Below are 217977 nucleotides of genomic sequence, written 5' to 3'. Positions count from 1 at the left end.
TGTTTGGTTTTTTTTTTGTTTTTTTTTTTTTTTTTACTGAATATGCAGGGAAGCTTGCGCTTTTGCTTTTGTTTTTTATCTTCAGGAGGAGAAAGATGTTTCAGAGAAATGCAGTCTTAGCAGGAATGGCACGTGCTCTGTGCTAAGTAGGCACAGAGCACTGTATAGCCTGGAAGATGGAAAGGGAGTAATACAGCAGAGTCCTGGGCACGTGTTGGAGTGTGAGGAGGCTGGTGCAGGGAGAAGAGGAGCTATAAAGAGGTTTTACATTCATTTGCAGGTTAGTAGAGAAGGCTATGTCTGACACAGGACAAAACTAAAAGATGAATAAGGGATGGAGATGTTGTGACATGGTGAAACCAGAAGAAAGGCAAGTGACTGCTGTTCTGGAGGTTTGAGGAAGGAGTAAAAGTTTGGGGGGGGACAGGGTATATTTTGGGGCTACTTTTTCCACTACAGTTCTAAATGTGACTGTTCGGCAGTATTGTTGCACCTGTGGGGTGTGTGATGTGCTGTCCCAGCAGTGATCCCAGCTGTAGCTTCTACTATGTGAGAGTGCTTGGACTGGGGGAGGGAGGGCAATTACCAAAAAAAAAACCCACACCTCTTCTTCTACCACCAATTGTGGTTGGAAGTAGTAAATCTAGCAAATCCCATCTCATGGAATGTGGTCCAGGATCTCAAATTCTACCCCCACACACCCCCCAGCGCTGAACTCTGGCAGCGTCCCCCTGGTGCTTTGGGGCCATCCCCTGCTCCTGCCGCCGCCTGAGCCCTTGTCCATGGCGTGCTGCAGGGCCTGGGGCAGGGCCCCCCGGTCACCCCCAGCCCTGCCCCTGCCCCCTGCGGCCGGGCCCGGCCCCGTCCCCGTGCCCGCTCCTCCCGGGCCCGGGGCGTGTCGGTGCGGGTGTCGGTGTGGCGGCTCCTCCTCCCCTCCTCCCCTCGCTCCCTGCCCGCGGAAGATGGCGGCCGGGCGGCGCGGCGGCGGCTCCCCCAGCGGCCGGAGGGACGCCCAGCGGCCGGCAGCCGGCGGGCCGCGGCCGGCCTGAGGCACAGCTCTCCGCGGCGCCGGGGGGACGGCGGCCCCCAGCGAGCCCGGAGCCCGGCCCCCAGCCCGCCCGGCGCGGCTCCTGCGGCAGGTGAGGAGGGCGAGGAGGAGGAGGAGGGCGGCGGCGGCCCGGCCTCGGGGGGCGGCGGGGGCCGGCAGCCACCTGTGCGGGCCCGGCGGGGGGAGCGGGGCGAGGGGCGAGGGGCCGGGCCGCCAGGGCTCGCTCCCCGCGGGCTCCCGGCCGCTGGGCTCCAGCCCCGGGCCCGAGGCACGCTGACGGCGGCGGTGGAGCGCCGGGCAGGAGCCGGGGTTAGCGCCGTGCTGGCTGCACGCCTCGCTGCGAGAGCACCCCGAGAGCCACAGGTATTCACGGGCACGGAGCGGCCCCGTGTGCCCCTTCCGCGGCTCGGGGCCGTGCCTCCTCGCCGGCAGGAGCAGAGCCCCAGGACCGGAGCGCGGGGACAGCCGAGGCGCCCCATCTGCAGCGGGCGGGGTGGCGGAGCTGCGCCGGGCCGGGCTCACGGAGCCGGCTCCTGGCAGCTGCCCCCGCAGCAGCTCCCCAGCCCGTGCCCCTCGCCGCTCGGGCCGGCTGTGCCGTGCTGAGGGCCCGGCCGCTTCCAAGAGCAGCCGAACTGCGCTAGGCCCGCGCTGAGCCAGTGGAAAAACTCCCTGCTAGAGGCTGGCAGCCGGCAGCAAATATTCTAAAACTTTTCCACTGTCAGCAGCTGTGAACATGGATGTATCTCGTAGCGTTATTGTTTGCTACGCTCACTGTTCTAAGATTTTTCCTTGTCACCCCAGATTGCTCTTTCTTCTCACTTCTCCCCTTTAGGTTTTTCTTTTTCCCTAAATCCATGGTGTTGCCCTCTTTGCTGCTACTTCTCCAACTTGTTTTCCTATTGCGTCTCTCCTTCCTCTATTTTGATATTTTTTCAGCCTATATAAAGGTTTTTTGTCCCTCTGTATGATTTTGACCTATGAATCACTGGAAATCTCAGAGCGCAGCGTAAATGAGCTGCAGAGCAGGGGCACGGAGCAGAACTAGTGGCACATCTGGCCTCGCCAGAGCTGTGCTCGGGTCACACAACCCAGAGCTGCTGCTGGGCTCCCGAACCTGGTGTCAGAGCCAGTGCTGCCCCCTGGGGAGGGAGTTCTGGGGCACCGGGCAGCACAACGGGGGTACGGTACAGAACAAGCTGAGAATTGCTGTTTTAAGGTTTAGAGTAATACCTGTGAGTGTCTGTCAGTCCAGGAGCACGTACACACGTATGCCATGTGTTTTCGGCAGTATCCAGTAGTTGCAGCGATGGTGCTGCATGGTTTTCGTGTAAGGCACGTCTTAGTGTCCCGGTGCCTAACCTTACATCGATGAGCTGGTAAAAATAAAAAGACTGGGCCTGGTTTTATATTAGCATTTCTATGGCTCCTTAAAAAATAAAATGGGGGGAGAGGGGATATCCAAATGCAGATGAGGCCCTGATGTGGCCTGAACCACAGCGTATCTCCTCTTACTGTGCCCTGTGTGAGGGGTTTAAATGCCTATCTCTGATCTCTCTGTGGTGTATCTGGAATATGCAGTGGTTCTCAGAGCAGAGCTGCATAGATAAGATAATCTGTTTCATTTTAATTGGCAGAGTTGTTTACACATGATCTCTCACTCGTTTTCCTCTTTTAAAGGAATGCGTATCTGTCCCTGATTACAGCTCAGGTCAAAATCCCTCAGCACTCTCAGCAAATCTCCTCTAATTGGTCTCATTTACCTCTCATAAGGTTGCGCTTAAATTCTCTCTCTTCTCAAATCCTTCTCCCCAGCCCCTAACAAAATTTATTATGGGGTGTTTTACAGATGAGGGAAGAGCCTCTGGCTGTCAGCAGCCTTTGCAGCACATCACATTTGCAGCCCAAGTGCCGCCGCAGCGCGGTTTGGGGTGCCAGGCGGCGATGCGGCAGCAGCACACACGCAGTCTGTGCCGGGGCTGCTGGGCGCGAGCGCCGCTTCCGCCGCCGCTCCTGGAAATAATTGGGGTGAATGCTCCCGCTTGTTGGCTCCGCTCCTCTAGCCTTTACGTAGGCGCTGCCGAAGCAAGGGTCTCGGAGTTCAATTTTTCCCTTTCTAGCTGTCTTTCCAGTCTCGGTGATTGAGTGTAAATACCGCCGAGCTGCTGCTGCTGTCTGCAAGAACGGGCTTTGAACAGCTCAGAACTGGCAGAAGCCTGGCGCTGGGAGCTTATTTTTAGAAGGCCCGGAGCAACATCAGCTGCCTTTGTAAAACGTGCTGTGATTTTCCCGAGCACGGTCGCTTTGGTTAATTGAACGTAACATGAAGAGGTAAAGCTCTGCCTTTCATTATGCCTGTGCCGAGGCACTTCACCCCTGGCCTGCGCCAGCCTGGTCTGCAGGCGCAGCACATGCCTGGTCTCAGCGCTGATTCCAGCTCTGGAAATCTCCGAGGCCGTGTTTTCCGTGAGCTGTGCCCGCTGCCCTTGTGCTGCTGGTTTTCCCACTCCGCCAACATCAGAGGGGAACGTGAGCGCTGCTGGAGCCGCCCCAGCCCGGCTCCCAGGCTGTGCTGCAGCAGCTCAGGTACTTGTGCGTGGCTGCTCCTGCTCTCCAGCAGCAACCTCCAGCAGAGCTGTGCACAGCTGCCTCTTAAATCCCTCTGAAGGACTGCCTGGAGTGCGTACACCAGAGCCCTAGCTGTTCTGTCTGCATAGCAGTATTTGAAGGTCTCGGGCCCCTGGCAGTTGCTGTTTGGGGACGTTTTTTCAATACAGACCAATATCCAGAAATGTTGTGCTATAGATGGCTAGACTGAATCCATATGTGCCCTATTAAAAATGCAGTAGAAACCTGTAGATGTGCGTGATGAATTAATTTCTACATCAGGAAGATATCTGTCCTCCATCACGTTATTGCCAGCTGTAATATTTTTAGTAAGCTAACTGATGGCCCAGCGAAGGCGAGGTGGCTGATAAGATTGTGAAACGCAGCCCAGGCCTTCTCAAAATATTTGTGGCTTTTACTGGGTAAGGTCCCAAGATCCGTTTTCACAGAAGCGGGAATTGGTGTTTGCTTGTTTTTTAAAGCGGCACAAGCTCCCCAGACGAGAAGAGGGATGGTCACGGCCTGTCTCTATATATAGACTGAGCCTGCTTTGGATTTCGTTCAGTAAAATGGACAGCATGAAATAAATAACAGCTTCACGCAGCACTTGCACGTGCACTGACAACACCGAAGGGATGTTCAGAAATACCTGTCCCTTAACTGCGTTTGTAGCTGCGTGTTACCAGCGCTGTCCTTCCTGCTGGCGTTGCAAACACAAAATATCGCCAGTGTTTGCGCCTGCTCTCAGGCTGAAACATTAATACTTAACTTAGCCTAAAACACTGCACGCTGCCTTTCCGGACATGGAAAGGAGAAACATGTTTTGTCCTCTCCTTGGTGCATGGGGCGTGGGCAGATCCTACTGCCGGTCCCAAGCTGCGTGCGTCACCCCGCAGTTACCATCTCCAGTGCCTGGGGCAGTGCTTTGTGTGCGGGGTGGAAGAGAGGGAGCAGGACCAGAATACAGCCGTACTGCGCCAGGCTGATCTGTTTTCTTCCTGGGCTGCAGTGCAGTGTTCTCATTATTCTGAATTTGCTTTTTCTTCCCTTTTTTTTCCCCTTTGGAAGTGTCTACGTGTGTGGAAAAGGCTGTACGGGGCATTCCCTGCAAAGCAAGAGCCAGCAGAGGCTGTTTCTCCTTCCCTACCTCCCTGCTCACAGGAGGAGACGAGGGCTTGCGGGCACCTCCTCAGGGAGGGAGGCTTTCCCCAGGAGGGGAGAGAGTAGGACACGACACCGCGTGTGATAAACGACATGCCAAGGGGTCACGGCCCTCCCCGGGCCTGGGGACCGCTGCTGCTTTTATTTATTGATGTGCAGTTGTCCTCTGTATCCAGCAACCCTCTTGGGAGCCGGGTTGGCATAGATAATGCAAGAAGGAAGGAGGGGAGAGGGACAGCGAGATGACAATTTTATCCCTCCTTCCTTCATCTATTTTTTCTGCAGTTCTAGTCTGCCATCTGGTCTTCCTCCTCTGTTTCCCTGGTCTCACACATCCTTCATTTCTGCACCAGAAACTTCCAAGAAGATGGCTTTCCTCCGAGCGGCTCCTGCTGGGAGGCCTGCATGTCAGCACCGCTCGGTTACCTGGTGGAGCAGCTTGGTTTTCTTTGGTTGTGTTTAGCCTTACGGTTGTGGATGATTCCATTAGCCTAATATTTTATTGGTCTTTCAGCTCGTCTCTAATTAATGCTAATTTGCTTGGCAGTACTTCTGTAGTAAAATCAGAGTTTGCATGTGGAGTTTTGAGCTCCTCATCAGATATTAACTCTTAAATTATCAATCACTTTGGTATAAATTCTTTAAAGGAAATAGTAGGATGACAGGCCCTAGCTATGATAATCTCCGAGTAATAGAGATCAATTTGGAAAACAAAAAAGTGCAGATTTCCTTCAGGAAGCTTAGAAGAACCCCAGAAGATCTTGTAAACTTGTATTTTTGTCTTACTAAACAGCTTTGTGTTAGCTCTTGGCCTAACTTGATACTTTTGAGCACACAGGAAATTTCACATCAGAAAGGGCTTTTAGGACAGCTAATTTAATCATCTCAGGGCTGATGAGGGTTGTAGAGTCATCTGACTGTACATAAAGGTCTACATCTGAGGTGGCCCCATCTGAGCTGGCTGCTTTGTGTTCCTTTTGCGTTAGGGCATAGCTCGTTTCGTCCTAAAGCAGAAGGTCACCTCTGGGGAGATGGATCACAAAAGAAGTCTTCTTTTGTCTTTCCACTGACTATAATTGAGGCCGAGGATGCTTGGTGCAGATGTAGGAAATGTCAGCAGGACAGACGTCTAACAGGAGAGAAGCTGAACACCTCCCAGAGGGATGCTCACTTGCTTCTCATCCTGGGCTCCTTTCAGTGCAGCACTTTTAATGCCTTCACTGACAATTGATTTACGTAAATTTGTCTCTTCTGAACTCAGCTCTCCTACCCGTCTTCTTTACAGCGCTTTTTCTTTAGTTTTCTTCTTTTTTGGGGGGTATTATTTCTGAGGTAGTGGCTCTGTGACACTCACCCTTCATTCTGAAAGCTTTTGCAAATGCCGTGCTGTGCAACTGTTGGTGGCCTTTTTGCTCTTAGCTCTGTGGTTAAGTTGTTCAGCGGTCAGGGTCCCCCTCCAGCTGGTGACCAGGACCGTACTGTGGTCCTGGCCAGCTGTGCCTGTTCCAGGGAAACCACACCAGGTCACGAGCAGGTCTGTGTTCCACACAGGATCCAAATAGTTGAGGTTACGCTTGGCTCTGGGAGCAAGCTGAATGTCAAAATGACCTGTAATGTCCTATGTGGCTTTTTTCGGCAAAGAAGCAGGCTTCTCTCCTGCCTTGCTTTGCACTGTTGGAAGTTTTATTTATCAACAAATGATGAGTTCAGGGTTGGGACGGACCAGAACGGTGGCATGTTATTTCTAGGTCACTGCTCGAGAGGCATAAAATAATTTCACAGCGAGCTGAATACCTCTTTAATATTTGATGGCCCAAGGTGAATGAGGAGCCCAGTAAGACTGGGAACACAGTGCGAGCTGATAAAAGGCAGAAATTGTCAGTGGAGAAAAGGCTGGGGTCTTGGCTGACTCCTTAAAGCGTTGTCCTCTTCCACCTGTCATTGCCCACGTCTGGCTTGTGCTTCTCTTCCGGGGATCATCTGCGCGGCCGTCTGCTCCGAGCCTAGGGACGTCTTGGAAGTGGCATCGTGTCAGCTGAGGAGGTGGGGAACTGGAATCAGCAGCATGCTCCTGCCACTGAACCCCCTGCCCTTCCAGTTACTGCAGGCTGGGAGATAGAAAAAGAGCAGGCAGAAAGTAACGAAGGCACTGCATCGATCCGCACTGAACGAACCGCCTTGTGAGAGGACTGCCGGAGCTCCCTGTCTCTCAGCTTTTGAACCCCCTTTCAGGAGAACCATACAAGAAAAGACAGCATTGAACCTGTCTTTTCAGTAGCATAAATGGGGTCTTGGGCTAGTCCAAAGGCTACAAAGAGGCAGATTCATTTCAGCATCGAAGCCTGGCGTAAACTGCTAGTCTCCATGTCTAGATATTGTCCAGAGCACCTCTGAAACATCAAGCCTTCCCTTCTCCATTTCAGTTACAAAGAACATATTTTAATTTGTTACTTTTAATTTCCTTTTTCATTTTTTTTCTCCTCTTTAAATGTTCTGGATTCAGTCAGCGATACTTCAGCTCAAACTGCATGTGCTTTACTTTTGGCTGAGTCATAATCATCTTCCTCCTAAGCAGAGATCTGTCACTGTCTCCTGATTTAGTTTTGTCTGCAGGCTTCCATCCATATCCTTTTATGTTCCCGTTTCAGATCTGGCCGCTTGTATCAAAGCGTGGTGTGAACAAGTCTACTTCCCTGAGTCAAGGCTACCACGAAAACGTGCTGCGATGTGTTAGCACCTATGGGTTAGCGTCGTGTGACAGCGTGGGAACAGGGGAGGTTTCCATGGCCCGAGTCCATAGAAAGACAGAGATTTCTGCAGGAAAACTTGCTTTGCCTCAGATGAAATAATGGTGTTTGCCTTCCCAGCATTACTTTTAGATACAGATTCCTCACTAACCACATGTGATGGTACAGTGCCTGTGGTAGCGGGCAGAGCTCGGAGGTGTCTGTGGTGTCTGTGGGCAGGTTAAGGATGAGCTAGTGCTCAGGAATTGTCCTGCTTGCAGCTGGCATTGCATTAACGTTTTTCTGAGGTTGTTACAGGTAATTCTTTTGCATGTTGTAGAGCTGTTGTGTAATCACCATACTTGCATGTCCCTTGAAGCTTTTTCCCATTGCTAAATGCAGAGGGTGAAGATGCCCTTTCAGCACACTCCCCTCTTGGTTTACATTCAGGCTGATGCTACTGCTGAGAAAAGCAATCCCATCCTCTGCTGACCCTTCTCAGTATTGGCACAAGCACTCAGAAAGCAGGATCAGGAAACTGATGTGGAATTTAAAATAAACAGAACACAACAAGCCTTCTTTTTTCCTATGTTATTGTTCTGTAACATGTGTGTGTGTGGGGGGAGTTATTTTTCAGTTCATCAGTTGGAAACCCAGTCAGGCTCAGATGTTTTTGTGATGGCACACTGCAGAGTGCCTCGGGTCCTGGCGGGTTGATGAGGTGTCAGGACTGCTGTCTTTGGAGGAGAGGAGAGGTGCAGTCACCTAAATAAACACATGCCAAATTATCACCTTTAGAGTACAATTTCATGTGGTATAATCTGAAGGGAGTCTCACATTACTTCTCTTTGCATCAGGCCAGCAAGTCCAGCAAAATTTTAAAATGTCAAATTTATCAAGGTTAGACATTGGTGATAATTAACAGTGGTGCTAAACTCCAAAAGGGTGTCAGGAACAGGCAACGTAAGCAACGTAACAGACGAGCTGCGCGCCCAGCAGACTGTGAGCCAATAACTACAGCTTCATTGCTTCCTCTTCTTTTCCACTTTTAATTGGGCAGTGAATTTATTTTATCAGTGATTTCCTATGAGGAGGAAGATTGAAGAAATCAAAGCAGTAGGTGTTTCTAGAGGAGACGGAGCCAGAGGAAGAGGGAAGGTGTGACTTCGATCCAGGTACAGACCAGACCCGTGGTCACAGGTTCTGCGCTGGGATTCCTGAATTGTACTCCAGGACCTGTCAGCTTCTCTGATGAGGAATGCTTCATTATCGTTACATACCTGTGCAATTTACCAGACATGTTATGTCAGAAAACTAGTTAGGTTTGTGTAGAGTGGTTCTTGGTCTGGGGTTTTTCTTTTCGTGCCTTCTTAAAAAAGAGATGTTTCTGTGTTTTCCTCAGTATCTTAGCACCCCGCCACTGACAGGCTGACCCATGGTACTGTTCTGAACAGATCTTTGAGAACTGAAATTACTGTGTGTGCTCGGGCCCCTTCCCCTTCCTGCAATTATATCTTCCTGAAATGCATCCTGTACAAGGGTGAAGATCAGCCAGAGACAAGGCTGCAAGACAAAGCAGTGGGAGTTGATGCAGTGTCTGTGCTGGAACTGAGGCTTTTTGTGAAGGGGGTGTCTGCAAACCATTTTGTCATACAGTCTATATTCAATAGTTCTAAAAAGAATGAAGTTTAAACAAAATTAAGACAAACACCTCTTCATAGTAGGTGTAGGGTGTAAACCACAAATGAAAGATTCTTTTTCTCCCCTGTCATCAGGCTTCATCTTCATCTGGAAAAAGCATTTGGTAGGCATGCAGAGCTTGTGCAGTCTTCGTTGGCTGGTGAAGCAGGAACCGCCGTGCTCATACAGCCTCTGTTGTGTCGCTGTTGGGATGACAGAAACTGTTCCTGGGCCTGTGTGAAGTTTCATCCTACGCTGCAGTCAAGACCTTTTCTGATAGCCACCTTCCAGTGTAGCTGTGAAACTGCTGATGGAGCTGGGGAAGGGGCTGCAAGGCCTGTGAGCGCAGAGGTCAGCCCTCTCTCCATGGCCAGAATAAGAAAAAGGAGCTCACAGCCAAGCGAATGGAATGGCCCTGTCTGCGCAGACGTTAGGGCATAATCTAGCACTCATATCTCAAGTTTAGATACCCTAGAATCAATTATCCTTAGGTAATATTTTTAGTGAAATTTTGCCGTCTAACCTGATTGCACCTGACTGGAAGGAACAGAAGGAAGCAGCAAGAAATGCCTCCTTTCATGGGAAGCTGTGGGAATGGACTGGGTACTGCGGTGGGCGACATCCATTCTGTGAGGGCAAGGAGCCTTCCCATTCCTTCCTTTTCCTGGGCTGGATGCACTGAAACTGCAGAAATAGAGATCAGTGGGGAGTATGAGAAAAAAAGTGGGCTTTTAGGTAGTACTGATCTGAATCTAGCTCTGAGCGGGTAATGCCCAGAGCAAAAGGTTCCTTGTTCTGTCACTGCGCCCAGGAGCATCTTAAACAGCGATGAGAAAATGTCACCTAAAAACACTTACGAATGTATGTTAATTGTTTTAATTTTTGGAAATGACAATTCTGGGAACCAGTACATGACAGCCATGAGTGTAGTAATTCCCCCTCTGTTGTGGTTGCTCGAGTATGGTCTCTCTCCTAGGGAACAAGTCATACTGTGCATTTTTTTGGCTTGGCAAACTTCCTGCCCAAGGTCAGCGTTCCCATTACACTGGTAGCACAGCATCATGGTGCTTTAAATGTACTAACTGCAGAGGTTATAAATGACTACTGATTTTTGAATGCTGCAATATTTAAGTATTCAGCTTGGAGCATTTTATTAAAGGGGCCTCATTACCCAGAACAAGCGCCAAGTGCTTTAAAAATTCTGTGCCTGTTTAATGTAGCTCATATTGGGCATAGCTAATCACTACTGAGGCTTAAAACCTTTAGTGCATCTGGGAGCAGGTAGCTGCGAGGCTGGGCAGAGGAATCCCCTTTCTCCTTCCTCTTCAATAAAAGCTCTTTCTCGACACAGAGGTCCAATTGCTGCTGTTCCTTGTACAGTATGCGGGGCATAGCAATATGTGTGCAGCGAACTAATGCAAAGTACTCTCCTGTCTAGTGTTTCATTGTTCGTTCTGCCTGAGGCTTTGCAACCTTGGTCTTTTTTAGTTAAAGTCTTTAAACAATGGATTATCTGTTTTCACAGGCTTTAGAGGATTTGCAATAGCAGTTACCCTTAGGCATTTGGCTCAAGATTACAGCAATAAATAGGTTCACCAGAGCCCCCCCAGCCCTTCCAAGAGCCAGACGCTCATAAGATTTGCCCCTGCCATATTTATCTACTTCTAAGTCCAGTGAAGTGTGTCAACCTCTTACCAATTTGAGATAAACCCTGTTCTTTCTGACCATTTGCACTCGGATGGTTTGTGAGAAAAGGAGAATGTGTGTGGTAAGGCTGAGAGCACCCTTGTTCTGCTCACAGGACCCTCAGCCTTGCTGGTACGTTGGCTTTACTACATTACCAATATGGATTTTCCTGGAGATCAGAGACCTGTTTTGAAAGTCAGCTTTGCTTTTTTTCCCCCAGTGCCCAGCAATCTGAACATTTCATACAGCTTTAAAGTGTTCAAATTGGAATGTAACTTCAGTCAATATTGGTATTTCTGATCTTTGTGTGCCAGCTGCTATTTTCCTGAAAGAAGGTGCTGGGACTGTAAGGCCCCACAGCCGAGATTACAAACCAGTTGCCACCCAGTCGTGATATCTGACGTGGCAATTTCTGCAAGAGCACTTCCTGATTGCTTTGTTTAAACAGGGAATGTAATGTTTTCTTCTGTTACTACGAGATCTAAAGTAGTTTACGGTTATCAGACATTCGGCTGTGTTGCTTTGGAGAAAGATGTCAGCTGTCAGGAGGAGACCCAAAAGTCAGTTCTAATAAAAAGCTACATTTTCTATAGCAGCTTATTTCTGGTTAGAAGAGCTGTTCATTGTATGAGTTTGCATGGGCTGTGCTTTGCACAATGGGACTTGCTTTCTTCTAAAGAGCAGTTTCATCTCGGGAAAGTTCATTGCACAGAGATCTGTGACGTCCGTACATCCGAGGGCCTGTGAAGATTTCCACCCCAACAGATTCTATTGATTTTTCGGCAAATGCTATTTCTTAGCCTTCTGAGCTGTTCTTATCACACTGCATCGTGCTGCTCATCACAATTAAACAGCATGTGCCGTTTGGCTGCTGGCTTTATCAAAAGACCCTCCCATCGCATGTACACAAATTGGAAAAGGGAGATAATTCGATTCTCTTTAGAAGGTTTTTTTTTTTTTTACTTCATTTTTTTTTCTTCCTGTCAGTGAGTAACAATAAGCATTTACCAAATCACACTATGTTTTCAAAGTCTATAATACATGTTACCTTTGTCTTGGAAAACTTTGGGTTTACTTTTCAGCAAGAGATAAAAGCGTTTAAAGTATTTATAAATAGAGTCAGGTCAACTTCAGCACTTTGCCACGTAAATTTTCATCAGAAGATAGTGGAAGAATTGAGTCTTTTTTTGCGGCTAATACTTAAAATGATAGCAGCATTTTCTGCTGCAGCTTTACTCCTTCACAATACACTTCAATTCCCCTTCCAGGGGAAAAGTATTCTCATTTTTATTTTTAGTAGGTGGTTAAGTGATAAGAGAATTGGTAACTTAACTAAGGAGCGTAGCAAGTTTGTGGCTACACTCTAGAGAACCTTTATATAAAGGCTGTTGCTTTTTTCACTAGTTTGGAGAGGTGGGATAGGGAAATGTATCTGACCTATCTTGAGTCGGAGGGGAGTCCTCGTTGTTCTCTATAACTATCTGGAAGGAGGTTGCAGTGAGGAGAGTGTTGGGCTTTTCTCAGGTGATTGATGAGTGACAGGATGCAAGCAATGGCCTCAAGTTGTGCCAGGGTAGGGTTAGATTGGGTATCAGGAAGGATTTCCTCATGGAAACAGTTGTTACGCTTTGGAACAGGCTGCCCGAGGGGACGGTGGAGACCCCATCCGTGGGGGTATTTAAGAGATGTGTGGATGTGGCACTTAGGGATGTGGTGGACTTGTGGTGTTAGGTGGATGGTTGGACTTGATGGTCTTAAAGGCCCTTTCCAACCTAAACGATTCCATGAAAATGAGTGTCTGTTACTGTATTTCTATCAAAATTAATAGAGATGTATATGCATATATGCATATGTAGATTGCACATGCTTTAGGCTTTGCAGAGCTGCTTAGAGACTCTGAAGATCCCACCCGCACCGAGCATGCATGACCCCGGGGCTGGTCCTGGAATCTCCCGGGAACTGCAGGTCCCTGCCCGGTGGGTATGGCCAGCACTGGAGTTGTCACCAGAACTGAGGCTGTCCTGAACAGAGGTGTAGAGGGGACAGGAGGGAGCATCTGTACCAGAGCATCCCAGGGTTGTGCACCAGAACGTGACAGTGTTCAGACTGAACCGTGAAGATCCTTACAGTAGATGGAAACTGAAGCTGAAAGGTGAGGAAACTAGAGAGTATGGGTGTTGGGAAAAAATGCCTGTTTCTAGGAAATGAATGGGATTCAAAGAAACAGTGGACATGCTGAGTTGCTAGTACGGTTTGTGTGCTAATGAAATGGAAAATACTGCATTAAGGGGGTACTACATCTCCCAGCTTGTGTTGCCAGAGAGAAAAAATCAGATGGAGAATTGATGGGTGACCAGCAAGGATGGGCACACATGGTATGAGGAACGTAAGAAGGTTGGATTATAACAGGTTAGATGGGAGAGACAGGCTTTGGAGAAGAAAAGAAAATGATATAGCTAAGATAGAGATAAAAAACCAGAAGATACAAAGGTTTGTAGTACCTTCTTGTGCTTTAGAGTGGAATCCAGGTCTCTGAATCTGAAGACTTTGCTATAAGAAAATACCAAAAACCTTCTGGCAATGTTTTTCCCTTTTTGTATTTCTTCTATACCAAGAACTACCACTTAGAGTCGTTGTAATTTATGGTTGGCTCAAGGATGCCTCTGTGGCAGAGCAGACACTGACAGCACTGCCCGTATCAGCGCGGTGATCATGTAATGGAACTCCTCCTTTAGGATGCTGTTCAACGTAGAGGTTGGAGACAGGAGGAGGGACTCATGCAGAGATGTGTATGTGCATGTGTTGTACACCATCACATTCAGGTACTTCGAGAGTTGTAAAGACAAGCACTGGAAGGATGGAACGTATCAGAATTAATTTTGCCTGTGCAACCTTAATGCATCACCCTTACAAAGAACAATTTTGGACTTACGTGGGTCATGAAGATACAGGGGAAAAAATTCATTTTCCAAAACTTGTTCTTACCATCTATACATGTTTTACTGTACTTACTGTGAGGAAGAAAACATGCTACAGATCAAAGATTTTAATCTACTGGTATTAGTTGAATTTTTGGAACCCAACAATGTGTGTTAAGCTGGCATTGTTTATGTATTAATCCTTCTTGGTGGTGTTTCAAGAGTGGTATGTGCAATTCGCAGCCTTAAAGTACTGTGTCTTGGGAGCTCAACTTGCTGTGTTTGCAAGGATTGTTTTCCCTGTCTTTGGGGAGTGAGTTGCAAAAAAGTCATACCTTGAATTGTTTCCTGTGTTTTGTCATTTGGTCCTCTCTTCTGTGATAGTAACATTAGTGTTTTGGCCTAACTGATGGCAAAGCTTTGCTAGGATACAGGGAGCAAAAAACATAAATCTAAGTGCTTTTAAGGAAAAAGGAAGTGGAGAGATTGAGGGTGGGAGGTCCTGTGAAATAGCTTAATATACAACTTGTGAGTCAGTAATTTCCTCTTTCCTTTTGCAGTTTTCTTGTCCAGATGGGGTATTTTCTTTTCCCTCCTCAAGCCAGCTTTTTTTTTTTTTAAAGGAAAAAAAAAATGCAAAAATAGTGTGCAGTGGCACAGGTGTTTTTCAGGCCATAAAACTGACAGGAAGAGCAAAGAGACAGGAATCCTTTACTGGAGCAGCAGATCACGAAGCTCATGGCATAAATGCTGCTCAGATCCCCCTCCTGCTTACCCCATCTACTGCTTACCTAGACAACCCAAAACACTTCCCACCTTGAGCTGGCCAGTGAAGAAGTGTGCCTCTTTAGAACATACTCTGCCGTAATAGCTGACATGCAAAGTCTTTAGACAAGACAAGTTACTGTGAATGATTGTAAAGAAATCCTTTTAGATTCAAGACTGAAACGACAATTCAGAGAGGTCTGCCTCCCTTTTCATCTCAGTGGCATATTGCCGCAGAATCTTTTCAGTAGTTACATTTTTTCAAGTGTAACTTTTTATTATGAGGAAAAAAAATCCCACATTTTCTGTTACTGTTTTCTACATCAAGGATTTCATGTTATTTTCCCAGGAGGATTGCTCCTTTTCTTTAGATTTATATTGGTAGTGATTTAAATTTGGGGGCTCTTACTGGAGCTGCTGTGTTTTCTGCAGACCTGTTACATTAGCCCTACTTGCACTGAACTAGCTGATGTAGCTCAGCAGCCCTGTGATCTGGTGCTTTTTTCTGAATCAGTCCCGAACAAGGATCTCCTGTGTTTCATTAGGCACTATAATTAAAGCAGACCAATTTTTCCATATTACTTAGTTCAAATCCATGTCTTCACTTAGGAGAGACCAAAGAGATTAACAGTTCACTTGGTCACTTAGTCTTTGCTAAAACAAATGCTTTGCCTCTGCTCTGTTACAAAGCCACCTTTTTGGAAGACCACTGTTGGCAACCTGCATGCAGTATTTAGGATATCCGCTTTTCCTGTAATGATGTGGCAATTCATTTTACGTCATGCTACGAGTTTTGTTTGGTATTTAAATGCTATTCTGATTTATTTAGCTCTAGGAAATGTCTACTCTGGAAGGGAAGAGGCAGCCATTGCATCCAGAAGCTTACTACTTGGAGTAGGCAGCATACAGATGTAACGAGAAGTGGGACACAGCAAATGTTGGCGAGGCTGCCTGGTGACCAGTGGCTTGCTGTGCCTTTCCAGCTCTGTGGGCTGTGCAAAGATGTTTTTGAGCCTCCTGTCTTTTTAAGCAGGGTGGAAGGAAGGCTGGTGAGCTGGCTGTGGGATGTGGCTTCAAATCTTCTGGAGCAGAAGGTCGGGATGAGAGACAGGCACAGATTTTTCTGGTGGATTAAAAAAAAAAAAACCAAAACACACACAACAAAAAACAAACAGGAAGTGAGTCATGTTCCACTGCCTCTGTTAGCAGCACTGAATGGAAAAAGCTGATGGATACATGGTTTCCATATTAAATAACAAACACAATAGGTAGGAAAAGGTGTTGAGGGTTGGAAGCAAAATTTAGGCAGCACTGGGAAAATTGAAGAAGGACTTTTTGAATGTTTTAAAAAGAAACTTATAGGAGATGTTGATTTGTAATTGACCTTTTCATTTTGCACCCAGCATTGGATTCAGCTGTTTTTAAGCTCTAGATAGTTTGACTGTGCCAAAAGTTATTTTTCAGGATCAAACAGAAAAATGGCATTTGCTGGAGGCCTTTTTGTAAAGTGTTCTGCCTTTTATCTCATCTGCATAGCATGCATCAATGGGAGGTGCCTGCTGTGTCTGTTCTCCCCCTTGACTCCTTAATTAGCAAGTAACTATTTTTAGTTATTTGTCAGTACTATTTCAGAGAGGTAAAAACAGGTGGGTTGAGCAGAACACAGATTGCGCTTTGTAGATAGTTAAACTGAATTCTCATCAATAAGAGGAGCGAAATAGGAAAACAGTACCTTATGTGCAGCACAGGTCTTTGTCCTTTCTTAGTACTTGTGGGTGGATCCCACGCTGTTGCCTTTTTTTTTCACAGGGCCTGCTAAAACCTTGGTTTTCCAAGTAGGCATCACTGCATCGTGTCACAGATTTACTGGGAGCCTGTGTGCAGTGGAAGGGGTAGCTGTAGCTGCAGTGTTTGTACCTCTGCTACTTCAGAGGGGGAACAAAGGGTTGGGAAAGTGGGACCATCTTCAGTTACAGCCTGTATTGAAAAGGAGGAACTCAGCAAATACCCATCATAATTAACTTCTTAGCATTAGGTAAACACTGTAAAACTCACCAAAATGCTGAGTGTTTCACTGATGTTTTGATATATGACCAATCTAAGTGTCTTCGGCTCATTCAGATTGAGTGCTTTTGGCCATAGCCCCTGGGTAATGTGCCAGAAGACCTTTTTTTTTTTAATATGTCCTGACAAAATGATGTCATTGATATTTGGTTGTTGCCAGCATCGAATGACTCAAAAACATTGCATGAGCTTCTGCCATTTCAGACACAGTGGTGATCTCATTGTCAGGCCTATCGGAGATATCCTTCAGTTTAATACTTTAACAACTGTTGAATCATCCAGAATTGTTCTAATAAATGGAGAGATTACTTGACGCAAGTGAAGCCCTTACTTCTAATGTCAGGGAAATAATACCAGATCTTCTTAGAGTATGTAGATATCTGTGTTTTCTAGTTGTCAATACAATAAAAAATAAAATGATATAAGAGTACCTCTGAAGATGGATAGCAGAATATTTAATCTATTTCAGGGCCACCTGTAATTGCAAGAGATGAATTACTGCCTATGCAAGGCTTCTTAATTGGCGAGAGGGTCATGCATTTCCTATCAAGGTTTTCAGATGATAGAGGGGAAGTCAGCAAGCACACTGACAGGGGTTTTGGCTTTAGCTTTGTCGGTAGTTCTGGCCAGGTCAGGACATAAAACACTCATGTCTGTGATAGGTATAAGGAAATTACTTGCTTAGCCCACACTAACAATTTGGGGTGGATGAAGAAATATCGGAACCTATAAGAGGGTTTTCAGTGTATTTCTTTCTTTCTGTCAGTCAGCTAAGTAACCTCTTCCAGTATTTTTTAGGCATTTTTGCCTGTTTTTTATATCTACATTTTTTATATATGCTGCTTTCTTAATTCTGTAAAACAACTTCATGAAAGCATTGGCTTCTGCAAGCTTCACATCCTGCATTTAGGAATGAGATTTGATGGCAAGTTCAGATGAGCAGTACCCCAGTAAAGGGCTGATTCCCATGGCTGTTCCAGCTGTTTCCGCCATCAAGGGAGGAGTCTCTCTCTAGTAAACTGCAGTTCCTGAAAAACAGTTTCTAACAACAAGGTGGTGTATTCAGATCATTACGTTGCTGATAAAATATTAGGCAGAAACATATTCTGCAGTGCAGGCAGGCTACTTAAAGTAAATGCAGGCTTCTGGTGGGGTTGAGGAATAATGTGGAATGTTCTAGAACCATCCTCAAGAACTGTGACAGAGCAGACCCAGTTATCTGCACCTTGTTCAGGCAGATGGTGGCACTTTTTTAACCTGCTCTCCAATCATGTTCTTTTTAAACAAAATCCAGTGTTATCTCATTTTGTACTAAAATTTATTTGCCGTTTTGTTTGTCTGAGCCCTTTGTCCTTGTTCAGGAAGTGAAGAGGGGCCAGAGGCCTGTGCCATGGCCTGTGCTCTGCCCTCACTTCATGAGTGTGCATCGTGCGAGGGCAGCTTTGCTGTGCGGTGCTGCTGGTGTGTAGACCCAAATGTAGAGATAATTTCAAAATAATCAGTATCTCTCTATCTCCTCCCAATGATCAGGTGCGTCTAGCTCTGTGCATTTTGTTGTTGAGGTGACAGATACTGGCCTCAGTGACAGGCATGGTCAGCCTGTGGTGTCACAGCTTATAAATAGCTCTACAAAACAAAGGTGTGCTCCAGGTTAGGGCTGAGCTGTGTGCTGGAATTATGCCTGTGGGCCAGGGCTGGTGTGGTAAGGGATGCTGGCCAGGAGCTGAGGGGCACTGGGGGCAATTTGTGATGCCAGGACTAGGACAGAGAGGTTGTCCTAGATCAGCGTCGTGCGTTGGCTTGCTGAGGGGGGAATGGGGGAGAAGAAAATGAAGATAGTGCACTGTAGCCAGTATCTTCTTTTTTTCTCATCAGTAAGTTCAGTCAGTGCATATTAATTAATTAACGAATAAGGTAATTTTTGCTACCTCCTTGGCTTGTATTATCTCAAAGTCTCAGTATATGGCACGTTAGATTTTTGCATATGTGCTGTTGGATGAATACAGTGCAAGCTAAGGGAAGAGAAGCCTTTTCACAAACCTGTCTGAATAGAATATATTCAGAAACCAAAGGCACCTTTGTGTAGCCATTGTGACTTGAGAATGGTGGTTTACTTTGTAATGTACTGGAGAGAAATAATTCTACTGAAGAGTTCCTATTTCTTTATAGAAACATAATATTCTGTCCTCTTTTAGCATATGGCCTTTGTGTACTGTGCTTTATTACCATCTATCTACTCTCATCCCTCCATTTCCCTTCTTATTCTGTCCTTTGTCCTCAAAGCTAAAAATAAAATTTATTTAATACTTATAAAACCAGCGATTCTGTTTCTGGTACTGGAGAAGAAATTTGTGGTTGGAATTGTTTCATCCAAGCCGAAATTTTGCCTGCAATTTCTTGTGTGCTGTAGTTGAAAGGATATTGGCTGTGCGTTAGTGCATATGTGGCTGGAAAGGATATGTGGAAGTGAGAGGCAGAAGCTGATATTTTCTTTCCCTGTGTTTTTTAAGACAGAAACTAAATATAGTGAGTGTTAAACAGATGGCTATGTTGTCTTGTAATAAATATTTGAAGAAAATTAAATTATGTCCTGCCTGTTTGCTGACGACAGTTTCAGCCCCCATAGTAACAGCAGTAATAATAATAGGAGGATTTACAGTGTATTTATTTTTTAATTCTCAAAGTGAGGTACCTAGGAAGGTCATGTAAGGAGATTTTTTTAATGTGGGAAAGATCAAGTGATACGCTTGAGGTCATCCAGCATGTCAGCGAGTCTCTTGAAAGAGAATGCAGGTCCTCTTGACTTCCAGACAATATTTCCATTTTAAACCGTGCTGACTTGCAAAATACTTATTTGAGCATTTCCTTCAGAACTTCATTGTTTGACTTTTTTTTTTTTTTCTTAATTTCCACCTCATTTTTTGTAAATGTTAACTCAGAGGTGATAATAAAAAATAGACGTACGTTCCTGTCCTGTGTACTTGAGCAACAGGCTTGCTATGAAAGCCTATACTGAATGCCCTCCTGGAGTTTTGTTGTGAAGAAGAAAAGGTGGTGGATGCCAGAGAGATGATGAAGACTCAGCTGAAATGAGAGATTTTATTTATACAGCTGAGGTTCATCTTGTGATATTAATAGAGTACAGGCGTTTCTTTTAGATAGATGGGGTGGATTTTGTATTTAGCTGAGGTCAGTGTACTACTCTTTCCAACACGAGCCAGCAAATCCTGTTGCCATTTAGCCGTTCACATACATTACCTTATCTTTACTGGGAGGACTCTTCTATTTTCTTCTGTAAGGCTTTCTGATGTTGCTAGATCAAAAGCTCTATGTGAGAGATAAAGGATGAAAGTGAGGACTGTAATATATCACTCAAAGGCGAGAAAATTTGACAGTGAAATGGATCCACGGCAACAGAGAAGTTAATCTGTCCCCTAGTCTATCCTCTTTTCTCAGGAGTCTGCAGAGGCGGTGGAAAAGCAAGTTGTGGAGTTTGTGTTCCAGTAACCCATTTCACACCAACTTTCAGTGAGGTTTCTCTGTTCAATGACTGGAAGTTGTTGTTTCACATGGCGTAGAGTGGAGTTGGTGCATATCACATGACTGTTTATGCAATGGGAGTAGTTTGCTTGCTTTATTGCATTAGAGTGTGTAATTGGGAATGTAACTGGCTTTTTTTCTTTTTTTTTTTTTCCCCTGTTGGTAGGGAGAGAGCAAGACCTGGGATTCTTCAGTGCCTCTGTAAAAATTTGTCATCTGTCCCAGCTTAAAGATATATTAATAGCATCCTGATCTCTTATATGCATGGTTGGTCCTGTTGCTTGGATACTAACATAAAGTGATTAGAAATCATTAATGTAAAAGGAACAAAAATAGGTCATAAAAGTACCCTGTTAGGTGTGCTTTGCCCACCGTGCACATCAGTACTTGGTTCTTTTGTTTGCTTGTTGCAGGTTGTGCTTTGCGGTAATGCTGCACAAGGCTTTTTACTAAACTGCAAGAATAATGCCCATGATATTTTCTGCCAGCTTTTGGGATTCTTTTGCGGATTCTTCCCAATTCTTTGAAATACATCCATATCCATTTTTCTCACATCATTTATACCCTTCCCAAATACGTTACCTTGTCTGTGTGTCTGATCAAAAGCTGTCTTGTCTTTTTAACTTCTTTCAATATGCAATTGTGGTTTTAGTTTCAATGCACTTTATTACTCTTTGTGGCAAATACATAACCACTTTGTCACATAAAGGAGTGTTAAACATCTCTACAAAAGTCCCTTGTTTTTTAACATCTCCCTGGGGTCTTGTAGTGCATTTGTTAGGGCTCTGAAGAGATGTCACTTTCTAACCTCGTTTCTGGTTCAGCTATTCTCTTTTCCATCATTTCATACAGTGTTTCTGATTTTCTTCATGAAAATATATGCTCACTTACCTCTTTTTCCATGCTTTTTTTCAAGCGTGGAAGAAAATATCTGACAGTTTTAGTGATTTTTTTCCAGTTAATCCTCTGTTTCTTAAAGTTTATTCACATGTAGAGGTGCTGTACTTTATTCCAAATGTGATTCCCCTCTTCCACCCAAACTGTTCTAGTAGCACTCCGTGATACTTTTGATTTAAGGGTCCAGTATCTAAAACAGTTTTTTAGTTTTCCTTACTTAACCAATTGCTAGCAGTTAGACTGCAGTAACTGAGTTCTGAATTTGTTTCAGTTATGGAATAAATCATTTGTTTAAACTGTATCTTTGTAGGCCTCTTGTATGAACTGACAAAGAAGGAAGAAGGAAAGCAGTGATGCAGGTTTCCTAAATTCACGATGGTAAAGAATGAATTCATGGATTTCAGGCACGTGGAAGTATTGCTTGCTCTTGGAGAATTGTTATGTGTTGTTTAGCACCAGTATTACTGCGAACGAGTGTTAAGCGTAGACATCTTACATCAGTGTGATTTGGTGATTAGGGAAAGGAATGTAGAAGGATTGTTTTGTGCTTAATATGCTGTAGCTGGGATTAGGAAATTTGACGTGGGTCCCTCGTTCTGCTTTTCACGTTAGCTTTGGTAATTTATTTCAATGCTGCTTTAGTTCTGTTCTTTTCAACTAGGATAAGACTTCTGTTCTAATGTGTGTCTCTGTTTCTTTAGAAAAGTATGTGGGACAGGGACTGTCTTCTGTTTGGTATACAGAAATCAGATTATATACACAGATACGGATGTGTGCCTGTGTATGTGTTTGGATAGATTTCATAATACATAGCAATCCTAATCTTGTCTGAAGCTTCTTGCTGTGTGCTGTAGTATAAATAGCAATGAGAATATAGCTGAAACAAAAATGATACAATGCTTTCTCAACAATCTGGTCATGAAATACAACTTCTTGTTTTAACTGTAGGTGGTGTTTTTAGGTCTTGGCATAAATACCGTATGATGGCTTTCTGAATTCATAGGTCAGTGCACAAATATATACAAGAAAAATTTATATCCATCATTTCATAACTTTATTTCTTTCATATTATAATTCTTATTGCTATACAACCCAGTCTCCTTTGTGCCTTATTTTGCATCACAAAATGCACTTAGGAGAAATAGAGAAATGGATAGGATGAGAATGTCAGACCCAGGCAGAGCAGTGATATATGTACAATACAGTGTTCTGTTTCCAGTGGTGCCTGATGGTCAGTTGTTTTGGGGGAAGTACTAAAATCTCCATTATGGACAATTATGTCATTAGGTGTGAGAGTTTCAGAAACACTTCAGAGATTTAAGCACATACATCCTGCTGAACAGCAAGGAGACTAAAAAAAAAAACAAGCACAACAAAACGGTGTAAATGCCTGTCTCCTTTGTGTCTGAAACTAAATTTATTTCTGTTTTCATATGTTTTACTAGCTCTTAAAAAAATATTGCTCTGATAATGGTTTACATAGATAGGCATGGCTGCTTCTCCTCTAATTCTGCCCTTCCATTTTAAATAACTTAACTTTTGATTTTACCGTGTGTGTTGTTATCGCTTAAAGTAAACAACTTGTTTAGTCAAGATTTATTATCTGCACAAATACTGAACAGAGAAGGCTAGCTAGCTAAGTTAGCAGGGTTGTGGAAAAGAAGCAGGTGGTGTAGAAGATCATACCTTGTACATGAGTCAACAATGCAAATAATGCATGTGAAGGAGCCCAGCGTTTGAGACACGTAATCTTTCTCTCTAGCGTGAACTGGTAAGATGTCAGCTGGAATGCTGCAGACGGATTTGCACACCATACTTAGGAAAGATCAGGACCAACTGGAAATAGCTCATGAGAAAGCAATTGCAATGAAAAGCTGACCTACAAGAAAAGAAAGAAAGAGACAGGATTGTTCAGGCTGGAGAAGGTAAATTAATTTAAAAACTTTAAAGTGTGCTGCAAAGAGAAGAACGGTTTTTCCTCTGTGTTCACACAGAGTAAAACCAGATGTGAAGGGCTTAAATTGCAGAATTTAGAGTAGACTTTAGGAAAAGCTTTCCAGCAGTGCAAGTAGTTAAGAAGTAGACTGGATTGACTAGGGACCTCCTGAAGTTCTGCCTTGGAAGACTTTAGCAGAGATAAAAGGTGCATGTGTCAGGAATGCTTTAGTTGTCACTGATCTTACCAGAAAGAATTTCCTTCCAAGCCTGTTCTGTGTGATTTTAAGGGTACCAAAATTGTTTCTGTAGTGTTCCTTGGTTTTAAGCATATTCTTTGCCCTGATCATTTTCTTGAGGATTTCTCTCTCTGCTAAATACATTTTCAGCCACGGTGGACTGAAACACATTGAAGGTGGAAGCATGTTAAGAAAGTATATGTTAAAGAATGCTACTATAAATAATGTCAATATATTTTTTAAATGCCTTGTTTACTTTTTTTTTTTTTTTTGCCATACTGACCAAATGACTGATGTGACATAAATTCTTATATGCTTACTAATAAAGCTCATAATCAGAAGACCTCTCTTTTTTTTTTTTTTTTTTCCTTATTTCCTTCTCATGCTCTTCGTTGCTCTGGGTGCGAAGTGCCCAAGGGCTCTCTCTGTGTTAGAATCTTCTGTGCATTTAATCATCCTCACTGAAAGTTGTATTCAGTTGAAATTTTATGTTTGCTTCCTCTTGCAAATATTTAATAACAAACCAAGAAAATCGATGCTAATGTTTGAGAGCTCCCCAAATACCCTTCTTCCACGCTCAAAACTCATCGGTGATTCTCGTTTTGTTTCTTTTTGCCAGCTTCCCGCTTGTGACAGTACTTTGTTCTCCTTGCCTGCACAGTGACTTGAGTAGCCCTTTGTGAAGGACTTCACAAAATCTTTTGAGAAAGTTCCAATAAACAATGTGTTCTTGTATTCCTTTGCTCCACAGGTTTTTTCTTCCTAATCCTTGAAAGAATTCAGCTCCTTAACAGATCTACCTTGTGTTCAATTCATCTTGTCCCTGCATCCATGCTAAAATCTTCAGTGTTCACGTGCTCCAAGTGATTCGTCTTCCCTTTGTTCTTGAAAAGCCCTGGGGTTTTTGCAGGCTTCCCAATTTACAGTCTTTCAGTTTTATGTTCCTGTACCGAGGTGTTGCTGACAAATGGAAATACAACGCCAATATACAGTGGGCATTTTTCATTGGCATGGCTTCATGCACAGTCCCACTTTTTTCCAGCCCCTGCACAGTTGCGTGCATAGTGAGTGCCATTAGAAGCAGGCAGATTCACAATGAATTGAGTCTAAAAATGAAAAGTGGCTCAGTCATCACAGCGTATAGCTTCACAGGGCAGTGGTGGCTGGACAAAAGCAGTGTGCGTCTGGTTAATGTGTGGGAAAGGAAGGGGAAGGAAGATAAACGCCTTGTTTTGACAGTGCTGTTGGTTTAACTGTGTATCATACATAGCTTAAGATATGTCGGATTGTCTGGTTTGGTCTTGTCTTATTAAATTAGATAAGTTAAGCTGAGAGTAGGAAATTCTCAACAGGGAATCGCAGAAATGTAAACACATTACCAGCAGCACTGAAAATCATGGTTAGCCACGTGGAGACCCTGTCTTACTGTAACTTACTGAGAAATGTATGTTTTTTAGAACGTTATTGCAGGCTAATTATTTTTCCTAACTTCTGATGCTGAGTTGGAAGTGAATCAAATGTAGGTGAAGAAAGGACGCAACATCCAAGCACAAGAGATGTTAAAAATAGGGAAGGAGTATAAAAATCAGATATTTTCCATTTGTAGGGAGCTAATGGAGAGAATACAGTCAAAAATGTTAACCTGAAGTCTGTTTCGGGGGAGACTGAAGCTAGAAAAACACTAGTGTGCTTTGGGGTGGGTGGCTGTGCAGCAGATAAGTCAGTTTGCAGGTGCATTGTGACAGCAAGTATCAAATTAATATGATTTTGGGTTATACAAATTAAAGAGGAGTTCCCTTCTTTAACAAGTTTGAGAGTTAATTTGCCAAGACTGCAGGCCCCAAAATCTTGTTTCTAGACAGATGTAAACCAATTGAAGAGAGCTGAGGGAAAAATGACAAATGACTGCAGACTGAGGGACTGATGGGCGAATGTGCTTGCCTTGCCTATGTGATAACTAGAAGTGCTGTTTTGAGGAGTGATAACAGTCTACGAATGTAGGGAGGCACATGTTTGTCTGATAACAGTCTACGAATATTTGAGAGGCACATACTTGAAAGGTGAATACTAATTAATTTAATAAGGTAAGAAGGGATATAACTAGGAACAAGGGAATGAGATTATAAAATATATTAAAGTATGGCCTAGTCTCCTCAAAGGAAAGGGTGGAAGAACATATATTATACAAACTGGTAGAAAATTTCAGAAAATAATCTAACATCAAAGAGTCAGCTTTCAGATGAAAATAGATTGGATAATTTAGTAAGGCTCTTTCACCCATTTAGTTTCTGTTTGCTTTTGAGGTATTAAGGAAAGTTGGCAGCCTTTCTTAACTCTGTATTTTTGCATCCCTAATGCTTCCTGCTGATTCCTATCTGCGTTATTGCATACCAATGCTCGATGGTGCCTTTCTTTAGAAAATAGGTTTAAAAAAGGAGCATTAGTGCAAACAATGTAAAAAGATGAAAGGGGAGGAGAAAGGTGAATAAGATTTGTGAGTGACTTTGAACAGCATTATGTTGCTGCACGCTGCCTAGAAGCTGCGGTTGGAAATGAATAGGAGCTAACTAATATTCAGATATGGAGGTCTGGTTGCACTGTTTTGTTTCTGATTTCATCTCGGTAAATGGTGGGGATGGAGCTCCCAGAGTGTGAGTTACTATTTGTGTTAACATTCAGCCAGCCTGCAAGGGAAGGGATGGTAAGATCAGGAGTAAACCTTTTTAGCAGCAGAGAATTTTTCCTTAATGAACCAAACTGTGTATTAAATTGCAGCCAGAAAGTCAGTTTGACTGCATCTGAGAGAATGGAGAGCTGCCCTAAACTTCTGGTTTGGTTTGTGCCAAATTGGCCATGAAACTGAAAACCTTGTGCGGTGCCAGTCGCTTCTTTTCCGGATGGGCTGTCAGGTGCCTGGTCAGCTCTGGTGTGCTGAAATGGAGGTGATGAGGAGTCACCCCATGAAGCAGCAGCCCACGTCGCTGGCTCGTGAGAGGAAATACGTGGCTGTGCTTGGCATATGCTGGCTGACTCCTGTTGGCTGGGAAGCAGCCCTGGAATTAATGTGAGGAGATTATGTAAAGAATTTGGGAAGTGTACCAGTTTGGGGGGTTTTCCTTTATAAAGCGTAGAAATGGAACCTTAGTTTTCAAACAGAGCTAAGACAAAGCTAATTTATGATGCTCCATTGCATTTCGGTACGTGGTCTCTACATGGATCTGTACAAGGTTTTAAGCTGCTGTCTGAGCTCCAATATATAGAGGGCTTAATCTAAGGGGGTGTTTTATCTCTTCCATTATGAGGAAAAGTCTTCACGTGAAATTTAAAGCCAGGTTCTGAGTGCCGTAATGTGTACCAGTGTGGAAGTTGTAACTCTGACTGGTGAACTGTCAACTCTTAAACAAGCCAGGAGGTTCTTACCGTATTCCTTCCCTTCCTACTTTACATTTTACATAATTTGGGATCACTTTCGGTGACTAAGAAATACAGTCGTTACTTCTACTTGCTGGGTTTTAAGGAGGCACAATAATGTGCACAACCGTCTCATTGAATGATACAAGTTTAGAACAAAATATGATGATTTGTTCAATGCGTGTGCAATGATCTTTATACTCATATAAAGTAATCTTTGATCTTTCTTTTCCATCTATCTCCGATCCAGACTCATTTTGCTCTTTTTTTTTTTTTTTCCCCAGCTGGAGGGTGCAATTGTGAGCCAGGCATTGTTGGCTTTTGCTCTGTATGCTGGCTTCTGAACAAAGGTGCTGCTGAAAGGGTGAGTATTTAACTTACATCCTCTTTGATGTAGATTTATGTTCCTAGGAACTGATAAATTTAAACTCACCAAACCTGTCACCTTGAAGTGTATCTAGGTTTGCAGTGGAGAGAATCTAATCTACCAGCTCATAAAGCTTTGAGCATCAGCCATCAAAGCAGTGTTAAATTCTGGTTTAGTGTAAATTGTGTGGCATTCTGCAGCACCACAGACCAGAGAAGCTGAAAGGCGAGCATCTCTGGCCTCTGAATTCACAGATCAGCATTTACAGCAACAGAAATCTCAAAGACCATGAAAATAAACAGTAATGCAAATATGATTCCTACTGAGTGACCAATATGGAAAAGGATGGCTATGAGGGGTGCTTGACTACCCATTTGATACATAGTTGTATGAATTCTACATCAGATCTGACATCTAACACATCAGTTGTCTTCTGAAACTGACTGAGGTACCCAAGCATTAGTTGAAAGAAAATGAAAAAGAAAACAGGCTTTTATCAACTAGAAAAGGCTACTTGTGAGATGGGGGATAAGTTTAATGCTGTTGCACTGCCAAGACAGAGAAGGAACTGTTAGTAATTCAGCAGGAATTTCTAGAAATATATCCCTTGAGTCAGTGAAGTACTGAGTGTGCCAGACATGTGAAGGTGCAGCGTGGGGGTGAGGATGTCATTTTACAAGTGTTTTCAATTGGCAGTGTATAGATTAAAACAACAGAGGATTAGCACAGAAGGGAGCTTTTGAAAACATCTCGGAGCTTTATGGTTGTGAAATAGTGTTTGTAGATTTTATAGATTAATATCTACACACAAACAAAACTGTGTATATAGAACGGTATTAGTACCTTAAGGAAGGGTAGATGAAAGTAAATATGTGATGCCATAAAGTCTGTATTGGTCTGTTTTTCATATGACTGCATTAACCATAAGAAATGAGGATGTATAATGTTTGAAGTTCATTCTTCAAGAGCATCCATAAAACTTTATGCTGTTAGGTATTATGTGTGTATTGGTCTTCTGCAGACAATTTTCTTCATTCATGCTCTTTATTTAAAAACATGGGTGTTATCTACTTGTACCCATAAAAGCGCCCTGCATTAGAGTCATTAGCTTAATATTTTAGGGTCTGAAGAGAGTCATGGGTAAAACATTCTAGAAACTTGCAACTAGTAGACTAAAGAGGCTTTTTATATACAATAAAGTATATAAAGTAAATATCTTGACTTTATGAAGAAAAATATCTGAGAATGTTCAAGATTAAAAGCAAATATTGTATATTCCATTAGAAAGCTGGACTCTCGGACTTGAAACTTGCATTTCTAGTTCTTGAACATACTGAGGTAGATTGAAATTTGGTCTGTTACTGGTATTATTTCCCGTAGTAAAGCTTTTAATAGAGATGTTTAAAGTCTAAAAGGTATTCTTTTTTTTTTTTTTTCCCTTTTTTCTTTTACTTTGCTCATTTCAAAAAAAAAAAAAAAAAAGCCTAATAAGTTTCAGGGCACACCTTTGAAATCTTGAAAGGCAAGGGAAGATTCTCATCCTGTTTTCGTGCATAGATAAGTATGCCAGGTGGAGCAAAGTGTTGTTCTGTGATTCCTTTATAACAGCTATCAGAGAAGCCCTCCTGACTAAGGAGACTCAGAGTCTCTTAACAGAAGGACACTAAAATAAGTAGTACACTGCATAAAACTCACCGCTAGTTCTGTGTGTCAGAAGGCTGTCCCTGGCTGACATTTGGCACAACGATATCGATTGCAGTTGCCAGTTGTGCTCAGCATGTTTCTGCTGTCAGGAAGCGGTGAAGAGCAATCATGAGGAATATCACATGCAGAAGGATTTGCATACAAGCAAGACATGAACTTAATAGCAGGAGATGGCAGGTAGATGTGAGGAGGTAGATGTGAGGCCTAGAAGAAGTTGTAGATATGAGGTTGTAATTTTATTAACTACTCACAAGGAATAATTCTCTGTACCTGGGGGGTTGTTGAGAATAATCATTTCCAGCAAGGTCTATTTCAGCAATTCCTGTGGTACTTTTGAGGCTAAGTATCTTTGGTGTTTTTATGTTTAGCAGCTAAATCACGCAAGACTCAATGGTATGACTGAGTTGGAGGTTACGTGTTTTTTCCCTAAAGCTTGCTGTTGCATACAAGGCCCTAAAACCAAGCAAAGCTTATATGTTGAAAAGTGTTAGGCCAGTTATTAAGGATACTTCTGTTTTTGTTGTCCTCTAAAAAGGAATGGATTCCTAAGGAGAGTAAAGGAATACACACAAAAACTCAATCAGAAAACAAAAAACAACAAACAAACAAAAAAATATACCCATCTTCTTTGTTTCCAAATGCTCTTTTATAAAGATAGAGTTTTGGTGATCTGAATCAAGGTGCTGTTTTCCTCTTGTCACTTCTTTCATCCTTTTGAATGATGTACTGTATGCATTCTGTGATATTCGTGTACTTGGCTAAGCTGTGGAGATGCAGTAGGTTCACATGGCTAACGAGAGCAGTATACAATGCAAAAGTGGGATCTGTTCATCAAGCAGCCTATTTAGCGAAACCCATTTCAGATCTGGGGTGCATTTTTTAGTGTGAGGACAGGCAGGAAATAAAATGAGAGTTTGAGGCCTTTCAAGAACAGGCATAGTGCAGGCTTTCCTTAATCCTGATGAGGCCAGAGGTATAGAACATTTCTTCATTTGGAAAAAAATGTTGGATTCAGCAGTGTAGTTTTAGGTATTGAAAGGAGCTGATGGTTCATCCCTGATGCTCTGTAGTATCTGTTTCTTTGTGCTCTGATTTGTGATGGAGGAAGGCTTGAACGCTGCCTTTGATGCATGTGGAAAGTGTAGAGGGATCTTTGGACTCCGTACGTTAACGCATTACCTGCTGCTCTTTGTTTTGTGTACCCAGAGAACTGATGGTTTGGAGGTGGCTGTAAGAGCACGTACTGCAGGAAAGCTGTCTCAGCCTCCTTTTCAGATCATCACCCAAACCAGAAGCTCAGGCTTTCTGAACCAGAAGTTCAGAGCTCTGTTTTAGAAATGAGGGGTTTGAACATAAAGTGCTTTTCTGAGGAGCTGTAGGCACACAGGGCTGAATTATCAGTAACTGCCTGCAGCAGGCTCTTTCTGTTGAGGGATTTTTTAAAGTAGACTGTAGCAGCATCGTTGCGATTCCTTTCCGATTTGCTGGCTTTTGTGGACTAGAGTACATGGGGGTGGATATTGCACTGAATTTGGTGAGTCTCCAAAGCTGGTAGGATTGTTCCCAGCTGTCAGTGACTCACAGTAGCCGAGTTGCCTTCTCAGAGTTCAAGTTAATGGAATTTGCTGTTCAGTTCCCCTTGAATTGGCTGGCAGAAATGGAATTTCCCGTGAACTAGGAAAGGCAGGAGAAATTCTTCAAAGTACAAGCTTTGAATTTGTGTAGCATCTGAAAAATTGCTGAGAGGTGCAGTCCTTCCTCATCTGGATGAGAGTAGCTCCTTGCCAACAATCTTGCTTTCAGGCGTTTCATTTTGTTCTGTCTAAATTCCTACACTGTGCTTTTTGCTGAACATACCCAGTTTCCAGAGGTGTGTTAAAAATGTGATAAAGGCGTGTTACATGATTGTTGTCCTATTTCTTCTCCACATGGATGGCAAACTTCATCTGGGTTTAGAGGTTGTATTCTGTCAGCAGGATAACTACTTAGTTTGCTATGTCAAAGAAAAGGGGTACAAATAGCACTGAGGGAATTAATTTGCGGAATTAATGTATTATTTACTGAGCAGTTCAGCTCATTTTTACTAGGCGGGTAATCTGTACCTTTCACGTTAATACGGAGGGATATCTGAAGTATCTGGGGAATACCATGAAGAATGGGGACCTGGGTTCACATGTTGATTTTGCCTGTTCTGGTAGTGTGTGATTGCTCCAGGGAGCCTGCTGGGCTCTGGGAGAGCTGCATTCGGTTGTAGGCAGTGTTCAGTGTGGCCTCTTGAACAGTGAAGAATCAGTAGGATGGTTTGGATTTCGTTTATTTTCTTTAAAGAAAGCTGTTATGTGACTGAAAATCACTCATTTGCCAAAAGAAATAAATCTTCTGAAGCTTATTTGCCTTGCTGGTGCTCTGTTTTAGAGTATCAGAACGTTTGGAGCAAGTTCAGACTATTGCTGGTAATGAGTCAGTATCTGACTAGCCCACATTTGTGGCTTGGTTATACTGCGTGCAGGGCCTTGTTTCCTCCTTTTTGGCTGTGATTTGTACCTGTGAACCTTGGGAATGTGTATGAAAAGTATTTCAGTTTGCAATGCCATGTGAAAAGCATAGAAAATAGAGTGTTTTCTACCCCATGTTTCAGCTTTTCAATTTTCATTAATCTATTAGGGTGAAAGTCCAAGACAGAGTAAGAAGATGACATTTAGTTCGCTAATCAGATAATCAAAGAGGGAAGAGGTAACGGACACAAATTTATTTTCTGGATATGCGAAGGAAGAATATTCTGGGAAGATTAAATGTGTATCTGCTTCAGCCTGTATGTACATTTTTCCATTAGACAGCACTACATCACTGCAAAGACTAGCGATGACCTCTTGCTTCTTTTTGGTTCTATATTTGCTTCCTTCATATGCCCTTCTGTAAGCAAGAGCTGCAAAATTTTTTGTCGTCTTCAACTGAGTCACACCAATACTGGTTTGCCGTGATGATAATTGCTTGTGAAACTGCTCTGTGCTGTGCTATCAGTCTCTTACCCCAGTCTGCCTGGTTTCTTCAGCCTTTAGTGCCCACTGGTCAACTCGTGCAGCCAAGGCAGGGACTTCAGATGTGTTTGGGTACATGTCCAAATATTGCTTTAGATGATTAACTGTGGCAATGCTTCTAGTCACACTAAGAAAGCAACATTTCTGACTGCTTACGTACGTGATGCATCAGGTTTCGGGGACTTTATCGAGGGACTTCATTTTCCCTGCCCTAAGTATTTCTGCTGAGGTGGGAAGCTGATAAGATAACCTTGGCCCCAGCTGACTAGGTCTTCCCTTCATAAATTGGATAAGTTTTAGTATTCATTTTTTTCTAAGATCTTTCCTGTTAAGAGGATCTTTGAAAGTTATATCCAAGTAATGAGATTGAAAGTAACCAATCTCGGGGCTATAGGGGATGACATTTATTGTGACATAATGATCCTTCTGGGGTCCTTTTCTCCATCAATACAAAGTACCCATCTCAGAGTCTGGTAAATCAGCTTTCAGTTTTTGATAAATCTGCCATCACAAGACAATGTTTTCACTTGAAACAGCCGTTCTACCTTGCACTTTGTTTTCTGAATGCTTGTGGAGGGTGGGAGAACTTCAGTGCATTGACTGCTGAAGACCTCTTTTCCCAGGTGCATTGGGAAAGGTGAAATTAAAATGTTAAAGATAGGAAGTCAATATGTAGTAAGCTAAGGTATCTTAAATCATGCTCTGGGCTTCTTATTCAGAGATAATTTCACCTGGATTTGCTGTTCTTTAAGCTTCCTTTCCAAGTGCTCTGTAATAACCCCCAAATGAAAGCTCCCTCTGTGTACATGAAGGAGTTTTGCTAACGATCTCTCCTATTGATCTCAGTGGTATGATTGATCCAGCAGTAGTCATACAGTAAATGCAGAAGCTTGTAGTGTTTATCACTTAGATTTTCTCAACTCGATGTTGTGGCACTGACTTTGATACTGTTCAGAGTCCTAAGAGCAGTTTTTACTAGAGGTCACGCTGTAATTAACATCAAACTGATTAGAGTAGCCTATTATAATTGGTCTGAGAGTTGTACTATAGTCCCTTGAAGTACACAACAGGTCATAATACTGAAAATACTGCGTTGATACCATCCTGTTACCTGCACTTCAAAGTGCAGTTCTCCACTCTCTTTTAAGGCAATGAAGAGGCTGCAAGAGGGACAGAGGTACCCACACAAACAGCAAGTAGCACGGTGACACACAAATACAATTCCAAGTTTAAAAGTTTGAAACTTCCTACAGTATGTGACAAAGGTGAAATGATATATTTTGGAATTAGTGAATGTTTCAGCACAGGTAGTTTAAAACCTCCTTTTTTACATTTCTTCATCCACACAAGAACAAAGTTACTCAGAAGAGCCGAAGAGAAGCAAACCTGAACTGCAGACAGGCGGTGCTTTTTGTTATGCCCTGATTTGTCTGGGGAATTCATGGCCATGCTTGTTCTTAATTCTGAGGTGCAGATAGCAATCAGTGGGACTGGGCATGCATGACTGATGGAAAGGAAAAGAGAAAAAAAAAAAAGGGAAAACAAGAACTAGATGGAAGAGGATAAGAGCTCATACAGTACAATGTGTCCGTCAGTTTCTAAATACTGATTATGTCCATGAATATTTTAATTTAGGATTTCTTGAAACTTTTCAACCAGAAGGGAGTGGCTTACTCTCAAACTGCCCAATATTTGAGCAAGATAAACTCCTGCTCTGACTTATTGTCTTCTGTACTACCATAAAGTCTCCTGATATTTTGAACTAATGCAATCATTAACTACCAGGGAAACAATGCATTGAAATTCTGTTTCTAGAAGATGCTTCTGGGTGGAGGGGGAGCTCCCACAGAAGACTGTGGTTAATTCAGTCTACCTTGTTCTCTGTTCTGTGTTTCCTCTCAGTCCTGTAATTCATAACTTTTGTTCTTCCTGACCATACTGATGGTGCAGAATTCCTTCGGTCATTCTCTCCTTCCCGTTCCCTTCTGGATTCATCCCAGCTGACTGCTGCAGTCTAATAGAGGAAATCTCAGCCAAACTGTGTAATCTCATGTTTTGGAAATTGAAAATCAAAAGCATATGTTTCAAGTGACAAAAGGAGTAATTCCATCTTACAGTACCTGAGCTGCTGCTCAAGTGGCCGGTTCTGTGACAAAAAGAAAGTCATCTGACAAGTTTTTAACAGTCAGGAAAATATTATCCAGTCAAAAAATCATTTTTAGGTTGAGAATGCTGTAGACTATTTCTTTTACTGAGCCACTTGGGAGTATCTGAATGTAAGGGAGCAGCAGTTTGCTGTGTGTGTCCATAGTGCTCACGGCAGGGGGTGTGCAGAAGTTCTTCAGCCAAGCCCTAAAGGCAGCGAGCAATCTTCAGGATCACCCGTCCACCACTGACTAGTTGGCAGCCTGTATCCTCTACCTGAGATGGCACCTGGTGCTTACCATTTGCCATGGAACTATTAAGAAGACGGTACATTTAGTCTTTAGGGTCCATGATGTTTTCTGGTTTATTGTGTTTTTGTGTGTGTGGTTTTTTTGTTTGTTTTTTTTTTTTTTTTTTTTCAGTTTACCCCATGTTAATGTTCCTCATGCTCTGTGGCTCTTAATTTGTGTTTGAGCTGTTTTCTTGCTCTGTTTTCTTAGGCTGGCATAACGAATCCCTCTTGCTTTTGCTTTCAGTGTTTTAACTTCAGTAGCTGAATTTGAGGTAGCTTACTTTCTAAGCCAGTACAGGTGAGGAAAAGCAGCAACGCGAGGGGGGTACATCGCAGTAATGCACAGAGGGGAGAGAAAGAGAGAATAATGGGATGATGAAAGGCAAAACGTTCACTGAAATGAGCTTCTAAAAAAGCACGGAGAGCATGTGTGTGTGTGGTGGGGAGGGAGTTGTCTCAAAAAGCTGTGTTTGTTCCCTGGAGGCTCCCGTGTGCTATAATTGAGTCAACATGTCAAAGTGAAGTATGTGGCGAGCTTTGCGAGTGGGGGAAAACTGCTTCTTCTGCACATACAGGGCTTGGATGAACCCATTCTTACAGCGATAATAAGCACTCTGCTTTTGCATTGCTGAAGCCACAACACAGCAGAATAGCTGTCCAGCCAGGCTCTGTAGCCGATGTTTCTCTAAGAAATGCTTTAAATCTTTGTTTGGTTGGGAAGCTAAGAATAATTGGCTTTAACTTCGCTTCTGTTGTGGATTTGAATGAAGTTGGTGAACAGAGGAGAAGATGACTGAATTGCTGTTGAGATACAGGCAAAGCAAGCTACAAGGGCCTTACTTAATGATTTTTAAATCTCAGAGGAAACAAATCCCATTCCTTGCATGTCTGTTTCTCATGCTGGTGTTATGTTTTGGAGACACACTGGCTTACTTTTGTTTAGTGTCTGCATTTGTGTGTTTAAAATGGATGGAAAAGGGATGATTGCAGTGCTCTGTCCCAGCTGATACTCGCAGCCTTTGGCTGTGTGACTTTATGCTTGGTGCTGCACTGGCACCTCTCTCCTGGCCAAAGCTGACTGCAGCTTCACCCTAGGACTTCATATGAACTTGAAAATCTTTAAAGCCAATGTTTCCTTGCTAACAAGCTAATTTTGTCTTGATTGGTTTTTATGTAAAATCTTTACCTTTGGTGCTTTCATATTTTATAAATGATTCTTCCTGACATATTTGATGTTGTGATTGTTTCCATAGAGACAGCAATGGCAGAAACCTGCACAAGGAAGGTGACAGCACTGTATTTTCAAGATTAACTGTTTTACAGAGGAATGGTTTGAGGGGGTGGGAATATAAAGTAGATTTTTCCAAGCAGTCACAGAATATTTGGGAGTAGTTGAATAACTACTGGAGGTCAGAGAGAGAAAAGGCAGCAGGACAGAAGAACTGGTTTGTTATTTTGGCGTTAGTCTGTGTGGGGAAGCAGTGAACAGAAGGTCAGCCTAGAAATACAAAGTGCTTTCAGCAACACATCCCCTTTATTGCTGCTCCAAATGAAGATGAAATTCTGAAATGCAAAAATCTGCAATGTACAAATTATCTCAGAGAAGAGGCAGAAGTTGACATGCCTGTGAGACAGCGTGTAACACACCTTTTTTAATTTCTCCTTTCCAAATTCACAACCTAAATGTAGGAAGCTTTTAGCATTAGCAATCAGGCACTTACAAAGCCATTAGTGAGAGCTGCAACCTTTTCTTTTTTTTTTTTCCTTTTTCTTTTTCTTTTTTTAACCCTTGGTAAAATCAGCTGTCTGATTTTATTTTTTGGGCAGCAAGGCTTGATCCTTTTCATTATGCATTGTACTACCCATGTTTGCCAGCTAGATACCTTGTGAGAGAATGCAAGCATTTGATGAGAACCCTTGCTGTGGCCGAGAGGCTTGTTTTAAAGCATTCGGTAGGAGAGACCAGCATCCCCTGACATGTCTGTTTGTAGCAGGTCTTGCTGCTTCTGTCTACGGTGTGGTCATTTGAAGCAGTTGTCTGATGTATGCCCACATTTCTTGTATCGGCTCAGGCAAGTGGGAGGGGATAATGAGAGAGATGCTTGTAAACAGAGGCAGCTATTTTCTTTCAGGGATGATCCCTTTTCACAGAAGCGTCTGATAGCATTCAAAGTGCCCTTTCCTTCCCCACCACTATTTAGGTGCCTAAGGGCTGCAGGCAGACTTGGGACTTGGAGCCCACATTGCTCTGCCCGGGAAGAGCAAGTCAGGCAGCACTGCCCATCTCCAGGTGGCAGGCACATCTCTGGCCCTGGGGAAATCAAGCAGGCTGGTAGTAAGACACAGGTGCTACACTCCAATTTAACACATTGTTAAATTCAGAGCTCATATGCCTTCCAGCCAAAATATGGCATCATACTGTAAACTGAATTCGTGTTATATCTTATTACACTGGGGAAGAGAAGCAGGCAGCTGGGAACTTGGGTTGCCTTGAAAGTTACAGAAGTTACTCATTTGTCAGTGCCTGAGGCCTCTTAGGTCACATCTGCACGGTACCTCATCTGGTTTTTGCATTATTTTGATATCTTTGGAGTGGGGGTGAGTCAAAAAAATAATAATGTAATTTATAGTTCTTCTTTGTATTTATATGCAACATTTTGCGCAGCTGGCACGTTAGAAAGTGTTTGATTCTGCTTTTCCCTTCGCCCAATGAAGGGGAAGTTTCTTTGTTTTTTGCCAGCCAGAATTACTGTGTGTAAAACTAGAAAGTAGCTTAGAAATCCTGGATTTAGTTAGTTGTAGCAGAAAGGCTGAAGTAAATTGTGCCATCTGGTCTAAATACTGCCCTTGTATTTGCAGAATGATACAAAATTAAATGAAGTCGGTTTCTCCTTGAGAGAAGTGTATTTATAGATAGTTAAGCTGCTGAGATGCTGAGTTAGGAAAATAAGAAGATTGGTGAGGACCCCTTTCCTTTTGGGGTTGTGTGGCTGAAGTGGGACATGACTGGAAATTCAGCGGTACCGTGTGCTCTTTGGCTGATGACACCGCGTTATGCAACCAGGTCAACTCGCTTCGTGTTCTCTCCGGCCGTGTTCATTCCTACCTTGGAATGACTTTTATTGAGAATAGCTCAGAGATATTTGAGCTATGGTTGTCAATTTAAATCAAGATGCTTTGGATTTCCAGAATGCTGTCCTCAGAATTGTTTGAGCTCTGAACTTGTTGGAAGATTTCTGTGTGCTTTCTCACCATGTTTGTTTTTTTAGTCTGTTTTATTCCTAGAAGCCCTTTTAATGTATGCTTTGAAAGATGCACGTGGAGTTGTTTTGATTGTTTCATTTTCTGCATCTTTATAATTAAATATCTGTCTTTCTTGCTTGTTCTTTCTCCCATCTTCATTTCAGCCACGTAAAATCTGAGTTTTATTTCATGCTGCTCATAAGAGTGAACTCTTTATTTTGCCACGTTGATTAGAAATTGTCTTTAGAGGTGCAGAAGCCAGAGGCATTGCCTTTTATTTTTACCCATGGCATTCAGCGGGGTATCTGCAGACCTGGGTGGAGATTCCTGGACATGAATCTTTTGCCCTGTCAAGTTGATAAATGTGTCATTATTCTGGGGCTGAAGGGTTCTGGTTTATATGAAATAAAAGGGCACCGAGGACCAGAAAAGCATAATAGTTGACATTGACTTGTGGGTGTCAGGCCTGGCTGCCCTGCCAGTCCCTCAGCTCTTCCATCTTTTTGCTGTTTTGTTTTTTTTTGCTCTTGTGTTAATTTATTGCGCAGTATCCCTCTCTGTGAGTACTTGTGGATATGGAGTATCTGACTGACTGAGCTTTTCCTCAAGGTTGTGAGCAGGAACAGCAGAGTGTTTGATCCCCAGTGTTTTCACATGTAAAGTGAATGAGGCTGGGGCATCTGTCCATTGTGTTAAAGCATCTTTCAAGACATCTCCTCTTGGACACTAACTTCTGTCTCAGTTTCTGCTGTGCTAGTAGGGTAGATGGATACTCAACTCCAAATCTATCATATTTGCTAAGTTCTAGTACCCTGAGCTGGTGGAAGGGGATGGGGAGCAGGATGTGGCCCTCATTATCCATGAAGAACTGGTTGGTGACCTACTACGGCACTTAGATGTGCACAAGTCGATGGGGCCGGATGGGATCCACCCAAGGGTACTGAGGGAACTGGCAGAGGAGCTGGCCAAGCCACTGTCCATCATTTATCAACAGTCCTGGCTATCGGGGGAGGTCCCAATCGACTGGCGGCTAGCAAACGTGACGCCCATCTACAAGAAGGGCCGGAGGGCTGACCCAGGAAACTACAGGCCTGTCAGTTTGACCTCAGTGCCAGGAAAGCTCATGGAGCAGATCCTCCTGAGAGTCATCATGCAGCACTTGAAGGGGAAGCAGGCGATCAGGCCCAGTCAGCATGGCTTTATGAAAGGCAGGTCCTGCTTGACGAACCTGATCTCCTTCTATGACAGAGTGACGCGCTGGGTGGATGAGGGAAAGGCTGTGGATGTGGTCTACCTTGACTTCAGCAAGGCTTTTGACACCGTCTCCCACAGCATTCTCCTCAAGAAAGTGGCTGCTCTTGGCTTGGACTGGCACACGCTTCGTTGGGTTAGAAACTGGCTGGATAGCCGGGCCCAAAGAGTCGTGGTGAATGGAGCCAAGTCCAGTTGGAGGCCAGTCACTAGTGGCGTCCCCCAGGGCTCGGTGCTGGGGCCGGTCCTCTTTAATATCTTCATCGATGATCTGGACGAGGGCATCGAGTGCACCCTCAGTAAGTTCGCAGATGACACCAAGTTAGGTGCGTGTGTCGATCTGCTTGAGGGTAGGAAAGCTCTGCAGGAGGATCTGGATAGGCTGCACCGATGGGCTGAGGTCAACTGCATGAAGTTCAACAAGGCCAAGTGCCGGGTCCTGCACCTGGGGCGCAATAACCCCAAGCAGAGCTACAGGCTGGGAGAGGAATGGTTGGAAAGCTGCCAGGCAGAGAAGGACCTGGGAGTGATGGTGGACAGTCGGCTGAATATGAGCCAGCAGTGTGCTCAGGTGGCCAAGAAGGCCAACGGCATCCTGGCTTGTATCAGGAACAGCGTGACCAGCAGGGCTAGGGAGGTGATCGTCCCCCTGTACTCGGCTCTGGTGAGGCCGCACCTCGAGTACTGTGTTCAGTTTTGGGCCCCTCGCTACAAGAAGGACATCGAGGTGCTTGAGCGGGTGCAGAGAAGGGCGACGAAGCTGGTGAGGGGCCTGGAGAACAAGTCCTACGAGGAGCGGCTGAGGGAGCTGGGCTTGTTCAGCCTGGAGAAGAGGAGGCTCAGGGGCGACCTTATCGCTCTCTATAGGTACCTCAAGGGAGGCTGTAGCGAGGTGGGGGTTGATCTGTTCTCCCACGTGCCTGGTGACAGGACGAGGGGGAATGGGTTTAAGTTGAGCCAGGGGAGTTTTAGGCTAGATGTTAGGAAGAACTTCTTCACTGAAAGGGTTGTGAGGCATTGGAACAGGCTGCCCAGGGAAGTGGTGGAGTCACCATCCTTGGAAGTCTTCAAAAGACGTTTAGATGTAGAGCTTAGGGATATGGTTTAGTGGAGGGCTGTTAGCGTTAGGTTGGAGGTTGGACTCGATGACCTTGAGGTCTCTTCCAACCTAGAAAATTCTGTGATTCTGTGATTCTGTAATTAATTTACTTTTTAAATACACACTCATCTTGCTCTTTTAATGTGGTACTTCAGTGAATAGCTGCAGTGAAATGTTCCACCACTAAATCATAGCACTGTTAGGGTGTAGTCACTTCTCTTGTTAATTTTCTTGGTAGCCATGGTTTTTCAAGTGGACACCTGCATGGAAAAGCAATGCATTTGGTTCTGGGTTCCCAGTTGTGGCCACTGAAGCTGTGTTTGTTCCCCGAGCAGGTGCACCGTGGGCTGCCGTGGCGTGGTGTTGCCAGCCAGTCGCAGCAGCGCGGCTCACTGCTGCCTCGCTGCTCTGTGAGATGGCAGCCAGGCGAGATGGCAGCTCTTGTGACTGTGTGCAGACCACCAAACTCGATCACAACCAAAGTCGGCTTCGTTTTCAGCCAGCCTGAAGCTATTGCTGTATTCCAGCTTTTATTCTTGCATGACAGGCACACATGGTGGGCAGTCCTTTGAATGTTGGCCGCACTGTACTGTTTATTCTTCTGCTTAGGAAGCTGGGTGAGACCTTGATTCTGTGTGGGCATGCTTCTCGCTGCACTTCAGTACCTCTCTGTAGGGTGCCTTGTGATGCTAGCTTTAGTCTATGCATTGGAGATTTCATTTCCAAAACATGTTTCTTGCTGGTGAGACACATCTACGTTCCCTTTCTCATGATTGTAGAAAAAAGTGCAGTAGAAAAATATGGTCGGTATGACTCTTTGCTCTTGGAATGCTTTTTGGCACATTTCTGACTATTGGTAACACTGTGGTAGTATCTTTCCCCCTTGCCTGAAATACACTGCTAGAATGGATTTGGGAAAGCTCTCCTTTTCCATTGGTGTGGAGTCTGGATCACAGCAAGACAAGTGGATGATATTAGTAGACGGCAAGTCTTTGAAGTATGTTACAGTCAGCTTCAGGGAGAAAGAAAATCCCTTCCCTGAGCTACAGATAAACAATAATGCTTTCAAACCTTGAAGAGGATCAAGGTGAAACTCAGTGAACAGCAACTGCAGGGGAGATGCTGCTGCTTTGTGACAAGTGGCAAAAATACTGTCTTTCTTTTCGTGCTTCCTTAACAAAGCAAAATAACAAAGTACTCTGAGGTTGTTCTATGAAAGGAACATTAAAAGTTTTTTGTCTCATATATCCTCATCTTAATAGATGTGGGTAGAATAGATTTTAAAAGAAGGATGCAAATGCCTTCTCGGAATTCCCATCTATCTTCAAAAGCGAGTGAAAAGAACTGAATTCATCTGTTTGTGTGGATGCATTTCACACCATTTATTTGCCTATTTATATTTGTAGGGGAGTAACATCTTGCAGCTGCTGTGTCACTCTCAGTTCAGTTGGCTTTGGCTGGGAGAGAGAGAATGGAACAGCCTCATTTCTCTTGTTAAAGTCGTGAGGGAAGAAGGAAACTACATCCATGCTCCTGAAGTACATTTCAAAAGGTAGATATGTCCCCCTCTGCCTGAGGTGAAGGAGCTCTCAGGAAGATGCGTTGGAGAGCAGCAGGAAGTGGCTGCAGAAGTGAAGTGACTAGGGCTGCTCCCTCTGAGGCTGCCGTTTGTTTTTTTACAAGATTCCGAGTCTTGGGAGACAAAGGAGAAAACCACATTTTCTCCCAGGATGAAAGTATTTTCCAGAAGCAAGAATGTATTCACACAGCTTCGACATGGCTGATAGATAAAAGCTGAAGTTCTGTGGACAGGGGCGTGTATTAACATGCCATATGGATTGCAGTGTCATGAATGATAAATAAGGACTTACGAAAGAACCTCCAAGGTGAATGTCCAAAATTGAAATAGGAATAATGAAGAAAAATGATAGCTTAAAAAAAAAAAACACATTTTTAACATACTTGCTGACACCTGATGACTACTGGGAGAATTCAAACCAACTCTGCAAGTCACCTCTAACAAAAAGCTGACTGTATAGATAGGGGTTTAAAAGGTACCACACAACAGCCTGTCCCGGATACAAAACCCAAGTGAGAACAAACTGCAAATTGAGAGGTGGTGGGCTTGGGTGGGGGAGGGAGATTTAAATGTGGCCTTCAGGAAAGAATCTGTGTAAAGAATTGAGAAAGAAATAAGATGGCAGCAGCAGCAGCCAGGATTTGCAGAGCTTTTCAGTCCTTTGTTTGGTTATCTTGCATAAGTGCTTTAGCCAGAGACTCTTTCAGTAGCTGCATGGGGCCGGCTTGGAACACAAACGTGCATGAATCCAAATGTAATTTCCCTGTTGTGCACATTCTGGCTGTGACAGCTCAAGTTATGAATGTAAAATAGCAGAATAAAGTTCAGAAGATGGCCAGGCCTGCAATGTTAATAGGAATTGAATTACCCAGAGCTCCTGTGAGTTCGGCGAAGGTGCTGCCCGAGTTTTAAGTTTAGCTGCTTCCGTGCTTAATTTTGGTGTGCCTTGGAAAAGATGAAATAGTCCGTGTGTCTCTGTGCATCTAGGTAATTCAGCTTAATAAAGTAATGTTCAAAGCAGGCAAGAGGGTTGATGCTAATTCTCCGCTTCAGTTTGTGGCTGGTGATGGCACACGCACTCGGTAAGCATCGGTGGTTTCGATCTGTAGCAATGAAGTACTGTCCGGGGAGCGACAATATCTTCCCTTTCAGGCAGTTCCCTTCGCTGTGGGGTAATTATCCATAATCTGCCGTTTTCCCTAATTCCCTGTGTTCAAGGGGAGCTTCTGTGCAGAAGGGATTTCCTCCTCCGCACCGGCACGCTGCTCACAGAAGGGGCACCTCGCCGTGACTGGGGGTCCGCTTGTCCTGGGGCTGTGCGAGCAAGGAAAGGGCTTTTCCCCCTTCTACGCACAACTTGCACGGCAAAGAGAAGTTGCAAAGTTTATAACTTTCCCTGCTTCTTCGGCATCAGATTTTCCTGGGTCTGTCCTCTCTTTCTCTCTCTCTCTTTCCTTCCATCTCGTGTTACCATGGAGAATGAAATGCCAGTTCCATTCAAGTTGTCGGCTGAATAGGTTTTGAGGTTGATGGATGGTGAGAATCTCTTATCCCTCCTTCTCCAAACACCGCCCCTGCCTGGTTCTTGACATTTCACTTGCCAGGGACTGGCAGTCGGAGAGAGGGAAGTGAAAAGGAGGCTGGCAGTGTCCTGCTGAGATGCTTTTTCAGTTCCTTGGATGAAATCAGCAGCCGTGAGAAGGTCTTAAGGACTTTGGTGCAGAGCCTTGTCCTCAAGCTGGCTGAGGCATGAATGCTCACTTGAGCGCGTGCTCCTGCTTCCCCAAAGCACCCAGGGAAAGAAGATTCATACATGACTCTTGCTTCTGCTTACGGCTGTGTTTTGAGGGGTGAGGTAACCTCTGCAACTAAAAGGGAAAGGTAAGGAATGAGTCAATATAGTGCGTGCTCTGGCATAACCTCTTTCTCTCAGAGATACTTCTTTTAGACTTCGTTTTAGTGCTGCCTCACGCGAGAAGCGGAATTTCTGCAGTCTGACTTGCCTGGGTTTGTGGCTGGGATGCTGAAGTTAGCAGGAGCCTGTGCTTAGTGTGAGTCCAGGAATCCCCATGTGCACTGGTTGCCTACTCACGGGATTATTGGTAGTGTCAAAACAGTCTCCTGAATAAGGTACTTATTAAAGCAAATATTAGAGCATCATGGATTTTAACAGGCCCAGGGTTGAAATGTGGTGTTGGGGTTACTGCTGAAGTGCATGAAATGGGGCTACAAAGCAGAAAAATCAAAATGATAGCACTAAAATATCACCGAAAATATTTATTTTGTTGTGACTTACTACATTTCATACAAGATGACTGTGGCTTTACAAGGCATCGGGAGAATTTTTAGTTAATGGCGGAAGGCTTAAGCTTCTCCTGTTTACTGAAGGGGTTGTTTTGACTGATGACCACCCAATAGTTTGGCAGAAGCAACTACCCGGCATTGTTTGTTGGTGTGTGGATTTCACTTTTGGAAGTAATGGTGTAGAATTTACATTCAGGCATTTTTTCCAACTATAAGGATTCCGTGTACATTAACTTGTTAGGAGAGGGAAAATATTTTTATGACCTTTCAGCTAAAACGTGATGTGTCAGGACCATACCAGCACAGAACACCACCATCAGTGGGTGGCGTTCCAATTTAGGGTCATAAGTACAAATTTGTTATGTGTGCTTTTGAAAAGCTGTGCTATTGCTAATAAGCGATTGCGAGCTCTTTCTTTCGGTGTATCTCTTCAAAGCATTGCAGTGAAAAATATTTCTATACCAAACTATTAATAACCTTCTGTATGTTCCTAAACTTGCTGAACAAATACATCTTCCCCAGTATCATCAGCAGCTTTTGCATGGCTGAGCTTCACAAGAGTTCACTTTCCATTTGATGCTCTCTGGCCTGTTGTTGTTTGACTCTTGTCGCCCTGCTGGAGTTTTCCTGCTGCAAGGTTGCTTTTCCTCTTGTGGAAGCTGCTTCCAAAATGCTAAGAGGTTAGCAGCTTGGCCACTGCTGTGTTAAAAGGGAATTTTCTAATTACTGCAGCAGAAAGGCATGGCTGTGTGTGAATATATACAAAACAAAAAATAAATATTATATATATGAAATATATGTGAATATACCATCCCGTTCTTTAGTTAATTTATTGTAAAGATCCTAATATTGTTTTATCTCAAAGCTCATTAGGCATAGATATAAATATATTCCATGCATAGTGGACTTGTGATTTTTAGTCACATAAAATAATGAGCAGGACTTTGGTTTTCTGGTTTGAAACTGGTTGGCTGCAAAAAAAATATATTTACAAAAATATACTGCTGAAGCAGCTTTTTACCAGAAGTATGTTACCCATGTCAGATGGAGTTGAGAGAAAGTGATACAGAGAGGAAAAAGGGGGGAAGTCCTGTGGGATACTGCATGGTACTGTGGTTTGGGATTAGCTTCCTAATAGGCACTCAGCTTCATGTTACCATTCATAAGGGGTAGGGAAAGGGTGAGCATCTGTTTTATTTAACAGTTTGATTTTGAGGGAGCTGAAACAGAATCAGCACTGAGACTTGGGTTGTGTATTTCAATTTATTCTGTTACCCTGCTGGTTTTTTTTTGATTTACATGCTGCCTTCTCTATGGAAAAAATACACTTCTACCTGGTTTTGAGTTTGCATGAAATGAAATCCCTGATCTTTCTCTCCCGCTCTGTTTGTGACAATTGTTATGTTAATACTTGTAGAGATTGTCAAAAGTTTTTCTGGATATTTTTGACAGGTTTCAACTTCAGAAAAAAAGTCTTCCAGTTTTCAACACAGATATATTTAGATTCCATTTGCCCTCTGAAATGCCTCCTTCTTTCCCCCCCTACCAATATAAACCCTTTCTATTTGTTTGTTTTTGTTTCCCCCCATGAGAATTGCACTGACTTTGTAACAACAACAAATTTTATTCTCAGGATGCTCCTGGTAGCTTCCCTGCTTCATTCATTCCAGCCTTCAGTTAAATTATTCTTTGAAAAGAAATGTTCATGTCCCACTGTTTTTAGATTGAGAGCTGCAAAATAGCAGTTCTGTAACTGTTCCTCTGTAAACCGTCACTCGGGCCTTTTATGGGTTCTGAGATTTTCATGAGTATACCGTGGTTAGTAGTATTAACCACTAAAGGTGACTTTTATATTATACCTGGAAATACCTCCCAACTTCAGAAATTGGTGCTTAGGTGGTGGCTATTGTAATCCAGTGATCCTTCCTGGCATATACAGTTCTCTTACAGTGTTACTTTTCCTATTCTGAAGGCTGATTCCTTCTGACACAGTTTATTATTGTACCACTGTCAAGGTTTTTCTAGAGGCAAAGTGCTGTAAGGTCCCCAGCTATGGAAATCTTGAGGATTTTACACTTTGCCTTAATTTTTGGTTATTGGAGTCTAGTTCTTGTGTTGGCTCTTTTGTTCTTGAGTTCACTCATTCTTAGTTCTGCAACAGCCTGAAACGCTTGAGATCTGTCCTTTATATTGTACAAAATGTAATTGCTAAGAGCATAGTACAAACACCAAATACTATGTGATTTCATGTCCATCTCAACTACTTATTCAATTCCCTGCTTTCCAAATTGCTTGTTTTTCTAAAATGTCTTCCTTAAGCCTTAAAAGTAAGTTGGATTTGAAAATACAGCAAGCAAAAGGTGTTCCAGAATGTCAGTGCTGTTCCCTTCCATTGGACTCTGCGATTCCCCGTCAGTGCATTTGTTGAGGCTTCCACAGGCTCTGTCATGACAGAGCATCACGGATCCTGAGGAGTTTGTCACGTAGTAGGGGAACCCTTGGATATAGGAAGCCCTTTGTGCCCATATGCCTGGGATCTTTGACTCTAGAAATTAATGTTATAAATAAATGATATTTTTATATTAAGTAAAAACGGTAACATGAGGAACAGCAGCAGACAGTGATGCTGTACCCAGCAAAGAGAGGCTGAAGAACATCTTAGTGGTGTTCCTGCTGTGCTTAGAGGAGTGAAATGGCTTTGTATTTCTAATTAAGCCCAAGAAGCATTTTGCTAGCTAACTTCTTGCTTAATATGTTTAAATAACATCTCAATTAATACTACAGCTAGTTTGAACAGAAGTAAAATATATTTGTCAAATGTATTATTCTGGCTTCCTTGTTATCTGTCATTACAGTGTCTTTGACAAAGACTGCTAGATCTCTTAGAGAACTTAATAATTCTGGAGAAAAATATTGAACAAATGAATTGTGGCACTAAGACTAGGAAAATTCGTTGGATAACTTGATTGTTCTTCAGCCTGTTATTATTTCTAATCCCAGTTTTCGTCTTTTATTCACGTTTCACTCCAGTTGTCCCTTAATGGAAATTAGGGTATTCAATTTTTTTTCTGCATTTTGCCAGCATTATTTGGGACTTCTGTCTGTCTCCCCCTTTCTTCCTACTGCTTACCTCTTCCCTAAATGTGCTGTTTTCTCCCTGCAGTCTTTCCCCGCTGTACTTCCCCTGCCATCATCTTTCCCTCCTCCTTTCCCACCTAGACAGTAGCCAGAGCCTGGCACTCTCTTGTCTCACCCCACAGCCTCCTGTCCTGGCTGCTCTGCTCTGTTGTGCAGGCAGCTAGAGGAAGATTGAGCTCTAGACCTCCTCCTGTTTGCTACATGTTTTACTTCACCTTTTCCGCAGTGAATAGTGCCTGGGTTTCTGTTTTAAGCTTTCCCAGCCAGCACAACGTGGGACTGACCTCATTTGCTTCAGTTTCACTCCTGCCTGCCGCTGCTTAGCGCCGAGGCAGTGAGAAAGGAGGCGGCTTTGTGCTGTGCAGCTGGGAGAGCCCTGAGCAGAGCAGGAGACTGAAGCCGTCTGTCCCTAGCCTCAAGAAGACAGCCCTTCATTTGTATGTTCCAGCCTTAAAGTCTGGAAAATGAATTGTAGTTTGTCTTTCACCACAGCTTCCTACCTGTTCTGGTCAAGTGGATTTCTAAGCCCTGTATCGGCTGGGCTATATGCAAAGAATGAGTGCTGTGCTCTCCAGTCACTCATTCTCTTATCTCAAGTGTCATTTACTGGAATCTCTCTACCTTTTGCCTCCTGTAAAATGTAAACTGAATTACAGGTGTATAGTTCAATCAACATATTAAGTGTGTGAGGAATGAGAGGCAGTGGGGATTTTGATGCCATATCCATAGTGAGAATATTAAAATCTGTGATACCGGGTATCTAAGCTATTTTCTAGTGTATTGAGAGCACCGGTTATGTAAGAACAGTTTCCAGCCGAGACAAAACATGTTTCTGTGCTAGGTCAGCACAGCAGGAGATCATTTCTCCTCACCTGGCAGAGCTGCTGCTCCACAAACCGTGTGGCTGCTAGTTAAAAGGCTCAGATGTGCAGTGTGTCTGCTCATCTGGGATGGGGAGACTGGAGTCACTGGTGAACACTCGTGAGAGTTTGACTGGAAAAACATGGCAATTTCAGGTACTCTGTGTTGGTGTGTAGTCTTATCCCAGTCACTCTGTTGCATGCTTTAAACTTAAAATGACCTTGATCAGTGTCTGAGATTGATTCTGTGCCTAAACATCATGCACGTAGTATTGGTGTTTGCATTGTCTGCAGATGCAGAACGCTGGATTCTCAGAGCTGAGAATTTTTGTTTTGTTCTTTTTACATGATGCACAGCAACTGAAATTGCTGTTGTCTTGCCCAAATCTGACTGAACGCAAAATCAAAATGAAAAACCGTAAACCAGCATATAGCATGGGAAGCACGACAAGAAGTGGGATTAATCTCTTTAACATAAATACCGTTCCCTCTACCCTCGGATTTCTGAGTAGGTGTTTGATGGCGGTTTACCATGAAGACTAGGAACAGCAGGCTAGTGAGGGACAGTCAGATCTGAGAGCAGCGTGAGGGATGTCCCTTGTAATCAGATCGAGTTGTACAGCATGTGCCTCTAGGCCAGCTGCGGGCTGTTTAGGATTTGTCCCTGTGAAATCCTGCCCTTTAGTCTTGTTCCGGAGCTGCAGCACTCAATACCAATGTGTTCCCTACACCCCTCGCTGCCCGGTCTGGTTATTGTTTGTTGGCTGTATTTGCTTTTTCCGAGCTGGAACACTGGACTTCTGCAGTGACTGGATTTGTTAGTAGAGCAAAAGGATGGAAGTAGGGGAAGGGATAACTGGAAATGGTATTTTCTTCTGTTTTAAATAAAACTTAGCATATTTTGTAGCAGAGTAACATTATAGAAGAAACTGGAGTTCACAAAGTTAATAAAATGCATGTCCAAGACCAGAATTTCCCCCCAAAACAAGTAGCTTGGGGAGAATATGGTCTAACGGTCTAGGATATTCTCTAGCCAGCCGTTGTATTCCCTGCCTTCTGCTCTCGTTTGTACAATAGAGGTGTTGTTTTGTGAAAGGTGATCTCAGACCGTGCTTCTCCTGGAAAGGTCAGTGTTGCTCTCGTCTCCCACAGTTGTGGCATTTCTGTCTCGCTTCAGTTCCTGCAGCCGGGCAGCTGGAGGGTGCGTGTGTAGGCTCATAAATCTGACTGACTGCTAATCATTTTTTGGTGGATCGCTTATTTGGACCAGTGTGCTGTGAACAGCCAGGGATGTGGATCGACCTTTTTTGCTAGTAGCCACTAACATCAGTTTATGCTGCTTGTGAAACTGTACCCTGACCCTGTTAACACTCCTCTGTAACACACTTTGGGTACCGACTGAGCACTGAGTGATAGCATCTTGCAGATATGTGCAGGACAAGCTGCAGTTTCCTCTCCTATAAGCAGTATCTCGGTGTAGCATCATCACTGTGTACATGTGGGTTGTGACATCCTCTTAGGCTGGGGCTTTCAGACTCATTCGGGCTGAGCATCACCTGCAGGAGTAACGTCGGCTCTGGGCCAAGCTAGCATGGGCACAGGCAGAAGCACGCTGCAGTTCCATCCTCCTCTCTCTCTTCTTCTCTCATTTTTGCTCTCTTTTGCCCCTTACACCACATGACCTGTTCCTTATTATTGCAGAGCTCCTTCCTGGGACCCTAAGCTTGTGTTTCCATCTATGCTTTACAACCCCACAAATCAGGCATCGTGTGAGGTTAATTACAAGCACTAAAGCTGTGCTCCCATACGTCATCCTGCCATGCCTCCGCTCCTGGGCGGCAGCAGCAGCCTGTACACAGAACAGCGAGTCAGTGACCTCAGGCAAAAGGCATTAGTGGCTTGGCAGAGGTGCTTGCCCCAGCGTTCAGATGAGAACCCAGAAGATCCTGTCAGGAGCTGCCATCGTGTACTGACTTAGAAATTGTTTTTGAGATTCTCTGCTTTGGTGGCTGATTTTCAGAGGGAATATGGATCTTTTACCACCTTCACCAAAATGGGCTCTTCCTTGACTTACCGGAGAGAGATTTATCCAGTAAAGAAGGTAGCTTCTAGTCCCATCTTCCTATTTCTGTGTTTTATCCAACAGTTATTTCAGTTTTTTAGAGTACATGGGTTTGTTACTCTGGGTCTTGTTTATAAATAGTACCAGTAGCAGGAGGCCTTATCAACTGTGAGCAGCTGTACTTGCCTCTTCATTTTAAATCTGAGCAACTAAAGTGCAGATGAGCAATAGAACTTCATTTTTTGGCAAGTGAAACTTTAAAATTCTTTGGGATTTGTTGAAAGCTGTTGCCTCTGTGCTGAAAATGAACTAGCATTGCCTTTTTGAGGAAGGCTATGATGACCTGTTTGTTGGAGCTCATATTAAAGGTTCATGGTAGTAAGTATTAAGGTCTGTAATGCTTTGGGTTTGAAATTCTGTGTGTATATATATGTATATGTATATCAGAGAATCATAGAATATCCTGAGTTGGAAGGGACCCTTAAGGATCATCAAGTCCAACTCTTGACACCGCACAGGTCTACCCAAAAGTTCAGACCATGTGCCTAAGTGCACAGTCCAATCTCTTCTTAAATTCAGACAGGCTCGGTGCAGTGACCACTTCCCTGGGGAGCCTGTTCCAGTGTGCAACCACCCTCTCTGTGAAGAACCCCCTCCTGACGTCCAGCCTAAATTTCCCCTGCCTCAGCTTAACCCCGTTCCCGCGGGTCCTGTCACTGGTGTTAATGGAGAAAAGGTCTCCTGCCTCTCGACACCCCCTTACGAGGAAGTTGTAGACTGTGATGAGCTCTCCCCTCAGCCTCCTCTTCTCCAGGCTGAACAGGCCCAGTGACCTCAGCCGTTCCTCGTACATCTTCCCCTCCAGGCCTTTCACCATCTTCGTAGCCCTCCTCTGGACACTTTCCAACAGTTTCATGTCCTTTTTATACTGTGGTGCCCAGAACTGCACACAGTACTCGAGGTGAGGCCGCACCAGCGCAGAGTAGAGCGGGACAATCACCTCCCTTGACCTACTAGCGATGCTGTGCTTGATGCACCCCAGGACACGATTGGCCCTCCTGGCTGCCAGGGCACACTGCTGGCTCATATTCAACTTGCTGTCTACCACGACCCCCAGATCCCTCTGTTCTAGGCTGCTCTCCAGCGTCTCATCGCCCAGTCTGTACATGCAGCCAGGGTTTCCCCGTCCCAGGTGCAGGACCCGGCACTTGCTCTTATTGAACTTCATGCGGTTGGTGATCGCCCAGCTCTCCAACCTGTCCAGATCCCTCTGTAAGGCCTTTACGCCCTCATTTGAGTCCACAACTCCTCCAAGTTTGGTGTCATCAGCAAACTTGCTCAAAATACCCTCTATTCCTACATCCAGATCGTTTATAAAAATATTGAAAAGTACCGGCCCTAAAATGGAGCCTTGAGGGATATATATATATATATATGGACTGTTCTGCTTAGCTAAGTATATTACTACTTGCATATATTGGAGATACTACAGAGTTAAGTCTGATTTTCTTGAGACTCTCATCTGTATACACTTTGCAGAAGTGGCACTTGGGGAATGCCTGAGGATACTGGGAAGTGAAGAGGAATGCACACGGGCAGAACTTGAGAGGAAAGGACTTTAAACAATGTATGGGGGATGTTGCAGGTTGCCCTTGCAAGCATGACAGGTTAACTTTTGACCTCTGAATTACTGCATAGGAACTTAAATTGGCCTTTTCTCCATTTATTTCTTACAGGTAAAGCTTTATTTTCTCTGGGTAGATGATTCAGGTTGCAGGTTATCCATGCACAGACCCCAGGCTTGGACCTGGAAGCGGTGCGTCTGTTCCTGCATGGCTTACACCCCGAGCTAATTGACCTGCTGAACCTTTGCCAGCTTTATTCAGAGCCACCGCTGATGTCTCTGCCTTGTGCTCCCAGAGCACGGGCCACTGGGAAGCAGGATTTGGATGAGTTGGGCATTCAGAGCCAGCCAGGATCCACTGCTTGCAAGACATAGAGACGTGGAGCTGATGAAAGATTAACACGTTACCTGCACTGTGATCCTTGCTGCTTTGAGAGGTCTGTTAGCTGGGTTTTGTTGTGGGGCTGACCCTCTGCCTCACGTAAGAGACCTCTCAGAACCTGCAGCACTGGAGAGCACAGTGCGCAGATTCTGGGCTGCCTCTGAGCTGTAGCCTCTGTGCAGCTGGGTTTGTGTGGCCAGGGCTTGCTCATTATTTGGGTGTTCCAGTCCCTTGTTATCCTGGGTAGCAGAGAGCTGACTTAATTTGTTAATGCTTGGGTGAAGCGAAGTCTGACCAGGCTAAGAACAAAGCGTTTAATTCAGATGTTTTCTGATGGCATGTTCAGTGTTCAGAACATTTAGAGAGGGCAGATAATCCTGGGCCTGGCTCTACTGCAAAATTCATCTACCCTTGGATAATGCCTTTCATCCTCAAAACAAACTTACTCATTTTGCTGTATGTTTTTCTTAGTGAAATCTATCTCTGCAGTATGAACAGCAAAGGCACTTTTTTATTTTTTGTTTCGAGCAACATCCACAAGGCTGCATGGTTTGCATGTGCTAGGAAGTTGGATAACAGAGGAATTTTGTGAAAATAAAGCAGATTTTTTTTTTTTTCTGGTAAGAAGTTTTCTTTTTCTTTTTCTTTTTTTTTTTTTTTTTTAACTTGCAGACTATGATAAGCTTTTGTTGTCAGATTGTGAAAAGATGTGCAAAAGGAGATGTGAGTGAAGAGAGTACCTGCTGTAATGTAACCTTCCGTGGGAAGCAATGCTAATATTTACTTGTGTTTGCTGCTAATGGGTAGAAAAATATTGGTCTGTCCTTGGGCTGTGGTAGTTGACAAAGAAGAAATTAACCCCATTTGATAGCTGTAAAATCTGTTGCCTTCTTACACCAAATTTTGTTTCCTGCACATGGTTTTGAAAAATTTGTTAAGCCGAGTCTTAGGAAGTAAAGTGTTGTGTTGGGCAAGACATCTTCTGGTGGCCTTGGAGAGCACCTCAGTGTTCGCTGGTTGTCTCCTTTCAGTGGGAAGTACGTGGTCTTCCCAGTCCCCATCTTAGCCTTTCTATTTAACAGTTACAGTAGGGTGTGCCAGGCTGAGCACGTGGTAGATGCTCCTTTTTCCTTCGGGAGCTTGGGATATAGCTCTCATTAACCCAGAAGGAAGAGGGAAAACATACAAAAAAAAATCTGGCTGAATAAGAAATAGGCCAGTGTGCTTAATTTACAGTTCTTCTTTAATCTTTATGTTTGCAGCTTTGGGTAACAGTCAGTTATATATAGTCAGTTCAGTTATTCCTATTTTTTTCTGTCCAAAAGAGTCACAAAGGGGCAGGTGCATCCTCCGGCACTCCAGCAAGCATGCAAAAGTGGATTAAATTCAAAGCACTAGAATCAGAACTGCTTTACTGTAATTTCCTGAACTGGAAACTGCAGTAATTCAGGTATTGAAGTGGATCAGATGCCCTGGCCAGAGAATGTTTCCAGTTCAGAAAACATTGTTGTGCCTTACACCATCAGGTACACATATTTATCCAAAATTTCTTCTCTCTCCCCAGGTTGGTGTTTTTGCTCAGTCTGCATCTGGTATAACAGCTTCGCTCAGTCTGCATCTACACAGCTCTTTGTCAGACTGCACACACACTTCTTGAGGTAAGGAAGAATTGCTATAAGGGATAATTTTGGTCTAGGTAGTATAGTAGATGGGGGACAGAATAATTTTCTTTGACTCAGGACATTATACACGTAGAAACAGATTAGAGTTTAATACTTTATGCTTTCTTGAGTGTTATTTATGAAATGCTATAAAGTACAAGTAATCAGCTGAAGATGAGCAGTGACTCTTCAGGTTTTCAGGCCTGTATTATCGTTGAGGTGATTTTTTGTTGTTGATATTTTTCTTGGTACGTGCAGCTCTTTGTGTGTAAGGTTTCTGGGTTGGGGCTGGTCACCACTTAGTGTGGTGTTGCATAACCTGCAACAGGGACTGCAGAGTTCTCTATGATTCAGCTGGTAGGGTTTTAAGCAGCACAGGGTTATCTATGTTAAATTTCGGTTTTATGTTAAACCTGATGTCACTTTTCAGCAGGGCTACACTCTTTACATTCTCTAAGAGAGTTACAGGGATAGTAACATCAGTGCTTGCTATGTAAGGCTCGCTGGCTACTGTTTCAGGAGCCAAGTTTGTGCCTTTATCCAGTGTCTCTTAGTAGCACAGTATGCAGCCCCAGCACCTTCCTGCAGGAGGCTTTAGAGGATGGCACTGAGTACTCGCTTTGCAACATGTGGGCTTTGGTGCTACATTGCTTCCCCTTCATTTGTGAAAGCGTCTGAGCTGCGGAGTGCTCCAGAAAAAGTAAGAGGCACGCTGGTTGCACATGAGGGGAGCTCAGTGGTCAGCCAAACCCTTAGCTTGTTAGGTGGGCATAGCTCACTGAAGAGGGTGAATCATGCATGGCTTTAGTGAACGGATAAGGAACAGATCTGCTTCTGAGAGTATTTTGGAGAGACTTCAGCCTCAACCTTCCCACAGAATTGCCATGTTGAGAGGAAGAGGGTATGATTTCTCTTTACTGTCTTCCTCTTTGTTTCTGTACCACTTCCTTTCTTCTTTTTTTTTTTCTTTTTTTTTTTTTTTAATATTTTTTCTTTAAAAAATTAACATAAAAGTCCATTTAAAATTTTCAAAGTTTTAATAAAACAAAAGAGAGGTGCACAGGGGCCTCATTCATCACCTTTTGTCACCAGACTTGATTTGACATCTGAGACTAGAGAGAAACTTTGGCAAGTGCAATGATTTCCCGTGTGGGGGTAATAAGAGAGAAAAAAGCTGTCAGTTGAAAACAGCAGGAGCTGCATTAGCAAATATAAATTAAACAGATGGCTAAGATACTGCAGCTGTCACATAGAAGCTCCAGGAAGATATTTAGCTTAGAGCTGCAGGAGGCTATTTTAAAAGGAAAGATGAAAACAACAACAAAGCAAAGTTTAGCATGACGAAGAGACAATAGAGGCATTCAGATCATTATGTGAAACTTACCCAGCACTGACTTTTTTCCTTCACCTCTTCAAATCTTAAGACTCTAAAATTAATTCAGGATCAGCTATTATAAGATCACATTACAGATTTTCAGACAGTGGGTTTGTTTACTGGTTTGGAGCTACCCTTCTGTATTCCTGCATGAGATACTGGCTCTCACACATATCCTGGAAAGACAGAAGCAACGTGACATGCATCATACAGTTTTGTTCTGGTTGTTTTACAGCTTTTTCAAGGAAACCTTATGAAATAATTGTTTTTGAATAAAATGTTTGAGGATATGCGGTGTTAGGAGCGCTAATATTTTGGCAACGGATGCACTTGCATTTAAAGTCTTTTGCATGGTCAGTCGTAAGGTGATATTTTTTTCTGACCAGTTTTCAGCCATGAAGTGACTGCTCTTTTCCTTTGTGAAAGAAATTACAAAACTGCATGCAAGTGTGGTGGTTTTTAACAGGTGAAGGTTGTTTGGAATTCCAGTGCTGTTTTTGAGAGGCCAAAAAGCAAGTCGTTTTCAAAATACTGTATGTATAATCTTCCTCAATTAGGACTGATGATTTGTCTTAGACACCTTGTATGTAAGCAGAGACTGACATGCTGCCTTCATAGATATGTGAAGATGTGAATTTGCAAAGTAGGTGCATTTGAAGCCTGTATTTTACATTCAGAGAAATAGTGTATGCATCTGTGGTGGACTTTTTTTTTTTTTTTTTTTTAACCATATGAGAAATTCTGGATTTTTGTTTGTACTGCAATGCTCTGTGCAAAATTAGTGCATCTTCGGTTCTGTGTATTTTTTTTTCCAACTTGTGTTGTTTCTTTACCATACATGTCCCTAGGTGCAGTTAGCTATAGGTGTATACTTCATCTATAGAGATGATTTGGGAGCTATAAAACTGTCTCTCTAACAGCTAAATCTTCTGTTCCTCAGTATTGATCCTTCCTCCCATCATCCCCGTAAAGGCTGAGTATGTAAGTCCTAGCAGGCTCTGGAAGTCAGTGCAGCTCTGTTCTTTTAGAAGTAGGAAGTTCATCATTGAAATGTAAATGCCCTTCAGTAACTAAATCTTTAACCTATCCTGGACTCTTTCCTGATCTTAGTGGTTCAGGACCTAAATCATGAAGGGTATCAAAAGTTAAAAGCAACACCTTGAGCTTATTTGTGAGGTCTTGCTGAGAATGTGCAGCCTCAGCCTTCCCATGCCATTCAGGGCTGCTTCAGCTGTCTCTAAGTAGAAGCGGGCTCCTCAGCTTGTAACTGTGCATTTCTTTTATGGAGCAGCTTCATGCTTCAGTGTAGAACAGCACAGCTGTTAATGCCAAATAACTGTCATTTCAACCCAGGAAATTTCCCTTTTACCCCTACAGAAACTTTGGAGCAGTTATAAAACTTAAGAAAAGTAAGAACAACCACAACAACAACAAATAAACACCAAATGCAAAAGCAAAGCCTGAGAGTGCCTTTTGTAACAAACGCAAATGGAAGACACAAAGTTGGCCTTGAAGTGTACTTGAACTTGAGAATGATAAATGTGGGATATCTTTGTCAGTGCTGGAGGGACGTTTCTCAGTAGGTGACCTTCCGCCGGGGTCAGCCTGAGCCCTACGCCTCCACATAGTTGCTCTTAGCCTTTTTCTGCAATGTTTTAGCTAAAGTTTAGTGCCAAGATATGCTAGCAAGGCAGCAGTTCTGTGTAGTGGGAACCCAGGGCATACAGAAATGGACATTGAACCTTTCAAATTCCCTGTCAGCTCTGTTCCTGGGAAGAAACCAAAGGATCGGTCAGCATGATCAGAAGCCAAAGGAGGATGATAATGAGACAGGGATAAGAAGGCAGTAAGAGAGGGAAGGAGCTAAAACAGAGAAGTGGCTACAATGGGAAGAAGCAAGGGGGCAGGACAGCCTTATTTCTAAAGGTGGTTAAGTTCTTCTGCTGAGTATTCCAAAGGCAAGAATGAACTGTTCTAGCTGGAAGTGTAGTTACTGTCTAATACCTTATTCTGCCCTTGATCTTCATGTAAACCTTCTTCTGGTGGTATCAGGGAAGGATGTCATGGAAGATGGAAGGGTACATGGCTGCTGCTGCTGTAGGTAGAGCAAATGGAGTATGGTCTGGCCTGTGGTGTAGAGCTAGTGGGGACGTCTTTACAGTTTTTGAAAGTGAGCTGTGACGTAATTTTTCATGTCATTTAATATCTAAGTCTCAATTGATCAGGAACAGCCGCTTACGTGCAAAATGTATACAAGTGGGAAAAGGAAACACAATCCAGCTTTTTTTATGCTCTCATGGCAATAAAGGGCTTCTTAACTGAAAGCAGGAAAGCCCAGCCCTTAGTACTACAGCGTTGTTCTACAGCTTAGCAAATCTGCAAAACATTTCATGTACTTTGACTCTCATTTGAACCTTGTCAGTTCTGGTCCAGGCTTAAAATGAAACAAGTCTGTTTTTTAGGTTAGTGCTATTCTGCATGTAGTGTAGACAGGTACATCAGTGAATGAGTAAAGGTTGTGGATAAATGTGTAACAGAAATCAATAATTTTTATTATGCTTATCGTTTCAGAGGTCACATAAATAATTCTTAGGTGTTACAGAACAACACATCGAGTAGATCTGGTATGTGGGCTGTGGATTCCACAGTGCTATTTTGGTAAATATTACCTTACTGATTAATGTATTGGAGCTAGCATTTTTCTAATTTGTCTAAACAGCAGAGAAGATGGAGTTTGATGTTTAGTTTTGCTTTAAAGTAGATTTAGCTTTACCTTTCAGTGGAAAGCAACTGAATACACCTGCTTACATTTCGGAAATGAAAACATCTTTCATATGGAAAACAGATTTTCCATGTTGTTAAGATTCCTACTTCTCTTAACTGTGGCAATTTCTGTCTTTGAATTTTGAGTTCCGTTCCAGGTCCAAGTATGTCAGACCTGCATCAGTTTGTGGGAAAATATGTAGCTAATTTGTGACCAGCCACAGATTTGAGGTATGGCTCTGTGTAGTGTTACACTGTGGTGCATGTAGGTTTTCAAAAACTCTGTGCTTCTGCAGATGGGTATGTAGAGACATCCATCGAAAATAAATGCAGTTATCTATGGAAGAAAAGCCTTCCAGAGATGAGGCAGGTGAGCTTCCTTTCCCTGTGTAAGCAAGCCGTTTTGTGTTAAGAATTGCTACAGACTTCTAGCAAGATGTGAAAACACTGCAAGGCAGAATGTAAATGCACTACTGCTGGTAGCCACGGGCTAGCCAAGTAAACAGCTCAGGATAAAACTAAACACGACTAGAAAGAAAACGGCAACAGTCATTTGGGAACCTGGCATGATGGCACCTCTCCACCTTTGTTACAAGACAAATAACAGTTGGCTATTTGATGTTGCTCTAAACTCGAGTGAGAAAGCTGGAGTTTTGAATAGAAAATAAGAAGAATAATAGCACATTTAAAAATGATTGACACATGAGCTAGTTTCTTGTACCACAATCTGTGTTCTTTGCCGTCATAAGAGTCATTTCTAGGCATTCATTCCAGCATCGTTAATATTCCATTCTTTTCTATTTGGCAGAATATATCTGACCAAGGCTTTATCTTAATGCATTTGCTGCTAAGGGGATCTCTTTACAGAGGGCTCTGTTACTTCTGGCTAATTCACATGAATAAACAAATGCAGAGAATTTGTATTATGAAAGTAGTAAAAGCACTTCCTTTATCTGCAGTCTCCAAAATATGCTGATGAGAGTTACTCTTCAAGGTGTTTCCAGCATAGCTGTGTTTTGTTAAGATCCTGCAGAAATTAAACTTAGTTGCCATAAAATATCCCATCCAGTTAGATACTACCACAAATGTGCTGCTGCCAGTGCAGCATGTGTTTTTAGGGCATTTGTATTAGCTGTTCTGGCAAAATAACCTTTTTGCCTGTGTAAACCACATCTCACTAGGCAGATTTGCTAGTATAGCTATTTTAGCAAAGCCTTTCTACTGTAGAAAAGACCTTATTGATAATACTGTGAGGTTCCCACAGTAGATGAAAGGCACAATACAAAGGGCTTTACAAACATGAATTAAGCTTCACAACACCCTTGTAAAATAAATCATTCTTCTAGCTTGCCAATGTCTAGTTTCTTTTAATATGAGATGTTTTGTGGGGATAAGAAGGAAGGGTAGAAGATTCAGAGTTGGGGGAATTAATGCCCAGTAGCACTGTAGCATTGCTAAGCTGAACAAATTTCTGACCTGCTGGAATCCCCTGCCATCTCCATCTGACATTTAAAGTGTCTTAGCAAAATCAGCGTTTCAGAGTGTCAAATAGCTACTGGTTGTTGGTTTTACCTGCTCTTTGATAGTATGAGGAGTTATAATCTTCACACTCGGCAATTCTTTTTGTCCTGAAAACCTGGAGCTGGCTTTTTTGTATGTGATATTCTCATTAATACTGTGTTTAACTATGGTGTTCTACCCTGCTGGTTGGTATTAAACTATACGAGCCTGTATGAGCCTGTGTAGTAGGGTGTGAACAAGTTATGCAGGTAAGGGATCTCAAAGGGAATAGAGAGAGGAACAAAACAAGATTTATGCACAAGAATGGTTTTAAAGTCAAGTCATTCAAAAGTTAGAGCAGTCTGATGTTGATAGTGTCTATGTGGTCTTGATTCATTTTTGTGTGTTAATCATCATGCAGTCTTTAGTTACATGAACACATTGTATTTATTCCTTTCTCACCTTTTAGGGAATAAGGAACCGAAGAACTGTGCTAGGATGTAGGTTAATTTTCTCTTTTACCATTCACCAGCATTAGTTCTGAATTCAGCATGTAAACTCTTGGGGCAGGCCCATGAATTTCAGCAGCCCTCTTTTAAACACCCTGTCCTAGATTCTGTATTAATATGTCTATCAAGAATTTAAGCAAGCTGTGCAATCCTCTTTCCAGTTTAAGGCCACAGAGTGATAGTAAATGTTTTCAAAATCAAGCTACCTTTCCTCACCAAGTGTAGGGAGGGACTCACTCGAAAAGCTGGCGCAAATCCCCTAAAAGAAGGGAAATGATGGAGACATCTGGGCTGACTCTGTTCCCTGTTCTAACCCTTCCTGCGTGCTGAAGGAAGTTCCAGTAACTGTTCGCTAGTGTGCTTGATCCTCTGAGAGCTGCTTGATCTATTAGTAGTATTTTTGAGCCTTGTTTCCACAGCAACAGCACACTTTCTTTCTTTTTTTTTTCTCTCCCATCTAAAGGTGGCTGTTGCTTTGAGAATTAGACCTGTGGAAAAGCTTGGCCTTCTTGTCCCCTGTCGTGATTTCAGCTGGCACAGATCAAGAGTGGGAGGAGTGGGACTGGGAGAGAGTGACCATTGGTGGCGTGGTGTGATTATGAAGTGACAGTGGAAGGAATGAGTCCCACTTAATTATGGGTTTCAGCCTTAATAAAGTGAACGTGTTGAAAATGTTGGCTCTCTCTAAGCTCTGTGAATGAAAGACGTGGGACTGTGACATTAGCAATGATCGTTTTAGCCCTTTGCACGTGCTCTTGCAGTCATGTAGGACCCATGTCCAGTTCGTGCATGTGTTCATGCACGGTACAAAACCAGATGTACGTTCTGCTGCTCACAGACACTTTGTGTGTTCATGTCACAATAAGAAACCTAATCTAGTCTTCATCCTAGCATTGTAGGGAGGGGAAGTGTTATGTTTAATTGCTCCTCTGAAATAGGAAAGAAACGTTATGCTCTCTTTTTCCCTATGTTAAGGCATGATACTTCCTGTGGGCAGCACAGCACTTCCTTTCAAACTCAAGTACGCATACCAGTCTCTACATTTTCTGCTGCCTGGAAGACTAAGGAGCTTTCAGTTTATAAAATATTTCCATAGATCAGTTACTTGCCCCTTCTTGTTACTGTTTAGAGGTGAGTGAGAACAGAAGCAGCATATGGTTTGATACCAACATCTTGCTGGGGTTGGCTTTTTTCATCCATAGTTAAGAGAGTAGTCTCTTACATTGGTGCTTTATGGAAACCTAAATACAGTTGCTTATTTTTATTTTTATTTTTATTTTTATTTTTATTTTTATTTTTATTTTTTAGTTTGCTTCTTCCGTAGAATGCTTGTCCTTAGAACTGAACCGTCATCCTTTCATGCAGAACATATGATTTGTGGCGCTGAGCTGCTGTCTGTGATGGTTTTTGTCTCCTTTATTTCTCTTCCCTTTCTTAGGGATGTGTATGTTCTCAGGTGTGTTGTAATAAGTGCTATTCTGCTTGTAACAAGCTCACTAACTGAGTAACTTGTGGAATAATTTAAAATTATGTTTCATTTAAAATTATGTTTTGTTTAAATTTCAGGCAAGTCAATTATATAATTAATATTGAATTCTGGGATTTCCCTTCCTTTAAGAGTGAATAACTAAGGCAGTATCTGTCATTGTTAGGCTTTTGCACAGGAGAGGCCTCTCCTTGATGGCATAGTGTGGTGGCTCGCCACCATTAGTATTTTAATTCCTAGTAGTTTTGAGTAAGGATGCCAGAAATACTGTATTTCTCTCAGGCAGATTTATAAGTGGATGCACTGATTAGCAAAATCAACGAGTAATGGATAAAACCACATAATCTGAGATTGTCTTGGAAAGGCACAGTGTTTATAGCCATCTTTACAGTGCTAAGGCCAGAAATTCACTGATTCTTATCTGTATAAAATGTAAAAAGCTGTTCAAGGTTAAGCATCCAAGCCAGAAATGTCAAAGGCAGAAATTAATTAAAATACGGATTGCTTTCTAGTTATAAACACATCTGGATGTACTGTTCTTGTTAAAGATCTCATATTTAGTTCAGAAATGAAGACCATTCCAGTGCTGACCCTTTTTAAAATCAAAAATTAAGTTTAAAGTTTCAAGTCTTGTGTTGCTTGACTTCAAAACTCTTCTGACCGTATGTAGCTCTTTCTGAGTGCACACTGAAGACACCGCACATTTTAGTATAACTGAGAAGTTGTTTATTAAAAGACCAGAGTGTAAAATTCCATGACAGTTTAACATTCAGTAATTTACCATTAAGCTGCTTGACAGAAGTTAAAATTTATGTTAATACTGTCTTGATTAAACAGCAGTCATTATCACTTACGGTGATTTGGCCAAATTAGTTTCCTAGCAGATGTCTCAATAATGGAGACATCCTACTATAGCATGTCCAAATTAAGTAAAGTGTGTTGCATTAATGTTTTGCACTTATATAGCATCTATCATTTCAAAGCACTTCACACAATCGTGTTTGATATTGGAAAAATGCATTAGGTAATATTATGACCAAAGCAAATTTACACATTCAAGGAGCTACGGGACATTTTTATAACTTCAGCAGATGTCTTGTATTACAAGTTTTAATGCTTAATACAATGTAGTCATCTAGTGATTCCTTCCAGGGAACTCAGTTTATGTAGCTTGCAGAAGAAGGTTTGAGTTAACCCTTTAAAGGACAGGTGATGATAGAAGGAGACATGAAACATTTCAAACCTTTGAACTACTTCTAAGTAATCCTTCCCAGCTAGTCTTTGAATCTTTACTGCTCCTCATGCTTTTCCTCTTCCGTTTTCTTTTAAAATTGATCAACACGGAAAATAGTTGTGATTTCCCATCTTTTCCTTAACGTACTCCTTGGTGCCTACTTGCAGCATCACTTAAAACTTCTGCCATGGGTTTTGCCAAAGTAACTGAAAATTCAAGGGCAGAGAATAACTTTTACATATGCAGTGTTAGGATCGTACCTATGGGTGAAGACACGCTTCCTTAAGTCCTCACCGTTTGCTTTTACATATTTTATTACTTCAGTTTACGTGTGTAGGGAAAGCTGATACCACTCATAATTGTGCGTATGCAAATTGAAGGATTTTCTAGGTTCAATTTGTGTGCCTGTAATGTGTTTTTCCAGCTTCCATTTTCCAGCCTCTTCAGCATTTGGAAATTGTATTATAGTTGTAATGTAGCACAAAGCAGATATCTGACACACAACTCTGAACAAGTCACTGCCTAATTTTTTCTGTTCAAGAATCGGACTAATCACATTTTGCATTTACTTAATGGTTACATTTATTGATTGTGTTTTACAGATAGCATAACTGAGAGCAGACACTGAAGACAATTTGCCCAAGATCCCAGTATTTCCTGTAATTCTGGTTGTGTTTTCCTGATTTGATTTGGAATGATCCAATTAAGAAGTATATGTAATTTCATAGATGTGTGATGTATCAAGTTTGTGGCTCATCCGATAACGTTCAGACACACCATTTCCCTCCGTTGCATGCACCTGGCTGGCTTTTCTTGTAACCACAGCTCATTTTATTGCCAGTTTTTCCCAAACTTAATATGATATGGGTCACGTAGTAAGGTCAATGTCCGTGTTGTACTATGAGATGAATAGTTCAGTTGGGTGTCAGCAGTCCTTGGAAGAGTGGAGTACTTTTTTGAAGTATTAAAACTATTTCTTGCCTTTTTTTAAGTCCTTATGTAACACAAAGACAGATGAGAGGAATTTACTTAAATGAAGGATGTAATATTTCATTGCTGAAGGCAAAAGTGAAAGAAGCTGAGGAGCAATGAGGAGCAGGCAGCATGTAGGGCATGGTTTTGTAATGCTGTCAGTCATTGTGTGTGTGGCATGGAGTGCAGGAAAGGCTGCTTCCTTCAGAGAGCTGCTTGTCCTAGGCCTGGCTGGGTGTCTGCTCCAAATGCAAGCTGAAGATGTGCTGTTAGCGGCCATAACGTGATGGGCTGTGAACTGCCTATGTGGATTTATTTGCTTTACAGTGCTTCACAGCAAAGGGAGATGGCTTACTTCTTTCCCAAAGCCTGCACGCTGCGTTTTGGATTGTGAGCAGAGGGGAGGAGTGGGGCCGTGGCTGTGACAGCCTCCGCCTGCTTGGGCAGTGCTGGCTGGGGCCAGCGGGGTGTCCAGCTGGGAAGGTGGAGGAGCAGAGTGAAGGTAGGCAGAGCTGGCAGGCTGCGGGGGCTGCTCCCTCCCGGCCCCCCTTTGCCTCCTAAGTCCCTGTAGCCTGCCGGTGCACTGCCGGTGGGGAGGTGCTGGATGTGAGAGCTTGGAGTTTGATTTAGCGCTGGCACTGTGGCATTTAAAGGAAATGAAAGATGCGGCGAGTGAGAACTGGTGGGAGAATCATAGAAGCCTTTCTGAGGTATTAATGGTCCTCATAGTGGAGTCCTCGTACATTATTCATGCCCTTTGAGCCACGCTGAGCACTCTGCACTCAATGTGGTAGTAGAAGGTAAAAGGAAATTAACCCTGTAGTGATGCTTTGACATGGAACCAACGTAATAATTCTGGCAGCGTGTTGAGGGGATAGAAGGGGATAGAAAGAGGAGAAAACAGATTTCAACTCTGAACTGGGAGAGAAGTGCTCAAGAATACTCTGCAGTGAAGCAAGAGAAAGAACCCTTGAACCCGTGTATGAGGTCCTGGGGTCCCTCCATACTTTACACTCCCTTGTCAAAGTATGTTTTCCAAGTTTTAAAGGATACGTCTTGTAGCTGCGTGATGAGCTAGTCCTCTAAGCTTTCCAACTGATGCTATGGAGAGCTTTGCTGTAGAAGGCTTTGGCATGTTCAGATCGACTGTAGTAGCCAAGACTTACCAATGATTTCTGGATCGAATACCAGAAATCCATCATTCCAGTCTGGTCAGAGTAGGTGTTGCTGTGTTTGTGATTGTCTCTTTGAACGTTTTCTTAGTAAACTCCTCGTGTTTAGGATTCTTTGTTTCTGTTCCCATCCCTTCTTCCTTCTCTTCCCAGTTTTAACTTATTCCACTGTAATGTACAGCAGGAGTGTGCACAAGGGAGCTTTTAGAAGGGTTCAGAAACAGGAGACTTCTAATGCAATGGATCTATATAGGTAATTGATCGGAGATATTTGTGCTGGAGAGGTCTCTTACATCCAGCTTTTACTCACTGTCCATCCCCCAGCTCCTCTGAGGTTTCACAGCAAGTATCCAGAATGTAAAAGAGGTTATTGCAAACTAGTGGAGAATGACCTCACTCAGCAGCTAGGAGTAACTTTGGGAAGGGATTAGACAAAGTGACTGTAAATAGATGTCCTTTGCTGGTACATAAACCTTGATTTACTCTATGTACCTTTTGGAGGTAGGACTAAAATATATTACTTTGGAGGCAGAAAAAGTGAACTCGTGGTGGAAAAAGCAGGATCTGTGCCAAGTACTGGTTGACTTCTGAACACAGAACACAGATTTCCACAAATGTTACAGACTCTTTATATCCAAATTTCTCCTTTTTCTTTTCCACTTACAGAAAAACACGTTCAAGGATAATATTTTAAAAAGCCATTTATTACTTAGAGGGCTTAGCTCTGTGACTTTTAGGTAAAAGACAATTCTGAAAATTTTACCTTGGAAAGTATGTGTCTTCTGGGTTGGGGGGAGTTACTTTGTTTTTATCAGAGGCAAGAATTTGATGCATTTGCTACCTGAAAGAAATCTTAAGAATAATTTTGTTTAAAGGCTTTGCGTTGGAGTCCGGCAGTCTGGAATAAAGGGTCTCAGTGAAGAGTGTATCTCACCAGGCTCCGATTTTCAGGAGATCCTAAAGGGGTTTGGACCACAGCAATAAGGACCAGGAGGCAAATGATAAATGGAGCACAGTGATTAGTACTAGCCTGGGTGCTGTAACTGCTTCCAGGGCTCTTGAAGATACAGAAAGAAGAAGAGTGGAAAGAATAAATAAATCATTCTTGTGGGGACTTGTGAAGGTTGTACCTCTAGGACTGCGGTCTTGATTTTGCAGCCTCATAGCTGCAGGTAAAATGAGCTGTTGTGGTTTTACCCCTTTAAGGCGGCTGAACATTTCTTTTGCTGGTAGATAGCAGTGCACGCTACTGACTGCTGTTGGAATCCAGATGTTACCAATGGAAGCCTTTGGGTGACGGTTGAGAAACTGAGTTGAAAGTTTTGTCTTTTTAGGTATGCTAAGCATTTGATAGTTAAGCAATTAAGCATTTTGCCATTGGTTCAGGTATGGCATTTTCCTATAACCACTGCTGATGGCAGATAATTTTCTTAGTGTGGTGTTTTTGCTGGAATGTCAATCAGGATGTGTGATCAGTAACCAGTTGCAGTGAAAAAGATGCCAGAAGTTCCAGGAAGTTGAAGGACTTTAGCAGTCCAGGCTTTTCTACCACTTGCCTGTAATCTTATGAGGTGGAGCCTCTCAGAGTATATCTGTTCTTTGCTAATTTTGTCAATGATTGCAAAAATCCCCATATTGCTTTACAGGAAGATCTTGTCCTTCTGTAGGTAACGCTTGCAGACTCCTTATATGCTGCCTGTGTGCAAGAAATCTTCATTACAGTCTCTTTAAAGTAGCATAAGCAGGTGCAGGAGCCCTCGTGCCTGCCCCCAGCATAGTCCGTGGTTGCGGGGGTCTCCATTTACCTCCAGTGGGAGACCCATGCTTGGATTTCAGTCCAGCCTCTACTTTCTCCCATTGGCAATTGAGAATCTGCCTGTGGGGCTGCAAGGAGTAAGGTGCAAGCTGGTGGCTTGAAACAAAGGGGCTGTGTGCTTATATGTCTACTTCGCAGTCAGTAGAAGGGGGAAGAGATTAGGAAAGAAAAAGCCAGAGTCCAGGGATGAGAAAGCAGGGGAACACCACTCCTCTCTGTCAGAAGTGTGACAGGAAAGTCCTGCTCTGGAGAACAGGTAAGCTTAGCCTGGGAAACAAGGGGGAGGAACTGCAGAGCCTGGGTTTCACATAAAGCATGCTGGCTCCATTTGAGTATTCAGCATGCCTGCCATGCTTAATGATGTTGGTATTTAAATGGTTGTAAGCGGGCTTTGAAGTTAAAGCTTTGTTGAGTTAAGGTAGAGGTCAGTGTGTTGTAACTGTTGGCTGAACATTGATAACGACTTTGTGTACTTTTACATTTTTAAGCTGTTTGACCAAACAGAAATTTTAGGAGTATGATTTTTAATTGGAAATTTAATAATTTAAAATTTTATGTAGTAAAAATCAGTGAATTGCAGAAGGCTGGTGGTTTTTTTCTCTATCCATAGTATTTTTCTTCATGGCCTAATTGAATGTATGACATGAAACTCTGAGGCCTGGATTTTTCCTCAAACATGCAGAGAAGTGTGTATTTATGTTTTCAAACTTTGAACCATACTTGTCAGTTGTTATAAAGCAAGGAAATCCCAGGCGAAAGGGATGTGTGGAGTATCTTCCTTTCAAACTGTTGTACAGACATAATGGCTATGCCTGGGAAACTGGTATGGAGCAGCACTTCACACTGCAACCCCTGCAGGCACTGGCAGCAGTGAAACAGGAGAAATTTTTAAGAAGAGTATCGGTATAGACAAGCCCAGCACTGCTTGGATAGAAGGAATCAGTCCAGAAGATTTTATCTTCTGCTTAGGGTTGCTGTTCCTGGCTTATGTCACACCTCCTCGCTGTTCTCCTACCTTGTAACTTCCAGCACTGCTTTCTCTTGCGGGTGAGGCTCCCTTCCCTTGTCTTTGTTTTTAGAGGCTGTGTGAGAGACAGCAGCAAAGCATCTAAAAAGCACATGCAAGTGTATTGCCTGTGTTGTCTAGAGCTTTGTAACACTTGGGATGGTGATTGCTGGAGGCACAGCTCCGCTTCCCACCTTTTAAGATACAGCTGAGTGGAGGTTGCACTGGTATGGAGAGGCCAACATGGGTTGAAAGAACAAATACAAAAGAGCACTCCAGTGTGGTTGAAGTGGGGAAAAAAATTTCTCCACTGTTTGACAGGAATATTTTTACATGATTGGTAGGGAAAACTGCTCTCGTATCTGTATTTTTGTCTATATTCTCAGGGGAAATCTGCTTTCAGATCCCTGTAATTTGTGTATCTTCCTATTGGGACAGTAGAACGTGTGAATGTAAACCACCGTTGGTACTGCATCTTTTGTCATCTGTCTGTTCCTTCAGCTGTAAGCAGTCCTTCCTTTGGCTCAGAGGCTGCAGTGAAGTGTTAGTCCTGAGGATGGCAGTGCCCTGAGCAGCCTCACCTAGGATCCCCATCTGCCCAGAACCTTTGTTGTGTCAGAAGCTTTGATTCTGAGGGAGAACATTGGTGAGCTACCTTTCCACCACCCTCAGTGACTTCTGTTTTGGGTCTTCTTGTAACAGGATGGCTTCAACATGTCTATTTTCAAACCTGTGTGCATCTGTACATAGTTGGGCCTTTTCAGCTTCTCCAGCAAGAAGCTTTGTTGCTGAACAAAGAGGCTAAACCCACTCGACTGTTCTTGTCCAGAGTGGCAGCTTTAAAAGGGTCTCAGGTATGTCTGTCCTTATTTGTTAGTTACGGCAGAACTTCTAAGGTTTTCAAATGAAGGATAGGAGCAGCTAGGAAAAGAATATGGCTTCTAGGTTAATGCTCCTTTACTTATGTGAGAATTTCAAGGAAAAGCATAAAGGATTTGTATTGGTAGAGCTGTCTGAGACGTCTTTCATACTCTATCCTTTTATACTCTGTAAGATTCAGAGGACTAGCCAGAAAGTGATTGCTGCTGAAATTTTGCTGATTGATTTCCAGAGTTGTTGAAATATTTAATATACTAACAGGGGTAATGGAGAGCTCCTCCATTACTAGTGTGTCTGTCTGAAACAAGTCTCTTACTTTAACCATCTTTACTGCTCAGGTATATTTTGCATTCGAAGGTCATTTCTTTCCAGCAGAGTGGGGTGAACATAACGCACTGCTGCTGCTTCTACACATCCCTCCTTCACCTTGTCGGAGACACGCTTAACGTGATTTAGGCAATAATTCTGTTGCTAACTCTCTTGGGTGTTTCTAGTTCCTACTTGCTCTCTAGCATCTTAAATACTAAATCCAAAATTATGTTTGTGTATTTGTATCCTGAGAGCGGTTTCAGTTCTGCAGTTTTTTGTTTGTTTGTTTGTTTTGTTTTCTTCTATACCTTTACTGCAGTGGTTGAGGGAGGGCCCTTTATATTTTGGTTCTTATCTTGCATTTTTCACTGTGGGCTTGCTGAATACCTACATCCACTGTTACGGAGAATGCTTGCCCCCAAATGGAGCACTCCAGCATTCTCTGGAAGTAGCAAGGTTCGATGAAGATATTCTCTGTTGACGTCCCATTTAGTCTTTATAGCTCACGCTTTTCCTCAGAGACCCCAGCCACTTTGTTTTCGTACAGTGTTTAACAGGTTTCACTGTTCTGTTAGAAGCATTTTGGAGTTGTGAAACTCAAACTGTGTTTTCCCATGTTTATATAGTCTTTCTTCTGTAGAGCTTAAGTGAAAAAAACTTCCTTTTTAATCATTACTCATCACTCAAGCCCATAATCTGAATCAGTGTGGAATTTTACAGGTAGGTCCATGTGTCTGGACTGTAACTATTTTTTCTTTATGTTACGTTTCTAAGAGAAGAAATCACATCTAGGTCCTCAGTCTCTTGTCTCAGTAAATGCTGCGTTTCTGCTGTCATCGCCATTCAGAAACCTGCTGCCAAGATCACTTTTCTGACACATTGTTTTGATTATATTTCTTTATACCCTACTACTATTCCTCATCAAAAAATATGTAATAATTCTTCCTTTTTGTGGTACCGTATAGATTATTTTTTCTCAGGTCACTGATAACAGCCTCCACCCCTAACTTAATAAACTATCGAAGTATCATCCTCCCCTGTGGCTACTCCTGCTCAGGAAGGTCTCTAGAAATGTTCAAAATACATACCAAAAAAAAATTGATTCAGAAAAGTTAGGCCCCTTCTCCTGATGTCTGTTGCAGTTTTTTTTACCTATGTATGTGCCTGTTTTCTCCCTTCTTATCCTTAAACTAGATGCTTTTTTTTTTTGTTCTGCATTTGTATTGCACACTTTGTAAGGCTTTACATCACTGTGGCTAGTTTTTCCTGCAAAAGAAACTGGTAGTGTTGTCTCCTCCACTGCTTGTAGTGGATCAGAGCATCTGTCCATCAAGACTCACAGTCCTGCTACTGACAGCCTCTTACTGTTTAAGAAAAAAATTTTGTAGAAGGTGATTAAATTACACTTTTCCTAGATGTTTATCATGCATCTTCAGGAGTAGAAAAAACTCTTGTGCCTTAAAACTGGAGAGTTTCTGTGCTTCCTGATGTTCATTACGATTAATTCAAATATGTTTATTATATATTCATACTTTTATATATACTTTTATACTATTATATATTCATACATATATATTCATACTTTTCTCAACATCAGTGCTAATGTTATGGTGAGCACTACTGGCTAATTTTGTATGATGTGAAACTATATCATCTCAAATCAGACAAATTTTTGCCTCTGAGTTTCACTGTGTATTCCCTTGGTCTTTTATTACAAATACTAATTAATCGTTCTTAATCAGTCTAGTTTCTTCTCTTGACTGTTTAGGGCTTTTTAATGTGCCTCTTGAGCCTATTCCCTTTCTGATTTTGAGGGAGAGGGAGCATGCACAAACAGACTTCAGATTAAAACTTTAAAGTTAGACTTTAGATTGGTTTATTTATGTTATTTTTTTTCATTAGCAATTTCAGTCCATGACTTCAGTGTTCTGTTGTTTTAGGATGAAGAGGTAGGAAGTGGCCAGTGTTTTCACAGGGGAGAGAGCATATTAATTCTTGTGCTACTCACATTTTCATTCCTCATATGCATATATATAAACTTAATTAGCATTTTTACTGTCACTGCTTATTAAGCACACAGCATACCTTCATGAAGGTGTCTATGTGTTTTTTTCCTTTTTTATGAGTTAGTAATTCATCTATGACCTTTAAAAAAAAAAAAAAAAAGTATGTGTGATTATACTTTCCACATTTTGGTACTTTGCTTTTATTAACCTTAAATACAATATGCTATTGTGTTTCTTCTTTGATTTGTCTGAAGGTAATACATATGTAAATTATTTTTTGGATTACAATTGGCTTGTATTGCCAGAGTACATACAGTCCTCGTCATAGGTCAGGTGCAAGCTGCTTTGGGTACTCTTTAAATGCATCAGACACACACCAAAAAAAAAAAAAAAAAGTAATAATAATAATAATTTCAACTCCTTTTCTAGCTAAAGAAATCGGGTTTATTAATCTAAACCTCTCTGTGCCATCATCTGTGTTGCCTCAGAGCACAGTGTTTGCTAGTTCAAGTCTTGAAAATCTCTTCCTACCATCAGTTTGGTTAGATCAAATAGATAAGTTTGTCATTCACCAGTGCTACAATTTTACCAGTTTTTGTTGGCAACTTGCTTTATGTCAGTGCTGCATGCCATTTTTACTGAATTTTTATATTCTGCACTTTGTATCATGATTTGTATAATTTGAAAGTTGTTTCCCTATGGATTGGATTATGTTTTTCGCTTAATAGAAAATGTTTTTATTAGACTCTTTGTAATCCTCTACACATAGCAAATCTTTTCCTACCTCATTAATGTGATGTATTCTGGTTTATAACTCACTGTGATCACAGTCTAGTGGCTTCTGTCATTCTGCTGTGCTTCAGTCTCGCTTGTTGTATTATTTTCTTCTTACATGGCAGAGTAATTTTCTGGCTTTTATGCCCCAGATGTTACCGGTTTAAAAATGGAACAGAAATTAACACTCAACTGAGAAGACCTCAAACACTATCTTTTACCATTTTTATAGGCTCCAGCGTATGAAGGCATTCTTGATATCTCTCACAGGGAGAGGTTTTGCAAGGGGCCTGGGCTAAATCACAGCTCTGTCATTTCCACATCCCTCTGCTTTGAGGGATACCTGGGCTAACAGTGGGCTGCTCAGAAAAAAACAGTTATCCAAAATCCCCAACTGTGTCCCCCCCCACCTTTTCTTTTACCACCTAATTTGTAGGCATGACTCAGTGCCGCTCCGGCCATAGCCAGCCTCCAACAATAGCTATCTGTTATGTGCTCAGGGCTTATCATCCACTTGTCAGCAATCACGCATTATTTCCATACCACAGCTTCAAAATCTCTCCTTGTCTTCAGAGCTGCGGAGAGGCCTTGCTTTGCCGTGTCGCCTTGGCTATAAAGCTGGTCGGTGTTACAGAGGGTCCGGGTGACTGGTGGAAAGGAGTATCTGCTGGCAGGAGATTGTTGAGAGGAAAATCTACGGGCAGAGTCCTTTCCCAGTAAACAGGAGGTCTTAGCAGCATCTTCAGCTGTCACCAACAACATGCTGTCTGATGGGGCATTCCCTGATGCTTGCTGGAGCGAGGTGGTGGGATGGTTCCTCTGCCTATAGCAGCCAGATGTATGGTGCAAGATGGGAATGCTTCATTTCTCCGGTGGGGATGCCTGCAGGCGTTGGTTGTCAGTGTGGCTGCAAATATTGCTGTCCTTTGTGGCCCATCTGTCCCAAGTAGCCGTTGCCGACATCTCTGGACTTCTGTGAAAGTCTGGGCAATGAAGGCGACGTAACTTTTATTTTTACATGTGCAGGGGCTGGGGAGAGGGTGGCCTGTTTTGTAAGAACTTCACTGTGATGAATTAACTTTCTCTTCAATGATTGCATTGGGTACATCCAAGTGAGAGGCCATAAAGGGACGTGAAAGCATGAGCGGGGAGTTACAGGTCTGTGTGGGCAGCAGTTGGCAGCCTGGGCTGGCCAGCACCTCAGCGAGAGGCCTGGCCTGGTCTCTGCAGGCACCTTCGGCCTCAGGAGCTCCTTGGGCCTGCTTTTTCCAGCGGAACAAGCTCTCCTCCCTCCTCCCCAGTGCTCCAGTGGGTCACTAATGAACCTCAGCAGGAAAAGACAAACCCAAGTTCATGAATAGCGGTACAGTCCCCTTCTCCTGCCCACCCCCACCCTGTCCTGGGAATGTGCTGCCCACACAGTGACCAGAGAGGAATCTGGAGGCAATTGTAAGATAATGCCATATCAAATGTTCTGTTCTCACACTTTCTGCTCGTATTTTCAAAACTGTTTACATATTTCCTTTCAGTTTGCATGAATAAGCACATCACTCTGAGACTAAAAAGGGGAAAATGCATTTGCAAATGTGTGAAGCCACATAGCTGTAATAAATTGCTTTAATTACATATGGTATGTTTAGTTTCTGGAAGCCTATTGTGCATTTCTGCCTGCAACAAGTAACCTTTCCTGTTTGCTTGCTGCTGTTTACCAGGCTGGCCATCCTCCCAAAATAATCCTTATCCAAATTCTGTGTTCTCTGCTCAACAGACGCTCGCTGCGATCTTTTTGATCCTCTGATGCTCAGTGTCATCTTGGGTGTTGCGCTGGCAGCCAACAGAACGTAGAGACTAGGTTTTCTTGCTAGAAATTTGGTGTCTTACCATATTTTTAACTAAAACCTTTTAAATCTGGTTTATGATGTTTTTAGAAAGAAACAAAGTTACAGCTGAAGGCAAAGATGTCTCAGTTGTGAATAGCTTTCCTCAAATAGTGAGCTCTGGTGGATGTCATTTATATCACCCTCCTCAGGCAGTCACAACTCCTGGATATTTGAACGGTGTTGTTGCATGCTTTTCTGCTGTCACTGTTTCTCAGGGTAAGTGCCATGCTCCTTCTATTTTCATTTTATTTACTACTCGACAGGATTGGGAAGGTGTGCTCCCAAAGTGTTTTAGCTTATTTATTTTTGGTTGACAAAAGCTACAGAAACATAAAGTATAATTATGCTGTCTCTACCTCTGTCTAAATAATATTTCTCTTTTTTTTCTTGTCTTACTGATATTTGTATTTGACCTATTGTTTTTTTGTTTCAGTATAGAATATGAGTGCACATTTGTTCTATTTTACCTGTCGTAAAGTAGGTAGTGTTGGAGCTGCCAGGCTTAAGTTATTCCATACAATCAGGAGTGACTTGTTCGGTGAGGAAGGGTCTGGCTTTGAAGACTTCCAACTTGAAGTTGAAAAAGAAGGGGGCAAAGATTAAAGGCAAGCTTTTCTGCATTATATTGCTGAGGAAAACTGTTCACTACTGTTGGGCTTAAATGCAGAAGAGAACTGTCAATCAAATTTTCTCTTCCTCTGGAAAAAAAATAAAATAAAAAAGATCAGAAGGCCCAGAATCAATTTGGAGACCTAAAATAGCCCATCTCACTATGGTGGCCTGTCAGCACCCATCGTGCTGCCAGCCTTCTCTGAGGAGCTCCAGCCAGGTTGATCCTAAATGTCAAGAAATAACCTTTCTGTAGTCCTTCCACAACTGGGAAGCAGATAGTACTCATCTACTCCCCTGCTCATAATGCTTTGCATGTGCAAAAGGGAGATAGTTCTTCCTTCCTGAGCTTCTCTCTAGAAGTTGCTGTGCTCTCAGGATATGATGACCGTATTAATGAATTCATCAATCACAATAATCTGATTAAATTGATGGGGGAGAGGGAGCCAACAGATGATACAAATAGATTATTTTAAGATACATGAGATACACAATTAGTGACTGACTCACTCGGCATTACAATGGAAGTGGTGCACAAGAGGTTTACGGGTAACCAACATAAGTTATAGTATATACTTTTTCTGAGAGGAAGGCTCACGTACTGTCACAGGGACCTGTATATAAAACAGTGGCAAAGCAAAGCACGCAAGAAATACCATATATGTATTACTTTATTTTTTTTTTTTTTAGTATGAACATATATGTGTATATGCATTGTGCTTAGTAACGGAATAGGATACGGACAGTAGTATGGTGGGGAAGATTAGCGTGGTACAGGCACTTTGGCCAGGACCTGGTGAATGTGTTTTCAGGCACAGAGGAAACTGAGACTTGAGTAAGAAGGGAGTTGCTTCATGTCCCTGAGGTTTCAGGGGTCAATCCCTTAGAGTACAGAGATAATGGAAGGGAAGCTTTCTGTCAGGGAGCATATGTTTTTGTGACGATTACACTGTGTGTAGATTAGGACTTCTGGGAGGGAGGGAATGGAAAGATGTGCTTGGAATACAGGGCCATCTGCCAGTACCTTGGCATAGTCATTTCATTAATGAGAAGCTTATTAGCTTGAGTCCAGCTGAGATAGACAAGGCAGCAAAAAGGACAGAAAATTGTCATCCAGTCGCCATTGAGATGGAGAAGAGACAGCTCTGATAACATTTAAAATCTGATTTTGTTAAAAGAACTGTTCTTGTTCTGTTTGGTAAGAAGGTATCAGGCTTGTTGTTGAAAAAATATTTTCTTAAATTTTGTGTTGCAGTGTGGGATGTCCTTTGGTAGCGAAAATGCACAACTAATTGTGAGTTGGAATTGACAAGAAGGTGCTAGAAAAAAAGAAAGGACAGTGATTTTTATTGGGAAACTGTTGCATCAAATGACAGCCTTTGGTGAGCACTTGAAGGTGCCCTGTACTGAACATAATGTATATCACATCTGTGGTGACGAAGAATTGCAGCTGGAGGACAGAACTTTGAGCCACAGTCCTGTCTTGGTTATGCCAGCAACCTCAGAAAGTGCAGTGTGGCTGGGCTCTATGTGAGCCAAAAACTCAAGGGTGCTCTGAGCTGGCAGAGGATAGTACTCCAGAGGAAGCAGGCAGTGGTTAGCAAGCAGTCTGTGCGCTCAGTGGCTCTTACCTCGGACTGTGGTTCTGCTGCTGACCTGGTAAGTGCCCGTGCCTGTGCTGTGTTCCTCAGCTTCTCTACCCTGTAAGCCAGAAAAATTAGGCTTCCCCTATTTTAGTGAGAACTTTGCTGTTATTCTGTAGAAGTAGGACTTTAAATGCTATTTCATTTAAACAGCTCTGCTTTTCTTTTGACATTTGAGTCAGACTTGAGTCAGGGTGAGATGGCAGAGCCTTTGCCTGAGGAAAATAGTGGTTAGAAGTACAAAGTGGTTTCAGTGTTGTTATTGGGGCAATGATTTCCCTTTTGTCTGTTTTGATAATATTCAGGTTGGACTGGTAGTTAAGCTGAAGGGTAGGAATCAGAAAAAAAACATTTCCAATGAATAGCCCTATGATCTGCAACTACCTGAGTTCCTAGGAGCATGGATGTGTTCAGGACCTGTTTGCAAGGGTTATACAATTCACCAGGAAGATGGTCTGGTAAATAATGCTGGATAAGGGCAGTTTCTGTTCACACTGCTGGGATAAAAAAGGCAGTTTCCCCTGACTTTTTTGCTGATTTATGAGCTAACTCAGGGGGTTGTCACTGACTTTGTCTATTGTAAATCTGTTAAAACAAAAGGAACATGCATCTTCATAACGTGAGTAAGAAAATGTAGTTTAGGAGTATCAATGCATCTGAGCAGAGTGTTCCTTAACTGAAGGGGATTTGGTAGGTCATTCACTTTACATGCTCACTTTCTATACTGAGGACGGAAGAAGATTATTAGCAAGAAGAAAATCTGTGTTATCATAGAGATTACAGTGGTCTATGGTTATGTCCCAAAGGAGAAAGATGTTTTTTAATACTAAAAAAAAAAACACACACCAGCACCAACAGAAAAAACACTTTGCTGTGATTCATGTGTAATGCATAGACAGTTCCATGCCAGAAAAAAATTATTATAATACTGCATGGCATGGTGTTTATGTGCATAAACATATGTGCATGTACCAGCACAACATCAATGTAAATCCTGACCCTGTGCCTACTGAATTCAGTGGAAATACTTCTGCTGGTTGTGCTGAGCATTAGATCAGATTCTCACATTGACGTGTAAATGTTGTATAAAACTCCAGCAACGTTTCTGCTTTAGGGACTTTTTTTTTCCTACCTACCTTAAAATGCAGCATAGCTGATTGTCTTAAAAAACAATTATCTTGCACACTGGGCCCTGCTGTGTTTCATCTGCTGAAACACTGATAGTATCCTACAGTGATAATATTCAGATGCCATGTCACATGCTTTTTAGTCTGATGGTTCATGTGTTTTCTTTTTCAAGTAATGCAAGAATATTGTTGGTCCCACAAGGGCATGGTAGGTCTGGGTTTTGGCTCAATTTACAGGTCTAAAAGGCTTTGCACTTAGTGAAGCCGTAAAGAAACCTCCAGCTGGCTGGATGCCTCTCTTAAAAACACAAGTGTGGCTTTACTGGGAAGTGGTGCTGAGACAAAGTTGTGTATATTTCGATCTCGGGGAGTGAGAGAGGAGTGGCAGGGGGGCCTTCGGTAATGTTCCAGGGAAGCCAAAAAAAATCAGATGTTCACATGAAAACACATGGAATTTAATCACTGATTGATTCAGCTGGAATTGCTGTAGAAGGGTGAAATAAGAAGGGGGAAGAGAAAGCAGGAAAGCAGCAGACAGCTTTTAACTTGAGACTTGAGGAGAAAGTAAGAAGGGAAGTGGGCATTTTCATTTCACCGTCAGCACAAAAGCTCCCTTAGCTGTGTATGTGGACTGTGAAATCATGGAGCTCTGTGCAGGGTTTTCCTTCCAACAGCAGAGCACAGGGCTGAGTGCCTGTGTTGGGAGTGTTATGCACGGCTTTGCTTTAGTGCCTTTCTGGGTCAGTGGTTCTCAAACAATGCCGCACAGAGCTGCTTTAGTCGTGCTTCCACGAGTCAGTCTCTAAGTACTGACGCTTCTCCCTGATCGTAACCCAGTGGCCTAGAGGATCTGCCGGCTTTTCTGACTAGCTAATCTCAAAGCATTTATGGTGTTCCTTGAACTCAGGTTGGTTGATCATGTGTACCTTTTTCAGATGCCATTCTTCCTGACAATTTAGCTGCAGTCAATTTGTTGACTTCAAAAGACCAAGTGAAAGGATGTGGCCAAGTCCTTGCACCTGTGGCACTGAAAGAATCAACACTCCTCTTCTCACATTGTTCTTGCGCTGCTCTTTCACCAGCCACAGTCTGTATGGAGCGTTGTCTCATGGAGAGTAAGGAGAAAAGAATTACTGGTTCATGCAAAGATCTTTTTCCAGGTGTAGTAAAGAATTGGATCGAGCAGCTGCATTGTTTATTTTCTTTTAAAATGGATTTTGGGTGCTGGGTTGTTTTACCTCTGTGTTGCAGGATGTATAAAGGGAGAGGGATGAGAAGTAGAGTTAAAATGGTGCATTTGTGTGTTCTTCCAGACACACTTATATGGGAGTGGAGACTTCTGTGGGTGGATCAGGTATATATTTTCAGCTGTGGCAAGGCTTGGCAACTATTTGAGCATTTCTATAGCCAACCTTGGTGGCGACTGGGAGCTGCCAGGGAAGAGGGAGCAGTCTGTTCGACATTTGTGCATTCCTCACCAGCTGACTGCACCTGCAGTGCTCGCCATCAGCAGCCAGCTATAGAGGCGTTTTGGAAAGCACCATCAGTCAGGAGCAGATCTTGAGAAAACTGTGGGGAAAGAGAAAGAAAACTGTCACACCTCAGTGTGGGAAAAATCCTGAAGGTACAGGGCTGTTTCTGAGCATTGGCTAAGCTGAAACTGGGGCTGAATGGTGGCTAAACATGGAAAATGTAATTGGGTAAGAAGTTTCAGTTTCTTCATTCCCCTAATCCTCCTAAAAGCATCAATTATTTTTACATTTTTTCTGTTTCCTTGTATGCAAATTTATTTCTCTCACCTATTGAAAAAGGCATAATGCACCTAATTAAAAAGGTGTGGATATGGCCAATCTGCTAACGAGTCTAATCCTTTCGCAATTTGGCTTCAAGATACCATATTTATTCTGTTTTCAGATTTGGCTTTCATTCAGCTTTGTGTTTTTGCATCCAGGAAGAAGACCTCTATCTGTAATTTTTATTTTGTTTATTGGATGGAGTATCTCTTCTCATTAAGTATCTTTTGTGTGCAACCAGCTGTGATACGGCTGCTTACTGGGCGTCTTAGAAGTTATTACTGTGAACCTGAAAGTACATACAAGGAAAGCTGTTTAAACAGTGCATTAAAGCTGAATTATGGACAAAACTCCATTTTCTTCATCGTAGTGTGCCTTTACAGTCATATCAAGCTTGTGTTTTATACCTTTTATTTGGGAATAGATTATTAACTTTATTGTCTTTTCACCTTTTTACAGAAAATAAACATTGTTAATTTTAATTTTAATTGCTTCCTTGGTGGTGGAGAATCATATCTTGGAACTGCCAATTCATAACACTATGGGCACATTTGTGGGGTTAAGTGAGGAGATGCTTAAACTTTATTAGTTTCCCTCCCTCATATTCTTAGTTATTGGAGGAATCTCCTGTGCAATGTAGAGTGCACTTCGTATTATGATAAAAGACAGAGATAAAAGTAAGCAAAAGGAGCCTGAAGAGGCAACACTGTCCAGATCAAATATTGACAATGATAAATGAAAAATGTAGAAAAGGAATTACATGGACTTAAAGTCAGCAGGCTTCTGACTTTATTTGCTGTATATAAAGGAGGAATAAAATGAGTGAAATGTGACCCTCTTCCTCTTGAAATTCCCCATGGTATCTGTCAACTTTGCTGTCAGCTGGGGGGGTCACTACTTAGGCATGAAGTATTTCCATAGCATTCTGTTGCCATCAGATCCTTTCCTGGGAATCCAGCTCCTAGGTGTTTTCAGGCTGTCTGTCTGGAAGCTGAACACTTGCCTGCCTTTCATCCAGCTGGTAATTTGTTTGCTGATTTTTAAAAAATGCTATTTTTATTGAGATGGTGATAACTCTAGAACTGGTACAGGGGAGATGTGGCATTGCTTTGTCTGTAGGAGCCATAGTTTATTAGGACCAGGGAAGGACTAGTACCAACCTGGTTGCGGTTAGTTTTTTGGAGGGCTCTTCACTTTTACTGTTTTGAGGAGGAGGAATCTGAATTTAAAGTCACGAGCAGAATTGCTTAAATGATCTGAATGGAGTGAAAAGTTTAAATACAGAGCTCTGCTTTTTAACCCAGTAGTTGAGGGAATGCTCAGTGCTATCATCTTAATTGCAGCATTGTTGTCAGGAGGCAGTAGCTCTGTGGCAGAACGGGAAACATAAAGTCATAGAATGGTTTGGGTTGGAAGGGACCTTAAAGACCAACTAGTTCCAACCCCCCTGGCATGGACAGGGACATCCACCACTAGACCAGATTGCCTGGACATCCAGCCTGGCCTTGAACACCTCCAGGGATGGGGCACCCACAGCTCCTCTGGGCAACCTGGTCCAGTGCCTCACCACCCTCTGACTGAAGGATTTCTTATTAGTACATAATTTAAAACTCCCCTCTTTTAGTTTAAAACCCTTGTCTTTTCAATACAACACTGCTGCTGGAACTGACAGTCTTTTAAGATATATCTGTCTAATACTTAAATCACATTTTTTCCTTCTTTCAAGACCATTCTGTGCCTATTGATGGAACAGACAGAAACAAAGGGAAGAAAAAGGCTTGTATAAATGGAAGTTTGTCAGTTGAGAAAGCTGTTTCCTTCCCACCCACGTGATGAGAACAGAAAGCGTAGAACAAGGAAAGGTCTTTTCCCAATGTTTTGAATGTTTTAGCTGTTGCTATCTCCCCCTCCCTCTTTTTTTTTTTTTCTTTTTTTCTTTTTTTTTTATTTCTTTCTTTTTTTTTCTTTTTTTCTTTTTTCTTCTAAATTTCTTCTCTCAGAGTTGGCATGATTTTAGCTGCCAGGCTGCAATGTTGGGAAAAAGGTTGTTACTATCTTTTTTCCCATTGGCGTTGGTAGCAATTGGTTAGCTTTTTTGCTTGTTGGGAGATATGCAGCTAACTGATGGCAAGAGAGGAAAGAACAGAGACAAAGACAGAATAGAATTACAGTTTTAACACTTTACTGCTTGCATTACCCTTTTTAAGAACTGCTGGAGCTGTCAGGGTCATGGGCATTTCTGAGCAGTACAGGTTGCAAACAAGCACAGTCATGCTGATGACAGACTGGGACTGGGCCTTCTAAAACATGAGGAGGCATACAGGGAGGAAAGCTTGCTTTTATTGTCTGCAGACAGGATGATACCACACAAGGAGGATATGCAAGACCTGAAATAGGGCATTGGCTAAGTGGTGAATCAGACTAAGCCATTTGCTTTATGTGATCTAACTGATGCTGTTCCTCCCTCAGGTGCCTCTGCCTTTTTCTTCTGTTTTGAAAGCTTCTCCAGTGAACTATGTTGAGGGCAACCTGTCATACAAGAGTGAGGGGAGGAATTTAAGAGATCATTTCTAGAACTTTGAAAATGAGGCTGCTTTCCCTTATTATCAGAAATACAAATTCACTTAAAAGATTTACTGGGTCTCTGAAACAATTTCTCTTCTCAAAACGGTTCTGCGGGGTACACATAAATGAGCCATAGCGGACCTTCATTTGTTAAGATAACCTGCACGTACCATGATGGTAGATATCCTTGATCAACTATTTCAGGTATATCCTTACTGCCAAGTTTCCTTCTCTCTTTTTGGTCTGTGTGCCTTTGTGCAGCTTCGAACTGTAAACCTACACAAGTATTTTGGTGATCTTATATATGTTATTTGGGAAGAAATGCAGATTTCAAGTTTCTCTCCTTTTTTATTCTCTATCTTGTTCTTTTACAGAAGTTAACTAAAAATCCTCCCCAGTCTACTACTAGTCAGGGCCTCCTACTTGTTGTTTGTGTCCCTTTAAATCCTTTAATATTAAGACCTTATCAAGGTTTTACGTTTCCCAATATATGCTTCCTCATTATATATTTTCACTATGCTTCTCTTTTGGGCTTTTATTATTATTACTGTTTTTAAACTAGGGTCTGTCATTAGCACTGTTTCTCTGCTGTAATTACAGAGACACACAGAACAGAACTGCTGTCTGTATGGTGTTCCTTGGACTGTTTGCCCACACGGAGGATAAGATCTTCATGGGAAAGTAGTTACACTTGGTTGAGCTCCTGTGTGAATACTTTTCTTTTAACTGAGTGGACCCTGTTACATGTATATCAAATTAGTGTAAACATTAAGGTTTTTCTGCTGAGAAAAACTAAGCACCCTTCTCATTTTCCAGAAAGCTGTTTTGTCCTGTAGTGGTGAAGTGGACCACACACATGCTCTTGCATGTGTCCTGGGTGTTCCAGAGAGCATCTGTTATGTTTAGGTTTGGCTTTTTTTCCAGGGTAAAAAAATCAAGTGAAATTTTCAATGAGGGTGGTGTTTGAGAAATAAAACTGTCAGGAAAATAAAAGTCATTGCTTACTGAGTCTCCATACGGTGCACCCCCTGTCTCAGAGGAGCTCCTTAAGGAACTTGCCTGGCTGGGTTCCTGCGTGCTTCAGGAGCTTTCCCACTCTACTGTTATGGCTGGTAAATTGGAAACTAAATACAAACATGGGAAAAGATGTGAAGCTCCTAGAGTTAATGACATCTTTGCAAAGTCACTTAATTGTGTGCTAGGCAGAGGTTCATGCCGTTAGTGAATACTTTGATGCCTGGAGATGAAATGTGTTGTTCTCTGTGAAGCGTTTGGGAGTTTAGCAGCTGTTGATGATGGTGGTAACGTGCACTTTGTGCTGGTGCTTTCCAAACATACAAATATACCTGCTTCTCATGGATGACACGGGCAGATGACTATGTATGAAGGAGGAAAAGGGAAAGTTGTTACGCAAGGTTTTTCCCACCTAACTTGGCTTTCCATGGAAATTGTAGCAGTGTCATCCATCAGCGTTGCTTTATACCAGTCTGTTAGCTTATGGGTCTTTACAATAAATCTTGCAGTGCAATCAGATTTGGCCAATTCCAGTCATATTTTACTGACGGAAAAGTCTGTCTGCTTGATAATAGCCAGTGACAAAATATGGACTGCTACTTACTGCATTTAGTTTAAATTCCTTGTTACCTAATTCAACTGATGTTAAATTCTGCCCTCCTGTCCTATCGTACGAGGATAAGGACAAGATAATGTTTGTCCTAATGTGTTAGGATTTGTGGAGGCCAGGGATGCAGGCTTCCTCTTCCCGCCTTCCAGAACTCCTTAGTGCAGTTACGTAAGAATTCTAGAACTTTCCAAACAAAAGGGCGGCCGGGCAGTCACCAACCGTAGGTTTGCATGCCACAATGTAAGGAGGGCATAAAACTGTTAGTGCATGCCAAAATGAGGGCTACAAAATAGTGAAGGGTCTAGAGAGTGAGAGGCACGAGGAGCGGCTGAGGGTCCTGGGTTTGTTAGCCCAGAGCAGAGCAGGCTGAGGGGAGATCTCATGGCGGCCTGCAGCTCCCTCACGAGGGGAGGGGAGCGGAGGGGCAGGCGCTGAGCTCTGCTCTCTGGGGACAGCGACAGGACCCGAGGGAACGGCATGGAGCTGGGACAGGGGAGGGTCAGGCTGGAGGTTAGGGAAAGGTTCTGCACTGAAGAACCAACCTTTTCTGTTAAGAAAAGGTGCTTCACTGAAGAACCCACTGGCGGTTGGCCACAGCACCGAGCCTGACAGAGTTCAAGCACTGGTCGGACAACGCTCTCAGGTACATGGTTTGATTTTGGGGTGGTGCTGTGCGGGGCCAGGAGCTGGACTCCATGATCCTTGAGGATCCTGTTCAACTAAGGATATTTGGTGGTTCTTGGATCACAGGAAAAGAGGAAGGTTGTGTACTGAGGACGGCAGGGGAAGAGTAGGTGTGTTCTTCTTAACTAATCCTTATCAAACCTGGAAAAATGAAAAGAGAAAATTTTGCTGCTCTTTTAAATTTGCAGTTTAAATGTGAGGAAAGCAGGGATTCAGGAATGCTTGGTTTTATTTACAGGCAGCACAGGTGTAGTTCTTGTTTACTAGTTGGCTGTAGAAGTATTAAAGATTATTGGAAACTCAAAGGTCGGAGTGTCTGCTGAATCAAGGTCTGTGTGAGCTGGAAAGCTACAACAGAGTACTTGTGTATCTGATACACTGCTGAGGTAGAAGATCTTCCTTTAGAGGCTCTCTGTACAACAGGCACGATAAAATCTCCCTTCTAGCCCCAGCCTTGTTCTAATCTGAGCTGTCTTCGTGGATTTCATCAGCTCCACTGAGGGCTTTCCACTGGTAATCTGGCGTATGTTGCCTGTGTGTGTACCTGCACAGAAGTTACCTGAGCTTCACTTAGTTTCACAAAGTAACTTTCATCTGTGTGATCACCAGCCAGGTAGAGGGGTGGAGGAAGGGTGTAACTCAGTACTCAGGAGGTTTGTTTTTGATTCACAGTATACCTTATGGGCCTGACTCTTTTAAAGGCTTTGCCAGTACACTACGCAAACTTTGTCACACCACTAAAGTTTTACTGAACTGATTCAGCTGTGGCTAACACTAAAGAAATAGCATCTTATAGTTTGCTTTGTTCACTGTTTCAAAGGCAGCAATCCTAATGAACAGATGTGAGAAATCACATTAGAACGACTCTGGCTTGTCCAGTTCTCTCAGCTCAACCGCATTTGCTTGTTCTGTGAACTTTCATTTTTCTTTGTGGTTTACCTCTGAGTCCAGGTTCCTGTTTTTTTTTGTTTTGTTTTGTTTCTTTTTTTTTTTTCTCTCCTGTGCTTGTCATTTCTCATCTCACAACTCTCTTTCTCAGTCTTGCACAACTGAGCCTGCTGAAGTACAACCCGACATCACTGTCTAGTCAGTGCCAGCAAGGCTGTTGTAATGGCCTTGTTCTGTCCTCATGCCATGGTTAGTGTAACGTAATCATTACCTTGGTTCTGGAGAGCGAAGGTGCTCCTGCTAAGTAAATGTTTACAAACACTGATGGAGGCTAACTTCAGGGAAGAGAGACAGAGGCTGTGCTTAAAGTCTTGTTTCTTTTTTATTTATTTTAAAACAGAACATAATTGCTGAGAGAAGCAGCTGATGAGTGTTTTTCCTTTCCCAAACTGCGATCAGAGGTAAGTGAAGAATCTTTTCTGTTTCTATGGTATGCTATCTCTAGATTTGGCAAGGGGAAGAGCTTATTTCTGTCCTTTTGAGTGGTCATGTGTCAAAATAAGAGTTAAGGAATCAGGTAGAAGGAGGAGGATAGACTTAAATGCAGAAATGTGATGTTGCACTCCTCCTTCCCAACCTTAGAATGATTTGCAGAGGAAACAATTCCACATTTTTTTTGTCTTCAGTCACACAGCTCTCAGCATGGAGTGACAGCAGAGTTGGTTTGGATTAGAAAGGAATTTCTGATGTAGCTCCTGAGTGAGATAGGAATGGGTGTTTGTTTAATGCTAAATATTATTTTATTTGAATTAAGTGAATATTTGCATACTTTGTGGGCAAAATTTGGGGCAACATTTTTCAGTATTCCATTAATTCTAAATTTGAAGAGGAATGGGAAGGATGTGGGCTAGAAAGCTTTTAAAGTTTCACATATTGCATTTCACAGAATCTCTGACCTGTGCATAACAGCTGTAAGATCCCTTTGGGAATGATTATATTTATGTTGCTCCCAGCATACTGGAACTGCATTCATGACTTATACCCACAGGAAATATCATAAATGTAATTAAAAATAGAAATATTGGTGTGGTCTAAATTCTGTGCTGGAGGAAAGGAGCCCTACTTTTTTTCCTCAGTTCTGTTTGTATGAATAGTGAGGGAAAGTAATTCTTGTGAATTATGTTTAGCTCATAAGCTTGAATATTATACTCTAGCAAAAAAGCACTGGTCCTGTCCAGGTGCCTGATGCAGAACTTGCATCTGGATCCTGTGGTATTTATGGCTTTCAGACACTGTGGTACGTTGAAAATGCCAATCCTGTCTTAATGGTTGTAATTCCTACAGTCATTGCTGCAGAAGAGGGATGGCGTGGCCATGTCTTTTCGTCCATTGAAAGGTTCCTTCATTCCTTGCCTCAAACAACACAGAAATTTGCTTTTGTGTGTGTGCTGGAGAAGTCTGATTGAAATACTTTTCCTCCAGAATGCCTGAAGAGTGATCTTGCTTACAAGGATATCTCAGATTGCTTTATGCAGGCAGGTCATTATGGCTTCAGCTGTGCAGAAAATTAGATGGCGAAAAAAATGGAGAATGGAATAGTGCGTTTGTTATGGAAGTAGGCTGGGTTTATAAAAATGAAATTACAGGAGCTCATACTTAATGCTGAGTTCTAGTGTACAGAAACTCAGGTGGTGAGAAAAATGTACTAAAAGGACAACTTCAGATTCTTTGAGCCCTTCTCACACTACAGAGCCGAACTTCCTCTCAACCAAAAGCTAAACTCCAACCCTAATTATCCTGGGGAGCCATAGATGAGTGATACTGTTGCCCAAATGAAAGATACCTTACAGGACAGGTCTTCTTGTAGCTCCCACTTTCCTTAGGCAACCCCCCCTTCCCAGCCCAGTTCATACTGCAGCACTATGCTTTTTCTTCCTCACCCTGATTTTTCTGGTGATACGTAGAATAGGGCCTCGAGCATTGATCAGATATAAGGATTTCAGAGGATTGGAAAAAAAGTAGTAGGTCCCATATAGCTGGTGTTTCTTCATTTTCATAGTTCATTCTTCTGGTATGATTCAAATAGTAAATGTGTAAACCTGTCTTCTGTAAACTTTTTGTTGTTAATTTGGAAAGTACAATCTGCAGAGACTAGTAAAGGAAAAAATAACTTGAAACACATGATAAAGATTTTCGTAATTGCAATGCGTTGTTGTGATGAGTAGGGTGGTAACAGAAGCCAGGACGACTGTTGCAAACTCCAAAGTAGAAACAGAATAAATTATATAAAAATTTGTGATAGTGTAGAATGAGTGTAGTGAGCAAATCGGCATTCTGTACAGCTTGAATAGTTGTGTTATTCTGTAGATGCTTGGTGTAATATTCACATGAGAAATTGATAAATTAAATATAATAAATGAGGCAGTGAAGATACCATTAATGGAATTCATGCTTTATACGTTCTATTAATGTCAGTGCATATGTGACATGGCTATGAGAGCAAAGGGAGAATAATGTTTCGTTTCAGATACGGCCACAATAAATTGCCACTGCGCCTTTGGGTTCATTGTGAAAGAAAAGGTAGGCAAGGGGGAATAGACAAATGTAGAAATGTTAGCAGATGGAGAAGGGATCACGCAGTAGAATATATAGCCAGGTAGGCCAGGCAGAAGCCATGTGACTGTATTTGAAAGTGGAAGCACTGGAAACTGTAAGTTACTGCTATTTTAGCAGTGGACTTTGGGCTTTCTTTGTGCTAACCCGTGATTAGTTCAGCCCTTGTCTTAGCAATACTTCCTTTTGGTTAATAATGTTTTAATGTCACCTACAATGAGATGCATGTGCCAATAATGCTACACACTTAAATGTCAGAAAAAAGAGATAGTACCACAAAATGCTAGCAGCTTACTTGCATAATTTTCAAAAAACCTTTATATAAGCCTTTATGTTCCTGAAAACCTTTCTCTCAACTCTGTACAGTCATAGCTGAAGCAGAGGGAAAAATTACTCCTTTTCTCTTCCATTATATGTTATCTTTTTACCATTCCTAACTGTGTCTATTTTGTCATGTCAGTTGGTTCTGTTAAGGACTTTCCTGCCAGGTATTTCTTTGCAGTCACAAGTTCATCTCTTTGTCTGGGGTAGGTTATAGTAACCAGTTCCTCTGAAACTTTCAGAGTTGATCTAATCCCATCAGTGAAGTCCTTGAAACATCTCCAGAAATATGCTGATTTACTTCTGGTGTGTCATCATGACATCATGGCACCTCTAAGCAACAGAGATGAATTCTAGTGCTTGGACAGGATCAGGTCTTGAACATTTTAATTGTTTTTTTGGACTGAAGTTTTAAGAGAACTGGCAGGTTACAGTGGTGGGTTTTGCCAATTACAATTTATATAAAATTATAAAGATTGGCTGTTGCTTAAGATGAGCCTGTTGAATATTAAAATGAATAAAAACTAAAATAGAACTGTCTCAAACTGTAGGCACTTCTAAGCAAGTATGAGGAATGTATAAGGCTGGCTACCTGCATAGCAACACCTGTAACTTCATTATCCTTTCTTCCATATTAACTTGTTTTATCCACAAGTGGTTTTTGGAGATTTGTTGGGAGATGAAAAGAATGTGAGCACAGCTGAACAGAGACAAAAAAATTAATTACGAAGTGTAAGGGCATGAGTCGGGTGCTCTGATGGGGTCACTTGCTGTCTTCTAAATGTATTACCTATTTGTCAATTGAACGGCTTCACTCCGGCCCTTTCCACCCTTCTTGCCATGCATTTTAAGTGAATGTAATCTGATGCTTAGGAAATGCTGTGTTCAATACATCAAGAGCTTTTTCTTTCTGCTTCTATTTGGAGGAGGAAAAATAGCACATTGCCCTTAAGTTTTCACGTGTAAATGCAAACCCATGTTCTTTCTTTCTTTCACCTTCTTCCATAAAATGAAACCCAAGTTATGATTCATGTCTTTATATATTACAAAACTATATTAGTCTCTCAGATTATATTTTCTGTATCTGGCATTAAAGCTGTTGATCCATTTGGCATTCGCCAAACTGCCAAGGTCTGTCCTAGAGCCATGCTTAAAGGCTTGGAAATCAACTTAGGTTGTGATTACGGACAGCTTGGAGGGCTTCCCAGAAAAGACCTGTCCGATCACTAGTCAGAAGAGATGAATATTGTTTCCATTGATTTTTAAATCTGTTTTTGCAACCGTGGTTATACCAGCCCCTTGTCAGGGCACAGCAAGAGGCAGGAGGCAAGGGTGACCCCAGTGCAGGCCGTGCCCTAACTGATGCTGTCCCACAGGTCTCAGCACAGCCAGCAGAGCTGGGTGCTGGTCCATCGACAGGCAAGGTGAGAGAATAACCAGGCCCAGCCTCCATCTGGGGCATAAAAGACAGGGCTGGAGACAAGGCTACAGCGTGGGCCCGAAGTCCACACAGGTGACAGGGCCAAAGGCGGGACTGGGTACAAGCTACAGCATCTAAACAAGGGGTCTTTCTAGGAGATGAGCTGCCTCCAGCATAAGGCTGAGGTCCACCCAGGAGATGCGGCCAGAGGCAGGGCTGCAGGCAGATACACCTACAACACAGCTCAGGCAAAGGGCAAAGGCCCAGACCCAAGCTTTAACTGGGACAGCTGGGCCATAAGTAGAGGGGTGAGTGCAGATCCTGCATGAGGATGGTCCCTGCCACTGAGTGCTTATGACACCCACAGGCTCCTGTGGAACAGGTTAAAGACAAGGAAAAGTTGCTTGCTCTGCATGCTGTCATCTCTCACAGATTATAATGATATAACTGGTGCCTATAGCAGATCCCCTTTGTTTCTCTGAAGAGGAAGAAAAGGGTCTTCCATCACATGCTTATCCTGGCCCCTGAAATTCTTGTCATCCCTGAAATGGGCACTTCATTCCAAACAGTATGGGTGATGGCTCACTGGTCACCTTATCTAAGAGACAGAGGTACATTTTTAGGGATATAAACCTTTTACAGGTTTTTGTTTGTTTGTTTGTTTCCCTTAATCCCATAGTCAACTACACCAAGACCTTCTCAAGAACTAGTTTTCTATTTCAGTGGCAGGCTGAAAAAAAATGGTATGACTTAGTTGTCTTTGAAATAGAAGTAGGGTAGATTTCACCAGTGACAATATAAACATTGAAAACAGCTATAAGTCTACCTAAATCTTTTTAATTCTACTAAAGACATTTTATTTGCACATATTTGACCTACACAAGTCTGCAAGGTCCATCTACTCTGTTGCCCCCCATGCCCTTCCCAATACTGACATTATTTTTATATATATCTTGTTATGCCATTAAGTTATTGTTGGGCTTCATTGTAGTTTTTTCCTTGTGCTATGAAGTGGATCTCTTGTTAACCTCAGTTAAAGGATAAATTCAGGACAGGAAGCTGTTTCTCTGTTAACAAACAGATTCTGTCTGGGATAAATGCATCCTTAAATCTTCTCCTGTCGTTTTTGCAGCTGCTACAAAGGGTGAAAAGTTTTTCCTCCTCCCTTGGTGATCCATGGAAAATTTGCTTTGTATTTAAGTATCTTTTGAGAAGAGCTAATGTAATTAGGATTCTTTATCAATATTTGAGTGAGGGAGGATGGAAGGAACTCAAAAGATGTTTAATTTTTTCAGGTATTAGTGTGGTATTAAAGTACCTCACTAATGATTTATACCAGAGGAATGGTAGAAGAGATGATCCTGTGGTGCTGCCAGAAACATAAACCCTTGGTTCACATTCCACAGGGGCTGAAATGGGTGCAGACTTCTGTCTTTTGATGGACTTTCACTTGTAAACCTCAGGGAAAGTCTGCGAAGAGGTAACCTCCTTCAGTCCAGTTTTCAAATCAAATTGATTTATCACATTGGCAGGGACGAAGTTATTAAACTGACCTTCAGCTTTATCTGTGAACAGAATGGCAGTGAAGAAAGCATTTTGTCTTTGTTAGTATTTTTCCAGAGGAAAAATGCAAACATATTTGGTCTTTGCTGTCTCCAGCAAGATTTGGGGGACTGGCTGCAGTACATTCAGTGTGTTGTTTCTACCTGTAGTGAAGCAAGATGAAGGAGTGCAATGGTGTGCAAAGAAGTGGGGGGACAGAATCTGTGCACAGAGGAGACTGCTGCATGTTTGATACTGAAGAACTGGGTGGGAAATTCTTGTTTGGCACATGACTGTAAACCCTGCTAGATTTGTTACGTGTTTATGTCTGGAGGTCAAGGACTGTCCAAGGATAGCATTAACAGTGCTATCAAGCCATGCTGGCTTACAAGTAAGAATCCAGGCTTGGTCAAGAAGATTTTTCAAAGAATGCAAACTAACTGAACACGTATCTTGCTATGTCTTGGTTCCAGAACCAGTTAGGCTCTGTCTGTTTCTCAAGTGCAAACAATGTAAATTGCATCCTAAACCTGAGGTATTTTGAAAACTACACAACAGAAAAGCATGTCTGACACGGCAGGGCACAAAAAATCTGTTTTGCCTCCCTGTTTCAAGTCATTTTAAAGGTTCAAGTAACACCTTATAGTAAAGCCCGATAAGTGATACATCTGGGAGAATTATGAAGTCTGTTTTGGGGTATGAAGCCAGGACTACAAGATAGGTCTGTTAGGAGGTCTGCTTGAACAGTTGGACTTTACTCCTTTTTATTTAACTTTTCAAGATTGGGTTATTTACGAACTAAGGCCACTTCAAACATGTTTACCTTGATACCATATACCCTTTTAAGCTACTACTAATACAAAGCACAGTGAGAGGTTTGGTCTAACCAACATCCTGGAAATGATGTCGTTACACAATATGACCCTGGTCAGCAGAAATTATGCAAATACTGCTAATATTTTGTAACTATCACCATTCTTAGTTTAGGGATAGAGACTCTAAAAGGCCTTCTACTGACAGTTGGTTCTGTTATTCAGGTAGGTTTTCCAGATTATGGATCCTAAAAATAGAGGAAAGATTTGGATCGTTTCAGAAATGCTGCAGTGGACACACAGTTTCAGACAGTGACAGAAGGCAGGCTTTTATCTGAACCATGACTAGACATTTTGAATTTACCTTCATTTTCCTGGGTATCACCCTGATGAACATTCATTTAAAGTCTGTTCTAATTCACAGTTCTACAAAAATTGTCTAAAGAAGGTATCGACCCCTCTACAGAGAATTAAAGCTACTGATGATTGGTTTTATTTTTTTGGTAACCGTTCCTTGGACCCCTCAGAAACAGTCTGCTGATCCTGGTGGAAAACCACTGCTCTGATGTTACATAACTCTGCAGCTGTGCTTCAGCTCTCACTAGTTATTAAAATAAATTGAGTAGTGAATGCAGAGATCAAGTAATGGTGTCAGAAAGGCCTTAATGTATACCACAGCCTGCTCAGGGAATGGTGTAGAGAGACCTAAGCGGTTGTCCCAGCCTTCATGAAGGGGAGCGTGTCTGGGAAGGGGAGGCTGTACTTACAGCGTGCAGCACTACAGGCTGTCTGGTCACTGGTATCAGCACAGAGCGTCTTCTGCTGTATTGCCAGGGCTCTTTGAAGAGGATCGCCACAAAGCGATGTTGAGCAGTGCTAGAGCTTGTGTCCTGCCTGGGTAGTTAGGACTGACTGTTAGGAAAATATCTCTGAAATCTCACTGTCGCTGCCTGCTAGTATGAGGACATAGTTGCTGGACTTGCCTGTAAGGGATGCTCAACGGAAAGCTGTTGATTTTCTTGTCTGCTTGCCATTGACCTGAGGGACAGCATGGGATGGTCCTGGAAGGCGGGGTCGAGTGGGAAACTGAGGGAGGTTTGGGTAGGGAGGGTGGAGGAGATCTAGCCTCTGTGAAAGACACTGACGTTTTGACTTCAGGCAGTGAGCAAAAATTGCCTGTCTTCATGTACGTGGAACAACAGTAATTCTTCTAACATTTTCTAAGTGAGTAAATTGGAAAAGACTACCCGCAAATGTCCAATAAACCAGAATCCCTGTAAAACACTGGAGGCTGGAGGAAAATGTATTAAGTGTTTGGCGAAAACTGGTCATGAAAGTCAGGGTTATTTTAAAAATCAGGCCTGCATTGTGTGGAGTCAGGATTTTCTGTCGTCTTTGTGATTAGTGGAGTATTGAGAGGTTTCCAACATCTGCCTTTTGCTCGCTGTGGCTTGAATGGAAACAATATGTTTACTGGCAGAGATGGCAGCCAGAAGCTAAAAATTTAAAGGATTTTAGGTTATGTATAAATGAAAATTTTTGTCAGCATCATCCATCTGCAATTAACAAAGTTAAAGAGGCCTGCAGACTTGCAGGGCTGCATTGTAGCATGACAATTCTGTGAGAAGTTTGTTTGTTTTAAAGAGGCAAGATAGAGAGTTGTCTCCTCTGTTAGATGTGGAACCCCCGTTTTTAAAAGGTACTCAACATCCATTTAGCTTTTGTTGATTAATTAGGGCAGCTGCGTCAGTTTCTTGTGTGTAATCTGTATCCCTCAGCACCTCATCATTTATTCACTGCTTAGCAGTAAATATCAGTATGTCTGGGTACTTTTCCTTCTGAAAGACTTCAATGCTTCTTTCAGTTTTCATATTAAATGAATAAATAATTTGCTATGTTTTTGTAATGTATCTTCTAGGATGAAACAGCATTGAGCAAATCATTGTGTTATTACGGGACATAACAAATACCTATGTGCATTCTGAGTTAGTTTTATTGTTAATTTGAAAGGAAAATCATCTAATTTATAATAAACAATTTAAACCATTTTAGCCCTTGCTTCCGGGACTTGTTCTTGTTCCACCAGAGCAATGCGACACTAAAAAATAAATACCTTTCAGACAGTTCTTACTGCAGCTACCTGGTCTTTTTAACTGTGAGAAACTAGCCATCCCGCAGAAGCAGGTGAAGTCACAGGAGGTAACTGCAAGGGCCTAATCATTGACCCTTGTTTCTGATTTTTCTTTTTAGCTTGGTCGTGTCAGGAGAAAATTGGAAGGAGGTGCTTTGTTTGCTGTATAATAGAGGCAGCGACTGGATCGATCAGATTCAGGCCTCTTCCAAAGCTCTCGAATACCCTGTAACACGCCGTTGCACGAAGTTTGCAGTGTCTTATTACAGAAGTGTTTGCTGGGGGCTGTCAGCTCCCATTAAAATAACTCCTCTAGAGATGTGTGCTAGTGTGTCATCCTGTCTGAAAATCCTTTTCTCCCAAACCCTGCCTGGGAAAGGATACAACTTTGAGTGTACCTAGGGCACTGTGTCTTCAAAGAGCAGGGTACCCTGCCACGCTCATCTTGTTTCTTCCAGTGCATCCTGCCTGCCTCTCTGCTCTTCTAGAGCACCACTCTAGAAGAGCAGAGAGGCAGGCAGGATGTCCTGTCATGTTCTGAAATACAGAACCGCTCTCGTGACATTCTTTTGGGGGTTTAATGAGAGTTTATCCCTCCCACCATTACAACCAAACACACTTGGTTAATGACAGAGCATACTCTCAGATTTATGTACTTGTTCTTTTAGCATGTTAATTTTTTATTAGTGGTGTACAAGGAGGTGATTTTTCTGTGTCCATCTGCAGATTTATTCCAGTCTCAGATTCCAATAATAGTGGCTGAGTATACTTAGCTGGTGTGCATTTGGTTTGGTTCGCCTTTTTTTCCCCCCCTCTGATAATGAGATCAGTTCACCGAGTGAAACTGTGAGCCACATTAGGGCAAGAGAAGCAATTTACTGCTGCCGAATACATTTGCGGAGCATAGGTTCCCTCAGCTTGTCAGCTTGTCAGTCTGAAGGCATCCATAAACCCGTGACAGCTTCAGAAGACAAACTCCGGCAGCAAGCTGTCAGGGTGCCAGGCACTGCTGGCTGTGTGGGCTGCCTTCCTCCCCTCTCCCCCGCTCACCCTCCCTCTGCCCACCCGCCTCTTCCCCCCGCCCTGCGTCCCTCTACCTTATTGGTGTGGTTTTAGGTGCTGCTCTTCTCCACGACAGCACCTTTTTGCTTTCTCCCTTGATCCTCCTGCCACCGGAACAAAAGGGGAGCTGGCTGCCAGCGGTGCAGCACCTGCCCGTGCAGTCCGGGGAGCGGAGGGGAGGAGAGTGGGCGCCCTGCGTCGCGCTCTGCCTGAGCCGGCAGCGAGCTCGTTCAGTCACTTTGCTTGAAATGCCTTTGAACTGCTGCCAGATCCCATTGTCTGCCGTGCAAATGGAGTTCAACGCCCCACCGCGATGAGATGCACAGTGTGTTAAGAGGAGGAAGGAATGGAGCTGTATCCCCACCCTGAAGGAGCATCTCGGATCTGCGGTGTGCCATGATAAGCTGAACACTGGACCATGCTTCTCTTACTTTCCCTTCATTGTTCCTGGGTTTTCAGGGAGTGATGTGGAAGCTTTTCAGAGGGGAGCTGCAAGGCGAGATAGTTTCTGGGGGAAAGCTGCTGTGCTTTTGGGCTGCTTATGTGGCACTGTGCTTTGCCCACCACCCACCTGTAGCTGCAGTGTGATACACCAGCTAGTGGTTAATGGTGTGTGTTTGGCTCAGCAGTGGTGTGCTCTTTTTTAGCGTTAATTTGTTTACATTTTTCCATTTGTCTGTATTTAAAATTCCTGTATTTTTAGGTTCACAAAATGATTTGAGAGATTTTGGCAACACTGAGTGAAGGGAAGGCAGCCACTGCTGGTACTAATGGTTCAGCCATCTACCAACTGTGCAGCCCAGCTGCCCTTCTTGGGAAAGGCCAGCTTACTTTATTTATGATTCCTGTGAAGAGCAGTTCTCGGGCTTTCCACTCCCCTTGCTTTGCCTTTGGCTTCATGTCTTTCCTTGGGCTGCTGTCTGTCAGACTCTTTTTGAGAGAGCAACTTCACCTGTGGACATCGCTTTTAAAGGTAGGAATTTGGGGATTTGCACTTGCGCATGCTGTTCCTTATCTCATTGTTTCTTAGGCTGTTACAAGAAAACATTGTTTGCTTTCATGCTTTGTTATTTGACTGTTTGTTTAACCAGTCACCATTTGCAAGGACAGCGCTTTGAGAGGAGGATGGAGGAGCTGTTCTTTGCTGACTGTTAGGCAGTGCACTAAGTGGAGTTGGCAGGGCTTGTATCACGCACTGATATGCCTGCTAAGTTCCTTGGTCATTAAGCTCTTTGCTAGTTCCTTCTCCTCGTCCTTCCGCTGCTCTCCCTTTCCTTCCCTGATAGGACATGTTATGGTGATAGGATGTTTCTGCATCTAACCTTGCTAATGGGTTACAGTCAGGTTCTGAAATGTGCTGGGAGAAAGACAAAATCTTTCAAAAAAGCAGGTTGTAACTGCTGCATGCCTTTGCTTAGACTAATGCTCGTGTTCTGCTGAATATACATACTGACCTGGCCCTTCTTTATGTCCTCGATACCTGATCAGAAATTGAACGGATATCAGCAGTACTGGTAACTGATGAAATCTTTGTAAAGGTTAGAGCCATTACAGACAGAACGTTTTAAAATCAGATGATATCGTGTGTGTTCCCCAAGGACTAATGCAACCACGTTTTCTAGTGGTTTGTCATACAGCAATCTAAAATCTCATTTGCATCTCAAGAGCAAAGCTAGTTGTGCTTAGTTAATATCAAGCAACTTGAAAGATTAGGAATAGAGTTTTTTTTGTAAATGTTCTTTTTTGTTTCACCAGGAACTAGGAAAAGAAATGTATTTGGCTAACAGTGTGTTTGATTTTTGTTTTTGAACTCGCTGGGAAATAAGATTCACTTGGAACACTGAAGATTTTCTGGTCATGAAGAAATTTCTGACCCTTGAGCTGAGATGCAGCTGTCATTCTCCTGGTCAGGGCACACTAAACAGAATCGGGACCTTTAAAAATGTCCTTCGATTAACCCGTCAATTTCATGCTGGTAATAGTGCTGCTTCTGTGGTGCAGCCAAACACTGCAGATGTAGGAAACAAGAGCTTGGCCTGGAGCACAGACCAGAAACTTCTCACAGGGCCTCTTCTCTTAAGGGTCTTAGTTTCTTCCTCTTGCTGTCATGAGTGTAGTCAGATGATGAGGCTACTGTGTAGATGCAGCTCCTGCAGTCTAAAACCTTCTCTCTACTATGTGACTATGCAAAAAGGAGACATTTTCAACTCCCTTCACTCCCCAGCTTCAGCTCATAAAGGATTAGGAAGGGTGGTGCTCTCTGCTTAAGCGATGTGCTATGTTTCAGGCTTGCAATGAATTTTTTTTCTCTGTTATCGTAGTTACTTTAAGACTCTGGCCTTTCTATATGCTATTAAATTCCACAATCGGAAAGAGAGAATGAAATGGTGTAAGTTGACAGGTGCGTTTCAGCAATACAGAGCTGGAGTAACCTGTCAAAGGTCTCATACTGATAACTCCAGGAATCTTGGGTCGTACCTCACTGCTGGATTTGACAAGCAACCTCCTATATGGCTTTTTGCTTTGATGGTTTGAAAGAAATAACTATAAAAATATAAATGATCTTTTCATAAAAATGTTCTCCATTGTCTTAAACCATCCGAAAATGATGTATCAAGTGTGTTCATCTTAGATGAAATACAGTGAAAAGTCATTAGCGCTACTGCTGTCCTTCATCCTAAAACAACCATTTTATGCACTTAGCAAAACGTTCTGGCATGTCAGAGGCATTTCACGAGTGGACGCAGCCATTTGCCTGAAACCACAATTAAGGTCTGGTTGCTGAGCTCCTGTTCTGCCTGGTATTACCTTGTCGGTGTGTATAGGTGCGTCTCTGTTGTCACACCTCGTTCCACAAACCTGTCTGTCCCCTGCTGAAGGTTCCTTCTAGCAGGACAGTGTGCCAGCTAGGGCGCCGTGCTGGACTGGAGCAGGTACTTGAGTAGTTACCACTCAGCGGGGTGCCTGTTTTTTGATGCTTCATGATGGAGTCACCCAGTGCAAAGAAAGCACTCGGGTGTGTTTAAGAGCTGTGAACCTCATTTTCATCTCTGGAACACTCTAAATAAGGTGATGGATTCAATAAGCTTGTTTCAAGAGAGGCAATTGGTAGTGCTCATTTATAAAAAATGTTGCTGGGTTGCTGGAAAACAGGAGGGGGAAGAGGTTGAGAAAGACAGTCTGCAAGCTAAGCCTACTTATACACATTAGGATGAGCCCAGGCATGAAGCGAAAGAAAAACTCGGAGCTCTTCATTATCTAATACTCCCTCAGGGCAATAACAAACTCCCTGTAGAAGCCAGCAAGCCAGGCACAAGGGCTGGCAGAGAGCGAGCACACATTGTTCTCAGAATATGGCTGGTACTGGAGTCTTTCACTGTGAATTTGAAGCCATCTTTAATGCAAAATATTCCTCAAAGGGATTTTTGTTGCTTACCATTTCAAAAGCTGCCTTCAATCCAGTGTGATGCCTTCTTCCAAACAAAAGGTTGTAAAGTTAGGTATTGTACAGCAAAGGATGCATAATGTTGCTTTTTCCTAGCCTTATGTATGAGCTGAGGTTATGCAGACACCCTCCTTTTTAGAATTGAAAAAGACCGAACGGAGAAGCTCACCTCTCTGTGCTTTAGCATGTTGTGGCTTTCAGCCTTTCTGTGATGCTTACTGGCCACTCCATATTGTGTGCTTCATTTCAGAGTAAGTAATCGGTTTTATACTGAAAATTGAAGTGCAGAATGTATTTGTGTGATGGGCAAATGTTTCTTAAGGAGGGGGCGGGTGGCGGGTATGGGAGAGCATGTAACAGACCTCCAGTGTCCCCCACTGGTACCTATACAACTGCTGTGGTTTGGATTTCTATAAGGGGTAGGGGAGACCAGTTAAGGAGTCTCCTCTGAAACAGTAGGATACTCAGGAGTAGGGTTTGTGGCATCGGTTCAGTCTGTGTATGTTAAGTTGGTCGATTGGCATCAATCTGTTTAGAATCATGAAGGAAAGTGTACCTCTCTCTAAGAAGGTAGAGAGTTTAAATATCTCCGCTTGTTTGTATTCCTAGCATTTGCAAAGTCCAAGGTGATCCTTCATATAAGCAATTTGACCTAAAACAAATTCACTGTCACCCCCCTTGCCAATAAATTAAATGCCATCGCCAGCAGTTTAACCTCTGAGGTGGCCCTTGCTGAATGAGTGCAGGTCCTGTTTGACGCAAACAGCAGCAATAAAGAAAGAAATGTATGAGAGCTTGGCAAATAGAGTGGAGGGGAAAAGAATTTCCACCCTTTTCATGGACCAACCTCTGTGTTGCAAGCAAGCAAAGCAAAGTTACAGTTGTTGTTCTAATTGAGAACTGCAAGATTTTTCACCTTCTGTCTGTCTCAAATCTCATTATCTGGAGTGTTTAGAGTAGATCAGTGAGTGGTGGCAATCCCACCTGTATCACTGCTTTGAAGTTTGGGTTTTACACAGCTAGCATTGGGATAACAATTCATTCTGATACGTTCAAGAAGTGCTCTTGAGGCACTGCTGCTCATAGTCTTTCTGCGTAACTTGATTCTCATTTAATAGATGAGGTTCAGGCGATGTGTAACCATGTCAAATTAAAAGTGGAATAGTGAACTGAACTCAGGCTTACTCTCAAATTCCCTAGCTCTAAAGATGATATCTAGCTGCCTTGTAGAAGGAAGGTAATGAAGAGTTCTCACTGTCTCAAAAAAGGTCTTTGAACCCATTTCTGATGCTTGTGGAACATGCAAAGGGGAAGTTGAAGCTTTTAATATCCCACCCTGTTGTCTCCTATGCTACTGCTCCCCTTCCTTCCGCCCCTTCTGTAGCTGTTCAAGGAGAGAAAGCCAAAAATGGCCCTGAAATTTCCCTGACAGTTCCCAGTGTTGGTCTCCTGACCGTGGAGCCCCCAGTTCTGTCTCAGCTGTGGAGTCTTCCTCCCTGAGTGCCCTGGGAAGTCTGTGTCTGGACAAGAGGACAAAATTGGGTCTTCAGTGTATGTGTGCGGGAATGAGTTCAAAACCAGTCCCCCTGTGTTAGCTCTGGGAGGAGCTGAAGGGCAGCAGCATACGGCCTGACAGCCTCACCCCCATGCCCCTGGGCACTGCCTGGAAGGAGTTTGCTGCTGCCAGAGGGCTGCCCTGCTGAGCAGAGGGAAAACAGAGGCTGAAACCGAGCACTGGGTTTCCTGGAGCTGGGATGACCAACACATTTGTCCACCTGGCAGCCCTGTGTGGCCGAGGAGGAGGAGGATGTGTTCCGCTGCTCTCCTGAGCAGGGGATGCTGCTGGATTTGCACCACCTCCTAGCACAGAGGGTGTTGGGCAGTGGCACTGGCGCCTGGCAGGCCATAACGAGCAAAGGGAGGCCAGGTTGCTTCCAGAGGCAGGCTGCTGCCTCCTGATGCTGCCTGGTCGTGGCAGGTAAGGTGGTTGGGATGGTGCAGGCAGGCAATGCGGGCAAAAATCAGCATAAAAGCACCAGGGCAAGATTCTTGCTACAGGTATCAAGGTGTCAGCAGATCCGTTGAATGAGCTTTCCATTATCGCTTCCAGTGGCAGATGTTCTGCGAGCCACTTAGCGCTTCACGGGAGGATGAGAACAAAGTCAAAGCTTGCAGTCTGTTGCCGCAGCACTAGCCCGGATCCCTAATGCAGGCTGGATTCTGCGATTCAGGTAGAGGCTTCGCTTCTTTGTTGTGTACAAAAACAGAGCACGGCTTCCAAAAGCTGTAATTCGTACATTCCAGCTACCAAGCTAATTACGTGAGAATTAAATAGACCAAATAATTAGAGCTAAAATTAATTTGTGTATTTAACTTTAAATTTAGTGTCTAAAATTTTAAAAGATGTTTATCATGGTGTATTTTTTAGTAACACAATTATAGCTTTTCAACGTTGCTGTAGCTAAAAAATATTTCGTCACTGTGTTTTGGCTACAATGAAGAAGATAAAATTCAGTTTGGACATCCCAGGCTACCTTTCCTCTCCCTTTTGCAGCAATGTAGAGTTAAAAAAAAAGAAGTAATAATCTTTTCTGTAAGTACAGTGTTAATCTTATTTGGGGCTCCTAAAAAGCATGAATTATTTAGTTACAGTGTCGCTACAAAGTCAAGTTTGAATACGTGAATGCTCTAAATGTGATTGTTTCTCTTCCCATCACAACTGTGCATAAGATTTAGTGTTAAGTGATCTGAAAATGTTACAGCGTTACCTCACTGGGATCAGTTAGCGCAACTGTACTTGAGACTTTAACACAAATGAGCATTTTCAGGGAATTTCAGCATTTATAACATTTTATTGTGGGTGTTCTTTAGTTTAAGTGATCTACACTGCCAGCTAGCGCACCTTACTAATACTGCTTTTGTCTGATTATGGGCAATGATCTCACCTGAAGGAGCAGAAAGTGCTGTAAGGACATAGTTGGGGCAACTTTCCTGCCTTTGCAGTCCTCCCCAATGCTTTTCTCTGGACAAAAGAAGCAGATGAAAGCAGTTAGTACTGCAAGCATACTCAATTTTCACAACCAAACCAGCAGTGGCTTTAGTCAGGATATAGATGAAATAATGTGTCCGGGTTGTTGCAAGACATGCTAAACTTCACCCTTGTAGACTGGATGAGCCCTCCTCCAGGACCATTACATACATAAGCTGGAAGCATGCTAGTGTATTTCTACTGGAAAGTCATCTCTGAAGATGTTAATCTTTTAGTTTCTGCTTCCTTTGGCTATTCAACAACCCATTTTTTTTTTTACAGTTAGGCAAGCTAGACCTAACATCTGAGTCAAATTTTGTCTTTAGCCACTATGTGTCTGCCTCCTTAAACAATGTGAGCTGTCATTTTCTCCTACTCCCCTCTGACTCCCCGTGCACTCCTCCCTTTATCTCTTCCTCCTACTCTCAGCTTTGCATTTAGTTTCATGCTGCCTCCTATTCCTGGAACAGCCTCCCAGTCTGCGCTGCCAAAGCCTCCCTCCCTCTCTCTGCTCTTGCGAACCTGTTTCTTACAGCAATTGCTTCTAAGTTGTTTACCTGATTTATCGTCTCTCTCTGTGCTTTCTTTCCTGTATTTGTTGTTCTGGATCATGTTTTTTACGTGAGAGATGACATACTGCAGGATAAGGAGTATATTTGCCACTGTTTTGTGGTGTATTGTTTACATTAGCTCTTTATATAATGATAACTAATAAATTCTCCTTAGTATTTGAGTGCAGATTTTTTCACTAAGCTATAATTCGCTCTTAACTGTGTGCTATGAAAGAACAGCCCTGTTTTATCTTAAGGTAATTGCTAGGCTGTGAAAATGAGTGTCAGTATTACGGCACGTGCCGTCAGCTAGCCGTAGAGGCGAAGTTCAGCTGTGCTTACCAACGTGCATGAAATGGTGGTAGAAAATAAAGGGCTGTGGGCAAATCTGATGCTCAGCACTAGTACTGCCATTGCATGGCTTTGCTGCTGGGGTAACTGTGGTGCCGTGACTGCTGTTATATATAAGCTCTTATAGGCTTGCACGGAGATAGGCTGGATGTCTTCTGTCAGACTACACTAGAAGTGGGTTCTCTTTACTGAATCCCTCACCATAGCAGCAGAAGAGAACTTTTACCTTTCTACCTGCAGAGAGTTTTTGTTTTTCTAGCAATTCTGTTCTTTCCTTTTCCAACTGAGTGCAAGGCAATCTGATCATCCATTTAAAAAATAAAAATGAAAAGTTGTCAGGATTATCTGTTTTCAATTTACTTTTCTAGACCAAGTCAGATATTTGTTTAGAATGAAAAGCAAAACACCTGAAAATATTATAGCTTTAGACCAAGTTTCATAATAAATAGTGTTCTGAATGCTCATTTTCTTAAGTCCCATTTCTGTTAATATCTGACCTAATACCTTACTGCTATGTGTGGAACAGTAATATTCTCATATTTAAATGTATTCCGTAGGTACTTACTGGAGCTTGCAAAGTGGCACACAAGACTAACCCAATTAATTTTTACATGAAGGTTTGGCATATGTTTTTATATTATCAGTGTTATCAGAATCAAAAATTGGACTTTAAGTCTAAATTTCTTCATGAAAAAATAATTTCAGGACAAAAATGGTCTTCTTGTTAATGAAAAATGAATCAGATTTTCAGTAGCTTAATTTATTTTATTGGAAATTTTACTACATGCATACTTTGGAAAAATGGCTCCAACCTAGCTGACAGTCTCTGCAACCAATATTTGGGCATTGGGCACCTAACAGTTCTCAGTACCCAGACCCTTTTGTCTTCAGCTGCAGTTCCTAACTGAGATGTGCATCTTGCTTAAAATACTTGAGCTTTCTTGACCAAACTTCAGTTTATCAAAGGGTTGATTTGATTGCAGATATGGCAGCTTTTGTTTCTGAGTTTGTCAGTACTGTTAATTAGGATGTTAATGAGACCTCTGGTCTTAGTCTGCATGAACAAGTATTCTAAAGATGCTGCTTCAGAGCAGAAAAACATTCTACCCGTAATCAGGTGACTAATTAAAAATGTAAGAATTCAGCACCCTCTTTAGTAATTAAGTCTATAAAATGGGAGGAAGGTAAAGAACTAGTGGCATGTAATTACTCTAACACGTTTAAATGAATTAATATATTTGAGGTGTATTTAATTTGAAACCATCAATTTTGTTTGTATTGATCATTTAAAAGCGAGGTTTCTGCAAGGAGGAGCAGAAGGCAGGGTTTTGAAATTGTTGTTTAGACATGATAGTAAACATGGAGTAGTACAAACTGGTGTGGAAGTAGGTGTGCATTGCCTGTGGTGTAACGGTTACAAACACAAACGGTTTGAGAGAAAATTAACTAATTCCACCCACATTAAGACAGGGGAGTCTACCAATAGCCACAACTTCTTATCAGCCTGTTTCTCTAGCAAGACTCTCTCCTGCTGCTTCATGCATTGCAAACTAAGTGTGAGAAGCTTTGGGAAACAGCTGTGTGACCTGATGCGTAGGCTGGCTGCGTTCTCCTGCAAGGTTTGGAGATCAGCCCTGAGCCATGGGTGATTCCGAGGAAAAGCTTGTGCACATCCCAGTCGCCAGGCTGTGTGGTGCCGGTGGGAGGCTGGAGATGGCCTGAGCTGACTGCCGGGGAACAGCAAGCGCTGGCTGCTCCGCCAGGGAGGAGGAGACGGGAGCCAGGCAGGATACGAAGCTGGCATGGGCAGCATCCTCAGCAGCGAGGGTGCAGCCCCACAGCACACAAACAAAACAACTGAAAGCAGTTGGTGACAGCCGCCAGGTTCATCACCAGGTGGGTCCAACTTTGGGTCGGCAAGGCAGAACGCACATGTAATGTAGTTCATGTCAGGGCCTGATCTTGGGTACAGCTCACAGGTCAGTGGGTGGAGACTGCTCAGGGAACTCAGACACTGCTGCTGTGTGCAGGGCCCCGGCAGTCTTCCTTGTAGAGTTCCCCCTCAAGATCCGTTTCTGCTATAACACTTGTGATAAAAACAGATTATGATTTTCAATGCACAGGCTGCCATAAAGGCTTAGCGAAGGCAATAGAGCTCTTTGCATCAGTTCCTGTCTTTTGGACACCCAAGCTTCCAAACCACTGTCACAGCCAGTCAGTGTAATCTCCATAGGTCTCAAGTCATCCTCCCTTTCTCCCTCTTCTACCGGTTCCACTCTCCTTCCCTTTGCTTATTTACTCATTTTGCCTTTCCTAAGCCAGATTTATAGCTTTTTTTTTATCGCCTTTTCTGCCTTTTTTTTCTGAAAGTGAGTCTGCACTGTGTTAAAAACTGTCTTGCAATAGCCAATAATTGTTTTCTGAGTCTGGAAAACTTACTTATTTCAGTCTTACCAAGGTAACAGTGAAATGAATATTTGAAACTACAAATTCTGGGAGGTGTGCTTCTAGCTTTACATGGGATGGAAGTCTCTTGAATAGACGATCTCAGCTGAAAGAAGGCAGGGAGGGAGCTGCTGTACACAGGCAGGGAACATGTCCTGTTTAGAAGTCCACCAAACACTGTCCATGTGCAAATACATGAGAACAGGTAAGTAGAAGAGCCTTTTCTGAGGCTTTATACTTCGGTAGAGCATACTTTTACAGCACGTTTCTGGTCTTAAATTAGACAAGCTTTCAGCATAAAGGTACTAAAACTGTTTTAGTTGGTCCCTGCTGTCGTATGTTCCTAGATAAAATAGATTAGAAGAGAAGATGAGTTCCTATGTGTTACCTGAAGCAATTGAATATAGATTAGTCTCTTGCTAATTGAGGTGAAATTTTTAATGTATAGCTCAAAGGAAGAACAGATAGGCTGCTTTCATAACTATTGTGGATTAACTTTCAGAATGTACATTTCTGTATTTCTCAGAGACACGTTAACTCTAAGTTGTCCTCTTTTTGCCACACTTTCAGAAACAACCCAGTTTCCCCACTGGATTGAATTACTTAGGAGAAGACAGCAGAGAATACATTTTGCTTTCTGCAGCAGGATCGTTTATCTGAGTTCTGATAAGCAGGGTGCACGAGGGAATGGAAATTAGATCCATGTTCATATCTAATGTGGAAGGAACTGCATTTATTTCCTGTTCTCACAGTTGCATTGAAGATGTTCTGCCATGATAGAGCAAACTGGTTGACTGGTTGACATAAGAGGAGGCTGAAGATGGTCCCATTTGGGTTGCTGAGATACTCACTTGTCACCTGGGTGGGACTGGAGAGCCCCTTGTGTGGCAGGCACTGAACCTGCACTCGCTGTAGTTCTCTATCCCACAGCAGGCACGTGGTGTCATTACCTGCTTTGGGAAAAGCCCTAGGGTCGGAGTGTGTGTAGATGCAGGTGTCAGAAGAGGCACGAAACAAAAGGAAAGGTAAGTCCAGATCAAAACTGTGAGGTGTTTGTGGCAGGTTGATAGCTGGGTATTAGGGCTTCAGTAGCACATGAAAGAAAGAACTGGGGGTGCCCCTTTGGGCATCTCTGAGGAAAGTGCCTCCTTTGTCTCATAGGAGCAGGTGCGTTAGAGAAGCAGAGCAGTTACATCCCGCCAGCTGGTGGAAAGCTCAGCCTGCTGTGGGCTCTTCCACTACCAGAACACTTACATAGCTGCATAGTAATTGTGTTAAGTAGGTAGTATCAGCAACCGTTGAAGGCTGAAGTTTTTTGTGGGTTTGGGGTTGGTTTTTTGTTTTAATTTATTCAGGTCTGCAGTTTGTTGCTCTTGTAGAAGGTGTGAAGTTGCACACCTGTCTGGGGATAATTAAAAAAAAAGTAATTACTACTTCATTGCACAGGTCTTTTCCTCATATCAGGCTGATGGGTATCAAGCCGGCCGGCCAGCTGGCAGCTTTCCTGCTTACCACAGGTCTGTACCAGGAGAGGCCTGTCCCTGCATGGGGACTTGCCTAAGCAGAGCAGAGCGTTGCCTCAAGGCTCCAAGTGGATCTGCCGGAGCAGGGTAGGCACCATTAGTGTTTCTCACCTCTTTGATCTGAGTTTGGTACTCTTTGGGCAGTCTCTCACCACAGGGTTTCACTGGCAGTGAATGCCAGCTGAAGCACACGCCCAGAGCCCAGATACGAGCTTGGCTGGCAATTACATTACAACGTGGCTGTAACTTCCCCAGTATATTTTTTTAGTCCAGTTTATGGAATACAGCCATCGCTCCTCCGTCTGAGGGCTTGCAGCATGGCTCGCTGTGCCCTGCTGATGGCACCAGATGCTTCGCATTCACAGGAGAGCGCGGCTGTACCTGCAGGCCTGGCATACGGCTATCGCTGCAGACAAGGGAGAGGTTGCGGTGTCTCACAGAGAAGCAGGCAAATGAGGAACTTTGTGTCATGATTACACCGTTAAAATGGAATGGGATGGAAAATCAATCAGATTCCTCCTCTGATTACTGTGTAACTCAATTACTGCAGTCCCTCTGGGGTCCAAAGCAACAACTGTCTCACAGGAAGCATAGAAGACCTCTAAATTAGAGCTGTTGTAGACAAGAACAAGGTCCTGCCACTGTGCATTCCAGAAAGTTGGGTTATATTCTAAGTAATAAAAGAGCTGTGGAAATGTGATGCTGGGTCTTAGGGTGGTAGGACATTCTGGGGCTCAGCTAGGAGGGAGCTGTATGTCAGAAGTTCTTGGTAAACGTGTCATATGACATCCACCATCTCCTATGTGCCTTGTCATGAGCGTACCAGCAGCCCCAAATATATTCTGCTCATTGGTTCTGGCTGAGTGCTGACTGGGCTTGAGCATTTGTACTATCCCCACAATAATTTCAAGGCGTTGGAAATATCTGGAGATCAGACACTGCAACCACACAATTCCGATTATTATCTTACCTTCGTATCACATCAGTTGCCAAGTGGTTTAGCAGCTGATAATTCACAAAATGGTTAGTGTTTCACATTAACATTGTATATCACTAGGAAACAGAGCATCTAAGTTTTATAAAGCATTTGTTTGAATGCTGGTGGTTTGTGAGATAGCTGACAAAGGAATTGATGCTCTCAGATCTAGTGCTACTTTTCTGGTAGGACGGGAGCCCGCTGAGCCTGCATCCTTACACCAATGAAAGACTTCCTCCTCGCTGTGCGTTCTGACTGCCTCCTCCTGCCGGTAGCACTCAGGCAGTCCCGGCGAGCTTGCAGTAAAGGCATTTGGAGAGGACCTTAATTCATCTGTAAACCTGAAGGTTTTGTGGTGTTGGATTCCAAGGAGTGTGATCTCAAAAGAGGAGCCAGGTATTTTTGTTTCCTTTAAGAGGGATTATTTTTCAGTGTGATGTTGTTTGTTTGTTTGTTTGTTTGTTTTGTTTTGTTTCCAGTATAGATTTTTCAGGGCTTTGTATTTTGTTTATGGGTGGTTTCTGACATCTCTTAACTTTTAATATAAATTTTGGTTGGTGTTTTTGTTTTGTTACTTTTTTTTCTTTGAACCTAAACCAGCTGATGTGGTCCCCAAAGAGCTTAACGCGTACTGTGCCAGCTGGCATGCCCTCTGGCTGTGAAGCCTTGTTAAAGAGATCAGAGCTGACAGATTCTTGAGCAGCAATCTGATACAGGCCTTTTTTTTATTTGTTTTTTCGAGCTTACCCATGTAACAAATGGGGGCTTGTTTGGGAGCTTCGCTAGAGGCTTGAATGGAGTCATTGTTATCAAAACACTGCTGTGATTCAGAAGTGCCCAGCAAAGCGGCTTCCTCTCCTTCTTGCCCCTCAGCTGGGCACTGCAGGTGTGGCAGCCTAGCTTAAACTCTAGTTTCATCCTTATTCTACAGAATAATCCGGTTGTCTTGTGTTTTTCATCTTTGAACTGATAACCAGGAATCTGAAGCTTCAGCTCTTTGTAAAACAGGGACTCAGTTCAATGCTAAAACTGACGTTGGAGAGGTGAGTGAGTATAACCAGAGCAGAGAAGTGGTTTCCAGATTGAGCCTGTGAGGGTAGCGTCATAGAAGTACTATAGGACTTTGCCAGGCTTCTACGCAGATCGGTACGCTTTGTTTTCTTACTGCTACCGTGGTGTTTAGATTCAAAATTCCACCCAGGAAGCACTTGCTTGGAAATTGCAGGCAACACATGGGCTCCTGAGCTTTTAAGTCCCTCTTTGCATTATTTTCTCCTGTAAAAACAACTTCTTGTGTAATGCATGTGAAGATTGGGAATCTATCTGGGAATCCAAAATAGTCTGATTATTCTGTTTCATATAATGGGATTCAAAACCAAAAAGACGTGAGCTATTTAGGAAGACATTGACTTACAGCTCTCAGTGTTCTCAGTCAAAACTGAGTACGTAGGAATCTGAGAGGGGTGTTTTCTAAGAATTTATTGCACAGGAGTAGAATGAAGACCGCTTCTTATAGCAACTGATGTGCCTGGAGCTGCGTATATGGGGTATCTTGTACAGAACTCACCTCTTAAAAAGAGGGCATTTATTACGTGTTTCTATCTAACCTCTACCTGCCCTGCCGAATTCTGCCTCAGTATGTAGAGAAAAAACTGAAAGATGATCAGTTGTCTGGGTTGAAGAAATCACACCTTATTGTTGCTGGCCGAGCTGGACTTCCAAAGCCAGCTCTGTCATTGGAGATGGCCATGTGGGGATGCAGACTCGATCCATTTGGAGTCTGGGAAGCAGATTTTTTTAACCTTTATTCGTTTGCTGCCCTGCAGTGTGACCTTCCATAAGATTTGCTGTGTCTGAAGTTCTCCAGTGGCACATAGCACGTAATATATTTTATATTTACAGACTGCGGCTTTTCTGAAGCCCTCATCAGGGCTAAGGTTTTGTTATGCACTAAGCAAGCCAGTACCTCCTCTTCTGAGCTTATAGCATAGAAGTTGTTGTAGATAACACTTGATAGGCACTACAAGGCTTTTATAAAGAGTACTCTGACTACTTGCCACCCCTGTCACAAAGTTAGCAGTATTATATCATTTCACATAAAATCTGCTTGTTTTGTTTTTTGTTTTGTTTTGTTTTCCTCTGCTTCAAGCTGTACCAAAGGTTTGGAAAAGAGTCAGTTGGGAATCTTTAGAGTGAGACTCCTGGCCTCATCTGTGAACTGATCTTTTCCCTGAGTCAGAAGGATTTCTTTCTGTTTAGTGATACACATTACAAAATAAGCATCTGTCTCACAAGTGGTTTCTTTTCTGTTGGAGCTAGTTGTTAAAACCCTCACGACATAAAAAACCTTCTGTCTGTCTGAAGCTCGTGGAAGAACTGGCCTTTTGATATTATTTGTTTGTCAGAATGATAGTAATAAAAAGGCTCAGAAACAGGAGGAATGGAGAAGAGGTGATGAACTGTTTTGGTAGTACTCCTTGTTGTTGTTGTTGCCCTGGTGCCTCATGGTGCTGGGAGCTATGCCGGCTGAGGAGGTGGCTAGAGGGACCGAATGTGGTGGAGCACGTCTGCAGGAGTGTGGGTCTGCGAGTAAGAGAGATTTGAGAGAAGTTTGAAAGTGCTCCGGAGGGCTCACTGCGGGCACAGTGAGCAGCACCTCTTGTACAGGGTGTTCTTGCGCTGCCCTCAGACCTGCCTGTGCTGGGAGGGGCAGCAGGTGCTCACCAAAAATAGGCCTGTGTCCCGAGTAATGCACACCTGGGTGTTACTGCTGCAGGTGGTCACGTTTTTGGTAAGGGAGAGAAACTTACACAGTGATTTTAATTTATTTTCAAGCCAAGGGGCAATCTAGTCACTTTCCGTAGTGTTTGCATTTTAGATGGGTTGCTGTTTGTTGGCTTTGTTGAACATTTTATTCTGGAAACATAAAAACATATGGTGAAGTAGTCTGCTGTCATAAACACAAGGCAGGAGGTGAGGGAGCTTTGTAACATGAAGCTTTCACATGAGTGGCGGGTGAGAAGGTGAGGAAGGTTTCAGGAGGTGTTTCTTCTCCACCTGCCGCTGGGTCAGCTGGCAGTGGTGAGCCGGGCAGTGTACGGGCTGCCCGTGCCCCCTGGCTCCAGTGGTGCCTGGGGGACGATGCATCCCCAGAGTGTTTCAAGAGCCCTGGTACAATGTGAATTCCTGGGAGAAGTGAGGCAGCCTCATAGAGCGGGTGGAAACCACGGAAATTGAGAGCTGTAGGGCAGGAACGCTGGCAGGAATTTGAAGCATCCTGCTGGGTTCAGGACATCCATGTCCTGGGGGCCTAGGGAACCACACATCATTGCTAGAACAGGACAAGACAGCCAGTGTGAGGCTCTCCCCTCCTCTGTTAATTTTGAAATCTAAGCTAGAATAAAAAGGGTTCATATCATGTGCTCAGTGGCATAAAGAGGAGTCGGGGAAGGCCAGATACCCTGACTCTGTTTGCTGGAGTGTGTGAGGACCTCACCCAAGGAGAGTGCTGAGTCCCCGTGCCTCTTGCAGAGGCTCTGATGGTTGTTCTGCAGCTCTGCCAAGCTCCTGTACAAAAGGTGTGCGTCACTTCCCAGGGAACAGGTTTGCACCTACTGATCTTGCCATTTCATTTCAAGCACATTAAATACCATGAATCCATCCTGAGAATTGACTTTTTCTTTTTAAATTGCAGGATGCAAAGAGAAGGTGCCATCATGTGAATGCAAAACCGCTAAATGAGAAAACGGGACACCTGGGAAGGCTGAGCTGAAAGTGCTTGTGCACAGAATGACAGACTGATCTGCTGTTGGAGACAAGAGTCAGGAAACCTCCCTCCTCCAAAAGACTTTCGTGAGTGAGAGGAGAAGAGCAGGAGGAAGCACACAAAAGAGCGATGGGAATTGAGGGCCATGGTTACTTGAGATAAATGGCAGATCCCTGGGAGTCTAGCCTGGTAGCTGTTTGCTTTAGCTTTGTCTCTCTCTGCAGCTGCTCTTTCTTTTTTGCAAGCTGCTGCTGGGTACTGCCACGGCGGCACTGTAGATTTCAAGAGCGACGTGGGTGCAGGGTGTGAGGAGGGGGTGGGCAGCCCGCCTCACCATGATTCAGTTGTGGAAAGTAGTGCGGCACGTGCGACAGCTGGAGCTCCACAGATTGATCCTGCTGCTCATTGCCTTCAGCCTGATCTCCATGTGCATCCTGGCTTACTACGTCACCAACAGTCCCAAAATTAAGGAGCCGCCACCCCTGCCCTTCAGTGACTGCAGCAACCAGCACCGCATCCTGATCCCACCGCAGGCCAGCTGGAGGCTTACGAAATCTGTGGACACCTCCCGCACAGATCCTGTGGTGCTCGTCTTCGTGGAAAGCATTTACTCCCAGCTGGGGCAGGAAATAGTGGCCATCCTGGAATCCAGCCGGTTTAAATACAGGACAGAGATCGCCCCTGGCAAAGGGGATATGCCCACCCTGACAGACAAAGATAGGGGACGCTATGCTCTTATTATCTATGAGAATATCCTCAAATATGTGAATCTGGACGCTTGGAACCGAGAGCTGCTGGACAAATACTGTGTAGAGTATGGAGTGGGGATTATAGGCTTTTTCAAAGCCAACGAGAACAGCCTACTCAGTGCACAGCTCAAGGGTTTCCCCCTTTTCCTACATTCCAACCTGGGGCTGCGGGACTACCACATCAACCCCAGCGCTCCCCTGCTCTACGTCACCCGGGCTAATGAGGTGGAGCAGGGTCCCCTGCCCGGCGACGACTGGACCGTGTTCCAGTCGAACCACAGCACCTATGAGCCGGTGCTGTTGGCCAGCACCAAGTCCTCGGAGTCCATTGCCCACCTGGCCACCCACAAAGCGTTGCATGCCACGGTGGTGCAGGACCTGGGTCTGCACGATGGGATCCAGCGGGTTCTCTTTGGCAATAACCTCAATTTCTGGCTGCACAAACTGATTTTCGTGGATGCCATTGCCTACTTGACTGGCAAGCGCCTGTGTCTCACGCTCGATCGCTATCTCCTCGTCGACATTGATGATATATTTGTGGGAAAAGAGGGCACTCGCATGAAAGTGTCTGATGTAGAGGTAAAATCAGCAGAAAATCATAGGCCCCAGATAAAATCCCCATGTGTGTGGTATGCCAGGAATGTCAAGGTTGCATTTAGTTTGAGTGAAAGAGTTGATTGCTACAATTTTTCTCATCTTAGACACAGAGAAGTAACCTGCAAAGATGCTGAGGCACAGTATGCGATACTCTTAACAAGCTGTTTTTTTCTGGTTTAAATGGAGCATTTTGCTTTGTAGGACCTTTTGCTGGCATCTCTGAATTTAGGATGAGGATGCCTGTGATGGTCTGTCCTGTATCCTCTTTAACACAGGGAATACACTTAGCTTGAAGCCTGTAAATAAGCCCATAAGGGAATGGCCGGCACCAGCCATGATGGCAAACACGGCTGTGAGAGCAGCTGCCTCAGCGTGTTTCCAGACCTTCAAAATGCAGCACGCTGTATGCTTTCAGCCAAGGGCACAGAACATTAGGGGCAAAGGTATAAACAAAGTAATGTTTTGCATGTGTATCCCCTTACTTGAACTGAACCACATCCATAATGCATTCCCAAGAGCGCTCACACCTCACTGAAAGTCTTTTGTACTTCTGTTGTTTTGTTTTGCTTTTTTAAATTTTTCTACATTTTTTACACACCCATGCAGGATGTATTTCTCAGCTCATCTTTCTTCAGGTGTGAGATACCAAGTTCTGGCTCTGATCCCAAGTTTAGCTTAGGGAAAAGGAAGCCCTTGTATTGTGTTTAGAGCTAGCATTATCTTTTCAATTCACTTGAAGCTGCATACCTGAAGCACCTCTAATTGCAGACCATTGATTATTTTACTTGCTCCATTCTTTAACGATCCTTTACGACCACCTTTGACCATAACTCTGTGTTCCCAAACAAGCAGGTATAGAAAAATGGAACGGTTGGATGTAATACTCCTTTAAAGAAAATGCTACCATTTCCTTAATTTCACTACAGTGCCCTTGTGTTTTGAGATGTTAAAATGCTCTGAAAGCACATTTTTGAAGGATCACAATCTTATCTTGCACCCTCTCGCCCAGACTTGCAGAGATTCCCACCTCCGTGGTGTTTGTGTGGGTTACAGACCAGTGTGAGAAAACAAGAGATAGTTGGCCACGGCTCTTTGGGACAAAGGCTATTCTAGTGATTTTAAAAACAAACCCAGACAAGATAATTCCAAAAGATGCTTTGTTTGGGTTTTAACAGGGTGAAATGGAGGAATAATCTGTGATCAGTAAGCAGAGAATCTCGGGCAAAGCAGATAAAGCCCAGATTTATCCATTTAAAAGAAGCTCTCTGATTGCAGAGCCATGAGAGGTTAATGAATTTTTAGTTTTTAAAAGCGAGAAATAACTACATGGATTTGTTGATAGTCTCTTGCTGTGGGGAGAGCAGGGAATATAATGGTGACAAAACAGCTGGCATTTTCTGTGGCCTTTTATATGAAAGCTGTGTTTCAGGGCTGCTATCTCAACACACAGCTCCTTATCTTAAAGCTTAGATTACAGTGGTCAGGGTAGCAGTGGTTAGAAGATTGGAGGTTGCGTGAAGGTTTAAAATTGACTCTGCTATCCCAATGAGCCTGTTTGCCGTATGCAGGCCCACATCCAAAGAGCTTCCCAGACAAAATGACTATTAAAAGAAAATGCTAAATATAATTTGATCAGATGCATGCCTGTGGTAGCTGTCCTCAGTGAGAGGAGCAATGTTTTCATTTGTGATGCTTAAAGGAGGGCTGGTTAGCTTTTTATCTTTCAAAAGAAAAAAAGGAATCATGTTTGCTTTTACTTTAAAGATGATAACCCCCTGAGTTCCTGTTTCTGCCAAAGGGCTGCAGCAAGAACTTGCACTCCTCAGTTAAGTGAAGCAGTTGGGAGTTGCACAAGGAAAATATTTTTTCCTTGTAAGCTTTAACAGGGATTGAGCTGCACGTAATTAACAACAACAACAAAAAAAAAAAAAATCCTGGAAAATACCTTCTCTTATCAATTATTCCACATTGGGTCTCTTGTAAAATCGTAATCCTCGGAATTTACCAAACCTCCATGGAACCGGCCAACAAAGACTCAGCTGTTTCTAATGGAAAAGCTTCTGGCTTTTATGATCATTCCTGGTCTGCATTAGGTTTGAGGAAAGAAAATTAAGTAGATGATTTTTTGCCTCTCTGGTGGTAATCTCTTTGACAGCACTGTTTTGAGCTATGCCAGTGCTACTGCCAGGCAGTGAGAAAACTGCAGAAAAACTGAGAATCTGTTTTGAAATCTTTTGAGAATGTGCTGCTGTCCATAGGGGCAGTTCGTATGGAAAAGGTGTTTCTGCAACACGTTCCTAGTATGCTTCGCATGAGCAGTTGAGAAGGGCACTTAGTTTTTTAATTCCATTTTTTATCCTGTTCCTCTTCATTTGTCCATGTACTGTTTTCCCAAACTCACAGTATCCTCAGGGTCCCCAGGATCTACCTTTCATCCTTGTTTCCCACTTTTCTTTTGCTGCTTTCTAGAGAGAGATCTGAGATAGGGGAGGTAATATTCAGGGTTGGTATGAAGCAGCTAAAATCACTGCAAACACTTTTGGAAGATAAAAATTTCATAGCAGAGTTACTTAAAGCTGAGCCCTGTATTACTGATGGCAGCTGATAGACTCTGATAGGATGTGACAAGTGGGAAGTCAGCCTGGCCTTGGTGGCTGTGGACTTATGAGCTCTGCTGGGCAGCACTTTTCTGAGAATCTCCTGGAGACCCCATGTTTTCCTCCTGGGGTGGGCCTTCCTCCGTTTCTAGCAGAGAGCCGAGACAGGGAAGGGCTTGTAGGTGGACACGCGTACCTCTTGGAAGGAGAAGGATTTTGGGGAGGGAAGATAGTTAGAAAAGAGAAATACTTGGGGGGGTTGGGAGGTTGGTTTTCTAGGGTAAGAAACTTACCTTTTTAGAGATGGGGGACAACTAAACTATTAGCTCTGTGTCCAGTACCAAATGTCTTAAATATGAAGATCTGTTTGCAGCTGGCTAGTTATTTTATATCTTACTGCATAACGTACTCCACATTCCTTGATTGCCTTTCACTTAAGAATCTCAGGGCACGTTATGGCTATAAATGAAATGCCACTTGAGTCACCTGTAAGATATTATTAGGAGGATCATATTCATCCTTCTTTATAGAAGAGAAGCAGAGTGCAGAGGTGTCAGAAGAGAGAAGTGCCATCTTCCTAGCCCGTTCCCACAGCTGCCTTCTCTCACCATACTACACACATGTTCCCATATGCTAGGGGATGGTGAATGCATCATTTTTTGGAAGGAATTTCCAAATATTTTGCTTGGCACCTTAGTCTCTTTTATCCCATGCAGGGGAAAGACGTATTCAGACATGAGCTGTGCCACCCCATGGCTGTGGCCGTGAGAAGGAGCAGTACCCACGCAGGGATGGCACACCACTCACACCTGCCAGGAGGGCAGGGCTCTGCAGGGCTCCGCAGGCTCTCCCTGGGTCCCTCCCCGGACACAAAGGATTGCTGCCTGCCAGAGCACAGCTTTTTGGGATTTACCGTCAGATGTGTCGTCATGGTAACCCCAGCCAGGCTTTAAATCTCCCTCCCGTGCAGAGGAATGCTAAGCCTCTTAGCTGCTGTCTTTCCTCCCTCCACCTCCCTGCCCGAGCTTGAGGACCGGGATGTGCCTTGCAGGGCTGGAGGGAGAAGGGGAAAGGCCTGGGACAGCTCTGGGGGCGTTTTCCTGCCTAAGGTACTGGGCGATGTGTTCCAAGTGCTGGTCCCACGCCAGGAGTGGTATTGTCACCCTGCTGGGCAGACAGATGCTTCTTTGCAGAGAGGTGCACAGCTCTTAAACTGTGCTCCCTGGCCTGGGGTGAGTCCCCAAGCCTTACAGGAGGGGAACTCGGCTTCCCGTTGCTTGTTTTGGATCTTGTGCAGCAAGGAAGGCTTCAGCCAGCAGTGCTGCTGGTGGGCCACCTCTTAAAGCCTCACATGCACGTGTGGTGGGTACTGGAGATGTCATGTGCCATCTGTCTCTCAAAATACCACTCCAGGGTGGGAACTGGGATGAGGATGTGGTAGGCGTGTGTTCATGTAGGAGCGGGGATCTTTGCTACAAGTTTGTCCCAGGCTGCATCTGGTTTGTGTGGAGAGGTGGAAGAAGCGATTAAGTGCTTCTAGGGAAAGGTGTGGAAGCCTGGTTACTTCATGCCCTCAGAGAGGGCGTGAGCCGTGTGCAGGCAGCGCTGCTGTGCTCCTGTGTGCCCCGTAAAGGAGGGGCGGCTCTGAAGGAAGATGTGCCCATCTCTGTGCAGTCTGTATGCTTTCTGCAGTGTTGTGCCAAGTTGCTTGTATGTTTGCATTTAGCCCAAACCTGCTGTTGAGAAGTCATCACCTTGGTGCAGCCGCTGCTTTTCTAGAAAAGCCATTAACATGTAAGTAACTGTCTGGGACAGGACCGCCTCTGGCACCTGCCAACGGCGCCCCTGCCAGGTCCCTGTTTGATTAAGAACTGCTCCCGCAGGGAGCTCCACCAGGGACAGTTTCCCCAAAGCACGCGGGTAGTAGCAGAGCGTGCATTTCAGGGCTGCACTTTTTACTCTTTTAGAACAGGAACAATTTGGCTGGAATTAGTTTGTGTCCTTCTTGCACACTGAGCTGCTTTTTTTCTGTCAAGTCTGTCTGCTGTCTTACTCTGTGCGCTAGACCTTGGGGTTGGGGCACAGGGCTCCTTCCCTTTGGCTGTAACAATTACCTCAGACATTCAAAGCAGACACAAGTGAGCAAGAGAGAACCTGCAGGAGATGACATGACTGTGAATGTCAGCTCCCCCAGGCTTTCTGTCCAGAATCCAGGAAACTTTACTGCTGTAAAAGGATTTTGGCACTTTGAAGGGACACAGAGCCAGGGATACCTCTCTGTCACGGGTTCAATAGCAAGGTCCTAGCCCCGAAGGGAGAGGAAGGGAGTGTTGAGGTTGAGCCTGGGAAGATTTAAGGCCAGTTCTATGGAGGTGAGATTTTTGTCCCTTTGCCTTAGCACAGACACTCTGGGTCCTTTCCAGTGAGGTGGAGAGCATGAGTGGGGGATGTATGTGGCTGTGGCTTTAAAGTGGCAGCGTTCAGTCAGGCAAGGTGGTACCTCACGGAGGGGCTGTGTATGTGGAACCCTGGGTTACCCTGCTCCAACCCACAGGTAGCAGTGCCTTAGTTCCATCCCCTCTGATACTTCAGGCTGAACTGGGCACAAGCAGAGCACAGAGGAATGTTACAGAACAACTGAGTATGACTGTTTCTTTTTCCTTTAATCCAAACAGGCTTTGTTGAGCACCCAGAATAAGCTGAGAACTTTAGTCCCAAATTTCACCTTCAACCTGGGCTTCTCAGGGAAATTCTACCACACAGGTAAGCAAGCTCCTGGCACCTCGTTGTCCCCACATGTTTGCAGTTGCTGCATGGTGCTATGGCAATGTATGGGGCACATTCCCATGTGGCTCTCTAGTGGCTCTTGACAGATTTGATGCATCTCTTCTAGCACTTGCAGCTTTTGGCAGCTCCCTGCCTTGCTCCCCGTGTGTGCGTGTGTAACACATTAAACCTTGATTCTCTGTTGGAGCGAGGATCCTCAGCATTGCAGGGGATTAGCTACTGCTTAGAAACACGGAGCCCCTCTTCTGCTTTGTGTTTTTACACTTCCTTTCTGCTCTCTGTAGGTACAGATGAGGAAGATGAAGGGGATGACATGCTGCTCAAGCACAGGAAGGAGTTCTGGTGGTTCCCTCACATGTGGAGTCACATGCAGCCTCATCTTTTCCACAACGTCACTGTGCTGGCTGAGCAGATGAAGCTCAACAAACAGTTTGCTGTGGTAAGGGGCATCACAGTTTATCTCCTTCATAGTACCAATCCTAAAGTGTTCTTCCCACGGAATAGCTGCTCAGACCCTGCTGAACACAAATACTAGCCTAGTAACACATCTGCATTTAAAAAAGCCAGCCCTGAAAATTTAAATAGGTGCATGCCTCCTGCTGTCTTCAGGCAAGAAATAGAATTCGCATGCCTGCCTGTGCAGTGGGAAGTGTTTCCTGGCACCTGCATGGCTCCAGGCAGCTCCGCCACATTCCAGGGTGCAAATCCCAAGGCTCTGGTTTGCTGAGGTGTGAACTTGTTGTAGCATTACCATCCAAATCCAATTAATGCATAAACCCTGGCAGTGAGAAAGCATTTCCTGTTCCATCCTTGTGCACAGTGGCTTTGTACAAAGTCACCTACGTGGTAGCATAAAATGCTCCGTGTGCTACCAGGCCTGGCTCTGGCCTCCCCAGACAGCGCTGGAGGGAGTCACTTATCTAGGAAGTCCAGGGGAAACTCCCTGGATTTTGGCAGAGGAGGGGGGAAACCTTGAACATCCTGCATTGCTGAGACAATGCCTGCTTTGTGCTTACAGCACGGAGTTGAATGTAGTGTACATGTTTCTCTGAAAAGATACGTCCTTTTCACCCCTAGTTTGGTTCTGTTGATGGTAATCCCCTTGGGAATAGCAGGCTGCTGTCTCATGTTCCCATGACACATGCAGAGTTGGAATGATCCTGAATTCAGAGCACAGTTGCAGCATTATAGAAACAATTTAGTCTTCTTCTATTCATGCTTAAGTCACATTGCAGTCTCTTGCAAAGAGAGACAAAGCGCAGAACACAATTATACGTATTTAACATAAAACAGGCTACGAGTGGGAAGGGAAGGCTGTTGCTTCATTTAGGGGCTCTGGTTTTATTGTGCACCATGAGGGCAGAGCTGTCATCATTCATATTGTTACCAGAACCACATAGTGGAATTAAAAACCATGAAATTCAGATATTTCCTGTAATTTTAGTATAGCTTCAGGCCCAATATCTTCAGCCTGAGCAGCCTCTTACTTCATGCCTGCTTCTCTTTGAATTGCTGTCTTCAGGGCTGATCCCAGCTGTTGTCTTCCTTTCCTTCTATAACAGTTAAGGAAATTTTGATTTCCTCCTCTAGTGACTTAGATCTAGGCATTGTGGGAGTGAGTTGTGTCACTTAACAGCATTTATTAGTTTGTCTTCAGTAACCAAGGAGCCTGACCTGAGGCTTTGAATTAGTCTGACTTATCACACCTACAAGCTATAAGACTGTTCTTGCAGCAGCTGTTCCAAGTGCTGAATGTCCTTGTTGATATGGAATCACCCTTCCTATTTCTATAGATGTATAATGCAAGAAGTACAAGAAGTGTTTCATGTTTCCTAATTCAGAGAGATTTCTTACTACTCTGTCCCTTTGCTCCAACTTGAAGGCTGTTGCTAAGTATGACCCCTAGTAAGGATAGTAGTTCAATACTGAATGATCAGGTTGCATATTCTGCTTTCAGGAGCATGGGATTCCCACAGACTTGGGCTATGCTGTAGCTCCACATCATTCTGGGGTTTATCCTGTCCACACACAACTCTATGATGCGTGGAAAACTGTTTGGAGCATCCAGGTAACGAGCACAGAGGAATACCCACACCTGCGACCTGCCCGGTACCGGCGTGGATTCATCCATAATGGAATCATGGTGAGCACAGCTGGGGAAGCGGAGCCCATGGGCAGGGCAGAATTCCTGCCTGATAACCTACACCACATACATTAATCTCAGTATCACCCGTGTTTCCAAAATCATGGAGTGAAGCGAAGAAACTTGGCTAAAGCCAGTTTTTTGTTTATCAGTGCAATTCAGAGGTCAGTACTGAACGGAGAGCACAATGAAGCACAACGAGACTAAATTGAGGTTCCACTGACTCGTTTGCACTGTGATGAGTAAATGGCTGGAAGAAATATCAGAGTCCGCTGAACCTATGCTACTTATATCCCTTACGCTTTGTATTGATCGATAGAGGGATGCTTTGACACATTCATGGATTTCTGCTGCATCTGCATCTAGTCTCATTTTCTTTTTCTCTGTCAGGTTTTGCCTCGACAGACCTGCGGTCTTTTTACTCACACTATCTTCTATAATGAATATCCTGGTGGCTCAAAGGAGTTGGACAAGAGCATTCGTGGTGGTGAACTCTTCCTGACAGTCCTCCTGAACCCGGTAAGCTCATCTGAAAGGGGAATCACTATGTGGGTGTCTCAGTTAATGCACATGATGTGGGAAAGGACTGAATCCTGTGGGGGATTCAGTGTAATAACCTATTGCATTGTGGGTATCTCCAGTGTGAGGGTAAAGACATGTGAAAAAGAGGGCTAAGGAAGCACTTGCTACTTAAGACTGCTTTGCACACTGCCAAGGAAACATCAGTGTTGGGTGTCAAGAAGCACAACACTCCTCAGATAGAAGCTAGCCAGGGCGATGTGGTGAGCGTGGCCCAACATGGAGTGGGTGTTACCTAGGGTGCTGCACCTTCATGAATCAGAGGTGAGATGTGCCTTGGTGTCTTTTGTTCAGAACAAGTGCTTTCTCTGGGCTTTTGTTATGGGATGTTCTCCGCTTTCTTTCATAATGTATATTGAAGCAATTTCTGGATGCTGTTTTTTGTGGTGTAGCTGTCACCCTAAGGCAGTTTTGGGAGATCTGGGTCTGACGCAGTTGTTTCTCTTTCCCCTTTAATACTAATCATTTCCATCAAACCACCAAACTACTCTAGTAACCCCAACACACTGCAGCCAGCCACTTCCCAATTCTCAGTCACAGATGGCTAATCACATGCATTTCTCACTTCCCATTGAAGCTGGGAACATGTGCTAGGTGTCAAGAGACAAAAAAAAAAAAAAAAGCCATTTTTAAAAAATGCTGAATGGATAGAATTAGGAGATGAAGCTTCGTAGCCCTCTCCAACCATAGATTGCAATCCCTCACTTACTGGCTGCAGTAGGAAAACTTGCTGCTCTTTTTGATTGATCATATGTACAGTAACTTTCAATTCTTCACCTGAGTTTGTTTCTTATTAAATCTGATTTGGCACCTATTGTCATCCCGTCTTCTGAATGAGCATTGCCCTGACAGATTTAAATCGTGATGTTAGAATGTCTAACTTGGAACTTCCGCATTTCTACCTTCTTACTTCTCCTTTATGTATCTTTTCCACAAGTGCTGACCACGTTTGGGTAAGAAACCATGCAAGCAGATCTGAGAGAAAGTAGGGTGTTTCTGACTAGGTGCACACCCTGGTCACAACCACTGAGTACTTGTTTTGTGGGATTTGTCACGTAACATCAGTGGCTCTGGTTGCAGAGTTGAATGTGTGGCTTTAGTTACCTTTGGTTGGGGGTGCAGAAGCTCAATGAATCAGAAGTCAAACTTTTTCCCATAATTAGCTTAATTTTTATTTTTTTTTTAATTTTTTTTTTTTTCCTACAGCTCAGTCCCTCTCTAATCCTAGACCCCTGATAGTGAAAAAGCCCTTGCAGTACATTCTGGGTGCATCACATGCAGGTTGTAGTTTACAGACAGGCCCTGCGTTTCTCTGAATGATACCAGCTCTGGCCTGGTATATGATCTGTGGAAGTATGAGTCTACAACGGCCTAGCCACAAAACCATAGGGAAACCCCTGTTCTGGAAACTTCCTGTTCTGGAAGCCAACCTTCAGTCCCCATCACCAGAGACAAAACCGTGAGCTTTACACACAACAACTAAATCCACCTCCTTAATAAAACCTCCTTAATAAAAGTCTGTCGTAAGGCAAAACCTAATCTTGGCTGTGCATATTGAGTGATCTTTGACATCATTGGTCAGATAGAAAGAAACTGATCTGTTCTCTGTAACCCCTGCTTTTCTGCATTGCTGTTTCCATATGTAGGGTTTATTCTACCTTGTCCCACTTTATAATAGTCAGATCTTAAAGAATGCCTGCAGAAATAACCACTGTGAAACTTAAGAGCCATAGGTCTCTCTTGGAAAACCAGTTACCAGACTAATGAAGAGGTCATTGCTGGTCTAGGAGGCTGTGCCAAGGAATTTGTAGAAACATAGTTTCTAGAGCTACCCAGTAAACTTTGCTGATAAGCGTATGATGATCAAGGCAGCTGGCAGTGATCCGTGATTGTAAAAGTTTGGAAAGATTGTGCTCTGGTGCAGGATTAGCTTATTTGTCAGAATTACTGTTGGCTCTTCAGGGTGACTTTTAAAACTCTTTCAGACACCTTCTTGTGTTTCCCATGTTTACATTTCCGTTTCCTTTTGGCAGCGGAGCATTTCTCTCTCTGTCAGCAGTGGAGGATCGTGCTCTAAGCTCCTCTTCATTGCTTGTGTTTGCACAGTGACTCAGGCCCTCGCATTCCTTCCCTCACTGATAGAGCCATCTCACGGACTTGATAGAAAGCTGGCTAACCCCGCGGCCCCAGCAGTGATCCATGGCAAACTTGGACCAGTCTCTTTCAGTCCTTTCTGGTGCTTCCAGCTCTCTTTGAGTGGATATACACATGCAGGAGTCTCCAAGCCTGTGTGCATGTAATTAACTCCACAGTGCAAACAGATGATGTTTGATCTTCTGACTAGTGAACACGGTCTGGTGTCAGTAAAAAGAATGGTTGTTGTTCGGTGGACGGGCTGCCTTGTGCCCAGTCTCTTTCCCAGAAGCAAAGGGCATCTTTCTGATCATCCTCACAAACACTTTTGCTCATACTGCACACCCAGCAGGTTAATGCTGTGCCCACAGCTGCTTCTTTTATGTATTGTAAGGATGCTCTTACCCTCCTGTTTTCTGTATTTGAGGCTCTCTGTGCCATTTCCTCTGAATTTTTCTCGGTGTGAAAGAAAGGAAAGCATGCCATTGTGAATGTAGGTTCTACCAGAAGGAACGCACAGAGCTGTTTTGGTAGCCATAGCTGTGGCAAGGCACAGCAAGCTGCCTGGCCTTGGCTACCAGTGTACAGGTGTCACAGGACGTGACTGCACACTTGGGGAAATGTCTCTTTGGTTGGTCTTGTCTTGTGAGCCACGTTGCTTGAGACTGTCTGCAGATGATAGCATTACTTACGTGAGACACGGATGGCATGAAGATCTTACTGAATGCAATTGGTCTTGAGACATAGTTGCTAACCTTGGTCTCATGCAAGCTTTTTATTCTGCAAACCTTGAAAGTGTTCCTGATGGTGCTCTGTGTCCTCCCTGCTGCAGTGCTTGGATTATGGCACTGGGTCAGGCGCTTCGTGCAGCAAACCTTTCGTCTAAATGATCCACAAGTATGTCAGGGGATGAGGCACCCTTTGCTATCACACCACCCTCCTGGTGTCTCTCAAAAATGGGCAAAAGACAACAGGAGACGCATCCTTTTGCCTTCCAGTGTGCTCCACGCTACAGCCCAGATCTTTCTGTGCTTTGCTGTGTCGAACCGAGCACATCCTTTTTGCACAACAGCACCAAGTGCACGCTGCTCTTTGAAGTGTGGGTGCCACAGCCTGTCTGGCAGGGCCCCTGTCAGCTCGGTAGGAAACCAGAAGTGAAAAATTCACAGGCAGCCAAATGTGATAACTCTCTAACTCCATTCAGTTTCTGCATGTCCCAGAGTGCCACCACTATTTGCTGTTGCATATGCAATGACCCTGATTTGTGATCCCTTCATGGACAGGATTAAATTAATTTCCAGTGTCTTGGGGATGGTCAGGCACAGAGGTACTATCGCTCAGCAGCTCCAGCTGAGATGCACTGGTAACAGCCCGTGGTGACACTGGGCAGAAAACTGAATTCAGACCTCCTGAGTGCCAGCAAACCTCTTCATCCAAACCCATCTGTCTCCCCCTTCCTCCTTTTGCTCTTCCCTACTAGAAGGAAGGCCATTCCTGCCCCCTGCCAACACAGCCTCTTGTTGCCTGCTGGCCTCACCAGGGTTGAGCAGTGGGTGTCCCTGCCATTACTGAGGTCCCTTCCCCTCCCTGCAGCAGCAGGCACTGGATGCGGAGGGCTCTGTCACACATACAGTCATTCTTCCATTGGCCTTAACGTGCTGCTTTTGTTTTGCTGATTTCTAGCCTTGGTGTGGTTCTAGCCTCCTTTCTGGCAAAGCGCTGCTGGGTTGAATTGACAGAAATCCACTGCGTTCCCCTAGGCACAGGCTGCAGGCCTGGAATAACTCCTGTGAAAACTTGTCCTGTGCCCTGGTGTGCAGCATGCTGCCCTGCTCCCAGCGGCTGCCCTGCTGGATGGAGCAGATGCTGCAGCTACAGCTGCCCTGGCAGTGCCTTGGAGAGAGGAGGGGAAGCTCCTGTTTTTTGTCTAGAGAGAGTCACTGCCTAATCCCTGTTCCCCAATATGTCCCAGAGCCACCTGAAGGGGCTTTTGAAACTGTTCAGGACTCACAGGCAGAGCTTACCTCTGCCACCACTCCCAGGGGTTACTGAGAGGTGCGTGTCCCTCCTTCCGTCCTGAGTTTCTGCTGCCTTGCAAACACAAAATATATTTAATTTTTCAGTGGTGCAGTGCTGTTTGTCAGCCCAGACAGGCAGGGCAGACTGAGGTGCACACAACCTCTTCCTGGCAGCACAAACAAGCCAGGAGGAAACAGCACCATTACCTGCTTTAGCAGCATCCCATGTCCTTCTTTTCAGATCAGCATCTTCATGACCCACCTGTCTAACTATGGGAATGACCGCCTGGGACTGTACACCTTTGAGAGCCTGGTCAAGTTTGTGCAGTGCTGGACCAATCTTCGCCTGCAAACACTGCCCCCTGTCCAACTTGCAAAAAAGTACTTCGAAATCTTTCCCCAGGAGAAGAATCCCTTGTGGCAGGTGAGAAGGCAGTTTTAACCGCTCTTAGTGGTTTTCCAAGAGGTGTGTCCCACACTTACAGCAGAGAGACTGCTGCTGCAGAGCACAGCGTGGTAATGCATGAAGTCGTTAGGTTTAACCTTTGTGGCTTCAGGCTGCAGGGGGCAAATCGCAAAGTGGAAGGGATGGGGACCAGGGGTGGTAGGCCACAATCACAGTGTGAGCTTGGAGGCAAGGATGGCTGTCGGAGGTGACTGGAAGGAGGTTGGTGGAAGTTTGGATCGTTAAAGGGCTTATATTAGAGCAAGGCGCTGTGAAATGTTAAGTGTATGAGGAAAGGAGCCCTGTTTGTTGCTGGAAAAGCTTGCAGGCATGTTAATGTGATTAATCGTAAAGTAATTTCACACCGCAGAATTCATGTTCATTAAATAAAAACATGTTTATTCCATTTTATCCCAGCACAGCAGCTCTCTGCATGGTAATGAGCAGATGAAATTAGCTGAGGGTGATAGAGTTGTCTGTCTGCCAGAATTCCACAGATGCTGAGCTGTACTATCGGGGGGGCCCCACCCAGTGTGGCTGCGTAGGGCAAGACCTGTGGTTAACACTCTCAGGGGGACTTTGGCTCCTGTATCACTTTGGAGTTTGAAAATGTTCCCTCCTGTTTTCTCTAATTCTTCTTGATGCCTGGCAGAGCAGCAGTGTGGCTGTGAAGTGTTCTTCATATGCTAATAGCATCTTCCCTGGAGGACTGGCCTTCCAGCTTTTCCTCCCCTTTCCATTTGCTCCTGTGGTAATGCTTAATCCCATCTCTTATGCTGCAGAATCCCTGCGATGATAAGAGGCACAAGGATATCTGGTCCAAAGAGAAAACATGTGATCGACTCCCCAAGTTCCTCATCGTGGGACCTCAGAAAACTGGTAATGTTTATCTTTCTAATTTATCTAAAAAGTAGATTGCAACTTTCATCTCATTCCTCTAGAGAGGAGAGCTGGAAGGATCTCTGTTGTAGATCTGTATGGCTGCCCTTCGTGCAAGCTGCCAAATGACCACAGAGGATATTTCAGAGAATGTCAGATTTGTTCCAAACTAAATCTGGCAAGTCTGTCACTTTGCATGTTGGCAGTTTCCTCAGATCAGTCCTGATTTGCAGGAAAAAGCCCTACCTGCAGAGCTGTGTTTTGGCTTTTCCCCACGAGCTCAGAGAAACCATGACCTTTCTTAGTTTTTCACAAGACACAAGCTGTCAGCAGGACTAAACACACGCTTAGCAAAGGTTACGATGAATGTCCCCTAGTGCTTTTATTGCGACAGATCTCTGTGCGCACTGCATGCTCCATGTCACTGCCAGTAGAAGGCTGAGATCCTCTTTTGTCTGACCTCTGTCACCAGCTCTTAACTGCTGCGGCATCATGGTTGGCAGCAACATGGCCAGCTGTACGTACTGTCCTGAGGACTCCCTTCTAGCCTGAAGACAGCAAGATCTCTTCAGCCAAAGCCAGGTTTTCAAACCTTGGCTTTCTCTGTAGTGCATTGAAACAGCAGCCACCAGCCATGCGCAGCAAATGGTGATCCTGCCTGTGGCAGGAAGCTCTCCCAGCCAAACTGCTGTCTCCTGCCGGTGTCGCTGTGAAGCTCTGCTGGTGTGTGTGCAGTATGGGTCCTGTGTCGTGGCCCAGGCTGCTTGCAGTGGCACAGTAAGAAAATCTTCCCCTGGCATCCAATTTACTGACCTGCTGGAGCCCGACAGCTGGGTGCAGAGCAGGGTTGTCAGGCTAGACTGGGTTAAGGGAAACATCCACAGCAGAGGCAGGCCGAGCTGTACGTCCAGCTGAATTCTCATCTGAGGAAACTAATGCCCCTATTACATCTCCTTCCCAAGTGTGTGGCGTTGTCCTGCAGTGCCCAGGTCATGTCTGTTTAGCAGTCTGGGTTCTGCCAGGTGACAGTGTGGCTGTGCTAACAGGGAAAAAAAGGATGGGAGTAGCCCAGCCATGGCAAGAACACAATATAGTCACCATGGGTGGCAGCTGCTGTGCTGAGGAGGTGATTTAAACCAGCTGCATGAGTTAAAGTCTGGGACTGAACTTCTGAACCATGCTCAGCCCCAAAGTGTTTGGTGTGTCTGCTGTTGTAACCTGCATGTGCTGAGGGGTGTGTTAGCTGTGTGTAACAGGAGTGTGGCCATCTGGGACTGTTCTGTGCAGAGAAAGCCTTTCATTCAGCCAACTGTGTGTGACCCTGGTCCCATTAACTGGTTCTTGTTGCAGGCACCACAGCTGTGCACTTCTTCTTGACCTTGCATCCAGCCGTCACCAGTAACTTCCCAAGTCCATCCACCTTTGAGGAGATCCAGTTTTTCAATGGACCCAACTATCATAAAGGAATCGATTGGTAAGAATCCTGACATTCATTCTTCTGTGATAAGTTGCACGTGTTGTCTTTTCCCAAGTCTGTCTCTGTGTCCACCTTAGACTTGTTAGTAGCTTCTCCATTTCTGACCAATTGTTTTCATTGCTATTGCTCAGCACATTGTTTTCCTGCTCATCCAACTGTTTACTCCCAGGAGCAAGACAGGTAGTTTGTGATCTTAGTAACTGTTCACCAGGAGATACTTGAGGGCATGATTTAGCTTTAAAAAATTATTCTTCATTGAACCCACTGCTGTCATGAGGTTTCTTCTCCTTTGACACGTAAAACAGACAGCAGTGTGCTCACTGAAAAGTTCTTCCTGGGTTCTTACGCTGACGGCAGTGTCTTTTTGGCCACAATCTCCACCTGTACAAGTGTGCAGTTACAGTAAAGTGTTTCCACCTGGCAGGGAGATACAAAGCCACAATGGCACTATCATGCCACTGTGTTTCTGGGCAGAGAAACTGCCCGTGTGTCTTGCTTGAAGCATGACAGTTGGGTGCACTGTGCCACCACTCCCCTGTGTCTGGCTCTGAGGGACAGCTGTCAGATTTCTGCCATGGGATTTCCTTCCGCGCGCGATGCAGGACCTTGTGTGACCTCTCTGCTCACTTAGAGGACTGGTGAAAAGATACCGGAAGGTATTTGGTACTTGAGTGAAGCTCCCGTGAGTCCGTGCTGCAGAGCAGTACTACTAGCTGAGAGATGGGCATAGAAAGCGTGGGCTTTCATGTGCGTCCCCTGGAGAAGCCGTCCAACTTGAGCTGAATGTAGCACCACATGCAAGAGGGCAACGTTTATGTTTAGGATACAATCAGTTCTTAAGCCTAAATTCCAGCAGAGCAGTCTTCCAGTGATTTACAGTGTCTTGTCCTCTTTACCCTCTCCCTTCCCATTATTCAAATGTCTTAGAGTTTCTGTGTTACTGATTTTACAGGCTTCTGTGAGGCACAGCAAAGCTCTTGACCCCGTGTCTCAGCTATGAACAGAGGTACAAAGAGACAAATGATTTAGGTCTAAACAAATGGTCAGTGGCAGGGCAGGTGGCTGGTTCTGGCCTTTTTTGTGAACAGAATCTTCCTCCTAGAGCTTGCAGTGCCTTGTCTTTACCAGGCTGTGCTGTTCACCAGCGTCCTGTCTGTTCTGCAGGTACATGGAATTCTTTCCCATCCCCTCCAATGCCAGCACAGACTTCATGTTTGAGAAGAGTGCCAATTACTTTGACACAGAGGTGGTACCAAAACGCGGGGCAGCCCTGCTTCCTCGAGCCAAAATCATTACAGTTCTGATCAACCCTGCTGACCGAGCCTACTCATGGTACCAGGTAACTTTCCTACACTGTTTTTGGGTGAGAGCGAGACAAATGCTCCAGTGGGGCAGAAAACCATGGATCCATTTCCACAGGCAGGCCAGGGGAGGTGATGCAGGCTGCCTGCAGGGTGTGGACAAAGTCAGGTACAAAGGGTGTCCGCATTGGTGTGTAAGCTGGTGCGGGAAGGGTAGAATTTTGTTTTCCTGCTCCTTAATTCAGCTTGTATTTTTCAGCACCAGCGTGCTCACAGTGACCCTGTGGCGCTCAATTACACCTTCTTCCAAGTGATCTCTGCAAAATCCCAGGCCCCTCAGGAACTGCGCAACCTGCAGAGCCGATGCCTGCTCCCTGGCTGGTACTCAACTCACCTGGAGCGGTGGCTGACGTACTACCCCTCTGGGCAGGTAGGACGTTTGGCAGTAGGGTGAAATAGACTGATGATGCCTTGACATTGCTGAGTTTGGATGAGATCGTGCAAAGCCCTTGGGCCCAGGGGATGAACCCTGCTGGCTGGCCTGAAACTGAGATGACAAAGCAGGGAGTGGTCTCTTGGGGCCCTTTTGAGGTTTACTGTTGGGGAGCTGAGAACAAACCCCTCTCTCTCCTCCCAACTCCCTCGCCCCCAACCCTTTATGTTCTGTTTTCATTTCACATTCTGTCTTGTCTTTTGGAACAAGAATCACCACTTGCTTCTTCCTATTATAAGCTGGTAAGAAATCAGATTTGAATGCTTCAATTTTGTACTTTACTGCATTTGTAAACGTAAATGAGTACAAGGCAATTCTGTGATCTCCCAGGCAGCTCTCCAGGCTTGAGAGATTTAGGACAAACAGCAGTGTCAGCACTCTCTTCCTTTCTTCTAGGCAGCCAGCAGCCCTGGGACCCTCTACAGGCCCAGCGGGTATTCATCCACTTGTTGTGGTTTCCTTGCTTTAAAGAGAGGCTCTTGGACTCTTGGACTTGTAGTTTCCATGTTGTGAAGTCTTTAGATGTCTGCTGAGGGGAAATTTCACTGCAGACATGTCAGGTTTCTGTGTTTTGTGTACAAATTTGCAGAAGGTCAATTAATATACACTACAGACCATTTCTGTCTCTAAATTCCCAAGACATTTATAAGCTGTCTAATACATGGTGAGTCGGAAAATATTTTTTCAATTCCTTTCTGTTACTGCAGTTCTGCTCAGACAGTCTGTACTCCAGCAGCGTTACAATGCCCATTAGTCACTTTAGGCTGCTCTTTTGGCAGAGAATAACTGCATGTGATAGATCTGCCAAGACTAAAAGAGAGAAGGCAGAACAAAGCAAGACCTATATCCCTGGTTACTGTCAGAATAGGACTGGTGCAATCCAGCTATTTGTCGTGGAATATTTAGCAGAAAGAGCAAGTCACTGGTGCCGCATTGCAAGGAGAAGTGGCAAGTAGGAACTCCTTCAGGATAGCGTAATAAATACTGCCACCCATGCCTTCTGTGTGTGAGAATTAGGAATTTAACCAATAGCTCAGCCTGCCTCCTTCATAGTTACTGCGTTCCTCCATGTCTGTGGAGCTGGAGCAGGCAAACATCAACTGTTCCTACATAAATGTACCGTCACATTCTTGGGCTCGAATCTCATTGCTTTACTATTCCTGCGAGGAATGATAGAGCCAGTGAAACCAACGGGTGTGGTCACTGTTTAAAATAATGAAATAAATCACATTGTATGGCTGCTCTTTGTGGTGGTACCTTTGTATTGGTACACCATCCTTGTACTTTCTATTTGTCAGGGTCTCCTGCTCACATGACTGTTTTTCTGCTGTGTACTTTGGAATAGGTAATTTATTAGCACAAGTGTTCATTATTGTCTATCATACATGTAACAGGAGAGTAATCTTAGGTTACAGAAGAATACTTAGCCTAATGGTTGACTTCTAAAAAAGGATACATGAGACAATCTATAAATCATGCTACTGCTGTGCCTCAGTGCTCAGTTCTAGGGGAGTTTGACCAAAGACAAGTTTATTAAGCAAAGCCTATTGGGGTTCATTGGGCCACATCCCCCCATGTGGCTCTGGAATAGACAGATGTCAGTAGCCTTTACTCACGTGAGTGAAGGCCCAGGGCAGTTCTGAGAGCCAGAAAGCTCAGAACTTTCACTCAGCACAAGCTGCCAGAGGTTAAGGTGGCTGCTTTTATTTCAGATTCTCATTGTGGATGGTCAGGAGCTGAGACACAACCCTGCCTCTGTAATGGACAACATCCAGAAGTTCTTGGGAGTTACACCGCTCTTCAACTACACCCAGGCCCTCAGGTGGGGAATTGTTTTGGGGGAAGCTGCTTTCTCAGCCACGTGTGATACTAAGTTGATTGGAAGAATATGTCATCTCTGACTGCAAGACCTGCCGCGGTTTCAGAGGTTATGTCTAAACCCCAAAATTAGGTTCAGATGGTCGTATTTGGATAGCATGAGATACTAGACTGAAATCATCACTTAGTCTTTCCAGAAATGAAAGGGGAGGAGTGTTTTTTGGCACTGTCATGGAGAAGCATGAAGCTTCTCACAGCAGTAATTATGATGTTTTCCATTTGGTCTTTGTGGTTTCACTAAAGGTGCTGGAATTACTAGAGCTCCTTATGCTTGGTGTTACACATTGAATCTGACAGAAAGCAGAAAAAGGTATGATAAAAATGTGTGACAGGCTGCTCTTATATTCACCTAGATGGAGATTAGGGACACATTACACAGTTTCGAGGTAAAGAGCTTATTATTACAGAAGACGTGGACTTGACAGGTGCCCAGAGCTGTCTGAGGAAGAGTTAGCAGAGGCAGTACCTTGATGCTGCTAAGTTGAAGGATGTTACTCAGCCATTACTGTGATGTTGTCCACAGTGTAAGTTCAATTAATCTGAACAGATTAAATAAGTCCTAGCTCAAGGTGAACTGTAGCAATATCAGTAGAAACTCTGTAAGCCTGCCGGTGATCTTGAATCATGTAATATTGCTCTCTGCAGCTGAAACCTGTTTTTGCATCTTCTCTGCTACCTCAGCCTATGGTAGCTGAGGGTGGTAGGTGTGTCGGTGTGTGTAGGCACACTGCAATTGTCCTTCCTTCAATGGTAAAGACAGCAGTACCAATTCAGGCCCCCTCCTCCTACAGGAGTGTTCTAAAGGGGTGTGTGCACGTTTAAGGAAATACCAGATTACTTGAAAGCCTTACTTGCTGAAGCACATGTCATGATAGTAAATGGACTGCTTACAGTAGTGATACTGGCTGTTATGATTCCCCTCCCCTTCACCCTGGGTCAGAAAATAAGCGGTGTTGGTCAGCTTGCCTCAGAGTTTGGTACTTGTTCAACCCTCAAGCTCACCTTTGGTTGATTGAGGGACAGGATAGACCTGACATGGTTCCCAGCATTGCCTTATACCTGTGTTTTAGCAAGAGAAGAAGCACTGAGGCTTTAAACACACAGGGGGATCATCTAACACCTCTCAACTAAAGAGAAGTTTTAAAAGAATTTTATATACATTAAAACATTGATTATTTTTTTTTCACTAAAGCTTGAAAGACAAATGTAGTAACACTAAGTTGTCTCTCAAATTTGCATAAAGCTGAACCAATTGTGGTTGTAAAGGTTTTCTTGTCACAGTAGTGAAGTGCTAAAAACAACAAGAACAACAACTGAATAGCACAAAAACAAAAAAATTAAGCATTGAAATGCAAAATAGCTGTGGAGTTATTTAATTTCTGCTGCTACTAATTGAGCGTGTGGCTATATCTTCTAAACACAAGTGTCCTTTTCAGATTTGATGAAGCAAAAGGATTTTGGTGCCAGCTGCTAGATGGAGGAAAGACTAAATGCCTAGGAAAGAGTAAAGGAAGAAAATACCCTGATATGGATTCCTCGGTGAGTAACTGTCTCAAATTTATTGGTGGCAAGAGATACAGAAACATGAAACACAACGAGCAAACAAACCTGGATTTTCCTACCATCAGTGGTAGGAAATGACATGTGGAACAGGGACAGAAACGTGCTCAGGGTAACATTTTCTTTTACGCTAATCTGGTTTGTCTTTTCCACACAGTCACGGCTGTTCCTAAGAGACTTCTACCGGGAGCACAACATTGAATTATCCAAGCTGATGAACAGACTTGGACAGCCCCTTCCAACCTGGCTGAGGGAGGAACTGCAGAACTCCAGCTGGAGCTGAGGGGGACTCCATTGCCCCCGTGCCATTGGGATGTGTGGTGCTCCAACACCTGCTGTGATGCCATCTCTTGTCAAGCCGGAACAACTGGACAAATGAGCAGTAGCAGAGAACGTGTGCGTGGAACCTTTCCCTGCCATTGGGAGGGGCTGCTGCCTCTGACACTGTCCTGGGGCATGGAGTACAAATCTCATTCTTGGGTATTATTGGTGTGTTACACTCTGACTCTTACTTGCAGGAAGGATTTGTGTTGCCTGCCCTACTTAAAGCAGCAGAGAGAGCAGTTAACATTTTATGTTTAAATTACTCTTCTCAGTATATGAAATGGGCACTAGCTGGAGGGTTGATGTCTTTCCCTTATGAGTCCAGGAAAAAAAAAAAAAAAGATTTAAGAGGTAAGGTATTGAGCCTGCTGCTGAGAAAAGAGGAGCAGCTTAATAAAAGGGGAATCTGGTCCCTTGAACCCCAGTTTTTATCTAGCAGTGTGTTTGGCAACAGCAAGGTACAAGAATACCTTGTTCCTCCCCATGTAGAGGATAGTGGCCACGGTTATTACTTACAGTGCCACTGTGTGTGGGCGTAGTGGACTGCACCTTTTTGGAGACAGATGTAACAGAAATAAGATTGCCTCTCCTTATCTGCAGCCTTGCAGGTATGATACGATGTCCAATGACTCTGGTCAATGGGCAGTGGGAGATAAGGCAAAGCTGCAGATACTGACACAAAATTTTCTTATCTTAGGGAAAAGGTTGCCATATGTGACAACGTGGCAAAGATTTCTCTGTAAGGACTTTAGCCATTTCAGAAGGTAATGGAAGGAATGGTAAGTCCCCTTTAGAGCACTTTGGAGGCCTGTGTTAGCAGAGCACAGTAGCTAAGGGAGGCAAAGCTCAGGTATTGTTAAATAAGGCTGAAACAGATTGTTCAATTCCCTGTGTCTGATCAGCTTTAAAAAAAAAAGCAACATTTTTGTCTTTTCAACAGCTCCAGGGTCTCTACTATGTATGCTGATAGCTAACACCTGTTTAGTCCCCCAGCAGTCCAACAGTCCAAGGAGAAATGCAAAAAACAGTCAAGAGTAAGTAAGTACTATTCAGATATAAAGGGGAAGCGTAGAGTTCTAAGTGGTTTCCTGTATCCAAAAGGGGCTCGTTGTTTAGATTACTACTTCTGCACATAGTCAAGTAAGTACACTAAGGTGCTGTGCCTCCTCCAGCAGTTGCCAGACAATTTTTCTCAGAGGAAATCCTCCGTCATGGTTGTACAGGTTTTCTGTTGCTGAGCCGTGGGCTTCTGAAGTCACATGGGCCATCGTCCCCCCCTTTCTGGACACAGATGGCCCGTAACTATTGCTGCAGTTTGAGGGGGGCAGGATCCATGCGACCACAGATCATGGGAACTTCCACAACTGTCGTGAGCGTCTTTTCTCCTGTTGGGGGAGAGAAGTTGCTTCAACCAAGCTTTTCCATTGAGCCTTAGGTATTGTGTATTTCTGAATGAATGGTGCATTTACCGTTGTATGTAAATGTATATAGTATGCAATATAGTATTTTATTTCATGTGCCCTTGGAAAGGGTTATTTTGTGCAGCCAAAAAAAAAAAAAAAAAACAGGACAGAAAGACTAGAAACACCTCTCTCACTCCTGGTGGAGAGAAGAGCCCAACTTCCTGCACTGGATCATGTACAGCATCATTCACATTGAATGATAATGAAGAAATTCTTGGCTCTCGAAACTGAGCACAAGTGTCTGAATAAAAGCTAGAAGTAGTAGTAAGTGGATTCAATAAATGTACTACTTATTTTTCTTCTTTGTGATGCTTTGGAGTGATGTCATGGACCGTCAGCTGCTAAAATGGTAAAGTAAAAAAAAAAAAAAGAAAAACCTACTCCAGCTCTTACAGCTGATATCTGGGAGGTGTTTGTTTTAATAACAATTGTAAGCTCTTTCTGCAGCAGTAACAGTGTACTAAAGATGTCTTTCTCTGCACGTGCATCTATAGGGTTGCAGGTGCCAGCACGGCACAGAGAACCTGTGGTTGGAGACTCATTCCTACTGGTTTGTACTAGTGATGACTTTAGAGCTATTCCCAGCTATACTGCAGTAGCTCCCAGCTGCAGCAACAGAGCTTTGCTGTCAACATTCTGTCCAGACATGCATCCATCGCCTGGCCTTGGCCAGCAGCCCATAGGTAGACCTACCTTACATCCATGCGGTAAGAAAGTATTATTTAAATAGTCACAGTAGTGACAGAATTGTAAAACCACCTTTCAGCTCTCACTTCACCAGGCACTTCAGAAACAAATACAGCATCAAAAGAGCAGGTATTATCATTGTTGTTATTATTATTATTACTATTATTTTTACACAGAAGGATCCCATGAACTGTGCTACTGCTGGTGTTATGCACATCTTCCTTCTTTTAATCCATTACAGGTTGTCACTTAGACAATTACTTCATACTTTACCTCAAGATTGTGGTAAATTTTCAAGGAAATAGATAATAATAATAATAATAATAATAATAATAATAATAATAATAATAATAATAATAATAATAATAATAATAATAATAATAATAATAATAAACGTACCAGGAATAAATGTATGAGGGGTTTTCTAAATGTCGGGGTTGTTAAACTGGTGATGGTCCCTCAGTCAAGGCAGCAAGAGGCAGCTCTATATCCTCATTATTTATCCCTCCCTTCCCACTGATCACTTCATTTCTATGCTATGCTAGTTCTTTACTGCATACAGTAATGGAAAACAAATCACCTGCTGTGGCCAGATCCAGATGTAGGATGTTCTTATCTGATATAGCTGCTGAAGAGTCATTCCCAAAGCTGGTAACTTCCTCTTAGAGCACACTGCTGTAGAAGCATCCCATTTTCCAGCCATCCCTTCAAAGCTGTGGGAAGAGCCTCCCCCACATCTTAAAAGAAGCTCTTACAATAGCAGAAGGTCTAATTTCAAAAAGCCAACAGAAGTCTTTTCTAGTGAGATTCGCTGATTACTAGGTACTGACACAGTCACTTACCCTCACAACTCATTTTAACAGTGGAAGTAAGTACTAAATAAACCTTATCTTAACTCCCTGTTCAGTAAGGAAAATTTCATCGTAAGTAGTCAGCTTTCAAGACAAGGATAATGTTAATCACAGAACATTACCTGAAAATTGTTTTGTAATGTATTTTTTTTGTCTGATGCATAGGAAATTGAGCCATCAGAAAGGTCCGTGACTTTAAAAGAGTAGCAGGATAACATCACTTCAGAACTGGAAATGTGCATGGCAGGTGAGAATGGGCAAAACAAATGCTAAGAAAACTTTTTTTTTTTTTTTTTTTAACCTTAGCAAAGAATGCTCAGCAACATTAAGTTGAAACTTTTACTCACTCACGACCTCTGGAATTCAATCAGAAAGATACTTGGTAATAGACTGCTTTTTATTCAGTACAGGAAACACAGGGCAATGCTGACAACTGGTATGAGCCTCCAATTAAAGAGTAAAAAGAACTTTTAAAGGTCCTGAAAGAATTTCTACGTAGGTAGCATGGGTCAATTCTACATACAATCTGATCCCTGAAAATTGCCTTTTTTTTTTTTTTTTTTTTTTTAAATTGATGACAGCACCACAAAGGCATAATAATCCTGGCAGAAGCCTACAGATACTGGAAGTCAGAAAGAAACAATGATCTGAAGTTACATTAATCTAACAAGCATCTTGAACAAATAAGCTGGTCCTGTTGCTTTTCAGTGGTCTCAAATGCACAGTTGACTAAGAGGCTCCTTTGGTTCCTTACTGGTCATTTTGCTGTAGCAATAACAACAGAGCAAGAAAATTAGTGGCAAACTGACCTGAACATGCCAAATGAAGCTGGTTGTTCATCCCTTTGCTGACTGACTGTGCATCTGTGAGTAGGCCACCAAGTCAGTGTAATCTAACAAACACAAGTGCTTCCAGCAGGCTGCCTCACGCTAGGAAGAAAAAAATCCATTCACTCAGTAGGCAACAGAGTGAGTAGTGGTACCGTCCCTCCGGTTATTTGGGCTTTAACTCTTGTTTGGTTCTGTCCCCCTGTTAGTAATGGCTTGTGGAATTAAAAAAAAAAAACAGTAAACATTTAGAGTTAAGTTTAAGAACTAACTCTTATCACTGAAAAGCACTTTACAAGTTGGTTTTGGTACAACAAAGTACGCCTGACACTTTCATCTATAATACTGTTGTGGAATATGTACAAATAATTTATTAACCTCCTCAAACTACTGTTGACTGTAAAGAGTATTTGCCTTTCAAGACACAAGTCCTCCCCATTCTCATCCGTATCACTTTATTGACTTGTCTAGTCTCTCCAAAATGCTTGCAGACCATATATCCATAATTCTGACACTGCAAGAGCAGGCTGAAAACCAGCTTGTTTACTTTGCATTGGTAACAAAGGATCACAAATCAGACTGTTCTCAGAATTCTGTCTAGTCAAGTATTGGAAAAGGCGCATGTCAAGTTTTATAACAACATGTTGACACTAAGGCCTTGCACGATTTTTGCCCTTAAAGCCCCATCATTTCTAACAGCGATACACTCCTGGTTGACTGAAACAAGGTGAAGTAAAGCATGAAATCAAAGGAAATTATGAGGGACCATTCCACGGTCAAACTGCATGCCATCTACGTACACATACTATACACAATAGATTTTTAATGCATTACCCTTCTTATAGCTCACCATCCCCTTACAGCAATTGAGTAATTGTGCAGTGCAGACTGTACAGTATTAAGTAGCTATGCTATAACTGCAAACAGGCAACATTGAACAGAAAACAATTGCTTACAGAGCACAGACACTGTTACTGTACCAACAATTAACAATACGCAGCAGTGAAGTTACCTTGTGACAGCTCACAAGGCTTGCATTTGGCAGTTAGCCCTGAGAAAACGCTGTAATCGATCATAGGCTCAAACGGAAACCCTAGCACAGAATATCCCCAAACTGCACTTGCAGTTTTCACAGATTAATGACACTCCTTGACAGAAGCCTTGCCTACCTTGCCTCAAGTTCAAGTATCCTTAAAATAGGAACAAGAAGCAGAAAGGAGTTCAAAAATCCACATCTGAATTACGCTAGGGCATGAGAGGGAAGGTAGTAAACAAAAAAGGAACTACTTAAGACCCTCTTTCTTGTTATTTCACCATAATCACGTCATATGGTGCTCTAATTAGGGTACACAGAGTACATATCCCAAAGAGGAGTTAAGAAAGCATATAAAGAAACACACTTTTCAGCTGACTCTAGTCCTACCTGCTAGGCATGTCACATCATCAGATGACAGCTCCAACTCAGATTGTTCACTTGCTGTAAAGACACTGCGGGCCAAAGGCAAGCAATGTTCTGCTAACTCGGATTCCTGGAAAGGGCTTCCAAGGGAAAACGTTCACTGGCAAGAAAGATGGTTGAAGGTGAGTATGTCCTCCATGTTCCCCTACAGCAGGAAGGAGGCTCTCACGGAGCCTGGTGTACCTACCTGAGTCATACAGAAAAAAAGGCGTGTCTGTAGCAAGAGATGTGGACCAAGCACAACTTTATCCACTGTGTAAGAGCAAAACATCACACCATTCCTTCTTGAGGAGCCAAATAGCCCAAAGTCCAGCTGTAGTTATGGCACATTTACCAAGTCAATAAAGCCAAGATGTTACCCCCTAAAGACTCAGAAATTATGCAGGGATCAAATGATTAAGGTCTAGATCTGCTACTGTCCTAGATACAACTTTATTTTTAAGGACAAGACCACATACAGGTAAGGGGAAAAGACACTAAATGGATACTAACTTCTTCAGGGAAGGGGAGAGAAAAAGTATTTCCTATGGTCACATGAGAAAAATAAATCTGGCAAAGAAGAAAAAGTCATCATAAACAGAGGACAAAGGAAGACAGACAATCTAAAGACCTCATTCCGCCTACCTTCAAGGAATGGACCACAAATTAGACTTCAGCAAACAAGACATTAACCCACTGCGAGGTCACCTGTCACAGAATTTCATCCATCTTCACGTAAGTGGGGACAAATACCTGTCGCTATTAATGCTGACTAAATTCAGCATTTGTTGCCAAGCCTGAGAAGTAGCAGTAGCCAATCCCCCCCCCCCCAGAAAATAACAAAACAGCTTCTCAGCTACATAAAGGACATTTCTACACTGGAAGAACTCTAGAGTAGGCAGCTGCCTGGCAGATAGCCTAACCTGCACTGAGCACATGTGTTGCTGGTGAGGGTTTGAACCCTAGAGAACACGTACTCAACATGAAAAAACAATGGTTAACTGAAGTCAGAGGGAATTTGAGGTGGCTGTGACCTCTGCTCTTTCACAGGTTTTCTGCTGAAGTATCTTCAGAATTTCTGAGCCTAAGTACTTTCCCCACACCTGGAATAGTGACCAAGCTAACAAAATTGCACTGGGAATTAATTTTTCTAGCTTAATGGTAAATTAACAAATCTGGGGCCACCAGGGCTCACTTAATCTCATATAAGGGAAAGATTACTTCAAAAGTCTACCCACCACAAGGCAGGAAAAAGAAAACATCATCATCTCCTATCTCACTGTTTTCCTGTCTTTGCTCAGCTACATTTCCATAGGATACAGCTCAGAAACAACAAGATAAATAGCTCCAGAGACCCAGGGTGGAGTGTGTTCAGACAGATGTGACTAAATGAGAAGGCAGCATCGCCACACAGCTCCTCTTTCTCACAGCTGTATGTGAGTACTCTCTTTGTTCCTGAGAAAAGACTGGAAACTTCTGAAACTACTGACCTGTGGCTCATACCACTGAGCTGCTTGTTTGGTCGATGTCAGTCTGAGGTGAGATTCCCTGGCTCTTCCTGCATGGGCTCTGCAGCTGCTGGAAGACAACTCTGACAGGGTCTGTCAAATGGAAGCAGCGCAATTTCTCTGTAAGGACTAGAGCAGGTAAAACAATCAAAGAGAAAGTTTTGAGCACAGTAGAAGAAAATGGGTATTGCTATTTCTTTTCTCTTACACACTTTATGAGGACTACACAAAAAGCGAGCAAGTATACTTCCCTATGTATTCCATTCTAACCTCACTGTAAGCAGCTCCACTGTATTTCCTCAAACCAAAGATACTGGTGACAATGTTCTCGTGCTCCTGATGTATTTTAATTGCAAGAGTCTGAAAACTTGCCTGTTCAGGGTCTAAGTGTAGTGGAAAGGAAAAGATTAGACTTTATTAGAAAACTCATTTTTTCTCCAAACTACTTTCCCAGTTCTGAACATACAAGAACCAGAGAAAGTGCTCCAGGAACCTCGACCTTCCAGAGATGGGGGTGTCTGTCCTTTCAAAAGCTTGGACTTTTGCTCAATAACAGACAACTCACAACCAACACAGAATTAGTTTGAAAAACACAAAATTTAACACATTCTTACAAGCATCAGCATTTAAAACTAGCATGTAACTAGACAGCAGAACACCTTATGGAGGTATACAAAGGGCTCTAAGGAGATATTTAAATAGTTGTACAATCAAAAGCACAACCTTGATTACTCTTGCTGGCCTGTGTAGTACAGGAAGAAAACCAAAGGAGCCTGTTCATCTGCTTTGCCCTATTTAGTTAGTTAACTTTCTTAAGAGCATCATTGAAAAGATCGCACAGGCATACATTTTTAGCTTGCAGAAACTAAAAGCTCCCTATTGCCATTGCTTAAATCCAAGTAAGAAGCAAAAATATATTACCAGTGAGACATTAAGATTCTTAACATCCATCAATTCTCTGATTACCAATTTAAAAAACCCTGAAATTTCTGTGCTTGTATGCTTACAGACGGCAGTAGCCTTTTAAATTTCCTTGGCACAAAAATAAAAACTTTCTAAAATTAACTTTCTGCAACACTGTCCCTACTGCATCTCTGAGATAGTCCACCAAATACCTCTTAAAACTCACGGGAGCACACCACTAGTCCTTCTCAATTACACCAAGTGCGAGCAGCTACTGTTTTGCATAAGGTTTTGGGAATACAGAGCTGCCGTCACCACACGGTATTGCTGCTGTCCACACTGGAAGAGGAACCCAGAGGCTGGCAGAAGAGTAGATGCTGCACAGGATGCCCCCAGCTCCGCTCACGCCCCTCACCACCCAGTCAGCACGTACCTCAGCCTCTGCAGAGACACGTCATTCTCAGAGCAGTACCAGGCAAGAAACTTTTGGCTCTGGCCACCTGCCTCGTGCTGGCTGCTATTTCCCAAGGCAAGACAGCTAGCTAGCAGCTCAGAGCTCCCACTGACACACAGCTGGCCAGTTCCATCGCTGTCAACATCACAGCAGAGAGAAGAGAGAGTCAGTCTAAGAAAACGAGTGTTTAATCAGGAAACGAGAAGAGACAAGGGATAAGAAACTGATTACAGGAGAGTAATACCCCAGCCAAAAGAAACACGATTGTACAACTCCGAACGACCAGGATCAAAACGTCCTAAGAGCCAGGAGTGCCCAGTGAGGGACACTCTTGAGAAGGAGCCTGAGCACTTCTGGCAGCCTCCAGGCAGCTCAGGGCAGTCTTGGACTTTGACTGCCCCAGCTCCAGTCTCTGCCAGCAGCAGCTGCTGCAGAAAGCTGCAGAGGTGGCCCCGGCCCTGCTACTCCAGTCTCAGCTTCTCTCAGCAGGAGGTGCTGAAAGGAATGGAGGGAGCACTGGCTGTGCACTGCAGTCCCAGCCTCTCCCAACAGGAGATGGTGTGTGGAGTAAGAGAAGCCCATACAAAAACAAAAAAAAAAAGTTTACATATTTATAAATGCCAAAATAAATATTTAAGACAGACTCCCCCACCCCTCAAACACGTGCGTAATCACACTGCAAACTGCTCGCAGGACAGCCTCCAGGGGCTCAGGGAAAAAAGCAGTGACTACACCACAGGGCAGCCAGCTCGACTTCCTTCTCATTACCTGATGCCTCTGAAGCCTGCAGCCCACTGGGAAGGTGGAGGAAGAGCGAGCAAAGCAGAGCGCCAACACGCAACAGTGCTGGAGAGGAATGTTATGGTATAAATACATCAAATCAGTGGTTTCCAACAAGTTAAAACTAAAATAAAAAAGACACCAGAAGGAAGGATGGTGTAAATGGAACTACAACTATGCAGGGCAAAGGGTTGTGTGTCCGTGGAGCTCCGCCCGCTGTCATGGTGAGAAGGTGGTCATTTCCAGAGACACCCTTTGCCACAGCTCCTTTGTCTGCTTGCTGCGCTTTAGGTTCTGGAGAATATCATTAAACTGCATCATGCCCACGGGAGTCAGGCAGAAGGCGCTTCTGGCGCTGCGGATGGCATTCACAAAGTCATCGTAGTCAGCTGGAATGAGATGGATCAGCCGGTGATGGATGTACTGGATGGGAACAGGGAAAAAGCCTTAAGGTATTTGCTCACCACCCGCAAGCTGCTGACATTCTTAGCAGGACTCAAGAGCTCCAAAGGTGATACGTCACGCGCTCACGTTACCCTGCGAGAGGTCCCGAGACTCAGAGGCTCTGACAGAGAGGAGAGTTAGCTCAACAGACAGTAGTGTTGTATCTTACATCCTAATGTGGCCAAGGCAGCTGCTGACCTCAGAGTACCAAATGCACCACACAGCATCAGCAGGCACTCTCTTTCGTGAGCACCATTTGGTGGCGTAGTACAGAGCAAAAGGGCCAGCTAAAGCTCTGCTCCATTGCCCAGCAGCACCCAGCCCTCACACTGTTCATTCTGCAGGTTACATGTGGGGACCCGGCACAGTCACTGGACATCATCTGCACTGAGGGGTATGGCAAGAGTGAGGTTTGCACTAAGTTGCTACAGAATACCTCTAGGGCCAGCACTCTGTCGTCACCTGCTACTTCCATCAGTTTATCATCTCAGGCTCCAAAATTGCCAGTCCAGCCTTTGAGAAATCTGTTTCCCTAATGGAGCTCAGTAAAACAGCTCAAGTGAAGAAGCTGTCATTGCCAGAAATACCAGCCAGGTGATAGGACAGCTAACCAAACCTGGACAGCATGTCTACAGAACCACCCTTATGGTCACCTATTCAGAGAAGAGGGTGTATGGAGGGTGTCCTGTTTACACCGTTTTAAGGAACAGGCAGCTGGCTCATGGAAACACATTTATCCTAGTAAAAAACTTGTAAAACCTGAGCTATCTCATCTGTACTGGTAGGTGACCAAGCCACTTCCCCTATTAATGCCAGCACTGGCACACCAGCCAGCCAGGGCTTTGTGATGTGGTGAAGACAGACTACAAAAGAGGAAAGAATAAAAAGGCTAGAAAGAGTTGGATAGGTGTCTTGAAAACATAGCAAGGAAAAAGTTAAAAGACCTGTGTAGCACTTGGAGTGAGAAAGAAAGAGGACAGGGAACATAAAACCACTCCATCCAGTGTGGTGAGTGGCTTTAGAAGAATCAGCAGTGTGGCTCTCTATATGCAGCCTCCACACAGGCAAGCTGTGCCCGCTGCAGTCCCTGCTGAGGGCGAGGCATGCATCAGGCAGTGCAGCAGCTCAGCTACCAGTAACCAAGGCCCCTTCCCCTCTCTGCACATGCACACACGGGCAGCTCCTGCAGGGCAGGCAGCTTTGCAGGGCAGGAAGACAGACCACAGATTACCTGCAAGTAGGCCTGCTGGCACCTCTGCACCAGCTGGTGGAAGGCTGGGGTGCGCAGGTGGTTGTGCACATGGGCAGGGTTGAGCCGCTGTAGAGCTTCCATGATGATCTCCTGCAGCACGAAAGGGCTCAGCACCCCTTTGGCTGCACCAACACAAAACTGATGCACGTAGTTTACACCTGCACAGGAAGGAGAGGTCAGAACAACGGTGTTAAGGTGAGAGACACTCAAAAAATCACGCACTTCCCAGCAAGAACCTGGACTTGGAACACCTTCTTCTCAGTGTAATGTATCCTCCCAGCAGGCTTAGGGAAGAGTCTAGCAAACTCATGGGGATAAGAGATTATTCTGATACATCCATCAGGTCTGAGTAGAGACCAAGTACCACTCAGTCACTGATATTCCCAGCTGACCTGTCTTTAAAAAGAGATATGAAAGAAAACTGGTGTGGCAAGGTAACTACAGAGAAAAGAATACACTGCACCTCCTCCTATCTCTTCCAGCCTCCCATCTAGGAAGCACCTGCAGCACCAGCACCCAAGTCTTGTGGATGCTGGAAGGAGATTCAAGCTTCCCCACTGCTGTCTGCAGTGGAGCTCCCTTGCAGCAGCAGCAGCAGTCATGCCACTAAGCAGGCTGTTTGTAGAGTTGCTTTTAAGTTCTTAATGCTGATGAAAGAATTAAGAACATAAGAAGGAAAAAAAAAAAAAAGATCCAAGATAAAAGTGTAAGTAAAACAAATCCCCCCAAAAAAGGAAAAGAAAACCCAAATGTTTGGTGGGTTAAGCATCTACTCCTATAAAAGGTCTTCACAGAAGGCATAAATGCACACAAAGAAGAAAAGAATACCTCTGAGAGAGTGGAAAGGGAAAAGAAAAGGTTATTGTTACAGAATGGAAGTTCTGAGCCCTGTCCAACCCCACGCATCCAGTGCCTCAAAATTCAATAGCAAGCCTACAGAACCCAAAAAAGGGAAGACTGTCTGGGTGAAAGAGCAGCAGGGGTCTTCTGAAACCCTCAGAAATGGAATCAGACAGCAGGCTCACCCAGTCTTTGAAGTTGCACTCTTAGGAGAGCTTTTTTCCCCCCCATGGTCCAAATCCCAAGAAGTGGATTTCTGCTGAAGTACTGCTCTGAGCCTTACCTAACTTTGCAGCTAACCCAAGGAGCCATTTTACATCCTCCGTGTAGGGTGGGCTGCGGGAGAAGTTGTTGGGATGGTCGTTGTGAGCTCTTCGGCCAAGCATCTCCAGAGCCAGCATCCCTGTGAGAGAGGGGCAGCCAGAGTCAAGCAGCACTTCTGCCCTGTAAGACTTAGTCTAGCACTTCACTCACTGCAACACCACCTCATTGGCCTGCCCTTCTCCAGCATAAAATTCCCTGGCTGCAAAAAGTCCACAGAGAAACAGAAGGCCCATCTTGGAGACTGTCACCAAAGGAAGCAGCTGGGTCTGCTCCAGGCTGGGAACGTGCACAGCCATCACAGCTCACAAAGCTGCCAAGAGACGCTCCACTGGGATCTACGGCAGGGTCCAGCCCCAAAGGCTGCACTACAAAAGTTGTCCGGAGAACAACAGATTTGCTCCAAGTTTTGCAACAAAGAGGCTACTCAAATCAAACTACTTAGCTGCAAAGACAACAGGCCAACAGGGAGCTGCAGTAGCGTCAATCTGCAAACTTTTCACTCATTCTGTTACAGTTCCTCACACAAACTCTCCCATTTAAACAGCTGTAAAATATAATGCAAATGCCTGTCTTGATCTTCCAGATCCTCTTCCCCCATCCCCTATTCTGTTACTTGGGCTATTAAATGCCTTTCATGGCTTACTACTTACCGCTATGATGCTTCCCATGACATCTGCACCCCTTTCTTACTCAGACTTCCTTCTCTAGCTTTCAAAAAAAACTCAGGCAACATCCAGGCAGTTTTTCTTCCATTTTCTTGCTGTTTCACTTCTTTTGCTGTCCTGTGCTGGCTTTGCTTATCCTAGGAGGTTTCCTCCTCCCTCCCCAAGTACCTGCTGGGTTGGACTGTGACCGTATCTGAGTAGCTCCCTGCAGTCTACGCTCAATGACAAACCCCACGACTGACTGACAGCCCTGTACCAGCGGCACTGTAAGGCAGAGACAGTTTCCTCACAACCAGTGTGGCTGGGGAAGGAACACCATTACATCCCCATGCTCCGTGTCAGTCTTCAACAACCGAGTTGGAGAGGCACAGGTCACATCCCCCTGTGCCTCTGAAGACTCAACTGGTGTTAAGCTAGAGGTGTGCCTGCACCATCTGTGAGCAGCAGGAACTGAACTCCACTGTTTCACACAGTCACAGCTTCCACAACCACATCCTCAGAATGCCCTCCAGACTCCTTTAGAACACACCAGCTGAGAGGCAAGACTCTTCCCCATTCTAACCCACTGAGCTTTCTCTTCTACTCTCATAGATCTCAGCAGCAACTTTTCAACCTTCATAGCACAGGAGGAAGGATCGCTATGCCTCCCTTATAAACTGGCTTTCCCCAGGTAGCTAGGATGCCATCGCCCCCAACAGGTGCAGTAGCGAATTACCAAACAAGAGTGAAAACCTGCAGCCCTGCCCTGAATCCCTCTGACGGGGCCATAGAAACCCACTTGGCCATCCTTACCAACTCGGTATGCGGAGTGGAGGTAGTGCAGACCCTGGGGGCTCACAGGCTGACTGTGCTGCTCATCCTCGGCAGGAAAACCCCCTGTAACAAGGGAGTTGGGCTGTGAGGACAGAGTTGTCAAGGAAGCCCCCTGAATCGCTGGGAACGTTGATCCTGCATGGACACTTCCTACTGAAGAGAGCAAAACAGCAGCATTAGGACCCACCACCAAGCCTAGGAGAAGGTTTACTTGGGCCGTCATCTCCCTCAACTGACCGCCCCCTGCCAATGTACTGTTCTGTTCCCCTAAACAGAACAATACAGCAACCAAAAACCACAGACTTAAAACTGAAATACAAGGGGCTAAGAATATCTCTGTTTTATTTGCAAGCAGGGCCTGAAGGGGGTCAATTTACACACTTGCCCATCTCTTCTGCAATATACCATGGACGTGCATATCATCCATGTTTTACATGTAAATAGAGGTATTGACTCCGAGGCCTTTGCTATTACTAAATGATGTCTGGTTCTGATTTCTTGTCTACGGAAACACACATGTGCACATCTACATCTGATGTGAAACTGCTGAGGAAAATCCCTGAGCCAGAACAGTATTAAGTCTCTCAAAGAAAGTCTAACATTGCAAAGTTCTTCCACTCCTGTTTAAGTCAGCTATGACTCCATCCAGATACTATGTGGGAAGAACGTTACTGGAGGCTAGCTTCCAATCAAGCCTTGTAAAGAACAGCTGTTGAATACACTGGCAGCAGTTATCTACAGTAAAAACTGCAAGGAAACTTGAGAAGGTTCTGTCACGTTCAGACACTGAACTAATATGGGCAAATTCAAGGGAAATCACAGGAAAACCCATTACACATTGTACTACACAAGCTTGTACAGACAGCAGCTAACGCTGAGCCAGTAAGCTGTATTCTGACAAGGGACTCGAGTTAATCTTTCTCTCTCAAGAAAGGCATAGAGAAGGAAAAACAAGGTTTTCTTGAGCATTTCAGAGCAGAGATGCCATTAGGTGGGTGCACATTGCCACTTGTATTTCACAGGTTCTCTGTGGTGCTACTACACCATGCTTGGGCAATGCTCCAAATTCTGATTTCTCTCTTCCCCTGACCCCTCCAACATTATTTTTTTTAATGTTTACTAGTGAACAGCTGAATAACTGAGAACAATGTGCCTCCCAGGACAGATCTGTCTGACCTCCTCAGCCAAGCAGACACACAGTGCCAAACAATCCACAAAGTGGGGCAAAATCCACACTGCATTTGACATCTGGCCGAGGAGAAAAACCCACAAGAATGAGCTAAGCTGAACTGTTGCCAGAGCCTGAGCGTCACCATGTGCCTGTGTACTCCAGGAACAGCAAAACCGTATTTTAAGAACTGAAAACAAGTTTCTGAAAACCATAAACAATGGCAAGTGGGAAGGGTGGGGTTGTTTTATTCTTTTGTTAGTGTAAGTGCTCTAGGATTAGTTAACACTTCTAGAAGATTCATAACTCTTACAGAAATGGCTTCTCATTGCTAAGAGTCACAGCATCAGCCTAGGACTAAGGCTGTCAGCAAAAGATACTCTTTATATCCTGAGGCCTTCAGGACTCTTGTATTTCCTTTTGCGGTGTCTTTTGGCATTGAAATTAAAGATAGCGCACTTAAAGATAACTGAAAAGGAATCCCCTTTCTCCTGATAATCTGGATATGAAGGAGGCCAGCACATCTCTTAAGTGTTTTCCCACATGCCAAGTTTCCAGAACCTAGTGAGTTGCAACACACTGATAGATAAGCAAATTCACGAACAGACACATCATAGCCACTGCAGTTAGGGCATAACAGAGCCTGGGTCCAACCACAACTTGCTAGTGCAGAACCCTGTGGCAATGAGAACACGTCCACAACTCAGTCAACATCTGCTGTTCCAGTGCTGCTCACTGCCTGATGATCTCCACCACCACTCAAGCCCCAACACAACGTGTGAGCAGTCGTTCAGACTGCCATTGCCATGACTGCCAAAACATCTGTCCTCTCTACAGAGGTTCCACGTTTCAGGTACTGGCTGCCTCAAATTCCTCAGGGCATGAAAGACACCTATTAATGCTACTGCCTGTTCATCTGACCCAAAGGAACCACTGCTCAAGATCATCTATGCTCACCTTGTCTTGAGGAGAAGCTGCTGAGGGGGAAAAAAATAACGAAGAGGGCTAAAGTTCTAGCAAGTTAGAGGTCAGAAGGGCCAGGACATCTCCAAACAGAGAGCTCAGTACTGGAAATGTATCTACACAGCAATTAAAGCTCCACTAGCTGAATCAGGCCCCATAATGAACCAGCAGCCCTGAGCATGCGCATCTTTAGGCTGGGGTGGATTTGTTCAGAACTTCTCAGAGCAATAACTCTGGTCCCAACCAACCGATGTTGGTGAGGAGCAGGACGTGGCTGGGGTACAGCTGTGAGGCTGTACCTCCTATGCTACGCCCAGCCCAGGGCTGTAACACTTACTCGCTACATTGGAAGACAGTGACAGTCCCGTCTCGCTGTGATAGGGATGCACCGCAATCTGCGTCATGGATGGGACTGGCACACCAGGGAATGACACTGCTGTAGCTGCCAGCGATGGCGTTGTTACTGAGTAAGGGTACTGAGCTCCTATGAACGCTGGATGGACACCCTAAAAAAGAAGACGAGCAACAGTCATGTCTACTCTATTTGACCATTTATAAGTTCAAAACATGATGTCCCCACACAAAACCCAGAGCATGGGAAATCCAATCGTACAAAGAGGAGGAAGCTCAGTAAGCAGCACAGTAACTAACTTGCACCACATGACTATTACATCTGCTTGCTCTTCCTCCATTTAAATCTAATCTTTCCACAAACACATTCCAAGAACTTTCAAAAATAGGCAGAGGTTAAAATAACTTTTGTTAATTTTCCCTCTGTAGTTTCTATGTAGTGTCAAGATGACAAACTTTCTGTCAAGTGCCTTGCATATTCTAAGAAACTATAGGGCAATTAAAATTAAAAACTAGTGATATGTTATCTTTTGCTTTTTCCTGAGACATTACACACGCCCACAGAAGGCTCCTTATCACCTCAAAAGCCCAGCTGGGAAGTCTAAGTAGGTATCACAAATCAGCAAGTAAGTGAGCACAGAAGCCAGATCTCAAGCCACAGCAGGTCCTGCCCCACACTCTCCCCAGCCACAGACACTTCTGGCAGCAGTCACACAAAATTACTGTAAATAAACAAGCTACAGACAAAACTCACCTGCGGGTATGCTGAGCCAGGCACTGGGAAGACAGCTGGACGCGGCATGTGCTGGATAGTGTGTCCGATATACTGGGGATTACAGGGAATGTGAGTCTGAAGGGTGGTGTAGGGGTGGAGGCCCTGCGTGTGTGTGTGCGCCATCGCCGGCCCTGCCATTGTGTGCTGCTGGTACATGGTTGACCCCACAGAGATCACTGGCATGACCGTTGCTGCTGCAGTCACTGCAGCTGCTACTGTTACAGTGGTCGGCTCAGTGGTCACCCGGTTGTCTGTCAACCCTCGCGTTGTTTCGGAGGCAGCCCGCGCACCGCTGGCGCTGCAGCCCGTGGCGCCTTCTCTCTGGGCCGGGGTCCCACCGACAGTCTGTTCATACAGCCAGTACCACTGGTGCGCTACTTCAAAGAGGACTTCCGGGTACACGCCACCTCCCTTCGCTGCCTCTTCTACTGCCATGCAGGCCTTCTCCAGCATCAGATTGTCCTGAGGGTGGTGAGAAAAAAGCAAAACCAGAGGTGAAGTGAAGAATGCAAACCCAGAAACAGAGGACAAAACTACAAGCAGAGAGAAGTACAAGGCACTCTAAAATGACTGATGCTAAGGGGAGCAGCTAGATCACAACTATGCAGCAGAATAACCTCAGCTATTTATTAAGACAAACCCACAGAAATAAGACTAGGGCTATCCAGTAGCAGAGAGGGGCCAAGCCCCCAAGCAACAGTACGTCCCTGATGCTGGCAGTCAGCTTGTGCTAGGCAGCCCCGACGCGATGCTCACCTGTTCCTTGCACTGCACCAGAGCCCTCTGGATCTCATTTGGGTTCAGGGCGTGGGCGTGGGGCAGGCAGCTGAGCGCCAGTTCAGCAGCCGCCCGCACCATGTTGGAGTCTCTGGCCCGCGAGGCTCTGTCTGCCAACGATGCCACCTCCGGGGGGGTCAGATGTCCGTCCCAACACTCCACCAAGATGTTCAAGGCTGCGCTACCAATCTCCATAGCCTGCCCTAAGAGTACAAGAGAAGACTCTTACACTACTGACCGTACCCAACAAAATTCCTGCCAGCTCTCCCTCAAAAGGAGATGCACTCATTACTTCCTTCAGTAGCAGCAACAGAGCCCAGTCACTCTTCTCACACTTCAAGTCAAATGTAGGCTCTTCCTCCCAAAACGCAGGGCAGGGAAGCGCTCTTGATAAGCCAGCAGAGAGTGAAGGTGCCATAATCAAAGTTAAGCTAAAGATGCATTTCAAACAGTGAGAGGAACTTGCTACAGTTGATTTTAGTACCCAGAAACCACAGCCTGGACTGTTGCTCTATTTCTGTCATGTCAGGAAAACATGAATTTTCAAAGGTGTGTTTTTCAGGCTCTGGAAACCATGTGGGTAGAAAGCAGGCAGTAGGTCTGGGTACAAACAGGGAGGAGGAAAGTGAAATGCTGAACACAGCCAAAGAGCACATCCAAACTTGACAAATATCTTTCTCTTTGGCAGACCCCCAAAGGATAGGTTAAAACCAGTCTGTGTACCTCCCTTTCCAAAAACCTTCCGCGAAAGGTCTATGGCTCGGAGGACTGAAGCAAAACACTGTAATTCACTGGTGCTCAGCTTGTGCTGCCAGCCATGCCAGCGGCTTACACAACTCCCATAGCACATCATCATCATCACATTTGGGAATACGCTCATCCCCCACCCCTTCCTGCCCAAAAGCAAGCTTCCCGATGAAGTTCTGCTGTAACCTGTGATCCAGGAGACGTGGGAGGAGTAAGTTCGAGAAAGCCAGTTGGGGGACACGAAGTTGTGCAGCCCTAGTGCATACAGCCCGATCTCAAAGGCGCAGAGGTGAAGGTTGCGGTGTGGTCCCTGGTGCCCACCACTGGAGGAAGGGTGGGTGAAGATGGAGGTACTGCTGTTTCCACCAGCTTTGATGAGGACTGTCTTGGCCAATTCAAAGTAGAAGTGAGCAGCTGCCTCTGACGGCTGGTTTGGAACATGAGGAGCATGGCTCTCCAGCCGCCTCCCTTTATACCTGGGGGAAAGGCACAGAGGAAACTTTCAGATAGCAACAATATTCCAAGTTCACTAACTTGGGTGCTGAGTTCCTATTTTAGGGTCCAGAGGAGACAAAGCAAACTCTCCCAAGGAATTACTTCCTGATGCACACACGCCAGCTCCCTAACATCAGGCCTAGAGGCTGATTCTGTGCAGTGACACCACTCATTACCTGCCAACTTCCACAGTCTTTGCACGGGCTCCCCCACTGGCTCTCCTACTGCCACTGGAAGAGGAAGATCCCAGCGAATCACTCGAAGAACTGCTGATGCTGTCACTGTCCTGTCCTCTGCCCCACGATGTTGTTGCCCACCCCCCACGTAGTGGTCGCCGACTGAGCGTTGGAGAACTGTCGGAGGTGGTTTCAGGAGCGCTGCTGTCAATGCTAGCCATGCCTACAACGCCAGAACAAACACAGTACAGTCAGCAGGTAAACTTCTACCCACGTCACCTACAGTCCCAACTAAGATCAGTCATGTCAGCAAGCATTTAACTTTGCAAACTAAAAGAGATGAAATCAGCCAGTTTGGCCACAGATAGCACTGACGTTTTACAGTTCTTGGACTAAAAAGCAGAACAGTCCAAGAACAATGTGTTTATTTCCTCCTTCGCATCGTCCCAGCCCCTCACTCCATCTGCCAAGCTTTATGGCAGAGTATAACAACAAGAAACAAATATACATACAAAGTTAGGTTCTATAGGTACCCTGCTGCAGAATTTATACAAAGATTTTTCATATCCTCTAGCCTCTAACTTACACCCTTCTGAAGAGGAGTGTGAGAGGCAGCAACTCCTCTGAATTTGTTTCTGTACACAGGAGGACAGTGCTCTGCTCCCAGAGCCCAACAAACATTCTGTTCCAGATACCTAATCTATCACCCGGAACACAGCTGCTGTGGGAAAAGTATGCACATGGTAAACTGCAATTCAGAAGAAGGTGGGGAGGAAATCTATGGATCAAAACCTGTTCTGCCGTACCAAACATCTCAGAGACAATCAACTGCTCCAGTAGTACATGAAAGGCTGAAAAGTGGAATGAAGGAACAAGGGAACAACTGAAACCCCAGAGCAATGCCTAGCACAGCACTAGATGCTGTATGAATTGTCAGTTCCTACCTGTGTGTTTCTTCTTCTGTCTAACAGGTGAACCCCAGCATCTCCCGTTGTATCCACCTCGGTTTCCAAGGGCCAGACGACTGGGCACCTTTCCCTCTTGCTTCAGGACAGCAGACTCACCAGCTGGCTCACAGGGGGGCCTCTGAGAGCTCTCTGCATAAACAGGACAGTGACATGGTAAACATTATGGTTTGTTTCTGCATCTCTAAAACCAGATGTGGTCACTTCAGAAGTATAAATATGAAAAGATGTAATGCATTTTTAAAATGAGTGGTACTTATGAGTAGGATTATCTCAATTTTCTTTCTTTATTAAGCATTTCATCAGATACCAGGCCAAGAACACTTAAGCTTAACTCAAGATTTGGAAAATTTGCTGCAACTGTGTACGAAGTTTTACAAGAAAAAAACTTTGCTCCAGCAACCCTAACCTTATTGCATTTATCCTCAGTCATAACTGATCTTTTTGGGAACAGTTAAGAGAGCATCCACTTTCCAACAGATGTAATGCTTGCCAACGAAGAGCAAGCACAGATGGAAGAAAATCACACCCCATTTATCTCTAATGACCTTCAGCAATCTTAGTTATTTATCTTGCACGAAGGCACCTGACTCAGTATGTGACTTTTTGAACACTGCACCTCTGATACAAACCTAAAAGATGGAAACACGGTAGTTTCATGGTAACTGGCTAACACAGCTGGGTCAAGATAGGAAAGCCTAAAAATTAGCTTGAATTTCTACATGAGTACAGAAATGGATTCAGCCAAACAACAGAGGAATGACCGTCTAGTAACTACCAAGCAGCCAGATGGTAATATAAAGTACATAAAGTCACTCTGACTACTTCTTAATACAGACAAGAACATAGCATAGCCCTTATAAATCACATCTTACCCTGTGCACTCTTCTCCACGAAGTTCTCAGGACTGCTCTGGACTGCTGGGCTTACACCAGGTTGCTGAGTGACAGAAGTCCCTGGAAGCTGCTGGATAGCTGCAGTGGACTGGGCTGCGTGTTTGGAAGGAGATTTCTGATTTGCTACTGTAGGCTTGCTGGAGGAGTAGAAGGAACTCAGAGTCTGTGGCTTGTGAGTCTGACTCTCTCTGTCCAGGAGTTTGTCTAAAATCTTTAACAGCAAGGAAAAAACAAAGAAGAGCTTTCCAGGCAGGTAAGAGAACAGGCATTACACTACAAAACAGTGGCAAAGTATCAAACCAACTTCCTGGTGGACAACAAACTCCATTTGGTTGGAGAAAAATGACTCCTGCTTTCAAGAGAATAAACATCTTCTTGTACTAAACATCACCTATGCACAGTTGACAGCCATGTGGCCTGCACTGCTGAGGAAGCAATGCTTCATTTGTACTCAGTATTATCCCCCTTTTCACTTCAAAAAGCCATTGGCTTTATTTGGAAAGCATCCAAAACTCACAATACAGAAGTAATTCTGGCACATCAAGGACAGAACAGAGGACTCTATATTTAGTGCCAGTCATCATACGTTCTTGTTTAAGTCACTAAAATTCTGTGCTCATCATCCAAAAAACCCCATCATACCATTACTGAGGAACTGGCAAAGCCTTTTTAGATTTTCAGACACTAGAGAAATTGTCTTCCACTAATCTACAGTAACACTTTCTTATCCTTATTAATTACAGAATTGGGGAACAAGGCATGACCACGTATTTTAGGCTTGTCCGTTTCTACTGTTCACTTTCTACACGAAATGAACACCATGAGTGTGACAGAGCACTTATTTTTAATATTTAATATCACAGTCTCCCTGTTATTCACTATAGCAGAGAAGACTAGCAAAAGAGCTTCTCCTTTAGGAGACAGAAAAACATTAATCATATTCTTGCCAGGTAGAAGTGCTTCTGAGTATAAAATATTAAAAAAAAATAATCCTGAAGCTTCAGCAGTTTTTGGTATTTTTGTTTTCCCTTTGGGGCATGGGGTGGGGAGGAGGGGCAGAACGGTACTCTCTCTTGTATGGAAAATGAAGGCACAGGTGGATTGAACTTGTAAATAGAAGAGGTGAGAGATTAACATAAACAAAGGTTTTGCTAGATACACTGTTCAGCAAGGCAACATCCCTGCAGCAAAACAGAATCAATCCCCATACAACACACAGAGTGCGCATGGAAAGCCCCTGGGACAAAGGACTTGTTTAGCAGGTAAGTGAAAGCGTTAAATACAGTCAGAAAGCATCCCTCAGCTGGAGCTTAAGACACCTTTGGTAAGAGTGCCTCTTCCAGGCCAATGTGCACTGTGCAGTCAGATTTTGCATCAGTGAGACAAGAGAAACACAACGCGGCTTGTAAATCATCAGTACATGACATAGCGACTTATGCTCCCTGGAAAACTCTGAAATCCATCAAAACCCAAACACGGTTTGCTTTGCACCTCCCTCTCCCCTTTTAAAGGGAGGCTCACCTTCTTCAGCTTAGACTGATCATCCTTGTAAGTAATCATCAGGGCTAGTGCCAGATCACCTTTCTCCCTTCGGGTGCCTTCACACAACAGAGGATGTTCTGCTTCACTGACAGTTGTCTTCATGCCTACAGGCCAGAAAAGAGAGGGATGAAAAGACAAGTGAGCCCATGGGACTACACCACATCCTTAGCACTAGATACACACCTCAGAATATTTTATTCACCTCACTGTCAGGCAAAAGAATAATTTTACCTATTCTACTGTTAACTTCAAAAACAGGTCATGAATAAACAGGAGCTGCTGTCTGTCCCCAGAATACTAAGCTTGCTACAAACGTCAGAGCAACCTGATCATAATATGCCATGAAAAAGAGCCCAGGTAAGTCCACTTCATCTTGAAATAAACTTTTCCAGTTTCTGCAGGTGTTACAGGCCAGCATTCCCACACCATACAGAACTCATCCTTGCCCTTTTGACAGGAGGCAACAGAGGGACAGGCCTTGTTTAATCCATTCTATTCTTTCTTTTGCACGCAGCTTTAAAACAGGCATATACTATTATCAACATAATACATATAACCACTGCTTTGTTGCTGACGCTGCTAAATGAGAGGCAGAAATCCAATACATGATAATACTTGAGAGTACTTCTGCTAGTCTTTCACCATCTTTGTCTAACCTCTTCTGAAATGATTGCCTTTTGTTCTTTGAAACTACCCATCTCCATCAAAGCCTAGGCAATACTTCTTCCACGACAAAAAAGCACAAAGAAAGCTAAACCACACTCACTGCTTTAATATTCAAGTTCCTGTCCCATATCACTCTTCCATTTTTTACAGCTTTGCAAAGACACCTCAAATCTGATGTACAGAATTTTTCTGCATCTTGTTCTGATAAGCTGTGCAAACCTTTAATTTTTGTACCAAACTGGAATCATCTCTTACCATCCAAAATGAGGCAGGATGCAGAACATGGATGAGGAAAAAACTTATATTGTAAAAGATTCTTACCAAGAGCAGCAACAGCTGCTTCAAAACCAAGCTCTTCATCTCCAGGCATTTCATTATTCCAATTACGACTTGGGGGTCTACAACCTGTAGGAGAAACCACTGAAAGGAGACAAGAGAATTAATGCTCAGCTTTCAGAACTAGGACCTCAGGGCAAAAGCTATTTCTGAACTCTCTGAATTTGCAGAGCTTCCAGTGGTCCTATTCCTAATCCTTTTATCAGTTCCAGGATCAGATCACTGCCTTGTTCCCCCCCCCAACACACACACACTTTCTCTCTCTAAACTCAGAAGCCTCCAAACCAGCCAGGTATATGCCAAGTAAGTCATCTAATCCAACACTGTTGGGTTCTTTTTTTTTTTTTTAATACTAGATTTATATTATCTTCCTCTGAATATAACCAGCATAAGAACAGAAAAGTTAATCATTTTAACTATTTTACAAAAGCATACAAACAGTGCTGAAATATGCTAAGTTTCAAATGTAGGCAGAAGGAGAGAGAATTCTTATCTCCAGAGCAACTTGGAAGGAAGAACAAGCAACAGTGTGGGAAGAATCAAGATCAGGTTGTCTTATCCTGGAGACAGTTTCTCTTTGAAACCCTCTCAAGACCTGGAATCTCAGAAGGTTCCCTTTGCACATTCAAACCAATGCAGACAGTACCTGGAGTGCACAGGACATCAAATATAAAGCTAGCCAACATAAGAGGCAGGACTGGACGATAATCACATAATGTTCCTTCTCGGAGTTCTTCAGCTCTTCCTCGAATAGTATTCATCTCATTAGTGACCAAGGGAATCTTCTTCAAGAGGGCTACAATCTCAGACTCCTGGTAAGCCAGCTTCACCTGGTTAGTATCCACAAAGAAAGAGAAGAAGGTGTCATCAGCACCATTCTTCCCTATGCATATGTTGAAGTAAAGCAATAGTATTGGATTATTGAATTACAATAGCTCTTAGCACCCAAGCCACCTTAGCCATTCCCTCTGCAGTGAACACAGACATTCAAGTTTAATGCAAGTCTTGCCTCAGATTTATGCACAACTTCTGTTTTTACTCAAATTATTCATTCTTGAGCTGCATACAGAAAAATGCATCAGCTTTCATAGGAACATCAGGAGAAGTATTTGGCTAAGTCCCTGGAAAAGATGACTCACAATTATAGGAAAAAGCATGCTAAGTTAAGTAATACACCCATTAGAGACGAGGGATTGATTAGCAGCTGAATGGCATGGGGTGACATCAATGTGTGTTAGCACACCAGGATGAAGACCTATTACATTTCACTACCCTGTGTCACTCCTGCATTCTCTCCATTTTCAACATGTGAAAGTGATTGTTTTCTCTGCAACAGCTTGGGTAGCTAGTGACTGCCAATCTCACACTTAATCTTCTAATCAGACTGTAAGAAGTAGAGATAATCAGTGAAACAAGTGTACTTGGTGGATTATTAGCAATAATGCACATCTCCAGGGACTGCTCAATCCTGCAAGGTGGCTGCAAATCACATAGACAAGGTCTTAATTGGACACTTCTCTTTCTAAACATGAAGCCTAGCAGTAATCAGGCAGTGTCCAAAACAATATGCTTGCGCTGTGCACGTGCTCACAGGCCAACAAATGAAATATCAGGTAAAGCAACAGTTTTCAAACATGAAACAATTACTCCAGTTCACCCTAAGGAATACACTTCAAACCACTTCACCAACACAAATACATACAATTCAGTTTATAAATGTCTTTTTCTTCCCTAGATTAGCTAATAAAACTGGAAACGTACATGTGTTTGAGATAACAACAACTAAACTGCTCCAATTGAAATAAAATATTCATAGAAGATATTGCCCTCATTTATTGTTCTCACATCTGTAACTTTGTTGAAATCATAGGCCTTTTGGCACTGAGGTCTGATCTTCCTTTCAATGGAGATAAACCCAGATGATATGATATTAGATAGACATTTCTAATATAGATATTAGAAATGATATTTCTAATCAAGTTTCTGGCAGATCAATGCGTGCTTGGGATTTGTGAACACCCCCTTTTGTCCCAGTGTACTCAATTTTAAGGAAACATATAAAAGCATAACCAAACTTCAATAGTTAAAATGGGAACCATATAAACATAAGCATTTAAGCAGCACAGTATTTCTTATGGATACTGCCTTTTCTAAATGTTTTGTACCTCCAGAGCCTTGGTAGAAGCAGGTGGTCTCTGCAGCTCCAGAGCAAACATTCCTATTCGAAAGGCCAGGTTGTGGTACTCCAGCCGCTCACTCAACACAGTCAGCAGGAAAGCAGCTTTGGACAAGGTGTTGGTTGCCATCCAGGTCTGCTTGCTGGTTGATACTTTGTTCTTTTTGCCCTGTTTGAGGAGGAATTTGTAATCAAGATCAGGCACACCAATGACACCCAGAGGAGTTCAACCCAAAATCAGCATCAATAAAGGGCCCAGAATCACCGTAAATGCAAAATGCCTGGGAATGCTGCTGTACCCATCCCACACCTTCCTTCTACATTACCCTCCACCCTTGAAACTAGACAAGTACTCTCTCTACCTTAGTAGGTGGCTGCTCCACTTTGAGATCCGGAGGGTTGGCTAACAGGTCCCTGGCAAGCTCTACAGTTAAGCGACATGCTTCATTGCTGTATCCGTGTGCATACAGGGCCTCTGCGCAGGCAAACAGGATCTGTGAGAAAGAACAGATGGTAATATTCAAACCACATTCCCCCATGCTGGAGCCAGCCTGCTCAAACCACTTGTCTCAAAGCCTTTGCAAATATAATTCACAATTAACCTCAGCAGCGGGTGCTCCCAGAGAACTCCTTCCTCAGTCTTCACCTCTATTCTTTTACGTGCTGACCTAAAAAGCCTTATCTCACATGATTAGGTCCCATCTTCCCTCCAATACTATAAGAGATCAGAGAATAACTCAAAGAATAAAACTCAAATTGACTGACAATAACTGTTTCCATGCATCTCCATTTTGGCTGCTTGCTTATATAGGTGCAAACCCTAAACATATTTTGAGGTTACTACAGAAATGTGACACCATCTATTTATATTATCTCTTGCCTTCCAGAGAACTTCTTACTTACATAGCTGGATTTAATTTTTTCCTGCTGGGCATGCCTCAATCTTACTTATTATGAGTTTCAGCTCAGTCTTCACAGAATCACGGAATGGCTGAGATTGGAAAGGTCCCCTGGAGGTCACCTGGTCCAAGCCCCCTGCTCAAGCAGGGGACACCTAGAGCAGGTTGCCCAGAGCCAGGTCCAGGCAGGTTGTGAAGATCTCCAAGGAGGGACACTCCACCAACCTCTCCGGACAACCTGCACCACCACTCAGTCACCCACACACTATAGTGCTTCCTGATGTTTAGACAGAACCTCCTGTGTTCCAGTTCATGCCCACTGCCTCCTGTCCTAGCACTGGGCACCACTGAAAAGAGCCTGGCTCCATCTTCTTTGCACCTTCCTTGTACCTGTCTTGAGGTATTTATGGACGTGGATAAGATCCCTCCTGAGCTTCCTCTTCTGTAGGCTGAACAGTCCCAGCTCTCTCAGCCTCTCCTCAGAGGAAAGGTGCTGCAATCCCTTCATCTTCGTGGCCCTCCACTAGACTCTTTCCAGCATGTCCAGGTCTCTTTTGTACTGTGGGGCGGTCCCCAAGCCAGACACAGGTGCGGGCTCACCAACGCTGAGGAGAGGGGAAGGATCACCTCTCTTGACCTGCTGGCAATACTTTGCCAAACGCAGCCAAGAATATTGTTAGTCTTCTTAGTGACAAGGGCACACTGCTGACTTGTGTTCAACTTGGTGTCCCCCAGGACTCCTCAACCATTTTCATAAAGCTGCTTTCCAGCTGGGTAGCCCCCAGCATGAACTAGTGCCCGGGGTTGTTCCTCCCCAGCTGCAGGATTTTGCGGTTCTCCTTGCTAAATTCTGTGAGATTCTTGTCAGCCCACCTCTCCAGTCATTCAAGGTCCCTCTGGATGGCAGCACGATCCTCTGGTTTACCCTGCACTGCCCCTGTTTTCATGTCATCTGTGAATTTACTAGGGATGTACTCTACCCCATCATCCAGATCATCAATGAAGATGTAGAACAGGACTGGACCCAATACTGGCCTGTGCAGCATTATTCTACCATTTCCAAATGGCTAGAGGAAAAAGCAAGCATGTTTTGCGTACATGTGTAAGTTCTGCAGTGCGAGATGGAGCAGCTAAAACTGGACACATTTGGAGTGAGCACAGCAAAAGGGAATCAAACTTGAGAGAAACAGAGAAATGTGATACCAATACATTAAGACTGTAGATACCTTATGATATAATGGGTTATGATGACTTCATAGTTAAGCACTTGCTATAACAACAGACTAGGTTAAGTGTGACAGTTTGGAGGATGGCAAGAACGTGATGTAATCAATACATGGAAAAATAATGCAAAGCAATGTTTTGAACTAGACTCAGCTCACCTCCATCCGGTTTTCCTGCTCCAGAGGCTTTATACCAGCAAATATATCCTGTTCCTCTTCATTCCCCCCTTCAGCTTTGTCATCATCTTCCTTGGCTACCTCTTGTGGATTCAGATAGTACACCTGGTAATCATCTTCCTCTTCTCCATCGTCCCCTCCCCCTGCTGCACCATTCTCTCCTACTTCTTCTGGCTTCAGGCTCACACCGCCGTTCTCGTCTGCAGAAGGCAGATCATCATCACCACTACACATTTCCCCCACAGGATCCTTGGTTGATTTCTTGGCTGTGGACCTGACACTTGGCTCAGGTCCCTCGGAGAAGTACACCCCGCCGTCCTCCTCAAAGGTATCCCTGTAGCTCCTGCTCAGCGGGCTTTCTGTAAAACTAAACGTGTTGCTGGCTTCTGCCCCCAGAGCCAAGCTGCTGTCATCCAGGCTCATCTCCGCTAAGTCTGGCTCCAGGGAGCTGTCCTCACTGCTCATGCGCCGTTTCCCACTATGTTTACTGGTCAAGCCTTTGCTCACTGGCAATTTGGCTTTGCCCACTGCAGTCTTGTACACAGCTTTATCACCTTCTGCTGAAAGTCGTCTCAGAACCCTCTGTGGCGTTTCAGACACAACTTTCCGCTTTCCAGTGAGTTCCTTCGGGCGAACCGCTGGCTCCTGGGGAGAGGGCCGCAGCCGGTCCCCAGGCTGCAGACATGATCCCCCGGGCTCCTGTCCATGGGCTCTACCAGCCTCACAAGCAGTTTCTGCACACTGCAACCGGCAGCTCCTCTGCTGGATGGCCTTTACCCAACAGAATGAGTTCTTCTTGTCAGAGCTGCTGTAGGTGATCCCAGGAATGGGATAAGCTTCCTCCCAGTTGAAGTAACAGGCTTCCACAGCTGGCTTGAAACCCTGGAACAGCTTCTCCAGTGATTTCTTGTGCTGACCCCTCTTAACATTATCTATGACTTTCAGCTGCCACTGTCTGAGCTGTGAGCAAAGGTCCCTGCGCCTAAGAGAAGAAGTAAGAGGACAGGTTAGAAAGCAGACAAAACACACCACCACCAAACTACCTCTTAACCCACAAAACACCTCCACCTTTTGATCAGAAAACTCTTCTGCTGAATTGACTATAAACAACATTAATAAGAAGACAGGCTAAAAAAAGGAAACAGGTCTACTAACAATGAAGTCCTGAATAGGCCCATGACATAGAAACAAAATGCAAAGAGTGCCATCATGAAAACATGATACAAACTGGGAGGTTTAAAATGAAATGTCATCTGCCCTGATTATCTGCCTCAGGTAAGGCATGAGTGATGTGAGCCTCAGCAGTCTCAGACCAGCAAGTGCCACAAGGAACTGCTGCAGGAATCATTCACCGAACTCAGCACAGGTGTGGTCTCACCTCAAGTACAGCATACAGTTTTGAGCACCACAATATAAAAAGGACATAAAACTATTAGAGAGCATCCAAAGAAGGGCTACAAAGATGGTGAAGGGTCCAGAGAGGAAGACAATACGAGGAGCAGCTGAGGGCCCTTGGTTTGTTCAGCCCCGAGCAGAGCAGGCTGAGGGGAGGCCTCATGGCGGCCTGCAGCTCCCTCACGAGGGGAGCGGAGGGGCAGGCGCTGAGCTCTGCTCTCTGGGGACAGCGACAGGACCCGAGGGAACGGCATGGAGCTGGGACAGGGGAGGGGCAGGCTGGGGGTTAGGGAAAGGTTCTGCACCCAGAGGGTGGTCGGGCACTGGGACAGGCTCCCCAGGGCAGTGGTCACAGCACCGAGCCTGCTGGAGTTCAAGCAGAGTTTGGACATTGCTCTCAGACACGTGGTTTGGCTTTGGGGTGGTGCTGTGTAGAGCCAGGAATTGAACTCCATGATCCTTGTGGCTCCCTTCCAACTTAGGATACTCTATGATTTTGTGATAAAACATTTTGCAGCAGCTGTGAAATGGCATTGTTAACAAATCCAGTCAAGACTTTCAGAAGAACAACCTATACAGCCTGCCCAGAGAAGTACTATGGCAGATAAAATCACGTAATGTACCTCCTAGGCATGTATCTTTCTCCCCCGATAAGCCTATCTAGAGCCCAGCAATTTAATTTAGGCTGTAGCAGGCTGTCCTCCAGAGACTGAACTATTGCAAACCATAGGCACAAAACAAGCAAAACAAATATGTAATTGATGTTTAAGCAACCGAGGAAGAAGCAAGCTAGAAGGCTTAAATTCACTTAAATTACACAGCAGGTAGTCCCATGTCCCATATTATCACAGGAAGAACAAAGCATTTCTGCATTTCACAGCTCTGAATCTCACATACGGCCTAAGCACGCAAACAAGATAGTCTGAATGGATAACAATGTTTAGACAAACTAATTCAAGAAGTTTCTAGAAAGTCTTTTAGCTCTGCACCAAGTGTCCCAATCAACTGCCATGTTGTTTCTGCCACACATCTAAGAGATTTGAGGTACAAGTGCAACACTTCAATCCCCTTGGATTACCTATCAAAAGCTAAAGAAACCCAAACAAAATCAAAATGGGGTGACCCAAATTAGGTGAAAAGTGTATTAGAACAAAATAAGCACAACAGAATAGACTGCTTCTAGTTATCTAAAGAATTTAATTCTCAAGGGAGCAGGGCAGTGGGGCTTAACTGAGGAGAGAATTTTCAGAAGGAAAAAGAAGGAGATGGAATTATTCAGGAAAGGTAACTTAAGGGTGAGTGCCCACAATGAATTCGGATTTAGGTAGCAAGTCTCTTTATGATTCAATGGAAAGAATAGCAAGGATGGATAGAAGAAGGTTCTTCTGGTGACTATTAAAATGCCAAGAGAATAGGAAATCAAGCAGAAGTATTTCAATTATACATGAGCTCAAGTAAATCTGAGCAAATTTGAACTGCACCAGATAGCTGGAATGTGAATATATGTAGCACTATTACATACTTTATTAAAAGCCTTTTGTGATTTTTCTATATGATTTGATTGATGTTTGTGTTTATTTTAAACCTCATTCCCAGTTTCCTACAATTGTTGACTTGTCTTCATCTGCTGTATTTACCTGCTTCATACCGTAAACTTTACAAGTCAGAAACTGCAGGTATTTAGTGTCCCTGGTGTACCTTACAAGGATACGGTACTGTACTAACGTTATGCAACAATTCACCGAAAGCAAATGCTGTTCACATGTGATTGTATTTAAAATACCATCCTGTTTTCATCTGTTCTTAGAACTTTTTCTGACCATATATTTCTCATTAGACATTTTCAATATATTTAGCACCCTACACTTCACAGACTGCACGTACTAAAAATATTATCACAATGCTGACCACAGTTTTTCAACGTAAGCCACCAATATCTCAACTGCTATTCAAGTTGTGCTACATAAAGTTGGTAGTGATTTACCAAGGCACAATCTGGTTCAGAAGCCTGCATAAGCTTCTCAGTATTTCCTCAGATGATTGAAAACACTGACAGAAAATAATACACCAGTGACACTGTTTGTCAATACACTGTAGAGAATAAGCTCCGTAAGTACACAGAAAGCAATAAATGGTTCATCTTGAAATAGACAATAGCAAAATACATTAAATTGCCAAACAGTTAAATTCAAAAAGCATTAAAATTTATTAGAAGGCTGTATTACCACTCAAATAAATGTTCTCCACTGGGACACTGAAATGCAGACATACACTCATGTGTAAAACAAAACTCCCAGAAAACAACAAATTATTCACACTACATGATGTTGCTAAAACTAAGCAGCAAAAGCAATTAAGTTAAAGGCAATTACAATGCTCTTCAGCCTTACATAGCACACGCTCCAAAAGGACTGGGTGACGGTTGAACAGTCAATGAGGTAATGACACAAACACAGGTCATCTACAGGAGAAAACTCCTGAGTGCGTTTGCACATGACAAAAATAAACGGGAGGACGGTGTCCATTGGTTAAAGAGTTCTAGCTCCCATTAGATTATCTGACTTTGGTACTCACCTCTGTGGACTAATAGTTGGGTCTAGGACAGCCAGCCTCCAAAGAACTACCATCTCATCACACATACTCGCACAGGCATGAGCAGCTACTTCTGACTGGCCATTGCTGCGCCCAGTGTGGCCGCTAGCACTGCTGTGTGATGCAGACGTTCTCACACTGTACCACCAGCCGGTTATCTGCAGAAGAAAATGTTCAGTGGAGCTGTGTTGTGGTTAACATCCCACTCCTTGTTCTCACTTAACTACAATACCCACAAGGAAACAGAAGCTGAAGTTAGTACCATGTTCTCATTTGACTTCAAAATAGCTGAGAACATTAAAGCTGTATTGGTTTGTGAGAACTAAGGGCCTCATTTTTTTTTTCTGTTTGGAAGGCACATGCCCATAGAACAAAACAAAGCACTCGCAGGAGGTTCTCTTGCTAGAGGCCTTCACATCTGGAGGAAAAAAAGCGAACAAATGTGATAAATGAAGCATTTCCTTTCTCCTGCTTGAAGTTGAAGTATGTGATAAGGTAATAAGGAAACGTGTACTGCATTTTATATTAGAGTGAGATCAGTGTCCTAAACTGCCAAAGAAAACATTTTTCCTAATATTAATTACAAAAATATCAAAAAAATCACTACTTAGACCCATCAAAATATATTGTCTACAACAATAACCAAAGAACCTGAGGTTCAGGTTCGCCCAACACATTTCTTTAGGCTTTATAAAAGTAACAGCTCATATGTGATCTACTTGTTTAGGAAAAAAATCATTACAATAAATCACCTTGACTGGCCAGAAATCAGAACAAATTTGCTGAACAAAACAGTTCAGACTCCATATATTGGTGTTAAAAAGGTTGAGGTATTTCGGGGATACAGTGTTGCTGGGGCAACACTGAGCTAGAGCAAGAGCAAGCTACAACATAAGTTTAGCGTGGAGAAATATATGCCCGTAATGAATATAGGCTGTTATCAAAAAAGTTATTTAGAGATGGATTGTACAGACATGTAGGATCAGTCATTGACTCCGCCTGATTCCCCAGAATTTTTTCCTCTGTAGCAAAGAGGCTCAGATACCTGTTCATAGTTGAGACACTGGTCAGTCAGAATCTCCAGCAAAGGAGCAGCATTGCTATCCCGTCTCTTAAACATCTCCCGCACGATAGAAAGCAGGTTCCAGATTCCCTCGGGCTCTCTTCCTCGCAGGGGACGCAGGAGACAGGCCCACTCAGCAGCAGCTGGTGGCTCCGTGGAAGAGAGGTACATTGAATTCACATCACTGTGGATAAAATAGCAACACAGGGATGAGAAAAAAATGAAATCAAGCAAAGCCACACAAAATCCTGAGTATATGCTATATCCAAAAGTATATTTGCATCTTAAATGGGACAGATATGCATAATTTAGAAGAGAGGACACATAATGAGACTGAGAAAACCGCACAATAAGGTACTGTGCAAATACAATGTGCTCTACTGAAGTAACATTGGACAACCGATGCAAAAATACAATCCAGAAAAGTTACCTCAAAACTAAGCATCCTTCATGCCACGGAATCGCGTAAGGGTACATACTATACAGTGAATAAGCTCACAGATTACATGAGTATTACATTTTCCCTTCAGTAGGAAACAATTTACCTGAAAACAACAGGAGAGGGTCCACAGAATTTATGAAGGGTTTTCTTTATGTTGTCACTCAGAGTAGATTCATCTAAGTACCAGGTGCTTTGATCTGATGCAGAGGGTCCAGCAGTGGGATCTTGACACAAGAACACATACACAGGTTTTGCAGATTTTAAAGAGATTTTCCTCTGTTGCCCAACCACAGAAATTATGGGGAGCATACAAGCAGTGTTACTCAGTTTATTTCACCCATTTTCAACTCACTATTCAGAAATATCTCAAAATGTTATTGTTACATTACCTGAACAACTGGCAACACTTACACAGGAGACGTGACTCCCATTTTAAAAAAAGCACTGCTAGCCAATTCGATGAGCTTATTTTATACCCCTCTGTTCATCACTGCTAAAGCTACACCTAAAATACTGTATTCGGTTTTGAATCTTTCAGTCCAGGAATGATACTGAGAAACCAGACAGGAGATAGCCGAGGGATATGAAAACAGTGGGGGGAATGGAACACTGATCTATGAAGAGAGGCTGGGACTGTTCCGACTAAGAAAAAAAAGTTGAAAGGTTATCATTAACATCCTACAACTACTTGGAGTCACAAACTCTTATCAGCAGTGCAAGATAATAAAAATGCGGTACTTATAGTGGATAGTAGGAAAAATTCTTGACCATAAGAGTAATGCAGTAGTACTGCAATACTCTGTAACTTCTCTGGTAACCAAGACTTAGCTAAGTTAGCCCAAGACACAGCTAACCCATTTGAGGGTTGCCAATAATCTTGTTTCAAGTAGCAGGCTGGAGAAGTTCACTCCAACCAGCATTTCCAGGAGTCCATAATTAACACGGAGCTAAACAGAAAAATCTAATCTAATCGGAGCTAACAGAAGAAAAATCTTCTGTTAGAATAGGTGCACTGCCTGATGCTCCCTTCCCCTGCATATACTCCAAGGAGTCCATCACACTAACAATTTCTGGTAGCTTAACCGCATGCATGCTTCTACTTATGCCTTTTACTTTGACCTCCACCTGCAATCCCAGGTAGTTTGTAACCCATCATTTCAAAAACTCAAAGCAATGGAAATACATCTGCTTCCTATCTTTGACACAAATTACTGAAATAACATGTATCAAGGTTACCTGGGGCTCCACACACTGTGTTGATGGCAGTGGACTGAGAAGATAACAGCTCATCGAGCAAGCGCTGAGCAGTTGGAAGAATCTGCAAACATGAAAGAAACTTTCAATATATACAATATACATGGTGTTTCTTACCCCAATATATGCAGCCAAATATTTGCCTGGATTTTCCCAACTGAGGGACTCTCACATCAGAAGTACCAAGTACACAGTCATGTTTTCAGAAAGGACGGTAGAGGGTGCTAAAGATAATCCAACAGCAAACTAGCTGTTAGACTTCCTTCTCTCCTTTCTTAAAGCAAACTTATATGCAAGACTTCTTTTCTATGCTCACACCCTAAGAAGTAAACAGAAGCATTGTAGGTTATTAGTTCCTTTCTCTTTTCTTGAGGAGGAGACAACAAACAGACTGTGCTACTGCAGCCAGCTCTGGGCAATATGGAAATGACTGCAGTCACTGTCACCGTTTTCCTACACTATGAATGTTCTGTATTTCATGTTCCAAAATTCATTTCACTAAAATAAAGTAATAAGAACAGAGGAACAAACTGTAAGTTACATCTATACATAACTTTTCAGACAGCCTTTAGCTCATTTACCATGCCTTTAGCACAGAAACCACATACATGTATATATGGCTCAGCAGTAAACTAATAGAATCTCAGCACTAAATTAATACCATCATGGCTACTGGCCAGTTCATGGCATAAGCAGATAAGACTCACACCTGACAGCAAAATCCCGAGTAGACATACACATAATTTGGCCTTTTTGAAAGAAAAATGCATAGCAGAAAACAGTTCTTCCCTCACTTTCAATCTAAGTCTGGGCTGAGAGACCTTAGATCCGTTTAGTCCTTATCATGCACACTAACAACAGGTTGGGCATATAAAATAGTTAGGATTGAAATGACTTGCAGCAGAACATCTGATAACCCCCCACCTCTTCCTGCACAACAACTGTGGTTAAAGATCACATTTACTGTAAAGCAAGGAATAGTCAGTACGCCATTATATTTGCAAATAACATGGACGCATCCAAACAGACAGAAGAAAACATTTCAGAAGGACATTTTACATTTCTACAAAATAGAATATAGTCCTTCTAATACCCAAAGGGGGCCTACAAGAAAGTTGGGGAGGTACTCTTTGTCAGGGAGTGTAGTGATAGGACAAGGAGTAATGGCTTTAAACTAAATGAGGGTAGATTTAGATTAGATATAAGGAAGAAATCCTTTACTCAGAGACTGGTGAGGCACTGGAACTGGTTGCCCAGTGACATTGTGGATGCCCCATCCCTGGAGGTGTTCAGGGTCAGTTTGGATGGGGCCCTTGCCAACCTGATCTAGTGGGTGGCATCCCTGCCTATGATAGAATGGTTGGAAGTAGATGACCTTTAAGGTCCCTTTCAACTCAAGCCATTCTATAACTCTGTGATGATCCTATGGTTATCCGGAAAGACAGAAATAATTAAATTGTCCAGATGTTCCTAGATGCACAGCTGGTACATATGAAAGGAGAAACAAACCTTGCAAAAAAGGAGTAGACAGAATATATGAAAGCATTATATCACACATGCAATTCACATGATCCTCAGGAAACTAGTAGTACCACTACTAACCTTTTAAAACCCTCCTTTTCAAGCAGACTAGTGACATAGGACTTTCAGATCTTAAGGAGAAAAGAAAAGCTTTGTCTTTTATGTAACAAAGCAAGAAGCACACACTGTTGGTGTTTAAATTTCAGCAACAAAAAACAGTTCTTTTTTTAATCATTTTCATATTATACGATCTCATAAGAAGATTACTATTTCTGTAGGAAAGTCAGGGGATGTTTTAGCAATAGAATATCTTAGTGTCCCAGGCACACTGTCATAATACAAATTCTAGGCACACACTGACAGTATTGTAAGTCTTTGACATAATTAATACACTCACTACTGAAATGTGACAGATACTCATGTAGGCCACCGTTTCTCAGCCTCATTTGGTTGAGCCATCATAAAAAGTTCCCAAACCCTTATATTCTTAATTTTAAAGCAAACATTTTGCAGTTACTTGGGTATTTTTATGCAATTTGAGCTAGCATTTTAGGCAGATTATAGAAATGACCTGACCTTGAATGGTGTAGATATTTAAAGAATAATAAAGCAGATTTTGTCTTCGACTAACAAAACATCACACCTATTACTTTGCATAACCCAAATGATTCTTTTGAATCAAGAGGCTGCATTGGGCAAAGTCAAAAGGTCACCAGTTGGGTACATTAGAAAGTACCTACCTAGGCTATGTTTTTACAGTGCATCCCTTGTGTAGCCTTCTCCATTTATCCATCCACAAAACACAAAAAGAATAACCTGTTTTATTCTGACCCATGTTTTTCACAACTGTGCTTTATTTTACTGGGTTCGAACTTTACTTCCACAAGCTAAGTGCACATTTATGCTAACATGAATCGACATCACTCTTCTTTCTTCTTCTAAGACACTTTTAATCTTTTACTTGACAACAGACAATTGTCAAATAATAGAATGGCAAGCTTGAAAAGGGCAAGAACTAAAAGCTTTTTCGGCAACTCACAATCAAATAGCATAACTGGTGATCTGGCAACAAAAGACATCACATAAATTCACCCAAAATAGCAATAACCCAATTTAACAAAAAATCAGTCCTATTGATCGTCCCAATTTACCTGTTGTGGAAGTTCGCTGATTAGGTACTGAGCAAATTTTTGCAATTGGTCTCTTTGTAGCCGAGACAAGGACTCAGAAACAGGTGCTCGTAAGCATACCGCAGATGCCTGAAGGAAGAAAAGGAGATATAAACTGTCATTACCAGGTCAGACATAATGAACCTGTGCCCAGCGAGCAGATAAAGTGTCATGAACAGTGGCCATGTTGATGCATATCATGCTTGGCTTTGGCAGACAATTCTTCCCCCCTGTAATTATGTGGAGTGTTGCAGATAAGATGCAAATAAGCTGTCTAAGTTTTATCAAAACTGTTTTTAAGAGTTTCTTGTCAAGGAAACTGCTTTAACAGCTGTGCTTAAGATCTGTTGTTGCTAGCAATTGCACAAATACTGGCAGGGACTTCACAAACAAACCTCTAAAATAGGACATTATTCTTTAAGCTTCTGGCAAAGCAACCAGCTCTGTAGGAGACCGTTTCACAGAATCACAACTGCCTCATTTATCTCATTTGAGATTTTGACTTCAATCTCAAAATCACTCCTTCTCAATATCTTAAAACAATAGATCATAAAATGAATACTAGTTTCTTAACCTTTTTCGATATACAGAAAAAAAGTACCCAAATGAAACACACATGAAATTTAAGCTGGAATCAGGAGAGAGCACTTTGGTAATAAAGATGCTTCTGATATTGATTTGTCTACCCAGAGCAATATCCCTTGGCTTGTATCTCACTAGTGTCAGCAGTCAGAATACACAAACATGAAAATGATTTCACTGTCACTTTCAGGTGGAAGAAAGGATCAGGGGAAAGGGTGATTTCTGTCTTACAAAGGATCCAAACTTTCTGAACATAAATAGTGTAATTTAGAATTTGTTTCCTATCCTCACTTTTAATATCTACTTTTTATAATGGAAGTCTTTCAAAGCAGAACCTATTTTTTTGCCAATTCTCCTGCTCTAAGTACAAAAAGTATACTGATATTTGAATGAGACTACATCCGAGTATTAATTTAATCCTATTATGATTGTCCAGTGTGAAATGTAAACAAGCTTCAGGAGGTTATCAGCACTCATTTAAGAATCTGGAATTAATCATAAATAACCATGTTAGCTATAAAAGATTCCGTAACAGCAGAGAAGCTTCTGTTTCCTTCAATCAACCAAGCTTAATCCTTCCTTAAGATATATTTCTCATTGCTTCCTAAAGACTGAAGAAATAAATCTGCATACAAGTCTGAACCCTTAACTTCTGTGTCTCAGGTCAATTCCACCTGTTTTCACCTGGAGTCCCTGGGCAAGAAGTACCCATTTTTCACTCTATGCAAGGCCATGCAGAATGCTAGCAGTCAAGTAAAATTATAAACGTACTGTTTGAAATCTACAAGCAAAAATGACACTTATCTGTCTCACTATGTGTATAAGTGAACTGGTGGACATAAAGGCCAACTGTGATCAAAATGACTTCTTATGCACTCTCAGTGATCAAACAACCTCAAGAAAGAGCTTTCAAATCCCACATTTCCCAAGACTTTTAATAAAAGATTAAGTATTGGTGACCTTCCACTCCTGCAGACTGAAGAAAGAATGAGTATTTTTTGCATTGAAATGAGAAACAGGAAGGGTCCAAAAAGGACTCTGCATCTACTCTTAGCAATTTGTACATTATCAAAGGACATTCTGCAGTTTAGAGCCTCAGTCAATTCACACTGCAGACTGCAACTGTGAGTGCACATTTGCACAATCTGTAACCAAAAGGAGTGCCAAAACCAATTTCCCTAAAGAGAGTGCATGCTGCATAAAATGGTAATGACAAGAGACTCAGAGAAGAGGATACCTAGGGAAGAGTAGAAGTGTATTTAAAGGCCTACATTGTGTATCCTGAAGAGGCAGAGCGCCACGACGTGAGCACACCACTTGGCCCCAGCTCCGCAGGTACAGCTGCATGACGTGATCCTGCATCGGTCAAACATCACTGCCACGTTGTATGCACCTTTGGGTGGCACCATCTGTGGGGGTACCACAGTGGCACTCAGATGGAAACCTGTTAAAATTCAAAAGTCGAAAGTTACTATACTGGTGCCTGGAAGACACATTCAGATAGCATGGAAATTTAGGTATGTGGCATTTAAACAGCAAAACTCTACGTCTAGCAATGACACCTACAAGTTAGTCTCTAGCACTCCTTTCTTCCCAATCAGCTGTGTATTAGCAGAAAAGCAAAACACATTGTAAAAGGTTTTAAATTACCAGATTTTAATATATTAATTTATATTTTACAAAGACAAGCAGGACCGGATAAAGCTAACACTGAAAAGTGGGACTTTTTGATCACAGGGTCAAAGTCAGACTACACATATTTTAGGCGTGATTACCACGTTTATGAACTCTAGCAATAATGCAAAAGAACAGGTTAGGTGGCTTCTTCAGAATTAGTTCCCACTCTATTAATTTTCACGATTCTGCAGTGAACTAAAGAAGGCAGCACTTATACCTGAACACTTACTGTCAAGTTGTAGCTTCACAGGCTACCAATTTCTCACAAATTACATACCTACTTGAAATTTTGCAAAACCCCACTTTTATAAACCCTGCACTCAGAAAACATACAAACAACACTTGCTTAGACTAAAATACCAAAAAAGGAAAATTTCAAAAATAACACTTAAAAGAATCCAGTCTCATTCATTTGTGATCAAACACACAAATTATGAATCTCATCTCAGGCAGGATAATAAAACACTTTAACAAGACTTGGCTTCATATAACCTCATGTACAGTGCATACCAGTGGTACTCAAAACGAGGCTTCCTCTGCAGATATGATTATCCAAAGGCACACGTATTACAAGCAGGAAAAGGCCATCAGGAGAATGAATCTCCTGTTTGTCTTTAAGGTTCCAATCACCAGTTCATCATCATTTATAGCAATGAATATCAGCCTCAAAACCTTTTCACCAGTCTTAAATTCAGTTTTAATGCAGCATGGAAAGCACAAAGCGTATCAAAGCCGCAACCAAAATTCAGTCCAACAATCTACTTTAAGTGAAAAAAATACGGCTTGTGACAAATGATTCAAACAGTTTCTCCATCATCAGCACAGGCAAGTACATTATCAACCCACACTACTGAACTTTTATTACGATATTGCGAGAAAATTACAGTAACAGTGTTCATGCACATGACCTACTAAATCTCATTTAAAACAATGTGCAGTATTTCCTCCTCAAAATACAATCCCCATGCCAACACAAACTTGCTTTTACCTTACTTAACCTTTCTATTTCTCTTGTTCACCAGTATTAAAATCCTATTCCTGATGTGGGTGATTATTTTGATTAGTACACATAATGCCACCCAAATTCTTCAGCCATTTTAGCAATTGGAACAGAATCAAAACAAAAGAAGGCATTCACCACAAAATTACTGCACTGCTTATTACTAGCTACAGTTCTATTTTGTATTCTACACTTGGATAATAGAACCCAAACAGTTCAGCTAGTCCTTCTGGTATACTAGAAGCATCTCAGACTAATGCCAAAATGCCCTAATTTTCACAAAAGCAAATTAAGCACTTCACAAATTGTAATTGCAGCAATTCTATTTCACCAAGAAAAATAAGTATTCTAAAGGTGTTAGAGAAGAGTGGGTCACAGCTATGCACTCTCCTCAAGCTCCTACCGTGATATTTTTATTTGCATATGAAGACAGCTAACTGATTAAAGGCAAAGAGGGAAGAATTAGTATAAAGAGAGACAAAGAAAACTTCAGGACTTCAGCATGACCTATCACAAGCTTCAACTCAAACTGTAGCTTAATGAACATGTCTGCCACCGGCAATGCCAATTCCAGCAGATCCATCTGATTCCTTTGCACTGCCATCTTGCTGTACTGAACAACTGCTTGGGGGATGGCACAGGAAAATAATACCACAATTCAGTTCACTGCACAGCTTATAGAAGTCTGAACCTGCAGAGACTGAAACGGTGGCAGTGAGGGAGACCATTCTGGACTCCCTACCCCAAAACTCCTGTTTAAAGAAATGGCCATCAAACTGTACTTTTTTACAGTCAAAGTGCAACTATTTGCAGATTGCAGACTTGCCTGCTTAAACATGAAGACAAGAATCATGCTCACTGCACCATGCACTTACTGACCCAGTTACCCCAAGGAGGTCACAAGGCCAAGGAGTGTTCTTCCCTCCCATTCACCCCCTGCACTCTCTATCTGGTACCAGCTTATCTAGTCCATGCATAGACGTACATTTTTAAAAACTGTCTAAATGTACCAGTAGCATTCATTCTACAACTGCACGTAGCCCACCAAAAAAAAAAAAAAAAAAAAAAAAAAAGATGTATTTATTTCTATTCTTAGCTAGCTCCGCTCCAGGAGACCTCACAAACGGGCTGCATGCCAGAGGAATCGCTTTGTCACGAGTCTCACTACCATTTTTTTTTAATTCTCTGCACAGAGCAAGATTAGCGCTTCTGTGAAAGCATTTAGGCTTCTACACATAAAGTGCATCTTAGACTTCTTACAGCCACAACATTTACTACTTATAGAATCATTTGGGTTGGAAAAGATCTCTGAGATCAAGTCCAACAGTTAACCTATGCCTAGACCAAATTTGTCAAGCAGCCAGTACCAGCACTTCAGAAGATATTCGGCTAGGATGCACTACACAACATGCCAGGAGCAATCTACTGCACTCATGAAGCAGGTCTTAGCACAGTGAAGAGGTAGCAGCATTCTGTCGTCCGTGATATTCAATTAAGACACATGGTTTGATCAAACAGAAAAGCTAAAAAAAAAAAATCAGCTGCTACCCAGACTAGGTCCCATGAAACACAGATGCTTTTTATTTGCTCCCCAGCTCCCTGGGCTGGAGCTGCAGCCCGTGGAGAGAATCATAGAATAGAATATCCTAAGTTGGAAGGGACCTATAAGGATCATCAAGTCCAACTCCTGGCACCACAGCCCACAAAGGAGCAGGGGATCTGATGGGAGTTGTTAAATAGACAGTTCTATGGGAGCTGAGGAGACCCTTTCTTGAGCAATCTGTTCCCAAAAGATAGACCCCATGGTATGGACCCATACTAGAGCAGCTCTTGAAGAGCTACAGCGTGTGGGAAGCCGACACAAGATCTGTTTGGGAAGGACAGCATCCCGTGCGAGGGACCCCACGCTAGGGCAGGGGCCAAGAGTGACCCTGAAGGAGCAGCAGATCAAGTGTTATGGACTGACCGCAGCCCCATTCATCTGCACTGCTTGGGATAGGAGATAGAAGGGGGTAGATATGGGGGGAAGGTGTTTTTAGTTTGCTTTTAGTTATTGCCTATTAAGAATTATCTCCTTACACGTAGTCTGTTTTGCCTGTGACAGTAACTGGTGAGCAATCTCCCTGTCTTTATCACAGTTCTTGAGCCTTCTCCTATCGTATTTTCTCCCTGTCTTCCTCTGAGGAGCGGTAGCAAGAGAGCAGTTGTGGTGAAGATTAGCTGCCCATCAGAGTGAAACCACCACAGAGAGAAGAGCACAAAGCACATTTCAACCTTTGTCCAACTGATCATAACATCACAATACACTGCTGACTCCCCCCAAAATCAAATCCCCTCTCAAATGGTTGCTTCATTTCCTACATTTATTTTCATGTTTGTCCATATATGAAATTCAAACTGCAACCACACACTGTAAAATCATTTACAGTAAACAAGTGAACTGACATCCACCCAACATGTACTGCCTCTCTTCTGAGCTGCTATTCAGAGAAAAAAATCCTTCCTTAGCCAAAGTTCCTCTCCAAAGGAGGAAACAATGCTACTATTTAAACAAAGTTACTTCCTTCCCTTCCACACACAATCCTTTGTTAAGAAGTTCAGTTGCTGTATGCGTGGTCAAGAAGTTCCTCCCTTGTGTTGTTCACCACCCCCTCTTTTTCCTACTCCTTTCCTCCTCCCCCATGCATAGGTTTTGAACTAACATTCCCAGACTTTGTTTATTTAAGTTTTTCTATACCTCCTTTCAATTTTAATTTATTACTGAAACAGGTTTTAAACACAGTCTTAGCATTGTGTATTAAATATTTTGCTCTTTTCCACTATTAAAGTCCCAGGAATTACTGAATTTCTGCCAGTTTCATTGTTAAGTCATTTTGTCTCAAACAGTTATCCTCCTGAAGTTCAGCCTTAAAGGCCTCTTGCAGCATCTCAGTCCTGACATCGAAGGTCTATGTAGGCAAAATTCAATTTTATTCTATTTAGCTCAGTTTTGTTGATGATCCAAAATTACTACCTGGTCTTACTGACAACTTCAATATACCTGATGTATGAGGAAGTACTTCGCTTCTATTCCCAAGATGCCTGCTATCATTATTAGAGTTGCCCATTTCACATAACTCCTTCCTGTCTTATAGCTGTCACTAGAAAAACTAACTCAACATTATTCCTCATTTCAACGGATTTCATGAAAAATCCAGAGTCCAGTTCCTTGTTTAAGATAAAATTAGTTTTCATAACTGTAAAATGTAAAATGAGCAAGGTAAGTGAGAAGGGATAAAACTCACTATCCAGCAACAGGGTTTTCCTTCTGCCTTAGTACTACAAGAGTAGCTGTATTATAAATACAATTCTTTTGCTATAAAAATACTATTTAAGACTTGTAAACTTCACCTCTGCCATACATACATGTTAGGCAAGGCATTAATTGGATCAGACTACCAGAAAGCCAAGTTCCCTTTATTAATGAGAAATTTAAGCATTATGGAGACAAAAGCATTCTATAAAGTTTTTCCCAAAATGCTGAGGCAGATCAAGGATCTAATTTGTAGGACATTTCTGTCTTTTCACTCAATTTTACAGTTGAGTTGATTGATACTGAAATAAACATACTATTTAGCTCAACACATTACAAAAATACACGTAAGCACAGGGTCTAGGATACCAAAAAAGCTAGTTTTGAGACATGGTCATATCACTGGAGATACGGTTTGGGGAATCTGAAATGTATTGAGACATGAAACTGTAGAGTTCTTACCTATCTGGAGAGGGTCTTTGACTGCCCTCACCCGGAAAAGCTGTTCCCCTCGCTGGAACTCATCTGCACTGCCATTTGCCAAACATGAGTACAACCTGTAAGAGATAAACATAACATATAAGATCATCTGTTTTTGAGAAGCTTCACATTGCATTCACTTTTGCATTTCTAACTTAGCTTTCAACAAATACTTGCTATCTTCATCTTTAAGGTGAAATCTAGCTTTTTTTCTGCCATTTCTCTATTACACTTCAACCATAAAAACCATTAGTCTCTTCCTAACTGGGTTTGCATACAGCCACTGACATTTCTAGTAATTTCAACCTAAAGACTCTGGAATACAAATACATTCACAACCTAAAATCACTTCAGGGTCCAATGTTAGCAAGCAAAAGTAAAATTCCTACTTCTGGATGAGTTACCCACATGATCATCTGAGATTTTTACATCTGTGCTCATCAGAATAATGAGCATGTACAACCAACACCTGGCTTGCTCTAGTCCATCACAGGTGATCTTTATAATTCTTTATGTATCAGCACTTCTGACACCACCTCCCTCACCTGATACCAGAGTGTTAGACACAAGAATCTAAGAATTATCAGGATGATTCTTTCTAAAAGACAGTAATACCATACTTTCCCACAAAATTATGGATGCACATTTACACAGGTAGGCATCCTATAGTTGTTAAAAAAAAAAAAAAAAAAAAAAGCTTCAGAAAGATACATTGCTAAAAGATCTAATAACGGAGTTTTTTGACTACATGCTCAACCAATTTATGTGGAAACATACGAAATATGATCATCTCCCTGGCTATATTCACTCTTATCACTGATGTACTCAGCAAATTCCTATTCTCCTACTTACACCAATAAAAAGCTTGCACAGCCTGTTGAGATAGCCTTCCCCAATCATTTCTGAGTTCAGTTAAGTTCTAATTCAAGAAACAGATTCAAACTGGACAGAACACTACATAAGACTTATGAAAGGACAAAACTTTACAAACAGGTTTTTGTCAGCAAACTAAAGTGTGCATTTACACTGCTATCATTTACACACAGAACACACACATGTATGTTTTCTTCCTGGGAAACATGCAGAGCAGCTCACCCCACAGTAAAATTCCGTATCATGGCATATCCCACATTAACCCATCCACATTTTACAAAATGCACATATCAACAGCAGGAGCAGTGGTCATACAGGACATTAAATGGACAGTAATTCTCTAGTGAAGAGAATTTTTCCATAAGACAATGAAGCAGAAACAGTATGCATTACCTAATATCTTCCTCATTTTCAGGGAAACTCCAGAAGGCGATCCGAAGCTGCAGTTGCTCAGGCACTGGAGGATAAACTTTCTCCACGACCTCGAATGGAATGTGAAATGCAACCTGCTTTGCAGACAGTTCCACCAATGGGATCACCAGCCCATCTGGCAAGACAAGAAACAAAATGCAATTAACCATTGAAGGAACTGAACTCAAGAGAGGCTAAAGAGATCAGAGCAGGCAGCTCTTCCACTTCCTCTCTTATCTCACCAAAGACCAATTTTGATAATACAGTAAAATGCAGCATAGAAGTTTTCTGAAGAACTGCCTGCCAACTTTATGTTTGTTTTCAGCCCCTACAAGGCATAGGTAGGAACACACTGATGAATATCCAGTCCTTCATCAGGACAGCTGCACTAGCCTATATAGTGGATGTTGGTAACTCTAACTTTGTCTCCTGACAAAGCTAAAACCATTTAGTAAGACTTGTGGTACGCAAATACTTAACATATTTTACAATATGGCAGCCAACATCCTGTGAACACCACATGATTACACAGAGAAGAATTAGTACAATGTATATGCACAAGAGAGCAATGGATTGTCCGGGAACCTTAGTGTTGACTTTTTGGTTACGTCCAGGATTTTGCAATTTGCAAGGCTTTCATTTAAAACAGAATTTTTGTTTTCACCCCTCTCCTCTACCTTTCTTCTGTCTTTATATTTCAAGTTCTTTACAAAAGCAACTGGGAATTCACATTTGTAGACTGCTGACTACAGTGAACTTCTGAGGATCTTAACCAAGGGCATAAGAGCCTTCTATAAATAAAATTCATCACGTTCTTTCTACCAAATTACTTTTTACATTTTTAAGCACAGATAAATATTTCTTATCATGAGGCTAAGGGAACCCTATGTTTCTGCTTTGCTCTGAGCTACATTACACTCCATAATGAAACACCAGGCTTATGTTCATAGAATCATAGAGTATCCTAAGTTGGCAGGGAGCCACAAGGATCATGGAGTCCACTTCCTGGCTCTACACAGCACTACCCAAAAATCAAACCACGTGTGTGAGAGCAATGTCCAAACTCTGCTTGAATTCTGTCAGGCTCGGTGCCATGACCTGGGGAGCCAACTAGGAAAGGGACCCCCCCAGATGTGTTGCTTGTTAACAGAGAGGGTCTGGTGAAGTGGCGATTGGCGGCCAACTTGTGCACAGTCACCATGCGGTGGTTGAGTTTAAAATCTACCCTGGGGAGCCTGTCCCAGTGCCCGACCACCCTCTGGGTGCAGAACCTTTTCCCAACACCCTGCCTGACCCTCCCCTGTCCCAGCTCCATGCCGTTCCCTCGGGTCCTGTCACTGTCCCCAGAGAGCAGAGCTCAGCGCCTGCCCCTCCGCTCCCCTCGTGAGGGAGCTGCAGGCCGCCATGAGGCCTCCCCTCAGCCTGCTCTGCTCGGGGCTGAACAAACCAAGGGCCCTCAGCCGCTCCTCATACGTCTTGCCCTCTAGGTACTAGATGGGTAACCTTATTTTAAAGGAAATGAAGAAACTTGAAGGAAATTTAGTTCATTAAACAGGACTTTTCCCCTCATGAACACGTGTTGGCTGTGACCAATGACCGCATTGTCTTTCAGGCATTTTTTAGTAACTACCAGAATAACTTTCTCCATAACTTTACCAGGAACAGAAGTGATACTGACAGGCCTGTAATCATTAGGGTCTTCTTTCATGCCCTTCTTGTAAACTGGAACAATGTTTGCCAGCTTCCAGTTGACTGGGACCTCTCCAGATTCCCAAGACTCAGTAACATCAGCCAGCTCTCCGAATAAGCTGATATGAGACCTATCGGGCCCCATAGACTTACGTGCACCCACCTAGAGCAGCAAATTCCGCACAAGTTTAGTGTTGCCTGCGAGTTTACTGTTCCCATAGTCATGGTCCTCCAGCTCAGGGCTCTGCCTCCTATCACCACAGGTGTTAAACTCAACCACCGCATGGTGACTGTGCACAAGATGGCCGCCAACCGCCCCTTCACCAGACCCTCTCTGTTAATAAGCAGCACATCTGGGGGGGCCCCTTTCCTAGTCGGCTCCCTCAGTACCTGTACCAAGAAGCTATCACCAAGGTGTTTTAGCAATCTCCTGGGCCTGTTTTTATCATATCTGTGGGATATTCCCAGTTCACATCTGGCCAGTTAAAATCATCCATAACAACAAGGGTGCTAAATCTAGAGGTATCTCATCTCTTAGTTCCTTTATGATTAATTTATTGGCATCATCCTGGCTGGGTGGCCTACAGAAGACTCCCACAACAACATCCACTTTATTTGCTTGTCCCTTAATCCTTTTCCACAGGCTTTCAACCATGCCATTGCAAGCAGCAAGCCCCTCCACCACACGCGGCGCCAACCCATGCCTCGCCTGCCCTGCCTGTCCCTTCAGAAAAGCCTGTAACCATGCATCCTAACACAACAGTCACAGCACTCTTCTAAGTTTTGCTTATGCCAATAACATCACAGCTCTCCATGCAAGGACCCCACTGCTTTACTGAGATCACCTCCTGTCCTACAGCAGCCTTGGTTCCCTGGCTTCCTGACCCTGTTGCCAAAAGCCTAATTAATAGAGTTTCAGGCATTCAGTGTTACATCTCTTCACCTCCCTAACCAGCTTCTTACCCACCCTTAGAAGCCAGCATGTAAACCAATCAGTCCCTCAGCTTCCCCTCTCCACTGGCCTCCACGCAACATATCCAGGGAGAGCTGCAGCCCTGATGTCGGCAATGCTTTCTCACCCACTGCCCAGAGATGCCCTCCAGTCAGAGCAGCTGCGAACAAGAGAGGAAGGGAGAGGGCTTTGAAAATGCATGCACGCAGCAAAACAGCCAGCATCTCCCCCAGTACTGAACAGACCTGTCAAACAGTAGGATTACATAAATATGGAAAGAACATACAGTTTGCAAAAATCCACTTTTGTGACTTTTTGGTTGCAGTGAAATTGGATTCATTAGGCAGCATTCCCTTCTCACAGATAGAGTCTTTTACCTTCACAGCATTATTTCTCCATTGCCTGTGTTTTTTATTCTACATTCTATATGGAGCCTCTATTTTTTTCTGTAATCCCATCCACAAATGTGAGAGCAGCAGAATGTAAAATGAACAGTGATGGTAAAGTGGATTTTCCTTTTCTTTACAGCAAGGAGATAAAAAAGATCTGGTGGACAAGTCTTCTCATTTCCACTTTTGACAGCCAATGCACGTCAGTAAAAATAATCACTATTTTTAATTAGTACAACACAATCATCTTAAATATCATTGCTGTTACTGCAGCAGTAGTAGATACAACAGAAGGTGCAAACTGAGGCACATTAATCCTTGAAATAACTCTGAGCAATGAAAGGAGAGGTAGTTTTTGTGGGTTTAACCACACTTTTTGTATAGAGGCACTTTATCCAAGTCTTTCATTACACAGTACTAAAAAAGAGGTAACGCCTACATGACCTCTATCCACAAAGGTATAACAATTGAAAAAAAAAGACTTCAGTATCAGGTGAAATGTCTGTGCATTTTTTCAAAGAACTGTATGACTACAAGTGGATGGTATTCCTTTTTACAGCTATTTGCTGCGGGTTGTGAAGGTCAGATTAGAAATGCTAAAGTCAGACTGGGTTGACAGAAAAACAGCAAAGCAAAAGCATTCTGCTTATTATTCTATCAGTATGCCTTAAAATACTCATGCCTAAAAATACTTTTCTTTATAGTTGCAATGGACTACTGCATACAATCAGTTACTAGGTCTCAGTAGTGCTAGCAGAGGAATAGTAGTACTAGGAGCACTAGTACGATCACTGCAATTACCCTCCACTCACTTCATTACACAGTATGACTGTTTTCTTTCAATCTAAACTAGCTCAAGAAAAATACTTTGACATTACCCCTCCTGAAAAAATATCTGTATTCCAAGTGGGAAAGAGAGATTGCTACTACACATAAGAAACACGTGCTTTCTGATGTATCAGACAACTTTGTAGCCCCTGATCTAACAATTTTCAGGACCTTTCTGTCAATAAAGCAGTAGTACTCAACCTCATCAGGAGAACCCCACAGTGATTTCTTGCTGCTGCACGCTACGTCCATTCCCTGCCCACAGGGTACCTCACCCCAAAAAGGGAAGTCAAGAGTGAATAACCATCATTAGAGCAATTTATGTACTACATAGTGTACTTACAACTCTCATCTTTTCTCAAGTGCTTTTCAGACACCAGCAGGGAGTATGCTGGATAAATGGTCCTGACACCAGCAGGACCCTACTTCCAGCTGCCACTTTTCCCCACAGATCCCTGCCTCCCTCTCACAATCACATTATATATTAGCAAAAGGCTCCTTTGGACAAAATAACTTCCCAGGAAACACTGTAGCCAGCGTCCCCTGTTCTTCTGCATCGTCTACCAAGATTTCATACTATGAGAAGAAATTGCAGCTTTATTGAGGAAGATGACTCACTTCAGCAGTGTTGTGTCAGCTCACAAAGTTATATGGCTGCAAAACCCCTTGCCATGGTAGTCTTAAATTGATCACGGATGACAATGACTTCGGGACAAAAAAAATCCACTTTAACTGTATGGAAGTCAGCCCTATTTGAGGAATCTGTTGAATTTACTCTGTAAGAGATTCTGGGGGTGGTACCAGGCATCCCGGCACTAGTAGCACATGACTTTTAGAGCTTTTCTCTTCCTTGTCAAACACTTGTGCTACATTAAGTGAAATGGACAAGTGGGAAAAGAAGACAGAGTATAGGAAATACAACGACTTAAGAGTTGTGTGTGAAAATACAGAATATTGAAGCACTTTGGAATAAGTCATAATGCTGGAGTATAACGATTTATAAACATGGCAGAGAATGGATATGAAATAAAATATTTTAGAGTGCTATGATGGATAGACTCAGTCAAAAACAGTAAGACCAAAACAGATGAGACAACGTAGGCTAAACCAGATGCCAAACACACTTACGTATTAATCTTTTAGAAACCTAATCAGGAAGAAAAACTCAGATGCTGTCATGGAAATCAACACTGGTGGGAAAAGAAATAAAAAAGAATTGAAACGTAAGCAAGCCCCTTTTCTTCTAATGATGGCCTTGCGTATGACCAAAGAATTAAACAATATGCTTTGGGAGGTGAAGATCATGATTTTCACAGAAGAGTCAATGGACCAGACAACAAGAGACCTCCTCATCTGCTCCAGTGCAAGTCAGCCCATGACTTTAACAGATTTACACAGTGAACTATGGTAACCAGTTCACTTTGCATTGACCTCAGCTTTGTCAGCTGTTCCGTGTCAGTAGTAATCTGCAGAAGACAGCAGTCAACTAACCATCACAATGTTGCTTCAGTGTGCATTCAGACATTCAGAGCACACAGCTTAGACCTCTTCAGAAAAAGGTGAAAGCAGTAACACCTGTTGGGGAAAAATAATCTGAAAAGCAATAGTCTTATATGTAAGGCCATGAATCTGTCTAAAATGGTTAATTTTCTATAAGGAAAAGAGCCATGGAGAACAAAGGGTAGAAGATAACTGAAAAGTAGAAAATAAATTTTTAATGATACTTTAAGAATAGACGAATTCACAGTAGCTAAGCTGGCACATACTGTGACTACTAAAATTGCTATGTTAAACTGCCCTAAGTTTTGAGGGGGTAGTCCCTAAGGTGAGAGAGACACTTACCTAGCACATGATTAGGCTTCTTGTGAAGTCAGCTGGACAGCCCCAGCTAAGTGCTTAAATTAGACTCTGAATACTTTGAGTCCTAAACAAAACGTTTTCCAAAAGTTTATCTCTAGATACACACATCTACTACTGGCAAATTCACACCTGCTTGTATCAAAAGGTACTATCAGTAAGACAGACAAAAGGTACTCTCAAGTACTACATAAATACATTTTGGGCAAGAACAAAAAATTAAAGTCTGCTAGCAAAGAAAAGGAGAAAGCATGCATTCAGAATGCAATGATAAAGACAGCAAAGAAGATTGCAAACAGTGTAAAAAACGATACAGTAATGAAATCAAAGATGTAATGGAACATTGACACATTTGAACGATAAATCTATCTGAGGGAGAAGACTATTTTAAACTGTGAAGCACAATAGCAAGAATCTCGGCTTCCTCTTGGGAAGCAGACATGATTGCCCAAGCAGAACAAAGGAAACTCTTCAAGTCTTGGAAACATAAGCAACCCTCATCAGTTCTGACCTACACATTAAATGACTAGCAAAACCCAAAGTCCAGGTCTAGAAAAGAACTTGAGAGATCATCTAATCTGTACATCCTACCTGAGAGGCAGGACCAAACACATCTAAACCATTCTGAATAAATCACGTCCCATCCATCTATTGTCATGTGAAACATGAGAACCATCCCACACTTTTTGCTACTGTTTCATGTGAATTACAGGTTTGATTTTTATCACAGTTTTCTAATAGCTATTATTATTCCTGCAGGCACAATAACAGTAACAGTAAAACCAACAACAAAACACACAACAAACCAAACCAAACCCAGCCCCCAGACAGCTAATACAAGCTATTCACACACACATGCATTTTCACCAGTGGAAGCAAATTCTGTACCAGCAGGACTTACTGACATAGGTGTGCTACATTGCTTAACCTTTCCTAGTATAGGCAAGGCTGCAGGAATTGCAGCCAACACTTTTTCATAAAAACAGATCATGTTCCAACTAAGCTATGTTTTCTTCAGTACAATAATAGAGTTTGCATGACAGACAAGGAGAGGGAGAAGAAACTGCTTGAATAATCAGCAAAATAGGGCCAAAGAGAATACAAAAGAGTTATCAAATGGAACTGAAACAAATCCAACTTGGCCAAGCACGGAATGTTTTGTTATCTAATTACATTATTTCCATTGGGTTACTTTCAGTTGACACATGACCCTAAAAATAAACTATACGTACAAGTGAATAAATACAAATGCAAGTGAACAAATCTCTAAGTATGACATAAGACAGTGCACAGACAAGACTCATTGTCTTTTTACATATACCTTAAAGAAAATGGGGTGGCATTTCTTAGCAGAACAAGTAAACTACATTGTACAACATCTTAGGCTGCATTATCTTTTGACAGATCAGTCCACAGCTTGATTTTATAGCTATCCCTAGCCCACATCTCACATTTCCTCTCACCTCTACCATTGGCCTCAGTCCAAAATGTAACACAGTGGAGCAAAGTAATCCAACTATAGATAGAACAAGGAGATGGGGGAAATGAAGTGAGGCACTTCTGTTATCAAAAGAGAAAATGAGAAGAACAGAAAAACTAACAGAAAAAACAGAGTGCAATCTTGACTGGTGAAGAAGGTGTGTGCGGGCCCATTATAAAACTTGTTTTACAAACCTCATTTTTTTTTAAATGGTAAATATTACATTCCTTTTTACAGGGTTTGCCATGTAGAAAGATAAATCTGCCACTGTGGAATGCCACTTAGGCATTTAACTAAAATAAATCAAGCAGAAATGCACACTAGTAAAGTGCCCCTTGACTTAAGGCAGCGACATAGTCTCTCTCATACCCCTTGAAACCAAAAAAAGTGCTGAGAACTCTCAAATACAGGCCAGCAGAGCAAGCCTTGCATTTACCTATAACATACCTAAAACAAAGCTCTTCAAAAATGTTTGGTTTCTTACTGTTTTCTGTACATTTTTTTCCAAAATTCTGCTGTTTGTTTTACTTTAATCTCCATTTTTCCTTTCTAAAAATTTATTCTTGGTGTTGATATCTTTTCTGTCTCCAACTTTGCAACAAACATCAAAAAACTCTGCCTTTGTCTTGAACTCTGTAATACTCTAAGGTGAATGCTTTGAATGCACAACTTCCCAAGGTGAACACTGCAGAATGAAACATGACCACTGGAATTAAAAATTTCTCTTCATTTTGAATAAAGATTAGACCCAAAGTATTTAGGCTATTACTTATACTTCTTTCCTTATTATTCTTCCATTTTGCCAGATAATCAACACCCTACAAAAAGCAGGATATATGTTTTTTTTTAAATAATCAAAATTGACCTCTGAACTGAGGATAAAACACACGGTACATTGCAAATGCCTGAAAACAGGGTATATTCTCTTCCTTCAAAAGCATTTCTCATCCAAAGCTCCTTCCACAAGGCCCAGTTACTTTAGTTCTCTTTCCAAAGAAAAGGCATTCAGGTAGGAGCAGAACAATCTCAACGAGTAACAAACACACCACCACCACCACTCAGTTTTCTGTCACATTAACATTGTGCCCAAGCAGATCCCAACCCTATAAAGTCATCAGAAAGGGAAGATCAGAAGTGTTGAACTAATGTACTTGCAGCCCACGGAAGCAGTAAGGATGCATTTCTGTCAGCTTGCTGGTTTGTGGCTTTCAAGCACACACTTGTGAGACACGAAGCCAATACCTGTCCTGTACAACGTCCCAAACTTCAGGTCACACTATTAGAAAATACAGCACATCCATAATACGGTAGTACAGCACACATACAAATGGTGGAATATTAAGAGCATCCTGGAATAGTCTTGGGATAATGATCTTTGGCGTAAATTACCTAAGCACAGTTAAATGGAAGCTTCATGACACAGTCACAAATGTAGCAGCTATGTTTCCAAAGGCATAAAGGAAGAGTTCTCCATCAGAGCTGAAGAGGTATTGCAGCCACTCTACTCTTTGCCAGAAAGACTTTGTGAAATATGAAATATTTGCCCACAACTACCAAGCTCCAAAAAAAGACACTAAATATTTACAACACGATGCAACCAAAACAGCTAATAGTTTTAAACATATAGAAGAGAGAGAGGTAACAAACAAGCATTTGAAACAATAGCATTATTCACCTTTAAAAACCTATGCCAAAATGTGCCCAAGCTGGGGGAGGGAGGATTTAAGATAAAAGAGTTTAAACTAAATTGAACCGCTTGAGAAAATTTCATTGTAAAGGCTCAGAGGCAAACTGCTGGAGCAGCTATAAAGCTGTAATATGTAGTAAAAGAAAGATTAGCTAGACCTGTGCGTAGAATAGGCTATCTAATATAGCACATCAGATAAAAAAGAAAAATCTCACTCAAGATGCCCTCTTTCAGGCTCATATGGTGATTCTTACAATTAGGAAGTCATTTCCCTCAAAAAATCACCACACTTTGCATTGTAATGACCTTTTGGAACCAGACAGCTGGTGTCTGGGCAGTTCACAGTGGACACACACACACACACATCACAGATTGTTCCAGCACAGTTGGAGCAAATTGGTGTTCTCAGTAGACATGCCAAAGACTGAACAAGCACAAAGAGTGTAACTTCTTGCCCCAAACAGCAGAGAAGAAACACAAACTGGCAAGCCGAAGGGTGATGAAACTGTGCTGTATAGTCACCCCACAGATGGGGCAATTCAGACCCCAAGACTGAACCAAGACCCTGCAATGCCAGACCTGGACAACTGAATGGACACAAGAAGCTCCCCCACACACACCTCCCCACCCTAATCCAGGTCTAGCTTGACTACCTACGGCACAACGCAACCTGAGCAGCTGAAGATTCAGCATAATACTCGAATACTGTCCCCCCGCTGTCTTCAACTGGCATTCCCCCGTTTCAGATTAACAATTCCATGCCATCCTATGCGAAGGGGAAAAGCCAACGTTGTTGCTTGTTGAAACCAAGCAAACCACAGTATTGCTAAAAAGTAGGGGGTTCTTTTACTTACAGATTAAGAAACAAACGTGAAAATGCATGGTCCTGGCTCCTAAGCCAGTCAAGCAGTGTCAATCTTCAGAAAATAAGCAACTCCTTTATACTAGAACAGCTTTTATACCAAGTCAAGATAAAGTTTCAGCAATTTGTTTCTCAGATACTGCTTCAAACCAATTCTTCCGCACAACACCTCAGCATTAACAAGGCAGCTGCAATAACGGAGAGCAGCAGACTCTGGAAAAAACTCTTCAGTGGAATTCATCCATGCAAGTTGTTCAGATGCTGAGACAGAACAAGAAGGTTAGATGAAAAAATAGGTTTTAAGTGATGGAGAAGGTATGCTACGAACACTGCTGCTGATCACTAATCAAGCTTGCTCAGAAAAGATGACTGAAAGGAGCATTTTGATTTGAGGGCCCCTTTTGTTTTGTTTCATTTTGAAAATGTTTTTGTACTTGTTAAAATGTCCACATACTCAGAACAGGCAGGCAAGTGCAGCTAACATTTTAAAACCTTAATGGGATCAGTGTTAATAAGACTTTCTTATACCTCTCATTTCCCCCACCTAGAGTTATACAGCTCTGTCTGGTTTTCATAACCATTTTTTAGCAGTGAAATTACACTGAGAATAATGTGGTAGGATAGCAAATGAGGAGATATATAACACCATGCTGAAAGCAAAAAGGAGAATTTGGGTGAACCTACATCAGGCTGAAGCCACAGAATGACATTTTAATGTACTAAATATTTGAGAAGTGGAATGAGTAACAGAACTTTTTCATTAGGGTATACTACATAACAATCAAGAGATTCATAGCCAAAAGCTTTTAAAAATACAAATAAACCCCAGATGGGCAGATTATGGTCAACAACTGGAAACCTCACATTTAACTGACAAACTGCAGCAACCATTACTATACTAATTCCATTGCAACCACAGTAACATTTTAAGAATAGCTATTTATTATTTTATCCAAAGCACAGGCTAATTTTACCACAAGAGGGTGTCCAATTCATCCTTAAAGTCTCTATTATCAGCAACAAAAGCCATAGCACAAAGTCAAATCTCAGCTCAATTTGGTTTCTGAAAATTGCTTAATACTGTGTCACAAACAGCTCATATAGGTAGCAAATATGCTACAAATGTAAAAAATACCTGATTGCTCAAACTACCTTTTTGTTCCTGTATTCACACCTCATTTCAAAATCAAGTAAGTATATACATGTAGTTTGGCTAAATGTATAGACATATCCTGACGCCATGATTTCTGTCTCTATGATTAGGAAGCAAGAAAGTATTTTTTCTTTAATGCAGATCTTAAAATACACCTAAACACCAAATATTAACACTTTTGTTTGTTTTGCACATTCTAATAGATTTGCAAAATACAATACTCAATTACACTCTGGATTTCTGGTGAATAAGTGTTTTGTTAATATAATAATTTGTTTTGTTTTCAAGTGTCAGTAAGTTTAAACCTGCTAAGTCCTGCAGGTCTCCTTCTGGTCATCTGAATTATTAAAAAAAAAAAAAAACTGACAAACTTACTTTACAATCATTTTTTATACTCACTCTGTATGCATACAGAGCTAAATAAATAAATAAAACAGCTGACTTAACTTTGCTGTCAGAGAAGTAACATCACCACTATCCTAAGACCAAATATAGAGACTGCAATCCAAAAAAAAAATTGTTAAAGAAGCCAAGAACCTAACTAGGTAGGGATCCTACATGCTCAACTCTTACTCATATTTGGAATCCTACATATTCTCCTACTTATATTCAATTCCTACTGGTGGCTGTTTCAATATTGGAGTGAGTTAAGAAGTATTTTATCTTGAGGTTATTGTTTTTAAAGTTACATCTTTGAAATCGTAAAGTGTTCAAGTATTAGGCCAACTCCTCAAAACACTTCCACAAGATTTCACAAAGCACAAAAAAAGCCAACGAGTCTTTATAATCCTATCCCATACCTGATAAGAGAACTAAACCTTAGAAGATGCATGATGTTTGTGTAAGGCCCAAGAGTCTGAACCTACTTCATGTCTAAATCAGTAGGAGTATACCAAAAATCCCACAGCCACGTCTCAGCTTCCCCTATAGAATTCTTCATTTCTCCCTGCTCTAAACAACCATCAGCCACCATCCACTGCCATATAAAATGCTTGTGACTTACCTTCAGAGCATTCTTCTGAGATGCTCTAGTTACCAGTACCCCTGCTTTTAATGCTAAAACAATGCTGAGAAGAACAAGCAACCACAGATGAATGCAGCACCTACTTAGAATTGAACAGAACAATACAGTTCAGTTGGAAGGGACATAAAAACATCGAGTCCAACTGCCTGACCACTTCAAGGCTAACCAGAAATTAAAGCAATTTATTGAGGGTATTATCTACATGCCTTTTGAACATTGACAGGCATGGGGCATCAGCCACCGGTGTTTAACCATCCTCAAATTTCTGTTGAATTTCTTAAGAAAGAAAATGGCTTTTTCTTCCTGCACTCTTTTCAAATTAGCCTTCTCCCTTGAGAATCAGAGCCCTTACCTCTGTGTCACACAGATGAGAGGAGAACTGGAGAGACATGGACAGCAGGTTTAACAGCCTCTGCCAGATCAGCTCAAATCATGTTGTCAAACATCCCAAGCACAAGTTTGTTTGAAACTTCCACAAAATGATTCAGAAACATTATCTTATCCCACAAAACATAGTGTCTACCATAATCCTACTGCAACAACAATCAGAGCAGTGACTGCTACTCTTATCACAACTTAATTAGAAGAAATTACAATTTAACCAAGTCATGTAGTACCAACATTACCAGGGAAGATCTGGGGCAGTCTTAGGACTGCTGAACAGACCTAAACCAGAAGAAAAAGGCTGATGCTTTCTGCTACAGGACTTTTTAGAAAATGATGCAAGAAGCAGCTCCTCACAAGAAGAAGCTACAATGTGCATGAAGATGGAGACAAGCTTCTCAATACACTGTTTTGGAGCAGCTTGTTCATTTCTACCCCTCCCAACTTCATCTGTAGCTTCCTATGTCAGGAAGAATACTTTCAGAGACAAAATACCTGAAGGAATTCTGTCTTCAGGGCACTATGACATATTAATAAGAAAAATAATCACTTCTGTTCTGTTACTCCTTTTTTCACCACTAGTGACCGTGACTAAAGAATTCAGTATGTCCAAGTAACCTTTAAACGTCCTCTTGCACTTTCTAGGCTGAAGAAGAGCCACACATATGAAAACTTTTTCTACACTCCAAGGGTCAGCTGGCTGAAGAGCATTTACTTTCCTTCCTTACTAACTTGTCCTCATGTCCTTAAAGCATCATAGTTACACACTATTCATATATTGGAAACCACACCTCTAGAAAGAACACTTGATTCAATCATCAGAACCTCTGGACAAGGCAAAGGTGGAAAGCTACACATTATATTTAATAACCAAAAAGATGTTTGATAGAGAAAGGGAGGGAGATAAAGGTGAAACCAAAATCCATGACTTCTAAACTCCAGGACAGAAAAACCTGAACTTTCCTCCACCACTAAACTTGAACTCCTCAGATTCTAGTCACTTCAGTTCTGCCTCACAGTTCACATACAATTTTGTTGCAAAAACATACAAAGTACCTAGAGAAAGCATCTGCTCTCAGTATATGTCAGAATCTCTCCAAACTCTCTTAAAACCAGATCAGAACGGAAAGCTGTATTTTCCACTTAATTCTATTGCTTCACCTGTGCAATGACTGTGAAAATCTTGTGCACAGAGCTGCGCTGATGAAATTGGAGTATCTGATGTTATGCTGATGCCTTCTGCGAGATGAGATCTATTTGTCTCTCCATAAGCTCTGAATCTCAAGAACAAAATGTCAGCAAGCTCTTTTCTCAACTCTCACCCACTCTAACATGATTGAGGTCCAAAAACTGTAATACCAGCATTAGGCAGGCAATGCAGCATTCACAACCTGACAACCTCCTCTGGAAATGCAGACAAGTAAATTCTTAATCCAATCACCCATCACCCTTCTGTTTCCCCCCCTGAAGAAAACAAAAAAAAAAAAAAGAACTCATTTCAAAAAAAGAGCAGCCTGGGCAAGCAACTGACAGCTGTTAGAAAACCTAAAATGAACAGCAGATTTTTGTAAAGAAAGACAGACAGTGCTACAAAACACTGTATTCATGCCAGTGCTGGCCAAGGTTTCACAACAAATTGGGCAGCTCGCATTCAGAATAACTCCGCAGCTGATGAAGCAGATCAGCTGCAGGCTGAGGCATTTTCCCGGCGCTGTTCCCCCTCGCGCTCCATGCAGAAGCACACTGCATAACCTGCATTGTGCATTCAGAGCACAGAGATCAAACGCCTTCTGTTTCCTGAAAGGAAGGCTCAGTGCCACCACTTCTTTCCACTTCTGCCCCGCACAAAGTATTTTATAATCTCAGAATTCAAAATTAACCGCTGCGGCCGACAACAAACAAGCAAGTTACAAAGACCACCAGGGAGCAGCTATTATGCTGAACACAGACAGTGGAAGACAAACATAAGTCAAAAACCCAGACTGCAGCCCAGCTGAGCATCTGTACCCAGAAGTATCGATAGGTTTTCTAACGCTGCGAGGATGTCACACAAAACACCATGCAGCATACAGCATTTAATGTGTTGCTCTCTACCATTAGCATCCATCCTGAAGTATTACATGCAAAATTAATCTCTAGCCAGCTTTCTCCTATGCCTAAATCCCAGAGCGGTATCGCTTGGCCTCCAAACAAATGCACTGGCAAACACTGAAGCGCTGCATTACTGAGCATTATCAGAATGAGATCAGGCCAATTTTATTGGGCTTATGGGAAAGTTATTGGCTGAAAAGAACAGATCAAGGATGAGGCAATCTCATCTCTAGGGTGAAAAAAATTAATTAAACATCTGCCAGAACCTAAAAGAAGACACCACCTTTTAGTATCACCGACGCAAAACCATTACAGGTTTAAAAAACTGTTTCCACAGACAAGAGTCAAAAGAAGTTAGATACCTAAATGTTTCAGAAAAACTTTCACCTGACTCCTGTTTTTACTTCCTTTGGTTTTGTTAAAATCTCCCCCAATTCTAACCTTGGGTCTACGGCTTTATGGGAGGTTACAAAGCCCACTCAGTGCTATCCCTCAACTCCAGGGTCTCCCTCTGCAGCTGAGAGGTGCAGCACAGCAGCCCGTGGCCGGCACAAAGTGCTGCTGCAGGACACAAGCCCCCAAAGGCAGAAGCCCCCAGCCTTCCTCAAGCTCTCCATCCCTCAGCAGTGCCACTTCTTTTCACTAGAAGTAAGGCATCTGTCTGATCATTCCTTGGTATCCTGCGGTTGGAAAAAGTTCCTCCTCTAACAAGAAATGACTTCTCTTCCACTTCCCTCCCCTCCCCTGGAGAGGGAACAACAGGGCGGAGAGGCCGCCTCGACACAAAGCTGAGTCTCGAGGAATACAGGAACAAGCCAGCAGCTACACAGTGCGCACAGAGGAACTAATGACAAGTACATCTATCATTTTCAGTACACAAAAATAATGACAAATGCAGCACAAGAAAGCCGTGAGGCACTGATTAAATACAATCCACTGCATGAATTTGCTTAGCCAGATGGGCAAGACCTTCCAAGGTATTTCCAACATCACAGGACTGAAGCAAAGCCAACCACCTTCTGAAAATGGCTGCAGAAGTCCTGAAGCATTTGCTGCTCATAACCAGTAAGGAAACACTAACTCCCTGCCCTTGAGAAGGTTAAGCAGCTTAGCTGACCCCGCACACGACCGCTTTAAAAGCAATCCATTAGTCAATGAAAACTTCCAAAGGCATTCAGGGTCACATACAACTAACGTATCCGTGTCAGATTGCCTTCCCTTCAAACCATGCACGAAAGTTATATGCAAGCGTAAGCTGCAAATATTTTCACACCTGGCCCATCCAGCTAGCTCCCGCAAATGCATTTACAGCTGCTTTTCCCTTTTTCTCCCATCTCAGCATCTACTGACCTAAATATGAGGTAGCAAATGTAATTACACGTAATATGCAGCAGAAACTGTAAACAGCTCAAGAGAATTATTAAGTGATGCCCTACAGACTTCACCAAGGTATTAGAGTCTCATAAGAAGTAGTCGTTTCATTTGCAGAGCTATTAATTACATCTTTACTTACCAGCAGGACTACAATGAAGCTTAAATGTCAAATACTTAACAATAATTTTTACATCAGCCATCAGTGCTTCCTAAAAGCATGAAACTTAGGCATTCAAGCCATCATCAAGCTCTTCAATTAGCCTCTAACACGGATTAACAAGGATTCGTGTTTGTACACTCTCCAGAGGATGGGCCAGATGCAAATTTATCAAGTAAGAATTCCAGTACAGGGATATTACAAAGGAAAAAAAATAAATAAAGGGTAAGTCTCAAGAATAACATTTTGTTAATACATGAAGTCAGCCAAATTTGAACATCAATTGAGATCTGCAAAAGCTGAAGCCCTTCAAACACAAGAAACAAGACATGGACAGATTCCGTAAGGTCATACAGCGTTCAATGTTCACAGCTTCAGCACATTTTTTCGTATTTCAAGAAAGAATCTGTCACATCCATTGGCAAGATGCCAGTAATAACGGTTCGGCTACACGTAGGCATTGTTTTAATGAATCCATCTAAAAAAGAGTCCAGATGGTAACTTGGCTACATTCGCTTTAAGGCCACCTCACTTTTTCCATTCTTGAATTCTGGCTGGGGAGACATGCTCAAAGCTGGATCTTTAATGATCTTTAGCCTCACGAACAAAAAAGCAGCAATTAACTTTTTGCACTAGTTTATCTGGAACAAAAAGTAAAACAGTAAGTTCCATACTAATTAGATTTTAAAATATCAGTGTTTTCATTTTCAGAGCTCCACAGTGCATTAATTCTGTTTACCAGCACTTCTGGGTGGCAAAGAATGATCGTCACCTACTCACATTTTTCCCCTCTCTATATGAAGAGGAAGCCAGAATTGGTGGTGCAGGTGCTCACCAGCCCACCTCAGTAAATATCTTAACTCGTGAGGTCTAAATATGGCTGGATGCCCTCCTGTAAATATTCTCATTGCTTGCAAACAAATTCTGTGTAATACTTCCTTTAGCACACGATTTACATTTTGTAAAAAATGTGGACCTTTCTCCTATTTTTGGGAGGGTGTCTCTGACCTCCCTTTTCATTTTGTTGAATCTATTCTCTCTTCTCCTGCATGACAGCATCTAGCATTTCTCCCATGGGCAAACAGGATTTCTTCTGAAGACAGATTTTTTCATCCTCCCCCTATCTTATCCTTTCCCTTTCTCATACATGCCAATCTCATACAAAAAAAAAGGGAGCTTGAAAGCTCTACTATTTGTCCCACAGCCACAAACTAAACCAAACTAGTGGACCAAAGAAAGGCATAAAAGTCATCGAGGCATCAGGAAATAACAGTTGGGTCTGCTGCCTGCAACAGCCAAATGAGGGTGTTACACATTTCTGTAAAGACACTATTCCTGCAACCTTTTCAGGATTCCCTCTTCTGTGAAAAGAGAATGTCTTAATTTCCAATTTTTTTCAGTGCTGCCAATTTAACAACAGACTTTTATTTAAATAAAGAAAAATCAGCACAAATATTTGCCCATTGAATATAATGCATCTTAAACATGTTTGACCTAGTTTATACTGTTCAATACTTACATTTTCTCCTTTTTTATGTTTTGTTGGAACAACCTAGAAGCACTAATAACTCATAAGACCAATACTATTTCATTAAAAACAGACACTTTTCACAGCATCATTTTTCTCAAAATATGCAAAATTCCAGACAAGTATAGCCTGAGAGTTCCTTTATTTCATTCTTTTAGAAGACATTATGTTTCCAGCTGCATGTAAGCAAACATAAATGAACTAAACATACAAAAACCAACAGACTTTCCATAAGCCCTGCCCTTAACTTTTAAAGCACCATCGCAAAATTTCTGGTCAAAGATACCAGTTTCAGTGTTTTCTGATACAAATGTCAGAAAACTAGTAAGCGGCACAATCCATAGCCTTGCCAGAATGTCACAGCCATTCCACAGATGAAGAAACCAAAAGGAAGCATCAGAAACCACACAAATTCAAAGGAGTATGAGAATCTTCTGGTTGGTAACCCTATGCTTCTGGCCCCAGACTATAGGATCAGAGGAAGAAACTTAGAAAAGTGTGATATGGTACTTTAAAACTAGAATTAACATTTTAAATATTTTGTACATTATGCATCATTGTTCTTTAATCTTAAAAAAAATAAAATCCTAGTGTTTTAAAGAGTTGATATATATGTGCTTTCAATTTTACTTTTGGAGTGTTTAGACAGGGGTCGCAAAAGAGAAGGAGGAAGGAAAGAGCTTAATACAAATAAAGTGCATTAAAATAAAGTTGAAAATTAACATTTAGCCATGACACTTTTAAATTACCTTTACAATTGCTTTTTAGTCTTACATTTGGATAGGTGACAGAAAAAAAGCTGTTGGTAAAGAAAAAAAAATCTTAAAGAGATGTATACATTTTAAGAGCTAAAGTATAAATTTGTTTGGACTCTTTGACTTTTTACTTAAAGATATGAAAAAAAAAAAAAGCATATCAAAACTAATTATAGATATTTTAAACAGACAAACATTTACTCCAAAACTTCATTAGAGTATGTAAAACATCTTTTGAAGCTGTACATTCCTTTCTTCCCCTGGAACAAAGTACTGTATAATAACTAGGACACCAGACCATTAAAAGGAGACGGTTTCTGGTCCCAGTTTTACAACTGGCGCACAAAATGTTGGTCAATCACTGACGTCCATTTCTATTCCCTCAAAGGTATACTGCAGGGAGGGAAGAGGGTTTTTATCTGTTTATATAAAGACTACCCTATGACCCTTGCCATTTACTTTTATTTATTTATTTCAGGTTCATATTTCTTAACATTCAACTGTGTTATTTTTTTCTCAACATACTGGAATAAGTTGCATCACTCAGCAACCACTGACTATCAATAACTTGCTATGGACAAGAAACCACTCTCCCACTCACTAAACCAAGTCACAGTAATACGTACACATTTCCCTTCAATTCTGTGCAAGTTTAAAACATGTAAGGACACCTTTGTTACACTTGGGAGCTTGTAGAGTAACTTAACTCTTAACAAACTGGGCATCAAAACCAAGCAAAGGTTCATAAAGTAGGCTGTACAAAAAGCAGTTTTCTCAGTTACTCTGAAAATGAATATCCATTTAAGTATTTAAACCATTTCTAATCTGCTACCAAGCTTTCATAGCTGTAATTACTGAATTTACGTTTGCTTAAAAATGAACTTTACCATAGTTACCACACAAGTTCATTCTTTTCTCACTTCTTCTTTTCTCACCAAAGACCCAAGAAATTTACACAGCACAAAAGGTGCTATTTTTCCATAAACAGGCTATGTTATGACTTTATTGCTGCTCCCCAAACAGAACTGCAATTCCAGACTTGTAAACCTGCATATTAAACTGCATTTAACTGGTGCCTCTTCAAACATAAAGATCATGCCACTATATTAAGCAACACCACTACAGAGTAAGAGGTGCATGAAGCTGACGATAGCCGAATGCCATTTATGAAGCTACCAGGCCACTTCTGCGTAGTGAACAAGCCTGCCTGGCTTCTGAAAGCTCCCACTGCTTTCTGAACTCAGCAACTTGCAAAAAGATCTCCAACGGCCAAGTGAAGAGTCACAAGGATTCACCCCCATCATGGGATGTTAACTCTTCAAAAGCAGACCCAGAAAATGCAGGTTTTGAAATTGAGTCATCTGCCTACAAATGAAGATGCATCTTGTGAGTAGCCAAGCTCTAATTTTAAATCTCCCAAGGTTTACATTAGGACAGGATTTACATCTTCTCCTGTACTTTTTAAGAATTATCAGGGGAAAAAGACAAATCTGGTCTCTTTTGCTCCTGATATAATCAGCAACACTGCAGAAGCAGCAGCAACATCTTCAGTTTTATTCCCCACAGCTTCTCTGACGGGTGACCCCAGCCACACAGAGGGGGCACGGCTCAAAGCACCAGGCTCATGCAGTGGCTGTAAGGCACACAAAATTAGTCTCCCACTTGCTCTGGCCTGCTTGCAGCACCAGATCATACAAATATTTAAACACATTGATTTAATGAAGAAAACAACTTTTGCTGTCAGCATTCAAAGACGTGACTTATGCAAGAAACACATGTATAAGCATTAAAAAAAGATGCTGTTTTAACAGCAGTTCTGGGTGAGGGGATCAAGTGCACCCTCAGTAAGTTTGCAGATGACACCAAGTTAGGTGCGTGTGTCGATCTGCTCGAGGGTAGGAAAGCTCTGCAGGAGGATCTGGATAGGCTGCACCGATGGGCTGAGGTCAGCTGTATGAAGTTTAACAAGGCCAAGTGCCGGGTCCTGCACCTGGGGCGCAATAACCCCAAGCAGAGCTACAGGCTGGGAGAGGAATGGTTGGAGAGCTGCCAGGCAGAGAAGGACCTGGGAGTGATGGTGGATAGTCGGCTGAATATGAGCCAGCAGTGTGCTCAGGTGGCCAAGAAGGCCAACAGCATCCTGGCTTGTATAAGAAGCAGTGTGGCCAGCAGGGCTAGGGAAGTGATTGTCCCCCTGTACTCAGCTCTGGTGAGGCTGCACCTCGAGTACTGTGTTCAGTTTTGGGCCCCTCGCTACAAGAAGGACATCGAGGTGCTCGAGCGGGTCCAGAGAAGGGCGACGAAGCTGGTGAGGGGTCTGGAGAACAAGTCCTACGAGGAGCGGCTGAGGGAGCTGGGCTTGTTCAGCCTGGAGAAGAGGAGGCTCAGGGGTGACCTTACCGCTCTCTATAGGTACCTCAAGGGAGGCTGTAGCGAGGTGGGGGTTGGCCTGTTCTCCCACGTGCCTGGTGACAGGACGAGGGGGAATGGGCTTAAGTTGAGCCAGGGGAGTTTTAGGTTGGATGTTAGGAAGAACTTCTTTACCGAAAGGGTTGTGAGGCACTGGAACAGGCTGCCCAGGGAAGTGGTGGAGTCACCATCCCTGGAAGTCTTTAAAAGACGTTTAGATGTAGAGCTTAGGGAAATGGTTTAGTGGGGACTGCTAGCGTTAGGTCAGAGGTTGGACTCGATGATCTTGAGGTCTCTTCCAACCTAGAAATTCTGTGATTCTGTGAACATGCATTGTTCTGGGTAAAATAATCAATAAAAGACATTTGCAATTCATTGTCAAATGAATTTGTCCAGATAACCACATACTTCAAACACGAAGTGTAGCTTGAGGTGTTTTTGTCTTCACTTTGTTTTTTACCTCAGGAAAGAGCTAGTTACTTACAGGTTAAAAACAAATAAAATAAATAAATAAAACTCACCCTCTAGCAATAAAGAACAGGTCAAAAAAAAAAAATGGTGGGAAGGATGTTGGATATAAAGACATGGATAAGAAACGAAGGAAGAGAGCATGATCCAGAGTCTAGAATCAAAGCTGAATCCTTGTCATTGCTTCCCTGGAAGTGAGCATGTCACAGAGAAGAACCCCTATAGCTTCAGTCCACCTGAAATTCAAATAGAGCATCTAGGATCTCTGGTCATTCAGCAACACAAGGTGAAAGGAGGGAGAAAACAAACACAAAAAGAAAAATCCATTGGAATCAGGAAGGTCTCCCAGTACAAAGATGAGACATTAAAATATGGAAAGAATGTGCAAGACTTCTCATGAGGAGAAGCTTATTTAAAGGAAGAGGTCAGAAGACAGCAAGAGAATTACACCATTTAAATTCGGCCATTTAAAATTGCAGTAGTAAAGGTACATCTTTTCCTGATAGCTTCTTTACGTGGATTCCCCAGTTCCATTCCCGAAGAGAAGGGGACACACTTGCAGGTATCTCAAAAAGGCTCGGGAAAATGCAAAATAAGTGGCAAATGTGTGAGAGTCATTCAGCTTGTCATCCTCCCAAAAGGCAGAGGTATCACTGCTTTATGAAACAATCTTTTTGTTTAGTAGAAACTTCTAGACAGCTTCTGAAATCTGCATCCCCACTCCGAAGCGGTGCATTTAATTATGCCAATCAGTCTTGATAAATGGCAGTCTCCCGAGTTTCTTCAGCACCTTCAGCCCTAATGAATTGACATCACTTCTGCACCTTGCACAACCTCTGCACAACCCTCAACTTGGAACTTTTGCTGCTGCTATACAGTGAGTCAACACTACCAACCACTATGCATAATGGGATGGAGTACAAAAACAGGTGAAATCCACTTACTAGGGTGAAAAAATATACAGAAACCTATTTTCTACTAAGAGCTAAGCCTTCACTTTCATGTTACCTTTCCTCTTTGGACAGCTGATCTCCACTCATTTCATAAGCATTTGCAATATCTCTCACTAACTTTCAGATTTTTAATTCCTGTGAAGGAACTCATCAGGCAGCTATACACATACAATACTCTTGCTTAATGGTTATTGATTGGGGTTTTTTAATGTTACCAGCGAACTTGGACATATTATAACAGATATTTGAGCTAAAACAGATTTGTCACATTATTTTACATTAAAAAACTCACACAAATAAGATGCATTACATCTGTATCTCCCAGAAGTACAAGCTGATTACATAAGCGCCCTCTCAATACCAGAGGCACAAATAAAGTAGGAAAAAATCAATTGTAGCTATAATACTCAGTAACAGTCAGCAACAAAACTGCAGCAAACCATGGAGTGTTCATTTCCAGCTTCCTCAGGCTCTGAGTGGATACTCTGGATGACACCAACACTCTTCTCAACAAAGAACAAGAGTCTGAAGAGCACAGTATAAATTTGAAAGAGAGTGTGTTTTTTTCTTGTTTTGTTGTTGGGTTTAGTCTTTTGGTTTGTTTTTGATTTTGAACTGCTCTTTGAGCAAGGGTTAATTTTAATTTATTAAGCTGTTATTGGCAATTCTGAGAAAGAAGTATTACTCTCTAAGCTATTTATTCTTTATCCTTATAAATGAATGAAAAACAGTCGCTGCCATTTTTCCAGTGCAGACACTGTTCCAGCTTTGATCAGGTTGTCTCTCTGAAGTGATCACACCCTTACCTCAGGCTCTGCCTATTCTCTGCCAACCTTTTCCTCACTATGGCTTGTATTTTTGAGGCACTGTACCTGGTACTTAACACTGTGGGCATTCCTAACAGCTTGGAAGTATACAAATTTTCTGGGGCTGGATAACAATATTTTGTAGAAGATTACTGCCTGCATCAGTTCTTAGTGTAGTTTAAGAGGTTTTTGCCATACAGTATGCAACAGTTAAAGGAAAGAAAGAAAGATCAAGCTTTAGCACCATAATCACTATTGATTACAGTTTCAATGCAACTCATTATTACACTTCCAGTGTAAGCCAGTGTGAATAAATAAATGCAAACTGAGCAGAAAGTATTGTGAACACATTATTTAGCAATCCTACAGTATTTACAGCAACTTCTTAAGTGTTTGGTAAACATTGATGCTTCAGAAACTGTAAAAGACTTAGGGTGGGAAAAAGCTGAGACGCTTTCAAGAAGAAACAAAGGCGTGGTAGGTTTGGAGCGTACTTCAACACGCACTCTAAGACCTCTGTTGCAAAAATACTTATGTAATCACAACCGATGACAAAACCTTTGCAGGTACACCAGGATGACTTCAATTGCCAATGAAAAAAATGCAGCTATTTTTAAAAGTGAGAAGGGCAATCAGACAACCATACTGCCTCTCAGAATGGTTTCCAGGGAAGAACAAAAGACTGTCTAGAAAATTGGGGAAATGGCAAAATCATTGGCAGAAAGATGATAAATTGGTGAAACGTAGCTTGATATGGAAGAAAGTGAGTTAGAGCCATAAACCAACTTGGGGAAGCAGGCGCTTCTGAAAACGCTGCAAAGACATTGTTCTCCAAAATGTCTGTTCACATGAACTTCGGTGATGAATTCAGTCCTCCTGTTACTTTATTCAGGTAGTACAACTGCAAGCTTCTCATCAATGATGTATATAGTCAAATATATTACTAGGATTATCTCACTCAAAAAGAAAACAGACAGGGGTAAAAACAAGCAATCAAGGAAGCCTAGGGTGAGAAGAAGTCATTTCTAAAGCAGAGGTACAAAATTATTTAGTAAGTTCTAAACGACTCTTGGTTTTCCCAGAACTGATATGTTTCGCTGAAATCTTGCCTGGGATTTCAGTACAGGTGTACCCATGGAAATTGTGAGGAGTCTCAAAATCCAAAGACATTAAGTGGACACAATGCATTCATCCTGTACATTATCAATCCTACATTTAAAAAGAAAACTCCTCTATAGAAAGTAACATAAAGTAACATATGAGGAATTTATCACAAACCGGTAAAAATCAAGTTGAGGAAAAACAACCAGCTACAGTCCTATTTTTCTGACACAACTACTCAAGATACTTGATTTTACAAAGAATTCAGTTCCAAGGATGATATTAGAAAAAAACAGACTTTTTCATTATTTTCATTATAAGACCTTTCATTATTTTTTTCTAGCACATTGACAGAGTGACTAACAAATAAGTAAATAGCTCAGCAGTGAACACTGTCTCTATTTGCAACAAGACTTATTGTTAAATTTGCTGTAAGCATAACCAAAACACAGAAAACACCCAAGCACAAAGTAAAATGTTGCAAAAAGTAAAAAAGCTGTAAGTGGTGGGGATGGTGGTTTGTTAGTTTGTTTAAGAAGAATCCTCAGCCAGCAGCACTTCCTTCAGTCTCAAGGGGATTCTCTTTGAACTAATTACAGAAGAATTGAACTCTCACAAAGACAAACTCAAAACAATTGAAAAAGCTAGAAATTGTCTCTATTACATAACTTGTCTGACTGATTCCAAATCAAAACACAGGCTGAGTTCCAAACTGGAGGAAAAGGCTAACAGATTATAGTTCCTCTTACTTTCCTGTAGCTTTTAAAATCGAAGCTCTCTGTGTCTAACCTCATTTCATGTTTGCATAGGAAGCTACATCACAGGCCACTGCAAAATGGTAAACTGTGGAAGTAAAAAACACACAAGCTGTACTTAGAATTATCACATTTTAGAAGACTCACTACAACTGACAGCCCCAGGATCCAGCAAGTTCTTGACAGAAACTATTTTTCTGACTGCAAAAAAAAAAAAAATATCTCAAAAAGAGGTGTTAAAAATAGTTAAATTTGTACAGGCTTTCTGGAATCCAAACAGATCCCAGATGATGAAAGATTCCAAGCCAGTACAGACTCACTGGCAACATGCTGTGTATAGTAAAGTACCTGTATATTAGTAATACCATATGTGAACACACAGAGTGGACAAATAATTATTTAGGTAGCAATCCATGTTCACACTCCTCTCAAAATAACCCTGACCAGAGCCTGGGATGGCCAGCAAATGCCTCAATAGCAGGCAACAGCATCCCTTCAGAATGTCTCTCTTGTTAGAGCAAAACTTTAGCACAAAGAAATTAAGTCTCCCTACAGATAAAACCTAAAAAGTATGAACCAAATACAAAAACTGCAACCTTTGCCTACACAGGTCTGCAGAACCTGGAACAGCAACATCTCCACATGGTGTAAATCATGACAATTATCACAACAGTGATGTTAGCTGCTTAGTTTCCCATGTCAGGAAAGAGACCAAAGACTGCAATTATCTACAATCTATTGAAGCAATTTTCCATTTTAATGCAACAACTGGATGACAGTAGATAGAGGAATTGCTGCTTGCTTTTAATTCGGTCAAGAGAGCTAAAGGAAGTAGGCCAGGACCTAGAAAAACACAAAATCATACACTGAAGCACTGGAGAGCAGGCAACTAAAAGCACCACCACCTTTCCAAGTATCATTCTGACCTGCTGATCGCATACAAACCAGTTTCATACACCTCTGTTGAACTACAGATTTTCCGCAGCAGCATGTTGTCAAAACTTCAGCTCTTTTCAGACAAGTTAATATACACAACAAGGCTTAAAGCAACACGAAGCTTACTGTGACTATCCCTTCCTTCTGCATCTCAGGATTTACACCTTTAAGAAAAGGAACAATTCCAACACTGCTCACCCTCTTTACACCTTCAGGATGTTCCATATGAAAACCAGTGCAGCCCGCCAGCAGGAGCAGATACAGAGCACTGCATTTCTCTCTCTCTTCCTCCCCCCCCCCCCCTTTTTTTTTAAAAAAAAAAAAAAAAAAAGTTTCCATTCCACCCTGAATTCTACTACTGACAAGTTGACAGATGCAGACAGTTTCCTATCTAGGAGCTGGGACAGTTCTAATCTTTATTAAAAATTTAGAACTTAAGCTACTCTGGAAAGCCTATGGTTAATGCAAAGTGTACTTTCTGGTCCTAATCCAGTGACAAGTGAACGTTTGTCCATAGCATAGCACTGCCAGATTTCAGCACAATTCATTATAAATTGCACTCTCTGTTCATGGAAGGCCAACATTCAGAAGAGAATGAAGCTTTGCAGTTCAGACAGGGAGATATTAACAAGGCAGCTGATGGTCACGAAGGTCAGCAGTAACAGGAAAAGTACTGACGCTGGACTGAAAAAAAGGCAGGAGATAAAAGGAAGAGCAGAAAGGGCTCGTGTAACTTCTGTTAACTGTATGTCTGGCCCTTCTGAGTGTAAATGCCACCTGAATTCTAGGGTCATGATGCACCATGATAAAAGACAAATTGCATTTCAATTTAAAACAAAACAAAACAAAAAAAAACATAAGCAAAGATTTAGTAGCTATACTATATATATATATTTTAATTTCTAATGCTATTTTTGTCTGCTATTAAAAAGAAAAGACTCCTCAAAAATAAAGAAATAAAACAACCATTTTGAAGCTGACACACAGCAGTTTGCACATTCCTTTGTCACAGACATAAGGCCCGCTTACTTTACTACTACAAAAGAAAGTTTAGAAGAATAGAAAAGAGAAAAATAAAGAATGAGAAAAATAGATTGCTCTATACAAAGATACCTGTACATGAGTAGTTTTACAGCAATTATAAAGACCTCTGTGAAACCTTTGTGTAATGCAATCAGTGCAGTTAGGAACCAACCTATGTATAATTATTTCCAAATATGTTTGTGGTTTGTTTACAGAAGGTTGTTTTTGGATTTCTGAAAGCAAGACAGAAAATCAACTCAGAAAAGCAGAAGTACAACCATACGGAGAACAGGCAGATGAAGTCACCCAAAAGACTACTTTTTCGTAAGAACCCCGGTAAATTCCCGGTTTCTGTCTTTGTTCCAAAGTTAGCCTCGCAACTAGCCTGCGTTTGCCTTCTCTTTGCACCGCTGGTACTTCTGCAGATCTCCCAGCCCAGCAACGCCCCCTCACCCCACGGCTCCCACACGGCCAGCGCACAGCCCGGGGGCACCGTGTGCTCTCACCTTTCATTTTGACAGTGGGAGAATTGGGTCCAGCTGATTGCTTCCTCCATCCTCTCCAGTTCTGGCAAAGGCTCTCGGCCTCAGAGATGAAGGAACAAAGAGAGTCCTCTTCAAAGTGATCAGAGTCTTCAAAGGAAAACCTCTCCCCGTCCTCCCACTCGGCAAACATGAGTTCCATCACATCCGACAAGCAACGTGGGGGAAAAAAAAAAAATAGAAACAGACAGAGAAGTGCTGGCTTTAACAGGTGGATGGGCTGGAGGACTCGGTACCGCTGAAGATCTCGGTCCCGTGCAGATCCCCACGCTACGGTTCCAGCAGCAACGGAGCGAGCGCGGTCTGGCCGCGGGAGAAGCAGGCAACCATCGCAGAGTAACGGGCGCGCGTAGAAAATCCCGGGAGACAAGTTTCGTTTGGTTTAAAAAAAGTTGTTTTTTTAAAAACAAACACACAAGAAGTGCGTGTCCGCGGCGCGTACGAGCCCGGCGGGGCCGCGCGGAGCCGCCTCAGCGCGTCCCGCCCCGTCCCGTCCCCCCCGCGCCCCTCAGCCGGTGCCCGGCTCACTCCCGGGCCGCCCCGACCCCCCCGGCAGCCCCGGGCCGGGGCAGCACCGCCTGCGGGGCGGGGGCCAACTTCCCCCGGGCCGCCCGGCGCCGTTCAAACGCCCGCGGGGCAGGGGCGGGGGCAGCGCGGCCTCGGGGCGCCTCAGCACCGCCACCGGCACCGGCGGCCGTTGGGCAGCGGCTCCGGCCTCATGGGGGCGCGGGCGGGCGGGCGGGCACAGCCCGGAGATAGGGGCCGGGAGGGGGGGGGGGGGGGCGACCGCTGCCGCTGCCGCGCCCCGCGCTCCTAGGGGCCCATGGCCGCCGGGCCCTCGCTTGCGGACGCCCCCTCCCGTGCCCGGCCCGGCGGCGGCTCGCGGTGCTGGCGCGGTACCGGCGGCGGCGGGTGGGTGCCCGGCGCGGGCACCAAGATGGCTCCGCGCTTCCCAGCTTCACCTGCGACACCCCCCCGCCAGCTGAGCCCCGCTTCCGCCGCCGCGCTTCCGGCTTCCGCCGCCAGGCGGCCGCGCGGGGCATGACGGGGGGGGAGGGGGGTGCCCAGAGTGAGGCGTCCCTGAGGGGGTCCCGCGGTGTGGTGTGGGGGGGTGGCGGGGGTCTCCTTTTTGCTGTTTTCCCTCTTTTTAGACAACCAAAGGGAATGGGGGAGCGCAGCTTGTGCTAAAACACCTCCTGCCCCCGGCAGAGACCGCAAATCGGGCACCCGAGGGGGAAAGGGCAGCTCCGCTCACCTGAAGAGAGGTGGGGGAAAGGCGGAGCCACGGGGCGCTCTGCTACTTAAACACAGCTGTTAGGAGAGAAAGCTGAGTAAAGGAAAAAGGAAATAAAACATGAGGGGAGTACTGCTCCTACAGGGATAAGGAGAAGGAGCTGTATTGAAAAATAAAGAGTCAAACTGCACCGAGCTCTTGCCTCGGGCTAACACATCCCCGTTACCCCCAGCACAGCCCAGAGGGAAGGAGGCAGCGGGCTGGGGACGTGGAGTCTGAGCAACTCGGAAATTAGAAATAAAATACCGCCCAACACAGTTACATGAGGAGTTACGTTAGGTTTACGCATCATACCGACTCTGAAAACAGGTCTTACTGTGAGCTTTTTCTAAAATGCTATTTTATTTTGGAGACCTATGAAATTGTTTCATTGTCAGAGTATGCTGCTGTAAACCCTAACGGTAAGTTTTCTCTGTAAAGTGAGAAAGCATCAGCTGAGCAACTGCAGGCTGGACCTGCATTTTCCTTCCTGTATTTGCATGAGGAGAGGAGAGGACTCACAGGAAAAAGAAGAGCTAAGGAAAACAGAATGAAGTATTAGGAAACTATTCCTAGAGCTAAGAGAAACTGAAGTGCTTTGTGGGAACAATTAGCATGTCACTCATCTTAATTCACCATAGTCCCTAATCAAAACATAAATAAATAAATAAAAACAATTGATGAATCCTCATAGTGGGTCTCAAAAGATACCCCTTGGACCTGAAGGGAAACTATAATGCTAACCAGTATAGTATTTAAGATCTTGAACACAGAAATGTGCATTAATAAATGTCCATCAACTCCAAAAAGTTTGTTTACCTGTATAAATGTCAGATCCTTCAGTGCTTCCTACCAGTAAGGTAAAAGGGAGCAGTCCACAGCTTCTTAATCCTCAAATCTTTCTCCTAGACTTCATCTGACTTAATATGTTGCTTGTCCAAAGTGGCTGTTCTAAAAATACTTGCACAATTCCTTTAAGGGATCTTCTTGAGGAGGTATCTGAGTTAACAGATACATGATAAATGTAGTCACTGCACGTCTTTTTACAGAAATCTTTTTTTTTTTTTTTTTTGCTAAATAAACTCTCACAACACCAGTAGGCTCCCTGTTCTTTTTTCTCTGATATTTTTTTTTGCCATCAGGCTGCCTGTAAACATTTTTATTTCACAGGAAGAACTCATTCATAGTCATGCATACATGCATATGGCATATCTGAAGGATGGTATTATCCCTAATAGTCTGTTACACAAGAATGCATGTATTAAAACCTGTTAAAATCAATTCAGGACCTCTGAAATTCACCTTTTGGGAGGGGAAGGGGTGTGGAGCCTGGAACCTGTTTTTCAGCTAGCCAGAAATACTATTAATTAACTATAGTTGCTGTAATTACCCTGTGAGCTAATGACAGTCAGTCAGGTAGTTAGGTAATTACTGTCCCTTTTTACAGTGTGCAGGGGCAAGCAGAAAATGCTATTCTTTAGAACCTGGTGATTTAGAGCTTCAAGCAGAGTAAAATGCTTTGCCCCTAGTTCTACGAAGTCAAATGTTTAGACCTTGGCTCCATAAAGATAACAATGACAGGATACTTAACATCCTCGAAAACACAACAGCAGGGTGTCAAATGCTGACTACTGATAAAAAGTTGTCTGAAGGAGCATCTTTATCAGTGTGACCTAGCTGGTACCCTATTCTTCTCCACACTTGGTACTTCACCGTCCAGCCCAGAGGTTCTTTTCCATTTTCAGTGATATGAGGGTTAGGAACCTGAACATCACTACATCACTTCTCTCTCTCTCTCTCTCTCCTTTTTTTCTCTCTCTCAATTATCCTCTCAAGTATCCAGTCTCAAGTATCCTCTCAATTAAGAATTTACCAGAGCTGGGGCTTTGTTAAGCTCCTAGCACTCCTAGCAAATGAGTTCCATTAAGACTAGCTGTCTCAAAATGCAATACAATAACTAGCCATTGAAAAAATAAATAAATAAAACAATGCTAATCAACCCAAACCTGGCCCACGTTATAGCCAGGCTTGAAACAACAGTAGGTCACAGTGCAGAGTGCAACTCTGAAGATTTTCTTCAACTGTCTGATGAAGGATAATTTTCCTCAGACATAGCCCACAGCAATCTTACCAGACAGAGGTACCAGAGCTGTTTGGTTTGGGGAGGAAGGAATTCCCATGCATGGTCCAATATGACAGTTCGCAGAAAGATACAGTTTGCCACAAACTCTGTGCTCGGATGCTTGTGTGGACACCTTAGGGACCTGAACCAATGCAGAGTACTGGTTCTAAGCTGGGCTCACAAAAGTACTGTCAATAATGAATTACATGTATTCTGTTTCATGGCATGAGGAAGATTATCACTTCTTAAACTAAGATGCAGAAATAATTCCTAAATCCAACAGCATGTGGGTCTCCCCAGGTTCAAGGACAATTTGCATTCTCCAATGCAAAGAAGGAGGAATACCATGACAGAAGAGACTATGGAGGGGCAGAATCATACTTCCAATGTCAATTATCTGAATCAGATGCTACAAGAAGATGCTTAGCCTCTAGAAAGTATGCATACCACTACTCCAAGCATAAAAGCCTTGCTTAGTGGGTCCCTTCATTGATTTGGGAATTTGGAATGGTTCTGTTTTGTCTTGGTTTGTTTCTGGGTGTTCTGCCAAGCACCAGGCTCTTTGCCAAGCAGCAGCTCTCAGGCTCTTCACTCCCACCACTTCTGAGTGTGCACTTCTCCTGCATGCCGTGCTCCCGGGCTGGTGTCACGGCCACAGCTCCGCAGCCTGTCCACCTGGGCAGGGCATGCCCACCACGCTCTCTCCTCAGCCTTGGTGTGGCATCCAGTGCTGCCCTGCCCCAGGTATTTCACATACCTTCTGCTGAACTTCCTGTGGCTGCTGCAGCTGACAACTCTTAAACAGATGAACAGACACATACACAGAAAGGACAAACTGAATTTCTACAGTAGGCACAACATTTCATATAACAAAGCAATGCCCTTTTACCATAGAGTCGCTGCCTGTTCCTGAGTGCTGAATACAGACAGAAAACAGAGGTAAAAATGGCTTTTCCTGTTTTCACCATGTTACTGGCTGGTCAGGCCTGGATATAAATGGCATCCTGACAGTTTTGGTGCTTCTCCCAAGACTTTTCCCCACATTGCAGCTAACATTGGTGACAGGTTCTTCTTCCAAAGGACTTACTATACACATCTCCACAATGCAACAAAGCCAACATCCTTGGCAAAAGGGCAGAGGCAGGACACCATGCAAGCCAGGAACCAGGCAATATGCTGTACCACGTAACAGCAAGTTCTGTCTCATTTATCCCTTGCTAATCTGACAGAAAAGTTGTTGTGCACTGACACACAGACAGATCAAATTTGTACTGCCAAATGAGCTGTTAGTGCACAGCATCAGCAGTAATTAGAGACACACACCTTACTGATAATGGAAGTTCTGATGGTTTACATCAAAAGCAGTCTGGGTCATGAGCTTTGATACACTGCAGAGAATCTCTGCCCTATGAGAAAGCAGAAATACCTGAAGGTATCACAATATTTTGTTGATTTTCATTGCATGAAAGAAGGGTTTCATTGCATTGCATGAAAGAAGAGTTTGACCTGCAGGAACAGTGCTTCACTAGTGAGGAAAAATTATTTAGAAAATGGTGGGAGTTAAATAGAATCTAAAAATACAGCTAAAATTTTGAAGCGTGTCTTGACAGTTGAAAGGAGATGAAAGTAGAGCAAACTAAGAAACTAAAGATTTTGTCCACAGAATGAAGAGATAACTAGGGGGAGATTCTGCACCCTGACATGACCTGTTGTAGGACGTGAAATAGCATTAATAGGCAGGGACATACTTATGGCATAAGCCTAGTACTGCTCACTGGTATCTTTTGTCAACATTACATGCAACACAACACTATTAGCTCTTACCAGAATTCAGTAGAAAACACAAGTTGCAACAAGAAAAGACAGAGGACAGAAGAAGTGGTAGAGAGCTTTACTAATGTGATGTGCTTCAAATTATAAGGGGGCTTCAGCACATTATGTTTACCTATGTTAAACTGGAGCAATCCTCATTCACATTCCTTCTCCTTCCAGCTTTCATGTATCACAAGTTGCAGAAATTTCCAAATAAATCTTGTTTCCACTTTCTCAAACATCACAAGCTGAAAGCATGAAAGAGGTGATGAAAGTAGTGAGGCAAGCAAAGCAGGAAAACAAATTTGCACTTCTATCTTAAAATGTACATCAGGAGACTGAAAAAAAATATGTCTTCTGGCCTGTGCAGACCAGATTTGGGTATGTTCTTTCTCTGGCCAACATGAGGGAATGCAGGGGTGATTGCTAGCTTTTCCTCGTCCTCAGGGCTATGGCTTGTAAAGGCACAGTTCATAAACACTCATTCATCTTTTTTTCAGTCAATGTATTGCATGAGACAGGCATGCATTTTCGCTTGTGGATCTCCCAAAAGACAGAAGCCATAGTCCCTGCTGAGGAGGCCATGAAAAACAGTATCTGATGATTACATCAGTGCTCTGCTAGGACAGAAATTCAATAAGAAATTCTGCAGAGATGACAAAATTGCAACTAGGATGTTTTTTCCTTTACAGGGGTAGTACTTTTTTTTTTTTTTTTAGCTTCCTTTTTGATTTTAGAGGAGTGAAATTACTGTTCAAAATTCTTTTGCATCTATTACATGCAATTTTCAGAATGCAGCATCTCATATTAGAAAGACAAGCACTCACACATACCCTGAAGCAGAATTTACATTTACAGAATTTACATTTACATTTGTTTTCAGTCTTAAGGTCTCACCAGAGACTGAAAATCAAAGAGTCTGTGTTGCACCCCAGAAATGTCTGCTTTTCACTGAGTCGTGTGGTACCCTACCAGTCACATCCAGTGTGTTTTTATTTCTCAATGCACAGAAAGTAAAACACATCCTTGGTATGGCTGGAATCTAACAGACTCAATAACAAATAAAGCACTCTTGAGATTTTATCACTGCTAATGCAATGAGACCCAGCTGTTCAGCTACATTCTGAATCTGCAAGACTTCATTGTCTTTCCACATGCAGCCATGCAATCAGAAATGACAAATAAAGGCAAATTTTTAAAGCACACATATGGTTTTGTTTCCAAGTAAAACACCGGTTGTGCAGAATTGTGGTTCTTGTGCTCTGGCATCATGACTGCAGATAATTTTTGTTTCTTAAGTTCCTGTTCCTTGGAAAGTAACGGTGGTAGGACAGCAGTCTGCTTTGAAAAATCGCTTCTCCTACAAGATCACTGCTTCATGATATACCAAGCACTGTTAATAATAAATATTGAATACCTCCAGAGAAATCACAACCAACCACCATTATTATTTATTTCAAAGCACTAGGACTGGAGAGCAGATAGAACAAATGTTGTTATAACACAAAATAAGGGACAGCGCACAGCCCATTCTCATTTGATCTGCGTTTAACTACACAAGTGCCTGTGCCAGAAGGACAGAGCTTTCTCAGACACTGAATACAGAAAAGCTGAAAGCAAAACTACCCTGAGGAATCAGAAGCTCTGGAAAACAAGTTCCCTCCATTTGGATTGAGCAGTTTCCAATCTTTAGTTAATCCTATTCACAGGAGAGTTTGAACTGATAGCATCATAGGATCTCTTTGAAATTGTATATAACGGGAACATATGCCTAATATTAAAGCCGTATTAAAAACGAATTCAGTATTTGTGAGATGAGTTACTGCTACATACATGGAAAATGGAGTCATTAGGGGGACACTTTGCAACAGCTGTTAATGTTATTGTTACAATGCAGACTACAGTTGTGACTGAGGTCTCATGTACAAACTATTAAGCTTCAGAAAGCATAAGACGCTGTTTATAGATAATGATGTCTGTAAGGATTACTGAGCATAATTAGGCTGGCCTCTTGTATTTCAAAGGTTAGAAGTATATATTCCTCTTTCCCTTAGAGTAACCTATAGGAGCATTTGTTTTCTTTTTCACACTTTGTTCATTCTTCCACCATTGCCCAAACTGTCTGGCAGGATCTAATATGCAATGTAAATTCACAGATATATTAAAGAAGCAGCACCGAGCTAAAAGGAACCACAAAGAGATGTTCTCCATTTCTCAGAGAAAAACAACTGTTAAACTGCTAGTTTGTTTGTTTTTTGTTTTAGACCACATTTGTATGTTTCCCCAGCAAAAGTGAAAAAAAATGTGAAACCAATAATCTCTCTGCCTTTCGTGGCTAACACATTTGATACCTCATTTACAGAAACTTAGCAATTGATAATGCAGTTTGTCTAGAGAAAGTATTACCCTAGCTAGTAGCGTTACATACTTGAAAGCTTCTTAAGTAGTCTGAAAAGCAGGCATTAAGTCCCTAGCTTATTTTGATTTCAGTCTGTTGAGAAATAATCAGAGTTCCTAAACGTGATATTCCTTCTATATCAACCTACAGTGTTAGAAATGAAAAACGTTAGTCAAAGGAAGAGGTGCTACATTAGGTGATTCTCAACATGCCTTTGCTGCATATCTCACATGTCTACATTTGTTGTTGAGGGTACAGGCAGCTGACTAGTAAGTAAAGGCTTACTGTTAGGGAGACAAAGGTTGTCCATTTATTCATATCAAGCCCAATATTCACTATTCTGTTATATATGTAAGCAAATCTTGGCTAGAAGAAATGATCCAGCAAACTTAGAGTAACCTTGCTCTACTTTATTTATGTGCTTCTTACATCTTCAGGAGAGGAAGCTTTCCACATGCTATGAAACCTGCTACTTCAGATAAAAGCGGCCATAGCAAAATTTGCACTGTGGGTGTCTCTCAGCACTTCAGTCTTTCAAAATATAAAGATTAGACACCTTAATACTTACATATTGGAATAACAGATGATTTTGAAGTGAAAGAACAGCACTATACAACATTAAATGGATAGTAGTCTGTCCATTTCTGCACAGATATTCCTCAGGAAAATAATCTCAGAGTTAGTGGTGTGACTTTTTTTTTTAATTTAAAAAATGTAATGAATGTTATATCCCATCAGAAGTTTAAGAAGCCAAGTCAATTCAATGTAAGGTTTTCTCTTAGTAAAAACGTTGTCTCTATGACCACACACCAGTACTCCATTTAAGAAAACATACTTTGAGTTTTGTATTCACAAACACAGGTGAGGGTCAGTGCTTTCTATGCTATGTAATGTTTAACTGGCCTCTTTTATGCAACATGTTTGGGGGAGACATTAATACAAATACTGTGCAGTACACAATGACTGAAAATTACCTGGGCTGCTGTACCCTGAACCTCAGTCACTTTTCTGTTTCTGTAAAAAGTGAGGGAGAAAACATTCCTTTTCTTAGGCCTACTTGACAAAGCAGGATCTACTGCAGGGTGCTCAGTAAATACGAATCAGTTGACCTTTAAAATCATATGGATTCTTATAAGTAGAGTGCTTTTCTTTCCTTTTTACCTGCAAATGTCATAGACCAGATCCATTCAGGAAGCAAGCTCTTTGAACTAGGTCTCTCCTCCATTAAGAGACTTAGGGAGCCTGGATTACATCAGCTGCTTCTATTTTCAGCTTTCTTCTCTAGGTAACTGACCAGTCTGTAGAAGGTACTGAAGGCTGTGAGCTGACTCAGAGTCTACTATCCTTTTTAGGCAGATCTTCCTTTCCAGCCATGTACCTGCAAAAGGTTGTGACAAATTCCTGTAAAATTCTGTCCAATAATTTAATGCATTTCCCAAAGTAATTTCACATCTTCTTGGGGTAATAAAAGTAGATTTGTAAAATTCTATTATTGCAATTGTCCTCTCAATCGGTGTTAAATCTAGCAACCTATATTTATTGAGGATAAATAGTAGGAATTTAATGAATAGAAGCATGTGAATTGTTTATTTCACCAGGTATCTTGTGTGAGTAGACACTCCTGTTTCAACTGAGCAGGGTGCCCCACCTGAAGCAGCACATTCTGCACCCCTCCACCACGTGTCAGCAACAAAATTGCACCAATTTAAACAAATTGGTAAACCCCTGTAACTGCAAAGACAAACCCTGTATGACAATAAAGATTTCTCAAGTCTTAATCAACCTAGCTGTAGTCTAAATATTTGTAGAGTTGAAAAGGTTTCTGTTGAGACCTCAGTATTTGTGCTGAATCACAGGACCCCCCTCTCCTTAGTCTTGCTGGAGATGATGAAATGGTCAACCTAAAGTAAGAGAGCTTTTCTCTGGTGCGCTTGGTTACTGGTTCTAAAAAAAATAATCAAACGCCAAGCGTGCAGACATCTGAATAGTTCACTTGACCTCTCCTAAAGAGGTCTCTATGCCATGATTGGACGTTATAATCCCACTTGATCTCCAGCAAGCCTGTGCATGCAAGGGGGAGTGGAAAAATAGCAAGGAAGAAATAATCTTTAGAAGTACATTTTCTTCTTTGCAGCCAGCTCAATTTTATACAGGGCAGATTAGTTAAACCACAAAGAAGAAAGTGTTTATTTTTGTTGTTGTTCAAAGGGCTTTTTGTTCTACTTTTGAGGAGGAAATAGCACAGAAATGTAAACTTTTTAAATGGTTTCTGCTGAGCTGTCCAGCTACATTTCCATCAAAAATCTCTCCCAAACTCTCTCCCATGACAGTGAGGGGCCTCACTACCAGGCTAGCATCCCATGCAAATGGGACAGCAAGTCACTGCTTGACCCCTCCTCATGGAAACACCTGGCAGCTACCTGCTGCTGGCCTGGGAGCCACAGGGCTGGCATGGGCTTGGGTTGTCAACATGTTAGCCAGGGCTTCACAGCAGGATTAATTCGTTGCAATTTTAATTCCTGCCAGTTTGTTTCTCCTGTGGGGCAGCAAGTTGGTGTGAGCCCAGCACTGAGCTACACCTGTTTCCAGCTCAGCCCTTTGAGCCCAAGTTGCCATAATGACTGTGGGAAGGCCAGCACAAATAGAAACAGAAGAAACAAGGCTTTTTGTTTGGCTGACAGCAGAGTAGCACAGATACTCTTCTGGTAAGGCTGATTCAAAGCAGCTGCCTCTTCCTTTCAAAAGACAGGATAGCTTTGAAAATCTGTAAATATAAAGGTGCCTTTTAGGTTTTGTCACAACGCGATGGATTTGAAAAGCGGGGAGAGGAAGATCAGGTGGTGGCATCAGAATTTCACCAAATGGCTAGGATTTGTCTGTCCTACTCCTGTCCCCATCAGCACCTCTTAAATTCAAGGTTTTTCTAAACATAAATGATTCTAGATGGATCATCCACTACTTAAAGACCCATGTTGCCAGCTCTGCTTCCTCTTTTCGCTTTCACACAAACACAATCCTATTGCAAATCCAATTCTCTTACCAATGCTAGGTATTCCCCCCAGGGAAATGCCAGGTTTGTTAAAGAGTGGCACAGCATCCAGCCCAGCAGTCCAAGGTTGCCTGAGCAGCATGCCATCTTCCTCCATTAGAAAGAGGAATTAGTGTTCAAGATTTTTTTATTATTATTTTAATGTCAGTGGTAAAACCTGAATTCTTGTCTTCCTCCCTTAATAACTCTGGTAGCTATGGTAGCTATCCTAGTTAGAAAACTGCATGTACTAAAGCCCTGTTTTCTCCTGATTTCTTACATTATTTTTGAAATCAAAAGTACCTTATAGCTGACAATGTGAAATGAGTATCCTCCTCCCAAGCCTTTGTACAACCTGAAGGCAAAAGTCAAGCTCTTTAATACAAACTATGAGACCTGACAGACTTGGAACCTTAGCTTCGGTTTTGACATTGTTTCTTTCCAAGCAGTGACTATGTGCTTTGGAACTTACTTGGTGAAACAGCTCTCACTGATGTTTGTAAGGCCGTCTAAAATGCACACGACTCTGCTTCACCACTGATATGCGCCAGCTATTCTTGCAAAACCTCAGCCATGAGCTCTCAGCTTCTCACAGGGAAGAGAGTAAATACAAGTAGGTGTACAACAACCCTAAGTACAAAATGAAGCAAGGGAGGTGTTAACCACAAACAGCTCTCTCTTCAGTGAGTGCCTACTGGTTCCCAACAGCAAGCTAAAGATGGTATGCACAAAAAATTATACGCTATAATACTTAGAGTCTGCAGGCATTGCTACACCAAGTCTCAGTCTAATCGTAATGACTTGGGAAAGTCACTGCAGCAGTCGGTGAGTTACTTTTCAAAGCAGGCGTTTTACACAACAATACAGATTTCAGCTTTTGCAGGGGGAGGACAACAGTGTTCTTGCATCAGTGTTTCATTCAAATTGCATTTTGCTTCCACTTTTCCAAAGTTTGGCTTTGTTCCTTCAAGTGGTGATACACAAATCCTACCCTGGAAGGAGACAAGATCAAGTTTGTTCAAAACTAGTATGTAAAGATAACAATAGCAATGAATTATGAAGCTGATACATAAAACTCTGTGTTGAGTTTTAAGTGCAATTAATTGCTTTGCTGATACCCTTCACTTGTTCCAAATGGCCATAAAACATGGCATTCAAAGAGCTGTTGCATTTAATTTTTATGGTAGCTAATATGATACTGACTTTATAACATTCTTACACATATTAAAACTGTTCCAAAAATAACATTAACACTAATAGTTAATTAGCATAATTCAGTGCTGAAAAAGAAAGAGAAAAAAAAAAAAAAAAACAACACCAAAAAACCCACAAACTAAAACATGCCCTTGGAACAGGTTCATTTATTAAAAATAAGACAGAGCCCCACACAGTCACAGTATAATCCATTTATTAACATATCTCGTGAGCCATTGGTGTTGATCCAAGGGACTCGACAGTTTTGGCAACAGCCTGATTTTAGAGGTACTCAGTCCTCAGTTAGTAGAAAGGGGTTTTAATAGGACTGAGTGGGCTGAGCGTTCCTCCTTGATGTAGGGAATTAAACATTTTCTTGAATAATTAAAGCCCAAGACATTGGTCCAAATCACAATGCCTCATTGCACAGGGAGCTGTCCCCAGCTGGTAACCACCAGGGGCTCTTCTGTTCCTGTGTCCACATTCTCTAGGTACAAGAAACTCCCAGCAAATCTATCAATATGGCATCACTTAAATACAGTTCATCTGCCAAAAGCTTTCCTCTGATTGTTGAAGATACACATAAAAAGTTGTCTTCAAGTGGCTGATGGATCATCACAACTTCAGGATATTGGTTTCAGAAAGGAAGGCAGATAGACAAAAAGCAAGCCTAGTTCTCCTACCCCTGAGAACGCAAATATCCATGTTCCCATCTCCTAACCAATCACTCCGCTAATACCTTTGAGGAACTGATCTACTATTCTCTGCTATAAAGGTACAAGGATTACAAGAGTAATTGACATCCTGTCCAGGTTCATAAACAGCTGCCTAATTAATTATAGCATAGAACAACTCCTAGAAATCCTCTGAACAGCATTCAACTGCACAAACAGGTTAAATCTTTAAACCAGCTTCAGCTGGCCAAAGCCTGGGTTGGTGTCAAGACAGGGCAGACGAGGGTACCCAGGCAGGCACTACAGGTCAGGGCAACACCAGCACTGGGTCAGCCTTCACAGAGCACCAGGGCATTCTCTTAGGAAGAGGGGTAACTGGAGCATTAATAGCTGCTCCTTCGACACTTAACATACACACCACCTAGTCACCTGTCTTTCTCACACAGCCAGTGTGTACCACGCTGCTACAGGAACTTGTTTCACACAGCGTTCCCATGGCACAGTGCAGTTGCCAGCAAGAGTAACTGAGCTGTCAGCTCCTAGGAGCGCTGCCTCATCCCACTGACTAATGCTGCTAGGACAGACTGCCTCTGCCCTACAGGTATGTCAGCCAGGGCAACACTCCACACAGATCGGCAGGTGTTCTCTGCCCAGAGCTGCATTATGCTCCACAGCCATACCTACAGCAACTGCTCTGAGCTTAGAGGTGCTGCTGCACCTGCCAGAGACACAGGGTAAATTGACCTTGGCTGGTTTTCTCCCCATTGTAGCTGCCACCAAAACTATACCAGCAAGTTTAAAGTTATCTCCAGTATACACACGTAATATACATACAGTGCTGAAATCACTTACAGCATTGCCTACTATAGAAAACAGTACTGAAAATCATCAGCAGATTATTTTCTCAAACTGTATTCAGTTCTGGCTACCAAAGCTTAAACACCAGCAGAAAGAGAAG

The 217977-nt window shown here is 43.0% G+C and overlaps 3 protein-coding genes across 17 annotated transcripts in view; 1 reads left to right on the top strand and 2 right to left on the bottom strand.

The window, feature by feature from the left end:
• Positions 1-980: 980 nt before the first annotated feature.
• NDST2 (N-deacetylase and N-sulfotransferase 2) lies at positions 981-131954 on the top strand. 5 transcript variants are annotated; one of them, XM_082764944.1, is made up of 17 exons: positions 981-1139; positions 26959-27038; positions 53327-53420; positions 84438-84498; positions 109952-111351; positions 116642-116729; positions 117038-117192; positions 118711-118896; positions 119287-119415; positions 123868-124050; positions 124854-124950; positions 126301-126424; positions 127592-127766; positions 127988-128158; positions 129934-130043; positions 131536-131638; positions 131817-131954. In XM_082764944.1, exons 5-17 carry the CDS (start codon positions 110359-110361, stop codon positions 131940-131942), a joined length of 2640 nt encoding a protein of 879 aa, XP_082621070.1. In that variant the 5' UTR covers positions 981-1139; positions 26959-27038; positions 53327-53420; positions 84438-84498; positions 109952-110358; the 3' UTR covers positions 131943-131954. The 5 variants fall into 5 exon arrangements, with proteins under 5 accessions (XP_082621070.1, XP_082621072.1, XP_082621074.1 ...); XM_082764945.1 differs by lacking the exon at positions 981-1139 and adding an exon at positions 1280-1411; XM_082764946.1 differs by lacking the exon at positions 53327-53420.
• A 1277-nt stretch (positions 131955-133231) lies between these two features.
• Positions 133232-205460, bottom strand: ZSWIM8 (zinc finger SWIM-type containing 8). 11 transcript variants are annotated; one of them, XM_082764933.1, is made up of 28 exons: positions 204483-205460; positions 177298-177451; positions 176014-176108; positions 170854-171026; positions 168983-169090; positions 166293-166374; positions 165160-165280; positions 164597-164798; positions 163534-163709; positions 159547-160546; positions 157628-157759; positions 157255-157434; positions 155736-155919; positions 155075-155173; positions 154067-154191; positions 152525-152756; positions 151629-151781; positions 150685-150907; positions 150200-150489; positions 149246-149469; positions 148469-148951; positions 147701-147869; positions 145212-145385; positions 143714-143833; positions 142570-142748; positions 135794-141317; positions 134714-134901; positions 133232-133368 (listed from the first exon to the last, which is right to left on the bottom strand). In XM_082764933.1, the coding sequence occupies exons 1-26, from the start codon at positions 204658-204660 to the stop codon at positions 141114-141116; spliced, it is 5460 nt and encodes a 1819-aa protein (XP_082621059.1). In that variant the 5' UTR covers positions 204661-205460; the 3' UTR covers positions 133232-133368; positions 134714-134901; positions 135794-141113. The 11 variants fall into 11 exon arrangements, with proteins under 11 accessions (XP_082621059.1, XP_082621062.1, XP_082621068.1 ...); XM_082764936.1 differs by having other exon boundaries at positions 134714-134846; XM_082764942.1 differs by lacking the exon at positions 134714-134901 and having other exon boundaries at positions 133246-133368; positions 138740-141317.
• Positions 205461-216214: 10754 nt separating this feature from the next.
• LOC309879910 (neurotrypsin-like) overlaps positions 216215-217977 on the bottom strand; it is a 22161-nt gene continuing 20398 nt past the window's right edge. The window contains exon 15 of the mRNA XM_082764254.1: positions 216215-217977. This exon is cut by the window's right edge and continues 3833 nt beyond it. The gene's annotated coding sequence lies outside the window, so the exon portion shown is untranslated.

This window comes from Aythya marila (assembly GCF_965140915.1).
Source record: "Aythya marila genome assembly, chromosome: 7".
Taxonomy (NCBI): domain Eukaryota; kingdom Metazoa; phylum Chordata; class Aves; order Anseriformes; family Anatidae; genus Aythya; species Aythya marila.
The sequence above is the reverse complement of the archived record's forward strand: the minus strand, read 5'-3'. Positions and strand labels throughout refer to the sequence as shown.

Excerpts from the sequence above, each read along its gene's own strand:
- ZSWIM8 (XM_082764933.1), bottom strand. The coding sequence starts at position 204,660 with ATGGAACTCATGTTTGCCGAGTGGGAGGACGGGGAGAGGTTTTCCTTT. Across the intron at positions 145,386-147,700 it reads ACTGTCTTCCAATGTAGCGA|TAGGAAGTGTCCATGCAGGA; the intron begins GTAAGTGTTACA and ends TGCTCTCTTCAG. Across the intron at positions 143,834-145,211 it reads CCACTCCGCATACCGAGTTG|GGATGCTGGCTCTGGAGATG; the intron begins GTAAGGATGGCC and ends CCTCTCTCACAG.
- NDST2 (XM_082764946.1), top strand. The coding sequence starts at position 110,359 with ATGATTCAGTTGTGGAAAGTAGTGCGGCACGTGCGACAGCTGGAGCTC. Across the intron at positions 124,951-126,300 it reads CGTGGGACCTCAGAAAACTG|GCACCACAGCTGTGCACTTC; the intron begins GTAATGTTTATC and ends TTCTTGTTGCAG. Across the intron at positions 127,767-127,987 it reads GAGCCTACTCATGGTACCAG|CACCAGCGTGCTCACAGTGA; the intron begins GTAACTTTCCTA and ends TGTATTTTTCAG.